General features: G+C 41.7%; 11 protein-coding genes and 1 pseudogene across 14 annotated transcripts; 8 read left to right on the forward strand and 4 right to left on the reverse strand.

Moving 5' to 3' along the window:
* Positions 1–1,310: 1,310 nt before the first annotated feature.
* On the forward strand, positions 1,311–4,438 carry LOC128740769 (activating signal cointegrator 1). The gene is made up of 5 exons (XM_053836338.1): positions 1,311–1,523; positions 1,590–1,702; positions 1,865–2,715; positions 2,771–3,260; positions 3,321–4,438. Exons 1-5 carry the CDS (start codon positions 1,456–1,458, stop codon positions 3,395–3,397), a joined length of 1,599 nt encoding a protein of 532 aa, XP_053692313.1. The 5' UTR covers positions 1,311–1,455; the 3' UTR covers positions 3,398–4,438.
* A 10,524-nt stretch (positions 4,439–14,962) lies between these two features.
* LOC128735102 (palmitoyltransferase ZDHHC8) lies at positions 14,963–68,389 on the reverse strand. Its single transcript, XM_053829596.1, has 8 exons — positions 67,441–68,389; positions 47,551–47,672; positions 36,969–37,126; positions 36,719–36,894; positions 36,462–36,656; positions 36,109–36,376; positions 22,013–22,461; positions 14,963–18,527 (listed from the first exon to the last, which is right to left on the reverse strand). Exons 1-8 carry the CDS (start codon positions 67,530–67,532, stop codon positions 17,489–17,491), a joined length of 2,499 nt encoding a protein of 832 aa, XP_053685571.1. The 5' UTR covers positions 67,533–68,389; the 3' UTR covers positions 14,963–17,488.
* A 4,931-nt stretch (positions 68,390–73,320) lies between these two features.
* Positions 73,321–74,595, reverse strand: LOC128745375 (nucleoporin Nup43). The gene is made up of 2 exons (XM_053842435.1): positions 73,811–74,595; positions 73,321–73,746 (listed from the first exon to the last, which is right to left on the reverse strand). Exons 1-2 carry the CDS (start codon positions 74,516–74,518, stop codon positions 73,321–73,323), a joined length of 1,134 nt encoding a protein of 377 aa, XP_053698410.1. The 5' UTR covers positions 74,519–74,595.
* Positions 74,596–75,761: 1,166 nt separating this feature from the next.
* LOC128738598 (centrosomal protein of 162 kDa) lies at positions 75,762–99,571 on the forward strand. Its single transcript, XM_053833855.1, has 5 exons — positions 75,762–76,470; positions 92,113–93,061; positions 93,120–93,955; positions 94,010–94,168; positions 97,682–99,571. The coding sequence occupies exons 1-5, from the start codon at positions 75,958–75,960 to the stop codon at positions 97,976–97,978; spliced, it is 2,754 nt and encodes a 917-aa protein (XP_053689830.1). The 5' UTR covers positions 75,762–75,957; the 3' UTR covers positions 97,979–99,571.
* A 470-nt stretch (positions 99,572–100,041) lies between these two features.
* On the forward strand, positions 100,042–107,260 carry LOC128738604 (inhibitor of growth protein 3). Of its 3 annotated transcripts, none has more exons than XM_053833869.1 (5): positions 100,042–100,176; positions 104,402–104,473; positions 105,279–106,217; positions 106,457–106,878; positions 106,967–107,260. In XM_053833869.1, the coding sequence occupies exons 1-5, from the start codon at positions 100,149–100,151 to the stop codon at positions 107,081–107,083; spliced, it is 1,578 nt and encodes a 525-aa protein (XP_053689844.1). In that variant the 5' UTR covers positions 100,042–100,148; the 3' UTR covers positions 107,084–107,260. The 3 variants fall into 3 exon arrangements, with proteins under 3 accessions (XP_053689844.1, XP_053689862.1, XP_053689854.1); XM_053833887.1 differs by having other exon boundaries at positions 106,532–106,878; XM_053833879.1 differs by lacking the exon at positions 100,042–100,176 and adding an exon at positions 100,420–100,491.
* Positions 107,261–110,346: 3,086 nt separating this feature from the next.
* On the reverse strand, positions 110,347–111,106 carry LOC128746167 (protein roadkill-like; annotated as a pseudogene).
* An 11,257-nt stretch (positions 111,107–122,363) lies between these two features.
* Positions 122,364–190,201, forward strand: LOC128745264 (glutamate receptor-interacting protein 2). The gene is made up of 9 exons (XM_053842292.1): positions 122,364–122,679; positions 174,058–174,183; positions 179,708–179,905; positions 180,184–180,374; positions 180,439–180,731; positions 180,793–180,959; positions 188,139–188,949; positions 189,010–190,024; positions 190,094–190,201. Exons 1-9 carry the CDS (start codon positions 122,364–122,366, stop codon positions 190,199–190,201), a joined length of 3,225 nt encoding a protein of 1,074 aa, XP_053698267.1.
* Positions 190,202–196,496: 6,295 nt separating this feature from the next.
* Positions 196,497–201,318, forward strand: LOC128744105 (pancreatic lipase-related protein 2-like). The gene is made up of 4 exons (XM_053840892.1): positions 196,497–196,960; positions 199,584–200,011; positions 200,076–200,854; positions 200,915–201,318. Exons 1-4 carry the CDS (start codon positions 196,846–196,848, stop codon positions 201,210–201,212), a joined length of 1,620 nt encoding a protein of 539 aa, XP_053696867.1. The 5' UTR covers positions 196,497–196,845; the 3' UTR covers positions 201,213–201,318.
* Positions 201,319–209,202: 7,884 nt separating this feature from the next.
* On the forward strand, positions 209,203–211,504 carry LOC128744669 (pancreatic triacylglycerol lipase-like). The gene is made up of 4 exons (XM_053841838.1): positions 209,203–209,579; positions 209,819–210,084; positions 210,139–210,958; positions 211,044–211,504. The coding sequence occupies exons 1-4, from the start codon at positions 209,456–209,458 to the stop codon at positions 211,463–211,465; spliced, it is 1,632 nt and encodes a 543-aa protein (XP_053697813.1). The 5' UTR covers positions 209,203–209,455; the 3' UTR covers positions 211,466–211,504.
* Positions 211,505–220,164: 8,660 nt separating this feature from the next.
* On the forward strand, positions 220,165–223,512 carry LOC128741331 (BTB/POZ domain-containing protein 1-like). 2 transcript variants are annotated; one of them, XM_053837083.1, is made up of 3 exons: positions 220,165–220,334; positions 222,070–222,137; positions 222,246–223,512. In XM_053837083.1, the coding sequence occupies exons 2-3, from the start codon at positions 222,093–222,095 to the stop codon at positions 223,344–223,346; spliced, it is 1,146 nt and encodes a 381-aa protein (XP_053693058.1). In that variant the 5' UTR covers positions 220,165–220,334; positions 222,070–222,092; the 3' UTR covers positions 223,347–223,512. The 2 variants fall into 2 exon arrangements, with proteins under 2 accessions (XP_053693058.1, XP_053693068.1); XM_053837093.1 differs by lacking the exons at positions 222,070–222,137; positions 222,246–223,512 and adding an exon at positions 220,680–222,021.
* A 12,786-nt stretch (positions 223,513–236,298) lies between these two features.
* LOC128736253 (ethanolamine kinase) lies at positions 236,299–254,574 on the forward strand. Its single transcript, XM_053831070.1, has 5 exons — positions 236,299–236,967; positions 248,561–249,003; positions 249,069–249,295; positions 249,361–249,580; positions 254,191–254,574. Exons 1-5 carry the CDS (start codon positions 236,848–236,850, stop codon positions 254,261–254,263), a joined length of 1,083 nt encoding a protein of 360 aa, XP_053687045.1. The 5' UTR covers positions 236,299–236,847; the 3' UTR covers positions 254,264–254,574.
* On the reverse strand, positions 254,509–264,390 carry LOC128735352 (lipoamide acyltransferase component of branched-chain alpha-keto acid dehydrogenase complex, mitochondrial). Its single transcript, XM_053830154.1, has 4 exons — positions 264,245–264,390; positions 255,674–256,375; positions 255,221–255,616; positions 254,509–255,160 (listed from the first exon to the last, which is right to left on the reverse strand). The coding sequence occupies exons 1-4, from the start codon at positions 264,311–264,313 to the stop codon at positions 254,921–254,923; spliced, it is 1,407 nt and encodes a 468-aa protein (XP_053686129.1). The 5' UTR covers positions 264,314–264,390; the 3' UTR covers positions 254,509–254,920.
* Positions 264,391–288,358: the final 23,968 nt, after the last annotated feature.

Consider the following 288,358-nt stretch of genomic DNA (forward strand, 5'->3'; position numbering starts at 1 on the left):
AGCTAGCATCCACGGCCAATCGGAGCGCCGCTATCGCCAAAATTAAGTGCCAAATTTTTAAATGATCCCATCTTTACCGAACCGATTTAGCAAATAACCCATTCAACATGTCCCGCATTCAGGGATGGTTCGATCACTTTGACTCAATTTTGACTCATTTGACAGTACCGTCTCAGCCGAGCCAAATATGACAATGTTATATATGGGACATTTGTAGAACTAGTTCTAATCTACAATTTTTCTGAACAAAGTTTTGCTGTATCTTTTGTAGTAACGGTGCTACAACGCTAGTAACTCATCAGTGACTAAATGAACGTTCAATTAGTAGCGCCGTAACTACAAAACATACTACAAAACTATATTCAGCAAAATTATAGATAATAACCTGTTCTACAAATGTCTGATATATAATTTTGTTGTATTTGGCCCCGTTAAGACGGTACTATCAAATGAATCAAAATTGAGTCAAAGTGATCAAACCATCCCTGCCCACCTTAATTCAAAAAAAAAAAAAATCTGGTCTCTTTAGATTACATTAACATTTAATTTATTTAACTTGTGGGTGCTGTAAAGCCTACATCCAAGTACCAAATACTTTTTTACACGGTTTATTTTTTCGATTATTAAGCAACTAAGAGACCATTGATTTATTTCTCAACACGTTTCTCAATACAAATTCGTCACGTAGTTTGTAATATGTAAATGGTCTTCAAGTTGCACCGCTGTTGAGTAATCGAAAAAAGCAAACCGTGTAAAAAAAGACTTTAGTGTATTAGATCTAACCGATACAGCTTAAAATATAAGTTTTCATCTAAAATCTCTAAAATGAACCGAAGTGATTCCGATTCCGAACGAATAAGGTTTTGCAAGGTGACGTCACGAATGAACCGGAATGAACGCAATTCACCCATTTGACATCCACTCGTGGTTTGTTTACTATTTGTTAGACGAACGCGATATGCATAAATTGAAGTTAAATGTTTTAAAAGCGTATTATCCAGCAGTATCGCCCTCCAAACTACTCGGAATGACAGTTTTTGTGCTTTTCTGACCGCCGTTAAGGCCTTTAAGCAATATTCAGTTTCATCATGTTAACCCATGTTCTAAGTCCATGTAAACAAACCACTGATAGACGTCAAAGAAGTGAGGTTATGCTCGCCCGTGCAAAACCTTAATTCAACGTTCAGCCTGCTGTACACAATCTGTTCCGAACGTTCCGAAGCAATGAAAGTTTGCAAACTGTGCGACCGACACTGTACGAAACGTCATTTCTGTTGTCAATATCAGCTGTTAACATTTCGCCAGATCGGCAGTGAATAGTTTACTAATTTTCCCAATTTTCCACACAATAAATTTTAATCTTAATTCTTCGGCGAGTGACAGAGTTTACTGTTATTTTACAGATTACAAATTGGCCGATAATTTCAAGGATTGTGTGTAGATAATAAGAAATCAATGGACGCTTGGTTAAAGGAACGTCTCTCCAAGTACCTCTGCTTTGAGGTACCGGATGAGATGATCGGGTAAGTTAAACAAACATTATTCAACATTAACAACATTGTGCAATATTGTTAACTACATTTCGACAGCTATATTCTCACCATCCGTGGCGCTCAGGAAATCGACGAGTACTTTAAGACTCTGCTCGATTTTAAGAACCCGGAACATCTGGGGTTTCTTAACGAATTCAAACAACGCTCCCGTAAGTTATCACTAAAACATGAAACTATTTTTCCTTATCATGTAGGCACTGAATATGAGCCATAAGCCATCTATTTTGTGTAAATCATCACAAAATTTTAATTGCTGAGTTTTGCAGTTTATTTATGCGCTAAACAAGTTATAATTAACTTTCATATAATAGGAAAAAGTCCCTCGGATGGTCGCAGTGGCAAAGGCCAAAAAGGCAACACTAAATTCCAGCAGCAAAATAAGAAACCGGAACCGTCACAGGCACAACGTCAGCAGAAACCTCTCGCAGAACCGGCTCCGGTGCCGGTCGCAGCAACCGCAAGCAGCTCAATCAATCAGGGGGCAGTAAAAAAGAAAACCAAATTCGTAAGCTTATTCGACCAGGAGGGACGAACAAATGTTGTTCTTCTTAAGGGACGACACCTGTGCGACTGTCAGGCGTCAAAGCACAAACTGATAAACAATTGTCTGCACTGTGGACGGATCGTCTGCGAGCAGGAGGGAAGTGGACCGTGTTTGTTCTGCGGCGGCTTGGTATGTACCGACGAGGAACAACGATTGATCGATAGCACCTCGAAGAAGGGTGACAATTTGAAGCGTACCTTGATGGATCAAAATCGACCAAAAGGCTGGGAGGAAGCTGTGGCGACCCGCAACAGGCTTTTAGAGTACGACCGGAACAGTGAAAAACGAACAACGGTGATAGATGACGAGAGTGACTATTTTAAAACCAATTCAGTTTGGCTATCCGATGCCGAGCGTAAAAAGTTGGAAAAACTGGAAGCGGAGCTGCGGGAGCGGAAGCATGCCAGTCAATTGTCCCGGAAAGTGACATTGGACTTTGCTGGTAGGCAGATTGTAGAGGAACCGCAACTGACTATAGAGTTGGAGGATGAAGTATTGAAGCAAATTGCTGAATCGGTTGTGGAGAATAAAGAAAATAAAAGTCGATTCTCGAATGGAAAGGTAAACTGCGATCAATCTGATGATATTCATCCAGGAATTATAGGAGAGGCACCAACGGTAAGATAAGATTGGCAGAATAATGATTTTCGTTTTTAAAAACATCACATTACAGTTTTTAGATTCTGTCTCTTCTAAGAAGTTATTCAATAAGAATGCACCTCCCGGTGGTTATGATGGTTACTATAGTAAGGTGCAGGACAAAGAGTTCCTAGAGATGTCGGATATGCATAAGTGTATCTCGATGCACCAGCCATGGGCATCACTGCTGGTTGCGGGTATTAAGCGCCATGAAGGCCGTACCTGGTATTCGCCACATCGTGGCAGACTGTGGATAGCATCTACCGTCAAGCCGGTGGATATGGAAATGGTTCAACAGATGGAGCATTTTTATCGTACTCTTTACGATGACGAAAGCATTGAGTTTCCCACACAGTATCCTTCCGGTTGTCTGCTGGGTTGCGTTTCGGTGCAGGAAGTTCTGCCGCAGGAAGAATACCGCAAAGTGTATCCCAACGGTGAATCGGAAAGTCCGTTTGTGTTTGTGTGCAGTGATCCACAGGAACTGCCGATTCGGTTTCCAGTAAAGGGACAACATAAGATCTGTGAGTTGAGAAACGATATATTTTGGAATAAGAACTTTTTACCTAAATTTTCTTTTTCAGACAATCTTGATTCCAAAATTTACCAGGCAGCTGTTAAATCTCTACAGAGGCTGTCGAAGCTAAAAGCTGAAGAGTAGTGTTACTGAAAGTATCACTTATATTGAAACTTATTCGTTGAAATCAACTGTACGAACTATTTTTTGTTTTTAATTTCGCAGAAAACATAAATTCAACCAAGAACGATTTGTAGCTTAGTTTAGACTGACTTATCTTACTTACTTATTGGTTCATGTATGGTTCGGCAGAACAAACGGATGAACGGTGTGTGTAAGGGTGAAATTTGGATTTCGGAATATAAAGTGATCTGGTTTGAGCGTCATATGGGCACCCCTGACCTTCCTGATCCGTGTGGCTATATTAATCTTTGTACCACCAGTGGGCGTAGTTTGGCTACTAAGATATTGAAAAATAGCTCAACAACACTGAAGTTGGTGAGATTGTCAGTGTTCACTACCATCAACTTAGTTTTTGCTGCACTGACTGTGAGACCTGCTGCCTGGGAGCTCTCAGAGGGGTCATCTAGCGTACATTGCATATTACTACGTCTTTGTGCGAGCAAGACAATATCATCGGTTATGCCAAGGTCATTTAGCTGCTCCATCGTCAAAAGGTTCCAAGACAATCCTTGATTTGGTCTACTGTTAATTGTTTCAACTAGTATCTCATCCATCACGATGAGAAACACCAGCGGTGATCAAGGCTGTCCTACTCAACACTCGCTGCGCACCACCAAGTGTAGAGTGAGAGTGCGCCGTAAATACTTAGGATAGAGCATTGCTTAGTTCAGCAATCTTATGGATAATAATCGACTTTATAAATGCCCCATATATAACATTTTCGAATTTTGTTTGGCTGAGGTGTTACAGCTAAAAAAGCAAAATAGGTACACTTAGTGCAGGTCAGCCCCGGCGGTGATAATATGCAGCCTTGTCTCACACAAGCAGTAACCCTTATAGAATCGGACAAGACGCCATTGGGCAACATTTTGTACGAGAACGTCTCGTACAGAGCCTCGATCAAATGGACTAGCTACTCTTCTACGCCTAAGTGAACCCCAGATGGTTTCGTGATTGAGTTTTTTGAAATCAATCAAAACATGCAGAAGAGAGTCCTGGAATTCGTTGATCTGCTCCAATATAATGCGGAGCGTTGTGATATGGTTTACACATGATCGGCCAGTACGGAATTCAATTTGCTGCCACCGAAGAGTAGAGTCGATCTTCTCCTGGATCCGGTTGAGGATTACCTTACAGAGTACTTTAAGAGTAATACAGAGCAAAGGGATGTTATGTGAGTTATCTGAGTTATGTGCAAATGTTATTTTAGGGCGGTTTTGATGTAATTTGTCATTATACGGCAAATACGATATCAACAGGAGGATATTACTTATTGAAAATTTGTAGCAGCGTTTTACGTCACTCACATATATGTTTTGAAAATACGGCGAAAATAATTTACAAAATATATTTCGCTTTTCCGTAATTTGATCTAATTCCGTCAAGCGCCTCGCGGGGTAAAAGTTCGTTTTACGGACGGGGCAAAAGTGCGATTCATGGACGAGGAAAAAATGTATAGCTAATTATATACAGCTTTAGGCACTATATTACAGATACTAGAAATGAAAGATCTGCAGAAAACTGTGTGCTCTACAGATGTTGGCCGAAGAAAAACAATGTGTTTCCGCTGATGAAACAAAAAACAAACGTATGGAAAAGTTTCGATCTAACGGAGGCTGCAATACACCAGCGCAAAATAGCAAAGGTGCAAATTGAGAATATTCCTTACCGAAACATAACGCAGATTGAAGATAATATGGTTTTGTTAGCTACTGCTGGACTAATTTCATGGGTTCTAGCTTCGAACTTTTGCCCCGCGGTATTCGCACTTTTGCCCCGCTAGTGGGGTAAAAGTGCGAATCTGCACTTGATCAGAAGAAAGAAGAATTTTGCAAAACACTATTCCCGCAGGTGATTTATAGTTGAATGTGTAGATATTGAGTTACTGCATCACTATAAAATATATTATGTTGTTGTTCTTCTTTATATCTCACGAAAATTGATGCCAACTTCAAACATCGCACTTATGCCCCGCCCTACTCTAATATGTACCTCTTACAAAAATGGAGTCGACCGTCCTCAAAGTTTTATTCAAAATCCATTTCCTTCATTGCTCCATGGCTTTTCAACAGTTCTACCAGGTGGAAACTTCGCGTCTTGAGATTCAATTTGTTTGGCAAAGACGCTTTTTACTGCAAGATGCTCTAATCGGCGAACGTCGTAACGATATCCAAATTCTTCTTCCCGCCGTTGGACATATGCGGCGCGAAGTCGTATGTCAGCAATAACCAGGTGATGGCTGGATGCATAGTGATCAATCAAATGTTCTGTTTGGCCATCGCGGGACACCCATGTGAATTTATTTGGTTACTAGCTGACCCGACAAACTTCGTATTGCCACAAATTAACCTGTGTTGTACATAAATCACGAATCTCGGATGATCTTTGTCACAATCTCGAGTTTTGCAAGTTTCTGGGGAGTTCAACCTTAGATAATTAATTTTGGCAGTTACGTAACTATGAAAGCATCCCAGGTAACCAATAAGCATCACCAATGCTATTCAAATGTAGGCCAATAAGCATTTAAGTCGCCTTAAATGCTATTTTGGCAAAATATTCAGCTACTTTATTGATAACCTTCTGATAGTGCTGACAATGCCAATTTACAACTAATTACCGACACGAGGAATTTGTATACAATTTTAGATGCCAATTTACAACACCTATGCAGTCAAAAAGCTAATATACAACAACGTGCAGTATAAAATGCCAGATACGCTGATTTGCTGCTTATGTTAATGCTTATTAGTTACCAGGAATGGGTAGTTTAATATACAAATTTGCAATTTTTCCTCACAGTAAAGTACAAAACAACTCCCCTGTGCCCTCATTGCATAGCCAGAAAGCGGACAGTAATATTCGCCATGATTGTACAACATTTCGCCGAATATCATTTTACGAAAAACCTTAAGCGGAATGTACCATTTCACGGAAAACTTTTTTGTGGGAAGTACCATTTCGCGAGCCTCTCCTTACTCGCTGTCGCTCGTTCCAGGAAACCCAGGTAGACCTAGGAAAACAATTAAACCTAGACAGTAGTGATTTCTGCGGGGAGTTGCCTCCCCCCAGTGGGTGGCGCTTCTGACGGCGGGTCGCCGGCAACACTCGCGGCCGTCTCGTCCTGAATGATCTAGTGTTACTATAGATAGCTTTTGTGGTCTTGTAATTGACTAATGTTTTATGGAAGAGTCTCGAATTTCTCGAGTTCGATTAGTTTTTGAGTTTCGCAAAAATTTCTGTTTTATTTGTATGAGAGTCCATATCCCCCTACCACAGGGGTGAGAGGTCTCTAACTATCATAAAATAAATTCAAGACTCCAAAATCTCCCACATGCCAAATTTGGTTCCATTTGCTTGATTAGTACTCAAATTATAAGGAAATTTGCATTTCATTTGTATGGGAGCCCCCTCTTAAAAGGAGAAGGCGTCGTAATTCACCATAGAAAAAATTTTGGTCTCCAAAAATACCCACATGCCAAATTTGGTTCCATTTGCTTGATTAGTTCTCGAGAATTATTAGGAAATTTGAGTTTCGTTTGTATAGGAGCCCCCCTCTTAAAGTGGGGAGGAGTCATAATTCCCCTTATAAAGAGGGGAGGGGTCCCAAATTACCATAGAATAATTTCTTGTCACCAAAAACACTTACATGCCAAATTTTGTTCTATTTGCTTGATTAATTCTCGAGTTATGCAGAAATTTGTGTTTCATTTGTATGGGAGCCCCCCCTCTTAGTGGGGGAGGGGTCTCTAAACATCACTAAAACCTTTTCTGGCCCCAAAAACCTCTATATGCAAATTTTCACGCCGATTGGTTCAGTAGTTTTTGATTCTATAAGCAAAATCCCGACAGACAGACAGAAATCCATTTTTATATAGAAGATTACCGCAGAACTCCATAAACGGCCCCCCGTTTTCTCTAATTTCTCCTAGGCCATTACTAGTAACCACTTCATCAGGGCTGCATGTGCCCCTAGGTTCAGTAGGAATCCAACTTTCCTTTCGCGAGTAGCATTTTTACCTACAATATCCCAAAGTAGAGCAAGACGTGCCCGGATGATGTCCCAGATGTGTCCGTCAGTTTTCGACCAACCAGAGTTATAAGCTTTAGGGTTCAGCCTTCCCTTGGCTTGCAATTTGAACCAGCTTATCCTGCTGGGCAACGGTCAGTATGTTCCATGGCTCGATTCATTTAGGTCTTTTCATGCTAAAAGTCGTTGACAATAATTCAGATCATTTATTTTTTTCTTTTTTCGTTACTTGTTTATTTTCGCAACGGTTGATCACTAGTTTTGATTCGGAACTCAACCACATGTGGTGCTTTAAAATCACACTTCTTTGTTATATGATGTTATGTTATATGCCTCCAAGAATATGGTCGTACGTAGTACCTTCTTCCAGCACACACTCCACAAGTACACCTGGAGACAAATCAGACACAACAATCACAGAACGTGGTCGTTTTGATAGACCGTTGGCACGTCAGATTCTAACGAAGCACTAACGTTGACTCGGGCCACTACCTAGTGATGGTTAAGATGCGCCCAAAACTCTCCGCTGTGGACAACATGCGGTACCGAGGACATATGTCAAATAGCGGAGCTTGCAAAAATAAACACACCTGATCCGCCGCCAACCGCACCGATTACAAACATCCCGAAATATGGTTTGGTTCCTTTATCAAGGCATCCCGATTCAATCAAGATTAACAGCAGTAACTGAATAATGCGTAGGATCACTAGGATGTTTAATTAATCCGTTTGCATCGGAGGCTAGTTTTTGATTTCTGCGCTTGCGTTTTGTTTGTTTACATCACTCTAAGCTTATCGATGCGGCGAAAGTTGAAAGCTCTTTAAAAGTTTATTGATGTGACGAAAGATTGATAGTGTGTTGCTGCCTACCCCGTAACAAAGTGACAGTTATTAACAGTTTCCCATAGCACCCGCCAGTGTAAAAAATGTCGCGACGATCGTTTTTACGCGCCGGTCAAAATTGACGCACCTTCGATTCCCAAAGGAAATGTTCACTTTTGTTAAGTTGAATGTGAACGCAAAAAGCTGTCTGGACAACGATTCGAAAAGTGCATATTGATTAATTTAGCATTGTTTCATGTTTTCGGCAAAACTGTTTGAATTTTTGGTGCTTGGTTGCTTGATTGATTTGTTTACTAGATAAAAAGCGGTACCATGCTGCATCAAAATCCGGACGGAACCAATATCCGGACACCTTCACTAATTTATCCTTATTTAGTAATAATATATCCAATTTATGAGGTGTAGCTATGTGGTTTACTTTGCAAATTTATCTAAGATCGTTTAAACATAATCGGTGGTTAAGTAGGCTGAGCGAAATAACTTAAATAAATTCAAATGCAACGTTGGTGTCAAACAGTGTTTTTTTCTGCGAGTTTTTCAAATTACTAAAAAGTAGTGCTTTCGTGATTTAAGGTTTTGGGAACTTATTATTCAAAGAAACCAATTTTTTTAGCTTAGCATCGACAAAGAAGGTAAATTCTAATTAATTGAGACGGTGTCATTCGGTAATGTGTTGAAATAAGGTGTGTTTTTGTAAATAATTACGCTGTCCGGACTCAAAACCATGTTTTAAATCCGGACATGTTTGACTATTGCTGGTAGCTGCCTAATGTTTTTCTTAGAAAATGCGAAAGGACACGTTGAACCAGGCAGAACGTGTGGTACAAGAAGGAGCCACGATCCATGGAACCGGCAAAATATTTGGAAATCCAAAATACTTTAAGGCATTTAATGTAGAAGTACTTAATCACTTTCATTCACTGGTTAGGTAAGTGAGTCAGTGTCGTACTTGCCTAGAATCGTACCGTTAATGACACAAAAGTGCAATTAAAAGTAAAAAAAATGTGCAGAGAGGTGATTATTTAATACTACATGTAACAAGTGATAAGTTGTTTACTTATAGGCATACATTTCTTAGACAAAATATGAGAAAGTTTTGCCTGTCCGGGAAACGATTCAAAAGTGTCCGGAAATTGATTCACTGAGATGTGAGGTGTCCGGATTTATGAACAAGACAAGTCTGTTTATTTTTCTTATTTTAATGTATTTTATTAGTAGAATCAATATATATAGAATGCCAGTGTCGCTGTTTTTCTATAGGACTCATTGTGGTAAACATGATGCTAACAATCTGTATCAAGTCTGTGAATCGGGAACTTCGTTGTCAAAGTTGCTCATTGTTATTTATCTGTTCTTTATCTGTGCGCTGGTTGGTGCTGTCATCAGTGCGTTCTCCGCTGTGTTTTTATGCCAGTGAAATGGTTTTAAACGTTCTTTTTCTTTTCGTCCGGATGAATAGAATCCCACAACTGCGCCCTTTTGCACCAATTTTTTCAGAAATTTGAAGCAAGCGAAGTTTCCGATCACATTACTTGGCAACCATAATTGAAATTTTAAACTGGTTGTCAAAGTTTGACAATGAGATTCCCCTTTTGATGAATCTCAGGCACACACACATTTGCATTTATAATGTAAATACATTATCTGAACATGTGTGATGTTTACCACGCGCACTGCAGCGACACTGGCATTCTATATATATTGATTATACTATTTTATTAAGTTTTTATTGTAAAATTGATGCGTTATTGCTAATTTAAGCTTCATATTTGATTATTGTACAAAGCAATTACAAGAATGTTGCGAAATTATTGTTTACGGATCATATTAAAATTATGACCTGCTCAAGTGTCCGGATATTGATGCAGCATGGAATTACAAGATTGTCACTCTTGTGTACGAGTTGTCTGCTCTAAAGTATTTAAATATTGCGTGTTTCATTAAAAGTTATCCGCTGCGCAATTCAAAATGAAATGCTCTTTCATGATTGCTGGATCGATTTTGTCGTTTACAGAACAAGTTAAACAAAATTCAAGAGTAGATCCAAGCAACGGAGATTGTTACAGTTGGACAAAAAAAACACTCTGTTACATGAGAGAACCAAATAGAGCATTTTATTATGATAGAAGAACCAGTTATGCTGCTATTGTCATTACCACGGAAACGTATTGGTACTTGAGATAATGTTGTCAGTGCATAAAATGCTCTATTGAAATTGTGAGATACATGTATGTGAGGTGCATGCAGGACTCCATATATAGTCACTCTACTTCCCCCTTAACGACGAAAGTGTTGGCAATGCTGTCATGTGAAGCTGTGCGTGATTATCATTGGCAACATTGCTCGCGTATCGGCCTCTTTTCCAGCAGACCCTTGGACAGGTAAGACGTACTTTGTTCACACAGCGCTTCTCCACGTCGAGTGATTTCTACAGTGTGATTTATAATGGCGTCTGGCATGAAACCTGTTATGCTATTGAATATTCACAGAAATAATAAACCAATTCCAAACACAAACACAAACCAAACACAAGGATTTTTTTCCAAAAAAATGATAATAAGCTCTTTCTTTGACTTTTACGCCGTTTTCAAACATCTGTCGTGAACCATGAACCAGCAGTTTTACGTACGCTTGATTTGTATGGGAGCTTTCACATTGTTACCGGGTTGGTTGCTGCTTTTTCGGAAACCGCTAGTACAATGAAATATGTGCGCAACAAAATATCTATTAACTAATTCCAAATTATACATTGGTCGCTTTTGTGAACACGTAATGATCGATATGATCAGTTAAATTTATTTTCCACTAGCAATTATGTTTTTCTGAGCGTTTGTTGATATAAAGCAGATCGATGAATGGAATGACAAGTTTTAGGAAATTATAACAGCACTGGAAGCACTGATTCCGTGGCGAAAGCGTGCTCTGCCAATACAGATGCATTTTTAAGGTGCAAAACAATACATGCTTCGAACGGTAGCCATTTATCCAGCCATCTTTGAGCCACTTTCGGTTTCCCCTTAAGCGCCACCTCTGAAAGAGGACCACTCGCTCGGTTGAGGTTGCCCGGCACGAAACCTTACCTCAGGGGAGGTTGTGGAAGAAGTGACCCGAATCGCGCAAAGGAACGGTTGATTTGCATACCTGGCACGTTAATCTACTCGCGTCCAGATGGTGCCGCTATTACCTTTAGCGAAGACAACAACTGTTCAATGAAGACAGAACCTTTCAGAAATTGTGCTTCGATCGGAATACAACGTATGCTATAACACACGTTGATCGGGACGTTTCTGATCGGAACGGGCCCGATCGGGATGTGGAATCGAGGCGTCTATTAATAGACTTAACTCTTGTTATCTCTCCCCCTTACTACAGTGCGGTCTCTCCCGACTCGTTCTGGCAACAAACTATTGGTTCACTTTTTCGAGCGACAAGATTTAGAAGGTGTGTGTGTGTGTGTGTGTGTGAATGAGTTTGAATTTTGCGTGCACGTCTATTCACGGTTCCGATTAGCCAACTGATCGGTCAGTTGTTTTCTGGCTGCTGCTGTCGACAATAAACAACGTCGACCGTTGCAATAATGGCGTCGTTGCGATGGCGCCGGCCAAGATTTGCGATGGGGTCGACCAGCGTCGTTCGGCAATGTGGTGCTACGATGGCGGCGCGGCAGTGTGGAGCCGTTGCACTAGCGATGGTTGAGCGTTGCCCGAAATAAGGGAATCGCGTGGTTTGCTCGGCGCTGCTTTTCGATATCGTCGTGAAGTGGTGGTACCGCTTAGGCGTTGCTAGAAGTGGGTTGGCAGAAAACGGTAATTCAATCTACGATGGATGGTACACAGTGCTGTGTTTGGATTTCGGTTGCAGTGTCGAGTTCATTCGAGTCACACAGAGGGCTTCGGCAGGGTGATGCCCTCTGCTGTGCAACATAGCGCTACAAGGTGTTATGAAGCGATCGGATATCAACACGATCGCGGGGCACGATCTTCAGTAAATCTAGTCAATTCGTCTGCTTTGTCGATGACATGGATATTATCGGCAGAACATCTGTGGCGGTGGCTGAACAGTACACCAGACTAAAGCGCGAAGCAGAAAGATTGCGTTAAAGGTAAATACGTCTAAAACCAAGTACATGCTGTCCACTGGAATTGAGGCCGACTGACGCCGCTTGGGTAGTAGTATAATGATCGACGGCGATGAGTTTTAGGTAGTCGACGAATTTATCTACCTTGGCTCACTGGTAAAGGCGGACAATGTTCCAAATCTGTTGGGTACTCTTACCACTACGTCCAGTATTTTGAACTATTGTGGTATGCCCCGTTTACTACTTTTGCTGTACGCTTCAAGCTGACCTATCACTTATTGAGGAAGTGATAGGGTGCTTTCTGGAGCTAGATAGATGCCAATCAGAGGTGACTTGGTTTTTGAACCTTGTTACCCTGATCGGCGACGAAGACCATATCTCCCCTTTTCGAGATATTGCAGTCTGCGTGATATTGGTGCTCCAGAATTGCAGAGCAAGTGTTCCGAGGTTAAATATCATCTTGTACCAAACTAAGATTCCGAACATGATATTTACTCGGACAATATCCTGTCACAAGACCGGTATTGAGACTCAGCTTTTGAGTAACCTTAATAGTCGACGTTATAGATTTTTCAATTGTTTGAGCGTTTGTACGGCCATCTAATTGGCCATGACTGCTTGGCTCTCCCATTATTTCAGCTCACCCTTCAGAGTTGGAGCCACCTTGTCTGTCGATTCACTACGAGTCGGCGTGTTGAAGATAGACGAGGAACAGGGATTAATGTTCCTCTCCTATTCTGCTCTCCACCTCCTTCGTTTCTTTGTTTTTAGGCAGAGAGAGCATGCTCTGGCATGTGACTGGCTTGATGCAGTCTGGGCAAATTACTGTGGAGGGTGCCCTGGTACTCCACAGCCTCCGTTACGGCAGCGAATTTATAGAACCCCCTCCACCATTCATCTATCGGTACGGGTCGCGTCACACCTTGGGTTAGGGGTTTATCTATTCAAATCTTTACGTAATAGCCATGGATAACGGCTATTAAAACCATCCTCCATATACTGACTAAGCCTTGTTGCAAAGTTACCCTGCAGCGAGTGCTACGTTCGTGTTTCGGGGGCACTCTCGAGTCCCTTTGAATAGCGCAGATGGTTGCGACAAGGGGATGTACTGTATGTTATTTAACTTGGCAACGAGGCGAAAGAAACGCTCATCGAGAAAGGTTGCCAACTCCTAGCCTTCGCAGACGACCTCGACATCATTACTAGAATCCTTGGGACGGCGGAGGCAATCTACGTCAGACTAAAAACGGTAGCTAATATGATTGGGTTACAAATCAATGCGTTGAAAACCAAATATATGGTAAGAAGAGGCTCCAGAGAAAATAACGTTCGCCTTCTACGGACAGTGAAATTGACGGCGATGAACTGGAAATGGTTGATGAGCTCATATATTTGGGTCTCTGGTTACTGCCGACAATAATAGGAGTAAGGAGAGTAAATGACGCATTCAAGCTGAAAGTCGAGTCCACTGATATGAATCCTGCTGATATGAATCACGTACTGCCATACGCGTAGATGATGATCTGTGCAGCTGATGATAAATAGTGAATCTTTAGCACTAGTCACAAGAATTTGGGGCCCTATTCTCACAGTCACCTCACCTAAATTTTTTAGGTGAGGCGACAATTAGCGATCCTCATAGTCACCTGGGTGACTCCGCTCACCTGGGTGACTGTACAAATCAAACGGGGAGCCGTTAGGTGAGGTGAGGTGACTGTGAGAATAGGGCCCTTGTTCTTTAAACAATTCTCAGAGTCTCAGCAGTCGATCACAGTGCAACATCTTACTTAGCTACAAGGAAAAAGACTGCTGCTTGTATTGAGAATTATGCACTACACGCAACGCTATCAAGTAATGAACTGGATCTGTTGTGATGTTGGTCATTCTATACAGATCATGACAAAATATTTATTGCCTACTTGTCATTTATCGCTCGTGATGACTTGAGAGTGATGACAATTAATCTGCAACTGATCGCTCTTAAGTTCTTGTTTGGTAGAAGCAATTTTTTCCATCCTTGATCGAAAGAGTGCATGTTGATGCGGTGCTCACAGACCTGAAACCTTTATCACGGTATCCTCTTTGCAGGATTCAAAAATCTAGGAGGTTGTTCAGCATTTTGTAAGTGCCTACGCCGCCGAATGTATGGAACTCCAATGTCTAGTCAACAGGTTTCACGATTAGTACTCGAATGAACAAATGTTGGTGTGTTTATTTCGAAGTAAAAGTAGTAAAATCCGTATGCATTATGTCTGGGCCTTAACGCTGACGGACGCGTTGACACAGCATTCTGTTTGACCCTTTAGCCGCCTGGCTAACTTTGAGCTACGCTGTTGGTCTACAAGGAACGCAGCAATTCAGGACCTTTTTGTTTGCTCTGACAAACATTATTTTTCTTCGATGATGAATCAAGTAATTATTTATAAAATCTCACATATGAAACAGCGAAACCCGGAACACAGAAAATGGCAAAATTCTGTATTTTCTTTATTCCATTTCATAAATATGGACTAAGGTTTTTCAGATTTCTTACCTTTTTCAATTTTTTTTATTATATATGTATATATTCACAGTGAAATATTACAGTTTCTCTTTGTCATATATATAAGTGTTTTCATTGTTATTCTTTCTGTTCTGTCTTATATTTATAGCTGTTATCCGACCATGTTGAATTATTCATCTTCTCATTCGCGAATCCGCAAAAGGAAAAACGTATCATAACAGTTAGATTTCAATGCACTGCCTGTTACACACACAGTAAATATATTTGTATTTCTCAACCCATAACAGCTACACTGTAATGTACAATACAAACACCTACGCGAACGCGAAGGAAGCTGAATCATGGCTTTCAGGAGCCCCCGCCGCGGCTTGACAAACGGTCTGATCATGGAAGGATAGGGGTTTGAATTTCATGAATTCACAGGGAAGAATGATCCCTCTTTTTTCCTGATGAAAGTTTGCTTTGTATTAAAGTCATATCTTATATTGAATGTTTTTCCCTTTTTTCTGTGTGCCTTTTTTAAGATAACAATTTTTCGTTACGAAAGGTATGTTAATCTATGTACACATGCAGGATAGGATTAGTTAGCATAACCGAAAGATAGGGGCAATCAATTGCTTGCTTCCTGGCGAATCACGGACAGTCAGTATGCACAACTTGTTAATAAATACATGTAACTATCATATTCTCCTACTACACTTCGTCAGGTTTCGACGAGTCGATCTGCTTTACTCACTAGCTTTGTAAAACTACTTCCTTTATGTCATAAAAACGATCTCCTGCATTTTACCCGTCATCCGGGAAAAAGCCGTTCGTCGCTTTTCGAAACTATTTCAAAATATTCTAACAATTATACACTTGTACAAAAACTGGATGCAGTACTAGCTGGCCTAGCGGGGAGAGAACCTCGCATTAGCAACCACGTGTGATGTTTCGTAGCACGCGTACAGACACACTCTCTCTTTCTTTCTTTCTCTTAACAGCGCGGAAGGGAAAGGGATTTCCTTTACTAACAACGAACGGGCAGTGAATTCATCTCTTCTAATCTGCATCCAAAGCTAATTATTCTATACATTCGCGTTTGCTGCCTCCAAAATGGATTTTTTCCTAGATTTAGAGAGTCTCGGGTTATTTTCTCGTTCAATTTTACATACACCAACAAAAACCGAGAAACGACATTTGCGTTGGGTCGGGGTTTTGCATCCTGCTCGAAATCCACGTTTTTTTTCGTAAAACTAGCAGTTCTTTATATCATTAAATGTGTTTACTCTCACAGGGACATAACATTTGCGATTGGATTGGCTTTTGCTTTGTTGCTAAACTTATCGAATATACCTATGAGTGTCACATTTGCAATGGTGAAAACGGACGTGTTTGAGTGTAGAAGGTTGGCTCAAAAGTTTCCGATTTTCAGGAGAATGGAACCCAGAAATCTATAAGCTAAAAAAAACATGCAAAACAAGGACGACGCGACTTTAGGAGCTATATTTTGGCACAAACAAGTAGAGCTCACAAAACTGTTAACAAATAAGAATTGGTTTGCAATTAAGACCTATTTTTTTCGTATAAATCAAGCGATTAGTTCAGTCTTCGGCAAGTGATACATGTGGTCAGTGCATTATCTACGTGACTCAATTACCTAACGGGTTAAACATAAAGAAAAGAAAACTGAGGTAGAGCATCGAATGAGTTTTGAGTTTCCACAAGAATTCTTGCAAAAAATATCTCCTCCATTGTGCCAGAATATCTCATCACCGATATCGCGTCGTTAGTTTTGCAGTGTGATTAATCGTTCTTAGTACATTTGTTTCTCATCTGTGCTGCTAGATTATATGAGCCACCTTATTGTTATCTATTTAGCGATAGGCTAAGGAAAATCTATATTTACAGTCCAAAGTGCGGCTTACTTGAGGATGACGAAAGAAGGGAAGATGAAGCTCCCCCTATACTTGAGACCAACAACAACAGCAACAACAAAAAGTGCTTTAGACCAGAAGTAGATTCTCAAAAACATGTGCCATTCACATTCCATTCAAAGGTAACAGTAAAGTACATCATTCGTATTATTGGGTTCATCTTAGTCACAAATCATCGATTATTCAAAGTGCTAACAATAGGTTAATTGAGAAAAAACGGCATTTAGATTATTCCGAAGGAATTAAAAAGAAATGAAGGTCGTACTTCTTTTTGACGAGTAATTTATATGATTAAATTGTTAGGTTCGTTCGCCTATCTCCGGCCAATTCCTGATTGATATTAGGAGAATATCTAGGACTAAATGTTAGTACGAAACGCCAATTTGTGGAGAATAAAATAATCAAAATATTTAGACTGACACTGGGTTTCCCCGCCAAAGCCTAAAAGAAAATTACATAGTAGAAATGTATCTTATCAGGGAATTGGGCGGCTGTACAGAGGAAAATAATAAATACTATTAAAAGAAAACAAGCAAACAAAACAATAACTCTATCAATAACTGACAATATTCCCTAACAAGCATTGCCAACGGTGTTAGCCGATCTGTTTTCCTATTTCAAAACACTAAACGCTACTACTGCTGCCGCCGTTGCTGCTGCTGCTTCACCGGACCGGTTACAGTTGTTATACGGAAATCTCGTAGTTCATATCGTACACGCTGCCCCTGTCTGGCGGAGTGGGTGTAGTAGCTCGGCCGGACGGTCCGCCGCCTTGTGGTTGCTGCTGTGCGGCGCTGCTGCCATTACCACTGCCAATCGCGGAACCACCACCACCCGAATCGGTCGCATTCATTTCTATCGAGTCCGTCATCTCGAGTGCTCTTACGAACGACATCGGCCGTGTGGGCGTGGCTTTCCGTTTGATTTGCGGCGATGGAGCCTGTGGTCCATTAACGCCACCCGATTGCTGTTGCGTGGTCACTGGGACTACGGAGGCTGGAAGGGGTTGAGGAGGAAATACCGGCACTCCTCCACGTAGGGCTGGGTGATAACCGGTGTTTAAGCTGGCCTGTTGCTGTTGCTGCTGCAGTTGATATCGGGCTGCGCTGACACTACCGTACTGGGGCTGTTGGGGCTGCTGCTGAGGTGCAGTCGGACTGGGCGTATTCTGGTAGACGGATTGAGCCATACTTACAAAAACTCCGGGCGATTGTGACTGTTGCTGTTGATTGTTCGCTGGACCATTTCCGTTGCTGAATCCAGGTGATGTATCCTTCCACATGTACACCCCGCGTTGTGGGCTGCCGGCTAATTCACGAATGTTATCAACTGTTTGGTTACTGCGAGCGTAGGAGAGTTCCGCACCTTGCCGTGCAAGTTCACCCTCGGACAAATAACGTCTTTGGGGGCTTCCATGGTGGTAGACGATGTTCGGTGGCCGCTGCTGTTGTTGCTGCTGTTGCTGCGGCAAGCCACCGTTGTGATGCACCATCGGATACTGCGATGGCTGTTGTTGTTGTTGAGACATTGGCTGCTGCTGATGGTAGGGATGTACCGGGGGAAGACCAGTTTGATGCAGCTGTGATTGCTGTTGCTGCTGCTGCTGCTGTTGGAGAGGAAAATCGTAGTATGTTGCACCTGGCTGCTGTTGTTGCGGTTGGTTGACCATATTGACTCCGATGAAATCCGGCCGTCGGGGTTGCGTTGGCGTTCCGGGGTTGGATCTGGAGAAACAAAGAAAGTTTATTTTTTGATTAGCCTGGGGCAAACGAAATCCGAAAGAGCCAAAAGAATTGCTACTGTGCAAATAATCTTTAGCGATACGCAAATTTTGGAAAGCTTTAGCCTTTTTACCGTATGTTTACAAGAATCGTCGGACCTGCAACATGAACAACATTTAGAACAACACAGGGGAGCGGAGGCAAACCAATAGCCATCTTGAGCAATACGGCTATATTTTTATTCCACTATGCTTAAGAATTAAGTCTTAGCAATAGCCAATGAATCTACGTTGTAACAGTTTGTCGTCATTTAGGAACAATGTATTGTAAATAAGTAATCCGTATCAAAATTATACGTCTATTATTGCAATTAAAACATGTTAGAAAGAGCGCTCTTATGGCTACCAACGAGGAAGCAGCTCTATAGGGCCATAAATACAAAAAGATAAAACTTTAGTTTCTTCAACAATATTGTAGATTACTCTACAATTGTGCTATACACAACTTTTTTGAATCCTTTTTATCTGAGGCGTTGTAGTCAAAAGAGTAAATATCAAATGGCATGGCGCTTTTTGATTCAGGGAGATTGAAGATTTCTTTCAGCTCTACAAATTTTACTTTTATGGAAATAACTCAGTGTAGTAGACCCGTTGCCAGCGTTTCTCGGCCATGTTTATAAAGTCTGCCGGTAGGTGGTCCTTACCAGCGGCTTTGTTGGTCTTCAGCAACCCGATTTCTCGTTTGACATCTTGGAGATCAGCTACTGGGGACATTACATTACTTATCCCGACACATGCCAGACTTCCTTACGAATTTGGTTCACCTCCTAAAATTTGCGTGTGTCATAAGCTCCGAATAGTTGTTTTAATTCTTCACGATCTTTGTCCTTATTTTGAAGCTTTTTACTACTCAGGATCGTAATCAACTGGCTCCTTGCTTGTTGGTATTTGGCCAAGTTATCCCTAGTGGCAATGCTCAGATAATTGTTCCAATCAATTCCCCACCAAACCAATCATTTTGTATATTCCTGGGCTCTTCATTCAGTGTTCACCGATGGCTGAGTGTATTCTACCCCAACCGTCTTCGAGGTTTGAAGCAGCTAACTTCTCGGAAGAAGGCAGTACGTTATCCAGTATTCGCGCGTAGTTCTCGGCAAATTACGGGTTATCTAACTGCTTGACCTATGTCCTCAGTGAGTGAAGTCACAGCTTCGTGTCCATAAAGAACTACTGGTCTGATAAAGGCGGAAGAGGTGTTTTTGTTCTCATCTATTTCTGTGCTCCAGTTGGTCGATTGATTCTTCTTAATCTTCCTTACCAGCTTTAGAGTAGCCAGCGTGGCTCGCGCCGTATCAAGACCTCTTATTTAGATCGGGTCGCGCCATCTATACCATGTTGAACTCTTTTATTCCTGGTGGGTGCCGGTAGGGCCTTTGAAGAGAGCAGATTTCGCAGCATTGTCGTCCGGAACCCTCGCGACGTGGCCGGTCCAACACAATTTGCTAATTCTTATCAGGTGCCATCGGCTTTACTTCTTCATGCAACGGAAGGCTTGACATAAAGATTTGTCATCTCATCGACCAGAATTGAACCCAGCTAGTTGGGATATACGGAGGTCTCGTTTGCCTAACACAGTAGCGAACCAAGTACAGCTATTTCCTTTACACCATTACTTCGAATTTCATATATGAAGTATCACTAGAGAAATGTTCAAATCTATATCGCAATCACTATTTGCACAAAGCTACGTTTTGTTTATTTTTTTTTCTACTAGCAAAAAGCGAATTTTTGCTAGCAAGTATACAATTACCGGTGTTTAGATACATATGAACTTTGCCTTTGTCACCTGAGAGGATTTCTCTGAGTATTAACATGTTCGTTGGATTTACATGCAGTAGATTGAGAGCTTTTCGGCACAGTTAACATTTGTCTTAGGATAAACAAGAATGGGTAAAATTTTTGACACAAATATTGAATACATGTAATATATTTCAGAAAAAATTATTGCAGAACAGTAGAATTTTTTTCATAAAATCAAAGTTATCTAATTTCTCTTGCAACGTGCTGTTTTGCTTGTTATCACTATTGAATCAGGACCACTTCTCGAATACATATGACAAGTTTGTGACCCCAGGTATTGAGCAATTTTTAATCGGCAAAATTGAACTTTCCTTCCTTTTTCTAAGATATCTTGAATAGTAAAACATGCTTACCTTATACTTAACAAAATAAAAGGACATTATTGCTCAATTTTGTCGATCCAAAATTTTACACAATTCAAACGATGTTACAAGCCTATCACATTGAATGAAAAATAACCGATTCATAGTTTCAACACGCGATGATGTTCAAAAACAATCAAACCACTTTCGGGAATAATAAAAATAATAAAAATTTCAAGAGAATAAATCGAACTATCAAACGCATTTCATGCTGAAAAGAACACGCTGCGCGTGTTTCACTTGGGCAAGTAGCGGCAGTTTACCCTTTCGGATATCAGGTAGAAAGATCAGCTGCGCGTTTAGGCTTAATGTATACGCTAGCACTCTACTAGTCCTAAAAGCAAGATCACAAGGCGAACACAGAAAACTGCAAGAGAGGTTTTAACATTTGCTCAAAGAAAAAAAAAGAAAAAAATAACAAAAACAAAACAAATTTAATAGCAAACAACCATTGATTTACCAGCAGCTAGGGAGACTGGAGAAGGCAAGTTCCGCGTGGCTTTTTGTTGTCCAGAAGCCAAGGAAGCATCTGGCAGAGTTAGTTTGCACAGAGGAACTGATCAGAACTAGGCAGCTTGGGTGGGTCTAACGAAAACCACGCGAGGAATCGGAAAATTGTCCTGCTCTTTCTCGAGACGGTTGTTGTGGTTAACATCCGGAGAAAGCACGTTGCACAACAGCCAAGGCAGGCGGGGTGCTGGTTTCTATACCTGTGCAGCTAGGGGGGTCTTTATTCCCGCGGCGGAGCAGCGTTGCGCAATGCTGTTAGCACGCGGAAACGAGACATTTTTTTTCTGTGCTGTGTGGTAGGCGTTGTATGAGTGCGCGCGCGGTGCTTCATTGGTAATTATGGGTGGGTTTATTTCTATGAACAACTTGTGGATGCAACGGTAACTTGTCAGTTTGATGGTGAGAACGACGGGTCAGTGTAAAGACTGACCGAACAAACGTATCTCTGATTATTGATTTACTGATAGTGAGTAACGCTTTATCGGCTTACGTCCATCTGCTCCGTAGATTTGGAGGTTGAAATGGTGTTGGTATTTGCCGGTTAGTAGTAAAATAGGATAAATAGGAATGGGGACAGGTTTTCGACATGTTAAGAGAGAAAGAGAAAATAAGCAACGAAAACGTCAGTGTAATAAGAAAGTTAATATTGGTTTACATTATGCATGTACAAAAAATTCGTATGAAATTGAAGAATGAAGCTATGAATTCTGAATCTAAAGCTACAAGTAAACCAGCAGAGTAAAAATATAAAACTCACCGTCTAACGGGACTAGACATTGCCAAAGGGGTAGCCACACCTAGTGCCTTGATGCGTTGCTGCATTGTGGGTGTTGCCGAAGTGCCGCGTGGAATACCCTGTTGGTTTGGCTGTTGCTGCTGCTGTTGCTGGATAGTAATCATCGGTGGAGGTTGATCTGGCGAGAGACCCTCGGGTGTGAAACTACGCGACGGATCCAGTCCTCTCTGGCGAGGATGTGGGCTGTGCCTTGGATGGTACATACGTATATGTCGAGGGGAATCTCCTCCACCATTGCCTCCTTGGCCTTGACTACCATTCATATTGATACCTCCATTGCCATCGATCGGTGGCAGAAAGAAGTTGCTCTTGGAGCCATGTCGCTGCAGTGGTGGCGTCGGTTCACAGTCCCGACTCTGCGAAGCTTGAGGTTCCATGTCGATATCGGAACATTCACGACCCGGAGATAGCTGTGGAAGATTTTAAAAACTGGTTAGTGTCTCAAGCGCCATTTGGGAGAATTTATTTTTTTATGTTCTCGGTAAAAAACAGGACAATCCTCACGAAAAACAGCAAACATAATAAACAGCTATACTTTCAGACAAATCGACATATAATACAAGCCATTCTCGTGTGGAAAAAGCACAGCCCAGCGAGTGGTGGTTCATAATTTTTCATTTGTACCCGGGGTAAAGCGTTTGGTATAAGCAAAAAAGCTATCGTCGGAGCTATCTTCGTTCTCGTGCAGTGCATGGTCGACGGTCAAGGACGAGTCGTCGGCCATCAGCTGGAACGTAAGCTGATGCGGACCAAATCGGTTGACTCGATGGAGCGCACCCAACTGGGCTGCTCCATTGTGGATCGCCAGGTCTAAGCTATCGTAGCTGCTGCCAGTCGGCAGCGTTGAAAAGGATGTGCTCGAAAACGGCGACGGAACAAATCGTACGCTTGGGGATGGAACTTGCTGTAGGTATGATTCTTGAGTTTGCTTCGAGACCTGGAACGGAAAGGGGGGTGGCTCTTTACATACCAAATAGGAATGCATTGTGGAAAGCAAAGGGAGTACGTCTATTACTACGCCTAGCAGGGCGGTAACCACTGCAGGATAATAGATAGAACTAGGTCACCATCAAAGCCAAGAAAAACTTACCTTTTCAGATTCTTGTTGTTTACACTACCTCGACAAACAAACTAAACATTTTCTTCTAACGAAGGACGGACATTGGAAAGGGGGCGGGCGAGGGATAAGCGAAAAGTACGATCTTCAAAGCGAAGCGGTAGAGCAATCAACTAGAAAGCGGCAGGTTTTATTTTGGTTTAAGTTAGGCAACCTTGTAAAAAGATAAGCGAAGAGTTCTTTAGGTAAAAATAACTTTAATAAACTTCTTTTGACAGTTTCTTCCAGACGATTACCGAAATCGCAAAAACAAAATATACCACAAGTAACGTGGTGGCACCCTTCGTTGTTAGTATTCCTTCTCCATCCTCAACGGTTGCAAGGTTGTAAGCTAAGACAATAGATAGGGGCACACAGGATTCCAAATTTCTCTCCCGAGATATTTTTAATATTTTTAACAGAGCAATACAAAAACATGAACAACTGCGAGACTTTGTAATTTTCTAACACTGATATCATACTTAACTGTTTAACAATTGTATTGCTGATTGAAATTTTTATGTTTTACGCTATATTGACAAAAGATAAGCATTATTGAATGGTATAATTTCTACCGGTCCAGTGTTCCACCGGGAAGTAATTCTGGATTATCACATTTTCCAATATACTATAATGACGCTCGTTTTATAAACGCTCATGAATGCATAATTTGAAATAATCTTTGTAGGGTAAAGAACCAGTTTTAAGCAGTCTAAGCGGGTCACTGATTGTTTTACCTTATTACAAGCGATGGGTTGACTAAGTGGGGGATATCAGCATACCAATCTTCTTGCTATCTTTAGCTCTTCAAGCTGTTACCATTGGAAGACACTATTGTTGAGCTAAACTTTTGATTTTTCGCTTTAAAAGTTGGAGCGGTGGAACTAATTTTGATCAGACCGAACATATTTTCACCCGCAAGGTGCTTTTTTAAGCAATCCTGAAATCTGAATTTTTTTTTAAGTCCCCATAAAAAATCCCTCGAACTTTTTCCCCTATTCAGTAAGTTCGCGTTCCTATCCGCGACCTACTAATCGGTATCTGATGCGTAATCGGCATAGCGTATCGGCATAGATGCGTAAAATGCCATCTGTCTAAATTGTTTATCGGGGCATACACTCACCGCACCGTTCGGCAAACGGTATTCGTCGTCTCTTTTATTCTCTAGTGTTCTTATGGGAAACTGCGAGTTTGACATCTCACTCGCTGTTCATAAGGATGGTGGGAGAACAAAAGAGGTAAACATAGGTAAACAAAGCAAATAACATTGAAACACATCGTTGCTTCATTAAATCACTAAGAAAATCTTCGAAAATTATTGAAAAAGCTGTCTTTTCTCTTGTTTTTAATAAATAAAAATTAATTATGAACATACATTTCTCTTAAAAGTATTGAACCACGTTTTCACCATAGGCGGTTTCAGTTAATTTCAAACTTAAAATTCTTATTTCCAGAACCGAAACAGTGTCTTGGCAACACGATAGTTCATCAGTTGTGCTGCAGCTGCTGCTACTGGTGAACAGGTTCCGTCAATTCAGAATTTGTTTTCAGTTTTGTTAGAAAATAATAAAACTTTCGGCTTGTGACAAAGCCTTAGATAATAGGAAAAAAGATAGTGAATAATATGGTATGTGACAATTGAGTGCTTGACTTTTAGAGTGGTTGTAATCAGTGATGAAAAATGTGATGGATTCGTTAGTAGCGAGGTGGCGATTGCCTTCAGCAGCTGAAAAATGTACGTTTTTGGACAACAATTTTTAATTCATCATATTTCTTGTCGGAAACCCAGTAAATTGTGTTTGTGTGAATCAAATGTATGGTTAATGTAAGTTAAGATGATCCTATCAAAAGATTTTGAAAATATGAATAAAAACCTGATTTAATCCACCCAGTGGTGAAAGGAACCTTTGTTATACAGTCTTACTTGCAATTTGAGAAAGAAATCGACACGTTTGGTTTACATGAAATTTTTGGAAATTGAATAAGTTTACAAAATTTGAACCAGATAGAAGCACAGAAGCACTTATAAATTTTGATAGTTTCTTTTCTCATGAAATTGCTGAGTAAGTTGTTACTAATGAGGGTAAGTGCAAGTAAAAGTAAGTTGTAAGATGAAATATTATTCTTTAACGTAGACATTGCGTAGTAAAGGTCTAGTTAATAGATTTTTGAACCATGCATAATTTCCTGTAACGCCATTCTATTTGATTCACAACAATAAAGTTTTCTTGAATAAATTTCATCAATTTTTATGAACCTTCGGTTACTCACGTTGTTGTATTTTGTACACCATATGTAGGTTTTTGAATGCCATATTGTTATATAGTTACAAATCGTATGTTACGTATATACTAACGTATATTCTTCAATAAACTTGTTATGAGCAAAATGTCAGAATTATTCAATGCATTAATACTTTAAATTGTTAGCAAAATAGATTAGTAAAATCCGACATCACAGAAACGAAGCAAGTAGCATGTGAGGTGTACCGCAATTGGCCCCAACTGGAATTTTCTTTCGTTTCTTCATATGGAAAAATGGTGTCTGTGTGCAGCAAAACTACCAGCAAATGTAAAATGTTTAAAATGTATCCATCTGTTGGTAGTCGAGTAATTCGGGGTCAAAATCAGGGTATTTTTTATAATCAAAGTTCTACAGTTCGTAAACAAACAAACATAGAGGTATACTATATTCAGCAAAGTTGTGTATTTTTATTATTTATACAACTTTGTAATACATGAAAAAGTCATACAACAATTACAAAAAGAGCTAAAATAGAAAAACTGATTTTTGAAATTCATATACAATAAATAAGATCTCTTCGTTGAAGAGATAGAAGGTTACTGTCTTCAGCAAAATTTCTTGTAATAATATGCTCTAAAACTTTGCAGAACACATCAATGTGTTATATTGAAACTGAAGGAAAATAATTTTTTTATTTCACTTTTAGGGGGAATAATCAAAATTCAAATTCTACCAGACGATAGAGCTTTCAATTTTAAGAAACTCTTCCAAAGGTTCGATAAACTTAAAACCAAGTTTTCCTAGTCAAAACTCTAGTGCGCACGTTTTCTTTGGTTTTGGGCTATTGTGCGCGCGAGTAACTGTGTTATAAAAGTTGGCGCGAGTGTTCGAGGGTTAATATCTTTTGACCGGTAAAACCAATTGTTATGAAATTTTGCATATATATTCGTAGTGTGAAAACCTCTCGTTTGATATTAAAATAATTGAAATTAGGTTATTTTTCTTGGTTAAAATCATTATAAATTATTGTTGATTTTGGTGTGGTGTATTGAATTACTCATAACTTTCAAATTAAAGATCCAATCAAAAAACCATTCAATAGTGATCTATCTGGCTATATTACCTGCCAAATGAAACTAATAGCACGTAAATCGGTTTGGCCATCTCTGAGAAACAGGCGATCATTTAAACCTTGTCAAAACTGGTTTTTTAAGCATAACTTTTAAACCACTTGTTTGTTTTTTAATAAAAATTGGCGTGAAGTTTAGCAATAGTGAGAGCTTTCATTTGGTACTAAGATCAATGAAATCGGTTATGTGGTCCCGGAGAAAACCGTGTCACGTAATTTTCACATTTTTGCTTATAACTTTTAAACTAAAAGTCAGACCACGAAACCATTTAATAGTGATATACTAGGAAAAAATACCTTTCAAATAAAAGTTATAGCAGACGAATCGGTTCAGCCATCTCCGAGAAATAGGCGATTGAAAATTGAAGGGCACACACATACACACATACACACACACAGACATTGCTCATTCGTCGAACCTGATCGATTGGTATATGTGACACGGCCCTCCGGGCTCAGATCGACTTCGTGTTTTTCGACCAATTCCTAAACCTTTGTTATATAGTATAACAAAGGTAAAAAGTGCATTATCGGCTCATTTATGTTCAACTGATTAAAATAGGTGACAGTGCTTAACTCGTTCCTTACCCTAGTATTATCAGAAAAAGACGTCCTCCGTGATCATCGTCACAGTTTCAAGTCCATAAAGGACTGTCAGAACTGAGCGCAAAGTAGTCCCGGTTTCCCCCTTGAATGCCCCGCTGAACTGCTAATTGACTTCCAATCAAAACGAAAATCAACAGCGACTGCTACTTAGCGTTATGGAATTAATTGGTTGACAGAATAAAGTAGTGAAGGAAGCCCGCACATACATTATCTGAACACTAGAATTTGAAACCGATCAACAGAAATTTATCAGACACCCATTAAGATTCTTCCCTTAATCAATAATTGCTGCAAACAGCCGGTGTCGATGGTTGTAAGGCGCGGTTACCCACCTCATAGTCCATTTAGTATGGTTTCAATGTAAAAATATCAGCGTTAAGCCTGGTTGAGACTTCGATCCCTTTAGAAACGGGTCCATAGTTTGCAGTTTTGGCAGAAGTAGGCACTCCGAGCATTGGTGTTTGCTATAGTATCGAATGGACAAATGCCGGCGGAAAATAAGCAATAAAAAAACAAATCCTACAATTTTGCAACCACACGAAGCTAAGTGCAAACTAAAAGATTAGGAATCTTGATTAAAAGAAGGGATGCTACCAACCCCCGGGCATCTACTATGTTTCCTGAAACCGACACAAAATGAGGTGGCGCTACAGGCGTTTTGCTTTTAATACGCAACATTCACACGGCAGTGAAGTGATGCGATCAAGCCAACAAAACATAATCACGTAGAAGTGAAGAATTTTACATGAATCTCAATAACAATTCATCAATAAAATAATTTACTATCAACTAACAGAAAACGTTGCATTTAGGACAAGAAATAAATGATAATGCAGCGAAAATCACGTGTGGCGCTGCAGAAATATCGTGTGAATCGTTCTTTTACACGCACACTAGTGATCCGATACGTATAAAATTGATCCAGTGATCCAGCTATGTTGGCTTCACCTATTTTGTTCGCAAACGTCAAAGTTGCCACCGGGGTGGATGCTACAAGAGCCATATTCGTCGCCTAACTATGGAAGAGTCATATTTGCAGTATTATTGTTTGAAATATAATTTACTACGTTTTTTTGAGTTTCATTTATGAAACACTGAACAAGAAAAAGAAACTTCTTCCAAAAATCCATCGGCTTGTCTGCATACTCCTTAGTAAACTTTAGTATGCAGTTGTAACTATCTTTTGACGCTTTCAGATTATGCATTGTATTTATATTAACAAAGTTCTGAAGGGACTATATTGTTAAAATGAAAGCACAGAGGCGAATGCCAACATAGGCAGTCTCTATAAAAAAAATGAAAGCAAAAAACGTTAGGAAAAAAGTTCCACTTTCACCCTTTTGGACCACTGTGTATTGTGATTTTCAGTCTCTTATCCAGAACCCTTATCCATACCTCCTCCTGGTATTCCGCTATAAATCAAAGTTATATGCTGGAAAGGAAGGAGAAAGGAATCATTCTAATGCCAAAGTGGAATGCTAAGCAGTACTATCACGGTGGTCCTCCGACGACTCAGAGGGTTGGGCCAAACCTTACAAGACATCCGTAAAAATATTACTACAGGAGTAATAATCTTAATACGGACTGCCAGAGACCAAGACAATGAAAAAAAGACTAGCAATTGGGAACTTGTAACATCATGGAACTGTAGTAAGTCTCTTAATTTTCTGGAAAATACCCGCATTCTTTTCGATTTGAGTACTGCTTTTATCGCGATCGGCAACATGCCCAGGTTATCGTTAATAGTCAGGCAGGACCTAGAAAACAGAATAGCTACCGTAGAAAGAAAAGAACCGTAGAAAGAAAGATGTAATATGTCCATGTCCAATATAGTCCAATATTCCCACAAGATGGAATGTGGGAACGACCGAGCGATCACTATTCTCAACGCCGCTTATAAAGTGCTTTCTCAGATCATCTTTCGCTATCTATCGCCGCTAGTAAGTGGATTTGTGGTAAGTTATCAGACCGGTTTTGTAGACGAGCGTTCGAACGAGGTTTTGTGGATCAAATCTTTGTGTTACGGTAGATTCATAGATTTCGAAGGCCGCCTATAATTTTGTCGACCCTGAAGAGCTATGGAAAATAATTGACGCAAACGGCTTTCTCGGCTGGTAAACGGCTGAATAAGGTATACCGTCGGTGCCTTGCGCACCTATAGGCATAAAATAGACCCTACAATGGTTCATAGTCTCTTATTCAGCAACTCCTATCTCTACCTCCTCGTGGTACCAGCCGGGATATGAGCAATTTTGGTGGAGACCGGGTAATCAACCCCGGCGGAAGCCAAGGGCGAAACGGTGGTGGGTTGGTGCTGCAGACCTTGTAAGCCGCCACCACGGAAAACTATTAAGCCATGAACGAAGAACAAGGAAAGTCGGACTGGAACAATCGAAATAGACCCACGCGACGAAGAAGGATTATGGATTAAAAACTCGGGACGTGGAACTACCGATCTTTCAACTTACAAAGGAGCATTCGAGTACTCTCCGACGTATTGAAGAGTCACAAGTTCGACGTCGTAGCGCTGCAGGAGGTGTACTGGAAGAGTTCAACGGTACGTACGTTCAGAGATTGACATCTCCATCTACCAGAGCTGCGGCAACACACACGAGCTAGATACACCTTTCATAGTGATGGGCGAGATGCGGAAACGAGGATAGAGTGGTTAATCAATCCTCGAATGTGCAGGTGGATTCTACGCGCAGCTGGAGAATGAATCAAGATGTGCAGAGAGCGCTCTTGGTGCACCACCCAGTGTAAACTGGGAGTGCGCAGTAAATACTTAAGAGAGAGCAATACTTAGTTCAGCAATCTTATGGATAATAATTGAATCTGGACCGGGTTTTCCGGACAAACTGACGCGGCTGATCAAAGGTACTCTGGAACGAGTGATGTGTTACGTGCGCGTTTCGGGGATACTCTCAAGTTTTTTCGAATCGCGCAGAGGGTTACGGCAAGGGGATGGACTGTCCTGTACGTTATTCAATATCGCTATTGAAGGTGTGATCCGGCGAGCGGGCACTAGAAACCGTGGGACGGCGGAGGCAATCTACCCCAGACTAAAAACGGATGCTAGGAGGATAGGGTTACAAATTAATGCGTCGAAAACCAAATATATGGTAGGAAGAGGCTCCCGAGAAAGTAACGTTTGCCTCTCACGGACAGTGACTATTGACGACGATAAACTGGAAGTGGTTGATGAGTTCGTATATTTGGGATCTCTGGTCACAGCCGACAATAATACGTGTAAGAAGATCCAACGACGCATTCAAGCTGGAAATCGAGCCTACTTTTCCCTCCGCAAGATGTTTCGATCTAGGAGCATACTGTGCCGCACAAAGCTGAGGATGTACAAAACGCTAATAAGACCGGTAGTCCTCTACGGACTTGAAACGGTAACTTTGCTTACGGAAGACATACGTGCACTTGCCGTTTTTGAACGAAATGTGTTGCGGACTATTTTTGGCGGAGTGCAAACGGAAAGCGGAGAGTGGCGGAGACGTATGAATCACGAGCTACAGGCACTGCTTGGAGAGATTCCCATCGTACACCTGGCGAAAGTTGGGAGACCACGGTGGGCCGGCCACGTTGCAAGGATGCCGGACGACTGTGTAGCGAAATCCGTTCTCTTCAAGAACCCCACCGGCACCAAGAATAGAGGGGCTCAACGTGCACGATGGCTCGACCAAGTTGAAGCCGACTTGCGTGTGTCGAGACGCGCAACGAATGGGCGACGAGTAGCCCAAGACCGAGTACAATGGAGAGGAATTCTTGATACGGCAAGAGCCACCCCGGCTCTCGGCTGAATAAGTAAGTAATAATTGACTCTATAAATGCCCTATACATAGTATTTTCGAACTTTGCTTGGCTAAGGTGTTAAATTCGCATAAATTAAATTAAATTAAATAAGCAAAATAGGTGCCAGTGTGTGCAGGACAGCCCTAGGTGGAAGTAGGCTTTCGATGAGCACCTGAATGGCGTCCAGGCGAAGAACCATGACGGCGTGGAAAGCGATTTAGACGGTGCAAGGGTGCAACAAACGGGGAAGAGGTGCCAGCTCCCACGATAGGTAAAATTAAGGAGGCCATCATGCAGTCAAAGAACCATAAATGAGCTGGGAAAGATGGCATCGGAGGAGAGCTTATTGAAATGGAACCAGAAAAACTGGCCCTTTATGTGCACCGGCCAATTTTTAGAATTTGGGATACGGAACAGCTAGTGGAGGAGTGGAAAGATGGGGTTATCTGCTCGATCTACAAAAAGGGCAACAATTTGAGCTGTGAGAACTATCGAGCGATCAGCGTTCTCAATGCTGCCTACAAAGTGCTGTCCCAAATTCATTTTCCGCCAACTATCAATAATTGCGAACAGATTTGTGGGAACTTATCAAGCCGACTTCGTCGAAGGACAGCCTATAACGGATCAAATATTTCCACTATGACAGATCCTCCAAAAGGGCGGTCTATAGTTTCTACGCACCATTTGTTCGTTGACTTCAAAGCCGCATATGATACCATCGACCAGAAAGAGCTATGGAAAATCGTGAACGAGAACAGATTCCCCTGGAAGCTCATCAAACTGAGTGAAACTATGATGGATGGTACACAGTGCTGTGTTCGAATTTCGGGTGGATTGTCAAGGTCATTCGAATCACACAGATAGCTTCGTCAAGGTGATGATCTCTCATGCCTGCTGTTTAACATAGCGCTACAAGGTGTTTGTAAACCGAGCGGATATCAACAACACGCGGGGCACGATATTCTACAAATCTGGTCAATTCGTCTGCTTTGCCGATGACATGGATATTATCGGCAGAACTTCTGTGGAAGTGGTTGAACGGTACACCAGACTAAAGCGCGCAGCAGAAAAGATTGGGTTGAAGATAAACACGTCTAAAACAAGGTACATGCTGGCCAGCAGAACCGAGACCGACCGACGCCGCTTGAGCAGTAATATAATGATCGATGGCTATGAGTTTCAATGATACCAGCTGTGAGATTCGAAGACGTATTATCAGCGGAAGTCGTGCTTACTATGAGCTTCACAAACAATTGCAGTCGAGCAGACTAAGCCTCCGTACAAAGTGCACCTGGTTAGACCAGGTGGAACGAGATTTGGCGAAAAGTACTTGGTGTCCGAGGAATTGGAGAGCCTTAGCCCACGACCTAATTGACTGGAGAAATCTTGTTCAACAGGCTTTGTCTTAGAGCAGCAAGCAACTTAAGTATGTATTGTAATTTGCAATAATATTTGAATTCAGGTGAAGAGCCGAATGTGGGAGTCCCGAGTCGTGCTAACCGAGCGCCCAGATACGTTTTTCGCATGATATTTTTCATGAAACGGTGAATTCGCAGAATAGTAAAGTTCGTAATGTAACGGTTCGTAAACGAATTAGAACACGTGATTTTGATGACCTCTTCGAAATCGTTATCTTGAATTTCCTTGAAAATGATAAATCAAATCAGAGCTCAGAGACTTTCTGGAAGCTAACAACATCTATCGTGATAAATGTGACCGCGGCAAGTTTCTGTAATGGATGAATAATGGCTGACGTGCACGTTGCTTCGTTGGATCTTATCATCTACCAAGATGAACCCTGATCTATACCTTTCCCTACTAAAACAAATCCTATCCCGCCGTGATACTTGTGGAGATGCAACGGTACCCGCGGTCTCTAGCAACAACAAGTATCGGACTAATATTCTTTCCTTTTCCCATGTAGTGTACTGCCTTTTGGTCGTGGCCAGCGTCGTTATTTGTCAATTTTCAAAGTATGGGATCACAAGAAGTTGCACAATGAGAACGTCATGCTATTTCAGGGCACCATTCAATTGGTTCTTTGTGCAATCTTACTGGTTCAGCCATTCACGGAGTGCAACTACGGGCAGTCTACCTAAGCTAACCTAAGTTAAGCTCTCAACTATTCAATGATTTAAATTAGTCATACAGGCAGTTAGCTCAGTTGTTTTATTACAGAATTGTTATGTTAATTTTTCACTATGTTGGTGATTTTTGAAAAACCTTTCAACATACCTCTGAATTCATTGTGAATTTTTACCTGTAAAACGTTTGTTTCACCCACAATTAAAATAATTAAAGGGACGCCTAACATAGACGTTTTATAGTGAAGTGAATAATAAGGAAACAATTTCCCCTAAATTTAAAGTTATTTTGGAAAATGGGATAGCTCGGTGAGAATTAGTTAAACGCTGGTAACTGGCAACCTTCGTTGCAGTCTAAATTTTTGTCGCAAAATTTGCTCTGGAACATTTTTTAGCGCTAGACCTTGAAAGTAATTTTCGCCTTTTGGTTGACCGCTTCTTCCATTCAAACGCTGAGCAAACTCTTGGACGACTGTTAGAGGACTTTCAGATGACTTTTAGTCAACTCAACTAGACGATAGCTAGATGGCCTTCAAACGACTTTCAGACAACTTTTATACGACTTTAAGATGACTTTTAGAAGAGTTTAGATAATTTCCGGTCATTTAGACAACTTTCAGACGGATCCAATATCCATGACATAAATAATTTTTGAGCGTTTTAGTAGCTGAATATCAGCGTGATTTGGTCATCTTTTGGTATTCGCCCGTAGCTTTCAAAATGAAGTTTGGAAATGTAAATACATCGTTTTAAAGGTCAAAAAATAAGTTTTCTGGAACTTTCTGGAAAATCTCGAACTGATTACTCGAAAACTGATAAAGTTACAGATATTTACGTTAAGACAAAAAATGTAATCGTCGGGTCATACTGTAAAGGTTGGGCCACCATTGAAATATGCATTGAAATTCCATACAAAGACATGAAGAGAATGAATTCTGTAAAAAACGGCCCGTTTGAGTACAAATATCTTAATTTGAACCACATTATTGCAAACTTTTGACGATCAGATTTTAACCACAATAATATTATAACGATCGCCTTTTCCGACATGTCCTACTACAATGAAAAAATAGCACCAATCCAGGTTTATCATATGCTTTAAATTTAAAAGTTTTAAAATGTTCTCTTTAATTGTTGTAGTTGTAGTATAATAGGTAAATGAAATATTTTTTTATCCCCGTAATAAATTCGATAAATCGATAAAATAGAGACAGGGTAAAGTTGCAGAACACCTTCACCTCTTAAAAGTGTGAATAAAACTGTGATATTTTACAATTTTGAATTTCAGCTTTCTATAAATTTTAAAACCGAAGAATTCGAAACATAAACAGACAGGCAATAAAGTTTAAATATGGAGTTCTCCTCTAAACCTGTAGAATTGTGCCAAACTAGGAGAAACTGTCATCATTTGTTTGCGTTAAAAGTCTAACCAAGTACATGAATACCCGACACCCGACACATGAGGAGAGCAGAAGTCTCAGAAACTAGCAGCGATTTAGCAGAGAAAAACGCCTTCCTTCTTCCTTGAACAGTTTTTGCTTTCGAGATAAGTGATAAGGCGCGCATGCAACAAGCAGCAGAGTTTTCAGAGTAAAGCGTGGAAAATGGAAACAGAACAGTCACATAACAAAGCCGACAGTACAGAAAAAAAACCAACACCAAGCTAGTGTTAAAAATGATTTAGTACGGTTACCTCCATCTCGAGGAACATGTTTCTAGAGTTCAAAAATGATTCGAGAGAGTATGAGAGCTACAGAGAGTATAAGTACATATATTTATAAAGAATATACTTTTTTAAATATTATATCATTATAGGCCAGATTGGTCCAATGAGCTAAACCGTAAACGGTACCTACTGAAATAATAAAAGATAAAACCGAAGAAATCATACTGTGCAAGGCAAAATAAATTAAAAGAAAATCAATTTAATATGCGTTCCAATATCACTGAGTGATTGTTGAAAAATAAAATGAATCGAACAGAGACGCTACATATTGTGAGTTAGTACAAACTGCAAGCAACTGTGCACGTTATTTAGGTTACGGACGGCCAAAAAAGTTGTTACTGAAGTTTAACTTTAATTTCGTGTGAGCAAGTTGCACATTGCAGAGCAACGAAATAAGAAGAACATCAAAGCCGGTGAGTGACGATCACACAGAAAAACAGAGATGAAGTTACTAGAAATTAATGATCACACCATAATAAGTATGAGTTGATAGTGTTATTTACTTGATCAATTTAAAACGACAGAAAAAACTGAAACATTATTATTGCATTCGAAGGTTTATTTATTTTCTCTTTGAGAAACAATATTTCTTTCTTAAAACTCAACTTAAACAGTTTACAAACAAATTCAGTTCAGGGGAGAATGGTTACTTATAAAAAATGTACTATCAATCATCTTTTTTTTTGCGCAGACAGGATTCTATATCGAATTATTAAGTGGTAAATGCGCTGAGGCTGAAGCGTTTTCTAGTCTAGTAACACACCTGTTGTCTCTAAATAGTGTGTGTGTGTGTTTTTAGTGCTCACTCATACATTGGCCACGGGTATTGCATTCGAGATTAATAAAGAAGACAAATGATATGATGCAGCATAGCGGCTTCTTCTCTGCTTTTCCAGGGAACACGTCTCTGTTCTCGGCGACGGAACAATAGGTAGTAATGGAGAATAGTTTTGTGGATAAAATAGGAAAACAAACAGGCATTTTCTTTCTTTTCTGCGTGCACTTAGTATGTGTGCGTGTGGTTGTGATCGTTTGTGATGCAGCGCGCGTGTTTGAGTTACAGTAGAAATTGTTTTTGTACAACTTTTCTGAGTAAAAAATCTATCTGTTTTTCTGAGTACACACTAGGTTACGGATCGCTCTGTCAACTACAAAAAGAAACCAAATGAAAAAAAGGAAAAACAAACTAGATATATACACGTTGACCGGAAATAATGGTTTTTCGAGAAGAAAAAAAAATGATAGAACAAGATGTTAGTCTGGGTAATATAATTGAAACTTAAATGTCACAAACAGAAAGAAAAAATTAAAAGATAAGCAGCAAAAATGAACAAGCATCAATATATAGGAAGGATATCAAATTCTACGCACCTTACTGTAATGGCTGGATCCAACCGTACGAATACCGTGACCATTGCCATGATCCATATAGGTTTTTACCTGCGTATGGCGACTGTTATCGTAGATGCCCTGGCTACTGCCACCGGAACCGCTTGCACTGAGTCCCTGCTGCTGTTGAGAGTTCAAGTGCCGGCTGGAGTTACTGCCGCCTGCCGGGCCACCGTCGTTCGTGATTGTACTAATCGATTGGTTTTCCTTGTTCGACCTCCTAGCGACGTACTTCTGTGGTTTTAGCAGACTGAAAGGAATACAGCGAATCAGTGATAATATAGCATCAACTCTTCTACAATCTAACGCTACAGTTACTAAATCATCTAACAAACCTCGGATATTGCGGACCACACTGTGTGTAACAACAGTTGTTCCAACAACCACGTGAGAACGGATTGTAGCCTCCCTTGAACTTGCCGGTGACTTGCTCATTAGTGGTACGCCCCCGAGACACCAGTACCATATGAAATCCGGTTAAGCCAAAAATTGGTATCGCCAACAGGGTAACGATTGCTATCAGCACCATTCTGAAATCGAAAAAAATAGGTTAAGTAAGCCATAATTTCAAGCGTCACGCAAAGAAACTTACGCCACGATCGGTTCCACCTCGGTCAGCTTGTCCTTTTCCTTCTGTAGTACATAGATTAGGGAGAGCGCGAAGATGCTTAGCATGTGAATCGACAGCGATATCAGGAAGAAGAAGAAGAATCGATAATTTCGACGACCGATACAGTTGTTGACCCAAGGACAGTGATGATCGAAGGTCTGTAAAAATGCAAAAAAAAATGAAACATGTTTCAACGCGCAGATTCTGAATGCCACGAAAGCCGCATGCTTACCTCTATGCAATGATTGCACACGGAACAGTGGGAACATCTTGGCGGTCGGTAGAATTTGCACGTTACGCACCATTTCATCCGCACTGTGATACCGTTAATTTCAGCATTCTTGTACAGCGGAGCTCGGAACTCGTCCTCGCGATCTTCGTCGGGTGGGGCTGAAAGAAAACAAGATAAGCAGGCTCAATGACTAGTGATAAATAAAGGGGAGAAAAAACAATAGGCGAAGTAACCGCCAAGGTCAATCTAGTTGATTACTCAGTGTCACCACCGTCCACCCGATTGGTGTCAGCTAGTCAGGCAGTCGAGGCACGAGTGCAATAATCCGGTGCGTCGCAAAAACTTGTATGACTGGGTATAGGTTGCAAATGAGAAAATAATTACAGCACGGACAAATAATTAATTGTTAAGTGAAGCACGTCGCGTCGCGGGTTTCCTGACGGCGCGGCGGCGTGAATGTGACCGCACTCACTTGCTCAACCACATCGACTGCATTGTTTTCGATCCGAAATGGCTCGCGTTTCCTTTCATTGATCGTTTCGATTTCATAAGATAAGTCGATTTCAGAATTGTTTTCATTCATTCAGTAATCTTCTGGATTATTTATAATTGGAACTAAAATAATTTCAATGAACCAACTGATGAATATATTAAGGAAAAGATAATAAGTAAATTTTGAGACCGATACATTACACAGTTTTGTATCAACAAAAAAAGCTATCGGATTTTTCTAGTGATTCTTATAAATTTTCGCCTGCTGAATTAAGGAAAAGAATAAGAAAAGTTCATCATGTAACGTTTTCTTATAAAACCCATTTTTCTGGTTTCAATGCGGTTAAAGTTTGGCAGCAGAAAAATATCATACTTTCGAGGACTAATAATAGTGATTTTTCATCAAATCTATACCTATAAAGAAGGATTTCTGTCTGTCTGTCTGTCCGTATGTTCCTTATAGAATCGAAAACTACGGAACCAATCGGCATGAAAATATGCATGTAGAGGTTTTTTGGGGCCAGGAAAGGTTTTAGTGATGGTTAGAAACCCCTCCCCCCACTAAGAGGGGGGGCTCCCATACAATTGAAACACAAATTTCTGCATAACTCGACAACTAATCAAGCAAATAGAACAAAATTTGGCATGTGGGTGTTTCCGGTGACAAGAATTTATTCTATGGTAAATTGAGACCCCTCCCCTCTTTATAAGGAGAATTATAACTCCTCTCTTCTTTAAAAGGGGGGGCTTCCATACAAATTTCCTCATAACTCGAGAACTAATCAAGCAAATGGAACCAAATTTGACACGTGGGTGTTCTTGGAGACAAAAATTCTTTCTATGATGAACTGGGACCCCTCCTCACTTTAGGAGGGGGGCTCCTATACAAATGAAATACAAATTTTCTTTCCTCATAACTCGAGAGCTAATCAAGCAAGTGAAACCAAATTTGGCATGTGAAAGTTTTCGAGGGCAAGAATATTTTCTATGGTGAATTAGAACCCCTCCCCACTTTAAGAGGGGGGGGCTCCTATACAAACGAAATACAAATTTCCTAATAACTCGAGAACTAATCAAGCAAATGGAACCAAATTTGACACGTGGGTGTTTTTGGAGACAAAAATTTTTTCTATGATGAACTAGGACCCCTCCTCACTTTAGGAGGGGGGCTCCTATACAAATGAAATACAAATTTCCTCATAACTCGAGAGCTAATCAAGCAAATGAAACCAAATTTGGCATGTGAAAGTTTTCGAGGGCAAGAATATTTTCTATGGTGAATTAGGACCCCTCCCAACTTTAAGAGGGGGGGCTGCTATACAAACGAAATACAAATTTCCTCAAAACTCGAGAACTAATCAAGCAAATGGAACCAAATTTGGCACGTGGGTGTTTTTGGAGACAAAAATTTTTTCAATGATGAATTGGGACCCCTACCCACTTTAGGAGGGGGGCTCCTATACAAATAAAATACAAATTTCCTCATAACTCGAGAGCTAATCAAGCAAATGAAACCAAATTTGGCATGTGAAAGTTTTCGAGGGCAAGAATATTTTCTATGGTGAATTAGGACCCTTCCCAACTTTAGGAGGGGGGGCTCCTATACAAATGAAATTCAAATTTCCTCATAACTCGAGAACTAATCAAGCAAATGGAACCAAATTTGACGTGTAAGTGGTTTTGGACGCAAGATTTTTTTCTATGGTGAACTGAGACCCCTCTCTTCTTTAGCAAGCGAGTTATGGCCCATCTCCTCTTTAAGAGGGTGGGCATCCATACAAATGAAATGCAAATTTCCTCTTATCTCGAAAACTAATCAATCAAATGGAACCAAATTTGGCATGTGGGAGTTTTAGACGGCAGAAATTTTTTCTATGGTTAATTACGACCCCTTCCCCTTTTAAGAGGGGAGCTCCCATACAAATGAAATTCAAATTTCCTTATAACTTGAGAACTAATCAAGCAAATGGAACCAAATTTGGCATGTGGGAGATTTTGGAGTCTTGAATTTATTTTACGATAGTTAGAGACCCCTCACCCCTGTGGTAGGGGGACATGGACTCTCATACAAATAAAACAGAAATTTTTGCGAAACTCAAAAACTAATCGAACTTGAGAAATTCGAGACTCTTCCATAAAACAATAATCAATACAAGACCACAAAAACTATCTATAGTAACACTAGATCATTCAGGACGAGACGGTCGCGAGTGTTGCCGGTGACCCGCCGTCGGAAGCGCCGCCCACTGGGGGGCTTGCAAAACTCGAGATTGTGACAAAGATTATCCGAGATTCATGATTTATGTACAACACAGGTTAATTTGTGGCAATACGAAGTTTGTCGTGTCAGCTAGTTTTACAATAAATCTGTACGTGAATGAGAAAAATGGAAATCAATTTTTGGACTCAGCACCTCGAAAAACAAAGTTAACGTAAACTAGCCCATGCCAATCCCGAAGTGGTTTTCCCGGATTCAGATGAAAATCTATACATTTATGATCGAATATGTCGTTTTACAGTACAAATTTAGCGATCTCGGCTGTACCTTCCCTGGACGATCGTCCGACATTCTCGCTACATGTCCAGCTACTTACTGCGCATACAGTCTAATAAATTCTGGCATTGTTTGCCTACCTAGATATTAAAAAGCTTCCACCTCTTCTACCTATTGTTCTCACTACTGTAAAATTAGAGGAATCGTCAGTGTTTATTTCCATTAATTTGGTCTTTGCGACGTTGACTATGAGTGCGATCTACTGCTTTGGAGCTGTCGCAGAGATTATCAAGGTTGCTCAGCATATCAGAACGATGTGCGGGAGAGCAAGAGGATTTTGTCGCTCAGGTTTAATTGCTTGATTGTCAAAGGGCTCCGGAGAATCCTCGATTTGGTTTCCTGTCAAAGGCCCAAATTAAAACTTCGTCCGTAACGACGCGGAATCGTAGCGGTGAAAGAATGCAACTCAGCCTCGCTCAAGCAGTAATCCTTATAGGCGCCGAAAAGACACCGTCGTACAGCATTTAACATGAAAACACCTCATACCGAACCTTGATGAGATGTTTTATCTCATGAATATCTGGAACTCCTCTACATCTTAGTGTATCCCAGATGTTTTCGTGGATCAATCGTTTGAATGCTTTTTCGAAACTAGAAATACTAAAAGAAGAAAGTTCTACAATTCGTTGATTTGCTCTAATATAATACGAAGCGTCGTTATACTGATAAGATCCAAACATGGTAGACCGGCACGGAATCCAACCAGCTGCCGGAAAATAGCGTCAATTTTCTCCTGGGTCCAGTGAAGTATCACCTTCTTCTGCGCTTGGTGTATCAGCCTTAGAGGGCGTACTCCTGGTAGCGGATACGAGTGGGAGTTACAAAGCTCTTCTTTTTTTCTTTTTTGGGTCTCTGATCTTTTTAATCTCCTAAGTAAGCGGAGTTTGTACGATTCTATATTCTATTCAAGATATCAAGTAATTCTTGCGATTGGGATTCTAGTAATTGAATCTCTCTCTCTCTCTCTCATTTATAACAACGGTTGTTATAACATATCTAATCAACTGTAACAACAACTGTTGTTAGAAAATTTGATAACAAAATAACAAGATCTGTTATAATTTGTTAGGTCCTCTTGATCGGGTTTCCTTCACATGATACATAGGATGGAAACTTTACCGTTAAGAGAGCTAGGCAAAAAGAAAAGAATTGACATACAATTTGGAAATTGCAAAACTGAACGAATTCAAAGAAGGGACAACTCAGAACATTATTGCCAAGAAAAGAAGAGACGCATACAAAAAACCACTCACAACACTAACACCAGAACTTAAGAGAGTATAATACGACGAAAACATAGTACGTCCTCTCCGTCGCAAAATGAGGAAATTTGGAATTGACCTAGTCTCTACCAGCCGAAACAACCAGCTCAAAAGTAAGTTGGGATCAACTAAAGACCCGATTGAAGTACATAGAAAATCTGGGATTAATGAAATCAGTTGCCCACATTGTGAAAAGGTCTACATCGGCCAGACTAGAAGAAATCTGGAAACACGTACTAAAGAACACTTGGCAGAGGTAACAGAAGCATCAAGAGATGCCGAGAAGGGTCTGACACACCATTTTAGATCAAAAGTGGCTGAACATATCTTCAACGACCACCATCCGTTGACCATTGACAACGCAAAAGTAATAAACAACTGCTCTGCGTGGAAGATAGATTTCACGGAAAGTTTAGAGATTTACAAGAGAGCTCCTGCACTTTACAAAACAAAGGCTCTGGAAACGGTTACTCTTGGCTTTTTAAATATGTGCCAAAACACAGACATACAGAGACACACTCAGACGAAACAACTTCTAGTTATAGACAGAGCTGCCATAAATACATATATTTGTGCATGCATCAATTTGGGACCCTACCGTTTTCTCCGGAGTGTTTTATTTTCTCGATCTGATCTTTTAAATAACATAAATAGTTTATGGAGTACTTTAAAATTCAAGAGCTTTAGTAGAGCCAGAAATCACAGCAACTGAAATAATTGATGGGTCCCAAATTTGTGCATGCAGAAATATCTGTATTTGTGGCAGCTCTGGTTATAGACCAGACCTCGTCCTTCTTGACCTTGAAATGCGGTTAAGCATCGAGGGTTTATTTCTAATTCCCGTCGTAGTAAGGAAAGCCATTCTAATCTTCATCATTTCTTAGGTGGATTTAATGAATACTCCAAAAGTTCTGCTGCTGATTTGACTCAAACACACTATCCTTCCGATCCGTGCCCTTTGAATTCACTAAAAAGCGATTATTGAAGCATTTTATTCAAATTACGTAATTGACTGTATGTATACCTTAAATTCGTCGTACCGTTTTAAAATCCGTCCATCAAAATTTTTCATCGTCCGAACTAAAAATCACAATATTGCGTACGAAGCTAGCGCGCATGGATTTGTGTAAGACGGCATGGCAAAATTTCTGCAGGTCATGCAAGTTTTCCCGGCTGCAGAATAACGATAATGCGTTGCGTGAGTTATTTTCACTTTATGAATGACGGAAATTGAAACAATTAGTCGACATTTTCTTCTTCGTCGCAAAAAGAAAAACGTAGGAAATTTGGCTGCTAGGAATTCTTTAACGAAAAAAGGCATTTAAATAAATCTCAGCTCACTTTGATTGATCGCGTATGATAGTCAACAAACTAAAATATTAGGGAATAACTAATTTTGCATTGTGTGTCATAAAAATCGCTGATATTTTTAATAATTTGTGTTGGATAGGACGGGAATAGGCAATTACGATGAAGCAGCAACATACCCTATATTAATATTTTCTGAAACGGTGGTTCTACAATTGATGAAGGGACGGTAGGGGAAAGTAATGAATTTTGTTTTTGAATGGTTGGGCAAGAGTGGAAATGTGAAAGGGGGGGGGGGGGGTATTGGTAGCAACGCTTTACAAGTTATCGTCTTGTGATTCCTACCTTTTGTCCAATGCTGGAAGGTGCATGGGTCGAACCAAGCTATAATCTGAGATTATAACCGGATTCGAACCCACAACACCCGCCAGGGCATGTGGCTCGCTGGTACTTGTACCTTTGAACCATAGAGGCGCTGGACTTCTAGTTAAAAAACTTTGCTCTCTCTTCTTTCTCAGATCCCGGATTCAAATTATTCACATAATTCTACTAGGATTTTTGCAGATTTTACTTAATTCTTCGTAGATTTCAAACTATGCATAAGATATTAGCCAAAACATACCACTACCTACTATAAAATTAGTTTACCTACACCAACTTTGGTATACCTACATATAGGCTACGTAGTCTTAGCATCAAATTACACATTGCATCTGTCTACATCAGGAATGGTTCGATTACTTTGACTCAATTTTGATTCATTTGACAGTACCGACTCAGCCGAGCAAAATTTGACAAAGTTATGTATGGGACATTTGTAGAACTAGTTATTATCTACAATTTTGCTGAATAATGTTTTGCTGTTATTTTTTTGTAGTTACGAAGCTACAATGCTAGAATCGAAAACTTCTGAACCGATTGGCGTGAAAATTTGCATGAAGGGAGCTTTGGGGCCGGGGAAGGTACATACGATGGCTAGAGACTTTCCCACTAAGAGGGGGGGGGGCTCCCATACAAATGAAACATAAATTTCTGTCTGTCTGTCCGTGTGTTCCTCATAGAATCGAAAACTACTGAACCGATCGGCGTGAAAATGCGCATGTAGGCGTTTTTTGGGGCCGGGGAAGGTTCTTATGATGATTAGATACCTTTTTCCCTACTAAGAGGGTGGGCTCCCATACAAATTAAATTCAAATTTCTGCATAACTCGAGAATTAATCAAGCAAATAGAACAAAATTTGGCACGTGGGTGTTTTAGCAGACAAGATATTTTTCTATAATGCATTGAAACCCCTCCCCTCTTTAGGAGGGGAATCATGACCCCTCCCTGCTTTAGGAGAGAGGCTCCCATACAAATGAAATACAAATTTCCTCATAACTTGAGAACTAATCAAGCAAATGAAACAAAATTTGGCATGTGGGTGTTTTTGGAGACAAGATTTTTTTCTATGGTGAATTGAGACCCATCCCCTCTTTAGAATGAGAATTATGACCCTTCTAACCTTAAGAGGGGGGGGGGGGGGCTCTCATACAAATCTATGCCTATAAAATGGATTTCTGTCTGCTCTATGTTCCTTGTAGAATCGAAAACTTCTGAACCGTTCGGAGTGAAAATTTGCATGTAGGGGTTTTTGGGGCTAGGGAAGGTTCTCTCGATGGCAAAAGACCCCTTCTCCCACTAAGAAGGGGGGCTCCCATACAAATCTATGTTTATAAAAATGGATTTCTGTCTGCCCTATGTTCCTTATAGAATCGAAAACTACTAAACCGATCGGTGTGAAAATTTGCATGTAGGGGTTTTTGGGGCTAGGGAAGGTTCTTATGATGGTTGAAGATCCCTCCCCCCACTAAGAGGGGGGGCTCCCATACAAATCTATGCCTCTAAAAATAGATTTCTATCCGTGCACGAATGTTCCTTACAGAATCGAAAACTGCTGAACCGATAGGCGTGAAAACTTGCATATAGGGGTTTTTGGGGCCAGGTAAGGTTCTTATGATGGTTAGAGACCCCTCTCCCCACTAAGAGGGGGGCTCCCATACAAATAAAACACAAATTTCTGCATAACTCGAGAACTACTCAAGCAAATGGAACAAAATTTTACATGCGGGTGTTTTGGGAGACAAAAATTTTTTCTATGGTGAATTGAGACCCCTCCCCACTTTAGAAGGGGGGGCTCCTATACAAATGAAATATACATTTCCTCATAACTCGAGAACTAATTAATCAAATGGAACCATATTTGGCATGTGGGTGTTTTTGGAGGCATGATTTTTTTTTTATGATGAATTAGGACCCCTTGCCTTTTTAGGAGGGGGGCTCCCATACAAATGAAATACAAATTTCCTCATAACTCGAGAACTAATCAAGCAAATGGAACCAAATTTAGCATGTGGGTGCTTCTGTAGGCAATTTCCTTTCCTCTTCCTTTTAAGAGGGGGGGCTTCTACACAAATGAAATACAAATTTCCTCATAACTCGAGAACTAATCAAACAAATGGAACAAAATTTTACATGTTGGTGTTTTGGGAGACAAAAATTTTTTCTATGGTGAATTGAGACCCCTCCCCACTTTAGGAGGAGGGGCTCCTATACAAATGAAATACAAATTTCCTCATAACTCGAAAACTAATTGATCAAATGAAACCATATTTGGCATGTGGGTGTTTTTGGAGGCATGAATTTTTTCTATGATGAATTGAGATCCCTTACCTTTTTAGGAGGGGGGTTCCCATACAAATGAAATACAAATTTCCTCATAACTCGAGAACTAATCAAGCAAATGGAACCAAATTTAGCATGTGGGTGCTTCTGTAGGCAATTTTTTTTCTATGGTGGGATTGAGACCCCTCCCCCCTTTAGGAAGGGAATTATGACTCCACTCCCTTATAAGAGGGGGGGCTTCTATACAAATGAAATACAAATTTCCTCATTATTTGAGAACTAATCAAGCAAATGGAACAAAATTTGACATGTAGGTGTTTTTGGAGACAAGAATTTTTTTTATGATGAATTGAAACCTCTCCCCACTTTAAGAGGGGAGGCGCACCTATACAAATGAAATACAAATTTCCTCATAACTCGAGAACTAATTAATCAAATGGAACCATATTTGGCATGTGGGTGTTTTTGGAGGCATGAATTTTTTCTATGATGGATTAGGACCCCTTACCTTTTTAGGAGGGGGGGGGCTCCCATACAAATGAATACAAATACAAATTTCCTCATAACTCCAGAACTAATCAAGCAAATGGAACCAAATTTAGCATGTGGGTGTTTTTGCAGGCAATTTTTTTTCTATGGTGAATTGAGACCCCTTCCTTCTTTAGGAGGGGAATAATAACCCCTCTCCATTTCCCATACAAATGAAATACAAATTTCTTCATAACTCGAGAAGCAATCAAGCAAATGGAACCAAATTTGGCATGTGGGGGGTTTGGGAAGCAGGAATTTTTTTAATGATGGTTTGAGACTCCTCACCCCTGTGGTAGGGGGATAACTCTCATACAAATAAAACAGAAATTTTTGCGTAACTTGAAAACTAATCGAACTCGAGTAATTTTAGACTCTTTCATAAAACATTTATCAATAACAAGACCACCAAAAACTATCAATAGTAACATTAGATAATTCAGCGCTAGACGGCCACAGGCCGCGAGTGTTGCCGGCGGCCTGCCGTCGGAAGCGCCGGCCACTGCAGGGGGCATCCCCCCGTAGAGATCACCTCAATCTAGGTTTATTTATTTTCCTAGATCTACTGGCCTATATTACTTTCCTTCAGTTGGGTCACCTCTGCGAAATGGTACTTTCTACGAAAAGAATATCCGTGAAATGGTACACTCCGCGTAAGATTTTTCGTGAAATGGTATTCTGCGAAACTCTATATTCCGCGTTATGGTCAACCAAGAATTGGTGTTCCGCAAAATGGTATTCGACGAAATGGTTTGTAATGATGGCGAATATTTAAATTCTATTCGCTTTATTTTATCAGGCTAAGCAATGGGGGGAGTTGTTTTCTACTTTACTGTGAGAAAAATTTGTATATTAAAACACCCATGAACTCCCCAGAAACTTGCAAAACTCAAGATTGTGACAAAGGTCATCCGAGATTCACGATTTATGTACAACACAGTTTAATTTATGGCAATAGCGAAGTTTGCCGGGTCAGCTAGTATATATATATATATATATATATATATATATATATATATATATATATATATATATATATATATATATATATATATATATATATATATATATATATATATATATATATATATATATATATATATATATATATATATATATATATATATATATATATATATATATATATATATATATATATATATATATATATATATATATATATATATATATATACTCTATATACCCTGCTCACCTTTCGGGATCAACATATCAAGCTCGTCGCATGTAATTATGATAAAGATTTGGGAAGTCAAACGACGAGTTGCAAATGCAAATAGGGCCTGTTTATGCCTTTTGTTTTACTTAGCCAGGCTAATGTGAAAGCTCGAACAAAACTAGTATTGTAGTAGCCTGATTCGTGTTTTATAATTAAAAATAATCCCTATTTTATTTACAAACATTACGTTTTTTTCTAGGCCCCCAATTTGATAATCAAAGCGCAAGCTTGATAATGCTTTAATTGCTTTATTTTACAGAATCTGTCGCTAAAAGTTTTACGACCGCTCGACAAGCTGCTAGTAGCAAGCGAATGCCAAAAATAGTAAATCAGTTGCAGTTGGCTGAGGCAAGGTAAAACAAACAAGAGACTATGTACTCATAAATAGTTGATAGGGCTCATCATAGCGCTGGTAAATCCCAGCGGCCGTGGAAGTTGTATGCTGTTATATGCATTGTCATCGTAAGACAATGCTGCAGCTCAGACAGGTGGAAAACATGGACTGCTAACGTCCTCGCTCGCTCGGTGCTCTTGCTCACCTTTCGGGATGACACCGGGATCCATGAAGGTGGCCAGCGTAAAGTTGGCGATGACGAAGAACGTGATGACGGCCTGGTACGCCGGTACCCATGGGTGTCGCTGTACGTAGAACTGTCGGCATCTGTAACGGGAAAAGCGGAAAGAGAACCGAGTATTAGTTATGCTAAAAGTTACAATTCCTGTTGTATGCATGGGATGCATGCAATAAAGGTCATTATGCTGCAGTTGGTTTTTGCGCACCGTAGAGATAGTTTTGTACGATGAAGTTTGCGCTACAAGTGCACGGTGATAGGTCAACGTCGTCGTCTTGAACAGTGGCATTGGCTGTCGAGATTAATTAAGTCAAGAAGGGGAAAGCCAAGTGTTGTAGACAGCTGTCCAACTAAATATTATACCTAGCTGGATTGCAGTGTGTACGATAGTGCGAATGGCGAGACAAACATCTTCTTCATTCATGCGTTCGGTTACGCCTCAATCGACGTGTGACGCGTTTATTTTTAACAAACTCACATCACTTTTTCCGACGAATTGCGAAACAAAAACATACTATCTAAAAAGGTAGGGGCGATTGTTCATGTATTACCTAACGTAGAATTTGAACGTATTAATCTCCTCTCTCCCCTACGTAATACTGAGTGCTGCTTGCTGGTGGTCTTCAGCAGTAGAGATAAAAACTGTTGCTATCGTTATATATTTACAAGTAGCTAGCTTTGTGACAAAAACTGATAATTAATCGCTGCTTTCGATTCGTCACAAAACTAGTCGAAACTAGGCAAAGCAGCCAAAAAACCGCACCCGTGGAAAGCCCCGCCAGGCTCGTAAAGCTCGAAACACAATGGCTATTTACGAAAAAAAAACAAAATTCTCATTAGCATATGAGGTAGGTAGATAGTTCGAACAGGGAACGTAGTGAAAAACGAAACCCGACTCTGTGGTCGGAGTTGTGTTTTTGCCGCGACCGACGGCGGCAATGTCTGTCTGTATAGATGTCCGTCGGTGGATGCAATTTGATTATAGAGCATAGCGAACGACCGTGTGAAAACGCAACGACCGGAAAGGAAGCATGAGGAAATGGCAATCCCAACATGGAAGGACAAACCATCAAGACAAGTGCGCGGTACGTCTTGCGACGGTTGCTGGTTGGGTTTTCTTTTGGGTTACAGCACAAAAAGATGGTGCGAAAAACAAGGAAAAACTTTCGTCTCGCCATTCCGAAACGTGATCGACTTCGGTGGTGGTGCTGCAGGTTTAGGCAATGCGGGAACCGATTTGGGGAGGTTTCATGTTGGAAAGGTAGTAAGCATACATCAATCACTTGGTTGAGTTTCAGTCGGAGCTTGTATGTGTATGGTGCATACATATATATATATATATATAGTGGAAAGTGGATGGCCGTGCAAAAGGAACATAGAATTTATAATTTGTTGCTTTATGTTTCCGCTAATAGTGGCAAGGCTAAGGGTACTGTTATAAGGGTGCAAGGCAATTGAGCGTAAAAATATCTCATGTTCTCGAAAGAACCTGCAAATGTAAACAAAACGGCTAACTTGCTCATATTCGTACGATATTCGCATATGGATGAAACAAAATATTTCATGTGCCTGTCTGATGTATGTGTATGTACTCTCATGTTTTTCGAGAAACAGTCAACAGAAAGTTGACATACTATTTCATAACAATCTTCCAGAAGAAACATACTCGAGAGATCCACAAGAAATAATTCTTTTCAAGAAGCGTTTTCTTGCAATTGTACAATCGTACACAGGACTTATTATAAGATCGTGGAAGCCATGCGAAGTTCTAAAGAATTCAACAGATAAACTTGCTTGGGGGTCTAAGAGTTGTGACCGGGAACGTCCAATGAAATAAAAAACGATTTTTCCCATGATTTCTTTATCGAGATTTTACTCATGGATGATTAAGTTCTATGAACCATTTCCATAGCGAAAAAGTACTGATTTAAAAGTTTTTCTAAACTACACTTGTGGGATCATAACCTCTTCATCGGAGCCAAATCACTTTCCCTTTCACGATCTACGAACAGCATGATGGAGCCAGATCTGGTGAATACGAAGGGTGTAGAAGCAATTGCCAATTGTATAGAATTTTCCAAGAACGTGCTGTTGATTGTTCGACCATTCGGTAAAAAATAGATGAGCGAAATCCTATGCGAGTCCTAAATTACAAAGTCAGTGACCTTGTCTGCTGACTTGTGTCTTCGGATGTATTAGTCTGCTTTCGCAATCTTACTGTTTACTTCTAGCATCATAGATCGGGGCTTGGCAAAGGGTGAATTCCATGTGCATTCCATAACCTCTGTTCACCAACTTCTATCCCAACCTCCACGTGGTGCCGGCTGGGGTACGCAACCGGTTGTTGTACGCTAACAGAAAAGGGAGCTTAATATGGCAACCTCGTCAGCGGGATAAGGACCTCAGATTAACAACCTACTGTACTGGAAAATAAAAAGTTAATGAAAATTGCAAGGGAAGCTGGTCGCCTGAAGCTTGAAATGCTGGGGCTGAGCGCTGCTGGGACTCAGGTCTGCTGGTCGGTTACTGACGAATACAAGACATCATCCGGGTAAGTTTTCCTCTACTCTGGCATGCGAGGTGAAAATGCTACTCGAGAAAGAGGAGTTGGACTGAGCCCAGGGCACATGCGGCCCTGATGAAGTGGAAGCTGGTAAACGAAACATTAATCGTTGCCAGATTCAGAACACGGGTTAGAAACCTTATAGAAATCCAGTACTATGCACCAACAGATGCTGCCGACCTGCTGGAGAAAGAGTTTCTACAGCCAGCTGAACAGCGTGATTGAGAAAAAGCCGTAGGGTGACATCCAAATCCACTTGGGCGTCGTCAACGCGAAGATTGACTTAAACAACGCGGACCCTCAACGCGTCATGAGTCGCCATGGCCTAGGAGAGATGAGCGAAAACGAGGAATTCTGTGGTAATAACAACACGGTCATCAGTGGATCGCTCTTTCCCCATAGAACAGTACATCAAGTCACGTGGGTTTCCCGCGACGACCGAACAGAAAACCAAATCGACCACATCTGCATCAGCCGAAAATGGCGAAGGAGCCTTCTTGATGTATGCAACAAGCGCAGCGCTGACATTGGATCAGACCATCATCTTGTTATCGCTGGGATACGTTTGGATGTCGCACGTGGTCAACGACGGGAGAAGAAAACTGGGTACCGCTATGACATCCGCCGATTGGAGAACGCTGAGGTGAAAAGGGCCTTTGTCGAACAACTTGGATCCCCAGCCTCGGAGTTGTCACCTGATGCAACCGTCGAAGAGCAATGGACCGGCCTCAAGAACGCCTTCATACGACCAGTGGCGAAACCCTCGGCAAAGTGCGCAGCGGGCGGAGAGAGTGGATATCGGATGAAACTTGGAGGAAGATCGACGAGCGGAGAGGGCGATAGCCGGCATTAAGCGACTGCGAACCAGATCGACTAAGACAGCTACCCGTAACCCGTCAACGATACACCGAACTGGAGAGGGATGTTAAACGAGCTTGTGAGATATACGTTTGTTGTACGCTATTTCTCGCCGCCTTAGTGTTGCCAGAATTGATCAGCCACTGACTGACCATACTGAACAGCTTATGCGAAGGACTGAACATTTTGAACAACATTTCCGAGTTTCAAATGACAGGCGCCATCGCCGGATGAAATTGAAGAAGCCAACAAGTGTATGAAATTTAATAGAGCGCCAGGGATAGACTGTATTTCAGCCGAGGTACTCAAAGCTGACCCGTCCTTGTCAGCCCAGATGATGCATCAGCTTTTCAGCAATATATGAGAAATCGCAACTTTTTCGGTGGACTGGATGCAGGGCATATTGGTTAAAGTCCATAAAAAGGAGACCTAACTGAATGCGGTAACTGGCGTGGCATCACGTTGCTCTGTATTACTCTCAAAGTACTCTGTAAGGTAATCCTCAACCGGATCCAGGAGAAGATCGACGCTACTCTCCGGCGGCAGCAAGCTGGATTCCGTGCTGGCCGATCATGTGTAGACCATATCACAACGCTCCGTTTTATATGGGAGCAGATCAACGAATTCCAGATAACTCTTCTGCTGGTGTTCGTTGACTTTGAAAAGGGGTTCGACCGACTCAACCACGAAAACAACTGGGGCGCACCTTGGCGTAGTGGAGTTCCAGATAAGCTAGTCTATCTCATCGAGGCTCAGTAAATACGAGGCATTTTTGTGCAAGGTTTTGCACAACGGTGACTTGTCCGACCCTATAAGGGTTACTGCTGGCGTGAGACAGGGCTGTATTTTATCATCGCTTCTGTTTCTCATCGTTATGGATGAGATATTAGTTGGAGCAATTGACAGTAGAGCAAATCAAGGATAGCAGCCTTGAAATCCTCTAACGTTGGAGCAGCTAAATGACGTAGACCTAGCCGACGACATTGTCTATGATAGTGAGCACTGAAAACCCCACCAACTTCATAATAGCGGGACAACAAGTGGAGTAGGCAGACGCCTTTCACTATCTTGGTAGCCACACAACGCCCGATGGTGGTAACAATGTTCTGAGAAAAGTAAATCGTTCCGGATCACGTGTTCCCTGGCAAACGAGTAAATGGCGAAGACTCAAGTCATCAAAAAGAGTCGCCCTACGAAAAATAGAATATTCACCAGTTCAAGCGGGTCACTCGTGTTTGATTTTAGTAATATCAACGTAGGATTCCGAGGAAAAGGTTGCACTCCAAAACTTTATGTAAGTTAGAACAAGCAACGCAGTGAATGCGAGTTGCTCCCTTTTATGATGTATCGCAATGGAGCTGCCTTAAATTCTACAGACATATGCAGCTTATTCACTGAGAAGATTGCTAGCATGCTTTGTCATGAATGAAAGTTTAACCAGCGACGAAGTCGACTGCGCCGCAAGTAACATCCAATCGTACGATCAAGCTCTAAATGATCTGGGTATAAGCACCTAGATGTTCTCTACCGCCGCTACACAACTGAAGTCCTCCTTCAATCCAGGGCCTGATGGAATTCCGTCCGCTTTCCTGAAGAAGCACAGCTCAAGTTTGCTTAGACCACTGCAGCTCGTATTCTAGAAGTCCATCTCCACTGGTATTATTTCGTCTTGAAATCTGCTCACATGTTTCCTGCGTACAAAAAAACCAAGCTGTCTCGAAATTGTTCGCGCTAATCGTCTTGGAGCTACTTTTTTCACATTAAAAGCAATATTTGAGAGCGGATCAGCATGGGTTGCTCCGTGATAGATCCACTACTACCGATTTGCTGTGCCTTATTACGCACATCGTCGACAACATGTCTGCAATGACGCAAACCGATGTAATATATACTGACCTGACAGCCGCTTTAGATAAGTTTAGCCACGTAAGCGCAATAGCCAAGCTCGAAAGAATTGGGATAACCGGAACTCTCCTGCGACGGTTCTGTCCTCGTCTAACTGATTGTTAGCTGATGGTTGCCAACGGTGATTGCAGACCCAGTACATTCTGTGCCACCGCAGGGTAGTCATCTCGGACCGCTCATATTCCTGCTATATTGCGCCAATGTGAACCTCGTGATCGAAGGACCATGATCATCATATGCCAATGATCTAAAAATAATCTCCCGTATCCGATCAACTGCTGGAGACTGCCTCGCACCTCAACACCAGCTGAATGTCTGAATAATTGGTGATACCTTAAACAGAATGGTTGTAAATCCCGCAAAGTGCTTTTTAACTAGGGTACGGGAGGGTATTTCCAGCCCATTAAACGGTAGCCTGCACAATATTCAGGAATAACGTTGAAACTATGTTTATTCGAGACAAGATTTTTATACCAGTTGATAGAATAATATTTACTGAATATCGGTGTGTATTTTGGCCTTAATGAAACGCTACTGAATTTGAGTTATAGTCGCGAGAAATTATAAAGTCGCTGCGGCTAAATTGAGCTCATTTTCTATAGTGGTGTCTGTGTTTTTTAAATCCGACCGGCCGAAATAGCCTGCACAGAGATTAAATGCTGTTCAAAAACAGATCAAAAGAGAGACCGATGGATAACGTGTCGGTATAGCCTATATACCGGCTCTTTAAAGATAACTAGTTTTGCAGTGACAACAGTTTGCTGCTGGCGCTAGTGTGTTGAATCGTTCATATACACTAGCAGCAAAAGCAAGTGGTTGTCACTCAAATACTAGCTATGTCAACACGATAGAAGAGTTTCAGGAGTAACTGCCTCACACATTGGTAGTAGTGTAAATAGAGCACCATATGCTGAAATTAAAAACAAAATGCTACAAGTGCTAGTGAATGAAAATTGATTCAGAAGGGAATTTTTGTGTTCTTCCGTGATAAAAAGAAGTAGAATTATTCTGTGATACCATAGTCACAGTAGTTTAGTTTCTAGAATAAGTAAACGTGATCATAATTGTGTGATTTCCAAACCATCATCAAGAGCGGATACGCGTAAGCGATTGTTGCTGATTTTTTTTTTATTTTTTGGCTTTTATCTGTCGCTAGGACAGGTTCTCGTCTACAGCCCGGATGCCGTTGGTTAAGCTGCGCCGCCATGAACCTCTGGGTCTGCCTCTTCTACGCTGTCCTTGCGGATTCCAGTCGAGGGGTTCTCTGCAGATCTCGTTCGGTCCTTTCCTCAAGGTGTACCCGATCCACTTCCCCTTACGTTCACGAATTTCTGCTGCTATCGAACGTTGATGACATGGACGATGGAGCATATTTGCAGTTTCGCAGACCTGCAAAGGCACCCCTGGCCTTCCTGATCCGTGTGGCTGTATCAGTTTTGGTACCACCATCGCACAGTAGTACAAAAGGGTGAAAAGTGGGATTTTTTTCCCAGTGTCTTTTGTTTCCATTTTATCATTGATGGTCTTCAGCACTTTTGTTCGTATAAATATCCCCCTTAATCTAAAACTGTCAAAAGTTAGTCATCGCTTACTATAATGAAAATAAAAAAAATAACTTTTTTGTGTTAGGAAATATAGACATAGTTTCTTCGGAAAAGTTGTAAATATTGTAAAAACAAGCAATTTTGCTGAAGAAATAAAATTTCTATCTTTATCGAGTGCTGAACTATAGGGCACATTCTTCAAAACTTCTTTAAAAATTGGTTTTTCATACTTAGTTTTTGTTAGTTGCATTTTACAAGAATACAATGTTCTAGGCAATTATCGAAGCTCTCAAAATACACGTTTTTGCAGAAGATCGCAAATCTCTTGGTTCTTTACTTGCTGAGTTATTGCATACTCAAGCTTTAAATTTTCATAGCTTCACGAGCCCATGGGGTAAAATGGGGCAAGCGGATTTATGAAATCAGCGCTTCATCTTAAAGCTCAAGTCGAGTACCATAAACTTGTATGGGATCCGCTTGTTCCCAATCACCCAAATGAGAGTACGGTAAACATACGTTTTATGTGTTTCGCGTTCGCTAAAGGCTCGGTGCCCGTCCATTTTTTAGTGTTAGTAGGATAGACACATGATTTCTTCGGAAAAGTTATGGAAAATATAAAGATAAACAACTTTGCTAAAGAAATGATATTTCTATTCCTATCGAGTGCAGAGCTATAGAGCATTTTCCTTGGAAATTCTTTAAAAATAAGATTTTCATACTTAGCTTCATTGTTGATTGCATTTTACAGGAATGTATAGTTCTAGGCGATTATTAAAGGACTCGAAATACATGTTTTTGCAGAAGACTGCAAATCTCTATGACCTTTCGTTACAAAGTTATCGCTTATTTAAGCTTTATTTTTCCTTAACTTCACGAGCCTAACGAGAACGCCTCGTGCTGAGTCTCGATAAGATGCACTAGTTTATCTGGAACTCGGCGACACCTAAGTGCGCTTCAGATGTGTCTGTGGTTGGGTCGATCAAACGCGTTTTCGAAATCAATGAACACCAATACAATAGAGTCCTGGAATTCGTTTCTTTATCTGATCCAATATAATGTGAAGCTTTGTGATATGATCTACACATGATCGGCCAGCACGGAGTTCAGTTTGTTGCCGCCAAAGAGTAGTATCGATAGTGGATCTGGTTGAGAATTACCTAACCTTACAGAGTACTTTAAGAGTAATACAGAACAACATGATGTCACGCCAGCTACCGCATTCAGTAAGATCTCCTTTTCTAGAAACTTTAATCAATATACTCTGCATCCAATTCATCGGAAAAGTTGCGGTTTCCGGTTCTCAGACAAGGATGGGTCAACTTTGAACATCATGGCTGAACTACAGTCTATCCCTGGCGCTATGTTGGATTTCATACTTTTGATCGCTGCTTCAATTTAATCCAGTAATGGCGTATCAGAGTTAACTGATTTTGTTCGTCTTTGACATTAGAGACTCGAAAAAATTGTTCAAAACGTTCAGCCGCTCTGGTTCTCGACAGTTTCACCAGCTAGCAACTCCGAGGCTCGGGATTCAAGTTGTTCACGAAAGGCCTTTTTCACCTCGGGATTTTCCAATCGGCGGGCGTCGTAAAGACACGCAACTTTTTCCTCTTTTCGCTGAACATACAAGAAACTCGTTATCAGTAACGTTATGACCTTTCACCGTTCCACAGATCCAAGGTATTACCGAGGTAAACTGGCAACTTGGGGGGTTTCGTAGCCGCAAGGTTCCTGAATCTGCTTTGACAAGCGAGTGGTCGTAGGTATCGAATCTTAGTAGGATCAGGCCATTCGGAGTCAAGTGACTTTAGCATGGGTTCCCAGTAAACCAGTTGGTTTGTATATCTCGATTGCAACTGAGAAATACGACATCATAACTGAACGAAAAAGTTATATTTCCCGCCAGATAAGAACATATATGTACCAAAGTGGAGGTAATATACGTGCGAAAATTTTGACAATTATTTGTAATTCTATCTAATTCACAGTCATGAGTTGTATATAAGGACACGCACGATTGCAAAACAACTTATTGTTGAACTTGTTTTGACATACTCTAATCATTATACAATTCCAATATAAAATTGACATGAAAACGATTTAACCCCTGTAAGGTCTACATCATTTTTAGCACCGCAAAATTCAATAAAATGGCCATAGCTTTTTTATTTGTCAATATTTTGTCATCAAATTTGGGAATTTTGCCAAAAATATTTTCTATTTTCATAATATCTATAGATAATGGCTATATGTCATATGGTCCCGGAGTTGTTCCGGAGTTCCTTGAGGGACCGAGACATGGCTTTTTTAGATAAAGTCGCCAAATAAATAAAATTAGTTTGAAATCTGTTGATTTTTGTAAACATATCATCTACTGAGGACATATCAGTTACTTTGCCGCAGTTATGAGCCATGGTGCGCGCCATCCGGATTCGGGGGGACACTATAAATCCGGAACCGGTTCCCATAAAGGGACATTTCAGCATCAGTAAAGTATGTCGTGTCGCATATTAAAAAACATCAGCACTCGACAAAATAGCGATTGGCGATCATGTCATGTCTCTCAGAGGCCTAAAACGCAAGTATAGGGTAACCAACGTATTTTGGACCCCCTCAGCAGCTGTACATAATTTGGACACTTACAGCAAAATCAAATGGAAGCTGATGGGGTCCAAACCCTAGTCGTGCGAAAATCGGTATCTTTACGAACAGCCAAACTTTCAAGTCCTTCAAATGTGCATCAAAATCAATTTTAGAGTGCAGAACAACTTTTAGCGAACGTTGCCGCCCGATAACGTTTCATTATTCTGAATGCCTGGACAGTGCAAAATCGAGGGTTAAGCCTAGCAAGACAAGAATCAAAAAGCAAAGCTGTGGGCTTAAACGTCCTTTCTAATACTTGACCCTTCTTTATCGACTTCGCAGCCGGCTACTAGAGTACAGGACAGTTACGGGACAGAAAGTCAATTACTGACTTGGGAAAAGCTAGAAATAGCATCCCATTGGTACCAAGTGCAGGGTTGTAGATAACGTAAGCAGTTTATCTACCCAGACAGACCATGCAATAATTCAAAATTGCGCACCTTAACGCATAGTAAACTACGCACAATCATGGGACTCCTCACCAGAAATTGTCCTTGTCTTCAATATTGCAAGAGAAATGGCAAGGTTTTTGACTGATATTTGTCGCTTTTGCAACACAGAACTAACAAGTTCAGCGCGTTTGCTTTGCTCCTGTGGAGCTCTTACGTCTTCAAGGTGCAGCTCCTGCGAAATTTATCTATTAACTCTATCCTCGGGGGGTCTGTAACTTCAAGCTTACCAATTCTGCTTTGACAACCGAGTGGTCCTGAGTTCGATTCTTCGTAGAATGAGACCATTCGATGTCAGGTGACTTTTAGCGTGGGTTTATTCTCAGACTGCTGATTACCCCTCCTTCGTGCTGAGTTCTGTATTACCCCAATGAAGCCTCTTGACAGTGCAAAAGTACCTCTTATCCTTTAGAGCACTAGTCCACATGATTATGCTGGCGAAAACTTTTGGTAAAAAGGCTACATAAAATCACTCGCGTGATCCAACAAGTACGAAAGTTGAACACTAATTTATGAGCAAGTACAACGCTCATTAAAGGATGTCCACGGTAAAATTGCACCACAGATTTACCCATACTTTCTTTATTTCTTCAACTGTTTTTACTACTTTAGGATGTTTTAGAAGATTCTACTTCATAATAGCCCGGTATTTCTCGATTGGCTGTAGCACTGATGTATTTGAGGGGTTATGGTTTTTCGGCACGAAATCGCCATTATTTGTCTTATGCCACTCCAGCACGACCTTTGCGTAATGGCATGAAGCCAAATCCTACCAGAAGATCGTAGGACAGTTGTGAGTCTTCAGAAGAGGAAGAAGTCGCTTTTGGAGACACTCTTTCAAATACACCGGTTCATTCATGGTATCTGCGGTCACCTCGTCCGCATGAACAAATTGCTTGTCAGATCAAGAACCTCTTGGCAAAGTTCGACATCTTCTGTTTTCGGAGGTTCTCTGGAACATCAAAATTATCTTTTGCATTGAAATACTGGAGGTGCAAGTACGGGAGGAAACAATGAGTCGAAAGACGACTATTAAGAACGATCTGCCGCGTCGTACAGGAGAATGGAGCATGGAGACGAAAGAACCATGAACTCGAGCAACTTCAAAACGTGGATACGAAAGGTAAGACATGTTGCAATGGCGGACTGTGAACATAGTTTATGTTGCAGATCCGGTAGAAACTAGACGACCAAGAGCGCAGCAACCAGGTGGTTAGACCAGGTGAAGCGAAATACGGTGTCCAAGGAATTGGGAAGCATCAACCCACAACCAAGGATGAGGAAGGTTGTTTCATCAGCCTTTGTTTTAGAACAGAGAGCTAAATAAATAAAAACAAAATAATAAACAAGTTGGATGTTTTGATAACTTGTTTATAAACAATCTTTTTTGTTGTTCATACATATGGTATTTAGATTATGTAGATAATAGTTTATCAAAAACAACAAAATGACTAAAATTAGTTATCTCTTAATAAATCTTATCTGTTATCTGTATCTGATATTGCGTACTGATAAAAATTTGTGCAAGCTACAGTTAAATGAAACAGAGTAAGGCCACAAAAGTGTAATTAGTGTAATTTTTCCTCAGCATAAAAAGTGAAAAGGGTCTATTTCAATTTCAATAATTTTGGTTAAATTACTCAAAAACGCGTCTCGTTTACACATTTTAATGAACAACCTACACGGTTTGCTTTTCGCTCCCAAGTGTTAATTACAGTCGAAACTCTGTGGGGCAGTTCAAAGTTCTACTGGCGCATCTCTGCTCTTATCATAGTTGAAATTTTATTCAAAACACGAAATAAAAAAACACAACAAGCAATTGAAAACAAACGAGATTGAATGTTCCTGTTCTTGTTTCTTGTTTACGAGTGGAAACTCCTAATTATGCAAGCTGATATTTTACCGAAACAAACTACATACAAACTACAATGTATTGAGGCCAGTAGTGGTGCACTGCAACAGCCCATGTTGCATATCCTGCCTGTCATCACTCGGCGAGCGGCGAAACGCTCGATGCCTACGAATGCAGCAGCAGTAGCGGGTTGAGCAGCTTAACGAGGAAAAGGCACGTTCCTGGTGGTGGTTCTTTATTCTTCTTGTCGTATACTGATTCTGTAGTGTATACTATGTACTAATCAAGAGTTACAAAAAAGCGACAATTCGAGTTAAATCAGTGCATTATCAGTGCATTTCGAGTAAATTTCTACCATTCAATTTTTATATTGGTGGCAATTTTACAAGCTTTTCTTAGAATAAGGTGCATTCCTAGTTCAAAGTTCATATCTTTAGAATCTTGAAAATGTCGTCCAAGTAGGATTCAAAACTGGAATCGTCCTAAGTGTTATTATTATTAGTATTATTTATTATTTATTGAATAAAATTCATCTGACAAAATATTGTCTTAATCTATACCTATAAAGAAGGATTTCTGTCTGTCTGTCTGTCTGTCTGTCTGTCCTGTGTTCCTTATAGAATCAAAAACTACTGAACCAATCGGCGTGAAAATTTGCATGTAGAGGTTTTTGGGGCCAGGAAAGGTTTTAGTGATGGTTAGAGACCCCTCCCCCCACTAAGAGGGGGGGCTCCCATACAAATGAAACACAAATTTCTGCATAACTCGAGAACTAATCAAGCAAATAGAACCAAATTTGGCATGTGGGTGTTTTCGGTGACAAGAATTTATTCTAGGGTAATTTGAGACCCCTCCCCTCTTTATAAGGGGAATTATAACTCCTCTCCCATTTAAGAGGGGGGGGGTTTCCATACAAATTTCCTCATAACTCGAGAACTAATCAAGCAAATGGAACCAAATTTGGCATGTGAAAGTTTTCGAGGGCAAGAAAATTTTCTATGTTGAATTAGGACCCCTCCTCACTTTAAGAGGGGGGGCTCGAGAACTAATCAAGCAAATGGAACCAAATTTGGCATGTGTGTGTTTTTGGAGACAAAATCTTTTTCTATGATGAATTGGGACCCCTCCCCACTTTAAGTGGGGGGGGGGGCTCCTATACAAACGAAATACAAATTTCCTTATAACTCGAGAGCTAATCCAGCAAATGGAACCAAATTTGGCATGTAGGTGTTTTGGAGGCAAGAATTTTTTCTATGATGAATAAGAACCTCTCCCCACTTTAGGAGGGGGGGCTCCTATACAAATGAAATACAAATTTCCTCATAACTCGAGAACTAATCAAGCAAATAGAACCAAATTTGGCATGTGGGTGTTTTCGGTGACAAGAATTTATTCTATGGTAAATTGAGACCCCTCCCTCTTTATAAGGGGAATTGTAACTCCTCTCCCCTTTAAGAGGGGGGGCTTCCATACAAATTTCCTCATAACTCGAGAACTAATCAAGCAAATGGAATCAAATTTGGCATGTGAAGGTTTTCGAGGGCAGGAAAATTTTCTACGGTGAATTAGGACCCCTCCCCACTCTAAGAGGGGGGGGCTCCTGTACAAATGAAATACAAATTTCCTCCTAACTCGAGAACTAATCAAGCAAATAGAACAACATTTGGCATGTGGGTGTTTTTTTTGGTGACAAGAATTTATTCTATGGTGAATTGAGACCCCTCCCCTCTTTATAAGAGGAATTATAACTCCTCTCCCCTTTAAGAGGGGGGCTTCCATACAAATTTCCTCATAACTCGAGAACTAATCAAGCAAATGCAACCAAATTTGGCATGTGAAGGTTTTCGAGAGCAAGAAAATTTTCTATGGTGAATTAGGACCCCTCCCCACTTTAAGAGGAGGGGCTCCTGTACAAATGAAATACAAATTTCCTCATAACTCGAGAACTAATCAAGCGAATTGAACCAAATTTGGCATATGTGTGTTTTTGGAGACAATTTTTTTTTCAATGATGAATTGGGACCCCTCCTCGCTTTAGGAGGGGGGGTCCTATACAAACGAAATACAAATTTCCTCATAACTCGAGAACTAATCCAGCAAATGGAACCAAATTTGGCGTGTAGGTGTTTTTGGAGGCAAGAATGTTTTCTGTGATGAATTAGGACCTCTTCCCACATTAGGAGGGGGGGCTCCAATACAAATGAAATACAAATTTCCCCATAACTCGAGAACTAATCAAGCAAATAGAACCAAATTCGGCATGTGGAGGTTTTTGGAGGCAAAAATATTTTCTACGGTGAATTAGGATCCTTCCACACTTCAAGAGGAGGGGCTTCTACACAAATGAAATACAAATTTCCTCATAATTCGAGAACTAATCAAGCAAATGGAACCATATTTGGCATGTGGGTGTTTTTGGAGGCAACCATTTTTCCCATTATGAATTAGGACTTCTTACCTTTTTAGGAGGGGGGGGGCTCCCATTCAAACGAAATACAAATTTGCTCATAACTTTAGAACTAATCAAGCAAATGGAACCAAATTTGGCATGTGAGAGTTTAAGATGGCAGAATTTTTTTTCTGTGGTGTATTACGACCCCTTTCCCTTTTAAGAGAGTGGGCTCCCATACAAATGAAATACAAATTTCCTTATAATTTGAGTACTAATCAAGCAAATGGAACCAAATTTAGCATGTAGGAGATTTTTGAGTCTTGAATTTATTTTATGATAGTTAGAGACCTCTCACCCCTGTCGTACCCCTGTGATATGGACTCTCACACAAATAAAACAGAATTTTTTGCGAAACTCAAAAACTAATCCAACTCGAGAAATTCGAGACTCTTCCATAAAACATTAATCAATAACAAGACCACAAAAACTATCTATAGTAACACTAGATCATTCAGGACGAGCCGGTCGCGAGTGTTGCCGGTGACCCGCCGTCGGAAGCGCCGCCCACTGGGGGGCTTGCAAAACTCGAGATAGTGATTCCGAGATTCATGATTTATGTACAACACAGGTTAATTTGTGGCAATACGAAGTTTGTCGGGTCAGCTAGTGAAAAATAAAACAAACACAGGATCATGATAGTCTTCTCATAAAAACATGCAATGGAACGTTAAAGTCAAAAATGCTGTAAGCGAGATTGAATGCACTGGCAATGACACGGATTGGCTCATTTTGTTCATATTGTCGACTACGAGAAGTTGCGTTGACGTATAACTCTCTCTGGAGCATAGAAGTAAAACTGCCGGAGTAGTTCAGGCGAATCGACTTCCGAAGAGATGATCTTAGCAGCAAAGAGAGCTTGTGCGATGAATCTTCTCCGTTCTAGGGTATCAATTCCAAGTAGCCGACAGCGATCAGTGTAGGAAGGCAGGTTCGTAGCATCACGCCATGGTAGCCAACGATGTGCGTAGCGAGCAAACCTTTTTTGTACTCGCTCGAATGTAGCAATCCAACACGCTTGGTATGGACACCATACCACACTACTAAACTCAAGAACTGAGCGGACTAGTGCACAATACAACGCCCGTAGGCACAGCGGGTCGCGAAAGTCTTCGGAGATTTTGAATATAAAACCAAGTTGTCTGTTGGCTTTCGTCAGAATGTCGTTGTAGTGAGGTTTGAAGGTCAACTCACAGTCAAGAGTAACTCCCAAGTCTCTAATTTGGTAGACCCGTTGAAGTCTTTGTCCAGCAATTGAATAAGTAAACATGATCGGTTTCTGTCTACGGTGAAAGGTTATCACATTGCATTTGTTGATACTAAGTGTCAAAAAATTCCGGGAACACCAACTCTGCATACGATCTACACTTAGTTGCAAGTAGCCGCAATCATTGGTACTGTTGATGATGTTATATATTTTGACGTCGTCGGCGTAAAACAGGCGGCATCCAGATGGCAGTATGACAAAAAGTTCGTTGATAAATAACGAGAACATAAGTGGCCCAAGGTTACTACCCTGGGGGGCACCCGAAACATTCGTAAACACTTCGGAACTAGAAGCTCCGATCTTAACGCGAAGCATCGGTTTATCAGATAGGATCTGAACCAGGCGACTAAGGATCTTTGACTCCAAGTTTTTCTAGTTTCCTTAACAGTATTTCGTGATCCACTCGATCAAATGCCTGCATTGAGATCAGTGTAGACAGCATCAACTTGTCCACCGTTGTCCATTGTGCGAACGCATAGTGATGCAAATTCGGTCAAATTTGCCGCAACGGACCGCTTGGGATAGCATCCATGCTGAGCAGTTGAAATGTAATTCTCACATGAGCAGAAAAGCGCCTCATTGATAATAATCTCAAAAACTTTAGAACAGCAGCATAAGGAGGTGATGACTCTGTAATTCCGAACGTCTCTCTTATCACCTTTCTTGTGAACAGGGAACATAAATGAGGAAATTTGTTCTCTTGCAGTGACCTGTTAAACATTTTTGTAAGTGGAGTAATTAACACCTCCGAGCACAACTTTAGAATGGACGCTGGAATGCCATCGGGACCAGCAGCATAAGAAAGCTTTAACTTTTGGAGTGCAGTCATTACGATTTGTTCACAAATGTGAAATGGACGAAACTCAAAAGTATCACTAGGACAGTCGTTGATGGCAATGGCGACTTGTGCAGGTGAGGCAGAACGTTCGTTGAACGAATTCCTAAAGTGTTGGACGAAAAGATCGCACTTCTCAAGTTCAGAGTTAGCAACTTGTTCCCCAAGGTGAACCGACATTGGCAGACCAGCCTCTTTTTTCTTGGAATTTACGAAATGCCAAGATCGCTTTGGATTCCTGCACAGAGATGCCTGTGTGCGGAGAACATAGCGTTGGTACAGAAATCTATTCAGTTTCTTCTAGTCGTTACTCGCACGGTTGAATTCCTGTTTTGTAAAGTGAGAACGATTCCGGCAGTATCTTCGTAGAGCTCTAACCCTCAGCCGTTTTAGTCTGCGTAGGCGATTGTTCGACCAAGGAGGTTTTAAAGGCGGGTGGGCGTCGGGTACAAATTCACTAATTAGGTTTACGATTGTTCGCTGGAAATAATCGACGGCGTCGTCAATACATGTAGCAGAGTTTATTGTCTGCCAGTTAACGCGAGAGATAGCGTATCTGATTCCATCATGATCAGCTCGGCGAAAGTCCGCTGTACCATCATTCCCGAAGGCAGCCTAAAAAATGATCGGCGTTGGGAGATTCAACAGGACGTCCAAAGCAGGATGGTCTGCGTTGAGAGTGTTCAAAGGCTCAATTGCTTCCGAAACGGTGCAGACTGGCGTTGCGGCCTCGTTTCCAGTATAAGTGAGAAGTGTTTGCCGTTAGAAGATTTTTTGAACTCTCCTCGATTTAGAGGTGCAGGTAGGCATTTCTGACAAATCGTAGATGCGTGGGAACGGATGACAATCTCATCAGTAAAATGTACCAAAGAAATGATGCAGTTTTCTTGAAGTCGTTGAAGGACAGCAACATATCGTATGGGATGTTTCAGACAGCAGACTGGCAATGCATCAGGCTTAAAAAAAGCAAAGCTTTGGTCTTAAGACGTCTTTTCTAAGACTAGACCCTTATTTATCGACCGACTTCACAGCCAGCTATTAGAGTACAGGACAATAGCCGGGGTTAGTGCAACAATCCTACTGGCTTTGTTTAGCAGCACCGCCTAGCCGAGATTCGAACATACGATGACTGGCTTGTTAGACCAGCATCGTACCTTGAAACCAACTAAGTACTAAGCGGTCAGGTTACAGGTATAGTTTTATTTGCGCTTTGATGCACCGATCCAGACAGAAGCTGGGTATTGCTTGAGTTTTTCACGGGTTCGTAGGGACGTTGATGAACCACATGTTTTTATGAGTAAAGAAATCTGCTATCAGACACCTGGGAAGACAACACAGGTAGTGTGGGTAAAACCCTACTCGAGTCTCCTACCTCAATCCTCCCTGGCATCATTTTATCGGTATTACTTCAGGGAGGGTCTATTGTTTTTAACGCACCCTCTTAGATAACTACTGGACTACGGTAGTTTTGCTATTTACTCGTTGTTGATCGGCTCTCCAGCTCAAGTATAATCTGGACTAATAGCTGTGGAAATAGTTGTGGAAGCCTTCTTGCAGGCATAGTCGACGTGGCTCCTGAACCACATTTGCTGATGGGAATGGACCAGAGCTCGAATAGCTCCATTGTTTTGATGCAAATTCCGGGAGTACAACTTGCCGCCTCATTATCTGTTTGTGGACTTTAAAGCGGCGTACGATTCAGTCAAACGAAATGAGCTGTGGCAGATAATGCTCGTGCAATACCAGCGTGAGTCCAAATGGTGTTGGTGCCAAGGTAGAGATGGATATGGAACGAAACGAAGTAGTGGAGGAATTCATATGCCTTGGTACGCTTCTGACAACGATGTAAGCCGCGAAATAAAACGTCGAGTTGCGGCTGCAAATCGAGCTTTCTACGGATTATGAGCTAGCTGAAGTCCCGTAGTTTGCAAATTCGCACAAAACGGGCGCTCTGCAGAACACTAATCATCCCGGTGTTCCTTTATGGACATGAATCATGGACACTAAACAAAGCCGATTGACGGCAGCTTGGGGTTTTTGAGCGTAAAATTCCGCGATTGAGAAATGGAAAAAGGAGTGTGGGGCAAACACATGAACCACGAATTATATCAAGAATACAGAGTAAAATGCGGTATGCTGGGTAATGGAATGCCCGACGGAAGTGTAGCCAAAAACATTTTCAGCAAAAAACAAGGTAGGGGCCGTAGACTTCGGGGCAGACCTCGTACCCGATGGATGCGCGCAGTCGAGGACGATGCAAGCTCAGCTAGTGTTCGAAGGGATTGGAGAACGGCAGCCCAGGACCGACAGTACTGGAGGACCATAATTCGTTTAAAGCAGGATCGGACCGTCGCCACTAAAATAAAATAAAGTAAAGTAAAGTAAGCAGCAATCCTTGAGGAAGATTGTTCAATTGGGATCGTAATCGAACTCATGTATTTTGCTGGCCAGAGTCTCAAATATTTTATCGCTGCCATCAGCCGTCAGTTCGTCCGTTGAAAAGCGGAAAGCTGCTGCTGCTGTTGGGAAATCAGTTCGGTCATGTGCAGAGGGGCTTTCAGTACATGGTCGTCGTTAGATATATCTTTCGAAACTGGGTTGTAGGCTTGGAAGACTTAAGTATGATAAAAGTTCCTTTTTTCTCGTCGTTAAAATAATATAGGTATATTTAGTATTGAAAATTGAGAGTGATTTACATTATATCCTAATTTAAAAGAGGTAAATTTCATAAAATAGTTTCATCTTATCTTTCACCATATCGGTATCATGACTTGCTTTGCTACATGTGCAATCATGAGATGACTAACCGGCTTCGGTCAAAAACTTCATCCGGTAAGAATTACTTGGTCGTTGGACAGACGAAAGCGGGCTACTGATACGATTACTAATGGGTTGGAAACAAAGCTTCAAAGTCATTCAATATTAGCTACTCTAGTGTGCCAGTCAATAACGAAAGGTGGACCGTTAACAAACGAAGCTGTGTTCCGCTGCATGTCACCTCAAACGCGTCTATTATAAAATATTATAAATTTCCCTTCATTGCGAAGAAATTGCATTCGGTCATTATTCGTATCTACTATTCATTTACTGGAAACGATCATTTTGCCGAAGCTATCGCCAAACGCCAACTGCATTACAGAATGAAAAGTGTGAGTCAGACGTAATCGCCACGGTTCGACATAAGCTTATTTGCGATAACAGGTTGAAGCGCGGCCTGGGCTGAGCTAAGCACTTTTCGCTATACTCAGCAACTGGGTTGGGACAGCAGTTGACTGGTTCGACTATGACGATAATCGCAAACATATTACCCTTGATCGATTACGCGAAATAAAGTTAACGCAGGACATTACCTTCTACCAACAGTGCCAACGATACGAAGCTAATAGGAAAGATGTATGTATGCGAAGCACAAAGGTTGCTGATAAGTGTTCTAACACCTGTGCTGTTTAACAAATACCTATAGATGATTGGTTTGTTGATTCTGTTACTTACGGGTAATAGAAAAACAGGAACGTCGTGCCCAGCAGCAGCGTCCAAGCGAAGGTCGCTGGAATATATCTGGTTTTAACATCACATTTCGGCATCGTCTGCCTTTGTTGCTGCTGATACTACTTATTGCTGGAATCTATTCTTCCAAGGTTCTCGTATGAACCTTGATAAACTACAGTGTACAAATTGCAGATGTGATACTCGCTGCAACTAGCACTTTTTTCCTAGCTCTTAAATTTTCATTAAAAATCTTCTCTGCTTTATTTTTTTCATGATTTTCCCCATTAAAAAAAGCCAGAGATTTTTCCGCATACGTTGTCTACACTACTTTGCTCATTTTTCTCGTCAAATCACTATCATTTGGAAACTTTACCAGTAACCTTCAACATTTTGAGACTCAACAGTGAACCAGCGCTTAAACTTTCGAAAAGTCTCGTGTATTTTAAAAATGCAAGAAAGGAATATTTTTACTAGGCCCAAACGCGTTTTTTTTTTCTCTGCGCTCTGCCTCTGCCCGTGTTAGTGAGGAACTTTTTCCCCTTGGGCAGCCACCTTTCCCAGCCGCGTTCCACTGCACACAAAAACTAGAGTGCCTCCAGGGCTTCAACCACCAACAACACTGTGATGCAAAATACCATAGCAGGCAAAGAAAATCCTTAACACAAAAACTCAATAAACCGGAACTGGTGCCTGGCTTGGCACGGAAGATTTGGTCACTTTTCACACACTCGCGGATCCGAGGACACCTTTCCACTATTGTTTTGGCAACTTGAAAACCGTTCACACGCGCAGCAAGCCAGAATGGGCAGAAATTTAATCACTACACATTAGAAAAGGCTGTCCATGGCTGTGCCAATGAAATTTTATTCAAATCGCGTTCGTTCGTCTTCGTATCGGAGTGTCGACCGAGAAAAAAGCTAGCTGAGCTAAACCTTCACTGTCCTCTCGTTGCGAACCATTTTACCATGATGGCTGACTGACAGCGACAGACAGCAGCAGGGATGGCAGTTTTCTCAAGATTAACTGAAACTGCTCGAAACTTGAAAACAAACTGTTCGAAAACCGCTTGAAAAGACAACAGGGTGCCGACCAAGTTTGGAGAAGAAAATTTACGCCGATTTCCAGATATTTTCCAGGTTGGGAGTAAAAATAACATTACAACCATGGCTGTCAGCAATGAAACTTTCAGAAAAAGTAGTGTATATTGTTAACTTTAACATATCAAAAAATAATTTTTTTAAAAATGCGCTTTAACTTTTTAGCAAAAAAAAATTTTTTTACAGTGCACATTTTTTTAGAAATGCAATTTTATTATCTACAACTTTGCTGAAGAAACTATTTCGATTAAATAAACCATTTTTCCAATATAAAATATTTAATGGGTTTAGCACCATTTTTGGTTAGACCCTTTTGAAAAAGCAGTCGATACCTTAAAAATAAAGCATTGCACGCAGATGTCAGTGCGTTTTTTTCCTCCCAGGTTTGACAGTGTTGTGGGGTTTGTTTTGATTACTTATTCGTAAGACCCAGAAGCAAAAAACTGCAAAAAGGGCAAAAATATATGTTGTACAGAACTGTTATCATTTTCCTGCTTCGGAAAAGTCGGATATTTCCGGTTTTCGCAAACAAGTGGTACCAATTACAAGTAATAAACCCACTAGCAATAAAATTAGGTTACAAAGGGAATCAAAACAAAACACACAAAAACGTCAAACCAGAGTTGAGGTTAGGCACCGTGCAAAGGTTTATACCTGATATGATATTGCGGAGTTTCCACCTATTTAGAGTCCCACGCGAAAATTATTAGCGTGGTTATTTTCTGCGTTTACCACATGTTTGCAATTTATTAATTTGACCCTCAGTTTTTCATTATGCACCCCTCCTTGCTTGACAAGCATAGTTTCAGTGTATTTAGCAAGTACAGGATAATTATTATTAAAAAACGTATTTGCGTTAGGACTCGTAAAATTGCTGCAAGGTACAATATTGCGACATTTGCACCTGTTTAGACTACTCCGATTTACACGATTATCACAATCGAATCTCGCACACGATTTCGCTCAAGGAAAATGAAGTGAAAAAGAAGGGGAAGAAGGAAAAAGAAGTCAAACTACCAACGGGGTAGCAGCCCTATAGCGCCGTAAATACAAAAGGTAGAACTATACTTTCTTCAACAATAATGTAGACAATAATTAACTCTATAATTGTCTTCATACGGTGGTGTGACATCCTCAGCGCAGCAGTATTTTGAAGCGATCTAGGCTGCACATTAAGGTCGATTCGCTCTAGAATTTGAGGGCAATTTATTTTTCCTCACAGAGTATCGGCGACTAGCAGGGCTATAGATGTATCCCTCCGTGTGGAGAGAGTATTCAGGTGGATCAGCAGACATCGATTTTCAGAGCTCGGTTAGTGATACGGATTTCGCCAGGGCAACCGACGAAGAGTAAAACGCAGAAAGTGGCGCTGGACGGATTCGATTCGTTCAGAACTATTGTGGTAGTTCGGGTTTCAAACTACAGAACAGTACTCCACAGTCGGTCTGACCAGGGAGCAGTATAATGCTTTTAAGCAGTAGACGTCTGTAAAACTTTTGGCTATTCTAAAAATGAATTCCAGGCTCCTAGAGGATTTGTTGACGATATAAGATACATGCTGTCTGAATTTAAGCTTTGTACCGAAGATTACACGTAGGTTTTTGATATGATCGACCCGCTCGATGGTGTTCGATAGCAGCGTGTAGTTGAAGATAGCAGCATCTTTTTTTATATGAGAAGGATATTACCCAAGTAACCACAAGCATTAACGCATAACCCCATATTGGCTGTAGCTCGGCATCGCTAATACCAGACAGCGGTATATCAGCAATTCGCATGGTTAAAACTTTTGAATAAACATTGCTAATGCGTTTAAGCATTATCGTAAATTAGCATTATTAAAAACACTATTTGCGTATATAATGTTACAATATGTTGCTTACAAGCTTTAGGACAAATCTTTAAAACGTACTGTAAATGTTAATAAAATGCTTATACCTGACTTCGTTTTTGCTTATTTACGACCACTACTCATGCTCTGTTTCACCTAACTGCTACTGTCTTTTTTCAACCAATTGAATTCTAAAATGAACTACGAACGGCGATTTAAGTACGACTAATTACAACCCACTTATCTATAACAGCTGTGGTTAAGATATCAAAGGCGCCAGCAAATGAACCATGCAAGGATACACGCACCCAGGTTCAAGTCTCATTAAAGGTAACATTTGAAATGCAAAAAAAAATCCATTCGTCGTAAATAATGTAGTAACGCATATCTTGAGAAGCTGCTAGAATCAGCGGACTTAAAAAATAAATATGAAAATATATATTTATTTTTGTCTTTTGACACGCCGGCCGAATTGATGTTTTTATATTTTTTTCGCAAACAAGCTAAAAATAACGATATGTCGATAATGCAGGCGAAGCGATGTTTAATTCATGCCGTAATGGTGCTTTAGCAATTGCTATTATAATGCAGCTTTAATTTGACAATAGTGGGGCCATTTTCCGCTTTACATACATGTAAGAAAATAATACATTATATGATATGCTTTGTAGCGCACTATAAAGCAATACAATTGAATTGATATAAAGCTTCGTAGTTACTTGGGTACAGAACACTTTGAAGGATTTACAACCATTCTGTTTAAGGTACACCAATTAGCGTAGACATCCAGCTGACGTTGGAGAGCGAGGCAGTCTTCAGTTGAGCGGATACGGGAGAATATTTTTAAATCATCGGCATATGATAACCTTGGTTCTTCAAGCACGAAATTCACGTTGTAGAAACAGAGCAGCAATATGAGCGGTCCGAGATGTCTGCCTTGTGGTACCACCTGAGGTGACACAGAATGTACTGGATCTACCGATAGCAACCATTAGTGAGATAAGAACGGAACCGTCGCAGGTGACAGGTCGGTATGTATGACGTCGGTATGCATATGAGCAGATTTCCAGCAAGACGAAAAAATACCACTGGAGATGAACTTCTGGAATATGAGTTGTAGTGGCCTAACAAGAGATGTGTTTCTTCAGGAAAGCGTAAGGAATTCCATCTGGCCAGGGATTGAAGGAGGACTTCAGTTGCGTAGCGGCAATGGAGATAATCTCGGTGTTTATACCTAGAACTGAGAGCGTGACCGTACGATTAGAGATTCCTTGCGGCGCAGTCGACTTCGTCGCTGGTTAAACTTTCATGACAAAACACGCTAGTAAACTTTTCAGCGAATAAGCTGCATATGTCTGTAAAATTTGAGACCGCTTCATCGCGATACATCATAGAGGGCAGCCCGCATTCCTTGCGTTGCTCGTTCACAAACTTCCAGAAAGCTTTTGGGGTGCGACGTTGATATTGCTGAAAACAAACACGTGTGACCCGCTTGACCTCGTGATTCACTCTAACATATAGTGATGCTGTAGTGAGAGCGTACGGTGTCTGGAAAACTTTCGTAGAGCGGTTCTTTTCGGTGATTTGAGTTTTCGTCAGGGAGCACGTGATCTGGAACGACGTACTTTTTTCGGGTCATGTCTATCAATGACATACGACAAAATATTTAAAATGGTTTGCGCAGCTGTATTGGTGTCGTGATCGTTAATGATGTTAACCGAATCCGTTGATGTTGGGAATACTGCGGTGCTGCGATGATCTGCTCTGAAAAACCGTATACGAAACAGCAGCGGTGGTGGTGTCAAGATCGCTAGTGTGTAGTTGTCTTCCACAGAGATGATTAACGGAGGATAATGAGATACGTCTTTAACTAAAGGCAGTGGAGCTGTTAAGATGAATGATGCGGCATCTTGTGTTGAGAAGAAAGAGATGTCCAGGTAGCGGTTAGGCTCATTAGTGACGTGATTGATTAATGGGATACACGAAACTGCCTTGCGATTGCTACCAGGCAGATTGTTGTCCCCCGATATCATAATCTGGTGGACTGGAGCAGCTTTCTCGATTACAGTAAAGACAGATTCGCAGTGCGCATTGATAAGAACCATGTCACGAGTCTGGCCAGGCACGATAATTATTCACCACGTATAAAAACAAGGTCCGGTCATGTAGCGCAACTGAAATCCAGATCAGCTCCAAACAGTCCTAATCCTTGTTGTCTATCAGTCGCTCTTAAACTCTGACGAACGGCTATTAGAACGCTCCTTCCAGTTGATTCCGCTTATTGGTAGCTACGCTTAACAAGTAGTCGTTTTGATTCCTACCTTTTGTCCAATGCTGGAAGGTGCATGAGTCGAACCAAGGATATAATCTGAGATTTTATAACCGGATTCGAACCCACAATACCCGCCAGGGCATGTGGTTCGCTGGTATTTGTACCTTTAAGCCATAGAGGCGCTGGACAAAAGGAGACTGCAAACCCCACTCATCAAGATAGCGACGCGTCTGGTTGGGATATAGATACAAATTGTGCCCTTACACTTCGACTTCGACATCGGTGGAGTATGGATAACCTCGCAGCCATCAGGGACAGGGGGGCCCTGCGTGCAATATAGTTCGACCAGATCGAAGCCGATTTTTTAGACGCCTGGGAAAATGGCGATGAGTGACCCAACATTTAGTTAAATAGAGACGATTGCTTGAAACAGCACGAGCCTATATGGTTACATTCCGTACAGTTTATGTTCTTTTCGCTTTGCTGTTGATAGACAAATAAGAATTATGTAAGTTTTGCGCATTTCTACATTAATTTGTACATTGCTATAGCAGACGTTCATCCATCAAGTGACAAAGCAATATAAATTCAGTCTAAAGGTTTGAGACATTGTTTTAAATTAGAAAATGAAAAATATAATTTTAATTGCAATTTAATGCCACATTTAACAGGAAATTGGAAAGTTAATTCAAGTTTTCCACCAAATAAATAGCTTCATTATCTCCCCCGCATACCACCTTCGACCGGCAGGAATCGAATGAATTGATAGCTTTTCTAATTCCACTTAGCAGGGACGTGACGTTGATTTTATTCTTAGCACGTTCTCCGTTCAACCAAGGATTATTGGTCTCCGTTGAATCTAATCCTGCATTGCCAGTGATTGACGAAGCATTTAATAATCCGCCAGCTGCAGCCGTCGATGATAGAGTATTCTGATTCCACTGCCAAAGTTCTCCACCTTCAGATGCGGAGTATAGCCGGGAAGGTTCGGTTTTGTGGAAAGCTAGTTCAGTGATGGCTTGCTCGTGAGCTTTTAGATAAGAAGCAGGAAACTGCTTGTGCCGAAGGTCCCAAACAGTTATCGAGCCTTCTTCACTGCCAGCCAGAATCTGAAATTAGTTACATGATATTATATTATTGATCACTCTGACTAAATAACTCTAATTTACGTACGATGTGACGTTGGGTCGGATGGTACGTTAGGCAGGTGACTGAGTTCGATCGTTTTTCCTCTTCGCAGGAAATAGCAAAGCTTGCTGTCGGTTTATCGCTTTCAGCTCTTATATCAAAGCATTTAATAATGCCGAGCCTATTTCCGGTCAGAACCTCTTTCGGATTTAGAAAGGCAACACAACTTAGAGTACAACTGTCAGCGTTTGAAACGGTCCTGAGGACCTTTTGTCCCACCGTAGACAATATATTTAACCGTCCGTCTTCTCCTACCGAAGCAACATCCGTATCATGTACGGATAGTGCTGTACATGGGGCCCTGTTCATACTGCTGAACGTATCGAACCTATGCAGGTTGGAGAAACGGTGCCGTTCTTGTAGATTGTCTTCTTCGCGTTCTCGATCCAGGGCGATCAAGCTCACGTATCCTTCCGTGCTAGATACAACCACATTACGCTCGTCGACGAACTCTAGTCCACTAATATCTCCGGCGAAGCATATTTCGGCCGTACATCGAGGAATGAACTCGTTTTCGTCCTCAGTGGCATAATCGTTCCTAAACAGTTTCCATACCTTTACGTTATTCACATCTAGATCCCAGCTAGTAGTGATGAATGAACTGGACTCATCGTACTGTTCCGGAATCCAGCGGATGCGCGACACTTTCTCGGAGATAAAAGTGCTGTTCACTTTACTTACTTCCGAAAGCATTTCGGAAATGAGTATGCTACCTGCTGACTACACTAACTTGATGGTGTTTTACAATAAAATGCTAATAATTGATACAAAAAACAAGCCGTGCCGTGAACTGAACTGAATGTGGAAATGGAAATTGCGGAATTGCGGTACCGGTGATGGAAACAAAATAATGAAAGCGCGCTGCCCTCACCCTGTCACCTCGTTCACCAATGAAAGTAAATGCAGAGGTGAGGAGGAAATATGATTTATTGCAGCGGGCGCGACTGTATTTAAACTGTTATACGATTTAAAAGATTGCTAATGTACGACCACCCCATCGGCAGACAACGATGTTTTCGCCGCCAACATCTCGTGTGTGCGAAAATGAGATAGCATGTCAGCACTGCGTTTCACTCAACTGCCAGCAGTCTGATTTGGGCCCGCTGTCAAATTTTGAGCCCCGGACATGCTGTCGCTGACGTTTAATGCAGTTCGAAATAGAGATGTCAATGGGGTGTGTACGACTGGTGGTTTGTGAGATTACAGCTGGAAAATATTTCGGCGGCTATCAGTTTGAGGTAGTGGATGAATTTGTCTGCCTTGGTTCACTGGTAACGGAGGACAATGACATTAGCCGTGAGATTCGGAGGCGTATTATCAGCGGAAGTAGTGCTTATTACGGGCTTTACAAGCAGACTTAGCCCTCGTACAAAATGTACCCTGTACAAGATGCGTATTAGCCCGGTTTACGGTCATGAAACATGGACAATGCTCGAGGAAGACATGCGAGTACTCGAAGTTTTCGAAAGACAAATGCTAAGAACGGTCTTCGGAGAACGGAGTATGGAGGCGAAGAATCTATCATGAACCCGCACAGCTTTAAGGCGAATCCAGTATCCTAAAGGTGGCTAAAGTTGGACGGATACGATTGGCAGGACACGTTGCAAGAATGCCGAACAACTACCCTGAAAAGATGATGTTTGCCTCAAATCCGGTAGGATATTTATTTCTGACGTGCTGCCAATTTTCAAACTGTGATAAAATTTAGAAAACATTGTGCAGCGTCTGCCCAAAAATTTTGCTCAAAATTTACCTCAAAACTTGGCATAAATCATTTCACTCCTTTTTCCGTTTTCGTCTATTTGTGAAGTTAGCCGAGAATGATTCTTTCATAAAACTGTTATAATATCCTGTCAAGATCGTCAAGATGCCAAAGCAAAGAAAGTAAACTACACCCACACATTCACAAACACCTGACAGAAAATGCAGATCCTTCGGCTAAATATTTCAGTGTAAAAAAACGAAAAGGATAACGCTGGTTCATGACAAGAAAGTTTTCTGCGTAAGCAAATAGCAAATTTTTCGATTTTGAAACCTTTTCTGCCCGTCCGGACGGATTAGCTAAGTGCTTTTGTGTAATGTGGTCCTGCCGGGCGTAAAAGTGATAGTTGTTAGCTAGTCGTGGCAGTGCAATGCCTTTTCTTTGGCCGCCAGCACCAGCCAGTCAGAAAATGGGTGGTTCAAGTGCCATGGAAAAACTCCTTGAAGCCCAGCAGCAACAATTGGATGACATAACGAGTGAGTCGTCCTTCCTGGAGTTCCTCCGCAACGAACAAAGTTGCCTAGGTGCGGTCATTTCCGGTGATTGTGCCGGCAGTACGGGTAGAAATAGTTCGGGTGAAGATGTCGATGTGGATCGTATTTTTGCACAAGTCAGCAAATTGACTGGTGAAGTGGAAGACGAGAGGAGTGTGGACGAGATTCTGCTTGAAGCGGAACAGTTGATACGGAAGCAGCCTATTTTTCGGAAGCTTGATGAGAATGGCGTTGGTCCTTATGAAGCGGATCAGCCCTCAATTCACACGGTGACCAGTGCAATGAAAGATATATCGTGTGAATCTACCCCAATGGAAATGAGGTGTGGTGTGTTGGAAGAGCTAGAGGCCATTACACGGAGGGAAGAGGATAGCAAAGAACTCATCAAGGTATGTTGATATTTTATAATTAATATTGATTTAGTTCACGGTTTTACTCGTTTAAAAAACCATTATCTACAGTTTGGAAACAGCTTTAGCGACAGTATCGATAAACAAAAGCGATTCTTCTCCTGAGGGTTGAATTTGGCTTGCTGGCAGTACAAATCCATAGCGGCCGCTGTCTCTCAGTTCGATAGTGTAGGCATATTTAATATTCATTTCGCCACGTGCCCAATCATCCGAACCTCCGGACGCAGGGTAAAGAGTATTGCCAGAGGGACCAACAGTATATTGGAGCCCTCCCTTTTGTAGCATTCTCTAAAATTAAAAATGAAGATATAAATTTGAATAGTTTTATTAGATTTTTCTGCCTTACCTGTGCTGCATCATCACCTAATTTTTGTAAATCTTCATGATCCGACGGGACTGTCCGGTCGTAGCCCCATGGATACAAAATATACTGGCCGTAGCTGTGAAATGTTAAAAACGCTTTCCAATTAGCGGCTGAGCTTTGCATGAAACTGTGAACTGATTTTGTTTCCGACTCGGAGAATGGACCAGACCCGGCGAAAATTTCAGAACACGGTTGCTTCGATGAGCCCTGTCCGCCCCATTTGTAGCCGTAGTTGCGATTAAGGTCTACTCCGGCGCAACGTCCGTATATGGCACTACGTCGATTCTTACGCCACAACCGGTCAAACTGGTGGGTGTATTCATATCCATCGGGATTATGCACCGGAAGTACGTACCAATCGATGTTTTGCATGTACTCCGGTTGATCGTCCCAGTCTTCAACCAAATGGTTGACGATATAGGTCACGGTGGCCGGGCTTATCCATTCGCGAGCGTGTATGCCACCGTCTATCCAAACTGCTGCATTCGATGGGTTACCATTGGATATGCGGAGTACCTTCATATCACGACCTTGGTACGATTGTCCAATGCTTTTGGTGCTGCAGAGATCCGGATATGTTTTACTCAAATAATCCATCCACTCGTGGATGTCCTCCAATCGATGATAAGCTGTCCATGTCATACGGTGTCCTGCAGTTATCGTGTGGCGTGTGGAGAAGATAAACAAAAATAATAGCTTGCAACAAACAAAGCACAAAAGCAGTGATTGTAAAGGGCATAGGAATAGAACGGTGGGTGGTGGTACTATGACTAATTGTGCAATTGCGCCAATTGCGAGGGTTGGGTAGGCGAGAGTACTTAAAGGAATCCCCCCAAGTATTGATAAAACTTTGTTACAAGGGTTGTTTTGGGAAGTAAAAATAAATCAACCAAGTCCTCGCCGGGGAGTGTAAAAATTAATTACACACCTTTTTGAATAAGTTCGGTACGCGCGTTCGAAGTGTCTGCACCAAAAAGAAAAGTTTTCAAGCTGTTAAGGAGGGATAAACACGATTACATTGGTTTCTTCTGTGATAATTGCTTCAATTATAAGCAATCGGATCGACTCCAAATGCGTGACGAGACAGCAAGGGCAACGCACGATTGTTTTGTTTGTGCCTTCCGGTTGAGGGAAGAATTTATGCGATTAGTTCTAGAGTAAACTCTTAAACGTTTATCGAATTCTTTCCGGGAAGGAGTTTGATTTAGCACGAGTTAACACGAAGAGTCCAATGATATGGATTGGTTTGAGGTGAGCAATATCGCATATACATACGATAGGTACCTATAATCAATCAAATTGAAACACACAGGAAATTAGCTTTTATGAAATGTATTGCGTTTTTGCTTTATGGGTCTTAATAACATGGTCAGTTGAGTGTGGATTGTCTCAAGGAGGTTTTTTTATATTGTTTGCTTTAGAAACTCTTTAATATAGACTCTGTAATGTATTATCGATATATTAACTTATAGCAGCTTTTCCCACAAGAAAATTGCGTGCGAAAATAGTTGTCTATATAAAAACAATCGAACTAAACTCATTGCACATTTTCGAATGCAAAATTTTCTTGCAATCAGCGAAAATGATTAGGAACTAACCAGTTAACACAATGGGAAAAAATTGCCTTTGCTTTATTCTGTATTTTTTTTATCAAATCAACGGTAAAATTTGAATAGTGTCTCAAGATTAAACTCATTCGCAATGTTCAAATTGCTCACACACTATTCAGTGGGTGCGCATCATGATCAAAGTTTTAAGCAGATGACAATTGTAAAACAGTTCTTGTTTTCATGCAACAGTATATGAAATTTGAAAATTTGATTTTATGGATCTTTTGTCCCTATACAATCATTGTCATCCTTACGTTTACCTAATCTGCATATGTGCAAATGTCACGGAAACAGTTTTATGTGATTTGTCGTTACCCTTAGCAATCGTACCATAACAACTGATATGCGTGCGTGCTGTTCACACCCTATATTCCATGGCATCACATGTATTTTGGCGTGTAGGTATGTTCACCCGACAGGAAAAGACGCCATTCGTTGCGTAAATTGTTTAACATTTTAAACCTGTTAAATTTTAATCAATTTTCCTTCTTATTTCGAAAACAGCAATCCGCTAGCCGAGCACTCCTTAATCCTCGTACAGCACCAACGGGGCTGAAGAATATGAGACTCGTCAGCAAAGTGCTTTAAGCCTTCAATTGGCACGGATCATCGTGTAGGGTTTCACTCCTACTTACTCCTCAAAATAACACCTTCCCGTGACAACCAAGTAATAATAATCCAGTCACACCAAATAAATCGTTCCCCTCTTCTCTATCGTCAGTCATCGGGGCCACACTTTTAGGCGCCAGTTTCTGTCCTACCGTTCGCCGGTTCGGATCGGTCCCTGTGCTATAGTGTTTACTACCTACTTACCGTCGCGATTTTCCCACAGCTCCAGTTGGTCCTTGGGGGGATTTTCCTGCTCGATTGCTTGCTGCATATCATCAATCACTACATCGAAGGAAATTTTCGCCTTTCGGAGCAATTTACGGGCGCCAGTTAGCTTGGGACGTTTCAGAAAGATGTCCACTGAGGTTGCGTTGAAGGCCCACATGGCAGCATCTGGTGAATGGGAAAGAAGAGTCAGATAGTGAATAGTGAGATTTGTGATCGCCGATCGAGCGTTGGGCATCGCTGAAAAATCGAAGGTGATTACAGACCTGTTTTCTACATTTTCTGTTTTATTAACAAATGTTAGTGTTAGGAATTTTGGCAAAAAATCTACAAGTTGCGGATAAATTAGTAAATAATCCCTAAAATAATTTTTATTTGCCTATCACAATGCATAGCAAAGTTGACTGAACTTACAATAAATAAAAAGCAAAGCTTTGCAGCCCCAACGTTTGGTTTGCAAAGAGTTGTTTTCTATTCGATTATTAATGAGTGAGTAATCGTTGCATGCAAGAAAAAAAACTGTAATTCCGCTGCAACCACCTTTTAACCAGTTTTTCGGCGCCTAGTTAGCTTCGAGGTACGATGCTGGTCTAACAAGCCAGTCGTCGTATGTTCGAGCCTCGGCTAAGCGGTGCTGCTGGATGGAGTCAGTAGGATTTTTGCACTAACCCCGTAACTGTCCTGTACTCTAATAGCCGGCCGCGAAGTCTGTCGATAAAGAAGGGTCAAGTCTTAGAAAGACGTTTAAGCCCACAGATTTGCTTTTTTAACCCAGTTTTTGAGGTAGGACTACGCCTTACGGCAAAGGTTTGGCTGGATGGGGTTGACCAAACTCGTGACTTTAGTCATTACCTTGAAATGCGGTCAGGCATATCTTAATATTTTTTTTTTGAAACGATGATTCTACAATTGATGAAGGGACGGTAAGGGAAAGTAATGAAGGATTTTTTTTTTGGGAATGAAGGGGAAGGGTGAAAAGGAAGGGAGGGGGGTAATAGGTAGCTATGCTTAACAAGTTGTCGTTGTGACTCCTATCTTTTGTCCAATGCTGGAAGGTGCATGGGTCGAACCAAGCTGTAATCAGAGATTATAACCGGATTTGAACCCACAACACCTGCCAGGGCCCACGCCCTGACACGCCCTGGCAGGTGGATGGGGTGTTATTTCAAAAAATCCCTCGAAAAGTGGTCAGGTTTAAAACGCTAATAATGTAGCGGTTTCCTGATCGATTTTCAATATTTTTACACTAATCTTTCGGAAAATCTTCTGCGCTAAATAAAACACTATATTGATTCTTAAGTGTGTACTATTGAAAAATTGAGAATAATGAAGCTTTGTCTAACCAGCAAATCTCGCCTCGTGATTGGTTCGAAAAGACGTCATCAAAGTGAAAATGGTTTATACGCCCATAATTCAGTCAATTCTCAATACATTTAAGAGATATTTCACCACTCGTGCGTCAAATCTACTACACATGGATTCTAATAAAGAAACGATTAATTTTGAGGTCCGTGTCCGGTGAATTCTAAATAATGATGCATTTTCTAACTAAAAATTCTCGCTTCGTGATTGGTTGGAAGAGTCTTGCTAATTTGCGATGTTATGTAGCGAGTCTCAAAACGATAACATTTTGCATGATTATAACTCATTCAATCCTCCGTAGATTTATGAGATATTTGCGTCGCCCGATCGGAAATTTTTCGAATCATTAACATACTATAATATAAATTTCCATACCAATTCTGCAAATAATTGAAAATAAATAAGCAATGTCTGACTAGAAATTCTCGCTCCGTAGTTGTTTGACTGCTAATTTTTATTATTTTAATTATTTTCGAAAGTGATTGGTTCGAATTCACGAATCAAGGAAAATGTTGCAGGAAAATTACATTTATTTCTACTATAGCTAAGTTACCGTAGAATTAAATGGGATTTTTTATACTCGTTGATTGTTAATTTGCCTGTTTCATGCCACTAAGGGCAACACGAATGCTGTCACGGTTAAATGGTGCTTTTGATAATTGTTACATTGAAAAATTATTAACCATGAACGAGCGTATCAATTGAAACCGCACAAATTTATACAACACAGTAATTTACACAAACTAACCGTCCAGTTAGCTTCATGGTACAATGCTGATCGTCAGGACAAGCCAGTTGTAGTATGTTCAAAACTTGGCTGGGTGGTGGGTGGTGCTACTAGAGTCAGTAGGATCGTTCACTAACCCCGTAATTCTCCTGCACTCTAATAACAGGCTGCGAAGTCTGTCAATAAAAAAAAGTCAAGTCTTAAAGACGTTTATAATTCAAGATATTTGCCGCACAAACATTAACAAGTATACAAGATAAAATTGTCTTAGTGACGCCGAATATTTTATGTTTCAACAAATGTTACTAGTCCATGATCTGACCGATTAATAACGACCAGCAAAGCAAATAAAATCTTTTATCTTCATATAAGAATGCGTTCATTTTTAAAAGGATGGTTTTCGGTAATTAATGAAAGTGTTAGGAGATTAAGGCTTGTTCGCGACAAAATCTGGACACCTCAATTTTGCAATAAAACAAATTTGTTAGAAGTTTAATCCATGAAACACTTTTATATCATTTATGTGTGTATCGGTAATAATTATCAAACAGATTAACATTACTTATTTGGTCTGCATGAAATATTGGCGAACTTTGGAGTTTACCCTTGCCATGAGGGTCAGTGCAGACTTGTTGGCAACCAATTTAGCTGCGTTTGTCCAAGATTTTCGAAATTTATCTATAGTTGTTGCTTGTTGTTTGTGCTGGGACAGCTCTCTCCTCACCAAAGCCCAATACCGCTCGATGGGGCGTAACTCTGGACAGTTAGGTGGAGTCGCCAAAACAGCCAGGGTACATCGTGGCTGTGTAGGAACGGTAACAATCGTTTCTGCAGGCATTCTTCACGAAATATTTCCTTTTTAACCGTTCCCATAGTGGTGTAACTTTTGCTTGCTCGACCACAGCTGCATATGGCCTGCCATACTAAATATTTTTTGGGGTACTTGGCTTTCTTCTTTGTCCTAAAATGCTCTGCAATACCATTCCGTTTCATGGCAGTGTAAAAAGACATATTAGGAAACTATTTAAAGTTTTCTAGGACATACGTTTCATCGTCCATTGTAACGTAAGGACACTTCGTTAAATATTCGCGATAAAGCTTACGAGCGCGTGTTTTGGTCGTCGTATTTCGCTTATCATTACGGTTTGGCACAGTCCTCACCTTGAAAAACTTCATGCCTTGTCGTTGCTTAGAAGTGTGCACGAATGTTGGCGACATTTTTATTTTACGAGCAATGGTACGTACAGAAAGATCTGGTCTCCTCCGTAATATTTGTTTTACCTTCGCATCCTTGTGGTGGTTCCTCAGATCCGTTTTTGTTTCACCTCTCTTCTTCCTAGCTGTTGTCAAGCGAGTATCGAACGATTTTAAAACGCTGTGAACAGTGCTTGGAGGAAATCCAAGCTTTTTGGCAAGTTTTCTTAACGAGAGATTCGGATTTTCATTGCGACCGCACACAATTGCTTTTCGCACCTGCTCTTCTTCCGACGCCATTTTACGGTGAGCGTTTGTAATATAAACAAGTGTTATATTTTCGGAAAGAACAGACATACGTCTACCACTCTGCAAAATATTTCACTCATTGTTAATGTATTTCCGAAGCTGTGTGTTTAGTCCAAATTTTGTCGCGAACAAGCCTTAGCAGGCTTTCTTCTTGATTTTCTTTAGTAGCAGAACAGTATACGGCTTGAATGTTCGGCAGTACACCACCTTGAGCAATGGTAACATTTGGCTATGCATGTAGGGAAATGGTACAACTTGAAAAATAGGACGGACTAAAATTGTAAAAAAGGGGTAACTCTCTGCAGTGCTGTCAGGTGCTGCGGAGCAAGAGGAACGAACGCAAACCATCGGAAAGGCACTGAAGCTTTTGTGAAAGCTTTCAAAGCAGAAGAAGACGAAGAAGAAGAAGAAGAAAACACGCCGAAAGGAAAATTCGCGGATTTGCTTCATACACCCGGATACCGGGGTATGAAGCAAACGCACGAGCTTCACTGAACGCTTTGTCGATGATAGCATAGCTAGTGAGGCTTTCCGGTTGGCTCGGTTCAACAGGTCGTGCTGGTCTGCAGTTTTCGTTAGGTCATCCCCATTTGCGGTGGAAGTAAAATTACGCTGAACGCTGTGGTGTAAGTACCCTTCTACTTTGTGATAAATTCGGATGCTGATATGTTAGAACTGGCAGGCTGCCGTTCGTGACCGCAAGAAGATATGTCAATTACAGCTACATTTGTAGCGGAAAACAGTTGAACAAACTTCTGAATGGAATAATTATTGCTCAAGATGGTATTGTCGAACATCTAAATCGATCTGTTTCCAGCCAAGGCGAGGGACTGGCCAAGAGAGCTAGCTCTAGAGGCGCCAAAAACGTTCTGAACCTCAGTAAGGCACTCTTAAGTGTAGTGAAGTACTGGACATAGGGAGTAGTATGAATTATGTTTAATTCTAAAAAATAATAAACTTCGAAAAAACAGTGATTTAAGCAACGAGGGGGCGCCAAATCGGGTCTGAGCCACCATGATGTCACGTTATGGCTCTGGAACCAGGTCTAGAATCTGGTTCCAAAATCTAGATTAAAAATGTGGTTCAAAGCATGGTCTACAATCTAGTCCAAATCTGTTCCAAAACCTGGAACAAAATTTGATAAAAATAATGTGGTCCACGATATAGTCCAGGTCCAAAATATGGTCCAGGTCCAGAATCTGGTTCAAAATCTGATCCAAAACTTGGTTGCTGATTTAAAATCTGATTGAAAATGTGGTCCAAAATATGATTTATAATCTGGCCCAGTTTGAGGATCTGGTCCCAAATTTGATCCAAAATCTGATAAGAAATGTGGTCCAAACCCGAAATTTGATCTTAATCTAGAATGTGATTCAAAAACTGATCCCACATCTGATCCAAAATCTGAAAAAATGAGGTCCCAAATGTGATAAAAAATGTGGTCCAAAATTATCCAAAATCTGGTCCAAATCTGATAGAAATGTGGTCCAAAATCTGGTCCATAATGTAGTCCAGATAAGGTCTACAATCTTAGTCCAAAACCTAATCCAAATTCTGGTCAAAAATTTAATCTGATCTAATGAAAATGTGGTTCAAAATTTGATCCAGAGTCTGGTCTAAATTTATTCCCGAATCTGAAGCAAAAGTTTCCCCGAAATGCTTGTGAAGATGCAGAGGATTTTCTGGTCTTTAGTAGCAACAAGTAGTGGACTAACATTCCTTCCCAACCCACCAGGACCCGCATTCGGACGTGGCCGGCGCCGATATTGATCAGCATGCAGGGACCTGATAAGGTTGTACAATCTGGTTGGTGGCTTAAAAAGTGTGGTCCAAAATTTGCTCCAGGTCTAAAATCTGGGCCAAAAATCTGATCAAAAATGTGGTCCAAAATCTGGTCCAGTTCCAGAATGTGGTCCGAACTTTGACCAAAATCTGGTCCGAAATCTGATTAAAAATGTGGACCAAAGTGTGGTTTAGATCCAACATCTTGTTTTGGTACAGAATGTGATCCAATATCTGGTCCAGAATCTAGTCCAAATCTGTTATAAAATTTGTCAAAAATTTGCTGCAAAATCTGATCCAAAATCTAGTGCAAATCTGGTCCAAAATTTGTTATAAAATTTTTTACAATATTTTAAAAAATGTGGTCCTCAATTTAGTCCATGTTCAGAATCTGGTTAGTGGTTTAAAAAACGAGGGTGTACTAAATCGGGTGTTCGCCAAGGGTGCCACAATGTCACGCTATGGCTCTGTCTGTTGCCAAAGAAAAACGAAAAGAATGTCTGAATTCCTAACAATTTCATCAATTACCAAAAACCGTCCTTTTAAAGACGAAAACATGTTTATACGAAGATTAGAATATTTTACTTAACTGCACTGAGCGCATGAGATTACGGTCTAGCGTAATTTGTACATTGTATTTCAATGTAACAAATTCCGAAAGCAACATGTCATTTTGTCGAGCCATATAACACGTTGAGGCCTTTCTATTCCTGGTGCCGGTGGGGTTCTTGGAGAGAACGGATTTCCCTGCACAATCGTCCGGCATCCTTGCGACGTGGCCGGCCCACCGTAGTCTGTCAACTTTCTCCAGGTGTACGATGAGAATCTCTCCAAATAGTGCCTGCAAGCTGCAACTCGTGGTTCACACGCCTAAGTTATTCTCCGCTTTCCGTGTGGACTCCGCTAAAAATAGTCCGCAACATCTTTCATTCAAACATTGTAAGGGCACAAGAAGCGAATGGTAACACCGAAATGGTACCGGAAGCTTTTGTATCGATCTAGCGTTTACCCAGAATATTCGATTGAATAGTAGGGTTATAAATCATTCCTATTCTATTACCGACCGGTTCCGTTGATATTAGAATAACTTACCACCGAATCACCATCATTTAACGGTCTTTTTCAGGGCCACCAAGTTATCTCAGAAGTGTTAGTAAGATATTCAAAATCATGTAACAGATGCAACAAAATCATGCAACAGACTAGCGTAGTCCTATCTTCAATCTAGATTTGTCAACTTCACTTCTATCAAACAGTCGATTTAGCTCCTTTTCCTTCTAATCAACTTGGTTTCGATCTGCTTAGGAACACATATTTTGGACAGGCATTAAAGCATAATTTGAATCACCTGTGTGTGCGCAGAACAGCTTTTTAGTAGTTGTAATATAATATTTCGTTGAATTCTTTTTTAAATTCAGTTTGTTTCGAACTATTGCACGCAATACCAGCCGCTTAGTGTCAGTAAACAGGAGGAAAGTGGCCCCGGCATCCCGGTTGCTTTTAGTAAGCATTCTAATTCGAGTAACCTTCCCTGGCAATTGACCAAAAAGTTTTCGCAAAACAAAGTTTTGGGCTCAACGTCTTTTAAAGACTTGGTCCTTCTTTATCGATAGACTTCGCAGCCGGCTGTTAGAGTACAGGACAATTACGAGGCTAGTGCAACGATCCTGCTGACTCTATCTAGCAAACACCGCTCAGCCGAGATTCGAACATACGACAACTGGCTTATTAGACCAGCTTCGTACCTCGAAGTTGACTGGACGAAGCCATTGACAAGGCATTGTTTAATATGTACAGAAATGGTTTTAAAATAATGTCATTGCAAATATTTTATAAAGTTTTTGTTCAGTCACACAACTCAAAGGAGAGGGATGATGGCGCAAAAAACAGTTTTTTGTAAAGGTTCAAAAATTAAGCGATTAAAGCGTTTTACTTAAAATTTAGTCGTAAAAACTAATTTTTTGCTTGTTTTCCATATACACGTCATTCATGCGAAAACCTGCCAAAAAAAAGACATAATCGAAAGACAATTTTTTACCGCTTTTTGATCATTACATTTTTTGATCTTTCACTTGACCACTTCTGTTTCGTGCTGGAAGCGTTAATAATCATTTTGGAGTTCCTTAGGCTATAGAGCCCACAGCCAATTGATTTAATATAAAAAATTTTGACTCACGTCCAACAAATTATTTTGGCCCCGCGATTTTTAAATCCATTTTCAAAGGGAAGGGGAGCTTGACAAAAACTTTAAAAATAATTTGCAATGGCTTAATAGCATTATGTTTAGTTTAGTCGTGAAGGCAAACTCTGCAGACGGATATTCCAACACATTTCACAAATGCACTTTAAAACTAACGCTTAATATATTTTCACGCACCGAATTTTTGCTGAAGCTCAACCACAGCATTTTTCTTCTGTTGATCGTCAAAGTCAACCCGCCAAAGCTGAGCTCCTTTATAGGACACTGGCTCATCTGCCGTGGTGGCATTCTGTTGTGCTAAATCGTCCGGTATGGCTTCGGTTGGTACATTCGGATCAACTATGAGCACGTCCGAGTTTCGGGGAACCGTCGATAGTCCGTATCCGTTAGAGATGCATTGGCCAAATAGAACGAGCACCGTTAGAACTAGTGATGAAAACCTGCTGGAGATTTTCGCTTCTTCCATCGCTGTGACACTGTAGAGATGATTCCGGAATGTGGGTCACTTGGCACAACAAAACACAAAAAGAACTTTATTCACCCACGCGCGCGCTATCACTTATTTCGAGTCCGGTTCACGATCGCAACTGTCTAACCGGGATCGACCTGCGGGGCATTTTATATACCGGTGGGAGCTTAGGGATTTCTCGACTCCAAGCCATCGTAGGCTGAGTATCAAGTTCAATAGTCCCGTTTTTCGAGGCAAGCGCCACACCTTTGCTCGTCTCGTCGTTCAACCCTGGCTAAGAGACATACTTGTCAATTCAGAACTTGTTCTTACGCCGTGCAGATCTTCCTATACCTGCGGGTGGTATTGGGCAGAAAATCACGAGACGAGAATGAGTAAAAAATTTCTTCATGGACTTTTACTTACCAGCCGGTGGCAGCCGGTTAAGCATGAGCTGGGTGTGGAAGATTGATGGCCAAATATTGAAATTATGATCACGAGAAGACAAGTGGACGCGCGGTGTGTTAGTTTGTTCATCATCGGGTACTCACAGTCTGCTGCGGTTTCAGGGAAAGATCTTTCACCCAGTGCATTATAAATTTCCGACACGGCACTACCACCCGGTATCATGGACGGTAGAAGCAAGGTAGAACGTAAAATTAAAAACTAGCAAACTGTGAGGGTGCGGTAATTATTGTGCTCTTTTATTCGATTGTATACATGTTTTGCAACGTACACAAATAGATTCAATAACGCATGCTTTTTTCTTATTTATTACAGATATGAATCAAATGTTTTTTGAATGTGCTTCCTTCACGTAGATAAATAAACAAAATACGTAACATCGTTTTGTTTGTTTTAAGCTCATTTTATTGTCGGGAACATTATTTGTCGGATGCAATCCAAAATAGTTCAAGCTGTTATCCATAGAATTTAATGATTTTCTGGAAAACAGTTATCTTTGAAATAGTAAAAATCCTTTGTAGTGAATTCGCTTAAATAATCCTTCTAGGCTGACCAAATGATAGCATCACCGAAGTTTGAAACTTAACATTAGAATCAGACAAAAAAGATTTTAGCATAACCAAAAAAAAAAAATATGTGGCATTATTTGAAAATTACTTTTCAATTGTCAATTGAGAGACTTCCTCGTAAGCAGCAGTTAGCAGGTATCCCTGATACTAGGCATCAGAGGGATAAGGGTGTGTGATTATTTGTAATTTGTAGTACAATAACTTCTTTTTCGTCTTCGAACAAAAACTCCTTAAATAATATCTTCTATTACTTTTTCTCGAGCGCTGTTTATTTCTGATTTTAAACAAAAAAGTTAACTCATCTATTTATTGACAATTCTTTTGGTATAATATATAAATACTTCGAAAACCAAAAAACTGGCGAAGATATTAATGCGGAAAACTTAACAGTATTTCCGCAAAAGCTGATGTCCACCATTTTTGCGTCCCAATGTGAACGCATTTATTTTTGGCCCAATAATCTTAGCCTCCGCTTTCAGTTTATCGTCGATTTTTGCTTTCGCCATCTCAAGGTTCCTGGCTATGATATCAGAGTCATCTGCGAAGTCTAGGATTGCTAAAATTCGACCCACTTAATTCAATGCCCGATCGTAGAATCACTCTCAAAAGTATGCAGGATAAGCCGTCAACTTGTCGCAAACCTCCCCAAACTGGGCACGAAAAACTTTACTCGACCAATGTCAGTCGCGTCAGTTTGTCCTGAAAATCGTGTTCGTGCTCGATTGACTGTATCGTATGCTGCTTTGAAGTCGTTAAAGAGGTGCTGCGTGGGTGAGCGCTTTGTACTCCCGACATTTCTGCTAGATCTGTTCGATGGGAAAAATTGGTTCCATAGTGTTCCGTAGTAACTTTTTCTCTTCTGGAAATCTGGAAAATAACCGTCGTTGCCAGTGTTTCTCGGTTATGTTTATGTTCTTACCGGCGGCTTTGTTGGTCTTCAGCAACCCTATTTCTTGCTTGGCCTCTTGGATATCTTGGAAGGCTGAACCAATACTATCTTCCATGCGCATTTCCTTGTTAACTTTCGTTACGCTTCCTTCTGCAGCTTCGCCATTGAGGTGTTCATCGATGAACTGCTTGAACTTGGCAGCTACCTTGCGTTCGTTGGTGATCATATATTGGTTCACCTTCTCGTAAAACTTCACGATCTCTGTCCACCTTCTGGCGCTTTTTAATTTTCAGGCTCGTGGTCAAATTGTTGCTTGATAATGCTCAAATAATTTTTTCAAACGCTTTTTCCCCCTTTTTCCTTCGTGGATTGAAGCACCTAATTTATCGAAAAAGGTAGTGCCTTATCCAGTATTCGTGCGTAGGAGGACGGCTTTGACGTCTCTGGTATATGGTTGACAGTTTTGAGCGCAAATATATTGCTCTACTTGCAGTGATGATCTGAGTCAATATTCACTCTCTATAGGGAACAAATGTTCATGGTGTTAAAGGAAAACCAATTATGTATTAGAACGTGGTTAATCTGGTTCATTGTGCATCGGTTAGGCGATCTCCAGGTGGCTTTATTTTTGCGCGGGAAAAAAGTGCTTCGCCAGGCTTCGGAAAACTGCGCAGTTTATATATCGTTAGCCGTTATCGTACGTGTCGATATGCAATGCGCAGGCCATGGGACCCTTTCACTGATCTATACATTTCTTCCATACCGATTTGGGCATTCGTATCGTCGATGACGATCTTGTTATGCCGTGGCAAACAGTTGTCGTACGTTTCCTCCAGCCAGGTGCAGAACGTTTCCTTATTATCGTCAGGTTTACCTTATTGCGGGCAATGCACGTAGATGGTGCTGTATGTAATGGATCTTTAAAAAAGCTGAAAAATCTCCAAGATGGCTCCTGCATAGACATGTTCTGTCAAACATATTCGATGAACGACAGTTAAACTGCATTTGAACCTGATTGGTCCATTCAAAAAGGCCAATTTAGCCTATAAGTTTACGCTTTGGTCTTCAGCTAACGGCAAGCATGAGCAAAAGCTATCTAACATGATCAATTGAAGAAGCGGCCCTTTATCCTTGTGGATATATCTTCTCATTATCACGCGATCTAGCATTCTGCTGAACACAACAAAGCCCGTTCTCAGTTAGTTGATGGATCGATAAATTTCGAGACTTCGAGGCAGCGTATAATTCAGTCAAGCGAAATGAGGTATGACCTATGCCTTAACATGAAAACTAATGAAGGTAGATCCATAATCCAAAAAAGCAAAGCAAAGCCTAGGAGTTACATTCTGTTAGCGAAACTTGAGCTTCTGTTTTTATACGACAGAATTCGCAGCCAGCTGTTAGAGTACACAACAATTGCAGGGCCAGTTGCTACGATCTTATTGACTCTAATAGCTTCTCCTAGCCGAGATTTGAACATACGACGACTGGCTTATTAGGTCAGCGTCATACCTCGAAGCCAACTGGGAGGCCTATGATCGATTGCGCATTTTTTCCTCTGTTTGCGCGACTGTCGGAGGTTGTTTTCACTAGTTTTAATCAGGCTTATCCCATGCTTTGCATTCACTGGCAATTCCCTGCGTTTTACTGACAAAGCGCAGAAGACGAATTGATTTGCTCTCTCTCTCTCTCTCTCTCTCTCTCTCTCTCTCTCTCTCTCTCTCTCTCTCATTCTCTCTCGCTCGGATGTAACCTTCTCCTTGTCGATGGATCGTTACCTAGGAAGTTACCTAAAAAAGACTTCAATACCGGGAAAAACGATTTGGTACGATGCGAAAAGCTTCCAAAAAATTATCTACGATATCAGGCACCAAACCTTGCAAACAGATAAATCTGAGGTGAGCGGGTATGGTAAACAATGTTTCGATCGATCAACTTTGGGCGGGGTGAAATGTAATTAAAGAGGCGAAGAATGGCAAGGCAGTTGGGAAGAACCTGCCGAGCTTTCGAAAAAACGAGCAAACAGCTATGTTGTGCTATTCATCAGATCATTCTAAAGATAATGTTTACTTTGCGATGAATTATCGACAAATTTCGTGGGTTCAATTTGCAGGCGCATCATCTTACTGCAAACTTCAAGGCAGCGTACGGTTCAATCAATCGTGAAGTTTTCTCAACAAAACTGACGACGGTGGTAGACACCATCATTGACGGCTACTCATCAAGCGTCAGGATAGCGAGTTTTCGACAAGACCTGTTTGTGAGGTTAGTTACGTTGAGGTAAGGTGACGAGCTGTCACACTTTCTGTTTAACATCACACTTGAAGGTGTTATATGAAGGGTGACCGTGCAAAGAAGTACTATTATCATCACGAAGTGTCACATGCTGAAGCCTTTAGACCTGTCCGTCAGGCGAAAGCAGCGAGACTTGAGCTGGCAAGTTGGCTAAAGTTGGATAACGTGACGACATCCTTTTTTAATGTCGGCGTGCTGAAATATTGACGTTGGTAGCAAAATAGCACTTGGTAGTAATATGCTTAAAGAAAATGCAAAGTTTTTCTTCGTTATGCAATGTCGTAGCAGGTTAGCTTGCTTCGAATTGTGCATAGCATCAAGACTGGCAATGTATCACATTTCTTCAAAGCGCTTGAAAAATAAAAGCTCTGACTGGATTGAAAAGAATTCCAATTGATGATGCCTTTTGCATAGTTGCAAGCCATTTCGATTGATTTGGTTCCAATATGGGATGCAAACACGCAAAGGTAAACAAAACATGCTACTGTTAATAATAATTTCGAAGAACTTTAGCAGTCGCAGTAAATTCAAAATATTTCTTATATTTTGTTTCTGTTCTTTTTCTTCCGCTAGCTCGCCCTGCATCAGAACGCACCACAAGATCCTGCAGAGCGAGAAACGACCCGCCGCCGGAGCTTCGTCATCAGCACCACCGAGCAGCAGGACGACCAGGCCTATCGTAGGCCACATTCAGACCAAACCTATACTCTGCCGGAGCCGGCACCGACGGTGCCAACAGACATAATGCGTACTAAAAGGACCAGCGCTTCCAGCACCACAAAACCGGCTACAGCCTCGGCGCGAGTTAAATCCGCCACGCCAAAGAAACGTTCCAACAACACTAACCGACCATCCTCGTCGATTCCCCGTAAATCGGTTGAAGAAAACAAAGAAAACCAACTACTTAGTCAAGCCCGCATTCGGGACTTGGAGGAAATCTACAATTTGACGCTGAAGGATACTTCGCTAGAAAGGAAAACGCCTTCTCCGCCGGCTGTTTTGGCAACTCTTAGCCGCGAGAAAACCTTTTGCGACAAGTCAACTGCTCCGTCGCCGACCCACACCGCTCCGATCACGAGCAGCGAATCTTTCAGCTGGGCAAAAGAGCGTGAGCTGGAGAGCAACATCAGTGAACTACAGGAAAAACTAAAAGATACCGAGGAGCGATACGAAAGTCTAAAGATCCAGTATGACACTCTTTCGCAGGTACATCGGACTCTACGGGAGAACCATGGGGTAATACAGGAGGAAAGCGACAAGCTTAAACTGGACGTACAGCACTTGACCGAGTGTGCAAATGTGTTGAGATCTGAATTACAGGCAGCACGCAGCGATCGGGACGCTGCGCTTGACCTGCAGAAAATCCTGCAGTCCGAACTGGAAGAATCCCGCCGAGATAAGAAGCGCTACCAGGAACTGAACGAAAAGGACACCAAAACCATACAGGACCTCCAGCGGCAATGTCGTGAAATGGAGCGAATTTTAATGCGAAAGCATCCTGACTCGGTTTCTGCGTTGATAGGTTTGATAGAATTGAGTAAGATCGAATTGAATTATTCTAATGACAAGTATATTTTCAGTTGCAAGCAAGCATTCACCCAGCAGCAAACCGGCCGAGGATGCATCACTGACGCGTCGTCTATTGGAGCAACGCATTGCCCAGCTGGAAGCGGATGCGAAGGAACAAGATGCCAAGGCGCAAGGTATTTTGGCAAATGTGCAAGCCCGCTTCAATTCCGTACAAGCCAAGTACGAGACGCACATTGCCGATCTCGAGATGCAGGTGCTCAGTTTGCAAGAGATTAACTCCAAGCTGAATGAGAAAATTATCCGACAGATGGAGGAACTCTCGAGCATTACGAGCCACGCCGCATCTTCGCTTACCCGAGGAGCGGCAGCTAGCAGCAACTGCTTTACGCAAACAGACGACATTGCCGAAAAGGATAATATTAAAACTCGCTCAATTTCAGTGCAAACCGATAATAAGCTGACAGGTGGCGGGCAGCCGGGACGCGCTCAGTCTGCTACCGGTGGAACGAAACGTGTTTCCTCTGCTGGAGCGGGTGGGAAAATACCGAATTCTCTATCGGATTCACAGATTCAGAATCGCGAGGATGCCCATCTTTTAGCAACGATCCGAGGAATGCGAGTCGATTTAGCAATTAAAGAGAAGGCGGTGCAGCGATTAACTCGTGAAGTGGAAGATAGTAAGAAAACAATTAAAAAACTGCAGAAGGAGCGTGATGCGTACTTGAAATCCGATGGAAAGATGGCCATTGTCAAGGGGAAGGTCTATGATCCGTCTCAATACTCGGATGGAATAACATCCGACACAGGTGCTCTCAAGGACGCTCATCTAAAGATTAAGCTGTTGGAAGCGGATTACAAGACTTTGCACGAGAAGAGGCTGCAAGATGTGAGTGAAACGTTTGCAGCACTAGAATCAATAATAATGCTTGTGTTTTTCTAGCTCAAAACCCTCCAAGCGGCTCACGAGCGTGAACTTTCTGCCTGCCATGAGTCGGTACGTATCCTACAGCAACGTTTGGCTGAGCGGGAGGAGCTTTCGCACGCCAAAGAAAAGCGGCGACCAAATCATAATATTGATTACTTTGCGCTTAAAGCGAAGGTAAGCCACAAAAAGCCTGGTGAATGATTGTTTTTTTTGTGAACAATTCAGATTTTATGTTGCTTTATGTTACACACACACACACGTTATGCCCTTATTTTGCATTGAACCGATACTCGCGTACTAAATGCCTATATTAAAACCTGCGTTTGTTTTTTCTCACTCTTTTATTTCCTAACTTATTTGCTTACTGGGATTTTTCGCGCAATTTTGTAACGTTTAACCTTATGGCGCGGATTTTTTCTCACTTTACGTTCGGTACCGAAAGCAAAAATTTAAACGATATTTGATCCATTCACGTCATCGGCATTGGCTTAATCGGTCCGTTGCTAACCATCGCCAGCATGCTTCTTACGGGTTGAAGAAAACGAAGGACGTTTGCGCGTTAAAAAAACCGACGACGAACGGTCTAGATCGGGGTCCAGCGCTCGGTAACGGTGGCGGTAAAACGAAACGGGATGCGCTCGTATTGCAAGCAAATAACACCACGTGCACGTAGCAGTAGAAGGTGCTTGATTACATATTTTCATCCGATTACCCCTTTTCTGTTAATTAATTTAAAAAGAAGAGTTGTTTCCGTTTTGAGACAGTTATCTGAAAAGGCCTGTTATAAGACATGACGCATTTTTGACGATGTTTTGTAACCTTTTGTTCACTTTAGAATTACAGGGAGGACGAAACAATTTTATGAACTTTTATCGAATTATAAGTTATATAATTCCTATATAGCAACCCGCCAGCAAGCTGGAAATTTTCAAAACAGTGCGCTGACCCGCTGACTACAAGCTTGATTTTATTTTGAGATCTTAAGTTGAGATTTGGAAAATCAGGTCCCATCAAAAATAATATCCGGTGACTTTTCAAGCTATTATGTTCTAATTTATATATAGGCTTAAAGTGAATATTTAAATAGCGAAAAATCGAGTTGCTGAAGACCAACAAATCCGCTGATAAGGATTGCCTACCAGCAGAGCTTTATAAACACGGCTGAGAAATACTAGCAACGGTTTTATGCTGGGTAATTTCCAAGATTTGGAAGAAGGAGAAACAACTGGAGGAATGGATGGAAGGAATGGTTTTGTATCATCTACAAAAAGGATGACTGCTGCAACTATCGCAGCATAATGCTAGTAAACGCTGCCTACAAGATACTCTCCAAGATTCTGTTACGACGGTTATTACCGATAGCACAAGGTTTCGTAGGGAATTATCAGGCGGGCTTCATGGGGGCTCGCACCACTACGGACCAAATTTTCACCACCCGGTTGATCTTGCAGAAATGCCGAGAGAAAAACGTGCTCACGTATCATTTATTGATTGATTTCAAAGCTGCATTTGATACCGTCAATCGAGACCAGCTATGGCAGATAATGCACGATCACGATTTTCCGGATAAACTGACGCGCCTGATCAGAGCTCGAATCGAGTGATGTGTTTTGTGCGCATCTTGGGGTCTCTCGAGACGCGGTGGGGGTTGAGACAAGGTGACGATTTATCCTGCATGCTGTTGAACATCGCTCTTGAGGGGGTGATCCAACGAGCGGGCATCGAAACGAAAGGCGCGATTTTCACCAAGGATAGCTGACTCCTAGGTTTTGCAGATGAGTTTGATATCATAGCTAAAAACTTTGCGTAGTCAATCTACGCCTGACTGAAAACAGAGTCTAGAACATTGGACCAAAAATAAATGCATCGAAGACCAAATACATGAAACGAAGAGGCTCAAAGGGATCAAACGCACGCCCTTATCAGACCGGTAGTTTTTTGTGAACTTGAAGCTGTGCCGTTGTTGACGGTGGACAAACAAACACGGAGTACAAACTGAAAGCAGGAGTGTGGCGGGTGCGTATGAATCACTAGCTACAGGCACTGCTTGGAGAGGCTGAGAAATTAGCGACGAATGGTCTAAGATCGAGTAGAATGGAGACGACTACTTGACGACGACGACGGACAGTGGTCTTCCTGTGATGAAAAAAGGACCGTTCACGGAAACAGCGTCCGTTACTGGCTAAGTTGGTGCTAAAGGTGCTCGCTTGCACCTTGTTCCACGTTGTATACACATTGTCCCTCGAATGCATAATGTCTTGAAGATTTCGCTGAACGCGGAATACTACAAGCTAGCTACGTATATCATCGGTGATCTGAACGAATCCAGCGGAATGCATCCTTATAGTTTGTCCAGAACGTTCGCTGACTGGTGTTGATCGAAAGCAATAGACAAAAGTTTAAGTTTGATGAGCTTCTCGTTGCTTCGGGCCGAAACCGGCTTACGAGCTTGTCGTTCAGTAATGGCCAGCCTGACTATTGATAGCTCCCGGATAAACCCGCTCGAAGCACTTTACGCAACCGTTCTTCGCATATTGGGCTGCGTTAGGTGAACAGTAAGCACTACGAAGACAATCGGGTCCGCCGTATGATCGTTGGTTTTCCAGAACTGATTGAACCTTCGAAATAGCACCAGCACGAGAAAATGGATGCAAGCTGGTCAGGGTGTTTCTGTACAAAGGCATTGAGGAGCATGCCATTAACGGTAGTGTCTGTGTCTCATCCCAAGTAACAATGTTAGTTTTATTGCACTCTTAGTGGTGGTCAAAATTAATTTTGGGTATAAAAATCATCACAAGAGTGTGATAAGACCCAAATTGTTGCTTAAGATACTAGCCTCTTCTTGCTCAGCTAGTTTCGGTTAACGACCGAGAAAATTGAAAGATAACACAACGAGATCTTGGAATTTGGAGTGTCAAATATGATCTCCAATTAGCACATTTATCGCCTTGCTCAGCACAGGGTCCTTACTCGTAAAGCAAAAAAAAAACCTAGGTGCTGCATCCTACTTTCGGAACTTCGCTGTTCGGAAATCGAATATTATCGTGCTTTCAAAGGACGGCAGCTTCTGTCCGACGTTTCTAGCAGCATTTGTGCTCGTTGATCCGCCTGCGGCATCGCATAAGCAGTTTGTCCGGCCAAACGACTCCAAGACTAACAGCTTATTCTACTACAGCTGCAATACTCGGATTTGGAATCTCTTGACAGCAGTTTGTTTAGAAAGGTCTCCTTTAAAAAAAAACAAAGCCTAGGTGCCCTACGAATTCAATGCCTTTTTCCACGTAACGTGAAAAAGAAGAAACTCTATATGTCTATATATATGATGGATCAACAAGAGAAATATTAAAATAAGCTTAGAAAAGCAATTTTTATTTTCATAAATCGCAAATTGCAAACTCCAAACGACATTTCTGAGATTAAGCGTCACAATCCTTTTTGCTTTTCACACCTTTAATTAACGTTTCTAGCCCAGGTTTTCTAACACCGACTTATATTGGGACAGCCTTCCTTTTAACGTAACCGACAAAAACGCTTTACATGCCATTTTATGTTCTGATTTATCATCTTATCACTTTGTTTAGAGTTCAATTATCGCTACCCTTAGCTCACGTAAATTTGGACCAGTTTGCCTTTGAGCTTAATTCGTTCTATATCTTCACAATCGTTTCCACAATCGTTCAAATCCAGGTATCCTCACTGGAGCGCCGTCACACGGAGCGCGAGCAACGCTTGCACATGTTGGTGGAAGCACTCAGCAAGGGAGGTAAGTTGAATGGCGTTCATATTCGTGCCCTGACCGCCGGTGGTTGCGGTGGCGGGGCTCATGGTGCTTCAAACACGGTAACAGTGGCAGCGGCAGCATCCATGAACAGTACCGGTAGTGCCACAAGGGGCGATGAGGAAAACTGCAGCCCCATCACGGCCCTGTCGGTGAGTGCTCATCAGCAGCCGTTAAATGCTGCCACTGTAGCAGGAAATTTGTAAGATTTGGCGATTTGCCCACCTTTTGCGTTGTTTAACAAGCTGGTTTTATTTATACCGTTTCCAACTAGAAAACTTAGTAGTTCCGCATAAAGGTAACTTTTATAGTTCTGGTGAACGTAAGATTCAAACATTGTTGCTGGGTTCACAGTTACTAACACTTCAACGTCTAACCTATAGTAACGTTTTCGGTCGTTCTTTCTTCTGCTTAGAAAAGTAGACTAACGTTGAAAATATCCAGTAGAAATACATAAAAGTAGTTGTATCCTAACTTTCGTATTTACCTAGCAACGGTTTTAGTCGATAGATGCAGGGAAACCCATTTTTTCCATAGTAAGATTGATGTTTTAAACCCTTTGGTAAATTTTACTTGTTTAACTTTTTTAAAGTCAGTAATTAGGTATTCTATTTTGGAGAAAAAAGTCACAATAGAGGGATATAAATCGGATTAAAAAGCGTAGCCAAGTTAATTGTGACCTGTAGGTTGTGGCAAACGATTTTAAAGCGTGTAGGGGGAAAACGCAATCAATTATTTCTTACAAAAAATCAATAGAGTAAGTGTATTAGCAATTAGTGTTTTAGCAGTTCTATAGTAAGAAAATTTAATTTATTTTTGGCAATCATTTTGCGTTTATTAGCTTCATGACAGAGTGTGTTAAAATGTCCATCGTAGTCGTATAAGCATTCATTTGATCTGATCAAGTTTGAGCGTATTTTATGTTATTTTAGTAAAACAATTATTCCGTGTCACTAAGCGACACTGTCCGTTTAAATAGGACTTCACTGTTCGGTGAGGTAAGATCTCGGTAGATATGCGTTGCTGTTTAATGAAAGCTTATCCACATTTTCGCGCGCTTAGTGGCGGCTAGTGGGTACACTTATAATGTTTATTTGCTTTTGGGAACTCCGCTTACGTACCCTTGGGCAATATAGTCTTAGCCACTCAGCCCTATCATCGAGCTATCGAAACGATGGCTCAAGTAGAGAAGAAAAAGAAGAAGAAGAAGACATACGCTTGAAAGTTCTACAACAACATTCAAGGCAGGAAATATCAACTTGACGTGAACAAAGTTGCCAAAGGCATGCTAACGTTTACCGAAAGTTGTACCCACTAACCGCCATTACGCACGCGAAAAGGTGGATATATTATTAGTTATAAAAATAACAATTAGTGTTTAAATCATGAACCATTCCGTTCACAATTTTGCGATCTCAGAGAGGAAGGCACGGTATGCGATTTAGTCAATTCATCCGTTCCATAAATGTGTTATTCATAAGCTTACTCTTAATCGTAGCATTTAGTAATGATATTGGTGGTACCTACATAGTTGTTTAAAGCGAAGAAAGAAAAAACTACAAGACAGAAGTCGAACGTGACAATAGTTTTGGTAAGACGTTTAGATTTATTTTCGAAATTTGTACAGCAAATAGGTTGGAAAGAAAAACTTATACTGGTTTTACAGTCATACTTTAGTGTTTTGGAGAAATCTAACGAAAACCGTACATCTTCCTACCGTTTTGCATTAGAGAATAACTTCTCTAGCAGCCCAGCGAGAGAAGGGAAGTAAATGAAAAACATATTCAAATACAAATAAACACAAGCAATTATGTTATGAAGCATTTTATTTTCCGAAACTCCCATGTTGAAAGAAAAAACACATTAGGGCAAATCAAGGAATCCGATCCTCGCTCGTATTTCCTGTTTGGTCTTGGGCACGTTCAGTTTCGGTATTGGAGTACCCACCACGGCATCTGGCGTCTTCATAGGATCGCTATCGACAGCCGTCGTCGTTGCAGCTGAAGCACTTCCGGATGAGTCCTCATTTGTTCGCGCTAGCCGTTCCTTTTTAGCTTCCTCATATTCTTTTAGGTCGCTTAATTTTAAGCTAAAATTCTGTATTTCTCGACGGCGCATCTGCAAATACGTAAAAAAAAACTCGTAGGTAATCACTTTAGCCATGACACGAACCTTTGCTTTACCTACCACGATTGGAGCGTGTTCACGCTGCCTAACTGCTGTCCTAAAGCTGTCAACAGTGCGAAGAGAAAACTCAAATCAAAACAACACACCCAAGCGAGCGGTTCAAGTGATAGTTTTTCGCTTTTGCTGTACGAAATAGTGCTGCTTTTAGTCTGATTCCACTGGTAGAAGGTGCTGTACTGTTGCCGCAAGATGCTGTATCTGGAGGATTACCTTGAAAGTAAGTATGAACTGTATACTGTCGAATTAAGTGATTTGCTGCTGGGTTTCTGCGACGGCAAACTTCGAGCGAGCTGTGAACCCTACGGGAAACGTCGGTCTGTCGTGGTGGTGATTGATTCGTGAGGAGTGCGTTCGCTGGTGTGCACAGCAGTTGGGCGGGAAAATTCAAACGCAATGTGATTCAGTACTCGTAGTATTCAAATTATTTTTACCAGTAAAATTCCTACATTTTTCCCTCCAATAACCAATAACAGTGCTTGTTTACCTAAGATGTTTTAAACATTCGTCACTGTTAATGATTAAACCACCATAGGTAATCAATTTAGCGCCATCAATAATTGATATACACACTATGTACAAACTCGTATTCGACGACCATTTAAGTCAAAGATGTTAAATTTGGATTTCATCTGCAAAAATAATATCTTACTGGGAAGATGTTTGGCTCAGACGGTCATCGTTTTGTATGGAGAAAACCAAAAGAAGAACTAAATGTAAAAATCTGATTGCAACGGTAAAGCACGACGGGGTGGTGGAGTGATGGTAAGGGGGTGGCTCTATGCTGAATGTGTTGGCAGTTTAGTCTTCATCGATGGCATAGTGGATCAAGATGTCAATTTGGACATTTTAATGCAAAATTCGTTGGCCAAGTGCCATCAAAATGGGATTTAGTCAAAGGTTTAAGTTTTATCAAAACAATGGCGCAAAGCACTAAAGGTATGCACATGGTTACTTTACAACTGCTCGAAAGTTATTGATATACTCCACCATAATCTCTAGACATCAATCCCAATGGAAACCTTGGGAAATATCTCGACAAAACAGTTAGAAACCATCAGATTTCTAGCAAAAACGATCTTAGAAAGCACTTGATGGACCAATGGGACAAAAATTCCACCAAATACACGAAAAAACTCTGACAGAATTCCAAAATGACTAAAGGCAGTTGTAATGAGCAAGAGATTCCATACTAAATACTAATGCTCGAAATTAGGCCACATCTGCGAAATCAAAACTGTTAATTCGAGTCCTGTTTAAATATGAATTTGAGTGGATTTTTGCGTGCGCTAATTTATAATTTTTTTCTGACAAAAACCATTTTTCCTTCCAACCAGGCTTGGCATACACTTTTCGCTTCGATTTTGCTCTTTTGATTACTGCACCTCAGCGAAGCAGAATTTGAAAAAGTGATGTATGGAACATTTATAGAGCTGGTAGCGCTCTATAATATTGCTGAAGAAAGTAAAGCTCTATCTTTTGTATTTGTGACGCTGTAAGGCTGCTACCCCGTTGGTAGCAAAAAGAGCGCTCTTTTGGCTACCAACGGCAATGCAGCCCTATAGCGGCGTAAATACTAAAGATAAAGCTTTACTTCAGCAATATTATAGATAATTACCAGCTCTACAAATGCCCCATACACCACTTTTTCAAATTCTGTTTCGCTGAGGTGCAGTAATCAAAAGAGCAAAATCGAAGCGAAAAGTGTATGCCAAGCCTGCTTCCAACATTTGACACTGTGATTTTACCTAAATAACATGTTCCTTAAACTTTTGTCAAACTTTCAAATGTAGAAAGAGGAATTCTGCATGTTGGTGTACGAATACGCGTTTGTATCACTGTAGGTAAACTTGTTGCTTGTAATATGTTATTTTGTAATTTCGAAAAGCTGTGGAACTTTCCTGAATGCCAAAATTTACTTTTACAAGAATTTCGAAGGCATGGCTGTTCACCGCATGCGCCTTACTTTCTAATTGAAAAGCATTTTATGTTAGCTTTCCCGATGTAGTGAAGCAAGGTTGGATTTTGCTGAGAAGAGTATTATTTTTGAAGTAGAACTGAGCCTTAAGGGAAAATAAGGGTGTATAGAAACCAAATCTTAAATGTGGTCATGTTTTGAACACTTATAAATAATCTGTTTCTTGTCGGATTTTTGCATCATTCTATCAGAAATTCTACAAGTCGATTCACACGAAAAAATGTCGAGATTGTTCAATTAACAACTGTATAAACTTGCCATCGCGGGCCTGGGAAACAAAATCATACTTATATGTGATTGGTTGGTTAGTTAATTCTTGACAGTGATTGACATTCATGGTTATTACAATAGTGATTTGACAAATTTCTATTACATTTGTTACAATCAATCACCTCTATTCTAAATACCGATCGGATCCGGATCCGATCAGAATACAGCGTATCTTATAACACACGTCGGTCGGAACGGGTCCGATCGGAATGTAGAATCGAGGCGAATGCTTAGAAAAATTTCTGTTCGATTGATGCAAATATCTCAAATCCATTGAAAAATGACTGAGTTAACTTGTACTGCCCTGAATTGTATAGCAGTCCCATCTTCTATAGAGTTTCCTTTTCCTATATAAATGGGATCCACGGCAGTGTATTTCCATGAACTTCCCTAGTTAAATTTTTGTTGTATAATAGCTTATTAAACTATTGTACAGCCAATTCTCGCGGAACAACTGCTTGATAAGCTGTAATTCAACAAACATGCTACTTGGGTTACCATAAATTTAAATCAATTGGCCGTTTTATTCGCCTCTATTCTACATATTGATCGAACTTGGATCCGAACAGAAGTTTCGCTCCGAACAGAATATAACATATGCTATAACACAGATCGATTGGGATGTTTCTGTGGAATCGAGGCGATATTGGTTCTTGACTCTATGTCAAGTTTTCCTGATGAACTTGTATCAAAGATAGTTTCCCGGTCAAACGAAAATAAATTTATATGTAATAGAATGTGTTATAAATACCAAATTTTTTACAACAAAATCTCTTGCGTTTTGTTTGTTTCGTTTTGCTATATTTGTTTGGGAAAATTGGGTATACAAATTATTTATGAGCCGACTCTAGTTGTTATTAATTTTTCATTGGACAGTTAATTTCGAAGAGGTGTGTCATTTTGGTGCTGTAAACTCGGACAATCATTACTATTGGCCTCAACATTAACACCAAAATATAATATTAATGACTCCACAGTTGCAATGATTTAGTTAAGATGTGAAGTAAATATTAATGACTATTTACTTCACATCATAATTTAATCATTGGCCTGAGATTCAATAATCATTCTAATCTTTTAGAATAGAAAATTTTAATCGAAGAAAATGGGACTCATATAGTTTTTTTGGGATGTGAACTCCTGATTTTGGCAAATATGTCTGCATTAGATGCAATTAAAGTTTTCAGTAGTGGTGATAGTGATGAAGACGATTTCGCTGTATTTGATGCCAGCACTATACAGGAGAAGTATTTCTGTAGCTACGAACCACGCGATACCTTGGGCTTGGATGATTCACTTGAAACCAATAAGCTTTCGGAAAGATTGAGCAAGACAGCCCTTGGCTCGAAAGATAGCTACTTCAGCGAGAAGCACCGCGAAAAGCTAAGCAAATCAACTAAAAAGGAACAGCGTAAAGCTGCTGTAGCGAAAAACCGTCGTATGTCTCACCCACCAAAACTTTCTCCGTGTTTCTGTCGCAAAAAGTGTGCAAACGAAATTTCTAAATACGATCGTATATTGATACATCAGTTGTTTTTTATTTATTTATTTATTTATTTCTATCTTTGATATCTGTTAATACAACACTACAGTGTCACACTACCGCCGGGAACAGGCCTCGAACCGTCTATACCTACCATATACCTCAGCGAGAAAAAAATTACAAGGCATACGCTATAGTAAACAAAGACGTAGTGCTATGTCAAAATGCACAAGCGGTATCAGCACACGCATTCTGATCTGCAAGTAAACTTCACATTTTACTGCTGAATTGTAAAAGAGCTTAATATATCGTTAGTGAAGCTCGGACATGAAGAATTCTACAAACGTCCCATACATCACTTTTTCTAATTCTGCTTGGCTGAGGAGCAGTAATCAAAAGAGCAAAATCAAAGCAAAAAGTGTATGCCAAGCCTGGCATCCACCGTTTTCTCCGATTATTTATTCTGGTTAGTGGTTGTTCCGACAGATGAAGCACAACAACAGGTCGCCGGAGTTCGAAAACTCTCTGAAAAATGGGGATAAGTAGTAACAAGCGATGAACAATTGTTTCTAGACATTTCTACTTTTTGGAGTTGGATTTTTTGAGGAAAGATTTTTTTGAGTATAGTTCTCTAGGATAACTTCGCGATCGTTCTACAAACTGGATAGTGCAGTGGTGATATTAATTACAACTATTTTCTTGGTTTGTTTTCAGTGATTGAACATTTGCCCCAGGAGCTTCGGGATCGATTCACCGAAATGCGCGAGATGGATCTTTCTGTACAAAGTGAGTAAATATTTATTTTTCTCTTGACATAGAACTACGTTCTAGTCCTACGACTGTCAATCCAAAATTTAGATTCAGACCAGCGTCACGAAAGAATGAAAGATTTTAAACGTTAATAACTTAACCAATTCTGAAAGGGTTTTGATGGATTTCATACCAATCGAGTAATAAAAAATGTAGTAATTGCGTGGTAATCATTAAAACGCTGTTTTACAACTGCTAAACAGTGATTATTAATTAAAAGTTTCAAAGTCAGATGTCTTCATAAATTTTCTGAGTGATCGCCTTGCTCCCTAGATATGGACGTCAATTAGATAGTTCTTTTATTTCTTGCAATTTTGATTGTTTCTGTTTAACGAAAGTAAACCGCACTGCAGAAGTGTGACGATCCGCTTACTTCGAGTAATTTGGTATAAGAATATATTCAATTCTTGTTAGAAAAGATGATGAAAGTGATATAAAAGTCGTTTCTTGTCTTATCTTATCTTGAAAAACTTCGGGGTCTATAATGCAGTAATTTTCAAAATGAAGAATAGCATCCTATTTGTCTCCTATGCTTCGACATGCGAAGGGTGTAACACTTTTACTGAAGTTTTAATATTTTTATTAAAAAATGAATGTATTCTTATATGGTCGCCCAGTTTCGACCAATGATCGATTTGATTAATGTTCATATGCGAATTATCAAATGCTCGCTTGAATTTCTTATAACAAAATTAAAAAAGAATTCATGCATCTGTTACTCGTTATTCTGAATCCACTTCTGGGGACTAATGGAGCGACCATATATTTTTATTTCTTATAGACAATATGGACTCACTGGACAAACGAGTCCGCACGCTGTTCCAGCAGTGCCGCAGGGGCGAGCTGGCGGGCGTACAGGCCGATTCGGAGTTCCATTCGATCCGCAAAGATTACTACCGAGTGCTGGAGGACTCGGATGAAAAGGTACAACTGGCCGGGCAGATGTACGATCTGGTGGATCGGTACCTGCGCCGGCTGGACAGCGAGCTGTACAAATTCAAGTGCGAACTGGAGGCCGATCATAATGGAATTACGGAGATTTTGGAGAAACGATCGCTAGAGCTGGACACATCCACTAGCAATGGCGGGTTGAATCAGAAGGAAAACCGTTATTTTGATACGCTGCCCGGTTTATCGGGTGGCAGTGTTGGAGGAGTTGTTGGCATTGCGGGTTCTAGTGCCGCTCGCGTCGATCGATACAAGGTTAAACCAGAGAAAAGGCGAGATAGCGTTGGAATGTCGGTTCTAGGAGGGCCTCCACCGGAGAAAAGACCGGCACTGCCTGCCGCTAGCAGCACAGTCAATAGTAGTTCTCCAGTGGTCCGACCAACTACTCCAGGTTTGGGATCAACCACCAGTGGACCGTACCACATGTTGTCCTCATCCGGATCTACCACTCCGAACGCAGCTGCTTCGGTGGCTTATAATCTGCAGCAGTTTGGAGCTGGTAACGCAATAGCCGCTGCTGCTAGTCAGGCCATCGCTCAAACTCAACAAATGCAGCAGGGTCGGAGAACTGCTAGCTTGAAGGCTTCATACGAAGCCATTCACGGGGCAGGAGCCACAGGAACTGGCCCTCATGATTTGCTCAACAACAGAGAACTAGCAGGAGCGACGCATAACGCACTGCAAGCAGTTGAGCGTGAAACTAATAACGCATTCTCTAATCACCAACGACGTCAGCACAAGAAAAAACTCTCGACCAATACTTCTTCTGCAGGTTAGTAGCCATTCCAAAGTCTTTCCTTATTACAGTTTTTCGGTTCAACCAATCGGTAGTTTTCATTCATATTTTACCTCATCCAAACAAATTTTTTAAACCTATTTTCAGAGACCCCGACAATGTAGTTCACACGACACAAATAAAATTGGTTTATTTTATATCAATATTCTGTTTTGTTTTCTCTTTTTCATATATTATTCCATCGAAACACGAAACAACCAAACAAAAACAAACAGCTACACTGTTACAAGCACATCAAAAGCAGCAGCACTCTGTTGCCCTTAATCCTAACTTGTCCTCCTCGTCTCTAGATTTGCTGGATTCGACCGTAAGCGGTGGCAGCGGTGGTGGTGTTGGTGGTGGCAGTGGTGTTGTATCCAGTCTTTTGTCTGGGGTTCCTGGGGGACCCTCGGTGGCTTCCACCAGTGTGGGCACATCGCGGCCACCCAGCTCTAGCTCTAGTGGTGGTCCGCCTCCGATGAGTGCTGCTGGTTTGGGACTGTCACTTTCGCTTGGGCCTGGAGCGGTTCTTAATGAGAACGGAATGGTTGTGGAACAAACGCCCGAAGGTGAGTGGACGTACGATCCGAACGAGCCGCGCTACTGCATCTGCAATCAAGTTTCGTACGGCGATATGGTGGCATGCGACAATGAAGACGTAAGTATTTAGTTTCCTTCTGAAGTTAGTTATATTTTGCACCCAATTTGCTAACGAGTATCCACTGTCTATGTTTATTTACTTTCAGTGCCCCTTCGAATGGTTCCATTATCCGTGCGTGAACATTACATCCTCTCCGAAGGGCAAATGGTACTGCCCTCAGTGTAGCAGTTCGATGAAGCGACGCGCTTCACGGAAGAATTAGGTAGTTTTTAATTTCCGGCATGATACGCAAATTTAGAAATTTAACCTGCATACTCTATGCAGATCGAAAATATAGAAGTAACTATGTGTGCACGCATATAACGCGACGAATATACATACACATTCAGTGGATTGAAAGAGGGCACCTTCGTTTACTTATTTTCAGTCAAATTCTATTTAGCAGAAATACATCGCTATTTATTAACGATATAAATATGTGTGTTTAAATTATTGTCCGAAATTTTATGTGTTCCGTTTCGATTATCATCATCATTGACGTTACAATAAAAGTGAAATAATGGCATTATCCAAACACTTATTCCACTTTAAAGCCGAATAGTACTAAAATTCTTGAATTTCAATAACGGTAGATTTTTGCAATCGACAGAAAGTAATAAAACAAAGGTGTTGATAGTATCCAAACAGAACGGGACAAGGCGTGAGAAAGAAAGAGAAGAAAATTAGGGGCCCTATTCTCACTGTCACCTTACCTCACCTCACTTCTCTCGCGTCCTATTCTCACAGTCACACTCACTTGACCTTACAGGCCCCATTTAATTTGTACTGTCACCCAGGTGAGCAGAGCCTAGGTGACTCTCAGAATCGCAAACTGGGCTCTCACCCAAAAAATTTCGGTGAGGTGACTGTGAGAATAGGGCCCTAGGTAAGGGACGGTCATTGAAGCAACGTTTAAGAAGTATTCTTTACCCAAGCTGGGGGCTTCGCAGATCGAAACAAGCCGTGGAGCCAATTATAACGGGATTCGGACCCACTTCTGCTAAACCCCGTGGATCGCCGGTATTGGTGAAACTTTGAACCACAACAGACTGGATCACCAATCTTCTGTTTGAAAACTATCAACAGCTTTGTTTCAATAATTACTTATTAAAGGTCAAGAAAAACCACGAGGTTGGCCTACTGAAATTCTTGTGTATTGCCAGAATTTCACCCGCACGAAGCCTAGAAAAATGAAAATGAAGAAATGATCTTTTTTCAAAATAATTTTTGGAACTGAACTTACTTATTGCTCCATGCGCGCTGGTTCAGGAGAACAAAGGGATGAAATCGGAAATCTCTACTGCCGACGGTCGCCAGGACAGGTTCTCGTCAACTGTCCGGATATCGTTGACTAAGCTGCGTCGCCATTAGTCTCTGAGCCTGCCATTTCTTCGTTGCCCTTACGGATTCCTGTCGCGTGCTTCTCTGTAGATCTCGTTCATTCCTCTCCTCAAGGTGTGTCTTTTGGGAACACTGGCAACCCTAACCCAGAAGTTACCACATGCAGGGCTCATCACCGTTAACAGGTAACTGTCATACGGATTGATGTCACTGGTGTCATCGTTAAGCTGGAATCACACTGGACCATCAGCGAACATCATCGGCAACATATCGTAACTAAAGAAACTGACTAAAGAAGTGACATCGGAGCTCAGTCACTCGCGGCCTCCTGTCTTCATTAAATCTAATTTGCTCAACGATGATTATTGTGCGTGACTCTATTCAATGTTGCTAGAAAAAAATTTAACAATATTTTTTCGAGTTCAACATTTAGGCGATTTTATGAACTGTACGATACAAATTTGATTGCCTGGTGTTTTCGGTAAGCAGCACGGATCGATTTCGTGATGATACGATGATATTTGTTGCCGTTCGCTTGCAGTCCATATTTTCTGCCGCGTTCATCGAATGCGCCGCTGGATCTCCTTACAAGAGTTGTCCGTGGTTACCAGCGATCCCAAATACACGAACTCATCTACCACTTCTAGTTTGTCGCCATCGACGGTTACCATCCGTGAAAGGCACGCGTTTGTTTCCTTTGAGCCTCTTCCTTTCATGCATTTGGTCTTTGATGGATTTATTTTTAGATCAATCCTCCTAGAATCCGCTTTCAGTCTAGCAAAGATTGCCTTCGCCGTCGCGAAGTTGCTGGCTGTGATATCAAAGTCATCTGCAACTTGAAAATCGTGCCTCTTGTTTCGGTTCCCGTTCGTTGGATCACCCCCACAAGGGCGATGTTGAAAAACCAGCTGTCACCTTGTCTCAACCCTCGTAGCGTCTCGAAGGAACTCTAGCGTCCCCGAGATACGCACGGAACACATCACTCGATCTAATGTAGCTCGGGTCAGTCACGACTGTATCGTATACCGCATTAAAATTTAAAATTAATAAAGATGTGATGCGTACGCACGTTGTACTTCCGACATTTCTGTAAGATCTGTCGGATGATACAAATCTGGTCTGTAGTTGCGTGAGCCCCCATGAAACCTGCCTACTAATTCCCTCCGAAATCATGTGCTATTGATAGTGACAGTCGGTGTAACAGGATCTGGGAGAGGACCTTGTAGATGGCGTTTACCAGAGTTATGTCGCGATAGTTGCAGCAGTCGATTCGATCACCCTTTTTGTAGATGGGACAACCCACTCTTCTTTTATCCATTCTTCCGTTAGCTTATCCTCCTCCCAAATGTTGGAAATAACCCAGTGTAGAGCCTGCGTTTCTCGGCCATGTTTATAAAACTCCGGTAAACGGTCCTTACCCTTAGCTTTGTTGGTCTTCAGCAACCCGATTTCTCGTTTGATTTCGTAGAGATCTGGTAGTGGGACATTACTATCTTCCATAGGCAATCCTAGGTTAACTTCCATTCCGCCTCCTTCTGCAACTTCGCCGTTGAGGTGTTCATTGAAGAACTGCTTCCAATGGACAATCACCTCGCGCTCATTTGTGATAAGATTTCCTCCCTCGTTCCTACACGTATCAGGTTTCGTGGGTAGCCCATGTGACTTCGGTTCACCTTCTTGTAAAACTTGCGCGTGTCATTAGCTCGGAATAATTATTCTAATTCTTCACGATCTCTTTCTCCTTTTGGCGCTTTTTGCTCCTTAGGATCGTGGTCAACTGGTTCCTTGCTTGTCAGTCGGTATTTAGCCAAGTTCTTGCTACTAATCTCGCAACTTCAAAACTGTTGATGTTCATTTGGTTTTTGTTCGAAAAAAAAAAATACGGAGGGAAATATTTTTGGGAGTATATACTGCTTTTTGCCGGCTTTCAAATTTCAATTGTGAAAATTTTTGAGAGGGCCTGGTCCTCCCAGGGATGTTCAAAATGTTCAGTTCATCGCTTAAGCTGTTCTGTACAATCAGTAAGTAAACACCACTAAGGTGGCGAGAAATATTGGTGGCGGCGGTTTCTCCTTCTTCGGCTATGTTCCAATAACCAATGTTCGTGATCGTCGTAAGGACTATGTCCAATGATCACGAACGTCGTTAGGTAGTCCGGTTAGTAACAGGACTGGCTTCTTCGCACGCCACTTTCAGTTTCTCGATAGCCGATTTGTCGGCCGCCGCCAGTAAATTGTCCGCCATTTTATCCAGGTTGGGTGTCTTGCCAGTACAGATAAACCGAAGCATTTCATGGTCAACGTTAGTGATTGCTACGCGGTTCTATTCACGAGGAGTTCTATTCATTTCGTGCTCAAACATCGTTACAAACACAGGACTGCGAGCAGCTAGAATTGTTTTGTGTGCCTGGAGCTCCCATCCACTCACTGCTAACGTCACGTCTCTAAGCTTCTCATTGTTGAACAGAATTCTCAGATCCTCTGACAGTTTACATTCTGACACTTTAAATTGACGCTGTCTGCGACTACAATAGTCTCGCAGAACAGAATATCGTAAGCTTGTTCTCGGGCAGCAAACTGTTCGCTTCGTCCGGCAAAAAATCTCGCTGGATGAGCTTTTTGAAGCCCCAGTCTTTACCCTGCACGAATCGGTACACCCGTTAGGAATCCGTAACTTTTTTTCCGCTTCGCATTCAACATTGAAAATTTAACTTTAGCTTGCACTTCTGATTTGGTACTGGATACGAGTAGTAGGTACAGGGATATGTAGTCTTTACTTTCCTCGTCCCGAGATTTAGCGCAAGCGGAGAACTTGGAGGGTTCTAGCACTTCGCCCAGTTCTTCCCGAAAGAAGCTGAAATTGTTGATGGTAACAAGTAACTGAGCTCAATGACTTTGATCTGAGCATAACATCATTTTTTTAGCCAATCTTCGCGTAAAGTCACCCAGGTGGAGTTGAATGACGCCCTATGGGATTTTTTCAACCCCGCTGTTCTGCTGACTGTATAAACTCTTTTTCTCGTGCAGGTTGGATGCATCTGTTAGCGCATAGTTCTGGATTGCAGTAAGGTTTCTAACTAGTGCGGTGATCTGAAGCTGGCAAACGATTGTTCCTTCGTATACGGTTTCCACTTCACCAAGGCCGCGTGTGCCTCTGGGTTCAGTAGGAATCCAACTCCTGTCTCCAAGAGTAACCTTTTCAACTCGCGTACGCCTGAGCAGAGGAATTCTTCTCCGGACGATGTCTTATTGTGTTCGCCAGTAGCCGGCCAACGGGCCTTGCTCAATGCCAGAAAGTGGTTCATTATTGCACTTTAGTAACTCTCTCGGTAATTCATTGATATCTGTTTTTCACCAATTCGATCTCCTCTCAACTTCTTGAAGACTGGGGGTAGGCAAACGGTCGTCGCCTGCACTTCTGGTACTTTTTCGCGCAGAAGACCGAGTTTTGCATGTTCCGCACCGGTCCGTACCGTTCTGCGGCGGTAGATTTAATTTTCTGGAAGGGAATTTAGGTAGTCGAGGTAATCGATTGGCTGAAAAACAAACAAAACACCTTGCAGAGGTACTGGCTAAAGTGCTGTACTTGGGAACCGACTTGATTTAGGAAATAGAGACGATACCAGAAAGGTGGCTTGGCTGAAAGGAGGCATTGTATGTCAAATCTACAAATATGGCGACAAGCTGAAATGCTGTTACGATGTCCGTTGACTGAAGAATACTGAGACCCTAAAACGGGCTTCCGTAGAAGAACTTGACTCCCAAACCTCGGAATCGGGTGGAGCTGTCGAAAAATAGTGGACCAGTTACTTTCGGCAAAGTGCGTAGCACGTGGAGGGAGCGTATTTAGAATAAAACTTGGAAGATAATCGTGAACCGGGGAGAGACGAAACTACAGTGTCTGAACCAATATCCTAGCCGAAGAAGGATAGAGCGCGACTACCAATGTCTGTCTGTCGGATTCTAGCATTCATCCGACAGACAGACATTGATGCCGCTAAAGGACAAAGCTGGTCAGTCAAGTGACCCTTGTTCCGCCGAACAGGCGGAAATGAAGCAATGACTAAGTAAAAGTAACTGTAAAGTGATTAAATTCTAAAAGTAGCTTCGAGGGTAATCTTCAACACAGCACAACTAATTAAGCGGTGAAACTCGACTGTTTCTTTCAGATCATATGATTAACAAATTTCCATTTTCGTTTCCTCTCAATTTCCGTTTTCACTTTAGCAGCGCCGTCAGCATCCACAAATGATCGTGCACATGTGCGGTATTCGAATAAAGAAACAGGATGCGGATTAAACGCTTATCTAACTTTTCTCCATTTCACTTGTACGGGTTGGGAGGTTGCGTGTCAATATTTGCCATCCAAGTCTTAACGAAAATAGAGTCACCGGTGTGTTTTTCAGTCTAGTCTTCTACTGTCTGTCTTTTACGAACTCACCACAGTCGTTTTTCGAAAAGTGAGATCAATAATAATCCCTTGTTTCGTTGTTTCGTTTTCGATTGGAAATTAAGCCGCGACCCTTTTTGGAACGCGTGGCTTGGCTTGGTGGTAAATTAATATTATTATCTGGACCCAACAATATGTTACTTAAAGATTCTCATTTAATACTTAAATCGTTTTGCACTGTGGGACAGACAAAACGAATCCCACCAAGGAATAAACAAAAGCAGACAAAATTTTCCTCTCGCCTGCTTCTGCCCACTTAGCGTTAGTTTTCCACGCCCTTCAAAAGTCGTGCTTCAACATGTTGTAGCTACACTATCCATGCTGGTGAGTGATGAAATGTCTACCATAAAAAAACATACATTCATGTTTCAGGCGACATACAGCTACTCTTCTGCTCTCTCGTTGGCGAATTTTCCTAACGTTTCCTATGGCTACCACCGTGCACTACCAATCCCATATAAACCAGCATCAGCTGTTAGCATACCCTAGTAGTAGCGCGCGATGGTACATACGAGAACACAAGATATGCTAGGCGAGGATGTGTGGAAAATCGCGAGAATGGTTCTCTTTCTCGGATTCACTCTCGACGCTAGTCTCGGCGACTGATGTGGTTGGTATGGTACGGAAAAACATGCTCCGATCGAGACTGTCCCACCAATGCTTGCACATCGAATCTGGCAGCTAAACACGTCGCAACTTTTGGCAGTATTGCTCAGACAATTTTCGGCACTCGGTTCGATCGGTTCGGTTCGGTGACGGGTTGTGGTGGCTTGACGGTGCTGGTGTGCATGTCTGCGTGAATTATAAGTGAGTTTAGTGAAACGGTATCGAAAAGATAATTTTCCGCAGTGTTATTTTGCTGCGTTGCGTCCGTGAAGCGAATTGCCCCGTCCGACGGAGCGTGCAGGAATTTTCTCGTCGAGAAAAAAGAAATGCTTTCGCCAACGGGTTGTTTATTGTTGATTACCGTTGATACGCAATCAAATTGAGAGGCAGACAATAAGTTGCTTGTCCTAAAATATCGCGCAATCAAATTGTGAAAAATTCGAAACTGTCCAAAGTGAGTGAATAATATACTACGGTTCACGGTGTTACGTGTGTTGGTGATCGTGTGTCACAACGTTTGCCGTGCAGTTTTTCACCCATTTTTCGGTAAAGTGAGAGAGAGGATACGCCGGCGGCCGTCGTACAAGATCATTGTGGTGACTGATCCGCTTGAAAAATAAACATACATCTAGCCGCGTGCAATCTTTAGCCCTGTGGTTGTGAAAACGTGATCTTATGCTGGATTTAGGTATTTATTTGTTTTTTTTCGGCACGATTTTGTAAAGGCACATAGGGCTCAGCTTCTGATTTTTCATATTAGACCAACAGAATGTCATTGTAATAATAAAGTTTATTCAGGGCCTAGGAAACATCAACATATAGGTATATTGAGAGAGAAAGTTTCCAAACCAATTTTCACGACAGCGAAGGAAATTTTTGAAAAAAAAAGACGTAATTAATCGATTACATTAGATTTTAATGTTTGTAATACTACCGATTGTCTGTTAGAGTTTGGGGTATTGCCTAAAATTAAAAAATCTTGAAACATTCATCGCTTTACGATTACAAGATTACAAATATTACTAATTTTCTGGTTCTTAACATAGGACTACGTCTTACGGCAAGGTCTTTACCATGGAAGGGTATCATTCCAAAAAATTAAAAAATGCAAGTGCCACGAAGAAATGATAGCTTTTGACCACTAAAAACTAGCGGTTTTCCGACCGATTTCTACTATTTTTGCGTAAATCATTGATTTCTTTATTGACTTAATAATCCAAATTGAAAGAAAACCATTGAGCGCACTATTTAAAATTTGAAAATAATGAAGCGTTGTCCAACTGGGAATTCTTTGTTTCGTGATTGGTTGGAAAAGACGTCAACACATTGGTAACGTTTTTTCACGTTGATAATTCAGTTAATTTTGAATAGATTTCAAAGATATTTATGCCATTCGATCGAAAAATCTTCTACGCATAGACTCCGGTAGAGAAAATTATTGAATTTCATGTGCACGCTATTGAAAATTGAAAATAATGGTGCATTGTATAACTAGAAATTCTCGCTTCCTAATTGGTTGAAAAAGCCAAGTAAAAAGGTTACCTACCCAGCTAGCACCAACTCGTATATCAATGTACGAAAACTATCGTAAATATCTCCTAACAAACTCGAAATCGTAACTAAAGCTGGATAAAGTGGGATCAAGTTGATTTTCTGTCGTATATAATGATAATGACTGACATACATACGATTTTCAGCCCAAAATCGTAGAGTAGTACGGAGCAACTCACGCTTAATCGGATATTATCGTATATAAATACTTATATAGTCGTAACGCTCAAAATTTTTCGTAATCACGTATATCGCCTCCAAAATAGTACGGATATGCCAATTTTGCGTATGAAATACGATTTATTTAGCATGTATATCTATACGTAATGCTGATTGTTGGCACCAATGCCAACATGTGAAGGCGGATGGGTGAGCGGTGCCTTCTTACCGCCGTTGGAACAAAAGTCACGGTAACAACAGCTGGATGGATTTGTGCCACACCACTGCGAAGGGTAGAGCCCAGAGGCGACGCCGGAGAGGATGGAAGGGTCACGCAAAACACGACTAGCGACGACGCCAAGCTGGAATTCTTTCGGATGTCGGGAAAAGATCACTTTTACTTAACACTATCTTTATTTAACTATACTTTTGCACAATGTGGCACTTTCACTTAGTTCTTATCGCTTGTTGTTACTATCACGGTGGTTAAATCGATATTGTCTCTAAGACGGTTGAAATACTTCTCTTCTCTGCATTCTGTTAAACGCCCGTATTTATACTACACGGCGCGACATTCTGGTCATCTCGGGCAACTTCGGGAAGGTTCGACGAAATACATTGCTGACATAGGAAAGAAGTGCCTAGAATGTTCGATGTACGTTGCTAGCAGATGCAGGCAGCTTGGAGATGCTTCTCGAATTTTCGAAAGCACGTGTTTCATACCGTTGGCGGATTTTAGCGTATTTTTCGCTGTCGCGAACACTGATTTTTACCTTTTTTATACATATGAATATGCTAGCTGGGTAATTTGCGTTGTATGTAACATGTATCGAAGTAGTTACATTGCATACGTTCACACCTCAATAGATTTCAGAGATATTTCTATTCTTTCTTCTTCTTCAGCATAGAGCCGGGGTGGCTCGTGCTGTTTCAAGCACTCGTCTCCATTCAACTCGGTCTTGGGCCACTCGTCGCCAATTTCCTAGTCGTCTCAGAAGTCGCAAATCGCTTTCGACCTGGTCGAGCCATCGTGCGCCTTATTATCCTTACGACGTGTCCGGCCCACCGTAGTCTGCTAACTTTCGCTAGATGTACGATGGGAGTCTTCCAAGCAGTGCCTGTAGCTCTTGATTCATAGGCCTCCGCCACTCTCCGCTTTCAGTTTGTACTCCGCTAAACATCGTCCGCAGCACTTTCCGCCCGAACACGGCAAGGGCGTCCGTGAGCAGCGTCATGGTTTCAAGTCCATAAAAAACTACCGGGTTAATAAGGGTTTTGTACACTGTTAGCTTCGTGCGGCGGCGTATGCTTCCTGATCGTAGCGTTTTACGAAGGGCAAAGTAGACCCGATTTTCCGCTTGGATGCGCCGGCCGCTGGATCTCCTTACTAGTGTTGTTGTCCGCGGTCACCAGCGATCTCAAATACACCACTACTCCTCTACCACTTCTAATTCGTCGCCGTCAACGGTTACCGTCCGTGGGAGACGCGCGTTTGTTTCCTTTGAGCCTCTTCCTTTCATGTACTTAGTCTTCGACGCATTTCCCAGATAACACAAGATCGTAATAGAAAGTCCACATTAATGTCAATTTTACATTGGAATTGCGTAATGATCAAAGCGAAGTGTACAATGAGTTGTTTTGTAGTCGTGCGTGTCGTCAGATACAACTTATGGATGTGAATCATAAAGCATTATAGATGACTGTAACATTTAGTTATATCTTATTCGCATATTGAGGAGTATAAAGTTGCGTGTTCCAAAAATTATTGTATAGAATGCAAGATAGAATTATCTATTTTTATGCACGTATATTGCCTCCACTTTGGTACTTACATGTTCTTATGTGGTGTAAAATATAACTTTTTCGTGCGGATATGATTTCGTATCTCTTAGTTACAACCGAAATATACAAAAAAAATTGTTTGCAGGGTTATTTTTAGCCCAATTATTTCTAGACTCCGCTTTCAGTCTGGCGTAGATTGCCTCCGCCGTCGCAAAGCTCCTGGTATTGATATTGATATGATATTGAAGTCATATGCAAAGCCTAGAAGTAGGCTACCCTTGGTAAAAATCGTGCCTCTCGTTTCGATGCCCGCTCGTCGGATCACCCTCTCAAGAGCGATGTTGAACAGCATGCAGGATAAACCGTCACCTTGTCTCAACCCTCGCCGCGTCTCGAAGGGACCCGACAGTGTCCCAGAGATGCGTGCGAAACACATCACTCGATTCAATGTAGCTCTGATCAGTTGCGTCAGTTTGTCCGGAAAACCATGTTCGTGCATTATCTGCCATAGCTTGTCTCGATCGACTGTATCGTATGCTGCTTTGAAATCAATAAAGATGTGATGCGTGGGCACGTTGTACTCCCGACATTACTGCAATATCTATCGGATAGTAAAAATTTGGTCCATAGTTGCGCGAGCCCCCATGAAACCCGCCTGATAATTCTCTACGAAACCTTGTGCTATCGGTGACACGAATCGGTGATCACTCTTTTTGTAGGGACAAACCACTACTTCCATCCATTCCTCCAATAGCTTTTCCTCCTCTCAAATCATCGAAATAAACCAGTGTAGAGCCATTGCTAGCGTTTCTCCGTTATGTTTATAAAGCTCTGCCGGTAGGCGGTCCTTCCCAGCTGCTTTATTGGTCTTCAGCAGCCCGATTTATCGTTTGATTTCTTGGAGATCAGGTGCTAGGACATTACTATCTTCCATAGGCGCTCCTAGGTTAATTTCCGTTCCGCCTTCTTCTGTGACTTCGCCATTGAGGTGTTCATCGAAGAACTGCTTCCACCTGTCGACCACCTCGCGCTCGTTTGTGATTAGATTCCCTCCCTCGTCCCTACACATGTCGGGTTTCCGAGTTTGGTTCACCTTCTCATAAAACTTGCGCGTGTCATTAGCTCGGAATAGTTGTTCTAATTCTTCACGATCTGTCTTCTTTTTGGCGCTTTTTCCTCCTCAGGATCGTGGTCAACTGGTTCCAAGCTCGTCGGTATTTGGCCAGGTTCTCTCTAGTGGCAATATTTAGATAATTTTTCGAAGCAGTTTTTTTTCCTCCACCGCTTGTTGGCATTCCCCATCAAACCAATCATTTTGTGTACTCCGAGGTTCAATACAGCGAAGTGTACAATAAGTTGTTTTGCAGTTGTGTGTGTCGTCATATACATCGCATGGCTGTAAATTATAAGGCAGTATAGATGATTGTAACATTTAGTTATAACTTAATCGTATATTGAGGAGTATTAAGTTGCGGGTTCCAAAACCTGTTGTAAGAAATGCAAGATAGAATTATACATGATTGTCAACATTTTTGCACGTATATTGCCTCCACTTTGGTACTTATATGTTCTTATGTTGCACGCTATAAGTTTTTCGTGCGTATATAATTTCGTATCTCTGAGTTATAACCGAGATATATAGACCAAATTGTTTGCTGGGATGTCGCTTTATATTCTACTTATTGTTAAACAATCGTGTACATAACAAACTTGACAGCTTTATCTAAGTACGGTTGCTAATTGATTTTTTAGTATTGATGTAAGTTAAAAGTTCATAAGAATGTCGTCTCATCGGCATCATGTGAAATAAAGTGGGCCTAAATCAAAAACTGATTTTCTCATCGCTTGCATCTTTTTCTATCATGGATATTTTGTCCCAAAATCATCAGAATTAATTTCCAGTCCGTTGAGAAACAACCAAGCCATGGCCTGGTCATTTCCGTGAAATCAGTGCAAGCAATATTTATTCTTCTGACCAGGTTAGGATATAATGCAAACCATATCAATAAGAGTATCAAACTTTAGCCTTTCATGAGCCACTGACACTGGAAGCTTTTCCCGGTCCGCAGCTTGCCATGGCATTCCTGTAGCAGATTCTGGGTACCTCGGTGGAAATGGCGCATAAAGCCAAAATTATGATATTCGTCCTACCAGGACGTTACTGACAGTATTTCCAGAACTGATTTCACAAAAGTGGTCGTATCTCGGTTATTTGTTGACGGATGTCCGTTCTCATCATCTCATGTCATCACTTCATCAGTCGACTGCAGATTAATTATAGTTTTTGGAAAAAATGTGAAAGTGAATGAATTTTCATACTAGAAAAAAATCAATTTTTGACACGCCTGGTATGGTATATCGGTATGGACTGCCTTCGTTATTTACATGAACTCTTCACGCCACGGGCGTAGTCAAAAGTTCTTTGGGGGTGTTTACTAGAACAAATCTGACATAGCGTAACCGTAAGCAGCTTATTCAGGAAATGGAGAATTATTTTCAGTTGAAAACTATTTTGGTTGAAATTGAGTGTTCTTCATCAAACAAATGCCGCTTTTAGTTGGTTTCGAGGTACGATGCTGGTCTAACAAGCCAGTCGTCGTATATTCGAATCTCGGCTAGGCGGTGCTGCTAGATGGAGTCAGTAGGATTTTTGCACTAGCCCCGTAACTGTCCTGTACTCTAATAGCCGGCTGCGAAGTCTCTCGATAAAGAATGATCAAGTCTTAGAAAGGACGTTTAATCCCACGGCTTTGCTTTGCTCATCAGACAAAAAATCAAATGGAAATAATAGAGTTAAAGGTATTGGTTCCCAGCCGGCATTGAGGTACGTTGTATGTTCGAATCTCAGCTGGGAGAAGCTGTTAAAGTCCATAGAACTGAGTCTCTTCAAGACGCAGCGAGGTTGCTGAAGAACAGCTTATCCTGTATGATTCTCAACATCGCTCTTAAAGTGATCCGACGATCAGATTTCGAAAAGAGAGGTTTGATTCTCAGTAAATGTAGCAAACTTCTTGGTTAAGCAGATTACTTTGCCAGGTGGCTAAGCAAGTGACAGAAACTTTGCCACGACAAAGGCCATCTGTGCTAGACTGAAAGCGGAGCCTAGCAGGATTGGGCTTAAAATCACCGGGTCGAAGACGGACGGTAATCGTTGACGGCGACGAACCAGAAGTGTTAGATGAGATGTGGGATCGCTGGTAGCCGCGGACAACAACACAAATAAGCAGATCCAGCGGCATATTCAAGCAGGGCAACGGGCCTACTTTGGTCTTCGCCGAACGCAACGATTATTAGACATAAGCCACCTTACGAACCTGACAATGTACAATCCCCTATCAGACCGATAGGCCATGCTCACGGAGGACATACGCGCCTTTGCAGACATTTGACGAAGTACAAGCTGAAAACGAAGAGTAGCAGGGGTGCATGAATCAAGGGCAACATATACTGTTTGGGAAGATTACCAACCTACATTTGGCGAAAGTCGGTAAACTACAGTGAATCAGTCACGTCGTAAGGAAAACGGTTCTATACAACAACCCCACCGACACCGGCACAGAGCAATTCAACGTGCGAGATGGCTCGTCCAGGTCTAAAGCAACATTTTTTATTTTTTAAGTAAAAAACTGCGACTTCCGAGATGCCTGGAAAATGGGCGACCGACGAGTAACCCAAGATCCAATTAAATGGAGCTTAAAACAGCACGAACCACCCCGGCTCTAAGTTCACGACGCCGACGGGGATCGTACAATCAGCCGGTACATTTTCCTGTGCTTTAAACAAGGTGGCCTGATAACTGGATATCCAATGAAGAACTCCATCGTCGGTGTCATCAACGGCCGATAGCCACCGAAATTCGTGAACGTAGGTGGAAGTGGATCGGACACACCTTGAGGAAAGGAGCGAACGAGGTTTGCAGAGAAGCACTCGACTGGAATCCACAAGGACAGCGTAGAAGAGACAAAACCAGAGGCTCATGGCGACGCAGCCTAGCCAATGACATCCGGGCTGTAGACGAGAACCTGTCCTGGCGACAGGTAAAAGCCATGGCGGATAACCGTCAGCAGTGGAGATCTCTGATTTCATCCCTTTGTTCTGCCGGACCGGCGGACATGGACATATAAGTAAGTAAGTAAGTTTAAACAACAGCTGGCTGTGAAATTACAAGCTTGAAAGTGTATAACAAATTTTCTCCTCCCCCCGTCGCTACGCCCATGCTTCACGCACATTCAGAGGGGGTACTGCAAGCCCCATGATAGACGAGTTGGCGCGAAGTCCGTCAAATAGTCATTAAAGGTTAAACTTCGGAGGTTTACTAATGATGTAGTTTAAACAAAACCTGTACCTACGGAATAATGCATCGCCCATTTCGCAATCATCAAAAGGTCTATTATGGTACGTGAAAAGTAGAGTTGAGTGTACCGAATGTGTGCCCGTGCAGCAGAGTTTTCCATTCACGTTAGTTAGAGAGCCGGATAAACTAGAGGAGTTAATTAACGTTCAAATAAAACTTCAAAGAATAAACAAATGTATCCTACCTACGAAGCAACACGAAATCCAACTTGCCGATGTAAAGCGGTGCGGATTAGTGGTTTATTATGTGAGGTTAGGGTATCACTTATGACGCTGTGGATAGATCGATGGAAAATGTTATGTAAATGATTATGTGATGTTTCGTATCTGGTTTTATTTTTAATTGAGACAACATTCATAATTGTCGTATCTGTTTATGTTGCTATCCTATGCTGGTCGGAGCTTATATTTTGCGTCGGTTCTATCCAAGTGGGACGGGGCCGCTAGTTGTGCTGGGGGACGTCGATGGAAACAGCACATAGTAATTTTTCTTCTATCGGGAAGGGTCCTAAAAATAGATTTTCGGTGCTTGGAAAATTATTTGAAATCATCACGGAACGACAGGAGAGAGATCTAAGAGAAAAAGATAACTTGGAAGAAGTTTCGAAGATGGTCGAAAACCGTGTTGAATTCGTCGGTGAGCGTTCAGACAAGTCGGTGCGTATAAGAATCACTTTGCGGAGCAATTTTCCGCGGGGCCTAATGGGAGTTGATTATCAGACGCGTCAAACAGAGCACCGAAAATATGAGTGAGTTTCATTCATAGTTGCTCATAGTGACGTTGGCGCCGGTTTCTATTATTCCAACAGTAGTAGTACGCTAGCGGTCAGTGGACCCACGTGGGGTATGACGGTAAACGGTGTGGCCGCGGTGTAGTCTGTGTAGTATGCGGTCCCGTCCCGTGAGGGCAAACAGTGTGTAGGCGGAAACTCATAACAAACAGTCAGTGATTTGTCGACACCATCGGGCGGAAGATGTGTGTTGGTTTTACGAGCGCTATTTTGCCTGGTAATTGCGAATCAGTGTGAATGGAAAGGAGCAATAACAGAAAAAAAGTGAATTTTTATATTTCAGTGTTTTGAATGGCGACGAATTGATTTTTCAACTGGCGACAAGAATATGGGTGCTGTTCCGCGTAGAACCTAAAGGCAGAGAGTAAAAAAGTGATATTTGTACTAACCCTGCTGCAGAAAAGAGAAATTTTTCCCACGGTAGTGTGCCAAAACATAGTGTAGAAGAAGCATAAGAAAACGAGAAGAACTATGAAACTGTGGAAATCGAAGAAAAGTTCCTCCGGCGGTGGAACGAGCTGTGTTCCATCCGGCAGTGGCAGTGGTGGCGGAAAGGGTGTCGGCAGTGCACTATCGAAAAGCTGCAATTTCAATGGCCACAACAGCGGCAGCAGCAACAACAGTTTCGAGGATAATAGCGTTGAGACGTCGTTCATCAACCCTGCGGCGGCCGCTGGGGCTGCTGTTGGAAATGGGACGTCGGTTTCGGTAACGACGACGGCCGGGACGCCGTCGGCTGCCGGCCTAATGCAGTCAGGAGGAAATACTACTGGCAGCATGATGTCGGGTGAGTAACTTGGCACTACTTTGCAGGCTTTTTGTTTCTACTTTGGGCTCGTTTATCATCTTGGGGTGGCTTTTCGGTCGGTCCGCTCGTCGGAACATGTGCTAGCTGTTGCCGGCAGTCCGGCCAGCAGGGAAGGTGCGCTAACAGAGAAACGGCTTGGTGCGACATGGCATAGCGATAAAGTAATACATCTGAACAGTGTAGAACATTTCGCATTGATTGCCGCGTTATGTTTCGTGAAACAAAAAGTAATTGTTAGTTGCTTGTACGAGTTATAGGAACAAATTCCTCTGCAATGTGTGCTACAGACCTAAATGTATTAGAATTGGCCTAAAAGGTTTCAATGAAATGTTATTTTTGATGGGTCGCTCCGTGATCAATGTCGTTCCCCCTTGGCGATACGGTTGAAAAGGTTCGTTTCTAAAGAATGCATTATAAATTTGCTGTCTTACTGTCCCAGTAAATAAAAACCTACTGAACCAGTAAATTTCAGCTTTGCTTTTCGTGCTGCTCTATGCAGCAATGGAGCATAATTACAGTAAGGATCGTTGCACCATAATTGAATTATTTTTTTGGCGCCATAAGAATTACAATTATTTCTTCAGTTTTGTTCATAGTTCATCGGGAAAATATAAATTCTGCTTTTTATGGTAAGATTGCTGAGACGTAACAAAAGTTGGATGGAAAATATATATAAACACCTATTCTCTTGAACAGAGCCGGCAAACCTGTGCGGTGGAACGGAGCCTCGCGCTTGGTGATGACTAGAGACAAATTTTAAAAATTATGCATACAGCACAATTGGATGTTCAGAAAAATTTGCATAATTTTTATTGTTTTCTTTCCTCTTTTATTGAAATGTAGAGTGTTAAGTGTTAAGAAAAAATCGAATAAATTAGGCCTCGTTGCTTTGAAATGTGTCGTTACACAATGTGACAAACGATTCCGCTCTGCTTACACGCCGATTGTTTACGGAGGATTCGTTCAAATGGGCACTTAGCTCTTTTTAACCAATAAAATCTCCAGATCCGGGTAGTATTCTGCCGGTTTCCTTACAGAAAATAAACAGCATTGTAATGTCCGAGCTTATCAACATTTTTCGAGCCAATTTCACTTTGGGACATATCCTGGAGAATTAGCGGAAAGCAGCCAGATACTTAAAGGCATACTTAAGGTCGATAAACAAGAGAAAACCACGCAAAAGGCCTTAATACCAATAAGTTTGACATCACCGCTTCTCAATTTGATAGAGGAAACCGTGGATAACTATATCCGCAATGAGTCGTTGCATGGAAATCAGCATGCATATCAACACGGCAAATCTAAGGAAACTGCATTGCTCTGCCTTGTGTCGTTAATTTAGAAATCGCATCAAGAAACGGCACTTTTGGTTTTTCGTGATATTGATGGCGCTTTCGATAACGTGTTATTCGCTTCAGATTTTACGGCTCTCTTTCAAAACGGAATCGACTTATAATAAGCTTGATTCTAGCAATGCTTTCAAGTAGCGAAATCACAGCCTCATTGGGAGATACATCGCTAAACAGTTAAACAGTGAGCTACGCACAATCAGGGGACTCCTAAATGGACACAGTCCTCCTCTTTATCATTTAAACAATATGGAATGATACCGACACCTTCCGCTTTTGTAAACCTGCATTTGAAAGTACAGTGCATCTGCTCTGCAATTGGAGGGCTCTTGCTTTATCTAGGCATAACTTCTTTGGAAATTTCCTTTTTACTCAATACCGAGAATAGAACCGAAATCCCAAAAAGTCATTGTTTTCATTAACCATGTAGTACCGAATCGCGCCACAGGATAACAACTATCTAGCTCAACTTCATCAATGGGTATGAGCAGTCCGAAAAATGTGTATAGCAATCGAAGCCCGCCTCAAAAGACAAACATTAAGACAGTCACAGTAGCCTTTCGACCCAATGCCCTTTTGACATACAAATAAGGGCCTCACTACTTAATCTGCACAGGGCCTCGCGCGCTGTAACTAGGGTTGTTGACATTCTAAAAAAAATATCGATATCAGTAATATCGATATTTGAACGGATCTCGATATTGACATCGATATTTATGCCGGATATCGATATCCATATCGATATCGCAAAAACCCCGATTTTTCAAAACTGCGTAATCGCTCGAAATAGTGTGGTTTTACTTTTATGATCTTGATGCATTCAGCGCACGTTTTCTTTGTGCTAAAGGCATCAAAACCCGTTAACGTGAAATTGCACTTCTATCACGTAACATTTAGCTCTGCATGCAGCACCTAATATTTAATAACATTAAGCTCTGCATGCGCCACATTGATCCCCTCGAACAGACTGACGGATAGGTCAAAAACCGGGTGAAAAATATCAGCAAGACTGTGATATTCACAAAAAAAAAACTCGCAAGTACAACTGTGTACAGTTATTGGAGATCCCCATAAAAATGAAAATATTGTGAATTTCACACCCTTTCGAACGCGAAGAATTATAACCGTCGCGGACGAAATCGTTGCTAGTACAAATTTTATTTATTTTGTCAAGTAAACCGACAGCTTATTTGCTAGCGAAACAAGATATATTCGTTTATCTCACTCACAGCCGTTTTTGCCTGCGACGATATCAAGCGTCCAAAACATTGTGCAGCGCGTTTTGTCACAAACTGTAAGGACAATATCCCCAGGTAACCAATAAGCATTAGTATAAGCAGTAAACCAATCGTTTATTAGTATCCCTGGAGTTTATACTGCAGGTTGCTGTTTATCAGCCTTTTGACTGCATAGCTGTTGTAAATTGGCATCCACACTTCTATTTAAATTTTTCTTGTCGGTAACTAGCTGCAAATAAGCATTGTCAGCATTATAAGAGAGCTAGCAGTAAAGTAGCCGCATATTTTGCCAAAATAGCATTTAAATAGCATTTAAGGCAACTTAAATGCTTATTGGCTTGCTTTTAAATTGCATTGGAAATCCTTATTGGTTACCTGGGTCGTGATCGATATAGGCCGCAAATATCAAAATACTGATAATATCGGTCAGCTCAATATCGGCCTCAATTATCGATATTTTAAAGGCGGAAAATCGATTATATCAAATATCGATATAATATCAACAACCCTCCTGTAACGCCGCCTCTGCTCTTAAAAACTTTTTCAAGTTACTCGGTCTTTTTTGCAAATAAAACGTATGCATTAAAAAATTGACTTTTTTCGGATGGCGATAAAAAGAAACTAAGACGTTTGTTGAGTTTAATAAATTTCTCATGGAAGATAATTATATTAGCCTACTTGCAAAAATATTCTTCGCCTTTGCGAGCGACCTTCCGGCAGCTAACGGGAACAGTCGTCATGGCGGACGAAAACATGCGTGTAGGCATGTTTTTGAGTTCTTTCTTCGTTTTATTTATAAATTCCTCCTCAATTTTCGCGACGAAATTGTTGGAGTAGATCTTACGCTGCAGGTTTGCCCAGAAATTCTCGATGGGACGCAGCTGGGGGACGTTGGGCGGGTTTGCCGACGTTTACCTTCCATGGTAAATTTATCAAACTCAATTAGCTGTCTTAGTTTTTTTTAATCACCATCCGAAAAAAGTCCATTTTTTTTAATGCATACGTTACATATTCAACGTACTTCTGTCGCCAGCTATTTGATTGACAATTAATGTGTTTGACATACAAGGGATTCAATGTTCAATATTTAAATATCTTTTTGAAATCTTCAATTCTTTCTAGTCCTCCTTATAAGGATAAATTAGTAGGTCGTGCAAGAGTTACCTCCTGTTCGACTCCTTCCTTTTTTGATAGTTCAAATTTTGTCATGTTTACAAAAATTTAAAGACAAATTTTTAAACTAGGATAGTATGCAGTTTTTAAGTTCAGATATTAGTATTGGTACTGGATTTGAATCCAACAATACTATCATTGGCGCTATCGCTTTCACCGATTTCGCCTCCGCCTTCGAGAGCAAAGTGGTTTTGGCTGTCTGAAAGTCAGCCACGATCTGTTATGTTTATGCGGTTGTTATTTTATGATATGTAACATTTAAGCTTTCAGCAATCAGCAAACAGCTCGATTAGATTTTTTCCGATCCTTCTTTATTTCTTAGGGTTTAAGTTGATACGTCAAACGTAGCCTTCCCCAGAATCGATGGAAGAGTGTGTTACATTTTCGTTACACTGCACATTGGTTCCGAATCACAAAAACGCGATCATTATGTGTAAAAAATGCGTAATTTTTTAATTTTTTTTAATTTTTCAAGAGTGGTGTGTTTGGAGTTCTTTCCTTCTTTATTTATTTATTTATTTGTTTATTTATTTATTGAGAATAGTTCGTCTGACCATAAAAGTGTCTACATTGTCTACAAATCTTATCCTAAATTCTCTACGCAATCTCTGTGCGAATAAGTGTGACGGTACACTAAAGTCAAATAGTTGCTCCACATTTGAAAAGGTCCTGATATATTCAATTATCGGTTCGCTATAACCGAACGCAGTCCGATGAAACTGCATTTGAACTAGTCCACTTGATCACATCGGCCGCTGTGATGGGCGAGAATTATTCATGGAAAGCAAGTTTGGGGAGTCAATTTCGCCATTGATAGTTTTAGACACGAATATTGCTTGTTGTATCTTGCGTCGGTGTTCAAGGGTGTCCAAGTCAAGTAAATGGCACCCATCTACGTGAGTAGGTAAACTATCAGGATTTCCCAGGGCAAGTGTCGCAAAGCTAGTCGGAAAATTCTAAACTAGGGCGCAGTACAATGAATTGAGACAGTGTGGATTCTTAAAGTTCCAACCAATTTTAAGGATGAAACCAAGTTATCGAGATGCTTTGGAGATAATTAATTCACGATGTAGATTAAACGTCAGTTTGGTGTCCAGCAAGTCGACAAGGTCACTAACTCGGTCCACTCTGCTTATCTAAATATCATCGATAGTGTAACCAAAGGTGATCGGGTTTTTGATGCGATGAAAACTCATATCTTCACATTTGGCTATGCTTACAATGAGCCAGTTCAGCTTACACTAGTCTGTGAATAAATCAAGCAAATCTTGCAAGCTACTGCAGTCGTTTATATTTCCTGTCAAAGCAAGGGACAGCTTCAGGTCATCGGCGTAGACTAATTTGCAGCCAGTTCTTAGCAGCAACGCAACATAGTTAAAGAATAGCAAGAAAAGCAGAGGTTCTATGTTGCTTCCTTGAGGGACCCATGGCTTTTTTCCTTGAGGGACTCCAGACTTATTGGTAAACACCGATGACGCACTGCTTCCCAGTTTCACGAAGCACCCTGCCACTGAGGTCAGAGTTCAGCCATTCAATCATCTGTTGGGAGGCACCACATCGAGACAGTTTCCATAATAGTATTGCATGGTCAGTCAATTCGATAGAATGCTGCTTGCAAGTCGTTAGTATAGATAACATCAACTTGCTTCTTGTCCTCCATATGCGAGACACACATCGATGTAAACTCTAGCAAACAAGTGCAAACAGATCTGCTAGGCATGAAACCGTGCAGTACCGTTGAAATATAGTTCTTAGTGTGGGACAGTACTACGCCACTCACAATTATCTCAAACAGTTTAGATAGAAGATGCAGAAAGGCTACTGATTCCTCGATAATTGATCATGTTAAGACGATCACCTGATTTAAATACTGGAAACATAAGCGACTCCTTCCAAATTTCAGGAAATTTTCCTTATACGAATGAATTATTGAATATGGAGCATAAAGGATTTGCCAACGCGGCTATGCAACGACTCAAAACTACAGCTTGAATCCCATCAGGTCCCGCAGAGAACAAACGCCTCAGCTTTTTAGTGACGGTTAAAACGTTTTTATACTGGATCAGACCCAAATCCACCAAATTGGCTGGAACATGCGCAGCCGCAATTTCAGCATCACAGTTAGAAGCTCGGAAGACGGAAGCGAAGTTTCTAAATATTATAGAGCGCGCATATTTCTACACTTGTGGTGTGCCCAGGAAATCCACGTATTAGAATGATAAAAATTGTTTTTTTTCAGGTACGTCAAAAAAAGTAGTGTCTTCAGAAAAGTTGTAGAACAAATTAAAACAAGTAACTGTGTTAAATACAGTAACTCTTTCTTTTAGCGAGCTATAAAGCACTCTACGTACGGCCATGTTCTTGGAGGCGGCAAAGTTGATGAGTCTTAGGCCCATTTCATTGGTCAGCTGGTGTGCGCTGAATCCTCCAATCGTCGTACAGCGGTCCAAAAGGGCGACAATTGAAACTTTTCTCCTATCGTGTTTTGCTCTCATTGTAGCATTTCGTGTCTTCAGCACTTTTGTTCGAATGAATGCCACCCATAAGCGCCAAAACTTAGTCATGGGTTGAGAACGGTGGAATGGAATGGCAGAATGGAAATGGTGGAATGAGACGCTTAGCAATCTCCGTCGGAAGGCAAGGCGTCTGTTCAACAGGGCCAAAATCACGTCTAACTGGGAAGACTACAGAGCTTCCCTCACCAAATACAACGCTGAACTACGCAAAGCCAAAAGGAAATCACAAGTTAGATTTTGCGAAAGCATTCAAACTCTGCCAGAGGCTACGCGTCTGCAGAAAGCGATGTCCAAGGACCATTGCAATGGTCTAGGGCAATTGAAAAAAGAGGATGGTAGTCTCACTGTTACCACCAGGGAAACTCTGGAAGTTCTGATGAGCACGCGCTTCCCTGGTTCGACAGTGACCACTGGACAAAAAATAGGCGGGCAACAGTGGAATGGGTCATTACACAATGTACCAAATGATTCGCTTCTACTTGCAAGCCGATTGTTTACGGAGGCTTCGATCAATTGGGCACTCAGCTCTTTTGAACCAATGAATTCTCCAGGTCCGGATGGCATTCTACCCATTTTCTTACAAAAAAACGGACGGTGTTATAATGTCCGAGCTCATCAACCTCTTTCGAGCCAGTTTCACTTTGGGATATATACCAGAGAATTGGCGGAAAGTAAGGGTGGTGTTCATACCTAAGGCTGGCAAAAAAGACAAAACCATGCCTAAGGCTTTCAGACCGATAAGTCTGACTTCAACGCTTCTTAAGCTGATGGAGAAAATCACGGATAACTATATGCGCAATGAGTTTTTAAAAAACTCTCCGTTACATGTAAATCAACATGCATACCAACACGGTAAATCTACGGAAACCGCACTGCACTGCTTAGTGACGTTAATTAAGAACTCGCTCAAATATCAAGAGACGGCACTTTGTGCTTTTCTTGATATTGAAGGCGCCTTCGATAACACGTCCTTCGCGTCAATTAATACGGCTCTCTGTCAAAAGAGAATCGACCACACTACAATGAGCTGGATTCAAGCAATGCTCTCGAGCAGACAAATTACAGCGTCATTGTGAGATACGTCGGTCACGATTTCGGTGATCAAAGGATGTCCACAGGGAGAAGTTCTCTCCCCCCTGCTCTGGCCACTGGTGGCCGACGCACTCCTTCACAAGCTATCACAGCTTGGTTATGAGACCATTGCTTACGCCGACGACGTTGTACTTATCGTCAGAGGAAAGTTTGACGCAGTATAACACCACCATGTTATGGTGCTCACAAGAGGGACTTAATGTAAATCCCACCAAAACAGTCGTTATACCATTCACTAGGCGAAGGAAACATACCATTACTCCCCCTATACTGAATGGTGTCAGACTGGGCTTCAGTAATGAAGTCAAACACCTCGGAATAATTCTCGATAAAAAACTGAACTGGGCTGCCCACCTAGATTATGATGTTAAGAAAGCAACTTCGGCTATCTGGGCATGCAGGTCACTGTTTGGCAAAACCTGGGGATTGAAACCTCAACTAGCCTTCTGGTCATATACTACTATTGCATGGCCTAGGATAACCTATGCTGCAGTCGTATGGTGGCCAAATGAATGAGGTGACAGCCCAAGCCAAACTAAACAAAGTTCAGCGCCTGGCCTGTCTTACAGTTACCAGTGCCATGCGTACAACACCTACTGCAGCCATGGAGGCAATGCTATGCTTAATGCCTTTGCATCTTCATGTGAAGAAGGAAGCAGAGCTCGGCGTACTACGGTTGCAAAGGAGTAAAACCATACTCGAAGGTGACCAAATCGGTAATCTTCGCATACTTCGAGAATTCAATCTGACACCCTTAGTAACTTCAGTCTCTGACTGCATGGAAGCCAGGCCCAATATGGACGTTCCATATGAGGTGATTGAAACAGATCGCTCAATGTGGAATAATGGAGGGCCAGATCTTCCATCTGGAACTATCTGTTTTTTTACAGATGGTTCAAAAATGGGGGCCTGCACAGGCTCCGGAGTCTACGGACCCGGCATCAGGGAAACTATCTCATTAGGAAAGTGGCCCACCGTTTTCCAAGCAGAAGTATATGCGATATACATCTGTGCAACAATATTCTTGAAACGAAAGTACAGGCATGCGAAAATCGGTATCTTCACGGACAGCCAAGCAGCACTACTGGCACTCAAGTCCGCCAAATGCGTGTCCAAATTAGTTTGGGAGTGCAGCACAGCATTGAGGGAACTCTCCCGCCAAAACAAAGTTTTATTACTTTGGGTGCCCGGTTACTGCGGAATCGAGGGCAATGTATTTGCTGACAACCTGGCAAGACAAGGATCAGCTCAGCAATTTATTGGTCTTGAGCCGTTTCTGGGCACCTCCACATCCGCCGTAAAAGGCGAATTGATGACATTTTATCTCAGTTTACCTACCAGTTTATCTACCCTAACCCTGCAGTAGCTAAAAAAAAACTACTCCATTTAACTCGTAGTGAACTACGCACGATCACGGGACTCCTAACAGGACACAGCCCCGCTCTTTATCATTTAAAGAATATCGGCAAGGTATCATCCGACACCTGCCGCTTTTGTAACTCTGAACCTGAAAGTTCAGCGCATCTGCTTTGCTATTGCGGAGCTCTTGCACTATCAAGGCACAACTTCTTAGGAAGTTTTCTTCTTACTCCATATCAGGTATGGAGCCTAAATCCCAAAACGGTCATTTGTTTATAAACCATGTAGTACCGAATTGGGGCACAGGATTTCAACTATTCCGCTCAACTCCATCAATGGGTATGAGCGGTCCGTAAACTGTGTACAGCAATCGGGGCCTGCCACAAAAGACGATCGTTAAGACTGTCGCAGTGGCCTTTTAATTCAATGCCCTTCTGGCATACAAAAAAAAAGAAATAGTCATGGGTTACTATGATAAAAAATTACTTTTTTGTGTTCGGAAATCTTCGTAGGGTTTCTTCGGTAAAGTTGTAGAAAATTTAAAAACAAATAAATTTGCTTATTCAGCAAATTTCTGTCATTCCTGTCTCTATCACTTGCAGAGCTATATAACATTTGCTTAGGAAGCTCTCTAAAAATTTGTTTTTCAGACTTAGCTTTTGTTGGTTACATTTTACAAGAATTCATTGTTCTACGCAGTTATCTAAGAACTAAAAACACACGTTTTTGCAGAAGACCGCATATCTTTAGCGCCTTTCCTTACAAAATTATCGCTTATTTAAGTTTTATTTTGCCTTTTCGGAAAGAGTAAATGTTTAATGTGGCAAATCAAGAATAAGATAAACTAAAAATCTTGGACTAGCGTGTTTTCAGCGCCTTGGTAATTACCTAGAACAATGTGCTCTTGTAACATGCCACCAACAAGAGCTAAATGTGAAAAAAAAAACAATTTTTAAAAAGTTTTCAAAGTAAATGCAGTATACCTACGCACCCGATAGAGGTAGAAATGTCATTTGTTCAGCAAATTTAGTTGCCTTCATATTTTCTGCATTTTTCCTGAAGAAACTATGTATGTGTTTCACAACACCAAAAAGTTATCTTTTTATTTTTCTCCCTTTTGGACCCCTGTGCACCGGTTTGTGTAAATCAGAATCAAAAAACAGTAGATAGGTATTTATTTAGGAAAGCGCAACAAATGAAAAGGAATGTAAGCTGAATTTGGAACTGGCTGAAAATACCCTTGCGTACGGTTGAAAGCAAAATATTATACCGTGGGTTTTCGAATTTGGCATGGTTCGATTTTGGCAACAAAAGTATCCGTTTTTGGCAACAAAAGATATTTTACTTCCAAAAATATGCTTAAATATCAGTCAGTTTCCACATTCATACTTTAAATGACGAAAAAACATTGCCCTAAGTGTGTTCATGAAAAAAAGTTTGCGGTTGTAGAATGTTTCGAACAATAATATTTTTATTGCCGTAGTACTACGTCTTACCGCAGGTCGCCAAAAAGTTACTTGCACCACACGGATAGCGCTTGGCAGATTTTGTGAACATAAAAAGGTTGCTATCGTTGATTAATAACATTTAGTCATTTTCTAACGCATTTACATTCATTTTTTCATATAAAAAAAGTCTCGATTTTGGCAACATAGGCGACACGCATTTGCCAAATTCGAAATCCTACTGTAACAACATCCCCTGCGAGAACAGTTGAGCCATCATTTCCACCTCCATCAATCGATATTATGTTCCCTGTTCGTAGTGAATCATTTGTCTCATTAGGACGCCCTCACACAAAAATGACTTTTCCCGTCTGCTGATATGATGGCGACACTTTTTTTCTCGGTAAAAATAAACATAGTCCTCTCCTTTTGGCTTTTGCCTTCTGCCAATCATCATCGTCCGTGCGACCAATCAACCGTCAGTTGTGGGAGATCGCGCGAGCGTGAAGGAAATTATGTCACATTAAGCCGAATAATAATAAACAGAATCAAAGAGCAAGTAAGACATAAATCAGCTAACGCTCTAATCTAATTAAAACTATTATTCCGTGGCACGATCGCTAACTGCCCTCTGTGGGCGCATCGCACCAAACACCGAATTAGTTTCACGCAATCAATAATGGCGTCGCTCTTCGGAGGAGTAAATTGGTTGCAACTTTTCAAAGGCTGCCAAGATCGGTCCGTTCGTCTTAACTACATAGCACGCTAAAACCCTACGTACGGTTCTTCTAGACTGTATACCACCGTTGCTAATGAAAACGTTTTTATAGCATGCGATGAAAGCGGCTACGACGACAACGACGACGGTGAAACAGCGACACTTTTCCAAGAGATCTAATTTAGGTCGGACGAAATCAAGACCTTTTCGTTTCAGTCCTATGATCTAGCCGCCGCCGCCGCCGACACCGGGATTCTGCATTTATTTTGTGAAATCGGAACCTGCTTGAAAGCGAAACGCACTAAGCATAGGCATCAGTCATCTTTTTCGTTTGGTTTTTGCTTAAGGGAAACTACAAACTGTATACGTGAGCTTGCAGCTTTAATGAACCCCCCGCCGGGAATGGCGGGGTAAAATATATAGTGCTGCGGTTAAAATATATTTTTTGTAAACTGAAAAGTTATGATGTTCGTTGCACTTTTGGTATAGTTTCTATGTGTCCCTCATATAGATTTTTGCAATGTGCCCTGTAAATGATCTTTATGTGCCAAACAGTTATCATTTATGTGCATGCGAAAAATTTGCACATAGGGTATGTTGCTTCGTTGTAATTACCTATTCCCGTCCTATCCAACACAAATTATTAAAAATATCAGCATTTTTATGACACACAATGCAAAACTAGTTTTCCCTAATATTTTAGTTTGTTGTCTATCATACGCAATCAATCAAAGTGAGCTGAGATCTATTTTAATGCTTTTTATCATTAAAGGAGTCCTACCAGCCAAATTTCCTACGGTTTTCCGTGCGACGAAGAAGAAAATGTCGGCTAATCGTTTTAATTTTCGTCATTCATAAATGAAAATAACTCACGCAAGGCATTGTCGTTATTCTACAGCCAGGAAAACTTGCCTGACCTGCAGAAATTTTGCAGAATAACATTTGTCATGCCGTCTTGCACAAATACATGCGCGTTAGCTTCGTAAACATTGTCGTGATTTTGAGTTCAGACGATGAAAAATTTTGATGGACGGATTTTTAAACGGTACGACGAATTTAAGAAATAAAGTCAGTTGCGTAATTTCACTTATATGCTTTAATAATCGATTTCAGTGATTTCAAAGTTCACGAATCGGAAGGTAAGTGTGTTTTAGTCAAATCAGCACAAGAACTTTTGGAGTATTCATTAAATCCATCCAACACATGATGAAAATTAGAATGGCTTTGCTTACTACGACGGGAATTAGAAATAACCCCTACTATTTATTTTCGTATAATTTTTATATACATAAAAATTATACGTATATTGCACATACTACTCATTTGCGTATAATTTTTATGTGTATTTCTGGAACGATTGTGTTTATATGCGGCACATGATAATCATATGGGATTTCATATGGAAATTTACTATTAGTTATGTGCAGAATATTTTGAGTGTGGGTATTCTGGGATAAATCTAGAGAATTGTATAATTAATTGACCGAATTCGCGCCAGCTCGTCAACGGCTTTTGTCAGCACCTTCCAGCGTTGTCGAGCTTCCTGATTTTTTTTTCAGTGTAATATAAAATAAGATTCCATACAAATTACATACTTAATATCTCTGAAAACCTGGTTACCAGGGGTCAGTTCCGGCGTAGTGGTAGGGCCCGGGTTCAAATCCCAACCACGCAAACGTCACGAATGACCCAAGCTGTTAAAGTGACTATAATCTAATAAAAAACAAAGCTGACTACCAAGATGATAGCTCATCTATACAGTTCAACTGCCAACTTCAAATAAATAAACAAAAATATTTACTCCATATTTCCGTGACTAAAAGATAATAAATCGCCAAAAATTGACTTTTATTTTGTTTTGATTATAGTCACTTAAATAGCTTGGGTCATTCGTGACTTCTGCGTGGTTGGGATTTGAACGCGGATCCTCGGCGTGAGAATGACAATGCCATATCTACCATGCCTCACATTTAGTCCGTCTAACGCTACTTTCCTCTTGTGTGAGCTATCATAAGTCGTACCAACACGTGAGTTTATCAGCAAAAACAGCGCGCCGAAAAAAATGCATCTTATTTCTGTATGATTTTCTGTTGCTTGTTGTTGATTCGTGATTAATCCCGCAGAAACTGCATTTGCCTGCATAGTTGCATTGCAACGGACGAGCATGCAAATGATGCCGCGTCCTCCGTAGTGGCAACGCAACGGCTGAACTGCTGTAAATGGGATATACTTCGGCAAACACAGAACACAGAACTGAACGGCAACTGTGTTCCAGTGGATTACGTGCCGCCATATCGCGGGACCTCACAGCGGGTTTTATGATTGGTCGTGCAAGCTCTTAAATCTGTCTAATTATGTTGGTGGGACGTTTATGAATTAAATCTTTTCTGAGTTAAAACCACTCTAATAAAAAAAATTTAAAAAAATCTGGAAAATTTCAAGTAAGATGATCGATCTTTGTAAGCAGAAAAAAACAAACTTCATTACATATTATCAATCTACATTACATGAGGTAAAATCGCTTGCAAAAAGATTGACTTATGCTGGACAACCTGTCCGGAGTTCATATCAAGCACTGTTGATTCAGAGCAGCAAGAACAACAAATATGTCTGAAATCAATAGAAACAAGCTATTCGAGCACTATAATTATGAGCTTATCTCCAGCTGTCTAGGAAACTTTATTGAACAATACTGAACTGTTTGTTGTTTATTGACTTATTGACGCACTCTTATTGTATGAATACACGGTGTGTTAGTAAACATCAAAACAAATTACGCTGCGGGGCAGCTAAGAAACGATTAGCATCACAAAGGCGAGCGTACCTACTTCGTTTATGGTGGGAAATTGTGGGAGATGATGAAATTTATTTTTATTGATAGCGTTGTTTGGTTTATAAAACAGACAGAGTTACTGGTTTAATATGGAGTTTCTAAATCTACTTAAATTTTCTACAAACGGTTCAGGATTGACCACAGTAAGCATCTGGCAACATTTGTTTATGATTTTTTTTTTACAAAGTGGACACCGTAAACATGTCATTAACCTCAACCCATCGATCCAGCAATGAATGTATTTTCTGCATCGTGTCGCATCTTAAATCTTGAGTCTGCTGGTTTGAACCGTAGCGCTCAACATCACCATCTTCCATGCTGTCACAAGCTGAAAACAGAAACGATGATGTACACTTCAATCCAGAAGCTGGCGACGCTAGGCAAGATACATAAATTTTCATTCCATAATTAGAATTTCCCCGAGTCGGTGATTGTTCTAGCAAGAGCCCTTGATTTGGTGAGCTCTGCCTTCTGTCATCGTTAAATTGTGAATTTCAAGCGGAAATTCTTCTCTTTTTTGGGTTCTAAATCCGCTTGTTCCAAGGGAGCTTCGTTCGATACACTTCCTCGACGATTGCTCCGATGTTATAGCTGTTTTGAGCTCAGCCAACTGTATATTTGACAAAAACTGGTTGTGAGAAATTGGTTTCTTTTTTTAAAATCTTTTTTTGAATCTCTGCAAATAATCCATGCTGCTTGGATTATACAATTTCATTAGTTATTTTGCACACTTAATCGGGGTAACACGGGTTTTACACTACGCCATATTAACACAGAGAACAGACATTTATGCTCATATAAAATATCATGCAAATGGTGTGTAAACTTTTCGATAAGACACTAGCGACATCTCTCTTGAGGTGCACCAGTTGTTCGATACCCTCGTTGCCAAATTTAATGTATTGTCTTGTTATATTCTGCATATTCGGAATACTGGCTACTCTGACGTAAGTTACTGTAGCAACGACTATAACTTTGTTTATGTTATTTATTGAACCTGGCTAACAATCAAGAATAGAAACCAAACGGTTCAAGATTTTATTTTTTTTGGTAATTACCGGTAAATAGGTGTCATGTTTAGAGTTTTTCAACAATTGAAGACACCATTCGTACCGTCTTACACCATCGTGGCGGAACCTGCAGCAGCCTTTTCAACTTTGCTCGACTTCCATAAAACCTTACCTCTATGAAGACTTCCGTATATAGACGAACGGGTGCGGAAAGCTACACAGAATCACTTTGAACCAAAATGCAAAAAAAAACTTGCTTTATTTACGGAAACATAATTTTACGGAATGATTAAAAAGGAATAGCTCAAGAACTACTATTTTAGATAAATGTTGTTTACTTTTATTTTTGGTTGGATAAATTGCATAAACAACACGCTAGTTGCTGCAGCGACGCCTTGGTGAAAACGTGAATATTTTGATATGCATTGACAGAAATTGAAAATCAAAATCAATCCTCTTAGTGATGTGAGCGCCACGTAGCAGGAGCATTACCACATACTTTTAAAATGGCGGCTGAGCTTTTACACATGTTGCGAAATTAAGATGAATGTCTGTTCTCTGTGGTTATTGCTATTGAAAATTGAATGATTTGTTTTGTGCATCGAACTGTTAACGCGTACCGGATCTGAACTGTCACTGAAACCCGGGCTAGCTTGATTGAATAAAACAGGGAAAGTATTTATTTGCGGTAAAATTTTAGGCAAACGAAATTTCAACGGCAAACGAAATTACAATAAACGTAAACATTGCTTCGAAGTTTTCTTCATTCAGGTTTTGATTGGTTTTAAAAAATCAAGCAGTTTGAACTAAACTTTGAAATCTAAAATATCAGTCAAGAGCAAGAAAATTGACTGCCAGGCTAGTCGAGCAATCATTCAGTACTGCAATTAATGAATGAAGGGTTTTGAAGGATGAGAAAGAAAAACACTGCCAGCAGTGCAGTAGTCATGTCCATGAGCTGACAGATAAGAGAATACTATCCGGGGTAAAACTGTATGCGTTGAATGCGTTTTATATTCGCCTTCATGCATGCAGGGCTGTCAATTTTTTCGAGCACTGGTTACAGTACATTACGAAAGTAGAATTTTCAATGGTGTCTACTATTTCCATTACGGTTCAAGCATTATATGTTCATCATATCCTAGATTACAATGTATAAAGTTCAGGTAAATGTATCAGTGTTAGGAGGCCGGTTATCCGGATGGTGCCATCCCAAGCAACATTGTGAGTTTTATTGTACTCTTATGGCGGTTTTCATGACCAATTTTGGCCTCATATACCATCATAAGAGTGTAATAAAATCCAAATTGTTACTTGGGATGGTAGATGTCGCAAAGCAAGTTGGATGAAGCTCCTTTGTTCAAGTTGTATGTTCCAAATTAGATGATTAGGGAACCACATCAAACTACAATTCTCGAACAGAGGGCGAACTAAGGCGCAATACAGTGGGGTTAGACAGTACGGATCCTTAAATTTCGTTCAATCTCAAAGATGAACCCAAGGTGGCGAGATGCTTTTGAAATAATTAGTTCACGATGTAAGTTAAACGTAAGTTTTGTGTCCGGTAAGTCGCCAAGGTCACTAACTCGGTCCACTTTGCGTAACGCAATATTATTAATGGTGTAGCTGAAGCAGACGGAGTTTTTAATGCGGTACAAACTGACCACCTTGTATATTTGGAAATGCTCACAATGAGCCAGTTCAGTTTGTCCCATTCACCAAACAAATCGAGCAATTCTTGCAAGCGGCGGCAGTTGTCTATATTTTTTATTGCAGCAAACTATTTCAGGTCGTCAGCGTACTATAATTTGCAGATACATCGAGAACAACAAGAAAAGCAAAGGCCCTATGTTGCTACCTTGAAGAACGCCGGACTTATTAGTGAACACCGATGAAACACTGGATCCGAATTTTACTCGCAGTGCTTTATCACTTATTTATTCACCTTTGTTTATTTATTCACACTATTATCAACAGGTTATTACTAAGCCCTAGTTAATGATGTTTGAATTAATTAGAATCCAATCACTTATTGAGGAAGTGATTGGCTGGTAGCTGGAGCGAGAGAGAGGTGTCAATCAGGGAGTTTATGAACCTTGTTACCCCAATTGGCGACGAAAACTAGGTCTTCCTAGGCTCTAGTAAGCCCTTTCTGAGATACTGTAGTCTGCGTCCTATTAGTGGTCCACTATTGCAGAGCAAGTGCTCCGAGGCTTCGCTCTCGGCATTACATAGGCGATAAATATCATCTTGTACGAAACCGAGATTCCGAAGATGATATTTACTCGGACAATGGCCTGTCGCAAGGCCGGTAAGCGTGCTGAGATCTCTCTTATTGAGACTCAGCAACTTTTAAGTAACCTTAATACTCGGCGTTTGATTTTTTTTTTGATTGAGCGATTGTATGGCCATCCAATTGGCCATGCCTGTTCGGCTCTCCCATTGTTTCAGCTCACCCTTCAGCACACGGTCAGAGATTCGGCAGAGGGAATCTGGACCTGTGAATGGAGAGTTAGAGCCACATCCTCGTCTGTCGACTCACAACGAGTCTGCGTGGAAAAAAAAGGGGAGGAACAGGACTGAACTACTGCTAGCCCATCGTTCAGGTCATGTTCCTCCCCTATGTTCATCTCCTCCACCTTCGTTTCTTTGTTTTCCGGCAGAGAGAGGCTGCTCGGTAAGAAATGGTTCACTGCATCAGTGACCGGCTTTGTGCAACAAGGGCAAATTATTGTTCAGGGCGCCCTGATACTCCACAGGCTCCGTTGCTGCGGCTGAGTATTTATAGAACCCCCTCCACCATTCATCCCTCGGCACAGGTCGCGAAACACCTTGGATTTGGGGCTTCTCCATTCAGGTCTTTACGTAATAGCTACGGATAACAGCTAGTAAAGCCATACTCATTTTAGGGGCTTTTGACCCTCTGCTCTGGTTCTCAGTACCTTTAGGTTCGTTCGAACATGCCTCTACAGAGATGCGTCATTTGCAGGCGGAGTTATTTTTGCAATATTTTTGCGTCAGTTTATATGTTTTGCAATATGACCACACCGCAGGATTCGAGTGTTGCGTCAAATTTTCAGTATAAAACCGTACAAATCTAAAAATCATCCAGTATAAAACCCTTTAAATATAAGTACTCCGAAACATACATAACAGAGGGTGCTAGTGTACAAGCAAAATATGTAGGACGATGGTTGTTAAAGGATTTTGTCAGCTCGTCATTGGTTTTATCATCTTTTTGTTAGTTTTATGTCATTTTGTGCAATTCTAGTATTATTTTGTTTTGTTTTTGAGTCATTTTTGTATCATAATTGTATATTTTTATATCATTTTTTGCGTAGTTTTTTCAAAAGCATCTAAGTAACATTAAGAACTCTCTTCAGTGTCCCTTTTTTTCGATTATTACGGCGACTTAAATGCATTTCAACAAAAGTTTTTTTTAATTATTGGCTAGCTTGTGATACCAGCAATTGACGGTTGTTATATTATTGTGTTATTTTTGCATTATTTTCTCTCCATTATTGCGCCAATTTTAGCTGTTTTTTACGCAAAATAGTAGTTTCGTAGCCCAAAGTAAAAATTCTGTTCGTAAAACTGTATTGGCTTTACTTTTCCCGTCTATCTCCGACTGCTTTTAAAATCAAGGAAATCAACGACGCGTGTTTGAACATCAATGAAACAGGACATCATTCGCTAATAATTATGTACTAAAACAAACCTTATAGGGTTTATTTCTAATTCCCGTCGTAGTAAATAAAGTCATTTTAATTTTCATCATTTGTTGCATGGATTTAATTAATATTCCAAAAGTTCTTGTGCTGATTTGACTAAAACACACTTACCTTCCGATCCGTGAACTTTGAAATCACTGAAAAGCGATTATTAAAGCATATTATTGAAATTACGCAACTGACTTTATTCCGTAAACTCGTCGTACCGTTTTAAAATCCATCCATCAAAATTTTTCATCGTCCGAACTAAAAATCATAACAATGCTTACGAAGCTAACGCGCATGTATTTGTGTAGGACGGCATGACAAAAGTTATTCGGCAAAATTTCTGCAGGTCAGGCAAGTTTTCCTGGCTGTAGAATAACGACAATGCCTTTCGTGAGTTATTTTCATGTATGAATGACGGAAATTAAAACGATTAGTCGACATTTTCTTCTTCGTCGCAAGAACGTAGACGAACATAGAAAATTTGGCTGGTAGGACTTCTTTAACCCTTTATAAGGCAGTGGCAACTATATTGCCACCAACAAAAAATTTTTATTTTGCTTCTATAATTATATTGATGTCATTATAGACGCAAAACAAACATTTTTCGTTGGTGGTAAAATAATTGCCACGGCCTTATGAAGGGTTAATGATAAAAAGCATATAAATAGATCTCAGCTCACTTTGGTTGATCGCGTATGATAGACAACAACCTAAAATATTAGGGAATAACTAGTTTTGCATTGTGTGTCATAAAAATGCTGATATTTTCAATTATTTGTGTTGGATAGGACGGGAAAAGGCAATTACGACGAAGCAGCAACATACCCTACATAAGGTAAAGCATGTACACGCCATTGATGCTTCGTTGCCTTTAATTGGAGCCAGGACTATGAACATTTTATCTGAATATAAATTGGAGTCTACCGAAAGTCAGTTACATTTAGGATTGAAAAGTTTTCCCATATTGAACCTAACCCGTGTTAAAGTTTATTCCTGTATTCGGAGTTCCGAAAATGTCGATTTGCTCAACTTTTTGTGGACAGAGTCCACCAAACGTTCGATCTAACGGGCGTTCATTGGCATAGTTCCACTCAAAGTTTAAAGTTGACGGAGAAAACAATGGAACACTCTAATGAACAGTCGCAGTCTGTGTTTGTATCTCTAATTCTGTCCCGATCGCCACAAAAACCCAGACGAAGACACACCGCAAAGGGGAGGAAACATTTGTCTCCCATTAAATCACTTAACAGTGGTACGTAATAAAAGAGTGAAGCTGAGTGTACATCCTTATGCTGTTGCACTGCTCCATAGACCAAATGGAGAAGTCTCCCGACCGAGTCACGGTCGACCGTATACACAGACATAGTATCGTAGAGAATAAACAAAAGGAAAATTATGCAGACAGACCGATTGGAGGCAGTAGAAGAAATGTGTTTTCGTTTGGAATGGAAATAATAACAACATTAAAACAATAACACTGTCAGACACGATTCTAAAATGCGATTTAAATAAGACACTTTCAGTCACACTTGGCTTGTGCTCTTTGTGGCGATGAATCAGAGCGGGGCCTCTAGAAACTATTTTTTGTTCTTCATCTACCAACATCTCCGATACAACGACAATCATACAACTATCTCTGACTGTCAGAAAAAACAAGCAATCAATCGGCGCATAAATCATATTCATCTTAGCAGAATCATTATTTTGATATTCCGGCTCATTTGGATTCCTCTTGCCAGCATACATCCTGGAGAGATAAAACCTTCTCAATCAGACAGTGACGTCTAGCTGAAGTTGTTGTTTATGCAGCAGCACAACTCTTTGCCTCTGTTCCACAGAGAACTACTGAACATTTCCTTATCTCATTATGGGTCCAACTTTTTACGGTTGTACATTTCATTCAGTTTCGCCGTTCCATTCTTCGTTATTTTTCCACTTACAAAGGTAATCAGATTTATGGTTTAAGTTTACCTAGATAAATTTTCGTGCTTTATAGCGAAAAAGAATAATAATTTGGGGGCTCCTCCAAGTTTCATCAATCAATCAATCAATCACCAAGCGTTTCCATTCCATTCTGGCAGCTGATTGTAATAAACATAGGCAGCATAATTTCACCGCATTGTCAGTTATTTTTCCCCTCTCCCGGATGCAGACAGTAATGAACCATAATAATAAACCGACTGACGTTTATCGACTGCCAGCAAAGCGTGGTGACGACCGTTCGTCGAGTCGTCGTGGTCCGCTATTTTATATTTACCATATTTGGCAAATTTCCATATATGCGTAGCCATGGCTATATGTTGGCGATGAAATGATGATTCGCTACTGCATACTATTGTGGCCTCGGCTGAGCAGACTACAGGCGCCTCTATTGCTGTGGCATTGCTGCTTTCGTCAAAGTTTAATTCGCTCAACGCTCAACGGCAGAGACCGTTGTTTTGTTTTGTTTTGTCGAGAAGACAGCCGTTGATGACGGATTTATAAGGTGCTCTTCACATGAATTAACTAATTCAATCACCAGCCGGTGGTTTGATGAACATATGATGTTGGTAGGTATTGAAATATAAACTACACTCGAGTCTTTTTTTAAACCGTTTTTTTTTTCGATTACTCAAGAACGGTGCAATTTAGAGACCATTTACAAAATACGTGACGAATGTCGGGCCTCTCCCAAACGTATTGAGAAATAAATGAATGGTCCCTAAATAGCCCCGTTCTCAATATTCCAAAAAGCAAACCGTGTAAAAAAAGTACTTGAGTGTATATGAAACAAAGTATGTGCGTACAGATGATCAATTCTGTGAGGACTGTACTAAATACGTATATATTATAAAAAAATATTTTTAAATTTATTTATTATTTCACCCTGGTCCATCAATTTAATATGGGTTTATTTTAGGTCTATGCGCGATTTTAAATAGTTCCGTACAATTTCGGTAAACTTAACTTATAATATTTCTATAAAATTCTGCAAAATTTTTTGAATTGTATTTCCCGGAATTAAAAAACGAATTTAAAACGATTAGGTACGAGATTTCACAAAATTATCAGAACTTTTCACGAATTATTTCAATTGTATGCATTGTGATCGAGTTCTGAGCGATTTGTGACCATCATCTTGCAGCTTCATGTGCAAGAATAAACATGGCACGACTTGTCATAAAGACACAAACCGAACGAATATACGACAGGCAGTTTGTCGCTTGTTACTCCGTCTACAAGGCGCTTCAAATTCGTTTTGATCATTTTTTGCCATTTTCATCCAATGTACAGTACAAATGAATACAGCCATGGTAATCTAACAGATATTCAGCTAATGCCATTTGGCTGATCTGCCCAACTACATCCACCAGATCGATCCATATTAATCCGAGTTTACTTGTAGTAACTAGACATCCAACCGAATCGTGTTCATATGGCATATGCAGTCTATGTAGGGGACAGGCTCGACTCGATGGACCAAGCTAGCGAAAGCTTACTTCTTTGATCGGCGGCTCCCATGATCCACCAAAATGTGTTGCTTGTAGTAGCGTAAAATGTCTGGTTGTTCCTTCCTCAACGCAAACAGCATTGATTTTTTCTTGCTTTCAAGCATCATGAAATGCCTTGCTATTTTTATTTCCCGCTTCTTCCAAATTTCTCCTGTTGTCCCAATGGAGGTTGGGTAATGAAAAGGTAGACAGTGCACAAAATCGGCATAATTTATTGCAGTCAAATTAAATGACTTTAAATGATTAAAACTAAGACTAATGCAATGAGATGGCAGTGGTCCTAATTTCTGTTCAACCGGAATGGGATTAAAACTACGAAGAAAACAGTTGCGCGGCACATTTCGTACACAAGGACGGCCTTGCAAAAGCCAGTTGTTCTGCGTCCTTGCCAGTCAGAACTTCTAGGAAGCATCTTCTGAAGCATCTCTCTAAACATATTTAGGTGTGCTTGGTTCACCGCTTTCAGTACCTCGTTCGGAATCCCGTCAGGACCGAGTGCTTTCTTCGTTTTTAAACCCCTAGCAACCCCAATGAGCTCCTCATTCGTGACCGGAGGAGGAAATCATTCGCTTGACCGTGGGGGTCGGAGGCCACATTACTGAATCGTGTTGCGGAAATAACCCTTCCACGATGATTTTCAACTTTTGTGAGCAAGTTTCCTGCGGTACGTTGGCTGCCCGGCGTTAGGTATGGTCACATGCTCGTGTTAGGACTAACAACGTTGGGCTGCAAAAGGTGGTATCGATGCTCGATTGTTGTACCCCGCTGCAAAGGATACTGACAGAACCCACGTTTCCAGACTTACATCCAGCTTAAACAAAGCTTCCAGTGAGCTTTGCCCCTCCTAGGGGTAGTATTCCTGCTACGCCACTCGACACGTGAGCTTGTAGGTGAGCATAACTAGCATCCGGACAAACTGCTCGGGAGTCCACCTAGGCGGAGCGTAGCAACTGCAGATGTAGAAACCATCGACTACAGCAATCACGTACCCAGGTTTGATTTGCTCTTTTTACTTTATTTTTGCTTTTTTGACTACAGCGTCCCAGTCAAACAAAATTGGAAACAGTGATGCATAGGTCAATTGTAGAATTGATTATAATATACAATTTTGTTGAAGAAAGTATAGTTTTAGCTTTTATATTTATGGCGCTATAGGGCTGATACCCCGCTGGTAGCCAAAAGAGCACTCTTGCTATAAATACAAAAGATTAAACTATACTTTCTTCAATAATATTGTAGATCATGAGTAACTCTACACTTGTCCTATAAATCACTTTTTCGAATTCTGTTTGGCTGAGCGAAAAAGAGCAAATCAACCTTGCACGTACCCTTCTTGGTCGGTCGATACTGCCGCTTCGATGGGGTATCTGCCCATGACAGCAACCTCTGGCATCCGACCCTTATCCGTCACACAATTACCGTTACCGCGAGGGACACGATGGGGGTCTGCGATAATGCCTCGCCCCGAGACTTCTTTACAAGTCCCTTACAACTTCGAGCTCTGGAACGTCGGGTCCTTCTTGTCCCGCATGAGTGCGGCGGATCTTTACCACATTGCACGTAAGCTCCTGCAGCATAGAGTCCTCCTGCACCTTACGCAGTAGGTCAGCGTATGACAATTTAACTGTCTGCTTTACTTCCAGAGCATCACCCTTTCTTTGGGCCTTTCTCGGCTTTACAGCCCCGGCCACCCCCTTTTCGGAGGGCTTCCCTTCTTGGGCAGTGCCCTCGATTTCGACGGGCTTCGCTTTGTCGGTTGCCCCCCGCCCTCCCCACAATTCCGTAGGGCTTTCCTTCTTCCCTGGCGGCGAACGGCGAATCATCTTTGCCTCCACCCGCTTAGGCGTGTCCGGCAGAAATCAAACAAAAATCTGGTAGCCAAAAACCTTTTCTGCCAGACATGCTGCCGGATTTCTGGCCGCCGTCACCCGTGAAAACTAGCAGAAGTGCAACATCCGATTCGGGCAGAAATTTCGCCTAATGATTTTTCTGCCGGATTTCTGTTCGATTTCTGCCAGAGGCTTCAAATAAAAACCGGTTTTGTACCGATTCAGTTTTTCCTCCTTTTTTGGGGGGTAGCAGCAGTGGACTGTTGCAGCAAGAAGCGTGCAATAAGCAGGTTAACAATTAAATTATACCTGCTTTGTCATGTTTCATATTATTCTTTTACATTTTGCCCGAAATTGCAAACGCGATGAAGCACTTTTCTCCTGTCCTAAAGTGTCACATTTGACATAAAGAGAATCGAGCGAAAAATGAAGACTGGTTCTGTTCGATTTCTGCCAGGCATCCGACTTTTTCGCAAGCGGGCAGTAGCACCCTCAGTCGATCCCTCGTTAGGAATAAGATGCTTATTCATGCTGTTGGGTCCCAACTCTAGGCCGCTATCTCCGCTCGTAGTATTTAGACGCCTTTATGATCCCATGATTATCTATGCAAGCAGTGAGACTATGCGAGAACTGTACCGCTATCCTTCATGGGGATAGGGTGCAGAGCCAGATTGGCACTAGTCGGGAATGTATCATCTGAGCCTACAACTACCGTCTTTGACGTGGGTGACGAGCTTCAAACGTACCTAGAGACCAACCACGGTTTTAGTGGGACGGTAGGCAGTCGTGCCATTTGCCTACTCGCCGTTTCGGGAAGGTGTAACCTTTCCTTACCTAAGGAAATAGAATAGCACAGCTGTCGGCCTAGTAACGTCTTATCCAATCATGTCCTACCATTCCAGTACACCATAATTAGGATCTTCCTGAAGTCTATCCTAGTGTGCCCACGGCACTCCCGACATAGAAATTAAGAGCCCCCGCTTTCATGTTAGCACACAACCGAGGGTACAACCAAAGACTGGTGTTTGGTCGACCCCAGGCCCGGTTGCGCCCCAGCCGCCAACGCGTCGAGGTTGGGATAAGTGTTCCCGCTCCCATTATAGTGGCTATCTCGGTTGGTACAAGGCCAAACCTGACCTAGACCTCCCGCAGACACCATTTCTATGTAGATTGTGCACATCGCTAAGAGACAAGAGTGGGATCTAAAAAGGACGGAGATGGGGTAGCCATTGACAACAGGGAGGCAAATAAGCAAAAAAGGCTTCGCCTCTCTTTATAGGAATTTCCAAGTAAATTTCCAAGTCTAAGTAACAATGAAGGTTTTATTTCACTTTTAGGATGGTTTTTATGACCCAAATTGAACATAAATAGCATTATAAGAGTGTAATAAAACTCGAAATGTTACTTGGAAGGTTTACAAGTGGCTGTGCGACCAGGCTTCTGTCGTGCTCTGCAAAATATCTCAATTCTCGGCGTTTTATTGGCAAAGCACAGAAGACAAATCGATTTGCTCTCTCTCTCTCAGTCGGATGTTACCTGCTCCGATGCGACAAGTTTTGTTTTGCTTTTGCTTTTGCAGTGCTTTGCTGCTTTGCTCTGCCGGCGAGTGAACATCAGTTTGGTTTCATCTTTCTTTTTCTTCCGGAGCGCTATCGAATGCATGCTCTCAAGGTCACGGAGCAAATCGTTCCAGTCCATATAATTGCTAATCGCATATTCTCTTTGTGACATGGAGCGAATAGTCTCGTATTTCCAGTGTGCGAAGAAACATATTTGTACTGCTTGTCGTTGTGCTCCTTCTGCACAAGATGAGTGGTCGTAAGAGAAAGCAGTATTCAGGCATCGTCCGGAGAGAGAGAGGAAACGGTTGAACAGAAAACGAAAGCAACTTGATCGTTGTGAGAAGCAGATTGCTCTGCCTCTGTATGCCTAAGATGAGCAAAATGAAGCCTGCTGTGCGACAAAGGGGTCCCGAGTAAGTTCGGGTACTCAACTAGTTATATTTATAATGTTTTGGAAAAAGGTCGAAGTCAACTTCTAAAACGTTAGATTCACAGGAAACCGCCGTAATGCAATTATTATAAGACTGCAAATGTCATCTATCCAAAGTAACATCCACAGTCGAAACTATCACGTTGTACACTTTTATCAATCCGTGCTAACCGTACTAGTTCCACCGTACGGATAGCATGGAATATGGCACATGGAGAGTAAATTCAGAAAATAAATTTTAAATTGTGAAGGTGAACGTTTTTGACACCCGTTTCCGACGAGTTGGTTGAACTTCACGTGATCGGGCTAGGGACATGCCGGAAGTAGGAAGCAATCATCGCGATCTCCACTTCGAGCGATAAGCAATAAAATAAATGAACGTGCATGTCTTTGGCGAATGCGTCGTTCCACTGCATCTCCAGCAATCCCGTATGGTTCGGAACAAGTGCGAAGGCGGTCGGTCAAATACACATCGACTACAAGCAAGCAGGGCACGGACCGGAGCCTGCCTGAGCGCGTTAAACGGAAAGTGTGAAATTTCCTCGTCAGCTGTTCCGACCGTCGCGCCGCCGGCGGCTCTCGCCAGCTGGCCTCGAGTTAATTCGATTTAATTTATCGCCAGCATCGCATCGGCAGGCATCCTCTGGCGAAGTGCATTTTTATTAGCGCGCTCTTGCACATACTTATCTGGAATCGTGAAAATCGACGATAAGGCATCATCAATAGCTTGGACTGTTTGTACGATTCCAGTGAGAGCTGGCTTTCGTGCTGCGTGTAGGGTGAGTGCAGCAACAGTCGGCTTCTACATCCAATTTCTTTAATGAAAATAATAGAATTATAATGTCGAATCAGTTCTCTAGAGAAAATAATCGCTATTTGATGTTTGTTGAGCGAAAGTGGATGGTAGTTTCCATTCCGCCAGCAAAATCAAATGGGCGAAACAACTAGTTCGAAATAAAGTCTGTTCCAGTTAGTATCTGGCCGCTCCTTTCTAGCCTTTAGTTGTCGTACCAAGAAACTAGTGACAGCATTTTTGATCTGGAAGGATTGTACCACTATGTAAGGTGAAAATTTCATCAGGATTGATACACGCGCTGAAAAGTTATCGAAAATAGAACACGAGAGACGTTAAAAAAACTGCACACTAACGTTTAAAACCCAAATGTGGTCGGAGGAACGAAAAAGATTGCTTACACACGGTTGACAATGTCATGGTGCAGACAATGCTGGGAGGTGTTCCGCAAAAAGTTCGAAAGTCTATGAGAAAAGATGAAGAATTATTTTTCTTATATTTTAAAAACTTCAAGTTCCAGTTTTCCGGGTTACACTACAGTTGGGGTTTTTATTACATTAAATGTTATAGATAGAGAAGGAAGAGCATGTGTCCCAGTGTAACTCAACCTGGGCACGCCATTCTATAGTACTGCTAAGAGCATGAAATTTTATATTTTTAACAACAGTTTTTATTTACATTACTCTGCATGATTGACACTATGTGTACAAATCCAATTAATTTGCTAGACTAGAGCACTAAGGGGATGAACTGTGCTGTAATATTGAATTCTCTAGTAGATTCCGAGCGACGATATTTTCCAACGAAGACCAAGCTTTAAAACGAAGACCGCCTCTGCCTGGTCTGGCTGTGTCGAAATCAAGACGTCACTGCGAAAGGTATGAATCAGGCGGCCATATTTCACTCCGAAAGTGACGTTAATTAGTGAATTGGCAAGAGTAAGCCGGCGGTAATGCGTAACTGCAGACTTTGGACTTTGGATGCAGGGGTTATTTACTTAGTTAAGTACAGTGAAAGGTTGCATACATATCTTAAGCCGGGGCCAATTTGTCGCAAAAATACTTGGCGAATATCATCGTTTTGTTCGTTTCAATTGCACAGGTTACATTGTAGTAAAACACCTTGGTATGAGGTTACGTAGCAAAACATTACAGCAACTGCGACTGCCTAGAACTTTTTTTGATTTTATTTTCAAAGGGGAATAATGCAACAAAACTGTCAACTGAACATCACTTTGGCGTCCCGCGAGTAGACGAGAGGCGCAGAAAAGCGTGCTGCTGGTTTTCCTCGATCGGTCGTTGCCTCCCACGCGCTCTTGGCTTGGCTCGACGTGCGGCAGTGATCGTCATCATCGTCTGTATGATTAATGCTCATTGGTGCGTGGAAAATCGATCCAAGTAGTCGGCTTTCAAGTAGCCAAAGCAAGCCCCGCTTACTCACAACTGTTTATCGACATGTATGGCACGGTGCGCGTATGGATTGTTTATTTGGCTTTAATGCTCACTCTGCCAGTGTGACGACTTTTTGTTCATTATATTACATACTATGTTTGGATGCATCATTCAATGTTTACTAGGGGCAGAGAAGCTATTGTCGGCATGGTTAAAATTTTGATTTTCTTTTCTTTTCATACTGGCAAAACACCCTGTTATGACATATCAATTGCCTCTATGAGGCAAGTTTATCGTCATTATATACGAATGCACACTCTAACAATGTAACATATGAGCAGTAGGGCACTTAAGCAATTACTCTTAGAAGACAAGGGGCACAATTCAAAAGGGCTTGTTTGTGGAGTTCATACTTAAATCGAATTATTTATTTGTACGCTTTACCATACCGCTGAGAAGCTTCTGGTTTTTCTGGTGCAATAAAGCGGTCGTATGCTCGTATTTATATCACTTTTTTATCTCTATTGGTCGGGCTATTATCCCTTGGGAGCGAATTCTGTGATTGTTCGGAAGAATGCAACAGAATATTTTTATGGATTATTTTAGTTATTACTTTCAAGATATAGCATTTATGTGAAATGCTAGTTGCGCCACGATGATATACACTTGTGCTGTATTAGTATGAATCGTACAATTGAGCATTCAAGTAATTTAATTTAGCAATGACTTCACCAATTCTGATTTCCGAATACAAATTTGTTTTAATGTTCCTCAAGGCTCTCACCTGGACCATCTTTTACAGTACGTAAAAGAGTTTATCAAGGCATGAAATTATTGATTACTTTAGTAGACATTTTTGAAAAATTAAAACAAATGTCAGCTGAGCTAGGTTAATAACTACTTAACTACTGAACGAAACTGAACAATTTATATGTCGTTGGACAGATAAAATGATCAGCAATATTATGGAGGGGGTAAGAGAGCAATTTTATGGAGGGCGTAAGAGGGGGGGGGGGCTCCTATACAAATAAAACACAAATATCCTCAAAACTCGTGAACTAATCCAGCAAATGGAACCAAATTTGACATGTGGGGGTTTTAGAAGGTAGGATTTTTTTCATGGTGTACTGAGACCCCTTGCCCTTCTAAGAGGGGGGGCTCCCGTACAAATGAAATACAAATTTCCTCATAAATCTCGAGCTAATCAAGCAAATAGAACCAAATTTGGCATGTACGGGTTTTAGAAGGCAAGAATTTTTTCTATGGTTAATTGAGACCCGTCCTCTCTTTAGGAGGGGGAGTTCCCATACATATAATATGCAAATTTCCTCATAACTCGAGAATTATTCAAGCAAATCGAACCAAATTTGGCATGTGGGGGTTTTTGGAGGCAAGAATTTTTTCTATTGTGTATTGAGACCCCTTCTTCTTCTAAGAGGAGGGGCTTCCATACAAATGAAATACAAATTTCTTTATAACTCTAGAACTAATCAAGCAAGTGTGGAAGCAAATTGGGCATGTGGGGGTTTTAGAAAGCAGGATTTTTTTTCTGTGGTGTACTGAGACCCATCCGTCTTTTAGCAGTGGTGGGGGGGGGGGGCTCCTATACAAATGAAATACAAATTTCCTCGTAACTCGAGAAATAATTAAGCAAATGGAACCAAATTTAGCAGGTGGGGTTTTTGGAGGCATGAATTTATTTTATGATAGTTTGAGACCCCTCACCCCTGTGGTAAAATGATAAGGACTCTCATCAAATGAAACAGAAATTTTTGCGTATGTGCCATATTTTCTGCTACGTAACAAGCGGTAAGCTATGAAAGTAAACTAGTAAAACCTTCTCGGAGCAAAAGTAGTGAACGGACGCTGCTAACTTATAACTTACTGCACATCAAATATTTGTGCCGGTCGCCATTCCTGTCAAAAAAGAAGTACATTCGAATGGCACGTCATATTTGCGATAAACGTGCTCTGGATTTAATGTTATTTGTACCCAATGGCCCTTTTAAAGGCCACAAGCGAGTTAAAGCAAGATTATTGAAACATGTTAAGCTACGCATAATCATATTTAATAAAATAATCTGTGGGCTGGTCATTTATTACTATTTCAACCTATATGATGCACACAAGTGATTTGAAAAGAATCTCTATCTCAATGGTTGCAGACGTACTTATGAACCCTCGTCCACGTATTTTCAATTGAAGATTGCATTAAATGACGAATAGAATCTGAATATTTCGCCCTTCTCTTTTAAACATTCACTTAAACAATGGCACTGACAGATTCTTATAAACATACATATGCCAGAAATGCAGTTTACATTAGTCTTTGATCTAATGATCTGATATAGTCCTACGTCATCCTTTCGTACAACCCTTAGGGCTGTATACTTTGTAGTTTTTCCGTGTCTATTTTAATCAAATGTTATTTTCGAGTTAAAATCTGAGGGTTATGTTATAGACACTACCGCATGGTTGACATTCGACTACATTTAGGCAAACACAATGCATACGGATATTAAAGCGTTGCAGAAGCTTGACAGTTTTCCATGGGTTTTCGGTGGTTCATTGCTATGCTACCGTATTGGTTACTATGGAATTGTAAGTGAATCAAGCTACGTTGACGTAACGACCGTTTGGGTGTGTTGAGCTGAAAACATAATAGCAGGGACTGAGAACTGTCAATTTCATCTTTCAGAATTTTAGCTGCCTATGTGGCTTAACCAATTTTACGACGTATACGTAGTGTGCCCAGTTCTGCTTCGAGGTTCGATGCTGGTCCTACAAGCCAGTCATCATATGTTCGAAGCTCAGCTGCATGGTGTTGCTAGAGTCAGCAGAATCGTTGCACTAGCCCCGTAATTGCCTTGCACTTTAATAACCGGCTGCGAAGTCGATAAAGAAGGCTCCAGTCTTAAGGAAACATAAACGACCAAAATTTTTGAAAAAATCATATTTTATTTTGATACTAATTTTGTAATGATCTGAGCACGGAAAATTGCCGAAAACGATTATACACATAAGCATTCCAGTGCGGCGTGGAACAACCTCGACGGAATAAAACGCCGTTCCTGTAAAAGCACGATTTTCAAACTTCATGTACCTTTTTCTCAGAAACTACACGTAGTATCGGAACAAACTTTTATTTGTTTTGTTGGTAGTAGCTTTACGAAGGCTTTTGTAATTTTATAGTTTGTAAATCGGCGCAACGCACTTATTGGATCGAAAGTTGTGTAACAACACATTACACGTCGGCGTCGTATATCCACTATACAAAATCGCGTCACAAAGTGGAGTGGGGGAGTTCATTGATATCTTGGATACGTAATATATGAATTTCATTACGTTACGAGTGATCGTAATTAGACGCTGTCATATTGCTGATCGATATCTCTGACAATGACAATGAATGCATCATCTTGTGGGATTTTTTAAAACCAAAACAGCAGTAAATCAACATAATAGTATCTCAGGTTTCTTTGAACTGTTAACAACAAGATTCAGCGATTGATACAGATTAAAAATTTAAGTAACAGATCAAAAAGTACAACAAATTGGATTGATATAGCATTGTTGCATGTTACCCCGTTTGATGGTACATTAAGTTTAAAAATCGTGCTTTTACAGGAGCGGCGTTTTATTTAGTCGAAGTTGTTCCACGTCGCACTGGAATGCTTATGTGTATGATCATTTTTCGGCCACTAGACGTGATCGGATCATTACAAAATTAGTATCAAAATAAGCGGAAAAGACTGTAGAATCGATATGTCCCTTATGTCCCCTTAAAGATATTTTTAACCCAAGGCTTTGTTTTTACGTTTTGTGCTAAAACTGATTAGTTGACACCGATCTAAACACGGGCTATGTCTCTCCAAGGTAGTCATTGTAGAGCAATGTTGTTGTGATATATGGTTCCAGTACTCTTGATACGGGCCTCAGATAATGCAGTTTCTAAGGAAGGTCTTACCATAGCGCAGTACAATGACTGGAAGCACTGGATTACTGGACTCGTTACTAACCTTCTTAATTAATTAACCCCAGCTTTTGGTTTGTTCTTTGTACGATGATCGATAGATGCTAAAAAGGCAATTTACTATCTAATGTAACGTTCAGATCTTTTACTTCATAAGCTTTTTGTGCAACGTCTTCCTTCGATATAATGTTTTTGTTACGCATTTCTCGACACTTATGACGATACGTTTCCACTTGCCCCACTGTTCGAAAAGATATCCAGCTTTCCACGAGCGATAATGGCGGCTATTGGGCTCAATCTTTTGACATTTATTGCAGGTGGGTTAGGTTCGTCCTGACGGAGTTATTATGGGAACATCCATGATTGTTTGCTGTTCGAGTGTAAAAATGTAAACATTGTTTAGTTTTCGCGGATCAGCTAAAGAGGAACATAATTAAACGGATTAGAAGTCTTATGGATTGTAGCTTCGCAGTTTTTGCAAACTTCGGGAAGAACGTCCAAATACGCAACGAAAAATTTCTTCTTAAACCGAGACGCTGTTCGAGAGCAAACTTAGCCACGGCTCGACCTATATGAAGTCAATGTTTGCCTCTGCCTTTTACACTTGAACAGCAAACAACCAAGGAAGGTGAGTTAAAATAGGTGGTATAGTTTTCGCAGTTTGTAGAACAGAATTGCGCGGAACGATTGGTTAGCAACCATCGACGTTGTTTATATATTCAATAGTTTCCGCTTTGAAAATGTCGGTGATCGTCAAGGGTAACCCAGCGGGGGTGAAAAACAAATTTGAACATTAGAAAACCTCTCTTGACTAACATTGCAAACAACCGTGGATGTTTCCATAGTAACTCCGTCAGGACGAACCTGATCCACCAGCAATGAATGTCAAAAGATTGTGCCCACCTGTGCCCAATATCCTCCATCATCCATCGTGGAAAGCTGGATAGAATTTTCTGGTGTTCCAGTTAATTTTCAGTGTTTATAACACGAGAAAAATTTTCAGGTCATCGCCATACAGCAAGCGGCACTCATCGGGTAGCAGAAAAGAAGTATCGTTTACGTATAATAAAGTATTAAGGGACCAAGATTATTGCCTTGTGGGACCAGAGGGGAGCTCGTGAAGGCTCTTGATTCAACATTTCCGAATTTAACTCAAGCTGGAATAATTCGTAATAATATAATAATTGGCTGGTAAAGGGTGAACATGTGCATTCCATAACCTCTGTTCATTAACTCCTATTCCTACCTCCACGAGGTACCGGCTGGGGTACGCAACTTCGGTTGTCGTATGCTAACAGGAAAGGGGGCACAGTGGCTCCCGCCCACATTAACCCATTATGACCCAGCGTATGATATATCATACCTCGTCTTCAAAACCTGTTTACTGCTGAATTTCAATAGTTAGCATTGTTAATATATCACTACAAGAGAGATAAGACATCAATCTGATGTGTGTGTGATCTAATTTGTCAGTTTTTGTCATTTCATCTGTATTTTCAACAGTGCAAAGTTGTGACAAATGGCGGAAAAAAAGTTGAAAAAATGGCGAAAAAATTATTGTCTCCAAAACGCATGAAAAAGTCTACATTTAGCGACGAAACATTACCTGACATGTAAATTAGTATTTATATGTAAAGTCTATCACAAAATTCGATAATAAATCTGTAAAAAACTTTGTAATTTGTTTGTTTGAAACTGAGCCTATAAAATATTTAACCTGCGATATTTTGGCCTTGAAAGCATTCCAAATGACGATTTTACGTTTCCCGACACATTCGAGCCATAATATAATAGATTGCAGAGTTTCACTTCATTTGGTCAAAATTTAGGTATACCCGGGTCATAATGGGTTAAGATGGCAGCCCCATCAGCGGGATAAGGACCTTAGGTTAACAGCCTACTGTACCAGAACACACAAAAAGTTAATGAAAATGAAAAAAGAAATCTCTCCGGATTATTGGCAACGACCTTTAGCATGAAAACACGGACACGAATCGGAACATGGAATATACTGACCCTTGCCCAGCAGGGCAAGCTGGCTCAACTTGCAAGGGAAGCAAGCCGCCTGATGCTTGAAATCCTGGGGCTGAGCGAGGTCCGCTGGCCGGGTACTGGCGAACACAGGACATCATCCGGGCAAGTCTTGCTCTACTCTGGCATACGAGGTGAAAATGCTACTCGAGAAAGAGGAGTTGGATTCCTACTGAGCCCAGGGGCACGTGCGGCCCTGATGAAGTGGGAACCAATAAATGAGCGAATAATCGTTGCAAGATTTAGAACACGGGTTAGGAACCTTACGGCAATCCAGTGCTATGCGCCAACAGATGCTGCCGACCTGCAGGAGAAAGAGAGCTTTTACAGCCAGCTGAACAGCGTGGTTGAGAAAATCCCGAAGGGGGACATCCAAATTCACTGGTATAATTCGTGCCCTCGGTGCCTTGCGCACCTGTAGGTATAAGATGGAGCATGCAGTGGTTCATACCCCTCACCTCAGAAGAACTGATGAAAACAAGGAGGAACTCTACGCGCAGTTGGAGCGTAAATACGACCGCTGTATAACATGATATCAAACTCATCACAAACGGGTGATTAGAGGGTTCAGCCCATACCCGCTGGTCTACGAAATGGGTCCAAGATTTATCAACTGGAGGCGGCAATCCAAGAACATGGCCTACCTAGTACCTGCTTCCAGCACAGACTCCTACACAACTATACCTGCAGGTCGCTAAATCAGGCAGAACCACAGATCGACCACGTTTCGGTTTTGAAATTGAGTGGCGACACATTGACGGCAAATCCTATCGAAGCGCTAACGTTGACTCGAACCACTACCTAATGATGGTTAACATGCGCCCTAAACTCTCCGTTGTGAACAACATTACCAAATATTACCGACGCCAACTTCGGTCAAATCTTGAGCGGCCGAAGCAGCCAGACGTCACCGAAAACTACGCGCACTCACTCGAAGCTGTGCTGTTTGGAGAGAACGACCTGACGATGCCCTTCTTGAGGACTGTTGAAACACCATCAAAACAGCCATTAGCAGTGTAAGCTCCAGTGGAGAGCACCATCGGGCATGTGGCACGGAATCAATGGACCGATTGGTTTGACGATAAATGTAGGAGGACGATGGGTGAGGAGAACGCTGCATTGGGGGCCAAGATACACGGGGTCAAACGTCAGAACGTGGAAAGACACAAAAAGAAAAAGACGCTGCGAAACCAAATCTTCCGAGAGAAAAAGTTCTGCCTGGAAGACTACGAGTGTGCGGAGTTGGAGCGGCTGAATCGTTCTAAGGAAACGCAACAGTTCTACCAGAAACTGAACGGATCTCGCAAAGACATCGTGCCGTGAGCCAAAATGTGGGATAAGAATGGCGATATCTTGACGGATGATCGTGATGTGACCGAAAGGTGGAAGCAGCACGTCGATGAACACCAGAATGGCGCCCAGCCGGAGAACCATGGCGGCAGAGCAATTTCAACGATGCGACAAACGGAGAAGAGGTGCCAGCCCTAACGAGAGGCGAAGTTAAGGAGACCATCACGCTGTTAAAGAACAATAAATCGGTTGGGAAACATGGCATCGGAGTGGACTTTCTAAAATGGGACCAGAATAGCTGACCACTTGTTTGCACCGACTAATTGTTAGAATTTGAGATACAGAACAGCTACTGGAGGAAGAGAAGGACGGGGTTATCTACCCGATCCACAAGAAGGGCAACAAGTTGGACCATGAGAACTATCTAGCGATCACCGTTCTCAATGCCGCCTACAAAGTGCTGTCCTAAATCATTTTCCACCGTCTATCACCAATTGCGAACAGATTTGTTGAAATTTATCAAACCGGCTGCGTTAAAGGACGGTCACCAACGGATCAAATATTTACAATGGACCAGATCCAAAAGGGCTGTGAATACAACTTGCGAGTTCCCACGCACCATTTGTTCGTTGGCTTCAAAGCCGCATATAATACCGTCGACCGAAAAGAGATATGAAAATCATGGACGAAAACAGATTTCCCAGGCAGCTGATTAAACTGTTTCACTCTACGATGAATGGTATACAGTTATGTGCTCGGATTTCGGGTGGATTGCCGAGTTCATTCGAATCACACAGAGAGCTTTGTTAAGGTGATGGTCTCTCATGCTAAAATGCTAAAAGCATTCCAAATCACGATTTTATACATTGCATATGTCTGTAGAGCTAGTGGTACAATTAACATTGATGAATTATCTTTCTATTTAAGTTGCGAATATGAACATTAAAATTTGTACATATTTTTTATGTAAATAAACACAAAAAAAAAAAAAAAAAAAAAATGCTTGCTGTTCAATATAGCGCTACAAGGTGTTGTTAACCGAGCGGATATCAATACGCGGGCACGATCTTCGACAAGTCAATTCGTATGCTTTGCCAATGACATGGATATTATCGGCAGAACATCTCTGGCGGCTGCTGAATAGTACACCAGACTAAAGCGCGAAGCAGAAAAGATTGGGTTAAAGCGAAGACCCCATTATTAACAAGACTGGCCTCTCTGTTATTTTTCCACATAAACGCAATGAGTCAGCATCAGCGACGCTTCTATTTGAGAAGATAATAAATTTTGCATGAGCGTTAGTAAGCTCTCCGAATTCTGTATTGGTGTTTGTTCGACTTTGTTGGCATGGCGGTATGAATATCAGCACTCACTCACACAGATGCATCTAGGGACAACCTTGGCCGGCAGAGCGAGCCAATATTGGCAGAGCTGCCAGTCTTCTTGCTAAGGGGTCTTCGGTTAAAGGTAGATAATGTTAAAACAAAGTACATACTGGCCAGTGAGTGGAACCGAGACCGACCGGCGCGATGAGCTTAAGCTTTAAGGTAGTCGACGAATTTGTTCATCTTGGTTCACTCCAAACGGCGGACAATTACACCAGCCGTGAAATTCGAAGGCGTATTAACGGCGGAAGTCGTGTTTACTATGCGCTGCATAAGCAATTGCGAACAGACTATGCCCCCATATAAAATGTAACCTGGACAAGACACTAATTAGACCGGTTGTTCTCTACGGGCATGAAACATGGACAATGCTCGAGGAGGACCTGCGAGTACTCAGAGTTTTCGAAAGACGAGTGCTAAGAATGAGCTTCGGTTGCGTATAGGAGAACGGAGTATAGAGGCGGAGGATGCACCATGAATATGCACAGTAATAAGGCGACTCAGTATCCAAAAGGTGACTAAAGCTGAACGGATACGATGGGCAGAATAAGTAGAGCAGGAGTTGCAAGAATGCCGTACAACTACCCTGCAAAGATGGTATTTGCAATTTGCCTCATATTCGGTAGGAACATGACAATCAGGGATGCAGCGAGCAAAACGGTTAGACCAGGTGGAGCGAGCTCTAACGGAGAATATGCGGTGTCCACGAAAATGGAGAGCAGAAGCTCAAAACCTAGTAATTTGGAGAAACTTTGTTCATCAGGTCTTGTCTTAGAAGAAGAAGAAGAAGAAGAAGAAGAAGAAGAAGAAGAAGAAGAAGAAGAAGAAGAAGAAGAAGAAGAAGAAGAAGAAAGCTTCGAATCACATGAAAATACAATTCATCCCGAATAGTGCGCAACTGTGGATTAATGGTCGATCTTCATTTTTCGAACTAGGCGCAGGATGGAGCAAAATTAAATGTGTAGCTTGTACGGATGTTTTCCCTACAATGATATCTAAGCCGGATTACAGGATTCCAACTTTGATCCTGAAGGAATAAAATAGAGCAATTGTTTGGTGATATTTGAGGAAGTTAATAGTAAAAAGTTTCACTTTGACAGTGCCGATTAGAAGTTTGCCTTAAGGGAGGTTTGAACCCCCAAAACTTCTCCCTTGCATACGCCAATGTTGCTAACCGTCAAATTCAGCATGGCAATGAAGCAATTCATTATAGAAGCCTCCCGAAAAGAAATTTATCTGAATTGCCTGGACATGCTTCTAGATCAAATAATCATGGTGGTATTATTTATTATAAGCTGTTGGAACTGAATGAAACCATTATTGCAGAACGGTATCAAATTCAATTGATGCAACTGGGACGAACATTGCGCGAAAAATGGCAACAATACGTGCATCAGATGCAGAAAAAATGATTCTACAGCATGACAACACTCGCCATCATGTTGCCAAACCCGTTGAAACTAAAAGTGAGAAATCTTACCCTGGCGATGAGCAGTATTCTGAGTGTTTCATTTGTAATCAGTTTTTCACAATAAAATTACATTTTCTTTAAAAAACTGCGAGAAAACATCTTAATTCCAGACTTTACCATCTGCTATAAGCCGTTCCACAAGCTGTTCCATTCGAATCCATTAGCGAGCTCGCATCGCCTCCAAATTTGAACTTTTTCAACGATAGCAATAATTTGGCGTGAAATAATCGTATCCAGTTCGCTCGACGGGTGATCTCTTCAATCATCTCTACTTTCGACAGCTGGTTCCGCTCGATCGGAAAATCAAACTCAAAATGGCGCCTTTCTTTTGCCAGGTCCGCCGCCATCGTTCACCCACGTTTCGGAGCGGCACCTGCTGTCTGCATGAAATGTACCATAACTATACCATTAGTCCCTCCCAGCTTTCGTGACCGAGGTGACACACCGCACGCGTTCGTGTTGCTTCGTGAAAATATAGCGTGTAAAAGGAATCCCCGCATCGGGCTTGGATAGACAAAATATCTACGCACTTGCGTCCCCCGGTTGATTAACGGCGAACGAATGCAAACCAGCTTCGCGAGTTGCGCGTCGTTTGACTGGCAGAATTACACGAGGAAAAACAATCCTATAGAGAACTTTTTTTTCGGTGCAGCTAAAACGTTAACAAAACAACAACAAAAAACGCCGCCTCCAACCTTGTCCGCCTTGTATTGTACCGTGCGATCGACCGTCGACGGAAGCGCGTCGCTTGCCAACGCTGTCGGAGTCAATTTGTTTTTGAATATTTTTCGTTTTTTCGTTGATGATGAGTACCGCTTTTCCCAACCGGTTACGGCGGGACTCAGCTCCCAGAACAGTTCCGTGTCCAGTTGGGATGCTTTAGTTGTCTGTCATTCCGAGCAAGCCAAAGACGGCGCCGCCGGTGGGATTGTCGAATAAAAATCTACCGAGAATGGACAAAATTTCGATCAACTGCTGTAACTAGTTTGGATTAATTGCTTCGAAAAATAAATAAATAAGGGGAATATCAATTTATGTTGTGCCACCAAATTGTGCCAGGTCGGGGAATTTTGCGCGGCAGAAATTTAAAATTACGTTTACTCATTGACCATTGTTCAACTTTTTTTTTCATGGAAACAGACTTACATTCACTTAAGCCGTTAAGTGCATCTCTATCTGTCACTACGGCACACAGGACGCCATTTTTAATGCGTAGCTGCGCCATGTTTTCGGTCTCTAGGTAAAATAAGTAAGTAATTGCACTATTTTATCGTCAATCTGTTGCAAATTGCTACTAAAAAGGTCGCATAACTGGATGGCGCAGAGGATATTTCGATTTACCCATCCACTTCGCCATGTCACGCTGGCTGTTTCATCTCTTTCGGCTTTCGGCTTCATCGTGTGTGACTAATCAAGAGGATTGCGTCAAATGAATTGCATCTATTATGCACCGTGCAAGAAGACACAACGGCATCCGTTAGACACACGTTCTTGTTTACTTAAATGATTCAGGCCAACATTCGCTCATTCGCCATGGTCTGCTTAAATGGTTGATTCCCATCGGGGATGTGTGTGCACGGACGATTACCGTACGAATGTTTCTGCAGCAGAAAAAAGGCTGCAACCAAATCCCAACGGAATATTAATAACACAAGAGGTTTGATATTGAAAAAAACATTTAGAAAACATAGGTAAATAATTAAATTGAGGTTACTAGAATTCTTCAGGGACACCACAAAAATCAAAACTAAATTTCTAAACAATTTTTAAAACAAATCGAAAACGTGCCGCCACATTCACCGCTTTTGCTTTTGCGACGATTACCCCGTTTGACTGTCGAATATCATTTCGTCTACGCATGAATGAAACGTTACATTACTTTTCACGTTGTTGATCTAAACCGTAATTTCCCTGGTATAATATGTGATCAACTTGTGGGGCGCAGCACCGTCCGTCGGCGCAGCATAGCACGAAATTAATTACCCGCAAGATAAAACACTAATTCTCGGATCAAAGCTAAACCTTCTCGGATCCGGCAGTCGTCCATTCGCTGCCTGATGTACGACTGTGATTGTCCCAGCCGTAAAGTAAGATGTGGTCAGCAGTGAAATGACGGTAGAATAGAAATCTCTATCCGTCTTGTAGAACAGTAGTTAGTAACTGGTTTTGTCATCACATAGGCAGTAATTGATCTACGTTGGATGCCTTGACGAGTTTAGCCTGTGATTGAGTTGAGATTTTGTTAAAATTTCTATCATTATCTGCAATTATTTTCAACTTCTTCAACTTCGATTTTACTAGCCAACAATAATATTTTTTTTCATTCGATCAAGATTTTGATAACATTATTTTGTGTTGGGCATATTGCTTATTTTGGTGCAGCTCTGCTAGATGTTTTGCACGTCATGTGATGTGTACTGGTTTATAAGATTTGGTGAGACGAGAAGCTACCGGAGAAAAGGATGGAGAATAGTTGTTTGTCCCATTCATAAACTGTGATTACAGTCAGTAGTCAAGTCCACTACTATCGCGGCAAAATGCTGATTAAGGCCGTTTACAAACCCAAGCAGCAATGTGAGTTTTATTATACTCTTATGATGGTTTTCATGACCAATTGTAGTCATAAATGCCATCATAAGAGTGTAATAAAACCAAAATCGTTACTTGGGAAAGTACTGTGTCCGGTGGCACAAGGGAATCGTCAAGCGGGGTTCATGCAAGCTCGCACTACTACGAAGTGTCCATGCATTACAACTTTTTCTTAACTTCAAAGCATCATACGATACAGTCGATTGAGATCCGCTATGGCAGAAAAGGCATGAACATGGTTTTCTGGACATACTGGCGCGACTCATTAGAGCTGCACTGTATCAAGTGATGTGTTTCGTGCGGCGAGGGTTGAGACGAGGTGACGGTTTATCATGCATGCCTTTTAACATCGCTTTTGAGACGCACGATTCTCAGCAACGGTAGCCAATTCCTAGGGAGAACTCAATGCTCAGGTTGGCCAGGAGGAGGAATTCAGACCGGTTATTGGAAAGTTCAGCGCACACCCGCTTACGACTTACGACGGCCATCGACTTTGGCACCACCAAAAATATGTTCATACGAAGTACTACCTTCCGTTATAGTCTTCCATATCGGTACACCTGGAGATCACCACAGCAGACCGATTCGCAAATTGACCACGTTTAATTGATGGAAGGCACTTTTCGGATATCATCGACGTTAGAACCTATCTTGACGCGAACAACGATTTTGACCACTTCCTTTAGATGGTTAAAGTGCGCCAAAGACTTTACGTTGTTACCAACATTCGGTACCGTCGTCGCCATCGTACAATCTAAAATGACTCAAGTTATGTGAAGTCGCTACTGAGTACGCGTAAAGCCTTGAGGCAACGCTGTCGGGAGTGAAAGAGCTAAACAAAGCCCCTCTCGAGGATTGCTGGGTTAGCGTTAAAGCAGCTATCAACAGCGCAGCGGAAGGTGCCATAGGGTCGCTGAAAGGAGTCGACATAACAACAAATTCGACGAGGAATGCCAGAGGATATTAGACGAGAAGAATACAGCGCGGGTGTCTATGCGGCAGGCGGATGAACTTGAGATGATCGAAAAATGGAAGCACCACTACAATGAGAACTTGAATGACCCGGAGACGGATTACTAAGACAGCTGCAGGAATAACTACAGCAGTACGGCGAACCACAACAGGTGAAGTGATCGAAGCCATCAAGCATTTCAAGGACAACTGGCAAAGATGGTATCGTAGCGGAGAACGAATTCTTATGAAATTTTGCAGATACATTCGCAGTGTAAAAACCTTTCGTTTGCTACTAAAATAATTGAAACTTGATAAATTGTCTTAGTTAAAATTATTATAAATTTTTGTTAATTTTGATCTGTTGTACACGATTGTTCATAACTTTCAAATTAAACGTCCAATCAAAAACAAATCACTAGTGATCTATTACGCTATATTGCCTTTCAAATGAGACTAATAGCACAAAAATCGGTTTAGCCATCTCTGAGAAACAGGCGATAATTATTACCTTGTCAAAACAGGTTTTTTAAGACTAACTTTTAAACTACTTGTTTGTTCTCAATAAAACTTTCCGACAATTTTTATGATAGCAAAAGCTTTCATTTGGTACCGTCATCCGGGGCGAGATTGTGCCAAAAAGCATATGTTTCGTTCTTTAGTTCAGTATACACACAATTTAGGAACTAACTGGATTTCAAACCTGTCAATATGTACTAAATTGTTCAATTAACAACTACCGTAGAGATGGTTTAGTTACAATGAAACTTAATTTTACTGGAAGTGCATGAACCTTTTAGGGGGTGACATTGCGCAAAAAATTTGAAGCTAAGCTAAAAACCTAAACAGTGAACGTTAGTATGTTTATAAACAATACATATAAATATCAGTATAAAGTAGTTCATATGGGGCCGCCCATGAACTAAGTGGACTATCATGGGCAGGGGGTCGGTCAAAAACAACGCATCATACAAAAAGTATGAACGAAAATAACCCGGGGAGGTCTGAAATAACTAAAAATGAGTTCGTAGTCAATGGACAGCCTTTATATAGCCAGTAGCGTTCCTGGGGTTAACAAGGGGGAGATATATGAAGGCGTGTGTTCAAAGGGGGCATAGGGGAATTGTGTATAACGTGCCCCCCCTGGCCAATGTGCCCCCCCTTCGTTTTTCGCTAAACAAGCGAAATCAAAATGCAAAACCACCCAGAAACCATAGTATTTGATGGAACTAGCCTACTATGCAAGTATGACAGTTGTCACATGCTGTAAAAACAAAACAAAAATAAATTTGTTTTTGAGTAGCTTCCGATGTAACTTTTGGCGTCATTTCCATAAGCTATTTTCTTGTCAAAATCTGTAAATAACCGGTTGTTGCGATTCGATTGCATAAAGTGAACTTCAAGAAGACATCCCTGCAAAAAATAACGGTATGAAACGCTTGATTTGCTTTAGCATTTAATATTTTTTCTAATAAGTAAAAGCAGGCCAATATGCCCCACTTGCGGTGGTGCAATTTGCCCCTTTGCAAATGTGGCTATAAACATAGGTAAACAGATCTAAGTTGAAGCCAACTGCCATTTTTTAATTCAATTAGTATTGTAGAGCAACCGTGGTGGGAATAATTTATTACCAACGTCCACATTCTAGGTAATTCAACTACCCGGTACAAAACGCCACAGCTGCAGTATAATGTGCCCCATGCAGAAAAGAAAAAGTGCACCAGAAGGTGGAAACTAGGTTTATTTTACATAAAATAACGATATTTTGCAAAACAAAGGAAATAGTTTTACTTTCTACAAAATAGAGCTGGTCTGTCACTGGTAGAAATACTCAAATTACCGCATTGGGCATATTATACCGCATGTGGGGCATTTTACCCCGCGCAGACGAGAAACACAACATTTAGGTGCTTTTATTAAATAATTCCTAGCATGTTTATTCCACAATACTAAATGAAATAAACAATTGCAATTGGTTGTCAGCTTAAATACCAACATATACACGTAGTTGTAACGTTAATTTGGGGAAGTATAACGGAGATATATCCATTTATTCTTAGGGGGGGCACATTATACACATTTCCCCTACCTATTTGATCATTTAACAAAAGTAACCATTACTTCGTTCGAGAACCCGCGGCCGCAGAACATGTAGCCCATCCCACCCCCCTCCCACGTCCTTAAAACTGGCAGTTTATACACGGTATAATAGGGGAAATGTGTATAATGTGCCCCCCCTAAGAATAAATGGTTATATCTCCGTTATACTTCCCCAAATTAACGTTACAACTACGTGTATATGTTGGTGTTTAAGCTGACAACCAATTGCAATTGTTTATTTCATTTAGTATTGTGGAATAAACATGCTAGGAATTATTTAATAAAAGCACCTAAATGTTGTGTTTCTCGTCTGCGCGGGGTAAAATGCCCCACCTGCGGTATAATATGCCCAATACGGTAATTTGAGTATTTCTACCAGTGACAGACCAACTCTATTTTGTAGAAAGTAAAACTATTTCCTTTGTTTTGCAAAATATCGTTATTTTATGTAAAATAAACCTAGTTTCGGCCTTCTGGTGCACTTTTTCTTTTCTGCATGGGGCACATTATACTGCAGCTGTGGCGTTTTGTACCGGGTAGTTGAATTACCTAGAATTTGGACGTTGGTAACAAATTATTCCCACCACGGTTGCTCTACAATACTAATTGAATTAAATAATGGCACTTGGCTTCAACTTAGATCTGTTTACCTATGTTTATAGCCACATTTGCAAGGGGGGCAAATTGCACCACCGCAAGTGGGGCATTTTGGCCTGCTTTTACTTATTTGAAAAAATATTAAATGCTAAAGCAAATCAAGCGTTTCATACCGTTATTTTTGGCAGGGATGTCTTTTTGAAGTTCACTTTACGCAATCGAATCGCAACAACTGGTTATTTCCAGATTTTGACAAGAAAATAGCTTATGGAAATGACGCCAAAAGTTACATCGGAAGCTGCTCAAAAACAAATTTATTTTTGTTTTGTGTTTACAGCATGTGACAACTGTCATACTTGCATAGTAGGCTAGTTCCATCAAATACTATGGTTTCTGGGTGGTTTTGCATTTTGATTTCGCTTGTTTAGCGAAAAACGAAGGGGGGGGGCACATTGGCCAGGGGGGGCACGTTATACACATTTCCCCTATATTCGTCTTATATTAGAGTGTTTATTCAAAGCATCTGAAATTTCCAGAGAAAAAGTAAAAATTAGTTTAGATTATTTAGCAGACCTATGCTCCAAAATGGATGACGCAATCTAATCTGTCAAAATATTGAGGTCAATAGTGAAGAATGTGAGTGTACTGGTGTATACTGACGTATTTTTGTTGGGTATGTGAAATCCACAAATTGGATCGATCATTATGGCTTGGCACAATCTCACCAAAGGGAAGCACGAAAAGTACAAAGTTTCGAAAAATATTATTTTCGGAATCAAAACTTATCCAACGCATAATAACCTTTCAATACATTGTAAATGATTAGTTTATATACCTTCAAAATAGCAAGTTGATGCGATTTCTTGTTTGGGTTGGTTTTTGGGGGACATTTTTTACAAGCGTTATTTCCGAGTATTTTTGATCACGAACTTTGAAACCCTGTTTAGGCTAAATAGTTTGCTAATATTATCTGTGTTCCATTCTAAGTTATGAATAAATATGTTATGTTCATGATCATTTTGAATTTGGGTCACCAGTTTCTATAGATATAATAAATTTTCACAAACAAACATCTTTGTGTTTTGGCCCAATCTCACCCCCGTGGCACAATCTCACCCCGGATGGCGGTACTAAGATCATTGAGTGGTTGTATGGTTCCGCAGAAAATCGTGTCAGGTAGTTTTCACATTTTTACTTATAACTTTTAAACAAAAAGTCGGACCATGAAACAACTCAATAGTGATACACTAGACAATAGTACCTTTCAAACAAAAGTAAAATCGAACGAATCGGTTCAGCCATCTCCAAGAAACAGACGATTGAATATGAAGCGCACACACACACATACATACATACACACACGCTGACATTGCTCAGTTCGACGAACCCTATCGATTGGTATATGTGACTCGGCCCTCCGGGCCTCGGTTCAATTTCGTGTTTTTCCACCAGTTTCTAAACCTTTGTTATATAGTATAACAAAGGTAATATATAGTATAACAAAGGTTAAAATAGTAGCGGTGCTAATATGTAGCCTTGTCTTATACCATTAATAACCCTTAAAGGGTCGAACAAGACATCATTGCGCAACACCTTACACGCAGGGATGCCACATAAAATTCTATGTTTTTTGTTGGAAAAATCTGGCCATCTGTACAGCGAGGAAAAATATCTGAGCAAAAATCTGTCCAATGCAAAATAATGAGAGTGAAAGAGACGGAGAGTCATTTTGCTGACTATTTTCGTCTCTTTCACTCTCTTGTAAAAGCTCAAAAATCTGTTTAATCTGTGTAATTGGCGAAAAACGGTATTCTGTGGATACAGATTCTGTACAGGCGATTTCTTTCAAATATCTGTTAAACACAGTATAATATGTGCTTGTTTTTTTGTTTAGATTATAGTCACTTTAACCAGTTTTGGGTTATTCGTGACTTCTGCGTTGGTTCTGGTTGGGATTTGAACCCGTGTCCTCGGCGTGAGAGGCGTGAATGGTAACCACTACGCCGGCGGCACAGAATAATCTGTGCTTGTGGCAACCCTGCTTACACGAGAACGTTACATATTAAGCCATGAATTGATAGACCAGCCTATCTGACACTTATCAGAAAGTTGCGGTTTCTCATATATTTATTGTTGAAATGCTGATGCATCATCAGAGCTAACATGAATGAGCTAGCCTTGAGCATCTCGAGTGAAATGTAGTCTATCCTTGGTGCTCGCTTGTTTTTTAACGTTCTTGATTGCTACTTCAATTTCATTCAGCGGATTATAAGCGGACCAGGCTTTTGTTCGTCTCTGGTATTTGAAACATGACAGAGTTGTTCATCGTTAAAGCTGTTATGAAACCTAGTTGGCTACTTCTTTCTTTGCATTCATCCTGGCACCACTAAGGCGGTTGTCCGAAAAAGGTTCTTTTAACCATAGGATCTAGTTGGCGGATGTCGTAGCGACTGTGGCATCCCGGTATTTATACGTTATTAGAGGATTTTCCTGTAATGTGCAATGAGTGTTGTTTATACATTACTTAGGCAGTTGCCGGTAGCGTGTAACGGGACAGAGGGAAAGGGTCAGAGTGAGTTGACAGCTTTCCACGTTGAACGGGCGCGTCAGTTAATCAATCAGTCGTGAGGTCGTGAACAACCAGGATATCACATTGGCGATCTATTTAAAATTTTGGCGATTGCCAAATCTAACTTCAGATACGGATTGATTGAATCAACCGGAAATTCAACTGGACTTTAAACTTTTATTGTTGACAGATAGTATTTAGGTTTGTGAGCAGTTTGGCAATACTATTGAATGCTGGGTAGCGAATTTTTGGTCGCATTGGTAACATTTTATCCTATAATATCTAGCATTGAACAAATCGCACGTGTTCGATATGTTTAGTACACAATAAAATTAAATGGTAAAACAGTTTGTCCAATGCGTATTAATATTTTTTAATTACTTTCCTTTACCGTTCCTTCATCAATTGTAGAACCATGCTTGACCGTATTTCAAGGTCAAGACTAAAACACGAGGTTTGGCTAAATTCGTATTACAATTGAAACGGTGAAAAGAGCATGGCCAACATATATTAAGATTGAGTCGAGATGAGTCTAAGGCCTATGTTTTGGAAACGTTAAAACATTGGATTGGCAGAATATCTTGACCATTGACTTCAGGAAGGTAAGGTTAATAGACGCATAACATCAATGACAAGATATGGTGGATAGTGGGATTATTATGCGTGTCCTAACATAGATTTTAGCACAAGTAGTATTTTCTATTTTTGGTCATCACATTACAAAACGATTAGCGATTTTCTTGACAGGCTATGTATAAGAGTTAACGAATTTCAATATAACAAGCAAGAATAATTTGACGACTGCAGCAGCAATGTAAAGTATCTATGATTGACCTTATTTCTGGTATACCATATATTGAATTGTTCATTTTTCGCATGGGGAGGATGTGGCATCCTGGTATTTCTACCATATGAGAGAATTTACCTGTAATATGTGTTGTTTACACATTACTTAGGTGACCGGTAGCCTGTAACGAGACAGAGGAAAAGGGTCAGAGTGAGTTGACAGCTTCCCGCGTTAAATGGAGGGAGGTCAGTCAGTCTGTTGTGAGATGGTGAACCGTTAAATGGAGGGAGGTCAGTCAGTCTGTTGTGAGATGGTGAACAAGCAGCATTTCACAATGGCATCCAACTTACTTCTTCTGTCGGTGGACACGTGCGACGTGCGACGTCTATCTCGGATACTATCTGGCGACGTTTGTTCTTTCGCTTATTGGTTTCCACCTCACCAGTGTTCGCCAGTGTCTCACCAATGGAACTCGTTAAGCTCATGTTTTCATACGTTTTCATGCTAAACTGTGTGTGTTAGTATTTTCAATATTCCAGATTGATTCTTTCATCTTCCGTAACTTAAATGATTTTTTTTTCATGTGTGGACTCATTACTGCGACCAGTATAGTTGATCCATTGTAATATCGCCCCGGGTGTTTGCTGTATGACCTGCACTGCATTTCTTTTTGCTATAATCGCTATTGAGTGAGCGATATGCTTATTAAATTTTATGCGTGCTTGTGTGTATTGAGGTTTACCCTTCCTTCAAAGCTTGACCTACTTTACCCACTTATTCCTCGCTGTTAGTGCAGCGTCAGTGCCCAGTACGCGTAACATTGACAAACGGTAGCATTGGCTGTTAACATTGACCGAAGCTTCCGCGGCAGCGAAAGTTTTACCTTTCGGTGCGGTTTATTTCTCTGACAGTTTCAGGGGCAAGCACAAACGTTTGCACATGGAACATAACAAACATTGTACGTCGAACGTGCGATGGGAGTTAGCTTAGTACATGTGTGAGAGGTTTCGCGCGCCAACTGAAACTCTCATAGAACTTAAGTTCCGCTCTACTCTCTCTTTGTTTTTTCTCAGCAGCTGTTCTAGTACTTCTTACTACGAACAATTAAAAGCTGTTATAAATACGGGCGGCAACGCCACGAGGAGGAGAATTTTTAAGTGAAAAGTGCAGAAAGTTTATCCCCCGGTGGGGGCTAGATTCAGATTCAAAATGTAGGAGTTGAGTTGATTCAAAACGAGGGAAGAGATTCAGGCAAAATGTAGAAAGATAGTGATTTTAGTTTTAGTAATAAACTTCTACACACCCATCTTTTGCCTTTTTTTCGACATAACGTACCGTTTAAGCTACACTAGTACTATCCCATATTATAGCCGCCCCTGGCGAGGACTTATTCGTACCTCTGAGCAGTACACTTAAACTATAGGAGCGACATTTGCACTGTCAAGAGGCTTCAGAGGGTAAATATAGAATTCAGCATGAAGGAAGGGTAAATACTAACTTAAATGATTAAAATAAATGTATTCAAAATAAATAAAGTGAACGGGAACCAATTTTCGTATTCAACCCCTCATTCTGAAACAGACGCTATTTCAGCCGCCCCAAACCTAACACTAACAGACCCTTGAAAACAACTGCGCCATTCGAGTCTGTCCATTTTTGGGTACGACAACCGGCGGCCGCATGAAAAAGAGGAGTTAATGGACAGAGTTGATAGATCTGCACATGATCATTCTTTACAGCCTCTTCGCAGTTTGCATACGAACAAAGTTTGCACCGCGATTGGTACCCGTTTGGGTTGGGATAAACATCGATAAGAGATTTGAACCTTCTTTATCGACGGACTTCTCGATAGATTACGGCGACCCCACTTGAACAGCCTTGAATTAGTGCCATACTGAACATATTAGTTCACCAGCCTAAGTAAGTCGTCTGGTTTAATTTTGACATGTTAAATCGCGAATTGTGAATTCTTTTCTAATTTATTAAAAATCAAGCCTTTTTGCATCACCGAAGAACATTACAAATATTGTAACATTGCATAAAAATGGTCGTTTTCAGAAAATTTCAACGGAGCGTGACTACAAAACTGCGAAAGCACAGCTATCTTACAGACAGCCCCCCTCAAGGAGTTATTACCGATGTAATAAAATCTCGCGGGCGTGAAATAATAATTCGAAATGAACTGCAGTCAGCTTTGTTTTGTAAACCATACGATACCGAATACAGCCAGCGGCCGCAAATTTGAGAACAGCTCACACTTAATCTCTCGGTTCAACCCTCCATAATTTCAGCAGCCAGAATTGTCGATGATGTATGTCTAAGCTGCAGCCATCATCATAAGCCAAGTCCGATAAATACTGCATCACGTGCAGTCAATTAGGCAGTCGCATGTTTTGTTGTTTGTTTTGGTTGTTTTTTTCGGAAAAAATGAATGCATCAGCCGTTGACATTACTGGAAATCTACGAATCAAATGGGGAAGCTAATAAAGAGCAACGTTTTCAGAAGGAACTAGGAATTATGATGATTGTTTCGAATTTCACCGCAATTAGGAGTGTCTTGCACTTTGTGGTATAAGCTGAATCCATGGTATTTATAGGTTCGAGAATGGAATGCTCTAGCACTTTTGAGCTAAAATATATATGAAATTGTGTTGGAACCCTTTAACCGTTCAAGGCCTGCACTTGGAGTTTGCACTAATTAGGCAAAACGCATAATCCCGTAGAACGTGTGAATCGGTTTCAGTGATTCATATATTCAGCGGCCCACAACGTAAGTGACGTTTCGTCAGACTTATGGTCTAGCATCGTTTGTTAGTCAAGATCGTATCGGTAGATTCCGCTGTCTGCGAACCAAATGTTTTCTGTGTACCTACTGTGCGATACTTACATTGTGAAACCAAAATAGAATTTGCCGCGGGTGAGTTATAAATTATTCAGATCTTTGACAGGTTTCATGTTTAATGCAGAGTAAAGTTAATGAATGTTTGTTTTGGTTTAGATCAACAGCTCATGGTGAGAATTTGAAAGTGCTTTTTAATTCCTGTAATAGTGGCAATAGTAATTACAGAAGGGGAATAAGCTGTTAGTTGGAAGTATAAACATACTCGTTGATATTGAGCTAGGAAAATTAAAACATCATAAATTCATAACATATGTTAGGACAGTTTTTTTGAATTAAAAAAATCTTTGGAAAATCTCTGTGTAAAAATCTGGCCGAAGAGACGCTATTTGCTTCTGTCAATTAGATTTTCAAGTAGAGATTAACAAAGAGAACATATTAATATAAACAGATAGATATTGATCGTATTTTGATTATTTTGAAAAACTTACTTTTACCAGTTCATATCATTTGTTGCCAAATTAAAAGCGTTTGGTTTTCAGTAATTACCGCGAACGGCGGCAGGTTTATTTTACAATCAAAATACCAGCACGTTCCTCGCCGATCGTGACAATTTCCAGAGTTGCACATTTGCTCGCCGTCCGAATTACACGCCTAGACAAATGTCGCACCAGCTACATTTGTTTTGAGCAGCTGTTAGTTTTGGTGTTCTACATGCACATTTCGGAAAGTCCGTGATTTATTTTCACCCTTCTGCTACCGCAAACCCGGTCAAATGTTAATGAACTACTTTTGCTAATGATGTTTTTCGTTTCCTCTAATTACAGCCATCGATCGCGCCATGAGTCCAGCACAATCCGAGGACTCCGGACTGGCGGCGGATCGCGGAACAACCTACGCCACCATTTCGATTCCACGCGATCAGGGCCAGCCGATGGGAATCATACTCGCAGGTAGGTAACTGGAGCAGTTTGTTGTGTTCCGATATCTAGTTCAATAGGATCTAAACTAACCTGTAAGAAATTAATATTCAACTCTAAGGCCAGTTGCGTTTTTTAGCTTGTTTACCTGGCTAATAATACCCATTTACTTAAACAGATCTAGCCAATCAAAAGTGGCACCCTGGAATTACGGGAAATTCCAAAAGCTTATCACATTTATCCCACCATTGATGAATGAATCCTTGCGGGGGGATGGGTTCATCATTAATCGCCACACACCCACAGGGCAACGAACGAACCTGCGACTTTAGTGCACACTGAATGTGCGACAGGAAGGGCATGCCATATATTTTCCTCCAAGATTTTGATACGTTTATAATAAATTTTTAACGATGCCATTAGTTTGAATTAAGACGCCCAACAACGGAATGGAATGCATTTTTGTTCTCACTCTGTGCGTGGTAAGCGAAATCCGTTGTCTTCACTTATGCAATGCGTCGACGTCGTCGTCGTCGTCGAAACCAACCGCAAGTTTATGTCCGATCGTAAAATTATTTCTCGACTCGGTTGCACCTTGTACGTTCAAGTTTTAATTCGACCGAATTGGATGGAATCGACCAGATGGTGCCATCTGTCGATTTGGCTCTTGTGGGAGATTATTAAGACATAAAGTCCGGATAATTGTGAAGTGTATGGCTGAGCCTGAAGGCGGTTGTCATAGGCACGTTCTTCGGGATTACTTAAATTGGTCTTCAGATCTTTAAAATTGTACTTTTAAATTAGATTTTTAGAATTGTTGTTTTGTGGCTTGTAAATAAAAGTAGTTCGATGATGCCTTTAGTCATTCCTGCCGTTTGCCTTCGAAGTAGGGTACGTACTGCTCTAACAATTACACAGTTGCCCAAATAGGTCTTGTAAATACACTTGTCATATTCAGTGAGTCTGTGAAATTAGACCAAGTAAATGTATTATAACATAGAAATTGACCAAAAATTTTATGCACACAACACAACACAACACAACACAACACAACACAACACAACACAACACAACACAACACAACACAACACAACACAACACAACACAACACAACACAACACAACACAACACAACACAACACAACACAACACAACACAACACAACACAACACAACACAACACAACACAACACAACACAACACAACACAACACAACACAACACAACACAACACAACACAACACAACACAACACAACACAACACAACACAACACAACACAACACAACACAACACAACACAACACAACACAACACAACACAACACAACACAACACAACACAACACAACACAACACAACACAACACAACACAACACAACACAACACAACACAACACAACACAACACAACACAACACAACACAACACAACACAACACAACACAACACAACACAACACAACACAACACAACACAACACAACACAACACAACACAACACAACACAACACAACGCAACACAACACAACACAACACAACACAACACAACACAACACAACACAACACAACACAACACAACACAACACAACACAACACAACACAACACAACACAACACAACACAACACAACACAACACAACACAACACAACACAACACAACACAACACAACACAACACAACACAACACAACACAACACAACACAACACAACACAACACAACACAACACAACACAACACAACACAACACAACACAACACAACACAACACAACACAACACAACACAACACAACACAACACAACACAACACAACACAACACAACACAACACAACACAACACAACACAACACAACACAACACAACACAACACAACACAACACAACACAACACAACACAACACAACACAACACAACACAACACAACACAACACAACACAACACAACACAACACAACACAACACAACACAACACAACACATGTTACATGTTACGTGGAAAGCTGTGTTCTAAGTCATGGAAATATTACAAATTTTTCTTTTATATACTAATATATCAATTCTGTTACAAAACTATTCCACGGCCGTGCAAAATTTCGTAAAACACTTTTTCCCGGTAATTATTGAGAAAATTCGCTTATATTTTCATCGTAAGCTTTTTGTTCTGCGTTACTTGGTTCGAGAGTAATACTTATTTTACTTTCTCGGTGACAATCTGATTATCGAATCCTTGACGAATTTAGGAGCCGTTTCCACATTTCTCTGTCTTAGGCTGCCGCTTTCCAGTCACCCCAAACACCCGCTGCTCTACCATTCGCGTTAACAGCGCTCATCCAACGGGTACGGGGTCTGCCTCCAAACCGTCGACCTCTATCGGGTTCTCTGCTAAATATTGTTTATGCTGGTCTCTCATCCGGCATCCTTGCTACGTGGCCAGCCCACTGTTGCCTGCCGTGTTTTAGTCGCTTCATAATATCCGCATCTTTGTATACTTGGTATACTTTATGATTCATGTGCCTGTGTCACACTCCTTCGTGTAATTTGTCACCAAGAATTGATCGAAGGATCTTACGCTCAAAAACGCCAAGAACTCGTCGGTCGCTCTCTTTCAACGTTCACGCTTCGTGGCCGTAGAGTACCACCGGAAGAATTAGTGTCTTATAGAGCGCGAGTTGCAGGCTACGGGACCTCAGCTGGCAACGTGATCCGTAAAAGGCCCTGTTGGCAGCCGCTCTCCGCCTTTTTACTTTATCGTTGTCACATATCACTAACGAAACAAGGTAAACAAATTCGTTGACCATTTCAAAAGTATCTCCGTCTATTACCACCGCAGTTCCAACACCCGAAGGGCTACCACGCTTTCTATCAGCCACCATATACTTTATTTTGGTAGAATTTATGATACGCCCTATCTTCGCAGCTTCCTCCTTAAGATTCGTGTATGGTTCTTCCACAGCTCTACGGTTAACACCGATGGTATCGATGTCATCTGCCAACGCTAGGAGCAAATGAGATTTCGTGATGATGGTACCGCTTCTCTGCACGCCTGCCCTTCGAATAGCACCAGTCACCTTCCAATGCAATGTTGAAAAGCAAATTCGATAGTTCGTCACCTTGCTTCAAACCATCTAACGTTACAAACGAATCCGATGTCTCACTCACGCTTGATTTTGAACCATCAAGGGTAGCTCGTATCAGCCTACTCAGTTTTGTTGAAAAGCCATGTTCAAGCATAATCTGCCACAGCTCATTTCGTTTCACTGAATCGTACGTCGCCTTAAAGCCTATAAACAGATGGTGAGTCTGAAAGTTGAATTCTCGGAATTTATCGAGGAACCAGCTGAACATTAGGTCCGTCGTGAAGCGTCCTTCTCGAAAACCGCACAGGTTCTCGCCAACAAAGGTTTCCTGCAACAGCCTCAGTCTGAGAAAGAGGATGTGGCAGAGAATTTTGCTTGTAGAATTACCATGATTTTTGGGGATAATAGGGCAAAATGGACCACTTCCCGAAGTCTGCGCAGGATCAAACCATTACCAATCGATTTCCTACATTTTTACATAGGAATAGGTACCTTGTAAGATTCCAATCCGGCGGCTTCTAATTCTTGGGATTACGAAAAATCCGAAAAATTGACCAAGCTTTTGCCTGGTGAGACGGTGCATAATATTGTTGGAAGCAGCATGGTGTATTCTAGTAGTGTTTTTGTCGATGGGAAGCAAATGGTTCAAAATATTATCGATGTAAAATTTAGTGTTGATTATAACACCAGGTTCAATAAACAGCTCAAATTTTTGGAGGAACATCCCCATACCAACGCCTTGGAAATATTCTGGAACTTTTGAACAGTAGGTTTGTCCCGAGGAATACCAGAAAGCTATGCAGCACAGCATATCCGATCATTTTGTTGGTTTCAGTGATCCTGTAGTAGGAACATTTTTTCGTCCGAAAACAGAATTTCACATTCACCGTGCCGCTTGAGTAGCTGCTGACATCTTTCGGTTCTTGTCACTTTCTGCTTTTCCGTTAAAGTGTACACACGTCGTTTTTTGTATGAAATAAATCGAAGATCGTCTTTCAAAATATTCTTCATAATTGACTGGAAAATTCCCAGTTTCTTAGCCATCTTACGTCCAGACTCACCTGGCGTTCGTCGAATTCGCTCACTTACTTGTTTGATGGCTTCCGGTGTCCTTAAAGTGCATTTATAGCCGCGTTTGGGGAATATATTCCGTAAACCGGTTTCCTTGTATCGCTTGGTGGTACGAAAGACGAATCTTTCGTTTATTACGAGTGCTTCAACTTCTTTAGAATTCACACGGTCGAAAAATTTTCAAAAACAGACTTATCACAAGTTCCCTTTTTTGCGTCCATGATTACCACGATTCTTAAACGAATAAAAATTCAAAACAAACTTGCAAGCTGTGTTGACGTTAGAATACACTTTAAACGAAAAATATGCAGACATTTCTGTGGGTTATTTAATTAAACACGTCCAAAAAACACTGACAGTTACTCGCTCTGTATATCAGAGCTGCCACAAATACAGATATTTGTGCATACATAAATTTGGGACCCATCAATTATTTCAGTTGCTGTGATTTCTGGCTCTACTAATGTTCCTGAATTTTAAAGTAGTCCATAAACTATTTATGTTATTTAAAAGATTAGATCGAGAAAATTAAATACTCCGGAGAAAACGGTAGGGTCCCAAATTTATGCATGCACAAATATCTGTATTTATGGCAGCTCTGCTGTATATTACTAAACTGAAAACAAAAGACGGTAGGAAACAAGTTTTTCTCGCTTTTGAACCGCAGTCAGTGGGATGGAGTGAGTTTCAAATTGAAGTTTGAACAAGGTTGAAGGCACTTGAAGGCCTTTTAAAAAAGATTTTCAACGAGCCTTGTTGTGGATCGTTTTCTGTTTTGGAATTATTTGTAGCCTTGAAAAGCGTTTTTAATAATTAGACGCATACACTACGCTAAATATACATACAGAAACTCAGCTGCCATAAAATTAATTTATATCGATTAATTATTTTGATTTTTTTCTGTCCAAAAACTTTAGGTGGTTGACAGGCTTGGCACGCTCATTTCGCTACGATTTTGTTTTTTTGCTTACTGTACCTCAACCAAGCAGAATTTGAAAACGTGATGTATAGGGCATTTGTAGAATTAGTTTTTATCTGTAATAGGGCTAAAATAAGCATTGCTATATCTTTTGTATTTACGGCACTCTAAGACTGCTACCAACCAACGGCATTGCAGCCCTATAGCGCCGTAAACTCAAAACATAAAACATTACTTTTTTTAGCAGTACAATAGACAATCACATGCACTACAAAAGTCCTAGTTCCTAATACACTACTTTTTCAAATTTTGCTTGGCTGAAGTGCAGTAATTAAAAGAGTAAAATCGAAGCGAAAAGACCGTTCCAATCCTGGTGATTTATAGTGATCTATTAATTCAATGATTTAATATTAACCGATTAGAGTTTGTTATTTAATGGTTTATATGGTTAAATTATTGAGACGTCACCAACTAAACTTATTTTCTCTCTCTTTTTCCCCACTACAGAACGATCGGACCTTTCCTATCCGCCGGTGGTCGAATCGATCAACGGACCGGCAGCGGACTTGCTGGCACCGGGCGATCGGATACACCAGATCGATGGCATTTCGACGATTGGATTGACCAATCAGCATTTGTTCAGCATTCTGGCGCACGGCGACGGGCCGGCCGTGATCGAGATCGAGTACTCATTTCCGGAGTATAGTAAGTTCTCGTTTGATTGAGCATTTTTTTTCCAGCGAACGCTGCTGCAACAAGATGGAGTGTCAAACGACGCCAGAATGGGACATTATTTTTCCACAAATCTCCACCATAAACTAACTGTCTAAACATTCTCCTCCATCTAATTCTATTTTTCGACTTAATTTATGACCTCCATCGCTGTTGCGAACCCGTCGTCTTAATTCGCTAGCGGGCGTAGGACGCGCCGTCCACCTCGCATCGCTTCGCATGATAAATGACGGTTTTAATCGTTGTTACAGTTTCACAAAACAGCCTGTGCGTGACCACTAAACTGGCGCAGATCACAGTGGAACGGGAAAACGGTTGCCTGGGGCTGACGCTACGTGGCGGCGGTGAATATCCGCTGGTCGTGACAAACGTACGAATGCACGGTCCGGTGTTCAAAACCGGTCAAATTAAACCTGGAGATCGGGTGCTGCGTGTGGATAATGTAATAAAATGTTGTTAAAATTGACAATTAAGAGCCAATTTTAAGGGTGTGCTTTCCATTTTAGATTTCCCTTGTCAACAAAACCCTTTCCGAGGCGCAGCACATTCTCAAAAGTGGCCACATGTCCGGTTATACAAACCTGACCATCGAGTATGATGTATCGGTGATGCAAAGCGTGGAATTCAGTATGGGACCACTGCTGCTGGAAATTGAGCGACCTATGAACGAAAAACTAGGACTGATCTTGAGTAATTACTCCAGTGCCGTGAATCAGAGTGAAATCTATCATAAGCTGGATGAGGTACAGCCGGCCGGGATCTACATCGCAAGCATCTTGCCAGCCAGCATTGCGGATCGGTAAGTTAGATTTCATGCCTTGAGATTGTACTGCGATTGATTGACGTTTCAATTCGCGCAGTTGTGGTGCACTTTCCGTTGGCGATCAGATTCTATCCGTTGATGAAACCATAGTGGAAAATAGTGCTTACTCACCCGAGGAAGTGACTTCCTTGCTGGATGCCAACTGTCCTAAGGGCTATACCCAACTACAAATTTTACCTGCGCATACACTCATTCGGAGAAGAGGTTAGTATAACATATTTGGATAATAATCGTGACAAACTTCCTAGCTCAAAACCGACGATCAACATCAAGCTAGCGTATGATTCATCACCGAGCGACACCCGTCGACGCGATCTTCGTCGCCACTTAAATCACTTTGCGTTTTTCTTTACGGTTGTGGACTGTCGTAATTTTTTTTTCTTCATCCCGTAGCATTTTCAATTTGCTTCCACTCCGTTGACTTCCTGTTTGCGGCGTTCAGATTTTCCCCCTGCAGCGTGTGGGAAAGATTTTCACTCAGTACTGAATTTATTACGGCACTTTTGCGGCCGCTTTTCTTTGCAGTAAATGTTGGTGGAATCACGGTTTGTGTAATACCTACTGTACTTGGTTTGATCTTTTTTTTCAGCCGCGAACAGTGTCACCCTGTCGGTGGATATTTTCCATTCGCGACGAAGATTTTACTCGACTCGGGAGGACGATTGTCGGAAATTAGTGGAGTGGTCCTGTAGGGCCATTGCCGTACGTTCGCCAGTAGGCAAGACGGTGATTCGTCTTGTGACATATTTCGTCGGGACTGTTGCGATCGTTTTTTTGTGTGTGGCTCAATAGCGCTTGATTCGTGACACATTTCATCATTCACTTTTCCACTTTTCGTTAGCTCCCGGTATTGCTTGCGCTTGGCTATCGTGGTTTCAAGCTGTGTATAGATGACACAAGATCTTCAGCACTCTTGGCTCTTGGCAATATTCTTTCATCGTTTTTTTTTGTTGCCTTGGGAGAAGGGCACTTTTAGAGAGACTCGGAGTCAAAACATGTGTGAGTCGTTTGAGATTGGAAGAGACTTTTCCAGCACGCGTCCAAATTAATTAGTTCTAAAATATGTCATCCGTCGTTGGAATATTTTCCTCCTATGAACACGGCAAGTGGTGCGTTGAATATTTAGTTTATATTGATGTAAGAGATTTAAAGTGAGTCAACCATTGCGGTATTGCTACTTTTATGTACAAATGTCTGTGGTTGAGTAATAAAAGATGGTCACTATCCGTTTATGTTTGTTTATATTTTGGTACTCTGCAATAATTAGTTTTATCTTTATGCTCTTTAAAATTAATGCTGTCTGTAAAACCTATAAAGCATGTTCTTATATATATTATTTATTCTTTTACTTTGAGCTAACTTTATTTCTTTAAAAACGTAACTTTAATTCCTTAAAAAATTAAATTTTTATAATGATAGCTTTTTGCGATTAACGTAGGGGTAGAAGAAAGTTATGAAACAAAGATGTTGATAGGATGCAGCAGAATGGGACCAGGTGTGAAGGGGAAGGAGCAGAAAATTGGATAAGGGAGGGTCATTAAAGCAACGCTCAAGAAATAGTGTACCGCTCCTTTTTACCCTGTATAGTTTTCAACTGTAAAGACTGTTCGTTCTGCGACTCTATACACCATTCTCTTGCACGCCGCCAAAGATAGTGCTTAACAACCGCCGTTCGAAAATTACGAGTGTATGCAGGTCCTCCCCAAGCAACCAAAAGTTGGAATTTCACTTAGGGAACGAACTTGGTAGTTCATATTTGGTTGAAATTTAGTTCCGCAGAACTTTCTTGCTGAACAACCAGACACTACATTTGTAGACCGTACTTCATTCTCTATAAAGTACCGTTAATATCTGTAGCAACTTGAAAGTTCAACATGCAACTTGAAAGTAATTTAGAGTTTGTCGAAGAGTGTCTAAGGAAGGCTAATAAGCTTTATGTCTATGGATCTATACCTTGCTAAGCAACTTTACCTGTAATTAACCGAACTTCAGAGTTGTCTTAGGTTCGCTGCATAGAGCGCTAAGCAGCTTCTAAAGAAACTTTGTCAGAAATTTATAAAATAGCACTTTAAGTTCTACTCTTATACTTTTCTGTTTTCTACCTCCGCCTTCTCTTAACTTATGTAAAGTCGGTTTATGCGATTAAGATAGCCCATATAAAAAAACTCTAACCAACACATACCGCTTCTGGATTTGAACTCGAGCGTTCCGCGTTGTAAGCCTATCCTGATGCATTGCGCTATCTTTGATGCTGCTGGTGACTTGAATTTTGCCGATGAGTTGTTCTTGAGTGTAAGTTCGTTTCGGGGCTGTGGTAAATGAGAAATTAGCATATCGAGTAAAATCGATGCAAATCGCATATTCCAGCAACGGAGCAGTGGTAGCATTTCGATTGCCGCTCGTCTTATGACACCTTCAAGCGTAATGTTGAATAGCAGACAAGAAGGACCATCTCCTTGTCGAAGTCTCTTGGGAGATTCGAATGGGTCCGATAATCGATCCGTGATTTACACTATCATATGCAGCTTTGAAATCAATGAACAGGCGATACGTGGGGACTCGGAACTCGTGGCGCTTCTCCATGAAACCTGATAACTTCCCACGATTCTACTGGTTATTCTACAGTATTCGACAGTCGATGGAAGATGACTTGGGAAAGCACTTTGTAGGTGATATTCAGCATATTGATCGCTCGGTAGCTCTCACAATCCAACTTATCACCTTTCTTGAGATAGGGCAGAGAACTCCGTCTTTCCACTCCTCCTGCAGTCGTTCCGTGCCCAAGTTTTGACAATCGATTGATGCCAACAGTTGGTTGACTTGTTCGGGCCCATTTTGATAAGTTCCACTCCAATGCTATGCTTTCCTGCTGCTTTGTTGATCTTCAGCCGCTGGATGGCTTCTTTAACTTCAGTTATCGATGGACGAGATATATCTCCGTTGCTTGCTGCACCAGTGAAGTCATTCTATGCTTCACGATATTGCCACTCAGCAGGGTTCGAGTACTGATTCGAGTATTGAGTATAAACCCGTACAAATATAAAAACTGTTGGGTGTTAAACCCTACGAATATAAGCTTCACAACATGCAGACCAGAGGGTGTCAGTGGGCAAGCAAAATGTGTATGACGATGTTTTTAAAGAATTTTCTTCTGTGTGTTATGTCAGTTCGTCAGTCTCTGGACGTTGAGCAAAAGCAGAATATCAAGAGCAAACTAAAAAGCAAAGGGCTTTGAGGAACTTTAGTATGTAGGCTGCATGGTTCAATCACTTGATTTTATATTACTTTCCTGTCAAACTGAACGTTTATATCCTCGTACATAGATCACCATATCACGGTGTTCAAAATACCGTTATTAAAAATAAAATAGGCCATTATAACTAAAAATGCCAGTTGGTTTGAACTGCCATCCTACACTTCAGAGCCAATTTTTAAAAAAATCGATCGACGAATTTTTGAGTTATGTCCTTTTGAAGTGTTAAAGGGCAGATTGCTCATATAAAGTAAATAAAAATCTTTAAAGACACTTCCAAAATGAATGTAAATCACAGCCGGTATTGATCTTTTAGGCAACACATAACCATTGGCGACCATTTCAAGAGTTTTACGCTGTATTGGGACTAACCGGAAATGTTCCGGAATAAGTTATCGCTATGGTAATTGGCCAGTATCGAACATGAACAATGAATTATCATGCGACACCTCAAATTACGACAGAATTTAATAACTTGATCAATCAAAGTCAGATCAACTACCTAACGCCACGTTGGTTATATCTGGACAAGTTCTGGGGGCTTCCGGGAACACCCAGACAAGTGTCCAGTTTCGTCCATGAACAAAAACTTATCGTGCGACACCTTAAATCACACTAGAATTCAATAACTAAATCAATGGAAGCCAAATCTGCCATCTACGGTCAGTATTGTCATATCTGGACGTGTTTGGGGTCTCCAGGCACCCTTAGGGAAGTCAATAACACAATTCGGTACTTTGTTAAATAATAAAGACATGTTCGGAATTGGCCATTGCGGTTCTAGGTACTCAATTTGGCTTACTTGGATCTATTTTAAAAGTTTTAGTGTGATTTAAGGTATCAAATGGTCAGTTTTTGTTCATGTTCGAAACTTTCTTAGGGGTTTCCGGAGTCTCCTAAACATGTCCAAATATGACCAAACTTGACCCTAGATAGCAGATTTGGCTTCCATTGAACTAGTTATTGAATTCTAGTGTGATTTAAGGTGTCGCATCATAAGTTTATGTTCATGGACGAAACGGCCACTTACTTTAAATCCAAATCCATGTCCAAACCTCAGGAAACCCCAAGTCCAAGTTCAGTCGAATTTCAAGTCAAAGTTTAGCCCCTAAGCCCAAAATACGCTCACTCCAGCCCAGTTCAATTTCAAGTCAAAGTCCAAGTCCAATTCCAAGTCCAAATCCCAGTCCAAGTTCAAGTACAAACGCCCAAGTCCAAGTCCAAATTCAAGTCAGGGTCCAAGTACACGTCCAAGTAAAAGTCCAAGTCCAAGTACAAAAGTCCAAGTCCAAGTCCAAGACCAAACCCAAGTCCCAGTCCCAAGTCCCAGTCCCAGTCCAAGTCCAAGTCCAAGTCCAAGTCCAAGTCCAAGTCCAAGTCCAAGTCCAAGTCCAAGTCCAAGTCCAAGTCCAAGTCCAAGTCCAAGTCCAAGTCCAAGTCCACGTCCAAGTCCAAGTCCAAGTCCAAGTCCAAGTCCAAGTCCAAGTCCAAGTCCAAGTCCAAGTCCAAGTCCAAGTCCAAGTCCAAGTCCAAGTCCAAGTCCAAGTCCTAGTCCAAGTCCAAGTCCAAGTCCTAGTCCAAGTCCAAGTCCAAGTCCAAGTCCAAGTCCAAGTCCAGAAGTCCAAGTCCAAGTCCAAGTCCAAGTCCAAGTCCAAGTCCAAGTCCAAGTCCAAGTCCAAGTCCAAGTCCAAGTCCAAGTCCAAGTCCAAGTCCAAGTCCAAGTCCAAGTCCAAGTCCAAGTCCAAGTCCAAGTCCAAGTCCAAGTTCAAGTTCAAGTTCAAGTCCAAGTCCAAGTCCAAGTCCAAGTCCAAGTCCAAGTCCAAGTCCAAGTCCAAGTCCGAGTCTAAGTCCAAGTCCAAGTCCAAGTCCAAAAGTCCAAGTCCAAGTCCAAAAGTCCAAGTCCAAGTCCAAAAATTCAAGTCCAAGTCCAAGTCCAAGTCCAAGTCCAAGTCCAAGTCCAAGCCCAAGCCCAAGTCCAAGTCCAAGTCCAAGTCCAAGTCCAAGTCCAAGTCCAAGCCCAAGCCCAAGTCCAAGTCCAAGTCCAAGTCCAAAAGACCAAGTAAAAGTTCAAGTCCAAGTTCAATTCCATGTTCGAAAGTTCAAGTCCAAATCCCAGAAAACTCCAAGTCCAAAATCAAGCCCAAGTCCAAGTCCAAAAGACCAAGTAAAAGTTCAAGTCCAAGTTCAATTCCATGTTCGAAAGTTCAAGTCCAAATCCCAGAAAACTCCAAGTCTAAAATCAAGCCCAAGTCCAAGTATAAGTCCAAATCTAAGTTTAAATCTAAATCCAAGCTCAAGCCCAAGCCCAAGTTCGAGCATAAGGCCTGACAGGTTCAAGCCCAAGATTAAAATTACAAATAATTTAATCAAATTAGCTTATCCTCATCCATCTTCAGCTTTCAAGCCATAATGTTTTTTATCTACGCTCCGGATTTGGATCTTTGTGTATTTGGATTTACCGTCGATTGTTGCATTTATTTTATTTTATTGTCTTTCGTATAGGTAGCCTAATGAACCTGTTGCTTGATTTTTCCAATTCTCCCGATTATGGGCTGCCGCTCTCCAACTTCTTGAGCACCGTATACTCGCCGCCAGATCTCGCCAGATTGTTGCATGTTTTTATATTCAAGCTTTCGTCGATTATAACTACTCGACGCAAAACCAACTTTTTTGTAACGTTCGTCTTGTACGTGTGGTATATTCACAGGATTATTTTGCATTAGGTACTAGTCTTCACTGTGGAACTTCGGTAAACCCTCGTTTTCAAATTCTTTCTCTTGAGAAAAACACATCAAGTCAAAGTAGCGTCACTGAGTGTTGAAGAATTCAAAACACAGAGGCAAACAGGATGGAGCATAAATATCCTAATCGTCCATCAACAAGCGATGGCTTTTGGCAGGTTTTCTTGACGTAATGGAGTACCAATAGTTTCGACAAATACTCATTTGTCACCAATTTACAACATTTTCCGCGAGGTTTAAAACCCTAGAGCAAAAACATATGCGCGCACAATGTAAACAAAGTATTTTTTCGATTAAAGTGACTAGAAGTCAAAGATTTACATTCATTCAAAATTTTATTCTACTTATTATAAAATATTTATTTTATTTTTCCCACCATTTTACTGTTTGTCAGTTGATTTGTGAATAACTCAAATCTGCTAATTAGTGGTTTCGAATCAGTCGAATTACTCGATAGAATCGTGTCGAACTCGAATTCTATAATATCGGAGTAGACTAAGCATTCGAGCAATTCCTTTTTCTTTACCGTCGTCTCCAATAATCAATTTGTTCAATTTGCAGGAAATCTCATACTCATCTGTGTTTGGCGATTTTATTTAGTCATTTTCATTATTTTAGAAAGTAAGGGGTTAGTGGTGAATCAATTTAACGAAAGTGCTATAACATCTAACCAAAATGTTAGCTAAGCTAATTTGCCGCTGTCGCTCCTCCATAGAAAATGGGACTAGCGGTAGTAATCAGCTATTTAAAAATCGGAACGGCATTTTTTATTGCGAAGAGTTTGTTCCGTGCCGCACTCAAATACTTATGTATTCGGATGTGGTCGGATCATTGCAATTAGTGTCAAAAGTCGTTAGAATCGAAATCTGAAATAAACAAATAGTAATTTTACAAAAACTATAGTCGTTCATATCCCCCCAAAGATAAAATTGTATTATAGTCTGATTAAGGGATTACTTATCGCTCCTTATTGCCTCGGCAAATTTCATTGAAGAATCAAAAATAGCATGTTTAAGTCTTGAATTACAATATACTTGTTTCAAGCTATGAAGCTACTTCATTTGATACATTCAAAAGGAAAAAATCCATAAATCTTCTCTATTTCAAACCCTTTCCTTCCTGGTCTTCTGCTCTATAATTATCTCACCACGAATTTCAAACGTGTGTCACAAGTTGTTATGCTTCTCGTTAGGGTTCGGAAACTAGGAAAGGGAAAACACGGCTCATCGAATGCGAAAACCTGTGCGGGACGTTTATTATGAAAGGGGTTACCGGGTGTTGTAGGAGAGAGCACAACTTTACTACTTAACAGCTGTGCGTCGTTTTCGATTTCCACTCGCTGCAAGATACTGATCCTATTTTCCTATTTTTTCCACATTTTCCATATAGGCATTTCATGCTCCAGCCCAAAGTACGGTTTTAACACAGTTGACTCGCGTAAGAATCTGGCAGCCAACAAGAACCGTCGATTGGTACGCAAAAGTTCACTGCCACAGCCGGCTGAGAACGGAGGGACTCTACATCCGAACGTGGGCCTTTGCAAAGCGGAAACCATTCAGCTAGTGCTGGATTGCTCCCAGGGTTCGGGCATTTGTCTTGGGCCGAAGACACCCTGTGGTCGGGGTCACATCATCGCACAGGTCCTACCGGACTCGGTTGCCGAGCGTTCGGGCAGTCTACAGAAGGGTGACCGGATTTTGTCCGTCAACAAGATGTACAATTTGGATGCTGGTACGATTCGACAGTTGCTGGGAGATTTTGGCTCGAAGACGGCAGCGAATCACTATCACAATCAGCCTCAGACTGCCAATTGGGTCGAACTAGAGCTGGAATTCGACATGGCGGATAGTGTGATTCCGTCCAGTGGAGTGTTCAACATCAAGCTGATCAGACAAAATAAGTGTGGCTTGGGTATTACGGTAAATGGGAACAATCATGGTTCGTTTGTTATATCGGAAGTAAAGCCAGGTAGTGCCGCCCACCGGACTGGTTCTTTGAGGGCTGGGGATGTTCTGTTGGCCGTTGATAACCACCCTGTGCAGCATTATAACCTAGATCTGCTGTTGAAGGAGAGCAAAAACGAATATATTACACTGACGGTGAAACGAAACTCGCTGCCGGATTTTTTGTTCGATGCCCAGCAAAAGACCAATATACTGTACGGAAGCACGGAAGACAATGCCTACATCTATGGAACCAGGTTAGATTTTTCCTAACAATCGGAATACAACAGTGAAATTTTATGTGTAAATCATTTCAGATACAACGAATCTCCCTCGTTAAAATCTAACAACAACGTGGAATATTTTCAAATAGAGGACCATCTTCAGCATCAACAGCTGCGGAGGCCAATGTGGAACCAGCCTACACCGACATACGACGTTCTGCCGACTTCCAGTGGAAACAGCCAGATGACCCAGAGTACGGGAACCATCAAAGTAGTTCATCATTCGTCCCCTCTTCAGGGTCAGCTCTCCTGCAGCTCCGAGAACTTACCGCATCCTCCCATGCAGATGTTAAACGCTGAAGGGGATCTCGGTGAGGATCGCTACGATGACATTGTGCACTACAAAATGGCTTCCATGAACATCAATAGCAATAATTACGTAGGTTTGGGCAATTCCGCCGGTAGTGGCACACACGCTGGCATAGGCGGTGGTGGAGGTGGCGGCGGTGTCGCCGGCGAGCAGATTCAGCAGCTCATATTTAATGTGCGGTTAGAGCCGAAAGGAGGTCCACTGGGTATTACGTTGGCCGGGAGCGATGATCTGCAGAAGCCAATCAAAATCAGCGCTTTGACAGAGGGTGGAATCGCTCACCAGAATGGACAGTTGAAGGTAGGAGATTGCCTGTTGGCAATCAACGGTGAGACCATTTGCGGTGTACCATTGACCACAGCCACCAAGTTGTTGCACAAGTTTGAAAATGTAGTAGATTTGCAAATCTCGCGAACGGAACGTTCCGGTGGTCCGCATGTTGGACCGGGCATAGGCAGTAGTGGTGCTGGGGAAGCTCAGGCACAAGCACTTTATGCCAAGGTTCAGCGCAGACCTCGCAGCCCCTCCATTACGGATGCCCTGTCGACGAACTCGAGTTCCAGTTCTGGCAACTGTCGGACACTGCACGTGACCCTGTTCAAGGATCGCGTGTACGACGATTACGGCTTCTCTGTGTCGGATGGTCTGTACGAGAGAGGAGTTTACATAAACAGAATCCGATCAGGAGGTCCAGCAGATCTCGTCGGAATGTTGCGACCCTTCGACAGGATTGTACAGGTACGATTAATGGTTCGACGTATTGTCTATTATTATAACAATTGACATTTTTAATTTAAACTGTTTTAGGTTAACGGAACAAAAACTCAGGATTTCGACTGTTGTCTTACGGTGCCATTGATTGCGGCCGCCGGAGACAAAATCGATCTGGTTATACAGCGATCCCTGACGGAGTGACATTCACCGAACGGCAAGGCCTCCTCGGTGTGGAATGCGATCGTTGCGACGTACACAAACACTCTAAAAAGAAACAAAGCAAAAAGTGCCATTTCCAAACAATAATCACGTTGTTCCCGCGTAACCCGCGTGACTTAGTCTCATCACCAAAGTTTACACGTATTTAGGATAGTTCCTGCTAATATTTATCCTCAGCCTTGGAGGTTAATCGTTTTGCAATGTTTTTCCAACTTTTATTCATTTTCTCTTCATTCATACATTTCAACGTATTTATTTATTATATAACATTGATTCAATCTTCCTCGTTCAATAACAAGCAATAATATAGTAAGATTATACACGTCGTTCCGCACAATCTACTGAAGCAATTAGGACAATAATAATAATAATTAGCTAGTTGGAAATTTTCTCATCAAATACAAGTTTCGTATCCAAAGTTTAGTGCTCTCTTTGGAGTCATTACAAAAGCTCACAAATACAGAACCGTCTTTACAACTGAAAAAAAGTAAACCAGCATTTGTTTTTCCGACTTCCGAAAGCCTTGTCTAGCGGTTTTCTTCACACTAAGCACAACAGATCCGGTTTAATAGATTAACTTACATGCCTGTGGGAAGATTCCAGCCCGTAGTTTGTGTTCATTGCACTGCGAAATCCGTTCCGATTGACGTCAATCGAATCTTCCTGGAGGTGTGTCCTACTGTGCCCTTTGACTGAGTCGGCTAGAAATATACACCTAATCAACTGCTTTCCGCAGCACTAAAAATCGGTAGCTATAAAAGTGTATATTATAAACAATAAAAATATGTGTTGTTACTGCAACAGGCTAGGCGCCTTTGAAGCAGATTGCTGGACTTTGGTCGAATCGCTATTCGAAAGGCGGATCCATCTATAAGCGAAACTAGCCGGTTCTTGTGGGATGTTTGTCCCAAATGCAGTTCAATGGCAAAGTCCGAACCGATACAGTTGATGCCCCGCGAACTTCGCAATCGGTGAAGTGAGTTACGATGTGTATTGAATTGACAGGAAAATAATAAACAAGTTTTTTTTAACAACAAACTTATCACTGAAAATGAAAAATTACTCTGCTTGGTATTTATTAGAGGTACATATTTCATGGAATTTACAAGGCTGTGAAAAGTATTATCATTCATCACACATAGAAGAAAATCCTTTGAAAACCATGGTTCTACATATTTTACTTGCACATTAACATCCCCCGTTATGCTTGTTGCGGAATATTTGTAGGGGTACTGTAGGGTTTTTACAATTGTACGATTTTATACTGAAAACTCCAAACAGCACTCAAGCGAAAAGTGAGTAATTTTTGCATGGACGATGCAATTAAACGAGTGTCCCGTCTGTTTCTCTGTGGTATTATATCGACGTACTTTTCACAAGCATTGAAGTCTCCGTTCGCAATCATCCAGATCCGTAAAAAATGCGTACAACCATAATTCATTCTGTTGTTCTAAATGAGACATTTTTCATCTACTGCAGCTTGTTTAATTAGTGATTTGAAAGAAGTAATTGTAGTTTCAGGGGATGTTTTCCTTGGAAGATTATTTTAAGATGATAGTAAAACATCTGTTTTCATGAAAGCCTTACGAAACGAAGTGTCAATTAAAGTTTAATTCTCATAATCCCATGAATTGGATACAATGACTTAATCTGACTTGATTTTTCAATAAGTTCCATCTGCAAATGAGAGATTCTCTTCGCAGCTCCCCTCTCCCTCATTTGCAGATAGGACCATTTGAAAACTAGACGAGTAATGTTGAGTGAATTGCTCGTCAAGGGCTCCAAAACGCCACCACAGGACAGAACTGGAAGCTCGAACAACGCGACGATCAAAAAGTGGTAACAGAGCCTCTTTCGATTTTTTTGTGTCTCTTTTGACAGGTTCTCGTATCGAATAAGGCTTGTTCGCGACAAAATCTGGACACCTCAATTTGGCAATAAAACAAATTTGCTAGCAGTTTAATCCAAGAAACAATTTTATATCCTTTATGTGTGTATCGTTAGTAACTATCAAACAAGTTAACGTTACTTATTTGGTCTGCATGGAGTTTACCCTTGCCATGAGGGTCAGTGCAGACTTGTTGGCAACCAATTTAACTGCGTTTGTCAAAGATTTTCGAAATTTATCTATAGTTGTTGCTTGTTGTTTGTGCTGGGACAGCTCTCTCTCTTCACCGAAGCCCAATACCGCTCGATGGGGCGTAACTCTGGACAGTTAGGAGGATTCGCCTCCTTCGGTACAATATGGACTCTATTAGCTTCATACCATTCCAAAACATCTTTGGCGTAGTGACAGGACGCCAAATCAGGCCAAAACAGCGAGGGTACATCATGGCTGTGTAGGAACGGTAACAATCGTTTCTGCAGGCATTCTTCACGGTATATTTCCTTGTTTACCGTTCCTGTAGTGATGTAACATTTGCTTGCTCGACCACAGCTGCATATGGCCTGCCATACTTAATATTTTTTGGGAAACTTGGCTTTCTTCTTTGTCCTAAAATGCTCTGCAACGCCATGCTGTTTCATGGCAGTGTAAAAAGACATACCAGAAGGCTGTTTAAAGTCTTCTAGGACATACGTTTCATCGTCCATTATAACGCATGAAACCTTCGTTAAATATTCGGGATAAAACTTACGAGCGCGTGTTTTGGTCGTCGTATTTTGCTTATCATTACGGTTTGGCACAGTCCTCAACTTGAAAGATTTCATGCCTTGTCGTTGCTTAGAAGTGTACACGAATGTTGGCGACATTTTTATTTTACAAGCAATGGTACGTACAGAAAGATCTGGTCTTCTCCGTAATATTTTTTTACCTTCGCATCCTTGTGGTGGTTCCTCAGATCCGTTTTTGTTCCACTTCCCTTTTTCCTAGCTGTTGTCAAGCGAGTATCGAACGATTTAAAAAACACTGTGAACAGTGCTTGGTGGAAATCCAAGCTTTTTGGCAAGTTTTCTTAACGAGAGATCCGGATTTTCATTGCGACCGCACACAATTGCTTTTCGCACCTGCTCTTCTTTCGACGCCATTTTACGCTGAGCGCTTGTGATATAAACAAGTATTATATTTTCAGAATGAACAGACATACGTCTACCAGTCTGCAAAATATTTCACTCATTGTTAATGTATTTTCGAAGTTGTGTGTGTTTAGGGGTGTATAAATTTTGTCGCGAACACGCCTTACGCAGCGCTACGACTCGGACCATACGCTACGGCTTTGACATTTTTCCCGGCTTTATTATGAGTCAATATTTTATATAATTCATGTCAATATACTTATAATTTTGTCTTAATTCAATAATAAACTGATTTCTCTTAGATATCGCTACTATGCCTCCAGCGCCTCTATGGTTCAAAGGTACAAGTACCAGCGAACCACATGCCCTGGCGGGTGTTGTGGGTTCGAATCCGGTTATAATCTCAGCTTATAGCTTGGTTCGACTCATGCACCTTCCAGCATTGGACAAAAGGTAGGAGTCAAAATGATTACTTGCCAAGCGTAGCTACCAATATCCCCCCCCCCCTTTCCTTTCCGCTCTTCTCCTCCTTCACCAAAAAACTTTCATTTCTTTCCCCTACCGTCCCTTCATCAATTGTAGAACCATCGTTTCAAAAAATATTAATTAATCTCACCCCCGAAATATGTACTAACATCTTTCCCGGACAACAGTATCCTGTTTCTTCGGGCTGAGGGAGAGTTAAGCGAAACGAGCGAGAGTAAAATAGAAAAAGGAAAGATCCGAACCCGAAGGGGAGTTGGGTGAAGACCATCATCGGAGGCGGATCTGAGGGTCGAATGGGAACGATTGTTTCTGAGGAGAGAACTCGGAGAGCTGGTTGAGTCTGGCCCCCGCTCTTCGTGGTTCAATCCGATGAGTTCCCTCTTCGTCTGCGAGCACGGTGGACAGAGCGAACGTTAAACTGGAAGAGCTCTGGTCACTCTTATGAACCCGCTACAGGTATGATTTGCACTCTTTCTCCCTCGCATGCCCGTTCCTGTCAGCAGTTTCCAACGGTCGTAACCAGTTTTACCGTTTAGTTGAATATAAGTATTAACACAAATTCTTGCATTGTATAAGACATGCTTTCTACTGAGCCTTATCTGTCTTGTCTTGCATGTGCATCTAATCTATGAGTTGTCCATTGCATCCAGGTAAGTTACCGGGTTGCGAGTCCCCAAATAGCAGTGTGAAAGCCGACCCTAGAGTCTTAAGTGCGACCGAGGTAGCCGCTTGGTACACATTGTAGATTTAAACAGTCTGATCAGTTTCCCGGAAAAGCTGTTTTTGTCCTTGATTTTCGATTACTCTATTCGGTCGATAGTATCATACGCAGCTTGGAAGTCAACGCACAAATTGTGTGTCGGAATTTACGCCATTTACGGCCTTTTTGAAGGGTCTGCGCAGTGAAAATATTTGATCCGCCATTGACCGTCCTTTAACGTAGCCGATTTGATAAACTCCTACAAGTCTGTTCGCATTTAATAATAGCCGACGGCAAATGATTTGGGAGAGCAATTTGTAAGCGGCATTAAGAGCGATGATCGCATGATCGCACGCGGTTTCACAGTCCAGCTTGTTGACTTTCTTGTTGATCGGGTAGATAACCACATCCTTCTCCTCGTTTAGAAGCTGTCCAGTAACCCAAATTCTAACAATTAGCCGAGGCAAGCAAGTAGGCTCCTATTCCAGTCCCGTTTTAGTAAGTTCTGCTTCGTAAATCCTGTCTCCGCCACGCCGTCATGGTTCTCCGCTTGGGCGTCATTCTGGTGTTCATCGAAGTGCACCTTCCATTTTGCGGTCACCTCACATTTATTACTATACCTAAAGGTTGAGATATCAAGTAAAAGCAACTTTTACCTGGGGGCGAAGATTGGGGAGGGGGCGAAAGCTAATGCATCTCCCCTACTGAATAAGGCTTGACTGTATTTTTTGTATTTAAAATGCTATATGTTCACTTCGCTACCAATGGTGTAGCAGCATTGTAGTTCCATAGATACAAAAGATACGGTAAAACCACAGACTAACAGACGTAACACTGAAGCTTCATTCCATCGCCAATAAAAACGATCATTTCAAATGTTCATTTAAGCCAAGACTCAAACAACAATCGCTGCGCGAGAACGCCACTCGCTTGCGCTGGCGCTATTGTCAAGTAATATACAAGTAAATTTATAGCATTGCTAAATTTATAGCATGCTTCTTTGCGTAGCGCGAAGACTGCACCAGATGATGCTTGTGTTTTTTCCAAGTTTTAGGGGTGTCATTGAAACGATGTTTTGTTAGAAAGTTTGTTCGAAGTGTTACGTCTGTTAGTCTGTGGTAAAACTTTATACAGCAATCTTACAGATAACTACGAGTTCTACAAATAGCCCATATGTAGCTTTTTCAAATTTTGTCGGCAGAGACGGTACTGTCAAATGAATCAAAATTGAGTTGAGTGATTGAAGCAACCCTGATACTGACTTGATAGTAGATAGTTCTATGGATCTCCCAGAGGATGGGCAAAATGCGTATAAGTAGTCGCAGTATTTGGCAGATTAGATGTGATAACGCTGGCCAACTTTGGAGTACCTACTATCTTTGAACAATTGATCAAAGCGAATCGACTACAGGATATTCATGGATTATAATCTAAAATTCTAGACGACAGATGTGCCATCAATTTCGCTTAGAGAAGATGGGACATGTGTCCCAGTGACCCTAGGCTGGGGACGACAATCAAAAAGAATATGCATGTAGATCTGTATTCTGCTGCCTTTAAAAAAATTGTAATAACCAGGCATAACCCTTTTACTATTCTTTTTTATTTGCCATCCAATGTGTCCTGCATTCATTTGAAAATAATCTGATCACTTTATTATTGTAAATTCTAATATATTTTATTCTCCAAACTAACGCGTTAATCAAGTGATAGGATAATATGATGATGAAGGATTGTTGGTAACATATAAAAGAAGATCTCTTTTCAGAATAGGTTAGTTCAAAATATCAGCCCTTCTTAATTTGACTCTGTATGCAAGCAACCGTTCATCGCATTCATCGCATTCATTCGGTTCTCGTCGAAAAAATAATTACAACTGGTGCACTGGCGCCTCCATCGAAGCACAGACCGCTCCATCATTCGCTCTGTGGAGCTATGAATGGTTAATGGTTGTACATACTATACGCTAAGAGGGTGCGATAAGAGACGCGGGACGCAGCAGAGACGAGTGCAGCATCTACTATTAAAAGCTAGTACTTTCTGAACTCCATCAGTCAGTAATCAGTCATCTCCGGCCGGGTGAGGTTCTAGCGTAAAAGCCAAATAAAAGTGAAAAAGACGTTAAGATTTGGGCAGGCCGCCAACGAGGAAGCAAGTGCAATCACCGGTTAATTGTGTTTCTGAGTGAAAATTGTATTAGGCTGATGATCGTCGAAGGTTTCAATTGTTGAAATTTGTTCTCCGGTATATGGTGAAATTTGTTCTCCGGTATATGCAAATCTACAAGTGTGAATCAGTAGAATCAGAAGAAGTTTGTTTGATTGACCTCTCCGTGGAAAGGATTGAAAGCTGAACTTGATCTGACAGCAGAATTGATAAGAATTGTTCTTGGCAAGTGTGTTATGTGAATGTAAACCGTAGCAGAATGCACCTCTCGAATGGAACCGTAGTATTCTACACGTTGATGTATTTCGCCAACCATAAGGATAATGAAATCCAGATTATGCCGAATAGTACCCTTAGCGGGAGCCATCAAACTGGTAAGACTGTGAGCTCTGTGTATTTTATCTAAGAAGATAACAAATGTAGGTCAAATAGCAAATTTAGCGTCGAACACAATTTTATGTCTTGAGAGTAGGGGTTATGACGATTGAAGAATTTATTTGGTTATTTATTTTATTATTCATATTGTAAAAGTGCAAAGGTGTATTCAAATTAATTACTACTGCGTTAACGTTCAAAGTGGGCTTGAAGTTTTTTTTATTGCTGCAGACTATGCTCTATTCCATTGCACCAGCATGTTAACAAAAAATAGAGATGGTTTATAAAAGCGATTGTAAGACTGTAAGATCGAAAAATTGCAGTGGCCCAACATCGCACAATGGGCAAAAACGAGCACGTAATCACAAGAATTAGAAGCCGCTGGTTTGGAATCTTACAAGATACCTATTTCTATGTAAAAAAAATGCAGGAAATCGATTGGTGGGGGTTTCATCCTGCGCAGACTTCGGGAAGTGGTCCATTTTGGCCCATTTTCCCCAAAAATCATGATAAAAGCTAATTAAACAGTAGAAAAACTTATTTGCCGCCCGTGAAACGAACTCAAATAGCTTCCGACTTTTGTCAAAACATCAGAAGAATCAAATTCCATCCATTCCATACTGTGCGAAATGCAAGAATGATCCATTTTGCCCAATTAAATTAATGCGATTAATACTAACTCAAAGGTAAAAACAGTCTTCAAAAAAATGTGTATTTTATCATACTGAATAACTTTGTAGAACAGTTGATAGCAATAAATTGTTTGGATGCGGAGTTACTGAGTAGAATTGATTTTTAAGTGTACTTTTTAAATAAATCATTATATCTCGCAACTAGCAAAAGATAGATAGTTACTATATTCAGCAAAGTTCGTCAAATGATGATCAAATGATCTATGAATGACAATTACAAAATTTTCTGAATTTTCATAAAAAAATACTGAGAAAAATAAAAATCATTTCTACACTGAAAAAAAAAAATAGCATTTAATTTTTTCAAAAAGCGCATCTCGGAAATTGATAAAAAAATTTTTGAAAGTAGGAAAAGGAAAACAGTTTTTCTAACAAAACTTATGCCTATTTAATTTATACCTTTTTCCCGGGAAGGACTTGAAAAAGTTTTTGTTGGAGAAACTTTTTTTTCTTGAATATGCCCGTATAAGAGACGTATAGAGACTTGTAGCCCATATAATTATCTGCCTTTAAATTTTTTTATCAATTTCCGAGATGCGCTTTTTGGGAAAATCGAGTTTTAGTATTCAAAATGCTATTTTTCTCAGTGTAGAAATTGATTTTTATTTTTTCCAGTATTTTTTTTATGAAAATTCAGAAGATTTTCTAAAAGTCACTTATAGATCATTTTTTGTAGGTCCTATAATTTTCGAGTTATAGGGTACGGGAGGGTATTTCCAGCCGGTAGCCTGAACAATATAAAGGAATTACGCTGAAACCATATTTATTCGTGACAAGATTTTTATACCAGTTGATAGAATAATATTTACTGAATATCGGCGTGTATTTTGGTCTTAATGAAACGTTACTGAATTTGAGTTATAGTCGCGAGAAATGTTGAAGTCGCTGCGGCTAAATTGAACCCATTTTCTATAGTGGTGTCTGTGTTTTTTAAATCCGACCGGCCGAAATAGCTAGCACAGGGATTAGATGCTTTTCAAAAACAGATTCAAATTCTGAGAGGGTCATGCCAATCTCTAGTCGAGTTGGCGTGAAATTCGTCTATTGCATCAATCGACAAAAAATATTCTTCTGATTTTTCCAAAATTAAGGCAGGTTTTTAATCATGATTGCAACAAATGTTGTCATTGAAAAATATATTCTCATATAAGATGTTATTTCGGCAAGAACGGAACATTCAGGATTTAGAAATCGTAGATAACGAAGACCAAGACCAAGCCCAAGACCAAGACCAAGACCAAGACCAAGACCAAGACCAAGACCAAGACCAAGACCAAGACCAAGACCAAGACCAAGACCAAGACCAAGACCAAGACCAAGACCAAGACCAAGACCAAGACCAAGACCAAGACCAAGACCAAGACCAAGACCAAGACCAAGACCAAGACCAAGACCAAGACCAAGACCAAGACCAAGACCAAGACCAAGACCAAGACCAAGACCAAGACCAAGACCAAGACCAAGACCAAGACCAAGACCAAGACCAAGACCAAGACCAAGACCAAGACCAAGACCAAGACCAAGACCAAGACCAAGACCAAGACCAAGACCAAGACCAAGACCAAGACCAAGACCAAGACCAAGACCAAGACCAAGACCAAGACCAAGACCAAGACCAAGACCAAGACCAAGACCAAGACCAAGACCAAGACCAAGACCAAGACCAAGACCAAGACCAAGACCAAGACCAAGACCAAGACCAAGACCAAGACCAAGACCAAGACCAAGACCAAGACCAAGACTAAGATCAAGACCATGCCCAAGTCCAAGACCAACTCCAAGAACAATGCTAAGACCAAGACCAAGGCTCAAATTTAGTAATTTATCTTAGACCAATCTGTCAGAACTTTTTAATACAATTAGCATTGTTTGTTATTCATTGCATGTCCTGAAATAATTTTCTATCTCTCTGTTCCTTTCGCCTTCGCAGACCTACCGGACGAAGTTTGTTACGGCGTTTACGGGTGCTTCCACATTACGTCACCCTGGACGGACGAGCGGCGTCCGATTGCCCTGCTGCCGGAGAAGCCGGATAAGATCGGCGTTCGCTTCCCGGTGTTCAACAAGCAAACACGAACCATCCCGAAATTCATCAACCTGGACGAACCGGATGATCTGAAAACGATCGGAATCAACCCAAGCGGTCGCATTTACCTGGTGACGCATGGCTTCCTGCAGTCGGGCAAGGCAAAATGGATCGAACAGATGATCAACGCGTTGCTGGATCAGGACGAGGAGGGAACAGCGACGTGTATCGTAATCGACTGGGGTGGTGGTTCGAGTCCGCCCTACAACCAAGCTAGTGCCAATATTCGACTGGTAGGAGCGATTGCAGCTCACGTGATTCACATGATATATGTAAGTTACCCTTTAACATTTTTTACCCTCACTCTCGGATTCAATGGATGTTTCTATTTTTCAGGAGGTCCTATCGCTCAAGAATTTAAATAACATTCACATGATCGGTCACTCGCTAGGGGCACATCTCTCGGGCTACACTGGTTACTTTCTACAAAGAGATTTTGACTTAAAGCTTGGACGTATTACCGGTTTGGATCCCGCGGAGCTGGCTTTCACCGAAACCGATCCGATCGTTCGGCTGGATACCACCGACGCAAAATACGTGGATATAATTCACAGCGATGCAACGCCTTTTGTGCCGAAAATTGGTCTGGGATTGTTTGAACCGATTGGGCATCTGGACTTCTACCCGAATGGAGGTTTCAATCAACCCGGTTGCGAGCAGACATTCTGGAAGCGCAAGGATGGTTCGTTTATTTCTAGTATGTATCAGTTCTTCAGCTGTAGCCATGTCCGGGCGGTAAGCTATTTTATCGAGAGTATTCAGAGCAAGTGTCCCTTCACTGCTATTGCCTGTGAGAGCTATGAAAAATTTCTGGCTGGCGATTGCTTCGAGTGCGATCGGGACGGCCACATGTGCTTTACGTTTGGCTTCAAAAGCTACGGAAGTTACCGCAGAATGGTGGAATCCAATCAAATAATTGGCAACCGAGAGATTCAGGCATATTTGATGACAAAACCGGCGGAGCCGTTCTGCAGGGTTCATTACAAGGTTTTGATAAAGGTGTCCGATTCTGAGGCAAGTCTCCTGCACGGTGGTGAGGTTGGTCGCTTTCATCTGAATATATTCGGCAACAAAGGCGAACATTCGGAAAAGATGGCCTTTACCACCGATTCAGAGTAAGTGTTTTTTAAAGACGTGCAAACTGGAGATTACTAACAATCAACGTATCCTTTCAGATTGTATGAACCGGGCAGAAACTACACTCGCGTGCTTGCCGGACGCGGTGTCGGAAAACCTCGCAAAATAACTGTCAGTTGGGAGTACAACACCAGCTTTCTGAACCCGTTGACCTGGCGGATTCTAAGTTCACCACGCGTTTACGTTGAGTACATTGTGCTGCAGTCCCTTGAGCATCGAATGAAGATCCGATTCTGTTCGAACTACAACATACCGGTAACGAGTAATTCGGATAGTGTGTTCACACAGGAAAATTGTCGATTTCATCCGAAGCCTTTGGAAACCGTATTAAACTGAAGTTCAGTTCCGAATCCTTCCGCCAGCCAGTGTGTATCAGTAACAGCCGTATCAATGCAAACTATCTTATTTATACTAGATTATTTAATGTTAGGAAAAATATATTGTGTACCATTAAACAACGCACGCTTTTTGGTTGTAACAGAACAGTTTACTCCCTGTGCCTTATCAGTGTCGATTTCAAAGTCCTCCCGAAGCCGGGCAGTACGATTCTTTACTACGCTGCCGATTCCGCCACGAACCGGCAAAGGCAACTTGCGCACGCGTTTCTTTCATCATCCCTAGGGGAGATTACAGATTCCCCACTTTCCATAGAATTTATTGCACTTTTGACGTCAGAACTCCGTTCAAGCTCTTCATAATTGTTTTTTTTTCGTATTTTTTTTTTAGTTTTCGTAGGAATTCTCAACTGTTTAAAACACGCCGTCTCAATCATACGTGAAAAGATTAAGTCGGCTGAAACCAAATTTTAATTTGTATTCTAAATTTTCCACTCTTTTCAATACATTTTGTCATCCAACTTAGTGTTGGTTCTCACTGGACCTTTCTGGTTTCACACAACTTATGGTATTAAAATTCATCAACTTAAACAGAGGCGAGTATTTTTAGGGTAATGCATCTTCGACGCATTTAAGTTGTTCGTAGGAGTATTAAATACATGAAAAATTTACTCATGTATGTGATATTTCACTTAAAGAACTGCTTTAGGGCAGACTACCTTAACGCAAAGCACATGGTGATGACCTCCAGCGCGCATATCAAATAGTGATATTTTCAGGAAAGAACCAGTAACAACAGTAAGTGAGCAATCAATCCTACAACTAGGTTATCAGTGACAATGAAATACATATTACTACAGTGTTTATTTTTAATACAATCCCGGATCTTACACTCACTGTCAGTTCACTGTATCACATAAGGTTTCAAAGTTCATTTAGGCGATTTTTTTCGCATTGCGATGAAATAAGTTTATGAATTCAGTTAGAATTTCAAATTGACATATGGTAGATTTTCATTACACTAGGGGCACACACGCGGGCTTGGTGTAATCTTTCGCTGTCTATCGGCGGTAGTAAGTATATTTGTGGAAAGTTATCAAGCCGGTTTTGTAAACAGGCAATCCAAGTCACTAAGCACTACTTTTTCATCGATTTGAAAACCGCATATGATAATGTCGACCGTGAAAAGCTATGGAAAATAATGAGCAAAATCTCATAGACATCGTCGGAAGTACGTCCTAAGCGGTTGCTGAATGAGCGGAACATGTTGTGAGGATGCCGGACAACAACCCCGCAAAAATGATGTTCCCCCAGAATCCGGTTGATATCAGACGTAGAGCTACGCGACAAGTTACATGGTTTGGCCAAGGGGAGCAAGATCTAGGAAGTGTGGGATTTTCAAGTAATTGGAGACACACACTCATCGACAGAGTATGTTGACTAACACTGTAATGCAGATCAAATCTTAAGGTACATCGCACGAGTAAAAGACACATTCCAGTGTAACGGGACACCACGAGGACCGGACTTTCATTGACGATTCGCCCTCGTTACCAAACATTACGTTTGAGACTAAGTTATTAAATAAGTTTTAAATTATGCCTGTCAAATGTACTCTCTTACGTAGTATTAACTTTTTGATTAAGATTGTTATTTAGGTAGGTATAAGAAGTTACATTTTGTAACCCGACAACTTCGCAGAAATACCGTTTTTTCAACTATGTTTTAGTACACTTCAATGTACTAATTATTAAACGTTCTGTATCTAATTTTGTTGAGAACTACGTTTTCTTTATAGTTCAATAATCACTGGTTTATATCCAGTATAACATGAGTTAAAATAGGGTATGTTGCTGCTTCGTCGTAATTGCCTATTCCCGTCCTATCCAACACAAATTATTAAAAATATCAGCATTTTTATGATACACAATGCAAAACTAGTTATTCCTCAATATTTTAGTTTGTTGTCTATCATACGCGATCAATCAAAGTGAGCTGAGATCTATTTAAACGCTTTTTATCATTAAAGAAGTCCTACCAGCCAAAATTCCAACGTTTTTTCGTGCGACGAAGAAGAAAATGTCGACTAATCGTTTTAATTTCCGTCATTCATAAATGAAAATAACTCTCGCAAGGCATTGTCGTTATTCTACAGCCAGAAAAACTTGCCTGACCTGAAGAAATTTTGCAGAATAACATTTGTATTGCTATCCTACACAAATACATTACGTTACCTTCGTAAACATTGTTGGGATTTTTAGTTCGGACGATGAAAAATTTTGATGGACGGATTTTAAAACGGTACGTCAAAATTAAGAAATAAAGTCAGTTGCATAATTTCAATAATATGCTTTAATAATAAAGTTCACGGATCGGAAGGTAAGTGTGTTTTAGTCAAATCAGCACAAGAACAAATGATGAAAATTAGAATGGCTTTACTTACTACGACGGGAATTAGAAATAAACCCAATGCAGTTTTAAGTGCCGATTTCTTGGTGTACAAGTGTGTGGAATGTGTCAAAGGTACAAGTAAGTCCTATGGTTTTATATTGTGCCTTGCAGCAATTTTACGAGTCCTACGCAAATTTATATGTTAATAATAATTATCCTGTACTTACAAATACATTGAAAATATGCATGTCAAGCAAGAAAGTGTACACTGGAGAGGCAATGACGAAACACTGATGGTTTAAATTGTTAAATTGCAAATGTGTGTGGGATACGCAGAAAATATTTACGCTAATAATTTTCACGTGAGAGTCTAAAAAGGGAGAAACTCTACAATATCCATCATTATGTTAAATGCAATAAAATTCATTGCTTTCTTGCCTGCATTTTTTAGTATCAACGAAATAATTTTGAACGGTCCGTAATACTGCTGCTTTTTCTCCACCATATCGGTTACAACTTCTGTCTAAACATTAGAGTGAATTCTGGATCGATATAGTCAATGTAGTTTCTTCGGAGAGGGAACAGTTTTTACGGCTAGTTCGTGGTTTCCAAGAAGCAGCTTAGCAACCTTGCAACGCTCATCAGCTAGGTACACAAGGTTGTGACCAAAACGGGTGCAGACCCCCTAAAAAGATGACTTAACAAAATTAAACGAACCTGCCTGCAAGAATTCCCGACATAAGGTTTCGAACACTTAAGCTTTGCTCATCATGGGAACTTACAATACTCGCCACCACACTGCGCTAAGTTACGTGGAACTGAACGAAAGCATGTACCCAATAAACGCAAACGAAGTGGATGAGATCGACTAAAGGTAACTAGGGAAATGTTTCATTACTAAAGTCATAACATAACTCTTAGACGTCAAGTGTTTATTACCGGTTAATTTCATATTCAATTTTTGGGTTAGTTCATAAATTTAATTTTGTACAAATTTATTTACAGCATGTTTCTAGGCTAAACTCTCTGTGTGCGAATTATCTTTCTAGCTCTCTAACTTAATCTTCATCTTTGATCTTCAATCTGTCTTCACTGTGCGGGCATGACCTTGTCTTTAATCAATGTGTTTTATCTCGAGAGTCAAGTGGCAAATGGGAAATCTTGCACTCTCAGGAGCGAACGCAGAACGTTCCGAGGACGGCCAAAAACGCGGCAACGATTTAGATTCGATCAAGCTCAATTCACTACCTGTGAGGCTTCACTGTCGCCACGTGGCGCTTTCAATTGCCGGCTTTTTCTTACGGCATGCGGTAAAACAAAACGCACTCATCGGCTCTCTGCTCTGATGCATTGCGGAGAAGCAGCTGCTACTGACGGTATTGGCTGGCAATCGGTTCAAATACGTTCAACCACCGTTCACTCGATGCTGTAGCGGGAGATGATGTTTGCTGGTCGAGATCGGTTACTATTCGATCGCTTGTTAAACTTGCGACCTTTGCCACCCTGGATGAAAACTGCAATTGCCGACCAAAGAGGGTTGATTCGGTCCGGCGGGTATCGAAACGCCCGGGACAATCTCCCGGAATGACGGCTGAGCGGTCCGGCTTTCTGCCGGTCCTGTTGGCTGCGGTACCGGTTGCTAACACGCAGTGGGGCAAACGTGCGGAGAACACCCTCACGTGTCGTTTCTTCGATTCGTAGCTAAATGAAATTTTGATCAAGGGTCATTGCCATTACAGATCTCTTGCCTATCTTTCTTCTAGCCTTTCCCCGAATCGGGTTTCGCACACTAAGCACTCGCACGTTGCCCATCTCTCTAACCTGAGAAATGTAAAAGGAACTTTAGCACTGAATAAACTTCCCTATAGCATAGTTGCTACCTTCGAGCAAATTATCGTATTCGCGCACAATCACTTTCACTTAACTTGGCGGCTAGGAATGAAGTGATTGTAAGTTTTGTCCTCAGATAAAGCAAGGAATCTAGGTACTTGCGGGAAAACTTTTCAGGATTGGACGCTAGTTTGTTCACTCAATCTTTCAATTCGTTTTGGCCTACGCAAGCCTTCTCTTTTCAACTTGACTCGAACGGTTCCTTTTGAACTCGCGTTCAAAGCAATCTTGTTCGGGCCACGTTATATATTTTGCTTCTGCTACCTAAGGGTTCGCACTTCATCGACACGGACGCATTGCGGTGGAAAGGATTGAACAAGATATGCAAAGAAGCACTCGATTGGAATCCGCAAGGACAGCGAAAAAAGGCAGACGCAGCTTAGTCAACGATATGCGGGCTGCCTAAAGCAGCCAGATGTCGCGATAAACTACGAGCATTAACTTGATACCGTACTGCCGGAAGAGGACGAGCTGGACGAAGCCTCTCTCGAGGACAGTTGGGACACTATCAAAATGGCCATTAGCAGTGTAACGGCGAGCTCCATCGGGGAAGTGGGATGTAATCACCGGTACGACTGGTTCAACGATGAATGTATGAAGGTGATGGATGAGGAGAACACTGTGCGGGCGACCAAGATGCGCAGGGTCACTAGTCAGAACTAGGAAAAACACAGACAGAGCAAGATGCAGCGAACCCAAATCTCTTGGGAGGAAAAGCGCTTACTGGACGATTAGAAGCATGCGGAATTGAAGCGCATGCATTGTTCAAAGAAAACACGTAAGTTCTACCAGAAACTAGCTTTTTGCCGCGAACCGAATTGTGCCGGAATAAGAATTGTATTATTATTACAGAAGTTCGTGAGATGACCAAAAAGTGGAAGCAGCACTTCGATGAACACCTAATTGGCGCCCAGGCCGAGAACCAAGGTAGCGAGGAAGGCAATTCCGACGGTACGATAAACGGAGAAGAGGTGCTAGCCTCAACGATAGGTGAAGTTAAGGAGGCTATCTTGCAGCCAGGGATGGTTCGATCACTTTGACTCAATTTTGATTCATTTGATACTACCGTCTCAGCCGAGCAAAATTTGACAAAGTTATGTATGAGACATTTGTAGATAATAACTAAATCTATAATTTTGTTGAATAAAGTGTTGCTGTATCTTTTGTAGCTACGGTGCTACAATGCTAGTATCTCATTAGTAACTAAATGAACGTTCATTTAGTTACTAATGAGATACTAGCATTGTAGCACCGTAACAACAAAAGATACAGCAACACTTTATTCAACAAAATTGTAGATTTAGTTATTATCTACAAATGTCGCGTACAGCAATTTGTCAAATTTTGCACGGTTAGGACGTTACTGTCAAATGAATCGAAATTGAGACAAAGTGATCGAACCATCCCTGGCTAAAGAACAACTAATTCGCTGGGAAAAAGGGCATCGGAGCGGGGCTCATTAAAATGTGTCCACAATATCTGGCAACTTACCTGCACTGGCTAATTGTTAGAATTCGGGATACAGAACAGCTACCGAAAGAGTGGAAAGATGGGGCTATCTATCTGAGCTACAAGAAGAGCTGTAAGAACTATCGAGCGATCACTGTTCACAATGCCGCCTAAAAAGTGGTGTCCCAAATCATTTTCCCCTGACTACCACCGATTGCGAACAGATTTGTGGGAATTCGTCATTGATCAAATAAGCAATCGTCTGAAGATGGCAGTAACGTCGGGCAGGCAGGTGTCGGCTGTGATGGTTCGTTGTGAATAACCTCGGTTGGATCCTGCACGGCCTACCCAAGTAACCAGTAAGCACTTAACACTAGTCCTTGGACAACATTATATAAGCATACAGAACTATGATTAAAAGCATATTTTTCTTTATATACTTCTGTAGAACTCACATAATGCTAAAAAGGCGAAATAGCGGGTTATTAAAATGCTACGCCACAAGCATCAAATAAACATTATCAGTGTTTGTTTGAGGCTTAATCGAAATGTCATTTTGTCTACATTATCGACGTATCGAAAAAGTATCGACGGCATATCGTTTGCTTGATATGGAAAATAAAAATAGATTCGGTCGGGATTTAAAAAAACTAAAAAAACAAGCGATTTTTTTTGCTGCATCTCAAGAGGAGCAGGATAAACAGAACCATTTTTTGAAATGCTGGATAATGTTACCACCTAGACAGGGCTCGAACCGGGAGTTAGTCATGCAACCTCATTCGTTTCCTTGCACCTTTGCTATCTGAACCATAGCGGATGTGATTGAGTGAGTTGAAATTAGTCGTATTTAAATCTTGGTGATATTCCCTCTCATATCATAGTTACTTGTCCTGCATTACCAATAGGGTAGAAAAAGACGGCTTTCGTTGGGTGGAAGAGGACACGAATAGTGGCCGTAGAATAGCAAAATAAGAAGTCAAGTATAAGCCGTTTATCAACACTTACGGCTCATTTTAATGCAATTGACTAAATGCATTATATTGTTACGTTATATGCGCATATATTGCTTTCTTTAATGCTGATTTACGTTAATGCTTCTATGCATCAACAATGTTATTATAGGTTTTATAAGCATTAAGATTGCTAATATACAAAAGTTTGGCACTAGGGATGCGGAATTATTTTCAATATACGGTTTTAGATTAATGCTTATGGTTACTTGGGTAAATCAGTCCGACGTTATAAAAAATTACGCTCATTCGCTATGCTGTTACATTAGGACCAATTAGACGATAACCCTCGCTAGGGCTGTTGGATTACCATCAAAATGGCTATTGATTGTGCAATACAGTATATTACCGATAATGGGGTGACTAAAAGTGGACGCAGCATTTCGACTAACACCTGAATAGCGCTCAGGCAGAGTACCATGGCGACCGGGAAACCAAGTTCGTTGGTGCGACAAACGTGATAGAAGTGCCAGCTTCAACGAACGGCGAAATTAAGGACTCTATTCATTACCTGAAGAACTATAAATTGGCTAGGAAGGATGGTATCGAAGCGGAGATGGGATAAAAAAGCTGTGTACTTCTCTACACCGTTGATTTTAACAATGGAATACAGAACAGTTACCGGAGGAGTGAAAGGATGGGTTTATCTGCCCGATATACAACCCAGTGGGCAAGATGTGACGGAACTCATCAGGCCGGTTTCGTTAAAGGATGACGGATCTACCCCTCGGCAGATTCTCCAAAAAGTTTGTGATCGCAGCTTTCCATGCGCCATCTGCTTATCCACTTCAATGCTGCATATGATACTACCGACCGTAAAGAACCATAAACAGGTAAACTGGTCAGACTGATTAGAAGTAAAAGAAAATTGATTGTGAACGTCGGTGTTAGTTCAAAAATTGAATGTATAACGCTGAATATTGCCAATTTATTAGAAATGGGATGTCCATCAGAGACCCATGAGTAATTAAACAAATAATTGAATACTGAACAAATCTTTCATATGCCAAAAATAAGCACAAAACAGCTGATCATTTACCTTGGTTGAACTTCAGGATTCGTCTACAGTCAGTGGCTCACACTTGATCATGCTGTCCTATCGGTTTTGATAATGGCGTGGCGCGGATTTCGTTTCGCATTCGTGGTGGCTCGGAAGAGCGATTCCGCCACAATCCACAACAGTCTCTCGCGGTTTGATAATCGATGGTACTCATTCGGAATGTCGACAGTCGTCGGGCGTCCGCCAGCCGGTTCGGAGGATCGGTCGCGAATGGATTAATTATTAGTTATTGAAGATAATGACAGCGTTCGTCGAAGCGGTTTTTACTCCTCCTTTTTAGTCGTGTGAACAAACAGTTAGTAATTGGGTTTATTGTCAGATCACGGGAAGTCGCTTCTTTTCAGACAGTTACAACGATTGTACTTATTTGCAATTATTCGCCAAGTGAATGAATCCGTAGATGTATAATACTGATAAGAAAGACTGAACCAAATACCGAGAAAAATGGAAATAACAAACACTACCGGAATACTACTCCAAACCATGCTGTTAATGGCTAACCATCAATGGAACAACAGTCTATATAATGCAATCCATAACGTTAGCTCTAATGTGAATATAACTTTAAGTAAGTGTTTATTAATTCGTGATGAGACTAAAACTATTTTTCTTCGTGCTGCGATAATATTTCGTTGGAATAATTTACGGAGAATACGTTATCAATCGACCTTGACCTATTGACCTAACATCCGTGTGGAAGTAAACAAATGAATCTGTTTCAGCGTCATATTGATTCGTGCCACCACGAAGAGGACAAAGACCAACTTGATTTTTGCGTTGCTTAACATATGTCGTAATCGGTTTCAGCTTCGGACAACACGCGTTGCTATGGAGTTTACGGATGCTTTCCACTGACCTATCCCTGGGTTGACGAAAAGCGACCCTTGGCGTATCATCCACGGACGCCGGCACAAATCGACGTGCGATTTCCGGTATTCAACAAGCCAGTGCGTGAACATCCACGTTTCATAGATATCAACGATCCGGACGCAGTACGACAACTCGGTATCAACCCGAAGGGTTGGATCTATTTTGTTACCCATGGTTACATTGAGTCCGGTGATCGTCCTTGGGTGAGTTGTGCAGTTACAGTGTTCCTAACAGAGTGACAATCGCATCTCTTTTAGATTCAATCTTTCGTAAATACCTTTTTGGAAAATGATCCGGACGGAACGGCAACGGTTGTGGTTATCGATTGGCGCAAAGGCTCAGTACCCCCGTATACTCAATGCGTGGCGGATATTCGATTGGTGGGTGCAATCGCTGCTCACGCAATACATATGCTCTACCAGGAACTGGGAATGAAAAACTTAGATAAAGTTCATGTATTGGGTCATTCCTTGGGCGCGCACGTATGTGGATACGTTGGATACTATTTGCAGAAAGATTTTGGTCTTAAGTTAGGCCGAATCACCGGGATGGATCCTGCAGAACCGATGTTTTCAGATACAGATCCGATCGTACGATTGGATTCGTCGGACGCTAATTTTGTTGACATCGTCCATACGGATGCTACTCCGTGGGTGGAGCGTTGGCCTCGACCTGGTGGTCTGGGCATGTACCAGGCAATTGGTCATGTTGATTTTTACCCAAATGGAGGCAGCAACCAGGTGGGATGTAACGATCCAATGGAAAAGTTTATCAGTAAACACGAAGACTCGTTTTTCTGGGGATTTCAAGAGTTTTTCGGCTGCAATCACTTGCGCTGCCATCAACTGTATACGGATTCGATCCCACAACGCTGTCCGTGGGTCGCGATCGGGTGCGAATCGTGGGAGAAGTTTCTTGCCGGTGAATGTTTCGAATGTGATGTAGACGGACACTACTGCATCGATTTTGGACCGAATGCATCGAGAAGCTACCGTAGATTGATCGAGCAAGGTGTGATGGTGGAACCACGACCAATTCGAGCGTACATGATTACGGGTGACGATTCACCATATTGTCGTAAGTCTTCGTTTCTTCTTTCTGAACTTATTGAACTAGCAAGACCGATAATAAATCCTGATATTAATCATTATTCTTCATTCAGGAACTCATTACAAGGTGACACTGGTGCTTTCGGGTAGCGACGAAGCCCTGATACATGGTGGCGAGATCGGTCTAATGGCACTGGAAATGTTCGGTCAGCTACGGGAACGCTCGGACCGCATGGAATTCTCAAAGGATCCGATTTATTTCGAACCGAGTAAAAACTACTCGGCCGTGATGGCCGGTAAGGACGTCGGTTTGCCAAAGAAAGCCTTCCTAAGCTGGGAGTACAAAACGAATCCTTTGAACCCGTTGACCTGGCGGTTGCTGGCCGCACCAAGGGTGTATGTTGAATACATGATCGTGCAAACGCTTGAACACCGATCGCGCCAAAAGTTGTGTCCTCGACTGCATACACCGGTTCATGCCGATCGGGACAATGAGTTCCGGTTGGACTACTGCGAAGATTGGCGGGGCAATTGAACTGAAAATCTCTGTAGATTGAATTATTCATTAAATTTTTGTGAGAAAAATCGTTGAGTTATTTATTTGTACGATGGTTGTGAGGGTAAAATTTATGGTTTGAAACATAACGCTATTTTCTGCCTGCGATTAAGCAATATTGGTATGATTGATGTGTTTAATGCACGTTTTAGTACAAGACTTCAGTTTCATATAAATTCTTATAAAATATCGATATAATCGGTTGAAGATGAGAGATGGTAATGCTATTTTCTTTAGCGGTTTACTTTCAGGACATCAATTTCGTCTAGGTTCAATGTTCAAATTACATAATGGAGGCAGGAAAGAGATAATTTTACAGTTTTACAAGATTGCTGTCGGTATAGGAAAAAATGTTTTAATGAGTTTGGTAAACTATTTCTGAAGGGCGCCGCTTTCTTCGAGCCTGTTAGTCTTCCCGAAGTTAATAGTGATGATATTCCTTCTATCCAACATTTGAATGTTTCCAAAAAATTGACCTTAGACTAATCTCGGCACAATTTTCATAGGTATCCAGTTTTTTACGTGCCATAATGGCGGATGCGGTCGTAATATTTGAACAGCAATTTTGACATTTCCCTAATACATCGTACGTTTTCTTTACGCGCGTTCACGGTAAAACTAAAGGAATGTGTACGGAAAGAAAACGTGCGATGTATTAGGGAAATGTCATAAATGCTGTTCAAATATTATGAACACGTCCGCCATTATGGCTCGTAAAAAGCTGGATTGTCCTTTTCCCGACTTAACTATAATAATGGAGCAGTTCCACGTGAAATAGGTAAATGACAAAATTTGAACCTTTCTGATTTAGGTGAAACTTTACAAACGTGTTTGATAGGAGGAAATATGCACATTCCACATTTTTAGAAAGGGCGTATTTATTTTCATGTGTATTGTGTTTAAAAGATTGTATCTCAAAAACTATCGATTTTACAAAAGCTTCAAAAGATTTCAGAGTTTTTTCTATGTGCATTTTCAAACAATTTAGCAAAATCAACAACACAAACTATTGCTTTCCTGCTACCTTGCAGAATTTTTTTTATTACCAATTATTCCCCCACGTTGAACAGATTTTATCAATTCAATCCCATTTTATCAACTGCACATCTTTTCACTACACTCCCAATGAAACGGCACACATGCGTATCCATACAGAATAATATCAAAACCGTACACTATACAGTTGTAGTGCATTTTTCCAACGCAGATATCAAATTCGTCTAAGTAGGTTTAATCGCCTTGCCGTAAAAAATTTGCGATCTGTTGGGACAAAAGACTTTTGTAATTTTTTTGGCACCCTTTTCTAACACAGACATCAAATTGGATTAGGTTTAATCGCGTTCGTAAGAAATTTGTTGGCACGAGGGAACTTTGTTACTCTTTCTGGCGTACTTCCCAAGCAAGGACATCAAAATGGTCTAGGTTTAATCGTGGTGTTAACAAATCTTGTTGCGTAGAAAATCATTCATTTTTCGTGACGCTCAGATTTTGCGATTTTTGGAATGACCTACCCCCTATCCCAAACCTTGCCGTAAGACGTAGTCCTACGTCTAAAACATTAAAAATGGCTTGGTTTAATAATTCGAAAGCTAATAATAAATCAATCTTTTTACTTTTATTCACTTTTCGTTTATTCAGAGTTGTTCAGGTGTAATGCCTGGAATATATAACACGTGGTGTGCACCCTTAACCTGCTGCCTGTTGCCAGGTGAAACCGGTTGCTGTATGCCAGCAGCTGGAGCCGGTTACTGGCTGGAGCTGGCGGCTGCTGTATACCCGGAGGACGCAGCTGTGGTCGTTCCAGTGCTGCCTCAATTCGCGAAAGTATTTCCAACATCTGATGTTGCTTTTGCGCCAGCTACAGCTGCCAGTACTGCAACTGCTGAATGGTGATGCTGAATTCTTCAGACACTTTTTCCCGGGGACAGGGCGTGCCGTTGGCCCTGTCCACCGCGACTGCCCTGCCAATATCAATATCCGTTTTACAGCTGCAAAAAATTGAAAATTGATAAAAATTAAAAATTGTAAATACATTTATTTAAAAATATATAAATATTATTTTAATGCTATGATACACGACTTACCTTACAATTCTTTTTTTGAAAAAACGAAACAATTTTCACTGCTCAAGAGCGTTTAACTTCAACGTTGGTTGATTTCGTGGTTGATATAATTACAAAAAATGGAAATCAACTCAGGGATGGAAACTTCGAAAACCGAAAAAATCATCCGAAACTAAAAAGACCAAAGCAAGGCGTTTCCAACAGCGATAAAAATAGACACGGCATTACCAAGAGATTTTAAGGCCCTCATACACGTACGTAGGGGAACTGGGGGTAAAATGAACACCCTTAGCAATTTTGCCATTTTTTCCCCCAGGAACCAACCAAATGCTGAACCAAATGCTGAACCAAATGCTTATTTTCGAAAGCGTCACATTGAAGCCTGCCACATTCATTCAAGCCATTTTTTTTCGTGTGGGTAAAATGAACATGCAGTGAGGGCAAAATGAACATGTCATGGATGGAACATTTGGAACAGTTTGGATAAATTAAACATTATTTTACCTTATCATTGTACTACATAAGCTGTAGATATTCAATAAGGCTGTTGGAATTAAAATAGGACTCCACAAAGTTAACATAATGTAGGTATCTTCGCCACGTTCATATAATGCTTGACTTTCAACTCGCTTCATCGGTCATTTTCCGTCATTTTTCGAGAGACTCGATCATTTTTATCGGTTGAATTGTAATTAGGTCGTGGCTGCTGATAAATGGAAAATAAAACATCATTATACACACTGTTCATTTTTCCCCTATAGTGAAGTGTTCATTTTGCCCCCAAAACACCAATTGTTTTCAAGTGTTTATAAACAAGCAGTTGATAAAAGTATTTGGAATTTTCGACAGATCCGCAGGACAGTGATAAGCAAACAACACTAAATGATACCAATAGTCGAAATTTAATTTGTTTCGCCGAAAAAGCTTATATAAATACTAATATTGCGGTTATTTACATAAATTTTCATCCTGTTGCTGCGGTAACCCGCATCGTCAATCACCGCAACGAGAACAAGGAAAGGTGGCCAAATATTTTTTGGTTTATATGTGCAATTGTTACTGATCTAAAACTACATAAAAAACGTCTTTTAGCATCTTACATTCAAAAATATGTATTATCAATGAATTGGACAAAAGATAGGAGTCACAACGACAACTTGTTAAGCATAGCTTCCTATTACCCCCCCTCCTTCCTTTCCACCCTTCCCCTTCATTCCCGGAAAAAATCCTTCTTCATTACTTTCCCTTACCGTCCCTTCATCAATTGTAGAATCATCGTTTCAAAAAAATATTATATGCCTGACCGCATTTCAAGGTCATGACTAAAAAGTCACGAGCTTGGTCAACTGTTTCAAACGTTCCAAAGGTAAAAAAATGACTAAATTGGCAACACAGTTCGTAATGTTTTATCGCCATAACTGGCAACACAGGCTCATTGCGCTTCTGTCGCAACCTTGATCGTGACTTCGTGTTAATCATACAAAAGCATTCAACAAATTGTTTTCGAATACGAACGTTATTGCTTTGTTATTGCTTGTTTCGATAATTAGGGATAAACTACGCTTTATTCACTATGAAATTTCGGCAAACCCTCGTTGAAAATACAAATTCTTTTCATGCTGAATTTCATTCCGTTTCTTCTGATAGAACGGTAATTCCTAGGTTTATTTAATTTGCTCGATTGGTTCCAATAATTAAACAGCGATGATGACACAATTTGACATTTTATCTGTCAAAAGCTAAAAACGACCCTTTTTACGACCGTTCAGAAACACGACTGTTTCAACCGTCGTGTCCAGTAAGGGAATGCGCGCACAATATCAACAATAGCATCGCTCGGCAGCTGACGCGCCGTTGCCATATTGGACTCTAATACGTTGCATTGACAGTGTTGTCAGAGCAGACCGAAGTGAATCGCTTTATTATTATTTTTTGTTCATGATGTTTATTCATCATTAATTGTTATTATTATTATTATCTCCCACAGGCGGAATGCAGGATCGCGTGATAAATTGGAAGGCGATCAACGAGCGAATGTGTGTATTGAGGATAAAGGGCCGTTTCTTCAATTATAGCATCATTAACGTGCACTGCCCGCACGAAGGTAGACCCGACGATGAGAAAGAAGCGTTCTACGCGAGGCTGGAGGCAACGTACGACAGCTGCTCGTCACGGGACATCAGGATCGTCATCGGGGATATGAACGCCCAGGTCGGTAGGGAAGAAATATATAGACCGGTGGTAGGACCCCATAGCCTGCACACTGACACAAACGATAACGGCCAACGATGTATAAACTTCGCAGCTTCCCGAGGCCTGTTGATCCGAAGCACCTTTTTCCCGCGCAAGGATATCCACAAAGCCACCTGGAGATCACCTGACCAACGTACAATGAACCAAATTGACCACGTTCTCATAGAGGGCCGGTTCTTCTCTAACATCACGAACGTACGCTCCCGTCGGGGTGCGGATATCGATTCTGACCATTACCTATTAGCAGTACATGTGCGCTCAAAGCTGTCCACCGTATACCGGACACGTCAAAGCCGCTCTCCTCGGCTGAACATCAGGCAGCTAGATAACCCACAAGCTGCCAAGAACTACGCGCGAGTACTGAATGAGGCACTGCCTTCTTCCGAGGAGTTAGGTGCTTCAAACCTCGAAGACGGTTGGGGCAGAATACGCTCGGCCATCGGAGAGGCCGCTACCGCGGCACTAGGTATTGAGCCTCGGAATACACAAAATGATTGGTTTGATGGGGAATGCCAACAAGCGGTGGAGGAGAAAAAAAATGCTTGGAAAAATTATCTAAGTATTGCCACTAGAGAGAACCTGGCCAAGTACCGACGAGCTAGGAACAAGTTGACCACGATCCTGAGGAGGAAAAAGCGCCAAATGGAGGACAGAGATCGTGAAGAATTGAAGCAACTATTCCGAGCTAATGACACGCGCAAGTTTTATGAGAAGGTGAACCAAACTCGGAAGGGCTACACACCAAACCTGATATGTGTAGGGACGAGGGAGGGAATCTAATTACAAACGAGTGCGAGGTGGTCGACAGGTGGAAGCAGTTCTTCGATGAACACCTCAATGGCGAAGTCGCAGAGGGAGGCGGAACGGAAATTAACCTAGGAGCGCCCATGGAAGATAGTGATGTCCTAGCACCTGATCTCCAAGAAGTCAAACGAGAAATCAGGTTGCTGAAGACCAATAAAGCCGCTGGGAAGGACCGCCTACCGGCAGAGCTTTATAAACATGGCGGAGAAACGCTAGCAAAGGCTCTACACTGGGTTATTTCAAGGATTTGGGAGGAGGAAAAGCTATCGGAGGAATGGATGGAAGGAGTGGTTTGTCCCATCTACAAAAAGGGTGATCGGCTAGAGTGCTGCAACTATCGCGGTATTACGCTGGTAAATGCCGCCTACAAGGTACTCTCCCAGATCCTGTTACGCCGGCTGTCACCGATAGCACAAGGTTTCGTAGGGAATTATCAGGCGGGTTTCATGGGGGCTCGCGCAACTGCGGACCAAATTTTTACTATCCGACAGATCTTGCAGAAATGTCGGGAGTACAACGTGCCCACGCATCACATCTTTATTGATTTCAAAGCAGCATACGATACAGTCGATCGAGACAAGCTATGGCAGATAATGCACGAATACGGTTTTCCGGACAAACTGACGCGACTGATCAGAGCTACATTGGATCGAGTGATGTGTTTCGTATGCATCTCTGGGACACTCTCGAGTCCCTTCGAGACGCGACGAGGGTTGAGACAAGGTGACGGTCTATCCTGCATGCTATTCAACATCGCTCTTGAGGGGGTGATCCGACGAGCGGGCATCGAAACGAGAGGCACGATTTTTACCAAGAGTAGCCAACTTCTAGGCTTTGCAGATGACTTCGATATCATTGCCAGGAACTTTGCGACGGCGGAGGCAATCTACGCCAGACTGAAAGCGGAGTCTAGGAGAATTGGGCTAAAAATAAATGCGTCGAAGACCAAATACATGAAAGGAAAAGGCTCAAAGGAAACAAATGTGCGCCTCCCACGGACGGTAACCGTTGACGGCGACGAACTAGAAATGGTAGAAGAGTTCGTGTATTTGGGATCGCTGGTGACCGCGGACAACAACACTAGTAAGGAGATCCAGCGGCGCATCCAAGCGGGAAATCGGGCCTACTTTGCCCTTCGTAAAACGCTACGATCAGGAAGCATACGCCGCCGCACGAAGCTAACAATGTACAAAACCATTATTAGACCGGTAGTTCTTTATGGACTTGAAGTCGTGACGCTACTTACGGAGGACATACGCGCCCTTGCCGTGTTTGAGCGGAAAGTGCTGCGGACGATATTTGGCGGAGTACAAACTGAAAGCGGAGAGTGGCGGAGGCGTATGAATCACGAGCTACAGGCACTGTTTGGGGAGACTCCCATCGTACATCTAGCGAAAGTTAGCAGGCTGCGGTGGGCCGGACACTTCGTAAAGATGCCGGACGACTGTGCGACGAAAATAGTCCTCTTCAACAACCCCACCGGCACCAGGAACAGGGGGCCCAACGTGCACGATGGCTCGACCAGGTCGAGAGCGATTTGCGACTTCTGAGACGACTAGGAAATTGGCGACGAGTGGCCCAAGACCGAGTTGAATGGAGACGAGTGCTTGAAACAGCACGAGCCACCCCGGCTCTATGCTGCTGAAGAAAAAGAAGAAGAAGAAGAAGAAGAAGAAGAAGAAGTATTGAAGGTGTGATACGGCGAGCGAGCATCGAAACGAGAGGAATGATCTTCAACAAGAGTAGCCACCTCCTAGCCTTTGGAGATGACCTCGACATCATTACTAGAAACCGTGGGACGGCGGAGGCAATCTACGCCAGACTAAAAAAGGAGGCTAGGAGGATAGGAAATTAATGCGTCGAAAACCAAATACAGCCTGAATTCTTTAATTGGGCCACGACTGCACTCCAGCTGATTCGCTAATTGAGCCGACTGACAGTTGTTAGAAATTTCTAAACTCGAGAATTCCATACAATTTTGACATTCAAGTTGTCACATAGCCCAATTAGCGAACGCCCAATTAACGAACCGCCCAATTAACGAACCACCAATTAACGAAACTTTGCTGTATATGGTAGGAAGAGGCTCCCGAGAAAGTAATCTTTGCCTCCCACGAACAGTGACTATTGACGGCGATGAACTGGAAGTGGTTGATGAGTTCGTATATTTGGGATCTCTGGTCACCGCCGACAATAATACCAGTAAGGAGATCCAACGACGCATTCAAGCTGGAAATCGAGCCTACTTTTCCCTCCGCAAGACGTTTCGATCTAGGAGCATACGCCGCCGAACAAAGCTGACGATGTACAAAACGCTAATAAGGCCGGTAGTCCTCTACGGACTTGAAACGGTAACTTTGCTTACTGAAGACATACGTGCACTTGCCGTTTTTAAACGAAATGTGTTGCGGGCTTATTTTGGCGGAGTGCAAACGGAAAGCGGAGAGTGGCGGAGAAATATGAATCACGAGCTACAGGCACTGCTTGGGGAGATTCCTATCGTACACCTGGCGAAAGTTGGCAGACTACGGTGAGCCGGCCACGTCGCAAGGATGCCGGACGAACTGTGTATTGAAATCCGTTCTCTTCAAGAACCCCACCGGCACCAGGAATAGAGGGGCTCAACGTTTTAGATGGCTCGACCCAGTTGAAGCCGACTTGCGTGTGTCGAGACGTGCAACGAATTGGCGACGAGTAGCCTAACTGTATTACATTTAATTAATTTTGATATTTTCTAAATAAATTATTTTCTGCAAATGAAATACAGCAAAGTTTCGTTAATTGGTGGTTCGTTAATTGGGCGGTTCGTTAATTGGGCGTTCGCTAATTGGGCTATGTGACAACTTGAATGTCAAAATTGTATGGAATTTTCGAGTTTAGAAATTTCTAACAACTGTCAGTCGGCCCAATTAGCGAATCAGCTGGAGTGCAGTCGTGGCCCAATTAACGAATTCAGGCTGTAGTTCATTCAAGAGCCCAACGGAAGAAAAAATACACTGTCAGAAATGATGTTCGACTTCGTTTTAGATGCACGCTTAAAAAATTTAACCCGTGAATGAATAAGATTAACTCAGAAATGAGTGACTTTCAACTCAAACCGACTCACGTTGACAAAAAATGGAACAGCCCAAAAATATGAGTAATGCAATTTCTCAATTCTGAGTAGTTTAGGTCGACCTCATAACTGAGTTAAATTTACTCGTAATTTGTGTAAGTACTACTCAGTACTACAAATTTTTTAAGCGTGTGGGCTATAGCCCAATTAACGGGAGCACGATTAAAGCGTTGCCCACTCTAAGATAACCCAACGAACGAAAGTTGACTGTATTTGTGGCAGTGGCAGCTCTCACCCATCACCAATAGATTGACTGCCCTCCGTAATGAAATATTTCAAGTTTAAAATTGAAATCGTTCATTTCTTTAAAAAAATTTTATAAAATGCCATCTGTAAGAATTTTTTGTTGGGATGACTGACATTTGGTTGTTGATTTTTTAGTGTTTCTGGCAACTCTAGTTCAGATCAGATCAGTATCAGTATCGGTAATCAGTTTCAGAATTTATAGTTCAACTTCAGAAGCAGACATTCGAAAAGTGATAACATTAAATTATTTTTGCCTTGTCCGGTGTAAAAGTTTTTGGAGCAAATCGTTATCAGCCATGTTACCGTAGTTTCAAAGTCAAAATAAAACAATACCCCATTACTGCGTGCGACGCACATCCAACTTCTGGTAAGTGTTTAACCATTCCTACAGTGATTGTTAAATCACACCCTATTCTTGTCTGAGCGACGTATCGAAATTGGCTCGTGTATTCTATTTTTGTTGAATTTTTAAAATTTGTTCCGTAAAGTTTATTCTCGTTTAATTTTTTTACTAATAAAAATTAGTGTAGAGTGTTGGCATTTGTGTGGAAAAAATGGGAAAATGCATATGTATCACAATGCCGAGTCCAGTCCTTTTGCGTTTTTCCAGCTGCTTTCGTTATTTATTGATAGGCTAATCATATCATACTGATTGAGTGAAAATTTGCGAGCAGCATCTTTGATGGTATGCATTTTCTCCTTTTTTCCACAGATCTTGTGTGAGGCACGAACCGGTCTTCAACCCTCCGAACATGGCAGCATCAAAATCGGGTCAAACTGGCAAGGGCGAACTGGCGCTGAATTACGGTGGCTCGACTCTAGACCGAAAGGAGTATCTGGTGAACAATGAGTTTATGTCGGATGTGGTCTTTCTAGTCGGATCCAAGCAGAAACGACGGATTTATGCGCACAAGTTGTTCCTTATTGCGGCATCGGAGTATTTTTTTGCCATGTTCAACGGCAACTTTCGTGAATCCAGCGAAAGCGAAATAGTGCTTGCGGATGTGGAACCGGAGATATTTCTCGAAATTTTACGGTTTGTCTACTGTGGAAAGATCGAATTAACCTTCGGTAATATTCATGAGATTTACATCCACTCGAGGAAGTACATGCTAACGGAATTGCTTGCGATGGCTTCCAACTTTTTGGAACGTAGTATCAATCCTGAAAATGTGTTGAAGATTTTCACGCAGAACCGGTTCTATGGTTTCCAGTTTGTCGACGAAGAATGTTTACAGCTCATTTGTAAGAATCCGCTGTATTACTTTAATCACGAAGAGTTTGCCCTGATAGATCGCGAATCGCTTAGTCTGATCTTTAGTTCGAAGAAGATTAATTGTACCGACGATCAGCTGATGGGGGCGCTAGATATTTGGGAGAAGAATCACGATTCAGAAAGCGTTGACGAGCTAAAGTCAATCATCAAGAATTCCAAGCGTTCGTACGATTGTTACAAGCTGCGCCTGTTTGGCACTTCGTCCGGATCGGAACCAAACGACTTTGGATTTTCGATTACCTCGGAGACGATCGTACAAATGTTCGGTATCGGTGTGTTCATTAAGTCTGCTGCCAAGGTCATCTCGATTGATGTCAAGATCTGGGAAAACGACATCGAGGTGCGATACGATCAGTTCGAGTACGAGAATGATGACTTCGTGACGGTAGATGTGGCCAATCTATTCTTCGAGCAGCTCGAGCTGACCCCACACCATCGATACAAGATTTCGCTTAACATCACACCAACGATGGAACCATTTACCATACAGAATCCGAAGATCCATCACGATCGCATCAAAATGTCGATCGCGAACGTCATGTATGGTCGCTGTGATAGCACGTTCTGTGCGATCGCGCATTTGCACTGCAAGGAGCGGATGCCAAAGTTGAAGAAGTGATCGTATGTTTTTAAGTAGGCTTCAAAAGTTCAGTATTGTGCTAGAAGAATTTTGTTGATCCTCTTTTTTATAGTATGTAGGCGTACTTACGAATAACAGTCCAGTGTAAATAAAGAAGGTCTTTGAACGAGATCGTTCGACGACTAATGAATGCTTGGTCGAAGTCATTGCATTTCAATGTGCCTTTCGTTTCACTTTTTTTTACAGTTTCCGTTTAATCGGTTTGTCGAATGGATCCGTCCAATCTTACCGGTATGCTCCCGGCGGCAGAACAGGTAGGGTATGCTTGCTTTCGGAATCACATGGTTGAATTGGCTATTACTATTTGCCCTGCCTTTTAAATAAAAGATCAACTTATCTTCGTGTTTTTCCTCTGTTCTCAGTCCACGTATAGCATGGAGTGCACTAGCGGGCTTAGGTACGACATACCATTCATGAAGCGTCAGGAAAGTCTGATTAACAACCAGTTCCAGTCGGATGTCACTTTTCTGGTGGGTGAAAAACGGAAACCGATCTACGCTCACAAGCTGCTACTGATTATCGCGTCCGAATACTTCAACGCCATGTTCAATGGTAACTTTAAGGAGTCCAGCTCCAACGAGATCGAGTTGCTGGACATGGAAGCGGATATTTTCCTGGAAATATTACGCTTCATCTATTGTGGCAAGGTCAGGATGACGGTTGAAAACGTATTGGAGATTTATGTGCACGCGCAAAAGTATATGCTAAACGAGCTACGCCGTCGGGCAGTTTGCTTCCTGGAGAAGCATATCAATGCTTGCAACGCTCTGAAAATATTTGCCCAGAATCGGCAATACGAGTTTTCCTTTATCAACGAGAAATGCTTGGCGCTGATTCGAAGAAACCCGTTAGGGTTTTTCCACAATGATGATTTTTGTGGATTGGACCGAAAATCACTGGAAATAATTTTTGCTAGCAGAAAAATCAATTGCACAGACGAACAGATTTTTCAGGCACTCAGAGAATGGAAAAAGTGCAATGAACATGAAAGCGTCAGCGAGCTGCAGTTGGTGATTAGTGCCAAGCGATCGTACAACTGTTCAAAGTTGCGTTTCTTTGGCAATATGTCACTGTCCGACCATACTGATCTCAAGTTCTCCGTGGATTATCAGCACAACCTGGCATGTTTCGGAATTGGGGTGTTTATAAAGTCACCGGAAAGTGTAATCACGATCGAAGTGGAAATTACGGAAAATCTGGAAGTTTTGGATCGCTTTCGGTTCGACTATGAGAATAAAGACTTTTCAGCGGTTAGCGTAGCCGATTTGTTCTTCGAAGAAATAACTTTACGACAAGGGGAATGGTATACCATTTCGGTTACGTTCATTTCGGACATGGACCGTTACTTTACGATCACTAATCCGCAGATTTGTCACGACAAGCTGAAGCTGTTTTTTGACAACAACTACAACACAATTAGGAGTGTTATTTCGCATTTATATTACGATGAAATTAAAAAATAAGTTTAAAAGTGTAGGCGGTCCATGTTTGTCCTACAGTAAATATTCCAGTGTGTTCCTTAAGCATGTGAGATTCACAATTGAAGTTTTACTTCAGGTTTTATTTAGTAACTTGGTAACATATTACCTATCTGAATATTTTAAGCTTGTAGCAATGTAGTATTCAACTAATAATAATACCGAAATAGTTCCAAAATCTATTATTGTATGTAGAAACCGTAGGTGGCCGATTTCACCATTCAGCGCATTGCTGTTTTTTTGTTGTTTTTAAATAACAATTTATCTGAATCCGAAAAGAAAGCCGTCTTTTAAAACCGCGTTAACTCCAAACTTCGCGTAAATTCCAAAATTCGCGTGCGTGAAAAACCGACTTCAATGTATAATAAAGCAATCTGATCAGCCAAGAGCCGAGGTTGCTCTTGCTGTATCAAGAATTCCTCTCCATTGTACTCGGTCTTCTGCTACCCGTCACCAATTTGTTGCGCGTTTCGACACATGCAAATCGGCTTCAACTGGGTCGAGCCATCTGGCACGTTGGGCCCCTCTATTTCTGGTGGCGGTGGGGCTCTTGAAAAGAGCGGATATCACTGCACAGTCGTCCGGCATCCTTGCGACGTGGTCGGCTCAGCGTATTCTCCCAATGTTCGCCAGGCGTACGATGGGAATCTCTCTAAGTAGTGCCTGCAGGTCGTGGTTCATAGGCCTACGCCACTCTCCGCTATCCGTTTGTACTCTGCCAAAAATAGTCGCGACACCTTTCGTTCAAATACGGCAAGTGCACGTATGTCTTCCGTAAAAAAATTACGTCTCAAGTCCGTAGAGAACTACCGGTCTGATTAGCGTTTTGTACATCGTCAGTTTTGTGTGGCGGCGTATGCTACTTGATCGAAGTGTCTTGTGGAAGGAACCGTAGGCTCGATTCCCAGCTTGGATGCGTCGTTGAATCTCCTTACTCGTATTATTGTCGGTGGTGACCAGAGATCCCAAATATACGAATTCATCAACCACTTCCAGTTGATCACCGTCAATAGTCACTGTCCGTGGGAGGCAACCGTTGCTTTCTCTAAATCCTCTTCCTTCCATATATTTGGTTTTTGACGCATTGATTTGTAACCTCCGTTTTTAGTCTGGCGTTGATTGCCTCCGCCGTCCCATGGTTTTTAGTAATAATATTGAGTTCGTCTGCGAAGGCTAGGAGTTGCCTACTCTTGCTGAAGCTCCTTCCTCTAGTTTTGATGTCCGCTCACCTGATCACGCCTATAATAGCGATATTGAATAACGTACAAGATAGTCCATCCCTTTGCAATAACCCTCTGCGTGACTCGAAAGGATTCGGGAGTGTCCCCGAAACGCGCACGTAGCACATCACTCGCTCCAAGGTAGCTTTGATCAGCCTCGTCAGTTTGTCTGGCAAACCGTACTCGTGCATTATCTGCTATAGCTATTCGCGTCCAACTGTATCGTATGCTGCTCTAAAATCCACGGAAATATATTGCCTGGGCACGTTGTACTCTCGATATTTCTGAAGGATTTGTCGGGGGGTAAAAATTTGGTCCGTAGTAGCACGGCCCCCCATAAAGCGCGCCTGATACTGCCTTACGAATTCTCTTGCTATAGGGGATAGACGACGCAGCAAAATCTGGGAGAGCACCTTGTAGGCGGCGTTGACCAGCGTAATGCCGCGGTAGTCAACAATCTAGCCGGGTCGCCCTTTTTGTAGATGCGACAGATTACACTTTCCATCCACCCCTGCGGTAGTTTCTCCTCCTCAAAAATTGTAGAGTTCTGACGAGAGTCGGTCCTATTATTCTTCAGCTGACCGATTTCTCTTCGAGATCCGGAGGCAGCACACTGTTGTCGTTTGTAGACACTCCTAGGTCAATTTCCGTTGCGTCTCCTTCTGCTATATCGCCGTTGAGATGCTCATCGAAGAACTGCTTCCACTTGTCGGTCATCTCGCACTCGTTTGTGATTAGATCCCCTTCCTCGTCCCTACACTCAAAATATTCTGCACATAACTAATGGTAAATTTCCATATGAAATTCTAGATGATTATCATGTGCCGCATATAAACACAATCCGCCAAGAAATACACATAGAAATTATACGGATATGAATAGTATGTGCAATTATACACATAAAAAATATACGCATATGAATAGTATGTGCAAAAGTTTCGCGTACCCATAAACTATAACTGTGTGGCATATAAAGTTCATTGACTAGGCACATTGAAAAAATCTATGTGTGGGACACATAGAAACTATACGAAAAGTTTTCTCAGTGTACATGTCAGGTTTAGGTGTGTAGCCCTTACCCCTACTAGCACAGTTATAAACTAGTTGTGGCAACCGATAAATAACAAATTTCAGTCATATATAGGTTGCAGCAATGACAAAAGTGTGCTGCTTGGATACGAGTTTGGTTCACCTTCTCGTCAAACTTGCGCGTGTCATTAGCCCGGAATAGTTGTTCCAGATCCGATCTCTTTCCTCCTTCTGGCGCTTTTCCCTAAGAATCGTGACCATTCCGCGCTCGTTGAAACTTGGCCAAATTCTCCCTCGTGGATATGCTTAGATAGTTTTTCCAAGATCTTTTGCTCCTCTCTATCACTTGTTGGCATTCCCCGTCAAACCAATCATTTCGTGCGCTCAAGGTTTCCTCATCTAGCACCGCGGATGCAGCCCAGTTGACGGCCGAGCGTATTATGCTGCATCCGTCTTCGAGGGTCCAAGCATCTAGCTTTACAGAGGAACTTAGAGCTTTATCCAGTGAGCGCGTATTTCTCGGCAACTCGCGGGTTGTCGAATTGCCGAATGTTTAACCTTTGAGTGCACATGTAGGGGAACAAGGGGTAAGAAGGCCCGGCGGGGTAAGAGGGACCACATCGATTTCGTCAAGAAATCCTTAAATTTTCTACAAATGCCCCAGTATGCTTTGTTTATTAGCCTATTTAAACACTTTCGAGACAACCTGTGGCACTCAGCCGTATCCAACGTCAAAACTAGAATCAAAACAAACTTTTCGTTCGCAGTGTCTTCATGCGATATAATTTCAGCAGCAACAAATTTAAGGTTTTTCAGCAAAAAAAAGCTAAGTATTTTGACGTTTCTCTTACCACTGACTTTAATTGGGCAATTCTTGTTCTGCGTGTGGCGGAAAATATATATAAAATAGTACGGATTGAGAGATAAAAGCAAAATAATGTAATTTGTTAGCTAGGGGTAAGACGGGCCGTTTTTCACGGGGTAAAAGGGTCATACGTCATAGTGCTCATAATTGCCTAAAGTTCTTCTGTTTAGTGTCTTAATAGATTTTAAAAATATTGAATGAAAAAACCAACCTTTTTCCTGTTAAATTTGACTAACTATTTTATTATTCTGACAGATACGCATTTCGTTTACGACTTGCAGGCAGAGATGCCAGGTGATTTTTTGAAAAGTCTTCACGAATCAAGGAAAAATGTCTTCATTTGTCTGCTTTCGGCTTTCCGCCCATTTAAATTGCATGGTGAAGACATGTCTTCACATGTCTTCAAGTGAAGACATTTCACTTTTTTGTAACCAAAATGTCTTCAAAATGAAGACATGTCTTCACTTCTGGCATCTCTGCTTGCAGGCTTCATCAGTGTTTTTTTCGAAATAGAGTACACCTGTAATAAAAATTATTCCTGAATCTGAGATAATCCTGCCTAACACAGAGCCTCCCACGTCAAAAGAAGCCAACAAGTGCCATTCGAATAACACAATCAATGTAAATTTGGATCTAACGGAATCAAAATTCGATGATTCCAATTCACTTAACGTTGCTTACTTTACCTTCACCTAAAGTTAATGGTATTCGAAGAGTAAACGTCCTGCTGACAAATCAACAAAAATAACACCAAGAAAAGAGTAAATAAAAACCAGTGGAGTAAAATAACGTCTACTCTTATTTTCAAAATTGAACTAGTAGTAAAGTTCCTTCTTTTAGTAGGTGTCTAAATTAAACTATACCTTCTTTTAGCATGTCCCTAAAGACCCCTTAAGAACTTGTTCTTACTTAGTAAATAATATTGAAATTGTGTTTACAACTCAAAGAAACCTTCAAATCTGCCACAATCCGCCTTACTCCGCCATGGTCCGTCTTACCCCTTTGGTGGTCCTTCTTACCCCGCCTGGTTGTGAACGAGTAATTTTTAGACGTTTCGAAAATTGATGAAAAATCACAGAAAAATAAACTAATTAATTCTTTATATAATTTTTAATGGTAGATAAATGAATGCTTTTCCATGTGTGGAACAAGAAAATGTGAATTTTCGTACACATTTTATGCTAGCAATTTATTCGCTTAGGGGGGCCGTCTTACCCCGTCTTCCCCTACTGCTGCTAAGTAATGGCCCGAGTCGATATACGCACCCCGTAGGGATCGGACGTTGGTTATGTTCGAGAAAAATCGACCATCGATAAAAATATTGTCGATTTGGTTCAATGTTCGCTGGTCAGGTGATTTCCAGGTAGCTTTGTGGATACCCTTACGAGGGAAGGTGGTGCTTTTGATCACTAGGCCTCGGAAAGCTGCAAAGTTGATGTATCGCTGGCCGTAATAGTTCATGTCTGTGTGCAGATTATGGGACCCGATCATCGGTCCACATGTTGCTTCCCTGCCGATCTGTGCGTTCATATTTCCGATGATAATCTTGATGGTTGCCTGCAGCTGCGCAGAGAACGCATCTTTCCCGTCGTCAGGTCCACTTTCGAGCGGACAGTGCACGTTTATGGTAATGTAGTTGAAGAAACGGCCTTCTAGCCTATACACATACATCCTCCTTTTGATCGCCTTCCAGTCCATTTCGCGACCCTGCATTCTGCCCATCACTAGGAGGCCGTTCCCAGCTCGTGGGTCTCTTGTGGTCTTGTCGCAACGGATCCTCCACACCTTCTTGCCTTTTAGACGGATCTTCTGCTGTGCCACGATGCCGAACCTTCGGGGTTCTAACTAATCGAACAGCACCTCCCAAGCAACAATTTGAGTTTTATTGCACTCTTATGATGGTATTTGGGACCAATTTTGGTCATGAAAACCATCATAAGAGTGTAATAAAACCCTTATTGTTTCTTGGGCTTGTTGCCACACGCGAAATTTAGAGCGTGTTCAGCACATTTAGCCCTGGTTCCTTGGTTAAACGCAACTGGCCTGTGGAAACGAGTTCATGTGGACTATCCGATTGAAGGTGATTACTTTTTACTCGCTGTGGTTGCTTTCACCAAGTGGCCAAGGAGTAGTTAGTACGGCAGCATCAACGATCACTATATTGCGGAACATCTTTGCTCTTTAGCGCCAACGAAACACAATTAACGAGCGTAAGATTCCAAAATTTTTATGCCAATATGGGTATACAGCATATAACCACAGCCCCGTTTCATCCACAATCTAACGGTCAAATCGAGTGTTTCGTGGACATTTTCAAGCAGGCGGGCGGTGCAGAAAGTTGGCGAAGGGAGGACTTGGAGTGCATTGATTAAGCCTTGGAGATATTTCTTTTAACAACCCTATCATACCGAATCTGCACGCAGTAAAGAGAATGTCGCCAGTCTAGGTTATGTTTGGGCGCAGCATTCGTACGAATTTGAATGTCCACTGCTAGCACCCTTAATGCTAAATATTCAGCTAAAAAGCAAAGCTCTACAGCAAACACAAGTGGCATTAGGCTGAAGGCATCGTTTGCGACCGGGTTGGGAAACTTAGGTATCACCGTTTGGGTGGATGGACACCGGCTGATAAGATCCCATGTGAACCAACTCTGTATCAGATAGTCAATTAAACTGTGAAAATCACATTTCACTAAAACTATTGCCATCTAAAATTTTGAAATTTCATATGCTTGTTCGTTCTGTTAATGGTTCAGCATTTGATGGAAAAGTTTTGGTAGATTTTAGTTTTTTTGAAACGATGGTTCTACAATTGATGACGGGACGGTAGGGGAAAGAAATGAAAATTTTTTGGTGAAGGAGGGGAAGAGCGGAAAGGAAGCCCCCCCCTTCCCCTTCCCTTGGTAGCTATGCTTGACAAATAGTCATTTTGACTCCTACCTTTTGTCCAATGCTGGAAAGTGCATGAGTCGAACCAAGCTGTAATCTGAGATTATAACCGAATTCGAACCCACAACACCCGCCAGGGCATGTGGTTCGCTGGTACTTGTACCTTTGAACCATAGAGGCGCTGGAGGTTTTAGTTGCAAAACCTTGTATATCAACATTCTTTTTCTCGACTTTGATTCCGATCTAGTCACTGTCCCGCAAAAAAAGTAAAACAGCGCGAAAATAATATTGAATTCTTACTATTTAATACTAAATTGAATTGAGTAACCAAGCTACGAGGTACGACGTGGAAATTGTGATTTTGGGACATACTGCTAAGCCACACGCCACACGTCTTTGTCCACTATGAATTATTTTAATTATTTGTTTCGTTTCAGATCATGAAGCACATCCTACTGCGCAGTGAAAACTTTAGCCGAAACTGCACATGAATACCAGAAGAAAAAATTGAATTAATTACACAGGTCTGCAAAAATAAAAATTTTTTCAGATGCATGAGATATTTTAGGTGAATCACATGTTTTTTGGGGTGCTGAATCCAAAATTGATTTCTGTTTTTCTCCATCACGTACAGATTTTTTTGCAAATTATGCTTCTTATATGGACAAGTCACAAATTAGATGGAAAAATTATTATCACAGAATCGTATTAAAAAACCTAAATAAGATTTTTTTCTCTAAATTTTTACTAAATAAATACAGGAAAAATACTACTGGACTGAAATTTTTATCTTTACTCTTTTTTTGCCCTTCTACACAGGGTTAGTGTACTCAGGTACGCTCACTTACGCAAATTCAACTGCTGTGCCTCACAGAAGCAAAATCTGTAAAAGATATGTAAGAAGCATTTGTAGAGCTGAATATAATCTACAATTTTGTTGAATAGAGTAGTGCATTATTTTTTCCATTTATAATAAAGACGGCCTTTAAGCCATGTTATATAAATAGAACGTTTGTTTGAGCTAAGGATAAAGTTGCAATACTATTAGCACGTAAATACAAAAGTAATGGCGTGCTCAATTCAGAAAGATTGTAGATTGCATTCAGTTCTACAAATGTTTCATACATGATTTTTATCAAATTTGCTTCTATAAGGCGGCACACAGTCGACTGAGCGCAAGTGGGTGTATTTGAGCGCACCAAATTTACTTTAAAATAATATTCTCCATAGTTTCTCCATCGTATATCGTTTTCTTCCAAAACATGGAAGGGTTTACATTAATAAATACAATTCTGATGTAAAAATCAATTTTTTAATGTAATTTACTTCCGGAATATTTCTGCTACTTTATGTCTAAAACCAACTTTCAAGATTATTCAACAAGTATTACATGAAAATGTGACGTGAAGGACAATTTTTATTATTTTTTCTGAATTCAGTGGACAAAAATCTATAAGAATCAGTTAAAAAATCCTATGCAGTTTTTTTGATGCAGACCTGTGTTATTGGAAGCACTTATGGAAACTCAAATGACGCAACTCTATTCCATTCGAAGGACTGCTAGTGTTCTATTTTTGCCCACTTCATTTCATGTTAAAATGATGGAGTGAATTGCCAGCCAAAGTGCTTAAGGCTTAAGATCTGAAGCAAATATGTCACGTCCTTCTCATGGACCAAACAGAATGCTGCGTACACGCATCCGCATGAAATTACTGTCAAATTGATGCTGCCGGATGCGTTGACGTGGCATTCTCTTTAGTCCTTCACAAACAAATCATTACGTGGTTTAGAGTAGGTACAACGAAATTGATTATTACATGGAAGAACCTTAATGTTGGAAGGTGGCTCTTATAACGCCGGAATGCACACAACACCTGCACCAGAGGCACCTCTGGTTGTAGGTTCGGTCAATCCCTTTTGGCACAGAACAGAAGTGGAAGTCCGAACGATTCGGCGATATCAAAAATGGTAACAGCCCAAGTAACAACGGTAGCTGAATTGCAAGAGCAATGACTGTTTACGGGCTGGTTTAAGGCGATCAAAGCTGCATAAAGTAAGCACTTAAATGGTGTTTAAATAAGCGATGTTTAAGCTATTTTAGGTTTTTCAAACCAGTTCTCTCCCAAAAGCTGATAATCAAGCTTAACAAGCCATAAACATCAAACCGTTTTACGGCTGCTTAAAGGTGTTAAAGTGTAGAGTAGAGGCTTTCATTGGGCTCACAGCTTTCAAACACAGACAAACAGACCTAACACTCGTTTTCCATTCTTCGTACCGTTTAAACCGTCATTTCAAATTTGGGCTTAGTTGGGAATGTCTCCGTTTTGGTCAAAGTGGCGCTTTTTGACGGAGGAAAGGGAATTCCCCATAAAAAATACTTGCTGCTTCGAGGGATACTCCTGTTGTTATTTGATGTTTGGGAATGTTAGTCATAGATGGTGCTAGTGTTCAGGTTAATTGTGAGGTACGATAATTTTTGTAGATTTTTCTTCCAAAAGTTATGTCTGTTTGTCTGTGTTTCAAGCTACTTTAAGGCTGCTTAAAGGTGTTAAAATGGCTTTACAAACTACTATCAAGTTTTCATTCGGCGCACAGCACACATACTGTCAGATCATAGAATTTCGCAATTCGGCTGACAGCAAAAGTTTGTCAGTTATCGACATTATCGACTGCTTTCAGGTGTAAAGATATTCCCACTGTCTGTTCTATAGATGCAGATGGGGCAGATCATACGGTGAGTGCTTATGGACCAGAAGATGACGGGTTCAATTCCCGAAACACATGCATTTTTAATTAGCTAGCTTACTTATACGAATTAAAGTTATCCGAAATTAAAAATATCGCGTTCGACAGATGGTTCACAGCAAAATAAAAATGACGCGTTCCATTTTTTTAAATTTAAAAATAGATTCTTTTTTTGGCTGCATAAAGGTTGATGAGACGTTGATTAAGCGACTGGACGAGTATATTGCAAAACTATTTCTCCTTCTAAAAATAGAATTGACAGCATTGCGCACATTGGCTATTTAAAAGCGCGCAAAAGCCTCTATTAAGCTTCATCGCAGCTTCGAAAGCAGCTAACAACAAGCCTGAAGCTTGATAAAATCACCAGATTTAGGTGTTTAAGAGTTGAAAACAGGTTTTTATTTCTAAACCTAAACCATAGTTCAGCCACAGGTTGAATAAAATCAGCTTTAAAAGCGTTTAATCAGCCTGAAATTGTTACTTGGGGACTCTCACAGTCACCCTCACCTCACCTTAACGGCCCCATTTGATTTGTACAGTCATCTAGGTGAGCGGAGTCACCCAGGTGACTCTGAGAATCGCAAATTGTCACCTCACCTAAAAAATTTGGGTGAGGTGACTGTGAGAATAGGGCCCAATATTTTTCATAGACGACGGGAATCCTCACTTCCGCTCTATTGGTTACGTTTCATAAATGAGCTCTATTCCAAAACTTCTAGAAAATTCAAATCTTCAAAGAATATATGACCTTAAGCTGTGGGGGTTTGCAACGAATCTATAGAGTCTAATAAAATCATTTGAATGAATTTGTACCGCTAGGAAATGAATTAGGCACCGAATTTATGAATGCACAAATTTCTGTAATTTTGACACCTCTGATTCTGACGCATGCGTATGACTCATGCAAACGGTGTACACCGGTTACATGAAGGTCGGTGAAAACTTCAATTGATAAAGTGTCTTATATTCATGTTTTGGTTTCAGTATTGGCCCGTCAGTAACATGCAGAAAACGTTAGAGTAATATTATAATTGCAGTAATATGATGTTACAGTAACACTGGATAAGGTTAATTAAAACTATAAATGTAAGCCACACACAGGAATAAATGTTACACGCAACAGCTTTCAACTCAGTTTTTAAAAAACTTTTATCCTGTTCCATCCTGTAGAGAATAAACCTTATTTGGTTGGTTTAAATTTTTCATCCATGCCCATTTGAAAGATCGGGCAATAACAATGTGTTAGAAATGAGATCGAAAACAAAAGAACATCTTACCAGCAATGTACTGTATAAGCAGTGGCGACTCGTGGTGGTTTAGCTTACCTGTTCAACCAGCGAAAAATACAAATTAATAAGCAGCTTTTTTGTTATCGAAATTCTATATTTTATTCATAAAACAAACATTAGGGGTATTCACGTAGCGCTTGCTATGTTGCGTAAACGGTGTATTTCGTGTATATGCTGCCGCAATTCGTATAGCAGTTCCGGTTTCTATGGAAGCGGCAGAGTAGCGGCAGTATAAATACGCAATACTCCGTATACGCAACATAACAAGCGCTACGTGAATACCCCTATTATTTAAATAACAACGGAATACGGCGGTTTACTTTACCAACAAACTCGTCTCTGAATTTTAACTACGAACCTAAGACTTTCCGTTCAATTTACCTATTGAACCAAATTCAAGAACAACCACCACACGCACCACAAGCAATATGCGTAAGTTGTTCAATGCTAAAGATGAACGAGTTAATGAGAAAATTTGGCGAATAATGCATGCCATTCCCTTCGTACCAATACATTGTTCCTGGTGCTAATCTCTAAAGTAACGTTCAAGCGTCGTATTGAACGTTTTGCTCATTAGCTGCGTGACTAGATAAAATGGAATCAAAGCGCAGGCCATAGGGATATGTGGTAGTAAGTTGTTCAATGCTGAAGATGAACGAGTAATGAGACAATAATGCGCCCGCGCTTTCGAGTAAAAGCTGTTTCACATTCTCTTTTTATCTCCTTCGTACCCAGAATCAACACCAGGAATAATGTGTTGGTATATGCTTGTGCATTGAGATCAAAGCAACGTTCAAACGTCGTGTTGAGCGGTTTGCTCAGCAGCTTCGTAAACTAAACTAATAATTTACCGAATTATTCGTATTGCATATGCGTCGGTTCAAACGAAATCATGAACTAGTGATGAAAAAAAATTTGTCGGGTTGAATTTTGTTGCCTGTCCTATGAACAGGTTGAACATGCGGACGAGTCGCCACTGTGTATAAGCATTGGCGGAACTAGGAAGATTTAGCCCCCCCTAGAAAAAAGGACCTGGCCGACCAAATTAAATGGTCGAAAAAAATGCCGGGGCCATAGCCTCCCCTAGAAATGAGCGCTAGTTCCGTCAATGTGTATAAGAAAAGTTATCAGTTAACTGTTTATGTTTATTCGAATAATTATCGGACAATTTGGATCTAAATGAACACTTAAAAATTACTTAATTATTAGTATTGTCTTGCATTGGCGGTAAATGCGTGATGGTTCGTGAAAATTGAAAAGGTCAGCAAAGCAGTTGAATTTTCTGGCCATGGAAGCGATGGGAGAGTTGGCAGCGTATTGCGTTGAATGGGAGTCTTCCTGTAGCATCATTCTGGGCCGTGAAACTCTCGATGGTGCGTAGAGTCCGATCTGCGATAGGATGTCCGGTGCACCATATTCGCCAGTTAAAAGCTCTCGCAAACAAATAGAGATTGCAAAACCTATCTATGTTGACTTAGCGTTCTTAAACCCGACAGACGACAGCGGTCTTCGTATGGCATTAAATAGTGCTGATCCCTCCAGGAAAGATGACGAGGCGCATAGCGGACATATCCAGTCATTAGCCAGTCTAGCGGACCTGATAGACTTGTGCGGATCCCTAACGATGCGCGCAGCGTCGATCGTACAATAGGGTCACTGAATTCACTAGCGATCATAATTACATATGAACCCAAGGCTACGATTGGATTTGTCAATGATGGCATGTGGGAGAAATGTGGGACTTCATGGTGAGTTCTTCTTCAAGTATTACTCCAAAATCCGTCACCTGTTCCACCCTATTCAGTTTGGCTCCGGAAATTTCGTAATCAAACTCTATTGCGTTTCTAGTGTGATGAAAGCTCATGACGCAACATTTCTCCAAACTCAATAACAATTGGTTCCTTACGCACCAGTCATTAAATAAGTCCAGAGGCTTCTGTAATTCCCTGCAGTCTGCCCGCTAGCGAAGAAAAACCTTACAGCTTCATTGAGTAGTAATGCTGCATCATTTATCTAGATACAGAATAGCAGTGGTCCCAAATTGCCACCCTGTGATACACCAGGACTATTTGTTAAAGCGACAGATCAGCAGTTATCAAGCTGTAAGCAAATTTGCCTATTCGTAAGGTATATTTCCAACCATCTGCACAATCTTGTGGCACACCCAAGTTTCTCCAGTTTCATCAAAAGAGTAGTATGATTAACGCGAATAGTAATGATAGTGAAAGGTAGGTAAACGGCTGGATAATGCGGATCATCGGTGCGTTGCGCACTGGGCATAAAATAGACCCTACAGTGGTCCATAGCATCTTATCCAGCAATTCCTAGATCTACCTCCCCGTAATATTAGCCGGGTTACGAGTAACCTTGGTGGAGAGGCCGGGCAAAGAGTGTGCGTGTACAAATCTACCACCTCTGTTCATTAACTCCTATCCCTACCTACACGTGGTGCCGGTTGGAGTATGCAAACGGGGTAGTGGGAACAGTGGCTCCAACCCACTCTAATTAGAAAAATAAATATTTTCGTATGCAACCCGTGACCTAGTACCAAATTTTAAATTTTTTTAAACTGCCAAAATAATTTAAAAAACACTTAACATTTCAAAATTAAACCCATAATGTTTATTCTTTTTCATTCAAATCGACAACAGACCGGCTTGAAAGAAAATCGTTTCCTCTTTTCAAAGCGCCGGCGTCGCGCTGATAAGACACTCTTGCCTATTACAGAACTAAACTTCTAACACCGCATTTACTTTACACATGATAGGACGTAGCCGCCGCAGCACGGCCTGCCGAAGCCTGGTGTGCGCTGATTGGTTGGTTCTGCAAGTTTTCCAATCAGCCGTTCGTCTGTCATTATTTAGTTTGCTTTGATCGTTCATCGGTGTTTGATGTGTGTTGTTCTGGGCCCGGCGCGATAAGGATTGGTTCGTGTTTTTATTTAATGGAATTTTGTGTTTCATTGCAAACGATTAACTCAAAAGTTTAGTTGTTGCACCGCAGCCGATGGAGAACGCGGTTGATTGCACATTTTAAACCATTGCCAGATTAAAGCCAGTGAGCGAGGCAAGTCGGATCGAAAGAAGCGATTTCGGACAGAATCGTAGTGATATTTTGTGAAAAATATTGATTTAGTTTATTAGCAGACTTAGAAACAGTCTGAAGTCAACAACTTATCAGAGATATACCGGAAGTTAACGGTATTACTGCTCTTTGCGGGAATTGTGTTTCGGCTAATCTTTTCGTCATTTCTGTGGATTTTATTGAGAGGCTGTAAAATCTTGTTGGTACAATCTTTTATCAGTTTGTCGGTCGTCCCAGACGGGGAAACAACCGTAGGTCGTGCGAAAAAGTGCCTTGGCAATTGGTATTGCCGGTGTAAATCAAGTGAACTGCGTGCGTACGACGCAAACTAGGTTGGCGCACCGCCGCGCCGTATCAGCGCATAGGATGGCCGAGACGGTGCCCATGCTAGAGCTAACCGTTGACGAGCACGACGTGATTCGCGGAGCCGAGGAAGTGTTAAAGGCTATCAGGCCGCACTGGCGTTGCGACAGCATCCGGTTCAAGGTTGGTTGAGAGTTTTGTGAGTTCTGTGATATCTGTAGAATAGTTAGTGTTAAGTGTCGTTAAAATTTAAGTGTCGTTAAGCTTTATGACTTGAAGTCTTGTAAAAGGAAATAGCAGCAAAAAACATTTTTTTTATTGTGGGGAAGGTAGACTTAATTTGCGGTAAGTAGCTTGGCAAATGTTGATAAATTCATTTTTATAAAAACTTTCTTGGTAGTGATTCTATAATTTGGAAGAAAATTTCAAAACGAATCTAATAAGTGAAACCAAATAAATATAACAATGATTTGTTTCAAATAATCCCATTTTGAAACATGGGAAAAATGGGCTGATAACGTTTCAAAAATGTGCTTCTGTTTTTTGTATATAATTTTAAAGCGTAAAACTACACACAAAAAGTTTGCCTTTGTATCAGTTTTCTTAGTTGAGCTTTGCGTAGCTACATGTTGCAGCAAAAGAGCAATTTTGTATTCCATTCAGCTATTACCTGACCTCGAGAATGCTAGAAAAAAAAAAATACAATTAGCAAACCGGTCGCAGGTACAGCTTGGCCCGGTGTAGGCATTGCAAATATCTTGCTTCTATTGCAGTGATTAATTCGCAACTCGTTTGTGAACGACCATAACTGGCACAGTAATGTGTGTTTCATTATTGACTGATACCTGTCGCAAGTCTACCTTGGAAACCATTACGGCTGAATTAGCTTATGAATCTGATTTTGTGCTGCCTGCGATTATCATTACTAGTAATTGGTTAATCAATATTTTGAAGTGATTCCTCTTGCTAAATAACCATAATTACGGGAACAAACATTAAAACATGCAGTTTGTCGTCACTGGTACCAATTGTGGCCTGCATTGGTTTTCAATGCGTTGGCCAAATAATTATTATTTATCTGTTGAAATTTGAATTTAGTTAAGTAAATATGTGCTGATGTGCGAAATTTTTTTCTATTTGACCTTGTGGACTTTTCTAATCAATCATTGCAAATAATCACGTATATTAAATAGTGTACAGATATTGAAAGAATTATCAAAAGCAAAAAAAATTGAAGTCTATGGATCTTTTTTGTGGTATTTCAGGATTTTAAATATCTTTTTGAGACAGATCTTTACTGTTACATACCTTAGCCCGGGCAAACGCGAAAGTCAAAATAATATGAAACTGTGTTATGGAAATCGAATAACTTATAAAATATTGAAATATTAAAATTTGATCTTTTCATGGCTGACATAGTTGGTAAAATAACAAAAAATAATATCAAAATACTCAAATCAAATACTTCAAGACCAAAAGACTACTTGTGGACTCTTTAAAGCTACGTTGATGCTCCAGTGATACTGTGGTGTTAGTTGCGGACCTTGCAAGTCAGTACCACTAAAAAGAAACAAAACAACGAATGAGGTGAGTAATAAGGGTGTTCAATAAGTTCGAAAACACTTTAAAAATGTGTTTAAAAATGAAAATACAGGATATCCTTTTCTGAGTCAATTTTTATTGAAGCCGTGTTCATTGAGAACCTTTACGACATATTTGGTGAAAGCACCCCCCCCCCCCCTTTGTGCTTTATGATGAGCTTGAGACGTTTCTCAAAAGAATCACACGCTGCACGCACTTGGTCCATGGGTATCTCGCCCCAGATCTTGGAAATGAGCTTCTTAAATTGGTCCATAGTGCTCACATAACATAAAGCTCTGCTTGACTAGCATGTATGACCATACATAAACGTACAGGGAATTAAGATCCGGGGAGCTGGGAGGCCACAAAGTCTTATCGAGAATATCAGTCAAATTCTCCCGGCACCATGCTTGGACAATATTCGCCGTGTGGGCCGGAGCGCCGCACAGTGGCGCTACTCCATACAAAACATGGCCAAAAGTCAAAAGCTACCTCAAATCGGCTAAAAAAACATCTTTTACTAACTTTGGGTCACTGAATTTAAATTAGGGATCAAAAATCGAAAAAAATGGTCACCTCATTAGGGTGGTTTACAAAATTTAAAAAAATAGTTGCACTTTTTATTTGCGTTATTTGTTGTTGGTTTTTTTTGCACAGCAAATTTTGTATTTGCCCATGAAAGCATAAAAAACTTGTATCACGATGCATTAGGGTGGTTCACAAACCATAAAAATCTTTATTGCAGAAAAATCTTTAGTAAATTTATATAAGTCAGTAATTTCAATTTTGTAGCATAAAATTTTAAAAAAATTTTAGGCTGGTTCAAAACATAATAAAATTGCAATAATTTTTGAAAAGTTTTGTAAAAAATCTCACCTTCACAAAAAACCAATTCATATGGGACTCTTTGGTCTGTGTCAAAATCACAATCACAATCATTCAAACCGGTTCAGCAGTTCAACACCCAGCTAGCAATTTCCTATGTATTTTAAGGTTACAAATGAAAAGTAGGTACGTATGGATATATATCAAACAAAGTCGTATTCGATGCGCAAAACTAGTTTTTACGTACCATTTTGGAAGCGATATACGCATTGAGGAATAATTTTAAACGATTCACTTATATAGGTATTTCTATACGAAAAGATGCGATTAAGTGCGACCAGATTCATATAGCTACACAACTTTGTCCTGAAAATCACATGTTTGTTTGCTGCTATAATACATTGATAAGACGTTGATAGATGAGTTAGTGCTTGCTGGGCAGTTATGAATTTTTAAAGAAAGAAAATTTGGCAAAACTGATGGCGTTTTTGGCGTCACCCTAACTCAGAAGGAACCGGCCTAAGCGCTAAGTAAAAAGGTAGGGGTCTAAAATTTCCCGAAAAGGAACAACTGCACAGAATTACATTAACATTTTTGATATTTATGGAGAAAAGATGATTTTTATAGTGATTTCATTCCCTCTGTGGAACAGAATATCATTCCTTCATATAACGAGAAGAAATCACTTTCAATATACCCGTCAAAAAAATCGACATTGCTTCCTTAGCGCAGCAAAGCGCAGAAAGCCACCTAGTTTTTCGAAAAGTAGAGAAAATTTCGTATAAGATGCATTTAATGTGATCATTTTCTGTCGTTTGCCAACATACTTTCATGATCGCTGAATATTGGTGTTGACTTTCCCATACATTTTATATGGAAGAACAAAATAACATGCTTCAACATGTTCAACTTCAGACAGTTGTCAAAAATTCACTTTAACTTCAAACTGGCTAAAATTTTCAGGTTAACCTCTCAAACTATTCCAGAAAATGGTAAAAATATAATAATGGCAAAAACTTGAAATTGGATTTTTGACTTTTGGCCAGCTTTGCGCCATAGTGCGCCGTCCTGTTGTAAGATGTAATGATCTTTCCCGTAGAGGTCACGAAGTGCCGGGGCCACAACCTGCTCCAGAACCTCGGTCTTATAGTACGCGGCGTTGATTTTCACATTTTTCTCGATAAACACCAGTGGAAGCTTCCCATGCTTGGATTCGGCCTCCCAAACCATCACCGGCGCTCTGGAACCGCGGGACGTTTATGTGGGACGGTGGGATGCTGGACAACGTCGGCGCCCACAGTCGATCATTTTGGACATTGTGCGGCTGTTGCAAGACGAAGAGTTTCTCATCAGAAAACACGAACTCCTAACCAGCGTGCCGCGAAAGTATCAGTTTTGCTCTGTCCATCCTCTTCTTCGTTGTAGCCTCCGTTACCCCGTGAACCTTGCGTTTCTTGTACGGCTTGCATCCCAGGTCCTTTGACATGAGGGTGTGGGCAGTCCCGATCGACACATCCAGGTCAACAGCGGTTTCTACATCGAGCGGTTCATTTTTCGACGAACTCGTTCCCTCACCACCTTACCTTGATGGCTGCTGGCGTCCTCGCTGAACGCGGCCACCCGGGCCTAGCATGATCCTTGGCCGAGCCCGTCTCCTGGTACCGATGGATGGTGTTATAGATGAAATTCCGCTTCACCCCGTGGGATTTCAACCGCCGAAATATGTCGCCGGGTCACTCACCTCTCGCAAACAACTTTACTACGACGTTGCGGTACTCTTTCATCGCGCGCGGTATACAAATAACAAATGACATCAAGTCGACACCTTACGCGTCGGTTAGCCTATATTTAAGGGTAAAGCTGACACCAATATCAATACATCATCATGTGCATTCGATGCGCACTTACACGACGATGAAAAGTTATATTCGAACTTATTGAACACACTGTAGGTGACGAAAACGAAACGAAAACTAACGATTGGAAATTAGGAACATGGAACTGTCGGTCCTCAAGTTTCCTCGGAAATACCCACGTGCTTTTTGAAGATGTGAAGAGCACCAAGTTCGATATCGTGGCGCTGCAGGAGTTATACACTCAACCCTCGCTAATATGAAAAACAGCTCATTCAGATTAGGCGAGTTCATTTTTAATCTGAATATTTGGTAACTATTCATTTTCACACACGCGCAAGACGCGCACCCTATGAACTTGTTGTTTTGATTTGACGAAAACAAACGTTTTGAAAACATCTCAAACATGCGCGAATTCTAAAGGTTCGGTTTGTATAATACGAAATTGGCTCGGCAGTTTCGACTAAAATGGTCTATTTTGAGTGCTGGAGAGAGATAAGTTGCATATGAGCTATATTGCCAAAGCTCCTGAGCAAGAGGAAACGCATTAAGATTTTTTGCTTTTTTTTAATTTACCGGTCCACTTTAACGTCAATTGTGTTTGACGCTTGATCGGTTTTTAATGTGAACGCATTCATACCACCGGGGTACAGATTAAAAATGTTTAGATTAAAGAAGGTCATACCAACGGGGGTACACGGTACTGGAAAGGAACGATGGTACGTACATATGAGGATGGTAACAGCATACACCAGAGCTGCGACAATACACACGAGCTGGGCACAGCTTCCCTACTAGCACAGTTGTTAGAAAACAGTTGTCACAACCGAAGTACGACTAATTCCAGTCATTAATAAGTTGCTTCAACTAGGAGTGCCAATAATGTGCTACTTGGGTTTTATAGTGATGTGCGAGAAGCGGGTGATCGGGTGATGTCCCATCAACCCGCGAATCTACAGATTAAGAATTAAGGGTCAATTCTTTAATATTAGCATAATTGACGTCACAGCCCTCACCTCGGAAGTACCGCTGACGACAAAGACTGAAAGCTACGCGTGAGGTGAATGAAACCCCTCTTTAGGACTGTTGGAGTGCCGTGAAAACAGCCACTAACAGCGAAGCGGAGAATGTCTTAAGTCGTGTGGCATCGAGTCGACGTAACGAATGATTTGACGAGGAATACCAGCAGATATTGGATCAAAAGAACGCGGGTACAAATGCTTCGTAGACTGATACAAACAGAAGCGGAGACAGCAAACCTGACTCTTCCAGGAGAAGAAGCGCTACCAGAAGGAGAAGGAGTGTGAAGAACTCGAGCAACTATACCGCTTTCACGGCACACGGAGGTTCTATCAAAGAATCAACGAATTTCGCAAAGGCTTTGTGCCGCGGGTCGAAATGTACAGAGACAAAGATGGAGGAATTTTGACTGACGACCGTGCGGTATTCGAAAGGTGGAAGCAGCCGATCAACACCTGAATGGTGTGCCGGCGGAATACCACGATAGTAAAGGAAGTGACATTTATTTGTGCAACATGCAACGGAGATGTGCCACCCCCATCGATAAGCGAAGGTAAAGAAGCCATCCACCGGCTGAAGAACAACAAAGCAGCAGGAAAGGATGCCATTGGAGCGGAACATATAGTATCAGAATGGGCCTGGACAAGTTGGCCAGCTGTTTGCATCAATTGATTGTCAAAATTTCGGATACGGAACGACTACCGGAGGAGTGGAAAGACGGGACAAGACAAACAATAAGCTGGATTGTGAGAACTACCGAGCGATCACTATCCTGAATGCCGCCCACAAAGTGCTTTCCCAAGTCATCACCCATCGACTATCGCCAATATATACGTGGGAAGTTATCAGGCCGGCTTCATGGTGGATCGGTTTTCAGCGGACCAAATCTTCACCCTACGGCAGATCCTCCAGTCCTCACGCATCACCTGTGTATTGATTTCAAAGTCGCATATGATTGTGTAAACCAGTGATGGCCAAACTGCGGCCTGCGCGGCGCATGCATCTCTTGAATATGGTCCTTGCGGCCCGCGGACTGGTTTGATGCATGGAGGACGGGAACAATAGGTTAAATTTATTAATGTCAGAAGTCATTTCGGGCCGCGGATCTATTGAGGAGATCTGATTTAGCGCGCATTATTATTATACCATGGCCACCACTGGTGTAAACCGACAAGAGCTATGGAAAATTCTGGACGAAAATGGTTTTCAGAGTAAGCTTGCTCGATTTTTTATGACTGCGTTGGATGGAATTCAGTGCTGTGTGAGAATCTCGGGTGGATTGTCGGACCCATTCGAATCTCGCAGGGGACTTCGACAAGGAGATGTTCTTTCTTGCCTGCTATTCAACATTGCGTTTGAAGGTGTTGTAAGATAACACATCCATGCATATTTGTTCCAATCAAGCTTACTTACTCTAAAAAAAAAAGCAAAAACTAGGTACTACATTTCGTTATCGAAACTGACCTTCTTTTTTATACGACAGACTTCGCAGCCAGCTGTCAAGAGTGCAGGACAATTGCAGGGCCAGTTGCTACGATCCTATTGACTCTAACAGTCTCTCCCAGCCGAGAATCGAACATACGACGACTGGCTTATTAGGCCAGCATCATACCCCGAGACCAACTGGGAGGCTACTTACACTATGGTTGTTAAATCTTGGAGAAAATCATCGACTATTGAACACCACGGTGCAGGTGGCTTTTTTGTGAGAGCCTACCTTTTCACTGCTTAACGTTGATAAGTGAGTTTGCTGATACATCTCTGTTTTTGATAACAGCTTGCTAATACGGTAAATAATGCTTTTGTCGAAATCCCGTTCAGTCGAAGCCGTAATCATTGAATTACAAGACGAATTATCGAATGTGCTTTTTCTGTCAAGTCAAATATTTTCTACTTTATATAGCGCATTTTGTCCCTCAATAGACTCACAGTCAAACAATTTTATCAGATAAAAATTTGCTTACACCAGGTTACAGTACGCTTCAAATACTTAGGATTCGAAATCAATGGCGTACTTTACTTTACTACCAAGCAATCAATATTCTAGGTTAGTGGAAAGTTATGATGCCGACTTCATAGACGAGCAATTGACAACGGATCAAATCTTAGTATTGCGGCGAATTCTCCAAAACTATCGAGAATCCCAACTTCCATCGGCTTCAAGGTTGCTTCTGGGTGCTATCAACTGCGAAGAGCTATGAAAAATAATGAACTAGAACGACACTTTCGGAAATCTGACAGGACTCATTAAGCCCACGCCGGATAGTGTATGGTGCCATTGGAGGATATCGGGCGCTTTATTAAGCTCGTAAGTATTGGTTGCATCATTTGTTCGTTGACTTCACAGCCGCATATGATACCATCGACCGGAAAGTGCTATGGAAAATCATGGAAACTGATTAAATCTACGCTGGATGGTATACAGTGCTGTGTTCGGATTTCGGGTGAATTGTCAAGTTCATTCGAATCACACAGAGGGCTTCGTCAAGGTGATGGTCTTTCATGGCTACTGTTCAACATAGCGCTACAAGGTGTTATGAACCGAGCGGATATCAACACGCGGGGCACGATATTCACCAAATCTAGTCAATTCGTCTGCTTTGCCGATGACATGGATATTATCGGCAGAACATCTGTGGCGGTAGCTGAACAGCGAATAAAGCGCGAAGCAGAAAAGATTGGCTTGAAGGTAAATACGTCTAAAACAAAGTACATGCTGGTCAGCTGAACCGAGTATATTGATCGACGGCGAAGAGTTTGATGTAGTCGATGAATTTGTCTACCTTGGCTCACTGGTAACGGCGAACAATGATACCAGCCGTGAGATTCGGAGGTGTATTATCAGCGGAAGTCGTGCTTACTATGGGCTTCACAAGCAATTAGGGTCGAGCAGACTAAGTCCCCGTACAAAGTGCACCCTGTACAAGATGCTTATTAGACCGGTTGTTCTCTACGGGAATGAAACATGGACAATGCTCGAGGAGGATCTGCGATCGGAGTTTTTGAACGACGAGTGCTAAGAACGATCTTCGGCGGCGTACAGGAGAACGGAGTATGGAGGCGGAGGATGAACCATGAACTCGCACAGCTCTATGGCGAACCCAGTATCCAGAAGGTGATCTGGCGGAGAGTACTCGGTGCCCGAGGAATTGGAGAGCGGTAGCCCTCAACCGAGTTACATGGAGAAACTTTGTTCAACAGGCTTTGTCTTAGGACGGCAAGCCACCTAAGTAAGTAAGTAAGTATTGGCTGCATCATTCCAACATCTCACTAGACGACGTTATGAAATTTGCAGGGCACTATCTCCTGCAAATCCAGAGAATTCATCTGCTTCCTTGATGACGTAGACATTATCGGAAAGACGTTCCAGGCAGTACAGCAAGCTGGAACGTGAACTAGTGAAAGTTGAATTGATGATGTAAACGTTACCAAATACCTGTTGGCATAGGCTCGTATAGGCAATAGTGACGTAATCGATGGAATCTTCCTAGAGGCAGTAGATGAATCGTTGGATAACAACTTACTACAGACTCCACAAAACCTTAAGATCTGGTAGCTTTATCCCCGTACAAAGCGTATTATACAACAACACTGTAATAAGACAAATGGTTAACCCTATAGCGTCAAAGAGAAATTCTATTAGTTTTTTGAGAAGGGTGCTCAAAAAATGGTATTAAAGTCGTATCGAAGATTTAAATGCACAAGCCTGCTAGCACTTAGAGATATTCGGATGCATACCTGGAGCAACTAAATTGTTCTGAGATCTGGGACTTTAAAGACTTCTGCACGCTATGTCCGAAGGTACTTATTAGTTAACTCACATGCACCTCAGATTTTTCTTCACAGGATGTTAGTATTAATCAAAACAATTAATTTAGAGAAGGTCTTAAAATATTCTATCTTGGGTTTTTTGAAAAATTCAATTTTCAAGATTATTTAGGGGTCATCCCCTCTCAAGAGATCATATTCGTTGTAATCGACCATTGATCGGATTGATCAATCCGTACAAAACTTTGGAAAAGTGAAGGTGGGGTCGGAATGAGCAATTATACCAAATTTGGTTGAAATCGGATGTGATCAACTACAACGGATATGATCACTTGAGAGGGAATGACCCCTAAATAACCTTGAAAATTGAATTTTTCAAAAAACCCAAGATAGAATATTTTAAGACCTGCTCTAAATTAATTGTTTTGATTAATACTAACATCCTGTGAAGAGAAATCTGAGGTGCATGTAAGTTAAATAATAAGTGCCTTCAGACAGAGCGTGTTCTGGTCTTTCGCGCTAGAGTGCCCAACGTATTGAATCAAGACCGTCGAGGAAAGTATGGTTAAACATCTAAGTAACAATTTTCAGTTGGAACACAAGATGAACAGTTCTTGTGGAAGCAAATGACAAAAATCGCGTCAGAGCAGAATAAAGCTGCAAAATGCAAGAACTGCCGAAAGACGCTGCATCATCTATAGAAACCAGATCACTTTGAACTCGTTTTTCCGGAAATGGACGATTGCATCTCCAGGTACAACGCATGGAGTTTCTATGAAATGTTCAACGGCAACGCTAACTGGAGCGTGCCAACCCGCGTAATGTGTAGTGACAGGGATGGGAACTTGATTACCAATAAATCTGGGGTCGAGCCCCAATCCAATGTACTGTGGAATGGGGAAGGAATGGGTTCGTTGAAAATAATAGGGTAGGGAATGAGTATAACGTACGAGCTGTGGATTCGCCAAACTTTGACGAAGTAAAGAAACCAGTTATAGAACTGAAGAACGTAGAGAGAGCTTGGAAGATTGGTGTACTTACCATTTACAATCGTCTCCTAGACTTTTCGGATTACATTGATATCAATGGTGTTAGTCGTTGAATTGTGGAAGAAGCTGTCAGATACTTTCAAAAGGGAGGATGTGAAAAATGAGCTCTCATTATAAAATTGGCCCAAAGCGAAGTTCATGATGGTTGGTAGAAAGTGTGGTAGCAAGTCAGGTGTTACCAACATGTTTGTACTGCGACAAAAAGGCCGTGAGAAAATGAAATGATTGGGGGCCACATCAATTAAGGACGACAAATTGGGCGGCGGGGTGTGGCGGACACGCATGAATCACAAAGTGTATCAAGCGTACAAATCTGCGAATATAGGCAAATGAATAAAATACGGCTGTACATGTAGCGACAATGCCGGATCAACTACCAGCAATATTATTTTTAGCAGAAATCCCGAAATCTTTTTGATAAAAAACCACGATAACAATTTATAGCTAGTAAGCCTTACTTATTTTGCTCATCATACTGTTCTTCTTCTTCTTCAGCAGCATAGAGCCGGGGTTGCTCGTGCTGTTTTAAGCACTCGTCTCCATTCAACTCGGTCTTGGGCCACTCGTCGCCAATTTCCGAATTGTCTCAGAAGTCGCAAATCGCTTTCGACCTGGTCGAGCCATCGTGCACGTTGGGCCCCCCTGTTCCTGGTACCGGTGGGGTTCCCTACTAGCACAGTTGTTACAATTCAGTTGTGGCAACCGATTTGCGACTGATTTTAGTCATAAATAAGTTTCTGCAACCATAAGTGCGAAAAATGTGCTGCTTGGGTTGTTGAAGAGTACTATTTTCGTCGCACTGTCGTCCGGCATCCTTCCGACGTGTCCGGCCCACCGTAGCCTGCTAACTTTCGCTAGATGTACGATGGAAGTCTCCCCAAGCAGTGCCTGTAGCTCGTGATTCATACGCCTTCGCCACTCTCCGCTTTCAGTTTGTACTCCGCCAAATATCGTCCGCAGCATTTTCCGCTCAAACACGGCAAGGGCCCATATGTCCTCCGTAAGCAGCGTCACGGTTTCAAGTTCATCACACTGTTGCGTTATGATAATTAATCACTTCTTTGGAGAAAAACTGATTTGCCTGGGAAAACTAGAGAGGAAGCAATTAAATTAATGCATTAATGACTTCAAGTCTCTCTTTCTTGTAAGAAAGATCTATAAAATTCAATGTGTTATAGAGGTATTCTGCAGTAATTGCTTTTATTTTGTATTATTTTCTTTGGCTGTTTAAAGTGGCACCCAAAAAAAATTTTTTTTTTGTATTTAAAAATTAAACGCAATCCAAACAATCAACATGTCAAGATAAGATTATGTCTTCAATATTAAAAATAATAGATGCCATAGAGTTATTGTGTACCGTTGAAGCACGTGTCTTTGTTATCTTCATAACAAAGCTGACCGCTTTGAATATTCATCAAAACATAAAAGCCTAATAAATGAAATCCCTCCTATGGCGGCCACGATTCACTGGTGACATCTAATCGATCAAAGAGACCTTACTAATTACTTAGATGAAACATGAGGGATTATTTGATGAAATACTGTCATTCCAGGCGGTGATATTGTAGAATAGTTCATTCCGTCCAAATAGGCTGGTAGAACCAATTGCTATCATTGTTACCCGTGTGTCCCATCAATTGATTCAATTTACACCAATCAATAAACACCTACCAATTTCAGCTTTTTACAGACGGAATCACGAACAAACTGGTCGGATGCTTCAATCAGAACAACAATCGAAGCGATGGCGAGGGAGACTTCGACGCTGACGCAAGCAGCGCCGGCGAGGTCGTACTGGTACGGGTTTACGGAAACAAAACCGATCTGCTTATCGATCGCAAAAAGGAAACGGAGAACATTCAACTGCTGCACCGGTATGGCTATGCACCCTCACTGTATGCCACTTTCCGCAATGGGCTTGCCTACGAGTATGTGCCGGGTGTTACGTTGACACCGGAAAGCTGCAGGGAGGAGCGCGTCTGGCGCCTAGTAGCGAAACGGATGGCTCAGATGCACAAGGTGGAACAACCCGGTTCTTCGAAGCAACCTATGCTACGGGAAAAGCTCAATCAGTTCCTCAAACTCGTTCCGCAGATTTTTAGTGACCCAGTGAAACACACAAGGTGTGTTAGAGCCTGCTGAAATCAAGAATTGTTATTGAGTTTTTCGTCTCCGTTTTTTTTTTCAGGATATCGAAAATATTTCCGAATGTGACAGAGCTCAGACGTGATTTTGATGAACTGTACGGCAAATTGAGTCAACTGGCTAGCCCGGTCGTGTTTTGCCATAACGATTTACTGCTGGGCAATGTTATCTACAACGCGGAGCGTGATCGTGTCACGTTCATCGATTACGAGTACGCTGCCTACAATCATCAGGCTTTCGATATTGGTAATCATTTTACGGAGTTTGCAGGTAATAGTCGTACCGTTAAAAGGATACGGAGTGTAAATAATCTTGTTGAATTTTTATTCTGATAGGAATCGATGAGATCGATTATAATCGGTATCCGGGAAAAGAATTTCAACTGCGATGGTTGAAGGTCTATTTGGACGAGTTTACAGGGTCCCGCGGTACCGACAGCGATGTCGAGCGGTTGTACGTGCAGGTGAATCAATTTGCGCTGGCGTCGCACTTTCTGTGGACAATTTGGGCGCTCATCCAGGCGGAGCACTCGACGATTGCGTTTGACTTTATACAGTGAGTATTTGGAAAAGTGCCGAAAAGTTTTGTTTTACGATTACAGCAGTTTCCCGAAAAAGGCGGTTTCGAATAAGAACGTTTCCAATAAGGACGGTCTGTAGTGATTCCATTAAGGCGGTCAAACGTTCTTATTGAAGTCTACGCAGCATATGGAAATTGACCTAATTGGTTCCAACATGGAATAGTTCGTCATCCTGCTTGTATAGAAGGTTGTAGTCTTCGACAAAGTTGTTCAGTAGATCAACGAGTTTTCGTTGGATTATAGTATTTTGGAATTGTAACATGCAACAACTTCTACGGATGCAAGTCCGTTCGAAACTTGCATTAATGCTAACTCTTCCGGTGTTATTTGCGCTATAAAGCATGTCATGAAGTTTCGAAGGGAGTTGCAGGCTACGGCACCGAGGCTGGCTACGCAATCCATAGAAGTTGTTGCATGCCACTAACGTATCTAGGCAGACAAATATATCGACCACTTCAAAAATGTCTCCATCTGTCACCACCACAGTTCCAACATCCAAAGAGCTACCATACTCTCTACCAACCACAATTTACTTCGTTTTGACAGAATTTTTGATAAGCCCTATCCTCGCAACTTCCTCCTTAAGATGCGGATACGGCCTCTTCCACTTTCTATGGTTAACACCGATGCTATCGATGTCGTCCCCGAACCCTAAGAGCATGTGAGATTACTTAACGCCTAACTCTTCCGGTGATATTCACACTCAGGGCCCGAAAACGTCACCTTCAATTGCATAGCGTCACTCAACAATGAAGCAGTGAAGCTTCAGTTTCAACAGAAGCAGCATCGCTTCACTTTCAAACTGGCTTCAGTCAGTGTCAGCGGAAAGGGTTTCACTTCGTACACATTTGTACTTTTCTATCAAATATTCAGAAGAAGGCCAGCAACTTTGAATGCAAATGAATTGAATTTGAGTAACATTTCCTGTCAATGTCGACAAATCGTGCCTGACTTTCTGCCGTCGTCAATTGAAACAGCCACCAACTTTAACTGAAGCTTGCTTCATGTATAAAGCGAAGGTAAGAGAAAGTCAGATTCATTTATTTGTTTCGACGATGCCGGGCCCTGTTCATGCTAACGTTTGCATTAACAAAATTGACTTTTTTCGGATGGTGATAAAAAAGAACTAAGACAACTAATTGAGTGCGATAAATTTCTCATGGAAGCTTATTATATTAGTTTACTTGCAAAAAATTCAACGCCTTGAAAGCAACCTTCCGGCAGTTAACCGGAGCAGCCGCCATGGTGGACGAAACCATGCATGTAGGCATGTTTTTGAGTTCTTTTTTCGTTTTATTTATCGATTACTCCTCAATTTTCGCGACAAAACTGTTGGAGTTGATCTTACGCTTCAGGTTTGTCCAGAAATTCTTGATGGGACGCAGCTGGGGGACCGACTTGGGTACCAGCCGTTCCATATCCTTCAACGATCGGTTCGAGTAGTGGGCCGACGCCAGAGCCGGCCAGAACACCACGTCTTCGCCCTTATGGTATTTCTAGATGAACGATGCAACTTCTGACAGGCACTTCGTACTATAAAATTCCCCGTTCACGCCCAGCTCGGAGCGAAAGAAGAGCGGCTTTGACATCCCCTTCTCGCTGATTGTCAGCCACAGCAGCACCTTCTTTGGGAACTTGGGGTGCGAAATGAACTTCACCTCGGAGCTCACTTGCTTCGTGGGGAAGTAAAATACGAAGTTCCCTGTCAGTCGTTGCCATCCAGGGTGAGATAGGTCTCGTCGTCCCTCACCGCCGCCACGTCGCGATTCGTTGGGAAAATCATCTTGACCATCTTATTCAACCGCTGCCGCTGCGTCATTGCCTGCAGCTCCGAGACCAGTGGACGGGACATATCGCTTCCTGATATGTATGTCCATGTTCACCAGGTACTTTTTCACTGTTTGGCCGGTTAAACCGACCTCCCGACCAAGCGCACGCAGCGATGTAGCCACTTTTCGACGCGGCGGGGTTCTTTGAACGCGCACACTTCTGTTCGGAGTATCTTCACTGTTTTCGCCACCACGGTTAAAGTACGACTGAAAGAGCTATAGAATTTTCTTTGCAAGTAAGCTAATATGATTACCTTCCATGCGAAACTTATCAAACTCAATTAGGGTTTATTTCTAATTCCTGTCGTAGTAAGTAAAGCCATTCTAATTTTTATCATTTGTTGGATGGATTTAATGAATACTCCAAAACTTCTTGTGCTGATTTGTTTAAAACACACTTACCATCCGATCCGTGAACATTGGAATCACAGAAAAGCGATTATTAAGGCATATTATTGAAATTACGCAACTGACTTTATTTCTTAAATTCGTCGTACCGTTTTAAAATCCGTCCATCAAAATTTTTCATCGCCCGAACTAAAATTTACAGCAATATTTACGAAGCTAGGGCGCGCGTATTTGTGTAGGACGGCATGACAAATGTTATGCTGCAAAATTTCTGCAGGTCAGGCAAGTTTTCCTGGCTGTAGAATAACGACAATGCCTTGCATGAGTTATTTTCATTTTATGAATGACGGAAATTGAAACGATTAGTCGACACGAAAAAACGTAGGAAATTCGGCTGGTAGGACTGCTTTAGTGATAAAAAGCATTTAAATAAATCTTTGCTCACTTTGATTGATCACTTATGATAGTCAACCAACTAAAATATTAGGGAATAACTAGTTTTGCATTGTGTGTCATAAAAATGCTGATATTTTTAATAATTTGTGTTGGATAGGACGGGAATAGGCAATTACGACGAAGCAGCCACATGCCCTAGCTCTCTTAGTTTTTTTTATCACCATCCGAAAAAAGTCCATTTTTTTACACGCATACGTGCCCTTCTGGCATACACAAAAAGTAGGCTTAAAGTGGGCTGGTATTTATACAAATGGTATACCAATCGAATGCAGCATAATATCAGATCACATCCAAGAATTTTCTGGTCGTTCATTGACAGTAAAAGGAAAGAGGAAGGCTTACCTAAAGATACGTTTTAGGGAGATAGTCATGGCAGCATGGTGCAAGAAAAATGTACTTTCTTCACCCAACATTTTGAGCTCAATTTCCGTAATTCCGTTGCTAAAACTGCGTAAATCAATACAGCATTACGCATTACCCCTGGGGACGTCTTAGATTTTAGTCTACCTGCGTCCTTCAGGTTCTCATATATCGCATATATCACGATGACTTCAGATTTCCATGGAACGAAGGAAGAAAGATTCTAATGGCAACTCTGGCGAAGAACAGACATGACTAGTAATGACAACCTACAACAATCTATACCTATAAAAATGGATTTCTGTCTGCCTGTGTCTATGTTCCTTATAGAATCGAAAACTACTGAACGGATCGGCGTGAAAATTTGCATGTAGGGGTTTTTGGGGCCAGGGAAGGTTCTCTCGATGGCAAAAGACCCCTCCCCCCACTAAGAGGGGGTCTCCCACACAAATCTATGCCTATAAAAATGGATTTCTGTCTGCCCTATGTTCCTTTTTAAGAGGGGGGCTTCCATACAAATGAAATTCAAATTTCCTCATAACTCGAGAACTAATTAAGCAAATGGAACAAAATTTGACATGTGGGTGTTTTTGGAGACAAGAATTTTTTCTATGGTGACTTGAAACCTCTCCACGCTTTAGGACGGGGGCTCCTATACAAATGAAATACAAATTTCCTCATAACTCGAGAACTAATCAAGCAAATGGAACCAAATTTGGCATGTAGGGGTTTTGGAGGCAGGATTTTTTTAATGATGGTTTGAGACCCCTCACCCCTGTGGTAGGGGGATAAGGACTCTCATACAAATAAAACAGAAATTTTTGCGTAACTCAAAAACTAATCGAACTCGAGAGATTTTAGACTCTCATAAAATATTAATCAATAACAAGACCACCAAAAACTATCAATAGTAACATTAGATAATTTAGCGCGAGGCGGCCACAGGCTGCGAGTGTTGCCGGCGACCTGCCGTCGGAAGCGCCGGCCACTGCGGGGGGCAGCCCCCCCTTAGAGATCACCTCTATCTAGGTTTATTTATTTTCCTAGATCTACTGACCTCTATTACTTTCCTTCAGTTGGGTCACCCCTGAGAAATGGTACTTTCTACGAAACGATTTTCCGTGAAATGGTACATCCCGCGTAAGGTTTTTCGCGAAATGGTATTCTGCGAAACTCTATATTCCGCGTTATGGTCAACCGGGAATTGGTGTTCCGCAAAATGGTATTCGGCGAAATGGTTTGTAATGATGGCGAATATTTAAATGCTATCCGCTTTATTTTATCAAGCTAAGCAATGGGGGGAGTAGTTTTCTATTTTATAGTGAGGAAAATTTGTATATTAAAACACCCATGAACTCCTCAGAAACTTGCAAAACACGAGATTGTGATAAAGATCATCCAAGATATAGGATTTATGTACAACACAGTTTAATTTGTGGCAATACGAAGTTTGTCGGGTCAGCTAGTATGTATATATAATCTAATGATAAGTGTCTAATAAGTTCCCGAATGGCGCTATGTTTTACATTTACGGTTTTGCTGTCAGTATATCTAATTAACTCTGTTTTCCGATTGTATCATACTTTTTCTAGGTTCGCTGAAAACCGTTACCGGGAATACCTACGTAGACGCGCTGAGTTTCTCGCGTTGACCTATCAGAACTGAAGATCGCGGCCGCGGCTCTCTTGGATCGAAATGTCCGTTTGGATTAATTACGAACAACCCTAGAACGATTGTCATTCCACAGACTAGTTAAACCGGGACCAAAAGCTCAATGCATCACAGTCAAAAATAGGTAGAAATAGGTTTTAGAAAAATAAATTGAATAGGCCAAAGCAATACATATATTGTGGTTAGCTTAGCTATTGTTTGTTTGATAGTTTGCTCGACAAATGATCGTTAGTTTGTTTTCAACAACATTTTTTAATCGATTTCGTATGTTTTAATTCGGAATAAAAATTTACCGCACTGCTTCAAGTCAATTTATTTCCTATTATATATACAGACCTGCTTTGAAACGTTTCACGTTCTTATGGCTCAAGTTTGAGAACATCCTAACTACATAGAAAAAAGTAAAAATCTCTCACATAAACGAAGTGATTTAGTAAATGTAAATGCAATATTGGCTTAGAACTTGCTCCTAAATGCAATCGTTTCAGATTTAGCGTTCTTGCTAGCGATGCCCAACGTGTGCCAACACTTGCGCATGGGTAAATTTCCAATTTTATCGATGTTTCAGGAATATAATAAACTAAATTTACGCATGCACAAATATCTGCGAATCGATCATCGTGGGCAGGGGCTCGCTTTTGGTTCCGACGCCTACTTGGCTGCCAGCAGGAAGAGATGTGGATTTTCGAGCCATTTTTTCCAGGCATTCGAGAAGCTGGCCATCGTAACACCATCGATGACTCGGTGGTCTGCTGACCAGCTGACCGTCATGATATTGGCCGCAATTACGTTCCCGTTGGCGTCGAATCGCGGCAGCAGCCGAGTTTGACCGATAGCACCGATCGCCACCTGTGGCGCTAGGATGCACGGGTGAGTATAGGTACCGCCGACCTGAAAGGATGACGAATTTAAATGTGCTTTTAGTTGATATTAGGTAAGTGGTTGGTTTACCATTCCAATGTTTGAAAGGGAGAACGTTCCGTTGGCGAAATCACTTGGCTTGAGGGTACCGTTCATTCCTCGCTCTTGAAGGGCGTTTATGTCGACCGCAATTTCGAGGATCGACTTTCGTTCAACGTTCTTTACGTTCGGTACCACCAAGCCTTGCGGGGTATGCATTGCGATGCTAATATTATGGTATGATTTGTAGATCAAACTCTCATTGGCTTCATCGAATGAGCTGTTCAGAATGGGAAATTGCTTAAGAGCATTGGATGCGGCTTTCACAAAGAAGGGCGTGAAGGTTAGCTTCACTCCCTGAGCTAATGCTTCTTCTTTTAGACTCTTTTGAATTTTAACCAATTTGGAAACATCAATCTCATCACTATACGCAAAGTGCGGTATTTTCTGCAATAAAGTTGGTTGAATTATTCAACATCTCAAAAAGAATCACAATCTACCTACCAGACATTCGGTCATTGATTTAACCATTATTTTTGCAACTCCCTTCAGTGGTACAACCGTTTCCGCCGGTGTCTTATCTTCATCTACCAAACGGGCGGTCGCGGGTGGTTGTGCACTCAACAATGTAGGATGTGGTTTCACAGTTCCGGCAGGAATGATATTCAAATACTCCAGAACATCCCCTTTTAGGACACGCCCATTTCGTCCGGTCGGTTTCACCTTATGTAGGTCAACTTTATGTTCCATGGCTATCCGGCGAACCGCGGGCGTAGCAAGTACTTTACCACTGGAGGTTAAAGCAACCATGGTCTGTCCGTGTCCCGCCGCAACCATTGCCTGTTGGCCTTGTTCAAGCACCTCTTCATCCGATTCCGAGCTGCTGCTACTGCTCTCGCTGTCTGCTTCGTCTTCTACATCGAAATCCAGCAGTGGACTACCAACAAGGGCGATTTGGTCCACTTGTTTGTGTAACTTTACGATTTTACCCTCGTACCGGCTGGTAATGGTAACCGACGCTTTGTCACTCTGCACTTCGCACAGATTATCGAACTGCTCCACGGTGTCTCCCTCTTTGACGTACCACTCCTTAACGGTCACCTCCCGGATGCCTTCACCGATGTCGGACAGATTGAAGGAAACCAGCTTCGCCAGCTGGCTGCTGGTGTGCATTCTGGCCGAGAGTGGCAGAAATCTGCAGCGGGCCTGTCAAGGATTTTAAAATAGATCGTTTTAGAAAATTTTAATTTGATTTGAATTAGTTATAAAATTGCTATTTTTTTGTTTCTTGTAATTTGAACCTTTGAACCTGTGGTCAAAATCATCCAAGTTAGGTTAAACTCACATTTGTCATACATTTCTGAATATTGGAAGTAATTAAGCATTAGTAGTTTACTTTCATCCGTAGAGTCACAACTTTTGGAAAGAAATAATGAAAAAATGTAAGTGCCCAATTCGGTTTGTAACGAAAATCGCAGCTTGACCACCGTGGCAACTAGCCAATGAACTGTAATGTCAGGAATTCGCCGTTTGACATAACTCAAAGTGTGAGCAAATTTGGTTCTACAAAATACTTGCACGAAATTAAACTATCAAGGCTTGTAACATTTACTATTTATGTCGTGATAATTAAAGCAATCAAGCCAATCGTCTTTCTGTACATGAGAGAAACCGAAACTTCCATTTCTTCCTCCAGTAGTTTCACCCCCTCCAAAGTCCTGAAAATTATATAACAGAGTGCCATCAGTAATGGTTTCTGACCATGTCAGTAGAGTTCTGCCGAGAGTCGATGATTCTTCCCGATGATTCTTTATTAGTCTTCGATTGTGATTTTTCGCCTATCCTTTCAAGATTTGGAACCATTATCGGTTGAATTAGGTTTCGCTCCCCTTCACTATAATACTATTGAGGTGATCATCGAAAAATTGATTTCATCTGTTGACCCCCACGCACTCGTTCGTGATCAGGATTCCCTCTTCATCCTAATACTCATGTCATGTTTCGGTGAATGACTTTTATTCTTTTAGCTTCTTTCGACCTATTATAGCCATTTCGGTCTGCACTTAGCCAGGGTGTTGCGGTAGAAACCATTCCGGCGATAATGCAAGTTGCAATTGACCGGAAGATTCGGTAAGCACTAATAACTTGATCCTTGCCCTGCTGTGTAAGCTGGCTCAACTTGCGAGGGAAGCTAGCCGCCTGAAGCTTGAATTCCTGGAGCTGAGCAAGGTCCGTTGGTCGGATACTGGCAAAAACAAGACGTTGTCCGGGCAAGTCTTGCTCTACTCTGGCATACGAGGTGAAAACGTTACGAAGCTAACCGCCTGAAGCTTGAATTCCTGGAGCTGAGCAAGATCCGTTTGTCGGATACTGGCAAAAACAAAACGTTGCCTGGGCAAGTCTTACTCGGTTGTATAACATTTCGCCGAAGACCATATCGCGGAGTACCGTTTCGCGGAATACCATTTCGCGGAAAACATTTTCGCGGAAAGTACTATTTCGCGGAAAGTACTAAAACGCCGAAAACCCTTTCGCGAAAAGGACTATTCCGCGGAAAACTGTTTGGCGGAAAGAACCATTTCGCGGAAAACCATTTGGCGGAAAATATTGTTTCACGGAAAACCATGTTAGTAGCAAACGTTTCCTAGATGATTCAGGGCGAGCCGGCCGCAGGCAACGGCGAGTGTTCGCCGGTGACCCGCCGTCGGAAGCGCCGGCCACTGCGGGGGGGGGGAAGCCCCTCCGCAGAGATCACATCTGTCTAGGTCTATTCGTTTTCCTAGGTCTACTGACCTCTAGTTAGTTTTCCCTAGTCCTCGCATCGATTTAACTTTCGTTGAATACAAAGCGGCGAAGCCGCTTTTTGCGGCTTCCAAACTGAATGAGCGGTGGTTCTCCGCCAAATAGTACTTTCGGCGAAAATTTTTTCCGCGAAATAGTACTTTCCGCAAAAATGTTTTCCGCGAAATGATACTTTCCGCGAAAATGTTTTCCGCGAAACAGTATATTCCGCGTTATGGTCATCCGCGAATTGGTTTTCCGCGAAATGGTATTCGGCGAAATGTTATACAATCGTCTTACTCTACTCTGGCATACGAGGTGAAAACGTTACTCGAGAGCGAGGAGTTGGATTATTACTGAGCTCAGAGGCACATGCGGCTCTAATGAAGTGGGAACCGTTAAACGAAGGAATAATTGTGGCAAGACTTAGAATACGGGCCTTACACAATTGTAGCCTTACTACAATTCAGTACTATGTGCCACCAGATCCTACCAACCTGCAGGAGAAAGGCGAGAAGGAGCCTTCTTGATGCACACAACAAGCGCAGCGCCAATAGTGCATCCAATCGCCACCTTGTTATCGCTGCGTTACGCTTGTGCGTCGCACGTGTCCAGCGACGGGAGAAGAAAGTTGGGTGTCGTTACGATGTCTGCCGATTGGAGAACCCCGAGGTGAAAAGGGTCTTTGTCAAACAACTTGAATCCTGAGCCCCGGAGTTGCCACCTGGTTGAACCGTCGTACAGTAATGGACCGCCATCAAGAACGCCTTCATCACGACTAGTGACGAAGCCCTTGTCAAAGTGCGCAGCGAGCGTATGGAGTGGGTTTCGGAAGAAACTTGGAAGATGATCGACGAGCGGGGAGAGGTGAAAGCCGGCATTACTGACTGACCGCACGGTTATTTGGAACATTTTGAACAACTCTTTCGAGTCTCAAATTTCAGAGACTAACAAAACCAGCAGCGCATGGCACCAATACTTTGTCGCATCAATCGCGCCAACTTAGAGGCGACATCACTGGATGAAATAGAAGCAGCCATCAAAATGTTTAAAATTCAACAAAGCGCCAGCGGTTGACTGCATTTTAGCCGCGGTGCTCAAAGCTTTCCTACTAGCACAGTTGTTATAAACTAGTTGTGGTAACCGATTAATCACTAATTTCAGTCATAAATAGGTTGCAGCAACTAGAAATGACAAGAGTGTGCTACTTGGGTTACCCATTTTTATTCGCCCGAAAGATCATCAGCTATTTAGCAATATATGGGAAATCGCAAAGTTCCTAAAACAGGAGACCAAACTGAATGCGGAAACTGGCGTGGCATCACGTTGCTCTGTATCACTCTCGAAGTACTCTGTAAGGTGATTCTCAGCCGGATCCAGAAGTAGATCGACGCTACTCTCCGGCAGCATGGATTCCGTGCTGGCCGGTCATGTGTAGACCATATCACAACACCCTGCTTTATATTGGAGCCGATAAACGAATTCCGGGACTATCTTCTGCTAGTGTTCGTTGACTTCCAAAAGGCATTCGACCTATTCAACTACGACAATATTTGGGGCGCACTTGGGCGTGGGGGGTTTCAGATAAGCTAGTTCATCTCTTCGAGGTCCCGTACGAGGTTTTTGTGCAAGGGTGTTGCACAATAGCGTCTTGTCCGATCCTATAAGGGTTAATACTGGTGGTGAGACAGGGCTGTATATTATCACTGCTGCTGTTTTTACCGTTATGGAGGAGATATTAGTTGGAGCAATTGACAGTAGATCAAATCAGGGATTGCCTTGGAATACTTTAACGATGGAGTAGCCGAAACGATATGCAGCGTAAGTTAGATTGATACTGTAACGGAGAAGTAGAGGATAAGATAGTCGCATAGTCCACTAACGTTTTTGACGCGACTGTACCAACACTTCGTCTCATAGGATTCACACAAGGATTCAGGACGCCAAGGGGTTGACGGGATAGATGTGCCTAGAGGTGATGAAGGTGTACACTGGAATGACAGTTAAATACAACAAAAAACGAAAAGAGGCAAAGTCCCGATGATTGCGCGTACTCAAAACGATCGGCTTCGAAAGAAACCAAATTCTAGGTTGAGGGTGCGCGGCGGCGAAGGCGAATGCAGCAAACCACTCATCCTCATGAGTCGATCTCGAAGCTACACTCGAATTTTTACCCGAGTACGTACTTATTAAAAAATCACCCCCGAAATGACACTATCCCGTTCAGTAGAGAGATTCCTTCCTCAACCATGTACTTACACGTCATTCGCAGGTTTAATCGAAAAAGAACCAAATAATGGTTTCCATAAGTTTAATTACGCCACCGGATTAAAAGTGCAATTACGCGAGTCGGTTGAGTAACAGATTGGTGGGCGGAAAACTAAGATTATTCGCACGAGTTGTGAACGTTGGTCGATAGTACGGCTTAGAAAAACCCTCGTCCATCCAAGCAACGAGAAGCACGTGTTTTGGGAAGATGACTGTCGCCGAATTAGTGAATACGTCTACGAAAAACAACTTGACCCCAAGGGGAGTGTAAACCGTAGTGATCGGCTAATGATTCGGATAGGCCGGCGAGGACGTGAAGGACCTGTAGGTACCTGAATATTATCAATTCCGGGGTACCCGTTGAAGAAGACGTGGTGCCACAGTACTGCAGGCGATGAAGAGTGAACTAGGCGTAGGATTGGTCGATGAAAGAACGTAAACGAAAGTGGAGTAGTGGCCGCCTAGGGACGGCTTTCTTGGTTCCCGACGGAATGTGTACGGGAGGATCTTGGGTAGAGTTGCAGGACGGCGATGGAGTGGCGCGTTCGGAGAGATTGGTGGTGTCAACGGTGGCAGCAGTCAACGGTTCAACGGTGGCCCCAACAATATAGTGCACGTGCAAGATACGATGGTTTATAATATATGTATTAAATGTATCGGAATTGTGTTTTCTTAAATTGTTAGTTGAGAAATATGTTGATTTCAGGTGGAACCCCGAAGAGTAGAGAAGGGCTACCGGTAAGTCAGTTATTGAATGTTAACATCAGCTTATAACTATTGTCTGCGAAAAAAAGTTATCTAAAAGAAAGGTTAGAAAACATCCGGTCACAGGATGACCTTTCCGAGAGCTCCCAGGTAGGAGGTCTCACAGTAGATGTAGCAAAAACTAAGTCTATGGTAGTGAATATTGACAATTCCACCAACTTCTCAGTAGTGGAATAACAGGTTGAGCAGTTGGACGCCTTTCAATATCTTGGTCGTCAGACAACGCCCGAATGGTTACATTGGTAACCAGATAACGCCCGATGGTAATATAAACTGATCTAGCCACATGGGTCAGGAAGGCCAGGGGTGCATCATTCAATAAAGTTAATTATTGACTTCGTTCGAGATACTGCAGCCAGAGGACACGGAATCAGCCTCACCTTTAAAACCGACAATATATAAGGTAAAACAAAGGTAATTCAAAAGGCTTTGCCTTACGTTACATATGTCAATAAATAAATAAATAAATAAATAAAACATATTTGTCTCATAATAAAGTGTTTATTCAAAAGATCTGAAGTTTCTAGAGAAAAAGTAAAAATAAATTTTAATTATTTAGCAGACTTACGATACTGTTTGCTCTTTAAAAGATAATGCAAACTAAATTGTTAAAATATTGTGTTCCCTAGTAAGCAGTGCAAGTGTATTGATGTACACTGACGCATTTTTGTTGTGTATGTGAATTTCACACTTCGAACCGATCGTTATAGTTCGGAAAGTGCAAAATTTAGAAGAAAAATATATTTTCATAATCAAAAGCCGTTCAACGCATAATACCCTTTCAAAATATTGTAAATGAATAGTTTATCTATCTTCAGAATAGCAAGTTGATGCGATTTCTTGTTTGGGTTTGTTTATTTGACGAGCAACATTTCAAAAGGTCCAATGTGCAAATGAGAGATTCTTTTTGCGTCTCCTCCGTTACGCTTACGGCAGCATAAACGCACTTGAATGCGTCTATTCGGCATGAAACGATTGCTGGCGTTATTGGTAAGCAAATCTTTATGAAAAGTTGGGTTGATACGCATTTATACCGCCGTAATAAGCATAAAGGGCCAAACAGAATGCTGCGTCAACGCGTCCGTCAGCGTTATTCTGACAGTTTTCCCATGGGTTTACTGTCAAATTGACGCTGACGGATGCGTTAACGCTGCATTCTGTTTGGGCCTTAAGAGACGAGTAGAGTGACTATATATACAGAGTGGCGACAATGTCAAAATTGGAATGATAATTATCTGTCAGTGTCATTCCAATCGAGCAGACGACCTATCCAACGCGTATGCAGGAAAGAGAAAGAAAAACCTAGGAAAAACCGCATTGCATACATTTGGGATGAGTTGTCGCCACTCTGTATATAGTCACTCTAGAGACGAGTTGCAAAGAGAATCTCTCATTTGCGCATTGGACCTTTTGACATGTTTGTCGAGATATGGGATATTTATTGTCAACGTTTTTTCTCGGTATTTTTAACCCTAATGTTTGAAACCCTTTTTAAGCCAAACTGTTCGCTAATGTTATTAGTACTTCATTCCACATTATGAATAAATATGTTATGTTTCAAATTATCTTGAATTTGAGCCATCAGTTTACATAGATCTTATCTATTGTTATAAACAAACATTGTTGGTTTTTGGTACAATGTCACCCCCGTGGCCCAATGTCACCCCGGATGGCGGAACCTTCTGTTTTTCATGTGCTGACATTAACTCTTACTTATATCACTAATAATTTTGCATATTCGTTTGCTGGTAAACAAATTGGCTCTTCAGGATCGGGTAACATGAAAGCAGAGTAGAGTAGGCCCAATAATTAAAAGCTTGCTGAAAATACCATCCCACGTCCTATATCGCTTGTACGCATGTTTGATAGGGTGCTGGATGGGTTCGTCTACGGCGGGTCTTCGTATACTTTCCAGACATATAGACAAGAAGCATTATAACCAATTTTGATACGAATTATATTCAAACTAACCTGGTATTGATATTTATGGATTGTCTCTTCGCTATCGAGGAAAAAATTATGTTAGAAAATTACTATTTTTCACTATTTATCAAAAAGTAGAAGTTCTCTTGGTTTTTCTACCACTTTTGAGTACGAAGAGAATCTGCTCATCGCTCGGAGTAACTACTTGGATTTTTGAGCTGTGATTCAAACTATTTCCACTTTTTTATAGTAGTTGGTCTTGCAGCTCTTGCACACGGCAGCAATAATACATGCATGGATTTTTGTAAATAATTGCTGTCTGTCCATGATAAACGAAAAAATCATGCTTATGACGAAGTGTAGTTTTCATATGAGAAACTCCCGCTGGAGCATGAAAAATTGTTCCACGGAGAAATATAAGTTCTGAAATATTTTTTCGGGTTAAATGGGTATACATGTACAGGCAAGATATATCAGATTTATTTGGTGTAAAAAACTTGAGTACTTGGGGATTAATTATTTTAAAAACTCGCAATAAAGTATGAATCGTGTTTACGTATGACGAAGAGCGTCTGTAACCCTATTGACTATTGAATAAGTTTTTGAACTTGATCATGAAACAAAACAAAATTGGGAGATTTTAATAAATTTTTGTCTGCTTGTTTTGTAGGTAGTTAACTACCAAGCTCGTAACAAAACCGAATTTGTACTAGGCATTAAAAATATATTTTTCAGACTTTCAGACCTCATTTTGTTATAATTTTACAATTTTGTCCTCATCGGGAAAAAACATCCCATGGTAACCGATGTTTACGGTAAATAAATAACTTATTTCATCTTTCCCATGTTGACTACCAGGCACTGGCACTGGAACAACGTTGTCTGTTGCTGCGACAGGGGTTAAACAACTTGCGCGAAACTATAGTGCAGACTATCAACGTAAACAACGCGCAGTTTGCATGACGTTTCGCTGCTCGGAAACGTTGTGTGCGTCTCGCTAATCAGCAGGAGGACGGTATACATACGTATTTTGAAAACAAGTTATTCTATTTTAGTGGAACCAGTTGTTTGCGCCACCGTTATTAACCGATCGTCACAACCACACCTCCGTATCCAATGTGCACCCCTGTGCCGGCCCGGGACCTGACGGTCACTGATAAGATTTCACCAACATTTGTACCGCGCGACGGCCACAGCGCCTGGCAGAGGCAGGCGTAATATCGACTGACATCTTGACACTTGGAAGGTTGGTTCACTTCACTCATAGATTCCCGATTGGAAGTTATGTAAGGAACTTTTGTTTCGTTGCTGAGTACAAAAAAAAATAATAAAACTCACAATTTTCTGTCCACTGGTGAGAAATCGACGTGCGAGGACGGAACCGTGTCGTTGGATCAATCCAGCCATATCGTCGTCGATAGCACAAGTTTTACAGCTCAAATAGTTGATGCACGTATTTGCAATCGGGTTAAAACCTTATTTGCTGCCGGTTGAGATCACGACGAATAAAAAGTCTTTCCGCCTGCGGCTACTGTCGAGAACTGCGACTTCGCTGTTAGTAGTTAGTGCCCGGTGTCTGCCGGTGACGTTGTGGCAATTCGATCATTTGCGAATGTTGTAAGTATGAGTAGAACACACATGAACAGTTAAGCCGGTATGGTGGTGTTCAAAATTGCTTTTGAATTCACTATAGGGGAATAATTCATTTGTAAACTCAGTATCCGTAAGGAAATGGATCATCCCTACATTAAGTCGAAGATTTTTTGGCTTATATGTCTACGTTGGGGGTACTTTACAAGCTTTGGTTTGCAAGTTTCACTTTCAATTTAATTTGTTCGCGTATTTGTATAAGACACATTTAATGAGATTGCTATTAATGTTTGTTATTTCTGGTGCTTATCGCCCGAGCAGATTGGACTGCCGTTCGCCAAATTACTTCCTTCCAGTCATTCCTACTCTGCTCAGCACTCGGCTCCTTCAAGCGTCATCCTCAAGCACGTGTTGAGTGGTGCTTTGCGATAGAGGAATCCACAGGCGAAGTGTGTGTTACCATGCGCTTATCTTTCTATGAATGGATGCGTGAGCAATCCGCTTGTGGGTGAGGTTGGTTTGAAGGTATATCTATTGTGATATCGGTCTAGCCTGACTTACAGATTGAATGAGTATTGGTGAGCCGATGGACAGACAAAAACTGCATAAAATTGATGCGATTTGGTAAGTGTCGTCTTCAAATGTTATTTGAAACAAAAATAATGCATTCATCTCTATTTATACCGAGCTCATATGTTTCTTCGTTTACTTGAAGATTTCAAGCTCACTCCACCAGAAAGAGAAGTGTTACTCAGAGTATAACTCAACTCAATAGCCGTCCGTGTGTTCAAACGTTCCTTTCCTAGCTTGAGCTTTTGAAATTCTAGTAAATTTGATCCAGTTTCTAGCCCTTACAAGAGCAATAAAAACTTTACTCTGTTTTCTGTGTGACACTGTGTCTATGAATCGAATCTACAATTTATCGTTCAGAGTCAATATCGACTGAAGTAAGCTTCCTGCTGTGTGCCACCAGCAGATTTCTTTCAGATTTCACTTGAATAATTTTAACTGCACGTTGTGAATGCACTGCCGTGCTCCATTCGTCCTGGACTGCAAGCATAAAAATGGTCCAACCCAAGAAGGCAGTAGAACTAATACTGAAATAAGGACAAATATATTTAGCCTGAAATAATAACCAATTTTCAGTCCAGTCCAGTTCTTCGGAAAGATTTCTCTTCGTACTTTACTATAACTACCCATAATCACTCGTTTAAATCCGAAAATAAAAAGATAATTGCGCTTGTATGGCGTATATGGCGTTTATTTAATGTACGAACATTTTTGAACTCTTAGGAACAACCTGCTTATACCTGTACGTTTACTTATTACTGTACGTTTTAAAACCGGTTGAAAGTTACTTGCATGCAATCTTGTGTTAAATGAGGGAAAGAGCGCTCTCATGTCATGAGAAAGCTTTCTAACGAGCTCGTAGATTGTATGCAAGTAACTTTCGAACAGTTTCAATATGCTTTTCTACAGATAAGTAGAGGTATATTTATATCAATATGTTGTTCATAAGAGTTAAAAAAATGTTCGTACATTTAAATAAACGCCAAAATTAAACAACAATACTTGTTTCTAAATACATATTGTAGACGAAAAGTTATAATTCAGAGCAGGGACGGACTGGGAGCCGATTCGAATTTCCTTGATTGTTTGCAGTGTGTTAGATTTAGGTAGGTTGTCTTACTAGGGCCTCGTTACCGAGTCTTGTGATGGAACTGCATCTTATAGTGTCGAGACAACACAGTGCGTCCTTCTCTGTTAGTATTTGATCTTAGTTTCCACCGGGGTTGGTTACCCGATCTTTGCTAAGGTTGTTCGTATTTCGTCTGGTACCACGGGAAGGTAGAGATAGGAGTTGCCGGATAAGAGGCTAAGAATGACTGTATTACTGAGGTCTGTATTACGCATTATCCAGCCGATCAAAGCTATCCTGGAGCGAGTGATGTTTGATGTAATGTAGTAACTTTGAATAACCTAGTTTTAACGTGTTGAACACTGCCTCTCATGTAAGTCATTACCTTTCTAACATATATACTTTGGATAAAGCATTAGTCTCAACGCAACTCACAATGGCCTACGTATGTGTTTCGGGGGCACTCTCGAGTCCTTTCGAATTCCTCAGAGGACTGTCATGTATGTTATTCAACATCGCTAACGAAGGTGTGATCCGGCGAGCGGACATCGAAACGAGAGGAACGATCTTCAGCAAGAGTAGCCAACTCCTAGCGTTCGCAGACGACCTTGACATCGTTACTAGAAAGGCAAGAGGATTGAGATAAATCAATACGTCGAAAACCAAATATATGGTCATTGGCGGAAATAGCGCTCATTTCTAGAAAAAAGGGGGAGGGGGGCTATAGCTCCTGGTATTGTTTTCGACCTCGACCATTTTGTTTTGTCGGCATTGTGAAATTAAATGGCGGGGGGCGAAGGGAGGGCTTAGGCCGCCCTAGCCCCCTAGTTACGTCAATGAATATGGTAAGTAGAGGCTCCAGAAAAAAAGTGTACTTCCCGCCGACAGTGACTATTGACGGCGATGAACTTGAAGTGGTTGATGAGTTCGTATACTTGAGATCTCTAGTTACCGCCGACAATAATACGTCTATGGAGATTAAACGACGCATTAAAGCTCAGCAAGACGCTTCGATCAAGGAGCATACGCCGCCGCACAAATCTGACGATGTACAAAACGCTAATCAGACCGGTAGCCCTCTACGGACTTGAGAAATCAACATTGCGTACGGAGGACATACGTGCACTTGCCGTATTTGAACGAAGGCTGTTCGTTGGTAAACGACTGGATGATTCGCAAAACAAACCGCACAGTGGTTCTCAACCTTTTATCCAGCAACTACTATCCCTGCTTCCTCGTGGTACGAGCAGGAATAGGAGCAACCTTAGCAGAGATCGGGTAACCAACCCCGGTAAAAGCTAAGGTCGTCTATTGATAGGGAAGGGGGAATTATCGTCCTCGTGTCGGTGTGGGATGCAATACAGTATTGTCACGATGGTCCTCCGGCGACACAGGGGGTTGGTGCAGGTCTTACAAACCATCCGTAAAACTTACCAGTACAGGAAGCAAATAATGTAAATACTTACTTACTTAGGTGGCTTGCCGTCCTAAGACAAAGCCTGTTGAACAAAATTTCTCCATGTAACTCGGTTGAGGGCTACCGCTCTCCAATTCCTCGGACACCGAGTACTCTCCGCCAGATCTCGATCCACCTGGTCTAACCATCTTGCTCGCTGCGCTCCTGGTCGTCTTGTTCCTACCGGATTTGAGGCGAACACCATCTTTGCAGGGTAGTTGTCCGGCATTCTTGCAACATGCCCTGCCCATCGCATCCGTCCAGCTTTAGCCACCTTCTGGATACTGGGTTCGCCATAGAGCTGTACGAGTTCATGGTTCATCCTCCGCCTCCATACTCCGTTCTCCTGTACGCCGCCGAAGATCGTTCTTAGCACTCGTCGTTCGAAAACTCCGAGCACTCGCAGGTCCTCCTCGAGCATTGTCCATGTTTCATGCCCGTAGAGAACAACCGGTCTAATAAGCGTCTTGTACAGGGTGCACTTTGTACGGGGACTTAGTCTGCTCGACCGCAATTGCTTGTGGAGCCCATAGTAAGCACGACTTCCGCTGATAATACGCCTCCGAATCTCACGGCTGGTATCATTGTCCGCCGTTACCAGTGAGCCAAGGTAGACAAATTCATCGACTACCTCAAACTCATCGCCGTCGATCAATATACTACTGCCCAAGCGGTGTCGTTCGGCCTCGGTTCCGCTGGCCAGCATGTACTTTGTTTTAGACGTATTTACCTTTAACCCAATCTTTTCTGCTTCGCGCTTTAGTCTGGTGTACTGTTCAGCCACCGCCACAGATGTTCTGCCGATAATATCCATGTCATCGGCAAAGCAGACGAATTGACTAGATTTGTTGAATATCGTGCCCCGCGTGTTGATATCCGCTCGGTTCATAACACCTTGTAGCGCTATGTTGAACAGCAGGCATGAAAGACCATCACCTTGACGAAGCCCTCTGTGTGATTCGAATGAACTTGACAATCCACCCGAAATCAGAACACAGCACTGCGTACCATCCATCGTAGATTTAATCAGTTTGATGAGCTTCCTGGGGAAGCTGTTCTCGTCCATGATTTTCCATAGCTCTTTCCGGTCGATGGTATCATATGCGGCTTTGAAGTCAACGAATAAATGATGCGTGGGAACTCTGTATTCACGGCCCTTTTGGAGGATTTGCCGCAGTGTAAATATTTGATCCGTTGTAGACCGACCTTCGACGAAGCCGGCTTGATAAGTTCCCACAAATCTATTCGCAATTGGTGATAGACGGCGGAAAATGATTTGGGACAGCACTTTATAAGCGGCATTGAGAACGGTGATCGCTCGATAGTTCTCACAGTCCAACTTGTCGCCCTTTTTGTAGATCGGGCAGATAATCCCATCTTTCCACTCCTCCGGTAGCTGTTCCGTATCCCAAATTCTAACAATTAGTCGGTGTAGACAAACGGCCAGCTTTTCTGGTCCCATTTTAATAAGCTCCGCTCCGATGCCATCTTTTCCAGCTGACTTGTTGTTCTTTAGCTGCATGATGGCCTCCTTAACTTCGCCTATCGTTGGGGCTGGCACCTCTTCCCCGTTTACTGCACCGTCGAAATCGCTTTCCCCGCCGCCATGGTTTTCCGCCTGGGCGCCATTCAGGTGTTCGTCGAAGTGCTGCTTCCACCTATCCGTCACCTCACGATCGTCCGTCAGAATACTGCCAGTCTTATCCCGACACATTTCGGCTCGCGGCACAAAGGCCATGCGGGATCCGTTCAGTTTCTGGTAGAACTTCCGCGTTTCCTGAGAACGATGCAGCCGCTCCAACTCCGCATATTCCTGCTCTTCCAGGTTGCGCTTTTTCTCCCGAAAGATTTGGTTTCGCTGCATCTTCTTCTGTTTGTGTCTTTCCACGTTCTGACGTGTGGCACTGCGCATCTTGGCCGCCCGCGCAGCGTTCTCCTCATCCATCACCCTCCTACATTCATCGTCAAACCAATCGTTCCGCTGATTCCGGGCCACATGCCCGATAGAGCTCTCCGCTACACTGCTGATGGCTGTTTTGATAGTGTTCCAACAGTCCTCGAGAGGGGCTTCGTCCAGCTCGTCCTCTTCCGGCAGTGCAGCTTCGAGTGAATGCGCGTAGTTTGCGGCGACGTCTGGCTGCTTCAGCCGCGCGAGATCTAACCGAGGCTGGCGTCGGTACCGAATGTTGTTCACAACGGAGAGTCTTGGGCGCATCTTAACCATCACTAGGTAGTGGTCCGAGTCAACGTTAGCGCTTCGATAGGATCTGACGTCGATAATGTCTGAGAAGTGCCGACTGTCGATCAAAACGTGGTCGATCTGTGATTCTGTCTGATTTGGTGACTTATGGTGGATTCTGTGCTGGAAAAAGGTACTACGTACGGCCATATTCTTGGAGGCGGCAAAGTCGATAAGTTTTAGGCCCATTTCATTGGTTCGCTGGTGCGCACTGAACCTTCCAATCACCGGTTTGTATTCCTCCTCCTGGCCGACCTGAGCATTGAAATCCCCGATGACGATCTTGATATCATGTTTTGGGCAGCGGTCGTATTCACTCTCCAACTGCGCGTAGAATTCATCCTTGTCGTCATCGGTACTTCTGAGGTGAGGGCTGTGCACGTTGATGATGCTTATGTTGAAGAATCGGCCCTTGATTCTCAACCTGCACATTCGAGGATTGATTGGCCACCACCCAATCACCCGTTTCCGCATCTCGCCCATCACTATGAAAGCTGTACCCAGCTCGTGTGTGTTGCCGCAGCTCTGGTAGATGATATGTCCATCTCTGAACGTACGTACCGTTGAGCTCTTCCAGCACACCTCCTGCAGCGCAACAACGTCGAACTTGCGGCTCTTCAATACGTCGGAGAGCACTCGAGTGCTCCCTTGGAAGTTGAGAGATCGGCAGTTCCACGTCCCGAGTTTCCAATCCATAGTCCTTTTTCGTCGCGTGGGTCTATTCCGATTGTTCCAGTAAGAATATATTTGTGCTTCGTTCCATGCTTTAATATTTTTCGTGGTGACGGCTTGCAAAGCCTGCTACACCAACCCCCTGTTTCGCCGGAGGGCCAACGAAGCTCGAAAGAGCCCTCCTTTCCTGTCAGCATACGACCTTGGCTTCCACCGGGGTTGGTTACCCGATCTCCACCAAAGTTGCTCGTATCCCGGCTGGTACCACGAGGCGGTAGGAATAGGAGTTGCTGAATAAGAGGCTATGAACCACTGTAGGGTCTATTTTATGCCTACACGTGCACAAGGCACCGACGGTACGCATTATTCAGCCGTTTACCAGCCAAATAATGTAAATAGGGACCGGAACAATCGGCACTCGTCAAGGTAATGAAAAAGGACTAACTATTGGAAGTTTGGAACATGGAGCATGAAGTCTTTCAATTTTCCGGGAAGTACCCGCGTCCTTTCCGACTTATTGAGAGCCCGCAAGTTCGACATTGTAGCGCTACAGAAGGTATTCTGGAAGGGGTCTACGGTACATTCGTATAGAAATGGATACACCAGTTAGCAATGCTGCGACAGTACACATGATTTGGGTATATTTTTGTGATGCGCGATGTGCAAAAGCGCGTAATTGGGTGGTAGCCAACCGACAGCCGTATGTGCAAGTTGAGGATTAGAGGCCGTTTCTTCAACATTAGCATTATCAACGTTTATAGCCCACATTTAGGAAGTGACAAGGAGGATAAGGACGCTTTTTACGCGCGCCGTAAAACGTGAATACGATACGGACGTGAATACGACAACTGCCCAAGACATGACATCAAAATCGTCATCGGAGACCTTAATGCCTTGGCCAGGAGGAGGAATTCAGACCGGTTATAGGAAAGTCCAGCGCACACCCGTTTACAAACGAAAACGGCCATCAGCTCATTGACTTCGGCGTCTCCAAAAATATGGCCATACGAAGTACCTTCTTCCGGCACAGCCTCCCATATCGGTACACCTGGAGATCACCACAACAGATGGACTCGCAAATCGATCACGTTTTGATTGATGGAAGGCACTTCTCGGATATCATCGACGTTAGAACCTATCGTGACGATCGATCTTGACCTCTACCTTTTGATGGTTAAAGTGCGTCAAAGACTTGTTGTCCATTGTTACCAAGTTTCTGTACCGTTGTCCGCCACGGTACAATCTTAAATGACTCAAGTTACCTGAGGTCGCTACTGAGTACACGCAACGCCTTAAGGTTGTGCTGCCGGGCGCGGGAGAGCTAAAGGAAGCCCTTCTCGAGAACTGCTGGGATAGTGTTTGTGTGATTGCTTAGCAACGGCGCAGTGGAAGGTGCCATTGGGTTCGCTGAGAGGAGTTGACGTAGCGATTGGTTCGACGAGGAATGCCAGAGGATGTTAGATGAGAAGAATGAAGTGCGGGCGTCGATGCTGCCGCAGGGAACCCATCAATACGTGGAACGATATAGGCAGAAACGAAGACAGTAAACCCGGGACAAGAAGCGCCGCCTAGAAGAAATGGAGTGCGAGGACATGGAACAGCTGTATCATTCTCTGGAAACGCATACATTCTATAAGAAACTGAAGGTATCCCGCTAAGGCTTTGTGCTGCGAGCTGAAACATTTCGAAATAAAGACGAAGGGATCTTGTCGAGTGAACGCGAGTTGACCGAACGGTGAAAGCAGCACTTCAATGGGCACCTGAACGGCGCGGAGACGGAATACCAAAATAGCAGGGAGAATGACTACATCAGTACGGCGGATGATGATGATGTGATCGAAGCCATCAAGCAGGTCAAGAACAACACGGCTGCTGGCAAAGATGGCATCGCAGCGGAGCATATCAAGATGGTCCCGGATAGGTTGGCTACCTGTATGCACCGGCTGAAAGTCAGGAGCTGGGAAACAGAACAGCAACCGGAGGAGTGGAAGGAGGGAGTAATATGCCCAATGTACAAGAAAGCGACAAGTTAAAAATGTGAAAATTATCAAGGCGATCACCATTCTCAACGCCACCTATAAAGTGTTTTCTCAGATCATCTTTCGTCGTCTATCGCCGCTAGCGAATAGATTCGTGGAAAGTTATCAAGCCGGTTTTGTGGACGGGTTATTGACAATGGACTAAATCTTTGTGCTGTGACAGATTCTTCAAAAGTGTCGCGAATACCAAGTCCCTAGGCACCACCTATGCTTAGATTTCAAAGCCGCTTACGATACTATCGACCGTGAAGAGCTATGGAAAATTTTGGACGAAAACGGCTTTCCTGGGAAGCTGACAAGACTGATTGAGGTCACGATGGATGGTGTTCGGTGCTGTGTGAGAATTTCAGCCGTGTTATCAAGCCCGTTTGAAACATGCAGTGGACTTCGACAAGGCGATAGTATTTCCTATCTCGTGTTCAACATCACGTTAAAAGGTGTTATGAAACGTGCGAGTTTCAACATACGAGGCACAATCTTCAATAAGTCTAGCCAATTTATCTGTTTCACTGGCGACATGGACATTATCGGAAGGACGTTCCATGTGGTATACCAAACTGAAACGTGATGCAGTAAAGGTTGGCTTAGTGGTGAATACGGCTAAAACCAAGCACCTGCTAGCAGGAGGAATCGAGCGCAATCGAGCTCGCATAGGCAATAGTGTGGGGATCGGATAACAACAGCAACAAAGAAATTTGCAGACGTATTCTTGTCGGAAGTCGTGCTTACTACGGACTCCACAAGACCCTAAGGTTTGGTAAGGTACACTCCCATATCCAATGTACCATGTACAAAACGCTAATAAAACCGATAGTCTTCTACGGGCACGAACGAGACGTGGACAATGCTCGACGGGAACTCGACCTTTGGCGGTGTATGGAGGAGAAGGATGAACCACGAGCTGGTGTAGCTCTTCGGCGAACTCAGTATCCATATCCAGAAAGTTGCTAAAACTGGAAGGGTACAGTGGGCGGGACATGTGAGAATATCGGGCAACGACCCTACAAAAATGGTTTTCGCCTCGAATGCGGTTGGTACCAGACGCAGTGGTGCGCAGCGTGCTCGATGATTAGACCAAGTGGAACATGACCTGGAAAGTGTGGGACAATCGAGAAATTGGAGACGGACAGTCATGGACCGAGTTTGTTAGCGGAATATTATTATGGAGGTCAAATCGTGAGGGACATTGCACCAGGATAAGTAAGTAAGAAGTGTTGCGGACTATTTTTGACGGAGTACAAACGGAAAGCGGAGAGCGGCGTTGGCGTTTCAAAGGTCTATTAGTTGCAGGAACTACTTGCAGAGATTTCCTTCGCAACCTGGGGAAAATTGAAAGACTGCGGAGGGCCGGCGACGTCGCAAAGATGCCGGACAACTGTGCAGTGAAGTCCGTTCTTCCGTTCAGTAATAGTCTCGACCAAGTTGAAGTCGATTTGCGTGTGTCGAGACGCACAATGGATTGGCGACGAGCAGCCCAGGATCGAGAACAGTGGAGAAAAGAATTCTTGATACGGCAAGAGCCATCCCAGAACTATGCTGTTGGGAGATGAAGAACCGATGCCAAGACGTGCCAACGTGCTACATGACTCTATGGTCACTAAGATGAAGATGACAAAATACTTAACTCCAAAAAATCTAGACTTGAATCAAAATTTCTCACTTATCTATGTTTACCTACCTGAAAAACAATCACTAATCATATGTTATTTGTGGTACAGTTACTCTGTTATACTTTACTAGCTGTAACCCGCTCGTGTCGCCTCGCGTCTAATTGAGAGCAAATTGGTGGTACGCTATGTAACGCTAACGCTATGTAACTCTATAAGGTGCGACTACGTTACTTTTGCTCGTCTTGAATACAATCTGGTATGATTGGTTTGAGTCTTTGCTTAATGTGGGCGATTTGTTTGGCTGTTTTGGCTACAGACAAGGCTCTTATATATAAAGATTTTCGTGACTTTGCCTAATTTTGAAAAAAAACCAACTTTTCCTATACCTCTCCATAGCATCTTACTACCAATTATCCGGGAGCCCCGAAAAGTGATTTGATACCGTACGAGAGCCAGGAAATGAACATGTTTGCGGCATTTTAATTCGAAAAATTGAATTTCGCAACATGAACGCAATAAATAAAAACAATGTTTAGCAACTATTTTTTGGTTCAGGTTTCAAACGTTATATTGCGATCAGCGATAAACACAAAAGAAACTGAGATGCATGAGAGAGTAATGTTGCTGTGTTGAGTAAATTTATTATCGCGCAAAATTGAGCTGTTTCCGAAATGTACTACCTGCGTTACAAAGTAACAACATCTGTTGTATTCAACAGGGAAACATTGATAGTTTGAAGCATACTTTCACGTATGGCGCATGATGAGACACTAGCGCCAACTTCTGTAATTTATTATCAAAAAACTAGTGGTGGCGCAGCCACGTAGCCAGGGGGGGTGCCCTGGGGGCCTTGGCCCCCCCCGAAATGTTTTGGCTTACATTTTTCAAAAAAATTTCAATGCAGAATAACAATACACCAAGCTAAAACTGTAGCACTAGTATATTTTTTATGAGTGCGCCTTTGAATAACAATATAACCGACATCATTTTGTATCTCTCATAGTCTGTGAAAATTCTCAACTATGTAGCTCTCCGTTACTTGGAACATTCGGCATGGACAAAGGCGACGAAATATGGACATGGAATGGAGACTTGGTACCTGGAACTGCAGATCGTTAAATTTCGTTGGTGGCGATAGAGTGCTGCTCGATTAGTTAGGACCCCGAAAGTTTGGCATCTGGAACTGCAGCGGAGATATGTCGCAAAGGCGAGAAGGTGTGGAGGATCCGTGGCAGTAAAGCCCAAATTTTTCAGAGCGGTGGAGCGACCAACGAGCTGGGAACGGGCTTCGTAGTGTTGGGCAAAATGCAGAATCGCATAAAGGACTGGAAAACGATCAACGAGAGAATGTGCGTGTTGAGGATAAAACGCCGTTTCTTCAATTAAACTATCATTAACGTACACGAAGGTATACTCGACGACGAGAAGGAAGCGTTCTATGCGCAGCTGAAGGCAACGTACGACAGCTGCTCATGATAGGACATCAAGATCATCATCGGGGTTATGAACACCCAGGTCGGCAGGGAAGCAATGTATAGACCTGTGATCGGGCCCCATAGCCTGCACACCGACGCAAACGACAACAGCCAGCGATGCATCAACTTTGCAGTTCCCGAGCATTTTCGTTTCCCACAAAGATATCCACAAAGCCACCTGGAGATCACCTGACCAACGAACTTCTAACCAAATCGACCATATTCTCATCGAGGGCCGGTTTTTCTCGAACATCACCAACGTATGCTCCCTGTCGACTCGGACCATTACCTAGTAGCAGTACATGTGCGTTTAAAACTCGGTTTATATCTCGCGACAAAACCGCTCTTCTCGGTTAAACATTCGGCAGTTAAACAACCCGCCAGTTGCCGAAAACTACGCGCGCGTACTGGATGAAGCTCTGCCTTCTTCTGTGGAGCTAGATGCTTCAACCCTCGAAAACGGATGGAGTATGATACGCTCGTGCATACATCGAGTGCACGAAATGATTGGTTTGACGTGGAATGCCAACAAGCGATAGAATTGAAGGAAAAGAAGAGCTTGGGAAAACTATCCAATCATATCCACGAGAGAGAATTTGGCCAAGAATCGACAAGCGCGGAATGAGTTGACCATGATCCTGAGGAAAAAGCGCCAGAAGGAGGACAGAGCTGGAACAACTATTCTGGGTTAATGACGCGCGCACGTTTTACGAAGAGATAAACCAAACTCGTAAGGGCTACACACCTAAACCTGACATGTGTAGGGACGAGGGAGGGGATCTAATCACAAACGAGCGCGAGGTGTTCGATAGGTGGAGCAGTATTTCGATGAGCATCTCAACGGCGATATAGCAATAGGAGACGCAACGGAAGTTAACCTCGGAGTGCCTACAAACGACAACAGCGTGCCGGCTCCCGATCTCGAAGAGATCCGGCGAGAAATCCGTCTGCTGAAGAATAGGATTATCGGTCTGATTAGCGCTTTGTACATCGTCTGCTTTGTGCGGTGTATGCTCCTTGATCGAAGCGTCTTGCGGAGGGAAAAGTAGGTTCGATGCGAGAGTGCCAGAAGCTATGAAGTTTTTAAAAATCCTGTAAAACATTTTTCTCACCAGCAAACTAATAAGCATAAATCATATTGTACGCAAACTTATGAAAACCATTAGAAAGTTACTTGTGTTACATGAATATTTAGTTAAACAAATTAATTAATTAATTCGAAAGAACATTCTGTAACATAAGCATTAAATATATTTCTTAAACAAAAGGTTTTCTGCATACTAACTTGGCCTCCCTCCAGAGGTGAGTGAACCTCTTAAGTTTAAAACTTCTCTAATAAAAAAATGACTTGGCCCCCCCGAACGAAAATCCTGGCTACGTCACTGTGGTGGCGTCCTATTGTAGTGATTGTAGTTGTTTCCGTTACCAGTACTGCGAGCAGGTGCATCCATTTACTTATGTTTACCTTGATGTTTACTCTACTATGTTTGTATGTTGAATAGGAAAAATACTCGATGCACAGTGTTGTACTCAATAAGTTCTATGCGATCAATTAATGGCTTAAATTGCGAAAGAATGACCTATTAAATAGTATTGAAATTAAAGGATTATTGTTATACATCAAAGTGATGGTCGCAGTGGTTCGAGTCTTTCTACATGAACAAACAAATCCTGTCTCTCATTCCAGCTGCGTTTCGCCGCACAGATTAACACTAAAACTTTATGATTGACTCAATATTCGTCGCCGCATATCGGAATGCGGTTGTAATAAAGTTGACTGTACTATGCCGTAATTGATCTCCCTGACCGCATCGCTGGCCGTAATCCGTTAATCGATTAACGAGCAGACAGACGGCCAAACTACTGCCGGGCGATTTCCAATAAAGCGGTGAGCTAACAACGATACGAAATATTCTTTCATAAAAGCTACATTTTCAATGGTTTATCTTATTTTTATTGCCGCCATCACGGCAGCACAGATACAAACACTACGTCGCTCGCGTCGGAACTAAGTTCCGGACAGGGGATTGAATGCCAACACCAACCCAGCAACGGACCAGTTGATGGTGACTGCTAGTGGAAAAGGAAGAGAACGGGAAAAGTGAAACCCAATCCAGAGTGAAGCGTTTATTGACCATCAATTTTCCCGTTGCTCACCGAAGCGCCCTTCCGATGTTGTTGGCCATAAGCTTTTATATTTTCCTCTTTTCAATACATTCAACCGACAGTAGCATCGAGTCCACTCTTAGACAGCACATTGTTGCTACCGCTGCAACCTAACGGGGATTCTGAGCGCTACAGCCCAATTTCTCCTGGCCTGCATGTCTGGTCCGTGTGAAGGAAAAGTTTCAAGTTGAAAAGAGAGACCAAACTGTTGAACGTCATGCTACTGACAGTTCTTTATTATTTTATCATGAGCTGTTTTTTCCGTCCCGTACCAAGTGGGAATAGGTAACAACGGATCTTGTTTCCATGAAGTACAATTCGCGCCTCGAGCAACATGATTTAAAAACGTCCATCATTAGATAATAGGGCTGTAATGTTTTGCACTCCATACCTCTGTTGCACAGAAATACGGACACGCAGAACCGTGTGAATGGACACTCACAAAAGGAACGCGTCGGTGCAGGATCCTCAAGGGGATGATAAGGAGATAGTGTTTCTGTTGATTTTTGCAGAGCATAACGGTCGCGCCTCATTTCGCCGCTCTATAGCTAAGCTACACACTGAGACGGGTAATGAAAGTGCTGTATAGTTTATTTAGCGAAAGTCACAGCTTACTGTGAGAGGTTGCGAACGAGGCAAAAACTCTCGGCCGTGTATAGGGATATGTGGAAGGAAAGTCAACAGAGCTCTAGGATAAACAATGGCTGCCACTTGTTGTGCTACCGTTGTTGTTCGGTTCGCTTGACGGCGGGCTTGAAAAGTGTTCAGCAGGCCGTAAGTTTGTTTTTTTTTGTGCTTTTCTCTCTGATGGTATCATGCTGCTTCCATGGATAGGTCCATTGTCTTTACCTGAGATGGTGGAATGCATTACGGCACACTAGAAGGAAAACTGGAATGGTAGAATGTAAAATCAGCACCGTCATGCACAGTCTGACAGTTTTTTACTGAAAATTCATTTTTCATTCTCGGATTGGTTCCTCCTTACTGTTTTTGGGTTCCTTTTTCGTATAACCGTAGAGAGCACCTGCGATTTTTAGGTGTCTGCGTTTGATGTTGCCCCCGTTTCTTTGTGACTAATCTAAATTACAAATCAATGTATGGTTTTATGTAAACTTTGTTAGGATTTCCTGCAACTACAATCATTGCCTTTGATTTTTGCGCATCGCACTAAATAACGGAAAATAGTTACAGCTTGTTCTAACCTACGTTTTGTCAGCACTGGTTTTCGAATTACTTACTACATCTATGGTAGTGAATACTGAAAATCCCACCAACTTTACAGTAGCGGGACAACAAGTTGAGCAGGTGGACGTTTTTCAATATCTTGGTAGCCATACAACTCCCGATGGTGATACTAAGACTAATGTTGGAATACTCCAACCAGTACTAAGCGTCGACTCGCTGTAAGCCAACGGTGAGTTACTGCTAACCCAAGCGCATCAGTTCGCGCGCAATTGCTGTCGACAATTAAGCCTTTATTTCCTCTGCCAACAATACTGACATTGTGACTAAAGGTTATAAAACCACTCTGAACAGCAGCAGCAAAGTAAGTTGAAAGTCAGTAGGCATTCAGATGCCGTATAGTTAGCAGGCATGTAGATGCCAAATCGTGCACGTCACTCTATATTAAAGTGTAAATAGTTGTATATAGTCGCTGTATTTTATATATGTGAGATTAAAGAATACAAAGGTCAAGTCGTGTTATCCGTGAAAAGAAAAACTTGTCCCGACAAGGAAGGCTACCCTCCTAGGCGGTTACTCCTCCACTCCGCTCCTTCCACTGGCTACGACATAATGGTCCTTCGAGCCGGATCCGCGTCGAACTCCGCGGACCTGCAAGCATCGTACCAGCGCAGCAGCCGACAACCGTCGAACTCCGGGGACCGGCAACATGTTGGATGGAGTAACCGCCGCTGCTGAGATCACCATCGCGCCCGACAACCCGTCATTCAAAGAGCAGCCTCACAGCTCCCATCCTGCGAGCAGCGTCACCAGCTGCCATTCTTCGACCTGTGTGTGCGCTGAAATTACGCGCACAACAGCAAGTTCACCCAGGTGTAAGATGCACTAAGCTTACCATCGGTGGGTGAACGACAATCTTATTTCGAGCATCGTCGGGCGCAGAAGCGGGTAACACAACGAAATAACGGCGTTCTGAATGGGTCGTTATTCTAACCGGGACTTCAATCCCAACGACCCAAAGCGGCTTGGAACGAACTGTGTAAAAATCTGACGGAACAAGTTCCCATCGACGTCGTGGAACTGACGAAGTGCAGAAGTCGTTTACTAACCGGGACTTCAATACCAACGACCGAGTGCCTGCGAACAGTCTGCGTGTAAATCTATTGGAATAAATTCTCGTCTGAGCCGTGAAAGTGACGACGCTGTACTAACGCTATACTAATGGGTGAATCATCACCATTCTCGTATGTGGATGCATGCACTCTTCCACCATTCTCGTCAGTGGATGCACTCTTCCACCATTCTCGTATGTGGATGCACTCATCCACCATTCTCGGCTTTGGATGCACTCATCCATTGTTCTCTTCATCGTATTGTTATCGACCTGTGTGCCTGCCACGTTCGACGACCACCGCAATTAGACGAGCAGCGTCATCAGCTGCCATTCTACGACCTGTATGTGCGCAGCAACTACGCGCGCAACAGCAAGTTCACCCATATGATAAGATGTACTAAGCTTATCACCGGTGGGTGAACGACTCTAAAGTTAGTTCGAGACTGGTCGGACGTCACGCAATTACGCAAGTAAATCAACATTTGCTGGACGAATCGCACACTGAAATCGTAAAATTAGTGACTAAAAATGGCGCAAGTGGATCCACTCATCCACCATTCTCAACGATTGTATTGTAAGCGAGCTGTGTGTACTCCGCAGCTACCCGCAAAATAGCTTGTTCACCGATACGTAAGATGTACTAAGCTTACCCTCAGTGGATAAACGACTCACAATCAGTAAAGCTAAACTAGTCACGTTTAGTGTAAATTAAGCGACTACCGTACGTGCTAGCGTTGATCTCAATTCTATATCGTTTTCTGGGTGTGTGCCGCATCAACGCACTCAGTAGCAAGCTCATCCGCGTAAGATGTACTAAGCTTACCAGTGGATGATTGAATCTCCAACAATTAAGTGACTGAGTAAGATGTACTAAGCTTACCATCAGTCCGATCGTTGCTCTACGTGAAATGAGAAGATTTGCGTTGTATGTCCTTCGTTACGACTTGGTGAAAGGTCGTTATTCTTGCTATTCAGTGCTTGACCATCTCCGTTACAATACAGTGAACAATACATTCAAAACCATTTACTTCGCTCGGCGAAGTCATTCCAATTCGTCCAGAGAACAAACGCACGACGAAATAGAAGCTGACCACGAGTTCTGTTCCGCCCACTTTACTAACCGCGACTTCACACTTGACAATCCAATGTGCTTCAGCAGAGACAAGTGTTTAAGTTGCACGCTTCATCATGCTCCACCGCTATATAGGAGAAAGGTTGCAGATGGAGAAGAGTTCACGGGATCGATTCGCCTATCAGTCCAACGCTACTTTCCGTACGTGAAGAAATTAAGGCATTAGCAACTGCAGTGTCTTCAAACGTGTGGTTAAATGAAGCAACTCAACGCATCCAGCAATCCAGTATTCCGGTGCCTTGTTTCAATCAGCACAGTGTTTCAAACAACAAATCTCGACGATGTTTCTTGCTGCTTCAGTCATCTCCAGTTTCATCGAGCCACAAGCCAAACGTGGCCAGGCGGTTCCTGCAACCCAAGCAAACAGGGATGGCACGTTTGGTCAACTGTGGCGACCGAACCGCCATCCCACCACCAACTCGAGATAAGTAGCCATCTATGTAATTTCCAATGCAACTAGTTTACGCGGTAGCCATTTTAGTCCTGCTTCAAGCAGTCGATTCTGCACAGCTATTCAACATCTCACCAGCAGCACTTCGTTCAACCTACGAAAAACAATAGTAACCCTTCGTGGAACCTGCTTCCGCCATCTCAATCTGCGCATCGACCAATCAGTAGCTCAACGTTCTGTCTACAAGAACCAGCAGCCAGCCTTCGTGGAACCTGCTTCCGCCTCCTCAACCTACGCATCGACCAATCGGTAGCTCAACGTTCTGTCTACGAGAACCAGCAGCCAGTCTTCGCGGAACCTGCTTCCGCCATCTCAAATTGCGCATCGAATATCCAGTCACAATCAACTTTACAATGCGAAGCGCCAAAGCGTCTCTTGTGCCAATTCCTCTCCAGTAAGTCACACGCCATACGTGACAAGCAGGACCCAGCAACAAAGCATGAGGGGCAGCTCGTTTCGTTCAACCGTGGCGACCGAACTGCTGCCCCACCTCCCACTAAAGCTAAGTAGTTTCCTGTATGCAACGCGGTAAGATGTTAACTCAGCTTACGTTACAGCTCTACACAACAGCTTTTCATCGTTTTGTTCTGCTCGGCTTGAACATTCTATCTCCGTACGTCATCGTTTCCGACTTGCACCGCAGCCTGCAGACACCACCTGACTAGGTCATCGCTTCGAACTTGTATCCAGAATCGAATTTCATCTCGCATCGCTGCACATCTCAGCAAAACTTGGATCACGTCGCTTCGTGAAACGAATATTCTAACCGGGACATCACTTTCATCGACCTCAGGGGACTCAGCTTAAGCAAATGTTGAACTGCCTCTGCAAGACCAGCTCTACGATGTCCGGTGGCACTCTAGACGGAAGATACTCCTGGATCGCGAGACGAGCGGAGTCGTTCGCGGACATGTTTTATCGACGCCGGCTGCATAGCAGTTGACGGAGTCGAATTCGTGCTCCCGTCCTCGACGCCCTCGGTCCATACTGTAGAAGGGGATAACTTTGAAACCCTACGGCTTCCAAGGGGGGCAGTATGTTGGAATACTCCAACCAGTACTAAGCGTCGACTCGCTGTAAGCCAACGGTGAGTTACTGCTAACCCAAGCGCATCAGTTCGCGCGCAATTGCTGTCGACAATTAAGCCTTTATTTCCTCTGCCAACAATACTGACATTGTGACTAAAGGTTATAAAACCACTCTGAACAGCAGCAGCAAAGTAAGTTGAAAGTCAGTAGGCATTCAGATGCCGTATAGTTAGCAGGCATGTAGATGCCAAATCGTGCACGTCACTCTATATTAAAGTGTAAATAGTTGTATATAGTCGCTGTATTTTATATATGTGAGATTAAAGAATACAAAGGTCAAGTCGTGTTATCCGTGAAAAGAAAAACTTGTCCCGACAAGGAAGGCTACCCTCCTAGGCGGTTACTCCTCCACTCCGCTCCTTCCACTGGCTACGACAACTAATATAACCTCCGGATGTCCCCTCGTCATATAGGCCGAGCTGTCTGCTCGGTACTGCCGGCAAGGTGCTGCAGAGGGTTATCCTTAACAGACTCGTACAGTACACTGAGGGTACAAACGGTCTGTCAAGGAACAGCCAAGGTGGCAATCCAGCGCAAGAGGACAGGTATCCGCTATTGCGCAATAGTCACGCTCGACGTGCGAAATGCGTTCAATAGCGCTATTGAACGATTCACTTGCAGTGAATCAAGTCCGATAAGCTGTGCTCGATTTTCGTAACTTGGCAGCTGGTGTGGATTATTCCAGGGTAACCGCCGAAGAGCATATCGAACAAATCTTCGTTGGACAGCTTCGATCCTGTGTACTCCGTTGAGGTAATGAGGATTCCAAACTACCGAGCAATATTCAAGAACTGACCGCACGAGTGAACAGTAGAGAGATTTCAGGCAGTAAATGTCCGTAAAATTCCTAGACAATCTCATTATGAATCCCAAGCAACGAGATGCTTTGGCTACACAGAAAGTATGCTGTTTAAAAGATAATTGCTCGTCAAGGTGTATACCGAGATCCTTAACACATGTTTCCCTATTGATTGCGTTCCCTGCTAGGTGATAGCATCCTCGGTGGTCCGAATTGCAAAGAATATTTTAAGATCATCGGTAAAAGATAACCCGGTAGGGGTTGTGATTGTCGGCTTTGGACGATATCACCTTAGAAGTGTGCGGTGCAGAGTCTATCAGAGAGGTTGAGTTGACGGCTGCCCATTCTATAAGCATTGTCGAAGATTGGATGCGCTCCAGGGAACTGGAGCTAGCGCATCATTTTTTTAAGTGGATATTATCACTACGACCAGCATTTTGATCTATTGTGATCTTATCCAGGTGTTGTTCCGCACTTCGTTGTTATTGCAGTATCGCTATAAGGTGAGCGAACTGCTTTTATTATCCGTGCTTAAAGTGTCGGTGTGTTTTCACCCCTTTTTCCCTCTACTCTTCTTACTACTTTTCAACCAATCTAGCTCTAGAGCCAGGAAGTGCGGAGACTAGTTACAATTTGTCCTTGGACAAGAGGCTTCATTCGCACCTCGAGCAAGTATCATTCTTATAACCAGTCCCGGCTAAAGGCTTCATGGTCGGTAAAGCAGGGTTCAGCACAGAGTGAGGGTGTGTATGTGTGTATGTATGTGTTCCTTACTACTTATGCATTACCAATCTCGTTTCTAGAACCAGGAGGCAGAACAAGCTATAATTTGCCCTTGAACAAGAGGCTTCATTCGCACCTCAAGCAAGTACCACTCTTATAACTTGCCCTGGCAAGAGGCTTTCATTGTTAGTAAATGCAGAAGGCAGTAGGAAAGATGTGGAGGGGCCTGAGAATAAACCCATGCTAAAGTCATTTAACATCGAATGGCCTGATTCTACTAAGATTCGAACCCACGACCATTTGCTTGTCAAGGCAGACTCGATAAGCTTGCGGGTACAGGGCCCCCTAGCGCATCATAAAACGGACGTTATCGTGGTGAACAGCCGCAAGTCGGTGCAGCAAGCAAAGATCAGCGTCGGGGACTGCACTATTTCGTCAAGGCGGTCATTAAAACTCCTGGGAGTCATGGTCGAAGACAAGCTCAAGTTCGGGAGCCACGTCGACTATGCTTGCAAGAAGGCTTCCACAGCTATTTCGGCATTGTCTCGTACGATCATGTTTCCCTATTGATTGAGTGCGATCTGTGGTATATGGCAGCAAGCGAAGGCCTTTAGCCAACGTGGTCCATACTTAGGTATGGCGGACTGGTGTGGTCATCGGCGTTAGGAACCATAAGCTATGTAGGTAAGCTGGAAAGTACCTATCGTCTCATGTGCTTGAGAGTGGCGAGTGCGTATCGCACAGTTTCATACGACGCAATCTGCATCTTAGTGGATATGATGCCTATTGGCATCATCATCGATAAGGACGTAGAGTGCTTCAACCAACGTGGAACTAAAGGCATACGGAGTACCACAAGATCGGCCTCGATGACCACATGGCAGCGGGCATGGTCTAATTCCACAAAAGGTCGGTGAACCCATCGACTTATCCCGGAACTATCCGGGTGGGTCAACAGGCGCCACGGCGAAGTCAACTTCCACCTGACACAGATTCTGTCAGGGCATGGTTGTTCCAGACAGTATCTGCACAAGTTTGGGCATGCGGAGTCCCCCGCGTGCCCCGAATGCGTGGATGTTGAGGAAACTGCAGAACATGCTTTCTTCGAGAAGCAACCTGATGGCAGTGAGCGGACAGGACGCTACCCCGGATAACTTAGTCCAAAGGATGTGTTCTAGCTCGGACGTCTGGGGAGCGGTCAATGCGGCTGCTACCCAGGTTGTACTTGAGCTGGAAAGCCGATCAACGGCGAGTAAATAGCCTAACTACCGTTTTTTTGTGTGTGGATATTATCACTACGACCAGCATTTTGATCTATTGTGATCTTATCCAGGTGATGTTCCGCACTTCGTTGTTATTGCAGTATCGCTATAGAGTGAGCGAACTGCTTATTATTCGTGCTTAGTGTCGGTGTGTTTTCCTACCATAGGCCAGTAGTTATCTAAGAGGGTGCGTTAAGCACTATAGCCCCTCCCTGAAGTAATACCGATAAGGTGGTGCCAGTAGGGAATGAGGCTGGAGACTCGAGTAGGGTTTTAGTGGGTCTGCCCCATTAGGGGGTCGGGATACCTAACCCCATTTCCTGAGTAGTCTTCTCAGGTGTCTGATAGTACCGTATCTTCTAGCGTGCTGAGTAGATTTCCCTACTCGTTAAAAAAAGACTAATATAGCCACACGGATCAGGAAGGCCAGAGGTGCTTCACGTCTGAAAAACATTTGGTGCTAAACCAGATTACTTTACATACGAATTACGACATACTTTACATGCTGAAAACACGAATTGTCATCAACTGCCTGAGCACACCCTGAGGAAAGGAGCGAACGACATCTGCAGAGAAATACTCGGTTGGAAGCCGAAAGGACAGTAGAAGAGGCACACCCAGAGGCTTATGGCGACGCAGTTTAGTCAACGACATCTGGGCTCTAGACAACAACCTGTCTTGGCGACTGGTAAAGGCATGGTGGGTAACCATCGGCAGCGAAGATCTCTGATTTCATCCCTTGGTTCTGCCGAACCGGCGGATATAGACACAAAAGTAAAAGTAAGTAAGATTCTCCAGAAGTGCCGCGAGTTACCAGACACCATGTGGCTTCAAAGTCGCATATGGTAACTAAAACCGGTAAGAGCTATAGAAAATTATTGACGAAAATGGCTCTCCGGGGAAGCTGATAGAATTCCGGGTGGATTGCCGGACCCATTCGGTGTACGCAGAGTATTGCGACCAAGTTACGGTCTGTACTGGCTGCTCTTCTACATTGTGCTTTGAGGCCTTTTAAGGTTTGCAGCGAACAACATACAGAGCACTAACAACAAATTCTGTCAATTTATCAGCTTTGCCGATGACGTGGATGTTGTAGGCGGATCGTTTTAGGTAGTAAAAGATCAGTAGATCCGACTAAAATATGAAGCAGAGAACATTGGGTGATAGGAACTGCTTATACCCATTTGGCAATACTTGTTTATCTAAGGCGGCGAATTTTAGGTAGACCTTGGTCTGAGAAATCTACTTTAGCCGTGAGATTAGAAGGCGTATTATTAGCGGCGTATTATTAAGTCGTGCCTACTATGAACTCCACGACCATTTGCGGTTAAATAATAACCTGAGCTCCCGAAAAATGCGCGACTTGTACAAAACGCTAACACTCGAAGTTTCCGAACGGCGGCTGTTAAGAACTATGTATCATTGCGTAAGGAGAATGGCGTATGGAGAAGAAGGATGAAGCATGACCTCGCGCCTGTCTAAGGCGCACCGTGTATTGAATTGGTGGCTAAAACACGGCGGGGCATGATGCTAGAATGCCGAACAATCGTGCACTACAAATGGTTTTCTCATCGAATTCGCATTCGCATCGCATTATAGAGGAAGTCTATTGCAATAGACTGATTACTTTGAAATGACTGAAAATGGTTAATATTTTTTTTGAAATGGTGGTTCTACAATTGACAATGACAATTGGTAGGGGAAAGTAATGAAAATTTTTTTGGAGTGGGTGTAATATCAATAACATTTGTCATGCTGTCCTACACAAATACATGCGCGCTAGCTTCGTAAACATTATTGTGATTATTAGTTCGGACGATGAAAAATTCTGTTGGACGGATTTTAATACGGTACGACGAATTTAAGATATAAATTCAGTTGCGTAATTTGAATAAAATGCTTTATTAATCGCTTTTTAGTGAATTCAAAGGGCACGGATCGGAAGGTAAGTATGTTTGAGTCAAATCAGCAGCAGAGCTTTTGGAGTATTCAATAAATCCACCCAAAAATGATAAAAAGAGTGGCTTTCCTTACTACGACGGGAATTAGAAATAAACCCTACGTCTTCGGTTCAAGTATTCTAATTAGGTACCATCATTTTTTGTGACATGAATTGTCGCCTTGTTTGGTGGAGCACTGCCATCATACAAAAAACATAAATGTGAGCATCAAGTATTTTACTTATCATTCGTATGCTTTCGCAGCAGCAGTAGGACTATACCTGTTTGAAGCCGTTGCGCGCCCAGCAAACTGTTGATCGACGGAAGACTGTGCTGCTGTACTGCCAAACCAGGCGTATCTACCCTCTCTCTCTCGCTCGCTACGGGTGGCTTGGTTTTATTAATTTTTGCATAGTTTATCTTGATACCGTGCTTTTCCAGCACTCCAGACCGTTAACGTTTCGATGCCGAAACGGACGGCTAAAGTAAAGTTTCGCACTTTTGGGTGGCGTCAGATGACGGCGGGGTGTTTTCTCTTCGTCTGCTTTTTTCTTCGGTTTAAAAAGGCGGGTTTTGCCGGTTGTGCAGGCTTTTCTAAAATGGCATTAAACTAATAGAAAACTTACTGTTTGCACTGTATTTGAACCCTAAATAAAAGTGCTGAGTTTAACAGAAGTTTCAGTTTTATGCTTATGTAAAATATTTTTCAAATAAAAGATTTAACGGACATTTTAAACGTTCCTCAAGTCTAGACCAAAAGATAGTTCCTGAACCCACGGTTTTTAAACATTCTGCACACATATGTTACCGGCTTACAGTTAAGTGCACCCACAAGTGATGTTAGAAATGAATTTTAAAACAGTTAAACTTAACCA

Source organism: Sabethes cyaneus, chromosome 1, assembly GCF_943734655.1.
Source record: "Sabethes cyaneus chromosome 1, idSabCyanKW18_F2, whole genome shotgun sequence".
In the NCBI taxonomy this organism is placed as follows: Eukaryota; Metazoa; Arthropoda; class Insecta; order Diptera; family Culicidae; genus Sabethes; species Sabethes cyaneus.

Excerpts from the sequence above, each read along its gene's own strand:
- LOC128738598 (XM_053833855.1), top strand. The coding sequence starts at position 75,958 with ATGCCTTTTCTTTGGCCGCCAGCACCAGCCAGTCAGAAAATGGGTGGT. Across the intron at positions 76,471-92,112 it reads ATAGCAAAGAACTCATCAAG|CTCGCCCTGCATCAGAACGC; the intron begins GTATGTTGATAT and ends TTCTTCCGCTAG. Across the intron at positions 93,062-93,119 it reads CTCGGTTTCTGCGTTGATAG|TTGCAAGCAAGCATTCACCC; the intron begins GTTTGATAGAAT and ends GTATATTTTCAG.
- LOC128745375 (XM_053842435.1), bottom strand. The coding sequence starts at position 74,518 with ATGCTTTCGGAAGTAAGTAAAGTGAACAGCACTTTTATCTCCGAGAAA. Across the intron at positions 73,747-73,810 it reads ATCCGACCCAACGTCACATC|ATTCTGGCTGGCAGTGAAGA; the intron begins GTACGTAAATTA and ends AACTAATTTCAG.
- LOC128744669 (XM_053841838.1), top strand. The coding sequence starts at position 209,456 with ATGGAAATAACAAACACTACCGGAATACTACTCCAAACCATGCTGTTA. Across the intron at positions 210,085-210,138 it reads AGTCCGGTGATCGTCCTTGG|ATTCAATCTTTCGTAAATAC; the intron begins GTGAGTTGTGCA and ends CATCTCTTTTAG. Across the intron at positions 210,959-211,043 it reads TGACGATTCACCATATTGTC|GAACTCATTACAAGGTGACA; the intron begins GTAAGTCTTCGT and ends TTCTTCATTCAG.
- LOC128741331 (XM_053837083.1), top strand. The coding sequence starts at position 222,093 with ATGGATCCGTCCAATCTTACCGGTATGCTCCCGGCGGCAGAACAG. Across the intron at positions 222,138-222,245 it reads TGCTCCCGGCGGCAGAACAG|TCCACGTATAGCATGGAGTG; the intron begins GTAGGGTATGCT and ends CTCTGTTCTCAG.
- LOC128740769 (XM_053836338.1), top strand. The coding sequence starts at position 1,456 with ATGGACGCTTGGTTAAAGGAACGTCTCTCCAAGTACCTCTGCTTTGAG. Across the intron at positions 2,716-2,770 it reads TTATAGGAGAGGCACCAACG|TTTTTAGATTCTGTCTCTTC; the intron begins GTAAGATAAGAT and ends ATCACATTACAG. Across the intron at positions 3,261-3,320 it reads AAAGGGACAACATAAGATCT|ACAATCTTGATTCCAAAATT; the intron begins GTGAGTTGAGAA and ends TTTCTTTTTCAG.
- LOC128744105 (XM_053840892.1), top strand. The coding sequence starts at position 196,846 with ATGCACCTCTCGAATGGAACCGTAGTATTCTACACGTTGATGTATTTC. Across the intron at positions 200,012-200,075 it reads ACGTGATTCACATGATATAT|GAGGTCCTATCGCTCAAGAA; the intron begins GTAAGTTACCCT and ends TCTATTTTTCAG. Across the intron at positions 200,855-200,914 it reads GCCTTTACCACCGATTCAGA|ATTGTATGAACCGGGCAGAA; the intron begins GTAAGTGTTTTT and ends GTATCCTTTCAG.
- LOC128736253 (XM_053831070.1), top strand. The coding sequence starts at position 236,848 with ATGGCCGAGACGGTGCCCATGCTAGAGCTAACCGTTGACGAGCACGAC. Across the intron at positions 249,296-249,360 it reads TCATTTTACGGAGTTTGCAG|GAATCGATGAGATCGATTAT; the intron begins GTAATAGTCGTA and ends TTATTCTGATAG. Across the intron at positions 249,581-254,190 it reads ATTGCGTTTGACTTTATACA|GTTCGCTGAAAACCGTTACC; the intron begins GTGAGTATTTGG and ends TACTTTTTCTAG.
- LOC128735352 (XM_053830154.1), bottom strand. The coding sequence starts at position 264,313 with ATGGCTGGATTGATCCAACGACACGGTTCCGTCCTCGCACGTCGATTT. Across the intron at positions 255,617-255,673 it reads AATCAATGACCGAATGTCTG|AAAATACCGCACTTTGCGTA; the intron begins GTAGGTAGATTG and ends ACTTTATTGCAG. Across the intron at positions 255,161-255,220 it reads CCCTTTCAAACATTGGAATG|GTCGGCGGTACCTATACTCA; the intron begins GTAAACCAACCA and ends TCATCCTTTCAG.
- LOC128735102 (XM_053829596.1), bottom strand. The coding sequence starts at position 67,532 with ATGCCGAAATGTGATGTTAAAACCAGATATATTCCAGCGACCTTCGCT. Across the intron at positions 47,673-67,440 it reads TTCCTGTTTTTCTATTACCC|ATGCCGACAGTTCTACGTAC; the intron begins GTAAGTAACAGA and ends TTCCCGTTACAG. Across the intron at positions 36,657-36,718 it reads GAGGTGGAACCGATCGTGGC|AATGGTGCTGATAGCAATCG; the intron begins GTAAGTTTCTTT and ends TTTCGATTTCAG.
- LOC128745264 (XM_053842292.1), top strand. The coding sequence starts at position 122,364 with ATGAAACTGTGGAAATCGAAGAAAAGTTCCTCCGGCGGTGGAACGAGC. Across the intron at positions 180,375-180,438 it reads GGGTGCTGCGTGTGGATAAT|ATTTCCCTTGTCAACAAAAC; the intron begins GTAATAAAATGT and ends TTTCCATTTTAG. Across the intron at positions 180,960-188,138 it reads TACACTCATTCGGAGAAGAG|GCATTTCATGCTCCAGCCCA; the intron begins GTTAGTATAACA and ends TTTTCCATATAG.
- LOC128738604 (XM_053833869.1), top strand. The coding sequence starts at position 100,149 with ATGCTGTATCTGGAGGATTACCTTGAAA. Across the intron at positions 100,177-104,401 it reads TCTGGAGGATTACCTTGAAA|TGATTGAACATTTGCCCCAG; the intron begins GTAAGTATGAAC and ends GTTTGTTTTCAG. Across the intron at positions 106,879-106,966 it reads TGGCATGCGACAATGAAGAC|TGCCCCTTCGAATGGTTCCA; the intron begins GTAAGTATTTAG and ends ATTTACTTTCAG.